Here is a 248,656-nt window from a genome sequence, read left to right on the forward strand (position 1 = left end):
GTCATAATATTGATTAAACCTTATCTCCAAATGATTGTTGTCTCTTAGGTTGAATATATCTTATAAACCTGCTTCTGATGTTGGAGATTGCCGGGAGTCCGACCTCAACACTATTGTACATTTTTAGTTTTTTCTTGATGTGCGAATGAATAATGCATAACAGCTACAATCGTAAAGTACAGTTTGAATATCTCTCGGATATCTTTTTAGCAATTAGATGTGACAGCTACTGCATTGTTAATGTGTTCTTACTGTATCCACTTGAGTGTGATCCTGAACCTGTAAAGGGAGATAAAATACATTAGTATTTTCAATTCATTCAAGGTCTGCCGGATCATTTAAACAAGAAATGTCTAGTCGTTGACATTGTTTCTGCTTGTATCATAATAACTGTTACGCAAGAACTATCTAATTGAAATCCCTTTACAGCAGGGATTAGTTTACTACCCAACATTTGGATACAAAGAGTTTTCTGTGAAATATTTCCTCATTCCCTAAACCGTCAACTCTGAAGTTAGTCAATGTACATGTCACATCTATCTACTCTCTGTCAACACTGGAGTGACTCAATGTACATGTCTCTATCTACTCACTGTCAACACTGTAGTAAGCCAATGTACATGTCACCTCTATCTATTCACTGTCAACACTGGAGTGAGTCAATGTACATGTCAGCTCTACCTACTCACTGTCAACACTGGAGTGGGTCAATGTATACATGTCACATCCATCTACTCACTGTCAACACTGGAGTGAGTCAATGTACATGTCACATCTATCTATTCACTGTCAACACTGGAGTGAGTCAATGTACATGTCACATCTATCTATTCACTGTCAACACCGGAGTGAGTCAATGTACATGTCACCTCTATCTATTCACTGTCAACACTGGAGTAAGTCAATGTACATGTCATCTCTACCTACTCACTGTCAACACTGGAGTGAGTCAATGTACATGTCACCTCTATCTACTCACTGTCAACACTGGAGTGACTCAATGTACATGTCACCTCTACCTACTCACTGTCAACACTGGAGTGAGTCAATGTACATGTCGCCTCTATCTACTCTCTGTCAAAACTAGAGTGAGTCAAGTTACATGTCACCTCTTCCTACTCACTGTCAACACTGGAGTGAGTTAATGTACATGTCACCTCTACCTACTCACTGTCAACACTGGAGTGAGTCAATGTACTTGTCACCTCTATCTACGCACTGTCAACACTTGAGTGAGTCAATGTACATGCCACCTCCATCTACTCACTGTCAAAAATGGAGTGAGTCAATGTACATGTTGCCTCTATCTACTCTCTGTCAAAACTGGAGTGAGTCAATGTACATGTCACATCTATCTACTGACTGTCAACACAGGAGTGAGTCAATGTACATGTCACCTCTATCTGCTCACTGTCAACACTGGAGTGAGTCAATGTGCATGTCACATCTATCTTATCACTGTCAACACCGGAGTGAGTCAATGTAAATGTCACCTCTATCTGCTCACTGTCAACACTGGAGTGAGTCAATGTACATGTCAACTCTATCTACTCACTGTCAAGACTGGAGTGAGTCAATGTACATGTCACATCTATCTTATCACTGTCAACACCGGAGTGAGTCAATGTACATGTCACCTCTACCTACTCACTGTCAACACTGGAGTGAGTCAATGTACATGTCGCCTCTATCTACTCTCTGTCAAAACTAGAGTGAGTCAAGTTACATGTCACCTCTTCCTACTCACTGTCAACACTGGAGTGAGTTAATGTACATGTCACCTCTACCTACTCACTGTCAACACTGGAGTGAGTCAATGTACTTGTCACCTCTATCTACGCACTGTCAACACTTGAGTGAGTCAATGTACATGCCACCTCCATCTACTCACTGTCAAAAATGGAGTGAGTCAATGTACATGTTGCCTCTATCTACTCTCTGTCAAAACTGGAGTGAGTCAATGTACATGTCACATCTATCTACTGACTGTCAACACTGGAGTGAGTCAATGTACATGTCACCTCTATCTGCTCACTGTCAACACTGGAGTGAGTCAATGTGCATGTCACATCTATCTTATCACTGTCAACACCGGAGTGAGTCAATGTAAATGTCACCTCTATCTGCTCACTGTCAACACTGGAGTGAGTCAATGTACATGTCAACTCTATCTACTCACTGTCAAGACTGGAGTGAGTCAATGTACATGTCACATCTATCTTATCACTGTCAACACCGGAGTGAGTCAATGTACATGTCACCTCTACCTACTCACTGTCAACACTGGAGTGAGTCAATGTACATGTCGCCTCTATCTACTCTCTGTCAAAACTAGAGTGAGTCAAGTTACATGTCACCTCTTCCTACTCACTGTCAACACTGGAGTGAGTTAATGTACATGTCACCTCTACCTACTCACTGTCAACACTGGAGTGAGTCAATGTACTTGTCACCTCTATCTACGCACTGTCAACACTTGAGTGAGTCAATGTACATGCCACCTCTATCTACTCACTGTCAAAAATGGAGTGAGTCAATGTACATGTTGCCTCTATCTACTCTCTGTCAAAACTGGAGTGAGTCAATGTACATGTCACATCTATCTACTGACTGTCAACACAGGAGTGAGTCAATGTACATGTCACCTCTATCTGCTCACTGTCAACACTGGAGTGAGTCAATGTACATGTCACATCTATCTTATCACTGTCAACACCGGAGTGAGTCAATGTACATGTCACCTCTATCTGCTCACTGTCAACACTGGAGTGAGTCAATGTACATGTCAACTCTATCTACTCACTGTCAAGACTGGAGTGAGTCAATGTACATGTCACATCTATCTTATCACTGTCAACACCGGAGTGAGTCAATGTACATGTCACCTCTGTCTGCTCACTGTCAACACTGGAGTGAGTCAATGTACATGTCACATCTATCTTATCACTGTCAACACTGGAGTGAGTCAATGTACATGTCACATCTATCTTATCACTGTCAACACCGGAGTGAGTCAATGTACATGTCACCTCTATCTGCTCACTGTCAACACTGGAGTGAGTCGATGTACATGTCACATCTATCTTATCACTGTCAACACCGGAGTGAGTCAATATACATGTCAACTCTATCTACTCACTGTCAAGACGGGAGTGAGTCAGTGTACATGTCACATCTATCTACTCACTGTCAACACCGGAGTGAGTCAATGTACATGTCACATCTATCTTATCACTGTCAACACTGGAGTGAGTCAATGCACATGTCACCTCTATCTGCTCAGTGTCACCACTGGAGTGAGTCAATGTACATGTCAACTCTATCTACTCACTGTCAAGACTGGAGTGAGTCAATGTACATGTCACCTCTATATACTCACTGTCAACACTGGAGTGATTCAATGTACATGTCACCCCTAGCTACTCACTGTCAACACTGGAGTGATTCTATGCACATTTTGCCCCTATCTGCTCACTGTCAACACTGGAGTGATTCTATGCACATTTCGCCCCTATCTACTCACTGTCAACACTGGAGTGAGTCAATGTAGATATCATCTCTATCTACTCACTATCTACTCACTGTAAACACTAGAGTCAGTCAATGTACATGTCACATCTATCTACTCACTGTCAACACCGGAGTGAGTCAGTGTACATGTCACATCTATCTACTCACTGTCAACACCGGAGTGAGTCAATGTACATGTCACATCTATCTTATCACTGTCAACACTGGAGTGAGTCAATGCACATGTCACCTCTATCTGCTCACTGTCACCACTGGAGTGAGTCAATGTACATGTCAACTCTATCTACTCACTGTCAAGACTGGAGTGAGTCAATGTACATGTCACCTTTATCTACTGACTGTCAACACTGGAGTGAGTCAATGTACATGTCACCCCTAGCTACTCACTGTCAACACTGGAGTGATTCTATGCACATTTTGCCCCTATCTGCTCACTGTCAACACTGGAGTGATTCTATGCGCATTTCGCCCCTATCTACTCACTGTCAACACTGGAGTGAGTCTATGTACATGTCACCTCTATCTGCTCACTATCAACACTGGAGTGAGTCAATGTACATATCATCTCTATCTACTCACTATCTACTCACTGTAAACACTAGAGTCAGTCTATGTACATGTCAAGTACATGTACACACTGTCAACATTGGAGTAAGTCAATGTACATATCAAGTCTATCTACTCACTGTCAACATAGGATTGAGTCTATGTACATATCAATAGTCTACTTACTGTCAACACTAGAGTGAATTCATGTACATGTCAAGTCTTTTTGCTCATTGTGAACACTGGAGTGAGTCATTGTACATGTCGCCTCTATCTACAACTGCTGAGGAATTCACCTTGACACAATAGATATTACCTTTCTCTATCCCGGTGGGTTGATATTTGAACTCCTCCTTTACGTACACCTCCTGGGATTTTAGGTGAGATGTTTCGTCCTTCTGTTGCAGATGTGAGCGAGATGTGCCCTCCTCATCCTTATGTTCAGGATCCGCCATCCCTCTAGGCCGTGTTTCTGTGAACAAATGATGACAAGAGAACACATATGATGAAGATGAGAGGTGTACACATGTCAGTGACAACACAATAAAAAAAAACAAGATATGGAGTCCCGCCAGGGACCCAGCCCACATTGGAATATTTGGAAACTAAGAAGCTAACAATACTGCCAGTTTGGTGTCAACTTAAACACAGTATTAACCTCCAACCTCGGCCTATAAAACTATAAACATATCAGTGTGCGTCACTGCTTATGTCATGCGGGTCATCCTGTCCCCAGACCAGAATATCTTGATATAAAGATAATGCGTTAAAAAGAAGTTATACAATACTCAATTATTGGGCTGGGGCCCAACACAACCCAATATACAAACAAATCACCCATAAATACCAAAACTTAAGACCTGCAACATATTAAAAATTAAAAACAACAACCAACACTTAGTTCCCTACCTCACACACCTACATACTCTTATCAAACCCCAAAACTAGAAAACATTAAACATACTCCACTCACTAACACATACATAAATGACAAACCCCCACCAGACACAAACACAACACTACACACAACATTCCTAAACCGTCTCGAGCTCGCCGACACAGAAAAATCAACAATGTCAACAAAATACGTACAACAAAACTGGCCACAACACACCCATATCTACACAATTGCTTTACAAATAAACAACAACATAACAGGGCTAGGCATCCAGGTAACTCAACCAGAACCAATCACCACAAACCACAGCTGAATTTCTAGCCATACAATGTGCCTATAATCAAATCAAACTATCTAAAAATAGAACAAAAATTAATCATTTCGGACTCATTAGGCTGGATAACACGAATTCAAAACACTTAAAATCTTGTCCAGACATTATTAGTAGCATCATAGATATAAATTCCAATCTTACATCAAACAACAAAACAATAACAATACTATAGGTACTTGGCCATACCGGCATACAGGGAAATGAACAAGCAGGCGTAGCAGCAACATTAGCAACCACACATACCTCACCCACAATTAACTTTAGTACCAGTAGAGCCTAGGATAAATCACTCAATAGAAAAAACATAAAAAGTCAAAATTTCCAAATTAATATTTAAAACTGTAAATCCACATGGATAAAGTCCCTCTTCAATAAACCAGTCGTAAAATGCAGCAGCTTTACAAAGTCTATACTTTCAGATAAAAAAATAAATAGAATACATAGCGGCCAATTCAACCAAAATGAAAAACTACATAATCAAAACAGACACCCACATCCAAACTGCACACATTGCTAAAAACCAGAAAACCTAAATCATATATTCAACCTCTGCCCCCACTACAAACAACAACTAATAGAACTATACAAATCCCCCCCCCCCCCCCCCCAAAAAAAAATAAATAAATAAAAAAATAACAACAACAACAACACACACACAATACATAAAACAACATCACATTACTATTACGACCATTCAATAACACAGCCATATACACACACTTCGCCAAATCTTTAAAAACAACAAACCTTCAAAACAGACTTTAGACCAGTCCCAACAAATTACCAGCTACAAGCACTAAAGCACTGTCGGAAATGCTAGACAACTGCTTTTTGCCTGTTAAAAAAAATACATATTTTCACAGACTGTTGTTATTAAAATATCGAGTAACTTCCGATCGCCCTACCTGTGGTTTGAAGTATTTCAGTCACAAGGAGTCCTATCGACAAGTTTACAGGAGACAAATTCGAACGAAAACAGAAAGTTCACATTTATTAAGTCAAAAGATGACAGTCTGAAACGGACTATAGAAATATGCGCACGTGACTCCGTGATAATAATGTAGCCTTCGTAAAACATCTAATCCACACACACAAATCATTTTGAGAAAATTCTAGATGTGCATCTTCTAAAATGACAAAATGAAGCTGCGTTTGTTTTGTCAACACAGCTCCCATGATGCATGTTACATTACACTTGCATAGCCATGGCCATGGTACACGATATGAAGTCTGTACTGGGAAATGTAGGCAAGTTCTTTACACTTTAGAGAGATACAAGGAAACTATTTACACTGGAGTAAGTCAATGTATATGGCACCTCTACCTAATCACTGTCAACACTGGAGTGCGTCAATGTACATGTCACATCTACTTACTCACTGTCAACACTGGAGTGAGTCTGTACACATGTCACCTCTATCTACTCACTGTCAACACTGGAGTGAGCCAACGTACATGTCACCTCTATCTACGCACTGTCAAAACTGGAGCAAGTTAATGTACATGTCACCTCTATCTACTCACTGTCAACACTGGAGTGAGTCAATGTACATATCACCTCTATCTACGCACTGTCAACACTGGAGTGAGTCTATCTATGTACATGTCACATCTATCTACTCACTGTCAAAATTGGTGCGAGTCAATGAGCATGTCACATCTATCTACTCACTGTCAACACTTGTGTAAGTCAATGTACATGTCACCTCTATCTTATCACTGTTAACACTGGAGTGAGTCAATGTACATGTCACATCTATCTACTCTCTGTAAACACTGGAGTGACTCAATGTACATGTCTCTATCTACTCACTGTTAACACTGTAGTAAGCCAATGTACATGTCACCTCTGTCTACTTACTGTCAACACTGGAGTGAGTCAATGTACATGTTGCCTCTATCTACTCACTGTCAAAACTGGAGTGAGTCAAGTTACATGTCACCTCTTCCTACTCACTGTCAACACTGGAGTGAGTTAATGTACATGTCACCTCTACCTACTCACTGTCAACACTGGAGTGAGTCAATGTACATGCCACCTCTATCTACTTACTGTCAACACTGGAGTGAGTCAATGTACATGTTGCCTCTATCTGCTCACTATCAACACTGGAGTGATTCTATGCACATTTTGCCCCTATCTGCTCACTGTCAACACTGGAGTGATTCTATGCACATTTTGCCCCTATCTGCTCACTGTCAAAACTGGAGTGATTCTATGCACATTTCGCCCCTATCTACTCACTGTCAACACTGGAGTGAGTCTATGTACATGTCACCTCTATCTGCTCACTATCAACACTGGAGTGAGTCAATGTACATATCATCTCTATCTACTCACTATCTACTCACTGTCAAGACTGGAGTGAGTCAATGTACATGTCACCTCTATCTACTCACTGTCAACACTGGAGTGAGTCAATGTACATGTCACCTCTATCTGCTCACTGTCAACACCGGAGTGAGTCAATATACATGTCAAATCTATCTACTCATTGTCAAGACGGGAGTGAGTCAGTACTCACTGTCAAGACGGGAGTGAGTCAGTGTACATGTCACATCTATCTACTCACTGTCAACACCGGAGTGAGTCAATGTACATGTCACATCTATCTTATCACTGTCAACACTGGAGTGAGTCAATGCACATGTCACCTCTATCTGCTCACTGTCACCACTGGAGTGAGTCAATGTACATGTCAACTCTATCTACTCACTGTCAAGACTGGAGTGATTCTATGCACATTTTGCCCCTATCTGCTCACTGTCAACACTGGAGTGATTCTATGCACATTTCGCCCCTATCTACTCACTGTCAACACTGGAGTGAGTCTATGTACATGTCACCTCTATCTGCTCACTATCAACACTGGAGTGAGTCAATGTACATATCATCTCTATCTACTCACTATCTACTCACTGTAAACACTAGAGTCAGTCAATGTACATGTCACATCTACCTACTCACTGTCAACACCAGAGTGAGTCAATGTACATGTCACCTCTGTATGCTCACTGTCAAAACCGGAGTGAGTCAATGTACGTGTCACCTCTATCTGCTCACTGTCAACACCAGAGTGAGTCAATATACATGTCACATCTATCTACTCACTGTCAACACTGGAGTGAGTCAATGTACATGTCACATCTATCTTATCACTGTCAACACTGGAGTGTGTCAATGCACATGTCACCTCTATCTGCTCACTGTCACCACTGGAGTGAGTCAATGTACATGTCAACTCTATCTACTCACTGTCAACACTGGAGTGAGTCAATGTACATGTCACCTTTATCTACTGACTGTCAACACTGGAGTGAGTCAATGTACATGTCACCCCTAGCTACTCACTGTCAACACTGGAGTGATTCTATGCACATTTTGCCCCTATCTGCTCACTGTCAACACTGGAGTGATTCTATGCGCATTTCGCCCCTATCTACTCACTGTCAACACTGGAGTGAGTCTATGTACATGTCACCTCTATCTGCTCACTATCAACACTGGAGTGAGTCAATGTACATATCATCTCTATCTACTCACTATCTACTCACTGTAAACACTAGAGTCAGTCTATGTACATGTCAAGTACATGTACACACTGTCAACATTGGAGTAAGTCAATGTACATATCAAGTCTATCTACTCACTGTCAACATAGGATTGAGTCTATGTACATATCAATAGTCTACTTACTGTCAACACTAGAGTGAATTCATGTACATGTCAAGTCTTTTTGCTCATTGTGAACACTGGAGTGAGTCATTGTACATGTCGCCTCTATCTACAACTGCTGAGGAATTCACCTTGACACAATAGATATTACCTTTCTCTATCCCGGTGGGTTGATATTTGAACTCCTCCTTTACGTACACCTCCTGGGATTTTAGGTGAGATGTTTCGTCCTTCTGTTGCAGATGTGAGCGAGATGTGCCCTCCTCATCCTTATGTTCAGGATCCGCCATCCCTCTAGGCCGTGTTTCTGTGAACAAATGATGACAAGAGAACACATATGATGAAGATGAGAGGTGTACACATGTCAGTGACAACACAATAAAAAAAAACAAGATATGGAGTCCCGCCAGGGACCCAGCCCACATTGGAATATTTGGAAACTAAGAAGCTAACAATACTGCCAGTTTGGTGTCAACTTAAACACAGTATTAACCTCCAACCTCGGCCTATAAAACTATAAACATATCAGTGTGCGTCACTGCTTATGTCATGCGGGTCATCCTGTCCCCAGACCAGAATATCTTGATATAAAGATAATGCGTTAAAAAGAAGTTATACAATACTCAATTATTGGGCTGGGGCCCAACACAACCCAATATACAAACAAATCACCCATAAATACCAAAACTTAAGACCTGCAACATATTAAAAATTAAAAACAACAACCAACACTTAGTTCCCTACCTCACACACCTACATACTCTTATCAAACCCCAAAACTAGAAAACATTAAACATACTCCACTCACTAACACATACATAAATGACAAACCCCCACCAGACACAAACACAACACTACACACAACATTCCTAAACCGTCTCGAGCTCGCCGACACAGAAAAATCAACAATGTCAACAAAATACGTACAACAAAACTGGCCACAACACACCCATATCTACACAATTGCTTTACAAATAAACAACAACATAACAGGGCTAGGCATCCAGGTAACTCAACCAGAACCAATCACCACAAACCACAGCTGAATTTCTAGCCATACAATGTGCCTATAATCAAATCAAACTATCTAAAAATAGAACAAAAATTAATCATTTCGGACTCATTAGGCTGGATAACACGAATTCAAAACACTTAAAATCTTGTCCAGACATTATTAGTAGCATCATAGATATAAATTCCAATCTTACATCAAACAACAAAACAATAACAATACTATAGGTACTTGGCCATACCGGCATACAGGGAAATGAACAAGCAGGCGTAGCAGCAACATTAGCAACCACACATACCTCACCCACAATTAACTTTAGTACCAGTAGAGCCTAGGATAAATCACTCAATAGAAAAAACATAAAAAGTCAAAATTTCCAAATTAATATTTAAAACTGTAAATCCACATGGATAAAGTCCCTCTTCAATAAACCAGTCGTAAAATGCAGCAGCTTTACAAAGTCTATACTTTCAGATAAAAAAATAAATAGAATACATAGCGGCCAATTCAACCAAAATGAAAAACTACATAATCAAAACAGACACCCACATCCAAACTGCACACATTGCTAAAAACCAGAAAACCTAAATCATATATTCAACCTCTGCCCCCACTACAAACAACAACTAATAGAACTATACAAATCCCCCCCCCCCCCCCCCCAAAAAAAAAATAAATAAATAAAAAAATAACAACAACAACAACACACACACAATACATAAAACAACATCACATTACTATTACGACCATTCAATAACACAGCCATATACACACACTTCGCCAAATCTTTAAAAACAACAAACCTTCAAAACAGACTTTAGACCAGTCCCAACAAATTACCAGCTACAAGCACTAAAGCACTGTCGGAAATGCTAGACAACTGCTTTTTGCCTGTTAAAAAAAATACATATTTTCACAGACTGTTGTTATTAAAATATCGAGTAACTTCCGATCGCCCTACCTGTGGTTTGAAGTATTTCAGTCACAAGGAGTCCTATCGACAAGTTTACAGGAGACAAATTCGAACGAAAACAGAAAGTTCACATTTATTAAGTCAAAAGATGACAGTCTGAAACGGACTATAGAAATATGCGCACGTGACTCCGTGATAATAATGTAGCCTTCGTAAAACATCTAATCCACACACACAAATCATTTTGAGAAAATTCTAGATGTGCATCTTCTAAAATGACAAAATGAAGCTGCGTTTGTTTTGTCAACACAGCTCCCATGATGCATGTTACATTACACTTGCATAGCCATGGCCATGGTACACGATATGAAGTCTGTACTGGGAAATGTAGGCAAGTTCTTTACACTTTAGAGAGATACAAGGAAACTATTTACACTGGAGTAAGTCAATGTATATGGCACCTCTACCTAATCACTGTCAACACTGGAGTGCGTCAATGTACATGTCACATCTACTTACTCACTGTCAACACTGGAGTGAGTCTGTACACATGTCACCTCTATCTACTCACTGTCAACACTGGAGTGAGCCAACGTACATGTCACCTCTATCTACGCACTGTCAAAACTGGAGCAAGTTAATGTACATGTCACCTCTATCTACTCACTGTCAACACTGGAGTGAGTCAATGTACATATCACCTCTATCTACGCACTGTCAACACTGGAGTGAGTCTATCTATGTACATGTCACATCTATCTACTCACTGTCAAAATTGGTGCGAGTCAATGAGCATGTCACATCTATCTACTCACTGTCAACACTTGTGTAAGTCAATGTACATGTCACCTCTATCTTATCACTGTTAACACTGGAGTGAGTCAATGTACATGTCACATCTATCTACTCTCTGTAAACACTGGAGTGACTCAATGTACATGTCTCTATCTACTCACTGTTAACACTGTAGTAAGCCAATGTACATGTCACCTCTGTCTACTTACTGTCAACACTGGAGTGAGTCAATGTACATGTTGCCTCTATCTACTCACTGTCAAAACTGGAGTGAGTCAAGTTACATGTCACCTCTTCCTACTCACTGTCAACACTGGAGTGAGTTAATGTACATGTCACCTCTACCTACTCACTGTCAACACTGGAGTGAGTCAATGTACATGCCACCTCTATCTACTTACTGTCAACACTGGAGTGAGTCAATGTACATGTTGCCTCTATCTGCTCACTATCAACACTGGAGTGATTCTATGCACATTTTGCCCCTATCTGCTCACTGTCAACACTGGAGTGATTCTATGCACATTTTGCCCCTATCTGCTCACTGTCAAAACTGGAGTGATTCTATGCACATTTCGCCCCTATCTACTCACTGTCAACACTGGAGTGAGTCTATGTACATGTCACCTCTATCTGCTCACTATCAACACTGGAGTGAGTCAATGTACATATCATCTCTATCTACTCACTATCTACTCACTGTCAAGACTGGAGTGAGTCAATGTACATGTCACCTCTATCTACTCACTGTCAACACTGGAGTGAGTCAATGTACATGCCACCTCTATCTACTTACTGTCAACACTGGAGTGAGTCAATGTACATGTTGCCTCTATCTGCTCACTATCAACACTGGAGTGATTCTATGCACATTTTGCCCCTATCTGCTCACTGTCAACACTGGAGTGATTCTATGCACATTTTGCCCCTATCTGCTCACTGTCAAAACTGGAGTGATTCTATGCACATTTCGCCCCTATCTACTCACTGTCAACACTGGAGTGAGTCTATGTACATGTCACCTCTATCTGCTCACTATCAACACTGGAGTGAGTCAATGTACATATCATCTCTATCTACTCACTATCTACTCACTGTCAAGACTGGAGTGAGTCAATGTACATGTCACCTCTATCTACTCACTGTCAACACTGGAGTGAGTCAATGTACATGTCACCTCTATCTGCTCACTGTCAACACCGGAGTGAGTCAATATACATGTCAACTCTATCTACTCACTGTCAAGACGGGAGTGAGTCAGTACTCACTGTCAAGACGGGAGTGAGTCAGTGTACATGTCACATCTATCTACTCACTGTCAACACCGGAGTGAGTCAATGTACATGTCACATCTATCTTATCACTGTCAACACTGGAGTGAGTCAATGCACATGTCACCTCTATCTGCTCACTGTCACCACTGGAGTGAGTCAATGTACATGTCAACTCTATCTACTCACTGTCAAGACTGGAGTGATTCTATGCACATTTTGCCCCTATCTGCTCACTGTCAACACTGGAGTGATTCTATGCACATTTCGCCCCTATCTACTCACTGTCAACACTGGAGTGAGTCTATGTACATGTCACCTCTATCTGCTCACTATCAACACTGGAGTGAGTCAATGTACATATCATCTCTATCTACTCACTATCTACTCACTGTAAACACTAGAGTCAGTCAATGTACATGTCACATCTACCTACTCACTGTCAACACCAGAGTGAGTCAATGTACATGTCACCTCTGTATGCTCACTGTCAAAACCGGAGTGAGTCAATGTACGTGTCACCTCTATCTGCTCACTGTCAACACCAGAGTGAGTCAATATACATGTCACATCTATCTACTCACTGTCAACACTGGAGTGAGTCAATGTACATGTCACATCTATCTTATCACTGTCAACACTGGAGTGTGTCAATGCACATGTCACCTCTATCTGCTCACTGTCACCACTGGAGTGAGTCAATGTACATGTCAACTCTATCTACTCACTGTCAACACTGGAGTGAGTCAATGTACATGTCACCTTTATCTACTGACTGTCAACACTGGAGTGAGTCAATGTACATGTCACCCCTAGCTACTCACTGTCAACACTGGAGTGATTCTATGCACATTTTGCCCCTATCTGCTCACTGTCAACACTGGAGTGATTCTATGCGCATTTCGCCCCTATCTACTCACTGTCAACACTGGAGTGAGTCTATGTACATGTCACCTCTATCTGCTCACTATCAACACTGGAGTGAGTCAATGTACATATCATCTCTATCTACTCACTATCTACTCACTGTAAACACTAGAGTCAGTCTATGTACATGTCAAGTACATGTACACACTGTCAACATTGGAGTAAGTCAATGTACATATCAAGTCTATCTACTCACTGTCAACATAGGATTGAGTCTATGTACATATCAATAGTCTACTTACTGTCAACACTAGAGTGAATTCATGTACATGTCAAGTCTTTTTGCTCATTGTGAACACTGGAGTGAGTCATTGTACATGTCGCCTCTATCTACAACTGCTGAGGAATTCACCTTGACACAATAGATATTACCTTTCTCTATCCCGGTGGGTTGATATTTGAACTCCTCCTTTACGTACACCTCCTGGGATTTTAGGTGAGATGTTTCGTCCTTCTGTTGCAGATGTGAGCGAGATGTGCCCTCCTCATCCTTATGTTCAGGATCCGCCATCCCTCTAGGCCGTGTTTCTGTGAACAAATGATGACAAGAGAACACATATGATGAAGATGAGAGGTGTACACATGTCAGTGACAACACAATAAAAAAAAACAAGATATGGAGTCCCGCCAGGGACCCAGCCCACATTGGAATATTTGGAAACTAAGAAGCTAACAATACTGCCAGTTTGGTGTCAACTTAAACACAGTATTAACCTCCAACCTCGGCCTATAAAACTATAAACATATCAGTGTGCGTCACTGCTTATGTCATGCGGGTCATCCTGTCCCCAGACCAGAATATCTTGATATAAAGATAATGCGTTAAAAAGAAGTTATACAATACTCAATTATTGGGCTGGGGCCCAACACAACCCAATATACAAACAAATCACCCATAAATACCAAAACTTAAGACCTGCAACATATTAAAAATTAAAAACAACAACCAACACTTAGTTCCCTACCTCACACACCTACATACTCTTATCAAACCCCAAAACTAGAAAACATTAAACATACTCCACTCACTAACACATACATAAATGACAAACCCCCACCAGACACAAACACAACACTACACACAACATTCCTAAACCGTCTCGAGCTCGCCGACACAGAAAAATCAACAATGTCAACAAAATACGTACAACAAAACTGGCCACAACACACCCATATCTACACAATTGCTTTACAAATAAACAACAACATAACAGGGCTAGGCATCCAGGTAACTCAACCAGAACCAATCACCACAAACCACAGCTGAATTTCTAGCCATACAATGTGCCTATAATCAAATCAAACTATCTAAAAATAGAACAAAAATTAATCATTTCGGACTCATTAGGCTGGATAACACGAATTCAAAACACTTAAAATCTTGTCCAGACATTATTAGTAGCATCATAGATATAAATTCCAATCTTACATCAAACAACAAAACAATAACAATACTATAGGTACTTGGCCATACCGGCATACAGGGAAATGAACAAGCAGGCGTAGCAGCAACATTAGCAACCACACATACCTCACCCACAATTAACTTTAGTACCAGTAGAGCCTAGGATAAATCACTCAATAGAAAAAACATAAAAAGTCAAAATTTCCAAATTAATATTTAAAACTGTAAATCCACATGGATAAAGTCCCTCTTCAATAAACCAGTCGTAAAATGCCGCAGCTTTACAAAGTCTATACTTTCAGATAAAAAAATAAATAGAATACATAGCGGCCAATTCAACCAAACTGAAAAACTACATAATCAAAACAGACACCCACATCCAAACTGCACACATTGCTAAAAACCAGAAAACCTAAATCATATATTCAACCTCTGCCCCCACTACAAACAACAACTAATAGAACTATACAAATCCCCCCCCCCCCCCAAAAAAAAAAATAAATAAATAAAAAAATAACAACAACAACAACACACACACAATACATAAAACAACATCACATTACTATTACGACCATTCAATAACACAGCCATATACACACACTTCGCCAAATCTTTAAAAACAACAAACCTTCAAAACAGACTTTAGACCAGTCCCAACAAATTACCAGCTACAAGCACTAAAGCACTGTCGGAAATGCTAGACAACTGCTTTTTGCCTGTTAAAAAAAATACATATTTTCACAGACTGTTGTTATTAAAATATCGAGTAACTTCCGATCGCCCTACCTGTGGTTTGAAGTATTTCAGTCACAAGGAGTCCTATCGACAAGTTTACAGGAGACAAATTCGAACGAAAACAGAAAGTTCACATTTATTAAGTCAAAAGATGACAGTCTGAAACGGACTATAGAAATATGCGCACGTGACTCCGTGATAATAATGTAGCCTTCGTAAAACATCTAATCCACACACACAAATCATTTTGAGAAAATTCTAGATGTGCATCTTCTAAAATGACAAAATGAAGCTGCGTTTGTTTTGTCAACACAGCTCCCATGATGCATGTTACATTACACTTGCATAGCCATGGCCATGGTACACGATATGGAGTCTGTACTGGGAAATGTAGGCAAGTTCTTTACACTTTAGAGAGATACAAGGAAACTATTTACACTGGAGTAAGTCAATGTATATGGCACCTCTACCTAATCACTGTCAACACTGGAGTGCGTCAATGTACATGTCACATCTACTTACTCACTGTCAACACTGGAGTGAGTCTGTACACATGTCACCTCTATCTACTCACTGTCAACACTGGAGTGAGCCAACGTACATGTCACCTCTATCTACGCACTGTCAAAACTGGAGCAAGTTAATGTACATGTCACCTCTATCTACTCACTGTCAACACTGGAGTGAGTCAATGTACATATCACCTCTATCTACGCACTGTCAACACTGGAGTGAGTCTATCTATGTACATGTCACATCTATCTACTCACTGTCAAAATTGGTGCGAGTCAATGAGCATGTCACATCTATCTACTCACTGTCAACACTTGTGTAAGTCAATGTACATGTCACCTCTATCTTATCACTGTTAACACTGGAGTGAGTCAATGTACATGTCACATCTATCTATTCACTGTCAACACTGGAGTGAGTCAGTGTACATGTCACCTCTGTCTACTTACTGTCAACACTGGAGTGAGTCAATGTACATGCCACCTCTATCTACTTACTGTCAACACTGGAGTGAGTCAATGTACATGTTGCCTCTATCTACTCACTGTCAAAACTGGAGTGAGTCAATGTACATGTCACCTCTATCTACTCACTGTCAACACTGGAGTGAGTCAATGTACATGTCGCCTCTATCTACTCTCTGTCAAAACTGGAGTGAGTCAAGTTACATGTCACCTCTACCTACTCACTGTCAACACTGGAGTGAGTTAATGTACATGTCACCTCTACCTACTCACTGTCAACACTGGAGTGAGTCAATGTACTTGTCACCTCTATCTACTCACTGTCAACACTTGAGTGAGTCAATGTACACGCCACCTGTATCTACTCACTGTCAACACTGGAGTGAGTCTATGTACATGTCACCTCTATCTGCTCACTATCAACACTGGAGTGAGTCAATGTACATATCATCTCTATCTACTCACTATCTACTCTCTGTAAACACTGGAGTGACTCAATGTACATGTCTCTATCTACTCACTGTTAACACTGTAGTAAGCCAATGTACATGTCACCTCTGTCTACTTACTGTCAACACTGGAGTGAGTCAATGTACATGTTGCCTCTATCTACTCACTGTCAAAACTGGAGTGAGTCAAGTTACATGTCACCTCTTCCTACTCACTGTCAACACTGGAGTGAGTTAATGTACATGTCACCTCTATCTGCTCACTATCAACACTGGAGTGAGTCAGTGTACATGTCACCTCTGTCTACTTACTGTCAACACTGGAGTGAGTCAATGTACATGCCACCTCTATCTACTTACTGTCAACACTGGAGTGAGTCAATGTACATGTTGCCTCTATCTACTCACTGTCAAAACTGGAGTGAGTCAATGTACATGTCACCTCTATCTACTCACTGTCAACACTGGAGTGAGTTAATGTACATGTCACATCTATCTATTCACTGTCAACACTGGAGTGAGTCAGTGTACATGTCACCTCTGTCTACTTACTGTCAACACTGGAGTGAGTCAATGTACATGCCACCTCTACCTACTCACTGTCAACACTGGAGTGAGTCAATGTACTTGTCACCTCTATCTACTCACTGTCAACACTTGAGTGAGTCAATGTACACGCCACCTGTATCTACTCACTGTCAACACTGGAGTGAGTCTATGTACATGTCACCTCTATCTGCTCACTATCAACACTGGAGTGAGTCAATGTACATATCATCTCTATCTACTCACTATCTACTCTCTGTAAACACTGGAGTGACTCAATGTACATGTCTCTATCTACTCACTGTTAACACTGTAGTAAGCCAATGTACATGTCACCTCTGTCTACTTACTGTCAACACTGGAGTGAGTCAATGTACATGTTGCCTCTATCTACTCACTGTCAAAACTGGAGTGAGTCAAGTTACATGTCACCTCTTCCTACTCACTGTCAACACTGGAGTGAGTTAATGTACATGTCACCTCTACCTACTCACTGTCAACACTGGAGTGAGTCAATGTACATGCCACCTCTATCTACTTACTGTCAACACTGGAGTGAGTCAATGTACATGTTGCCTCTATCTGCTCACTATCAACACTGGAGTGATTCTATGCACATTTTGCCCCTATCTGCTCACTGTCAACACTGGAGTGATTCTATGCACATTTTGCCCCTATCTGCTCACTGTCAAAACTGGAGTGATTCTATGCACATTTCGCCCCTATCTACTCACTGTCAACACTGGAGTGAGTCTATGTACATGTCACCTCTATCTGCTCACTATCAACACTGGAGTGAGTCAATGTACATATCATCTCTATCTACTCACTATCTACTCACTGTCAAGACTGGAGTGAGTCAATGTACATGTCACCTCTATCTACTCACTGTCAACACTGGAGTGAGTCAATGTACATGTCACCTCTATCTGCTCACTGTCAACACCGGAGTGAGTCAATATACATGTCAACTCTATCTACTCACTGTCAAGACGGGAGTGAGTCAGTACTCACTGTCAAGACGGGAGTGAGTCAGTGTACATGTCACATCTATCTACTCACTGTCAACACCGGAGTGAGTCAATGTACATGTCACATCTATCTTATCACTGTCAACACTGGAGTGAGTCAATGCACATGTCACCTCTATCTGCTCACTGTCACCACTGGAGTGAGTCAATGTACATGTCAACTCTATCTACTCACTGTCAACACTGGAGTGATTCTATGCACATTTCGCCCCTATCTACTCACTGTCAACACTGGAGTGAGTCTATGTACATGTCACCTCTATCTGCTCACTATCAACACTGGAGTGAGTCAATGTACATATCATCTCTATCTACTCACTATCTACTCACTGTAAACACTAGAGTCAGTCAATGTACATGTCACATCTACCTACTCACTGTCAACACCAGAGTGAGTCAATGTACATGTCACCTCTGTATGCTCACTGTCAAAACCGGAGTGAGTCAATGTACGTGTCACCTCTATCTGCTCACTGTCAACACCAGAGTGAGTCAATATACATGTCACATCTATCTACTCACTGTCAACACTGGAGTGAGTCTATGTACATGTCACCTCTATCTGCTCACTATCAACACTGGAGTGAGTCAATGTACATATCATCTCTATCTACTCACTATCTACTCACTGTAAACACTAGAGTCAGTCAATGTACATGTCACATCTACCTACTCACTGTCAACACTGGAGTGAGTCAATGTACATGTCACCTCTGTATGCTCACTGTCAAAACCGGAGTGAGTCAATGTACGTGTCACCTCTATCTGCTCACTGTCAACACCAGAGTGAGTCAATATACATGTCACATCTATCTACTCACTGTCAACACTGGAGTGAGTCAATGTACATGTCACATCTATCTTATCACTGTCAACACTGGAGTGTGTCAATGCACATGTCACCTCTATCTGCTCACTGTCACCACTGGAGTGAGTCAATGTACATGTCAACTCTATCTACTCACTGTCAACACTGGAGTGATTCTATGCACATTTCGCCCCTATCTACTCACTGTCAACACTGGAGTGAGTCTATGTACATGTCACCTCTATCTGCTCACTATCAACACTGGAGTGAGTCAATGTACATATCATCTCTATCTACTCACTATCTACTCACTGTAAACACTAGAGTCAGTCAATGTACATGTCACATCTACCTACTCACTGTCAACACCAGAGTGAGTCAATGTACATGTCACCTCTGTATGCTCACTGTCAAAACCGGAGTGAGTCAATGTACGTGTCACCTCTATCTGCTCACTGTCAACACCAGAGTGAGTCAATATACATGTCACATCTATCTACTCACTGTCAACACTGGAGTGAGTCAATGTACATGTCACATCTATCTTATCACTGTCAACACTGGAGTGTGTCAATGCACATGTCACCTCTATCTGCTCACTGTCACCACTGGAGTGAGTCAATGTACATGTCAACTCTATCTACTCACTGTCAAGACTGGAGTGAGTCAATGTACATGTCACCTTTATCTACTGACTGTCAACACTGGAGTGAGTCAATGTACATGTCACCCCTAGCTACTCACTGTCAACACTGGAGTGATTCTATGCACATTTTGCCCCTATCTGCTCACTGTCAACACTGGAGTGATTCTATGCGCATTTCGCCCCTATCTACTCACTGTCAACACTGGAGTGAGTCTATGTACATGTCACCTCTATCTGCTCACTATCAACACTGGAGTGAGTCAATGTACATATCATCTCTATCTACTCACTATCTACTCACTGTAAACACTAGAGTCAGTCTATGTACATGTCAAGTACATGTACACACTGTCAACATTGGAGTAAGTCAATGTACATATCAAGTCTATCTACTCACTGTCAACATAGGATTGAGTCTATGTACATATCAATAGTCTACTTACTGTCAACACTAGAGTGAATTCATGTACATGTCAAGTCTTTTTGCTCATTGTGAACACTGGAGTGAGTCATTGTACATGTCGCCTCTATCTACAACTGCTGAGGAATTCACCTTGACACAATAGATATTACCTTTCTCTATCCCGGTGGGTTGATATTTGAACTCCTCCTTTACGTACACCTCCTGGGATTTTAGGTGAGATGTTTCGTCCTTCTGTTGCAGATGTGAGCGAGATGTGCCCTCCTCATCCTTATGTTCAGGATCCGCCATCCCTCTAGGCCGTGTTTCTGTGAACAAATGATGACAAGAGAACACATATGATGAAGATGAGAGGTGTACACATGTCAGTGACAACACAATAAAAAAAAACAAGATATGGAGTCCCGCCAGGGACCCAGCCCACATTGGAATATTTGGAAACTAAGAAGCTAACAATACTGCCAGTTTGGTGTCAACTTAAACACAGTATTAACCTCCAACCTCGGCCTATAAAACTATAAACATATCAGTGTGCGTCACTGCTTATGTCATGCGGGTCATCCTGTCCCCAGACCAGAATATCTTGATATAAAGATAATGCGTTAAAAAGAAGTTATACAATACTCAATTATTGGGCTGGGGCCCAACACAACCCAATATACAAACAAATCACCCATAAATACCAAAACTTAAGACCTGCAACATATTAAAAATTAAAAACAACAACCAACACTTAGTTCCCTACCTCACACACCTACATACTCTTATCAAACCCCAAAACTAGAAAACATTAAACATACTCCACTCACTAACACATACATAAATGACAAACCCCCACCAGACACAAACACAACACTACACACAACATTCCTAAACCGTCTCGAGCTCGCCGACACAGAAAAATCAACAATGTCAACAAAATACGTACAACAAAACTGGCCACAACACACCCATATCTACACAATTGCTTTACAAATAAACAACAACATAACAGGGCTAGGCATCCAGGTAACTCAACCAGAACCAATCACCACAAACCACAGCTGAATTTCTAGCCATACAATGTGCCTATAATCAAATCAAACTATCTAAAAATAGAACAAAAATTAATCATTTCGGACTCATTAGGCTGGATAACACGAATTCAAAACACTTAAAATCTTGTCCAGACATTATTAGTAGCATCATAGATATAAATTCCAATCTTACATCAAACAACAAAACAATAACAATACTATAGGTACTTGGCCATACCGGCATACAGGGAAATGAACAAGCAGGCGTAGCAGCAACATTAGCAACCACACATACCTCACCCACAATTAACTTTAGTACCAGTAGAGCCTAGGATAAATCACTCAATAGAAAAAACATAAAAAGTCAAAATTTCCAAATTAATATTTAAAACTGTAAATCCACATGGATAAAGTCCCTCTTCAATAAACCAGTCGTAAAATGCCGCAGCTTTACAAAGTCTATACTTTCAGATAAAAAAATAAATAGAATACATAGCGGCCAATTCAACCAAACTGAAAAACTACATAATCAAAACAGACACCCACATCCAAACTGCACACATTGCTAAAAACCAGAAAACCTAAATCATATATTCAACCTCTGCCCCCACTACAAACAACAACTAATAGAACTATACAAATCCCCCCCCCCCCCAAAAAAAAAAATAAATAAATAAAAAAATAACAACAACAACAACACACACACAATACATAAAACAACATCACATTACTATTACGACCATTCAATAACACAGCCATATACACACACTTCGCCAAATCTTTAAAAACAACAAACCTTCAAAACAGACTTTAGACCAGTCCCAACAAATTACCAGCTACAAGCACTAAAGCACTGTCGGAAATGCTAGACAACTGCTTTTTGCCTGTTAAAAAAAATACATATTTTCACAGACTGTTGTTATTAAAATATCGAGTAACTTCCGATCGCCCTACCTGTGGTTTGAAGTATTTCAGTCACAAGGAGTCCTATCGACAAGTTTACAGGAGACAAATTCGAACGAAAACAGAAAGTTCACATTTATTAAGTCAAAAGATGACAGTCTGAAACGGACTATAGAAATATGCGCACGTGACTCCGTGATAATAATGTAGCCTTCGTAAAACATCTAATCCACACACACAAATCATTTTGAGAAAATTCTAGATGTGCATCTTCTAAAATGACAAAATGAAGCTGCGTTTGTTTTGTCAACACAGCTCCCATGATGCATGTTACATTACACTTGCATAGCCATGGCCATGGTACACGATATGGAGTCTGTACTGGGAAATGTAGGCAAGTTCTTTACACTTTAGAGAGATACAAGGAAACTATTTACACTGGAGTAAGTCAATGTATATGGCACCTCTACCTAATCACTGTCAACACTGGAGTGCGTCAATGTACATGTCACATCTACTTACTCACTGTCAACACTGGAGTGAGTCTGTACACATGTCACCTCTATCTACTCACTGTCAACACTGGAGTGAGCCAACGTACATGTCACCTCTATCTACGCACTGTCAAAACTGGAGCAAGTTAATGTACATGTCACCTCTATCTACTCACTGTCAACACTGGAGTGAGTCAATGTACATATCACCTCTATCTACGCACTGTCAACACTGGAGTGAGTCTATCTATGTACATGTCACATCTATCTACTCACTGTCAAAATTGGTGCGAGTCAATGAGCATGTCACATCTATCTACTCACTGTCAACACTTGTGTAAGTCAATGTACATGTCACCTCTATCTTATCACTGTTAACACTGGAGTGAGTCAATGTACATGTCACATCTATCTATTCACTGTCAACACTGGAGTGAGTCAGTGTACATGTCACCTCTGTCTACTTACTGTCAACACTGGAGTGAGTCAATGTACATGCCACCTCTATCTACTTACTGTCAACACTGGAGTGAGTCAATGTACATGTTGCCTCTATCTACTCACTGTCAAAACTGGAGTGAGTCAATGTACATGTCACCTCTATCTACTCACTGTCAACACTGGAGTGAGTCAATGTACATGTCGCCTCTATCTACTCTCTGTCAAAACTGGAGTGAGTCAAGTTACATGTCACCTCTACCTACTCACTGTCAACACTGGAGTGAGTTAATGTACATGTCACCTCTACCTACTCACTGTCAACACTGGAGTGAGTCAATGTACTTGTCACCTCTATCTACTCACTGTCAACACTTGAGTGAGTCAATGTACACGCCACCTGTATCTACTCACTGTCAACACTGGAGTGAGTCTATGTACATGTCACCTCTATCTGCTCACTATCAACACTGGAGTGAGTCAATGTACATATCATCTCTATCTACTCACTATCTACTCTCTGTAAACACTGGAGTGACTCAATGTACATGTCTCTATCTACTCACTGTTAACACTGTAGTAAGCCAATGTACATGTCACCTCTGTCTACTTACTGTCAACACTGGAGTGAGTCAATGTACATGTTGCCTCTATCTACTCACTGTCAAAACTGGAGTGAGTCAAGTTACATGTCACCTCTTCCTACTCACTGTCAACACTGGAGTGAGTTAATGTACATGTCACCTCTACCTACTCACTGTCAACACTGGAGTGAGTCAATGTACATGCCACCTCTATCTACTTACTGTCAACACTGGAGTGAGTCAATGTACATGTTGCCTCTATCTGCTCACTATCAACACTGGAGTGATTCTATGCACATTTTGCCCCTATCTGCTCACTGTCAACACTGGAGTGATTCTATGCACATTTTGCCCCTATCTGCTCACTGTCAAAACTGGAGTGATTCTATGCACATTTCGCCCCTATCTACTCACTGTCAACACTGGAGTGAGTCTATGTACATGTCACCTCTATCTGCTCACTATCAACACTGGAGTGAGTCAATGTACATATCATCTCTATCTACTCACTATCTACTCACTGTCAAGACTGGAGTGAGTCAATGTACATGTCACCTCTATCTACTCACTGTCAACACTGGAGTGAGTCAATGTACATGTCACCTCTATCTGCTCACTGTCAACACCGGAGTGAGTCAATATACATGTCAACTCTATCTACTCACTGTCAAGACGGGAGTGAGTCAGTACTCACTGTCAAGACGGGAGTGAGTCAGTGTACATGTCACATCTATCTACTCACTGTCAACACCGGAGTGAGTCAATGTACATGTCACATCTATCTTATCACTGTCAACACTGGAGTGAGTCAATGCACATGTCACCTCTATCTGCTCACTGTCACCACTGGAGTGAGTCAATGTACATGTCAACTCTATCTACTCACTGTCAACACTGGAGTGATTCTATGCACATTTCGCCCCTATCTACTCACTGTCAACACTGGAGTGAGTCTATGTACATGTCACCTCTATCTGCTCACTATCAACACTGGAGTGAGTCAATGTACATATCATCTCTATCTACTCACTATCTACTCACTGTAAACACTAGAGTCAGTCAATGTACATGTCACATCTACCTACTCACTGTCAACACCAGAGTGAGTCAATGTACATGTCACCTCTGTATGCTCACTGTCAAAACCGGAGTGAGTCAATGTACGTGTCACCTCTATCTGCTCACTGTCAACACCAGAGTGAGTCAATATACATGTCACATCTATCTACTCACTGTCAACACTGGAGTGAGTCTATGTACATGTCACCTCTATCTGCTCACTATCAACACTGGAGTGAGTCAATGTACATATCATCTCTATCTACTCACTATCTACTCACTGTAAACACTAGAGTCAGTCAATGTACATGTCACATCTACCTACTCACTGTCAACACTGGAGTGAGTCAATGTACATGTCACCTCTGTATGCTCACTGTCAAAACCGGAGTGAGTCAATGTACGTGTCACCTCTATCTGCTCACTGTCAACACCAGAGTGAGTCAATATACATGTCACATCTATCTACTCACTGTCAACACTGGAGTGAGTCAATGTACATGTCACATCTATCTTATCACTGTCAACACTGGAGTGTGTCAATGCACATGTCACCTCTATCTGCTCACTGTCACCACTGGAGTGAGTCAATGTACATGTCAACTCTATCTACTCACTGTCAACACTGGAGTGATTCTATGCACATTTCGCCCCTATCTACTCACTGTCAACACTGGAGTGAGTCTATGTACATGTCACCTCTATCTGCTCACTATCAACACTGGAGTGAGTCAATGTACATATCATCTCTATCTACTCACTATCTACTCACTGTAAACACTAGAGTCAGTCAATGTACATGTCACATCTACCTACTCACTGTCAACACCAGAGTGAGTCAATGTACATGTCACCTCTGTATGCTCACTGTCAAAACCGGAGTGAGTCAATGTACGTGTCACCTCTATCTGCTCACTGTCAACACCAGAGTGAGTCAATATACATGTCACATCTATCTACTCACTGTCAACACTGGAGTGAGTCAATGTACATGTCACATCTATCTTATCACTGTCAACACTGGAGTGTGTCAATGCACATGTCACCTCTATCTGCTCACTGTCACCACTGGAGTGAGTCAATGTACATGTCAACTCTATCTACTCACTGTCAAGACTGGAGTGAGTCAATGTACATGTCACCTTTATCTACTGACTGTCAACACTGGAGTGAGTCAATGTACATGTCACCCCTAGCTACTCACTGTCAACACTGGAGTGATTCTATGCACATTTTGCCCCTATCTGCTCACTGTCAACACTGGAGTGATTCTATGCGCATTTCGCCCCTATCTACTCACTGTCAACACTGGAGTGAGTCTATGTACATGTCACCTCTATCTGCTCACTATCAACACTGGAGTGAGTCAATGTACATATCATCTCTATCTACTCACTATCTACTCACTGTAAACACTAGAGTCAGTCTATGTACATGTCAAGTACATGTACACACTGTCAACATTGGAGTAAGTCAATGTACATATCAAGTCTATCTACTCACTGTCAACATAGGATTGAGTCTATGTACATATCAATAGTCTACTTACTGTCAACACTAGAGTGAATTCATGTACATGTCAAGTCTTTTTGCTCATTGTGAACACTGGAGTGAGTCATTGTACATGTCGCCTCTATCTACAACTGCTGAGGAATTCACCTTGACACAATAGATATTACCTTTCTCTATCCCGGTGGGTTGATATTTGAACTCCTCCTTTACGTACACCTCCTGGGATTTTAGGTGAGATGTTTCGTCCTTCTGTTGCAGATGTGAGCGAGATGTGCCCTCCTCATCCTTATGTTCAGGATCCGCCATCCCTCTAGGCCGTGTTTCTGTGAACAAATGATGACAAGAGAACACATATGATGAAGATGAGAGGTGTACACATGTCAGTGACAACACAATAAAAAAAAACAAGATATGGAGTCCCGCCAGGGACCCAGCCCACATTGGAATATTTGGAAACTAAGAAGCTAACAATACTGCCAGTTTGGTGTCAACTTAAACACAGTATTAACCTCCAACCTCGGCCTATAAAACTATAAACATATCAGTGTGCGTCACTGCTTATGTCATGCGGGTCATCCTGTCCCCAGACCAGAATATCTTGATATAAAGATAATGCGTTAAAAAGAAGTTATACAATACTCAATTATTGGGCTGGGGCCCAACACAACCCAATATACAAACAAATCACCCATAAATACCAAAACTTAAGACCTGCAACATATTAAAAATTAAAAACAACAACCAACACTTAGTTCCCTACCTCACACACCTACATACTCTTATCAAACCCCAAAACTAGAAAACATTAAACATACTCCACTCACTAACACATACATAAATGACAAACCCCCACCAGACACAAACACAACACTACACACAACATTCCTAAACCGTCTCGAGCTCGCCGACACAGAAAAATCAACAATGTCAACAAAATACGTACAACAAAACTGGCCACAACACACCCATATCTACACAATTGCTTTACAAATAAACAACAACATAACAGGGCTAGGCATCCAGGTAACTCAACCAGAACCAATCACCACAAACCACAGCTGAATTTCTAGCCATACAATGTGCCTATAATCAAATCAAACTATCTAAAAATAGAACAAAAATTAATCATTTCGGACTCATTAGGCTGGATAACACGAATTCAAAACACTTAAAATCTTGTCCAGACATTATTAGTAGCATCATAGATATAAATTCCAATCTTACATCAAACAACAAAACAATAACAATACTATAGGTACTTGGCCATACCGGCATACAGGGAAATGAACAAGCAGGCGTAGCAGCAACATTAGCAACCACACATACCTCACCCACAATTAACTTTAGTACCAGTAGAGCCTAGGATAAATCACTCAATAGAAAAAACATAAAAAGTCAAAATTTCCAAATTAATATTTAAAACTGTAAATCCACATGGATAAAGTCCCTCTTCAATAAACCAGTCGTAAAATGCCGCAGCTTTACAAAGTCTATACTTTCAGATAAAAAAATAAATAGAATACATAGCGGCCAATTCAACCAAAATGAAAAACTACATAATCAAAACAGACACCCACATCCAAACTGCACACATTGCTAAAAACCAGAAAACCTAAATCATATATTCAACCTCTGCCCCCACTACAAACAACAACTAATAGAACTATACAAATCCCCCCCCCCCCCCCCCCCCAAAAAAAATAAATAAATAAAAAAATAACAACAACAACAACACACACACAATACATAAAACAACATCACATTACTATTACGACCATTCAATAACACAGCCATATACACACACTTCGCCAAATCTTTAAAAACAACAAACCTTCAAAACAGACTTTAGACCAGTCCCAACAAATTACCAGCTACAAGCACTAAAGCACTGTCGGAAATGCTAGACAACTGCTTTTTGCCTGTTAAAAAAAATACATATTTTCACAGACTGTTGTTATTAAAATATCGAGTAACTTCCGATCGCCCTACCTGTGGTTTGAAGTATTTCAGTCACAAGGAGTCCTATCGACAAGTTTACAGGAGACAAATTCGAACGAAAACAGAAAGTTCACATTTATTAAGTCAAAAGATGACAGTCTGAAACGGACTATAGAAATATGCGCACGTGACTCCGTGATAATAATGTAGCCTTCGTAAAACATCTAATCCACACACACAAATCATTTTGAGAAAATTCTAGATGTGCATCTTCTAAAATGACAAAATGAAGCTGCGTTTGTTTTGTCAACACAGCTCCCATGATGCATGTTACATTACACTTGCATAGCCATGGCCATGGTACACGATATGGAGTCTGTACTGGGAAATGTAGGCAAGTTCTTTACACTTTAGAGAGATACAAGGAAACTATTTACACTGGAGTAAGTCAATGTATATGGCACCTCTACCTAATCACTGTCAACACTGGAGTGCGTCAATGTACATGTCACATCTACTTACTCACTGTCAACACTGGAGTGAGTCTGTACACATGTCACCTCTATCTACTCATTGTCAACACTGGAGTGAGCCAACGTACATGTCACCTCTATCTACGCACTGTCAAAACTGGAGCAAGTTAATGTACATGTCACCTCTATCTACTCACTGTCAACACTGGAGTGAGTCAATGTACATATCACCTCTATCTACGCACTGTCAACACTGGAGTGAGTCTATCTATGTACATGTCACATCTATCTACTCACTGTCAAAATTGGTGCGAGTCAATGAGCATGTCACATCTATCTACTCACTGTCAACACTTGTGTAAGTCAATGTACATGTCACCTCTATCTTATCACTGTTAACACTGGAGTGAGTCAATGTACATGTCACATCTATCTATTCACTGTCAACACTGGAGTGAGTCAGTGTACATGTCACCTCTGTCTACTTACTGTCAACACTGGAGTGAGTCAATGTACATGCCACCTCTATCTACTTACTGTCAACACTGGAGTGAGTCAATGTACATGTTGCCTCTATCTACTCACTGTCAAAACTGGAGTGAGTCAATGTACATGTCACCTCTATCTACTCACTGTCAACACTGGAGTGAGTCAATGTACATGTCGCCTCTATCTACTCTCTGTCAAAACTGGAGTGAGTCAAGTTACATGTCACCTCTACCTACTCACTGTCAACACTGGAGTGAGTCAATGTACTTGTCACCTCTATCTACTCACTGTCAACACTTGAGTGAGTCAATGTACACGCCACCTGTATCTACTCACTGTCAACACTGGAGTGAGTCAATGTACATGTTGCCCCTATCTACTCTCTGTCAAAACTGGAGTGAGTCAATGTACATGTCACATCTATCTACTGACTGTCAACACCGGAGTGAGTCAATGTACATGTCACATCTATCTTATCACTGTCAACACCGGAGTGAGTCAATGTACATGTCACCTCTGTCTGCTCACTGCCAACACTGGAGTGAGTCAAAGTACATGTCAACTCTATCTACTTACTTTTAACACTGGAGTGAGTTAATGTAAATGTCGCCTCTATCTACTCACTGCAAACACTGGAGTTAGTCAATGTACATGTCACATCTATCTACTTACTGTCAACAGTGGAGTGAGTCAGTGTACATGTCAACTCTATCTACTCACTGTCACCACTGGAGTTAGTCAATGTACATGTCACATCTATCTTATCACTGTCAACACCGGAGTGAGTCAATGTACATGTCACCTCTATCTGCTCACTGTCAACACTGGAGTGAGTCAATGTACATGTCAACTCTATCTACTCTCTGTCAAGACTGGAGTGAGTCAGTGTACATGTCACCTCTATCTACGCACTGTCAACACTGGAGTGAGTCAATGTACATGTCACATCTATCTTATCACTGTCAACACTGGAGTGAGTCAATGTACATGTCACATCTATCTTATCACTGTCAACACCGGAGTGAGTCAATGTACATGTCACATCTCTCTATTCACTGTCAACACTGGAGTGAGTCAATGTACATGTCACATCTATCTATTCACTGTCAACACTGGAGTGAGTCAATGTACATGTCACCTCTATCTATTCACTGTCAACACTGGAGTGAGTCAATGTACATGTCACCTCTACCTACTCACTGTCAACACTGGAGTGAGTCAATGTACATGCCACCTCTATCTACTTACTGTCAACACTGGAGTGAGTCAATGTACATGTTGCCTCTATCTACTCACTGTCAAAACTGGTGTGAGTCAATGTACATGTCACCTCTATCTGCTCACTTCCAAAACTGGAGTGAGTCAATGTACATGTCAACTCTTTCTACTCACTGTCAAGACTGGAGTGAGTCAATGTACATGTCACATCTATCTTATCACTGTCAATACCGGAGTGAGTCAATGTACATGTCACCTCTGTCTGCTCACTGCCAACACTGGAGTGAGTCAATGTACATGTCAACTCTATCTACTTACTTTTAACACTGGAGTGAGTTAATGTAAATGTCGCCTCTATCTACTCACTGTCAACACTGGAGTTAGTCAATGTACATGTCACCTCTGTCTGCTCACTCTCAACACTGGAGTGAGTCAATGTACATGTCACATCTATCTTATCACTGTCAACACTGGAGTGAGTCAATGCACATGTCACCTCTATCTGCTCACTGCCAAAACTGAAGTGAGTCAATGTACATGTCAACTCTATCTTATCACTGTCAATACCGGAGTGAGTCAATGTACATGTCACCTCTGTCTGCTCACTGTCAACACCCGAGTGAGTCAATGTACATGTCACATCTATCTATTCACTGTCAACACTAGAGTGAGTCAATGTACATGTCACATCTATCTATTCACTGTCAACACTGGAGTGAGTCAATGTACATGTCACCTCTATCTATTCACTGTTAACACTGGAGTGAGTCAATGTACATGTCACCTCTACCTACTCACTGTCAACACTGGAGTGAGTCAATGTACATGCCACCTCTATCTACTTACTGTCAACACTGGAGTGAGTCAATGTACATGTCACTTCTATCTACTCTCTGTCAAAACTGGAGTGAGTCAAGTTACATGTCACCTCTACCTACTCACTGTCAACACTGGAATGAGTTAATGTACATGTCACCTCTACCTACTCACTGTCAACACTGGAGTGATTCAATGTACTTGTCACCTCTATCTACTCACTGTCAACACTTGAGTGAGTCAATGTATATGCCACCTGTATCTACTTACTGTCAACACTGGAGTGAGTCAATGTACATGTTGCCCCTATCTACTCTCTGTCAAAACTGGAGTGAGTCAATGTACATGTCACATCTATCTACTGACTGTCAACACCGGAGTGAGTCAATGTACATGTCACATCTATCTTATCACTGTCAACACCGGAGTGAGTCAATGTACATGTCACCTCTATCTGCTCACTGCCAAAACTGGAGTGAGTCAATGTACATGTCAACTCTATCTACTCACTGTCAAGACTGGAGTGAGTCAATGTACATGTCACATCTATCTTATCACTGTCAATACCGGAGTGAGTCAATGTACATGTCACCTCTCTCTGCTCACTGCCAACACTGGAGTGAGTCAATGTACATGTCAACTCTATCTACTTACTTTTAACACTGGAGTGAGTTAATGTAAATGTCGCCTCTATCTACTCACTGCCAACACTGGAGTTAGTCAATGTACATGTCACCTCTATCGACTCACTGTCAACACTGGAGTTAGTCAATGTACATGTGACATCTATCTTATCACTGTCAACACCGGAGTGAGTCAATGTACATGTCACCTCTGTCTGCTCACTCTCAACACTGGAGTGAGTCAATGTACATGTCACATCTATCTATTCACTGTCAACACTGGAGTCAGTCAATGTACATGTCACCTCTATCTATTCACTGTCAACACTGGAGTGAGTCAATGTACATGTCACCTCTACCTACTCACTGTCAACACCGGAGTGAGTCAATCTACATGCCACCTCTATCTACTTACTGTCAACACTGGAGTGAGTCAATGTACATGTTACCTCTATATACTCACTGTCAAAACTGGAATGAGTCAATTTACATGTCACCTCTAACTACTCACTGTCAACACTGGAATGAGACATTGTACATGTCGCCTCTATATACTCTCTGTCAAAACTGGAGTGAGTCAAGTTACATGTCACCTCTACCTACTCACTGTCAACACTGGAGTGAGTTAATGTACATGTCACCTCTACCTACTCACTGTCAACACTGGAGTGAGTCAATGTACTTGTCACCTCTATCTACGCACTGTCAACACTTGAGTGAGTCAATGTACATGCCACCTGTATCTACGCACTGTCAACACTGGAGTGAGTCAATGTACATGTGGCACCTATCTACTCTCTGTCAAAACTGGAGTGAGTCAATGTACATGTCACATCTATCTACTGACTGTCAACACTGGAGTGAGTCAATGTACATGTCATCTCTATCTACTTACTTTTAACACTGGAGTGAGTTAATGTAAATGTCGCCTCTATCTACTCACTGCCAACACTGGAGTTAGTCAATGTACATGTCACATCTATCTACTCACTATCAACAGTGGAGTGAGTCAGTGTACATGTCAACTCTATCTACTCACTGTCACCACTGGAGTTAGTCAATGTACATGTCACATCTATCTTATCACTGTCAACACCGGAGTGAGTCAATGTACATGTCACCTCTGTCTGTTCACTGCCAACACTGGAGTGAGTCAATGTACATGTCAACTCTATCTACTTACTTTTATCACTGGAGTGAGTTAATGTAAATGTCGCCTCTATCTACTCACTGCCAACACTGGAGTTAGTCAATGTACATGTCACCTCTACCTACTCACTGTCAACACTGGAGTTAGTCAATGTACATGTCACATCTATCTTATCACTGTGAACACCGGAGTGAGTCAATGTACATGTCACCTCTGTCTGCTCACTGTCAACACTGGAGTGAGTCAATGTACATGTTGCCCCTATCTACTCTCTGTCAAAACTGGAGTGAGTCAATGTACATGTCACATCTATCTACTGACTGTCAACACCGGAGTGAGTCAATGTACATGTCACATCTATCTTATCACTGTCAACACCGGAGTGAGTCAATGTACATGTCACCTCTATCTGCTCACTGCCAAAACTGGAGTGAGTCAATGTACATGTCAACTCTATCTACTCACTGTCAAGACTGGAGTGAGTCAATGTACATGTCACATCTATCTTATCACTGTCAATACCGGAGTGAGTCAATGTACATGTCACCTCTCTCTGCTCACTGCCAACACTGGAGTGAGTCAATGTACATGTCAACTCTATCTACTTACTTTTAACACTGGAGTGAGTTAATGTAAATGTCGCCTCTATCTACTCACTGCCAACACTGGAGTTAGTCAATGTACATGTCACCTCTATCGACTCACTGTCAACACTGGAGTTAGTCAATGTACATGTGACATCTATCTTATCACTGTCAACACCGGAGTGAGTCAATGTACATGTCACCTCTGTCTGCTCACTCTCAACACTGGAGTGAGTCAATGTACATGTCACATCTATCTATTCACTGTCAACACTGGAGTCAGTCAATGTACATGTCACCTCTATCTATTCACTGTCAACACTGGAGTGAGTCAATGTACATGTCACCTCTACCTACTCACTGTCAACACCGGAGTGAGTCAATCTACATGCCACCTCTATCTACTTACTGTCAACACTGGAGTGAGTCAATGTACATGTTACCTCTATATACTCACTGTCAAAACTGGAATGAGTCAATTTACATGTCACCTCTAACTACTCACTGTCAACACTGGAATGAGACATTGTACATGTCGCCTCTATATACTCTCTGTCAAAACTGGAGTGAGTCAAGTTACATGTCACCTCTACCTACTCACTGTCAACACTGGAGTGAGTTAATGTACATGTCACCTCTACCTACTCACTGTCAACACTGGAGTGAGTCAATGTACTTGTCACCTCTATCTACGCACTGTCAACACTTGAGTGAGTCAATGTACATGCCACCTGTATCTACGCACTGTCAACACTGGAGTGAGTCAATGTACATGTGGCACCTATCTACTCTCTGTCAAAACTGGAGTGAGTCAATGTACATGTCACATCTATCTACTGACTGTCAACACTGGAGTGAGTCAATGTACATGTCATCTCTATCTACTTACTTTTAACACTGGAGTGAGTTAATGTAAATGTCGCCTCTATCTACTCACTGCCAACACTGGAGTTAGTCAATGTACATGTCACATCTATCTACTCACTATCAACAGTGGAGTGAGTCAGTGTACATGTCAACTCTATCTACTCACTGTCACCACTGGAGTTAGTCAATGTACATGTCACATCTATCTTATCACTGTCAACACCGGAGTGAGTCAATGTACATGTCACCTCTGTCTGTTCACTGCCAACACTGGAGTGAGTCAATGTACATGTCAACTCTATCTACTTACTTTTATCACTGGAGTGAGTTAATGTAAATGTCGCCTCTATCTACTCACTGCCAACACTGGAGTTAGTCAATGTACATGTCACCTCTACCTACTCACTGTCAACACTGGAGTTAGTCAATGTACATGTCACATCTATCTTATCACTGTGAACACCGGAGTGAGTCAATGTACATGTCACCTCTGTCTGCTCACTGTCAACACTGGAGTGAGTCAATGTACATGTCACATCTATCTTATCACTGTCAACACTGGAGTGAGTCAATGTACATGTCACATCTATCTTATCACTGTCAACACTGGAGTGAGTCAATGTACATGCCACCTCTTTCTGCTCACTGTCAACACTGGAGTGAGTCAATGTACATGTCACATCTATCTTATCACTGTCAACACCGGAGTGAGTCAATGTACATGTCACCTCTATCTGCTCACTGTCAACACTTGAGTGAGTCAATATACATGTCAACTCTATCTTATCACTGTCAAGACTGGAGTGAGTCAGTGTACATGTCACCTCTATCTACTCACTGTCAACACTGGAGTGAGACAATGTACATGTCACATCTATCTTATCACTGTCAACACTGGAGTGAGTCAATGTATATGTCACATCTATCTTATCACTGTCAACACTGGAGTGAGTCAATGTACATGTCACATCTATCTCTTCACTGTCAACACTGGAGTGAGTCAATGTACATGTCACATCTATCTATTCACTGTCAACACTGGAGTGAGTCAATGTACATGTCACCTCTATCTATTCACTTTCAACACTGGAGTGAGTCAATGTACATGCCACCTCTATCTACTCACTGTCAACACTGGAATGAGTTAATGTACATGTCACCTCTACCTACTCACTGTCAACACTGGAGTGATTCAATGTACTTGTCACCTCTATCTACTCACTGTCAACACTTGAGTGAGTCAATGTATATGCCACCTGTATCTACTTACTGTCAACACTGGAGTGAGTCAATGTACATGTTGCCCCTATCTACTCTCTGTCAAAACTGGAGTGAGTCAATGTACATGTCACATCTATCTACTGACTGTCAACACCGGAGTGAGTCAATGTACATGTCACATCTATCTTATCACTGTCAACACCGGAGTGAGTCAATGTACATGTCACCTCTATCTGCTCACTGCCAAAACTGGAGTGAGTCAATGTACATGTCAACTCTATCTACTCACTGTCAAGACTGGAGTGAGTCAATGTACATGTCACATCTATCTTATCACTGTCAATACCGGAGTGAGTCAATGTACATGTCACCTCTCTCTGCTCACTGCCAACACTGGAGTGAGTCAATGTACATGTCAACTCTATCTACTTACTTTTAACACTGGAGTGAGTTAATGTAAATGTCGCCTCTATCTACTCACTGCCAACACTGGAGTTAGTCAATGTACATGTCACCTCTATCGACTCACTGTCAACACTGGAGTTAGTCAATGTACATGTGACATCTATCTTATCACTGTCAACACCGGAGTGAGTCAATGTACATGTCACCTCTGTCTGCTCACTCTCAACACTGGAGTGAGTCAATGTACATGTCACATCTATCTATTCACTGTCAACACTGGAGTCAGTCAATGTACATGTCACCTCTATCTATTCACTGTCAACACTGGAGTGAGTCAATGTACATGTCACCTCTACCTACTCACTGTCAACACCGGAGTGAGTCAATCTACATGCCACCTCTATCTACTTACTGTCAACACTGGAGTGAGTCAATGTACATGTTACCTCTATATACTCACTGTCAAAACTGGAATGAGTCAATTTACATGTCACCTCTAACTACTCACTGTCAACACTGGAATGAGACATTGTACATGTCGCCTCTATATACTCTCTGTCAAAACTGGAGTGAGTCAAGTTACATGTCACCTCTACCTACTCACTGTCAACACTGGAGTGAGTTAATGTACATGTCACCTCTACCTACTCACTGTCAACACTGGAGTGAGTCAATGTACTTGTCACCTCTATCTACGCACTGTCAACACTTGAGTGAGTCAATGTACATGCCACCTGTATCTACGCACTGTCAACACTGGAGTGAGTCAATGTACATGTGGCACCTATCTACTCTCTGTCAAAACTGGAGTGAGTCAATGTACATGTCACATCTATCTACTGACTGTCAACACTGGAGTGAGTCAATGTACATGTCATCTCTATCTACTTACTTTTAACACTGGAGTGAGTTAATGTAAATGTCGCCTCTATCTACTCACTGCCAACACTGGAGTTAGTCAATGTACATGTCACATCTATCTACTCACTATCAACAGTGGAGTGAGTCAGTGTACATGTCAACTCTATCTACTCACTGTCACCACTGGAGTTAGTCAATGTACATGTCACATCTATCTTATCACTGTCAACACCGGAGTGAGTCAATGTACATGTCACCTCTGTCTGTTCACTGCCAACACTGGAGTGAGTCAATGTACATGTCAACTCTATCTACTTACTTTTATCACTGGAGTGAGTTAATGTAAATGTCGCCTCTATCTACTCACTGCCAACACTGGAGTTAGTCAATGTACATGTCACCTCTACCTACTCACTGTCAACACTGGAGTTAGTCAATGTACATGTCACATCTATCTTATCACTGTGAACACCGGAGTGAGTCAATGTACATGTCACCTCTGTCTGCTCACTGTCAACACTGGAGTGAGTCAATGTACATGTCACATCTATCTTATCACTGTCAACACTGGAGTGAGTCAATGTACATGTCACATCTATCTTATCACTGTCAACACTGGAGTGAGTCAATGTACATGCCACCTCTTTCTGCTCACTGTCAACACTGGAGTGAGTCAATGTACATGTCACATCTATCTTATCACTGTCAACACCGGAGTGAGTCAATGTACATGTCACCTCTATCTGCTCACTGTCAACACTTGAGTGAGTCAATATACATGTCAACTCTATCTTATCACTGTCAAGACTGGAGTGAGTCAGTGTACATGTCACCTCTATCTACTCACTGTCAACACTGGAGTGAGACAATGTACATGTCACATCTATCTTATCACTGTCAACACTGGAGTGAGTCAATGTATATGTCACATCTATCTTATCACTGTCAACACTGGAGTGAGTCAATGTACATGTCACATCTATCTCTTCACTGTCAACACTGGAGTGAGTCAATGTACATGTCACATCTATCTATTCACTGTCAACACTGGAGTGAGTCAATGTACATGTCACCTCTATCTAATCACTTTCAACACTGGAGTGAGTCAATGTACATGCCACCTCTATCTACTCACTGTCAACACTGGAGTAAGTCAATGTACATGTCGCCTCTATCTACTCTCTGTCAAAACTGGAGTGAGTCAAGTTACATGTCACCTCTACCTACTCACTGTCAACACTGGAGTGAGTTAATGTACATGTCACCTCTACCTACTCACTGTCAACACTGGAGTGATTCAATGTACATGTCACCTCTATCTACGCACTGTCAACACTTGAGTGAGTCAATGTACATGCCACCTGTATCTACTCACTGTCAACACTGGAGTGAGTCAATGTACATGTTGCCACTATCTACTCTCTGTCAAAACTGGTGTGAGTCAATGTACATATCACATCTATCTACTGACTGTCAACACCGGAGTGAGTCAATGTACATGTCACATCTATCTTATCACTGTCAACACCGGAGTGAGTCAATGTACATGTCACCTCTATCTGCTCACTGCCAAAACTGGAGTGAGTCAATGTACATGTCAACTCTATCTACTCACTGTCAATACTGGAGTGAGTCAATGTACATGTCACATCTATCTTATCACTGTCAATACCGTAGTGAGTCAATGTACATGTCACCTCTGTCTGCTCACTGCCAACAGTGGAGTGAGTCAATGTACATGTCAACTCTATCTACTTACTTTTATCACTGGAGTGAGTTAATGTAAATGTCGCCTCTATCTACTCACTGCCAACACTGGAGTGAGTCAATGTACATGTCACCTCTACCTACTCACTGTCAACACTGGAGTTAGTCAATGTACATGTCACATCTATCTTATCACTGTCAACACCGGAGTGAGTCAATGTACATGTCACCTCTGTCTGCTCACTCTCAACACTGGAGTGAGTCAATGTACATGTCACATCTATCTTATCACTGTCAACACTGGAGTGAGTCAATGCACATGTCACATCTATCTTATCACTGTCAACACTGGAGTGAGTCAATGTACATGTCACATCTATCTTATCACTGTCAACACTGGAGCGAGTCAATGTACATGTCACATCTATCTTATCACTGTCAACACCGGAATGAGTCAATGTACATGTCACATCTCTCTATTCACTGTCAACACTGGAGTGAGTCAATGTACATGTCACATCTATCTATTCACTGTCAACACTGGAGTGAGTCAATGTACATGTCACCTCTATCTACTCACTGTCAACACTGGAGTGAGTCAATGTACATGTCACCTCTACCTACTCACTGTCAACACTGGAGTGAGTCAATGTACATGCCACCTCTATCTACTTACTGTCAACACTGGAGTGAGTCAATGTACATGTTGCCTCTATCTACTCACTGTCAAAACTGGAGTGAGTCAATGTACATGTCACCTCTATCTACTCACTATCAACACTGGAGTGAGTCAATGTACATGTTGCCTCAATCCTCTCTCTGTCAAAACTGGAGTGAGTCAAGTTACATGTCACCTCTACCTACTCACTGTCAACACTGGAGTGAGTTAATGTACATGTCACCTCTACCTACTCACTGTCAACACTGGAGTGATTCAATGTACTTGTCACCTCTATCTACGCACTGTCAACACTTGAGTGAGTCAATGTACATGCCACCTGTATCTACTTACTGTCAACACTGGAGTGAGTCAATGTACATGTTGCCCCTATCTACTCTCTGTCAAAACTGGAGTCAGTCAATGTACATGTCACATCTATCTACTGACTGTCAACACCGGAGTGAGTCAATGTACATGTCACATCTATCTTATCACTGTCAATACCGGAGTGAGTCAATGTACATGTCACCTCTGTCTGCTCACTGCCAACACTGGAGAGAGTCAATGTACATGTCAACTCTATCTACTTACTTTTAACACTGGAGTGAGTTAATGTAAATGTCGCCTCTATCTACTCACTGCCAACACTGGAGTTAGTCAATGTACATGTCACCTCTATCTACTCACTGTCAACACTGGAGTTAGTCAATCTACATGTCACATCTATCTTATCACTGTCAACACCGGAGTGAGTCAATGTACATGTCACCTCTGTCTGCTTACTCTCAACACTGGAGTGAGTCAAATGTACATGTCACATCTATCTTATCACTGTCAACACTGGAGTGTTTCAATGCACATGTCACATCTATCTTATCACTGTCAATACTGGAGTGAGTCAATGTACATGTCACCTCTGTCGGCTCACTGTCAACACTGGAGTGAGTCAATGTACATGTCACATCTATCTTATCACTGTCAACACCGGAGTGAGTCAATGTACATGTCACATCTATCTATTCACTGTCAACACTGGAGTGAGTCAATGTACATGTCACATCTATCTATTCACTGTCAACACTGGAGTGAGTCAATGTACATGTCACCTCTATCTATTCACTGTCAACACTGGAGTGAGTCAATGTACATGTCACCTATACCTACTCACTGTCAACACTGGAGTGAGTCAATGTACATGCCACCTCTATCTACTTACTGTCAACACTGGAGTGAGTCAATGTACATGTTGCCTCTATCTACTCACTGTCAAAACTGGAGTGAGTCAATGTACATGTCACCTCTATCTACTCACTGTCAACACTGGAGTGAGACATTGTACATGTCGCCTCTATCTACTCTCTGTCAAAACTGGAGTGAGTCAAGTTACATGTCACCTCTACCTACTCACTGTCAACACTGGAGTGAGTTAATGTACATGTCACCTCTACCTACTCACTGTCAACACTGGAGTGAGTCAATGTACATGTCACATCTATCTACTGACTGTCAACACCGGAGTGAGTCAATGTACATGTCACATCTATCTTATCACTGTCAATACCGGAGTGAGTCAATGTACATGTCACCTCTGTCTGCTCACTGCCAACACTGGAGAGAGTCAATGTACATGTCACATCTATCTACTGACTGTCAACACCGGAGTGAGTCAATGTACATGTCACATCTATCTTATCACTGTCAACACCTGAGTGATTCAATGTACATGTCACCTCTATCTGCTCACTGTCAACACTGGAGTGAGTCAATGTACATGTCAACTCTATCTACTCACTGTCAAGACTGGAGTGAGTCAATGTACATGTCACATCTATCTTATCACTGTCAATACCGGAGTGAGTCAATGTACATGTCACCTCTGTCTGCTCACTGTCAACACTGGAGTGAGTCCATGTACATGTCACATCTATCTTATCACTGTCAACACTGGAGTTAGTCAATGTACATGTCACCTCTGTCTGCTCACTGTCAACACTGGAGTGAGTCAATGTACATGTCACATCTATCTTATCACTGTCAACACTGGAGTGAGTCAATGTACATGTCACATCTATCTACTCACTGTCAACACCGGAGTGATTCTATGCACATTTCGCCCCTATCTACTCACTGTCAACACTGGAGTGAGTCTATGTACATGTCACCTCTATCTGCTCACTATCAACACTGGAGTGAGTCAATGTACATATCATCTCTATCTACTCACTATATACTCACTGTAAACACTAGAGTCATTCTATGTACATGTCAAGTACATGTACACACTGTCAACACTGGAGTAAGTCAATGTACATATCAAGTATGTCTACTTACTGTCAACACTAGAGTGAATTCATGTACATGTCAAGTCTATTTGCTCATTGTGAACACTGGAGTGAGTCATTGTACATGTCGCCTCTATCTACAACTGCTGAGGAATTCACCTTGACACAATAGATATTACCTTTCTCTATCCCGGTGGGTTGATATTTGAACTCCTCCTTTACGTACACCTCCTGGGATTTTAGGTGAGATGTTTCGTCCTTCTGTTGCAGATGTGAGCGAGATGTGCCCTCCTCATCCTTATGTTCAGGATCCGCCATCCCTCTAGGCCGTGTTTCTGTGAACAAATGATGACAAGAGAACACATATGATGAAGATGAGAGATGTACACATGTCAGTGACAACACAATAAAAAAAAAACAAGATATGGAGTCCCGCCAGGGACCCAGCCCACATTGGAATATTTGGAAACTAAGAAGCTAACAATACTGCCAATTTGGTGTCAACTTAAACACAGTATTAACCTCCAACCTCGGCCTATAAAACTATAAACATATCAGTGTGCGTCACTGCTTATGTCATGCGGGTCATCCTGTCCCCAGACCAGAATATCTTGATATAAAGATAATGCGTTAAAAAGGAGTTATACAATACTCAATTATTGGGCTGGGGCCCAACACAACCCAATATACAAACAAATCACCCATAAATACCAAAACTTAAGACCTGCAACATATTAAAAATTAAAAACAACAACCAACACTTAGTTCCCTACCTCACACACCTACATACTCTTATCAAACCCCAAAACTAGAAAACATTAAACATACTCCACTCACTAACACATACATAAATGACAAACCCCCACCAGACACAAACACAACACTACACACAACATTCCTAAACCGTCTCGAGCTCGCCGACACAGAAAAATCAACAATGTCAACAAAATACGTACAACAAAACTGGCCACAACACACCCATATCTACACAATTGCTTTACAAATAAACAACAACATAACAGGGCTAGGCATCCAGGTAACTCAACCAGAACCAATCACCACAAACCACAGCTGAATTTCTAGCCATACAATGTGCCTATAATCAAATCAAACTATCTAAAAATAGAACAAAAATAATCATTTCGGACTCATTAGGCTGGATAACACGAATTCAAAACACTTAAAATCTTGTCCAGACATTATTAGTAACATCATAGATATAAATTCCAATCTTACATCAAACAACAAAACAATAACAATACTATAGGTACTTGGCCATACCGGCATACAGGGAAATGAACAAGCAGGCGTAGCAGCAACATTAGCAACCACACATACCTCACCCACAATTAACTTTAGTACCAGTAGAGCCTAGGATAAATCACTCAATAGAAAAAACATAAAAAGTCAAAATTTCCAAATTAATATTTAAAACTGTAAATCCACATGGATAAAGTCCCTCTTCAATAAACCAGTCGTAAAATGCCGCAGCTTTACAAAGTCTATACTTTCAGATAAAATAATAAACAGAATACATAGCGGCCTATTCAACCAAAATGAAAAACTACATAATCAAAACAGACACCCACATCCAAACTGCACACATTGCTATAAACCTGAAAAGCTAAATCATATATTCAACCTCTGCCCCCACTACAAACAACAACTAATAGAACTATATAAATCCCCCCCCCCCCCCAAAAAAAAATAAATAAATAAAAAAATAACAACAACAACAACACACACACAATACATAAAACAACATCACATTACTATTACGACCATTCAATAACACAGCCATATACACACACTTCGCCAAATCTTTAAAAACAACAAACCTTCAAAACAGACTTTAGACCAGTCCCAACAAATTACCAGCTACAAGCACTAAAGCACTGTCGGAAATGCTAGACAACTGCTTTTTGCCTGTTAAAAAAAATACATATTTTCACAGACTGTTGTTATTAAAATATCGAGTAACTTCCGATCGCCCTACCTGTGGTTTGAAGTATTTCAGTCACAAGGAGTCCTATCGACAAGTTTACAGGAGACAAATTCGAACGAAAACAGAAAGTTCACATTTATTAAGTCAAAAGATGACAGTCTGAAACGGACTATAGAAATATGCGCACGTGACTCCGTGATAATAATGTAGCCTTCGTAAAACATCTAATCCACACACACAAATCATTTTGAGAAAATTCTAGATGTGCATCTTCTAAAATGACAAAATGAAGCTGCGTTTGTTTTGTCAACACAGCTCCCATGATGCATGTTACATTACACTTGCATAGCCATGGCCATGGTACACGATATGGAGTCTGTACTGGGAAATGTAGGCAAGTTCTTTACACTTTAGAGAGATACAAGGAAACTATTTATTAATTTAGATAGGGTGAATTTCCGAACTGCCAAAGCTATGGGGTTTTCAATTCATACCAGCAAGTCTACGGTTTGATTATAGTCTGGTCATTCTTTAATTTAACCTCAAGAAAATTGCAACCGAATATTTTACGACTGTTTCCTTTTAATTGAATGTATTTGAGTTTGTATAAAAAAGTCTACCAAAATCAATCTTCGGGAAAATGGTTAATTCCCGCATCAAAAAAGATAAAAACCAATGAGGAGAATATGGCATCTACGGGCCGCCGTACATCAAGAAGAGCTCGCAAAGGGAGATAATTCGTAGTGATCCTGCTAGTGCCTTGGGAAAATATTCAGAAAAAAACACGATAACGGAGCCGTATTATTTCATGGTAAGTTGACAAATACACATTTATTTAAAAATGAAATTAATAATGATGAAAATAATAGCAGTTGGCTTCCAATAAACTTCTAACATGCCCATCAACCATAAATTGTGTAGCGTCGTCTGCTAGATCTACATAACTACGACTGCACCAGCAGGGGACATGTTTCTACAATTATTAGAAACAAAATTATTTGAAAAATTATATCGAAAAGTGGACCCTCCTCGATAAAATAAAAAAAATATATGGAAGCCCATGAGTGACATGATGTAAAATCATTTGCGTAATGCGTACGTAATTTGCAATTCATTCAATTCATTACGTTTTACAACCAATCTTGACAAGATTGATATCAGAAAAAGTTACCTATTTCTAAAACACTTGATATTGACATTTCTCGCCTTGAGTGCATTTGTTTTACTGTTTAAAGTCACAAAATTAACTCTTTTAACCGGCTGGTAACTTTTTTTTTGTCTGGGAAATTCGTGAAAACGGAACCAGGAAAATTCAGCGAATGCAGATGTAATTACTTGAAATATATAGGAATTTAAACAACTTTACTCTCTTTTGGCACGATGCTGTAAGACATTTTTCTTCTTTTAGAATTACGGCTACCATTCTGGAACGGCATGATCTCAGACAACAGCGCCAGTGGATTCTGTCACCGTTTCTTGACTTGAAACCAAATTTGTAGAAGGAGTAGACCAAATACTGTCCCCAAAGATTGTTTGGAATACAGCAAGACACTTGTGTGTTTATTCGCCGAAGACCTTTCATCCGACCAATCAGAGCGTCGCTTAACAGATCATGAAAGCGACCAATCAGAGCGTCGCTTACCAGATCATGAAAGTGACAGTCGGGACGTGTTTTCTAATCATGCAACCACGAAATATTCTTATCAGTTTTAATTTTTTTAATCGAGAATACGTCAAAATATGTTTCGAAGCGTAGTCGCCAGTTTGAAACTAGTGTCGTTAAGCTCGAGAAAGCTGCCTTCTGATTGGCTAATGTCGATTTCTTGTCAGTCATTTCATTGGTCGGTCAAAATTCGAGAAAGGTCGCTCTGATGTGACCCGTAATGGAATATCCTCAGATCTTTGTTTAGCGGTAGCGAGAACTAAGATCTGATTTTAATGAGATCGCTCTCGGTGGCATGGGTGGCCCAATCATCTAAGGCGCCATGATTCGCTGTGCAGAGTTGCGTCCCTTGGGCACCCCAGAAACCTATGATTGTGGGTTCGAATCCTGGTTCGCCCCTTTTATGTTTCTAGGTTTGTCAGCACCATACCCGTGCTCGTGGGTTTCACCGAATTGGTAAACGTCTAAGACCTGCATCACTTCGGGCCTTCCTTCACACTAAGCTGACGCATCGTGATATAACTTGAATAATGTCAAAAGCGGCGTCAAACTCAACTCACTCACTCAGGTGTCCCCCGCCTTGATATAACTGGAATATTGCTAAAAGCGGCGTAAAACCATACTCACTCACTCACTTGAGCGTTTGCCATATTGCTATGCTATGCAATAGTCTATGATTATCTTGTACTTATACTCAAATCGAATAGATGCGCTCACTAAAATAAATGGATCTATAGTCAGTTTAGCCTGTGTTCACTCAGCGTATCAGCGACAGTAATAGGTAACCGGCTGACATGAGTTTCGCCGGGGCCCCTTTCACCAGAATAGACTATGGTCGGCCAACTACCTATGCGTTACCAAGTTCCAGTTCTTTATGATATTAACAGATTTATTTCCATAAAGTGGAGGGGTTGGCAAACAAGCAAATTTTGCTTATCTGAATGCCTCTCCCAAACATGATACACATACAAATTACAATGTATTAAAGTGATATGAGAAATAGCATACATGATGTAATTGACATTAAAGATGATTATTGTTCTGTAAGTGTTTTATTACTGGATTATCTTTCGAAACTTCAGCTACGTTATATTATTTACATCTAGCACAACATCACAGTATCATATATACTTGCCGTAAAAGGCGACTCTGCTTGTCGTTAAAGGCGACTACTAACGGGATCGGGTGGTCAGACTCGTTGACTTGGTTGATGCATGTCATCGATCCCAACTGCGAGTCTCAATCAAAGGAACATTCTGCCACGACCCGTTTCTACGAACAAAATGGTATTACTTGTACGAAATTGTAAAACTTGTATTGAAGGACACTTGACTTATCAAAATCATCCCTTGTCTTTGGAATTATATAAACGTCAAAACTTGCGTCCAAATAACATAAAATAGCAAATATTTCAGTCGGAGGCTTGGAGGCATGCTCATTGTTACCTCAGACTGTCAATGGATACAATTACCCCAACCCACCCACAATTTCTTCCACAATTAGTACATTAAGTTCTTAAAATGATAATATATGAAGTGTGATTATTTTACATTTGAATATAATATGTATGACTTTATTCCAATATTTGAAAATCTATGGCAACATTTAACTTCGCGGCCACTCTTCATATATGTCCTCTATTTGACCTTGAACTATTATAATGAATTAAATTGTTCCCTGTGGTATTTTTTATAAAGTAAATAAAAGTTGTATACGCAGATTGTTCTTTAAGTTAGTTATATTAGAAAGAAAACTATAATAAATTTGAATCTTTTCCTTCCTACAAATATCCAAGAATACGAAATTACGAATTACATAGGCTTATATCTTGTGACCTTGAGAAAGGTCATTCCCATGAGTTGATTTTGGTAGACTTTTTTTTCCTGAAAGCTGACATGCTACCAAAGAACATAAAGTATGAATTAATTCTGTTGCAATTTTCTTGAGCTTGGCCATTTATTTCGACCAAAATGACCAGACTATAAGAAAACAAAACAGGTATAGGGGTGGTCTCAAAAACAAAACTGGGACGTAAAAGGATATTAGACAGATTTGATACAGGGTGGTTAGGCGTATAGTGTACAAGCCATATGAGCCTAAGGTAACCCTGACTTGTAGTAGAATTTTGGAGGTATTGAAGATACAATTAATGTTTCCCGGACTGCACTATTGCCCTCCAAGAGATGGGAGTTCGATACACTGCGTGTGGCGATGACAATTATCTCCCAACTATTCATAACTATCACAGTCAGGGCGTCCAGATACTTTACCTCGATGAATCATTCAAATAACTACATGTGGTTATAGGCAGATGGACAAAAAGCACCCATGGTACCATCAGGTAAAGGTAATCGTGTCATTGTTTCACATGCTGCAACCCATGATATGGGGCTTATTGATAGATGCGTGCCAGTTTTCGAGGCGAAAAAGAAAACTGTTGATTTTCATAAGGAAATTATAGGAGGTGATGTGTTCATAGACTTGTTGGAACTTCAGCTATTTTCATTTTAAACAACGTCAGTGTCATTGTCATAGATAACGCCAGGTAATATAACGTCCGGGAACCAGATACAGTCGCCCCAACCATGAATAGTCTGAAGGCGACCATACAGGAATGTATGACATTGTCGACTTCAGACTATATGAAACGAAAGTTCAACTCATGGAGAAAATTCGGCTGAATAAGAAACCAGTAAAGTACAAGACATATGTGCTGGCGGCACAACACGGTTACGTTGTCTTACGTACGCCAGTCAGACATTGTGAGCTCAACCCTGTTGTACCCATCTTGGCTGATTGTAACGGGTTCTAGGCAAGACATAACACAACATGAAAAAGTACAGATTCATAACGTCATCAGCGGAGATAACTAACTGCTACCTCAAGAAACCATCTATAGAACAACAAATACTTCTGGATTTCAAATCCGCAACCTTCCAACACTCACCCCGTTTCATAGCTTTTAACTTGTTCGTCATGTTTCCAAGCAAACATAATGCAGTACATATCCTATTGCTACCCCATCAACGCATGTCAATTAAGTACAATAACAGTAATATTTTGAAACCACACCCAACTCGATGACATTTGTACCTGGGAGAATGCATGGGACTGTGAGGTCATCATCTCGAGACAGGTGTGAGATAATTACCTCAGGTTATAGGCCATTTCATACATGCATGACAACACACGGATTTATCAGCATTTTAGCTGTAAAATTATATTTTAAGGGTAATCACAATGTCAGTGAGGACAGGCTAGATTAGGTCAATTCGCGTTATTTTAATATATGCTCTTTTTATAGTCCTACGACTCGTATTTATAAAATGAGAATATATCAAAATAACTATAAATTTACACTTTTCATGATTCAGATCGGGATCGAAATTTTAAGCGCTGACTGTCTACTGCGACGTCCGCACGCACAATACCTTCATATCAAGACTACTCTACACAAAGACTCCTTAATCCAGCCTCTTCCCCAAGTTCAAGGCCTCAGCCGCCAGCTCCCAGTCACCGACACCACGCTCCTCACCTCTCTGACCGACTGCGACATAGCCTACGACTGAGAGGTATAAAATCCCAAGAATCTCCCATATGGATCCTTAATACTAATTGTGATCATCACGTAATGAGACATTATTTCACAAGTGATGCACAGTTAGTTTCCATGCTTCAAAAGGCAAACACTAAGCAATTCACCTTGCCAAACTGAATATTACCTTTCTTTAGCCCGATGGGTTGATATTTGATCGTGCCCTTGATGTATGTTTGCTGGGGATGTGGGTGAAACGTTTTATCTTCTTCTGTCTCCTGTGGATGTGGGAGACAGGTGTCCTCAACTTCCTTCTTTGGGGATTGGGAGAGAAGAGAGCTATTGTCGCCCGTATCCTGGATATGGGGGTGAGATGTTTCGTCATCGTCCTTCTGGGGATGTGAGCGAGATGCACCCTCCTCATCCTTATGTTCAGGATCCACCATCCCTACACGCCGTGTTTCTGTGAACAAATGATGACAAGAGGAAACAGATCATGAAGATGAGAGCTGTACCAAATGTCGGTGACAACACAATCCATAAAAACGGATATGGAGCTCCACCAGGGTCCCAGGCCACATTGGAATATTTGGAAACGAAGAAGCTAACAAGACTGCCAATCAGGTTTCAACTTAAACACAGTATTAACCTCCAACCTCGGCCTATAAAACTATAAACATATCAGTGTGCATCACGGCTTATGTCATGCGGGTCATCCTATCCCCAGACCAGAATATCTTGATATAAAGATAATGCGTTAAACTGTTGGCAGTCTTGAAGTTATACGAGATGTTCGGAACAGATTATGTTGTATATGTTACTGAAACGTGGCTACAGGTTAGGAATCAAAACCTTTCCATTTCTTTCGTTAATTCGGTTCATTTATTCATTCATTTTATAGGTAATGTCATCATTCGATATCCATGATCCTCGAACGCATTTCACCTCCTCTCTGGTGAACGTCATCATCGTCTGTACACGTCATCATAATCTACAAACTCAACTATAAAATAAACCATAAACTCTCTCCTAGCCAGTACCGCCGCTACAACAGACGTTCGCAGGCACGCCCCCAGTCATCCCGGCCTTTTCTACATCAAGCCTATTTGTTTTCTGTATTTGTTTTGGTTCAACTTCTTCACCATAGGTAATTATGTCCTTCCTCCTCCTATGCACATCATGATGTTCTACCCCAAACAAGGTCCTCCTTCTCCATTATAACACCGTCCCAACCCATTATACCTCACAAAGAACAATCACCAACAAACACCCCAAACACACAATCTAAAACCAACAGAAATAATAAAAGATCATACATATCACCAACAGACCTACAACAAACCACACAACACATTTAAACCCACCTCACTACAGAATTATAAAGTCCTCCCCCTCAGAAAAAGAGAATCCAATGCCTCCACTGCCACTATTTTGATCGTAACTGTACAGCTTGCAAAAATTACCCACTGTGTCACAAATGTGGCCTTGAAAACCACCTCATCCAGGAATGCACGTCGGCCCACTTCTGTGTAAATTGCCGAATACCACACAGCTATCCACAACACCCGCCCCATTAAACAACAGCGCATCCTTTAAACTTAATAAACATATCAAACACTCAGACCTACCAAAACCATACATATCTCCTACTATTCTAACAATTCTATTCTATCTGACGAAGAATTTCAACCATTAAAAGACCAATCCTTAGAATCCAAAATCAGCTCCTTCCAACCCCTCCCCACAAAACCTCAAAGACAAAAACCCAAACCTAAACAACTACCCCCAACCTCCCAACCCACCACACACACACATACACAGTAACCACAGCAGACAAATAACCCCGCCCCCTACCAAAACAAATCCCCCCCTCACACACACACACACGAAAACACAGCCCCCCTCATCCCTAAACCAGCCCTCCTTCTAAACCAAAACACATGCCCCCAATCCCAATTTAAATCAGCCCTCAACATACCACTACCACCCAACCCACCAACATCACAACCCTCAGACCCAACAAGTTCGAAGGTTCATAGTGACACCTGGGGCAGTGACCCCCGCCCAATCAAAATACCCCTTAATGTACTAAACAACCCCCCTTTAGCAAAATAAATTCAAAGAAGCACACTGGAAGTTGTTTCTTTAACTCTGCTATCATCTGCACTACACAATTACAAAGTACCATCACAGACATTTTTAACCCTAACTTCACCAATACAACACATGGAATTGCTACTAAATGTATCCCTACATCTACAATTAACCATACACACCACCCAGTCCTTTGGTGGAGCAATGAAATAATATATCCTGGAAAACAAAAGAAAACAGGCTCTCAATCAATCAAAGAGAGAGCGTTCTATATTACTTTTTAACAGGAATAACACTAACAAAATTATATTCGCACCAAAGACATGTCACTGGCAAACTTTCAGTAATACCTAAAGAATGGCAATGAAAATACTAGAACACTTGGGAACAAATCTAAAGCCATAAAAGGTACCTTCTTCACTCCCCAAATTCCAAAACACCATATAAATAACTACCCCAAATACGCCAAAAGACCAGACAACACACACACACATTTCAATTAATAAAACAATAAATATACATGAATTACAGACAACACTTTAAAACAAAAACACAGCCTCAATCACAGGACTAGACAACATCAGCTGCATCATTCACGACAAAATCCCAATTAACATGCAAAAAAATATTATTACAACTTTTCACTAAATATGGATCAATGCACTATGACCACACAGTGGGAAAACACGCCAAGGTAGCACCAGTCCTGAAACCGGGGAAACCCCAAAATGAACCTGACTCCTACGGCCTCATCTCACTCACCTCCCACATTTGCTAAATTAGGTAAAAAATAATATACAGCAGACTCAAGTTCGAAATTTCCCCCCAAAATCCTTATTTAACCTGCACACAGCAGCTTCACACCCAATAAGGAAGCTTCAGACCATAGTTAACATTTAGAGCAAGCCTTTAACAGTATTCCAGTTATATACTGGCGTGTCAGCTTAATGTGGGAGGAAAGCCCGAAGTGGAGCAGGTCTCAGACGTTAACCACTTCGGATTTAGAACAAGATATCACAACAGCACATGCATAAAAACAACATACTTTGGCCATATTTATAGATGCCAGCAAGGCTTACGACATGGTTTTGAACAAAGGCAACATACAACAACTGGAAAATAGAGCCATTAATGGGCATATACTACATTTCATCCACTATTTTCTAGCGGACAGAGAAAAAAAGTTCAATCACATAAGACCCTATCTAACACCTACCCATTACAAAATGGCACCCTACAAGGTAGCGTGCTGTCGCCGACCCTTTTTAATTTCATGATTGATATTTTTCCAAATTTCGTCCAAAATGAAAACTTATCAACAGCAAAATTTGCAGTTGACATTTCTCTCTGGAACTCCACCACTTCATTAAACAAGCACAAACTAAAACCCAATCTGTATTAAATATCATCCAAAACTGGTCTATCAAATTGGGATTTCAAATCAATACCCCATAAAGATTGGCTTACTATTTTAACACGACAAATTCTACACCCAAACTAAACTTACATTACGAAGAAATCATTTTCCAAAAAGAATAAAATTACTAGGAGTTACATTTGGCCTACACCTAACATGGACACCCCTTATTCATAACCTCGTCAAGTCATTCCACTGGAGTGAGTCAATGTACATGTCGCCTCAATCTGCTCATTGTCAACGATGGAGTGAGTCTATGCACATATCACATCTATCTGCTGACTGACAACAACACTGGAGTGAATCAATGTCACCTTAATCTCTGATCAGAACATCTTGATATAAAGATGCTGCATTGCAGAAATCGTAGTCTTGAAGACACACGAGATGTTAGGAACAGATCATGTCATATATGTTACTGAACGTGGCTTCACGCAAGAATTCAAAACGACGAAGTTACTATTCCCGGATTTCAGATCCTCTTTAGAAAGGCAGGGGTGTCTTAAACACATCCATAAATTAGACATCCAGTTACGATCAGGTCAGACGTATATACCCGGCTGATGAAAGTGTTGCACATCAGGTATTAGTTGATTTCACAGTAGGGAGGCGAGTTGACCATAACATCCTGGCGACTTTGACTTAGACATGTGATGGATTAACTACAACTTGTCTATTTCCTGCTCAATGTTTCAAGAAGAGATTGATGTTATATTATCTGAGGGGCGGGCTTGCAATAATTTATCCAAGAACCACATGATCATCACTTCAAACTACCGTACGTTGATTGATTTGTAACATGTATGAATGACATGCGGGGCTCCAGGGTATTACGTCATTTTTAGACCACTGCCCGTAATTCCGAAAGAATGTCCTTAAAAGCCTAAGTATTCGTAAGCGAAACAATTCACAGGCAGATGAAAGAAACTTGGCCATAAATAGAATTGTATTTGATAAGTTCTGTTCGAGGTATAATGTAAATACTACTGTGGTAGATTTATCGAAATTTATCATAAATCTATGCGATTAGTTTTTACAACACAAAGTGGCTACAATTCGACCTTGTTGTCCACTTTTGAGAGAAATGAGAAATTTTTATCGCCAGCTTGAAATCCCTGGTAGAAAGCATAATATTTGTCACCGATTCTTCAAATTTCGAAATGGAACTCAAGGTCTTTTTTATCAATGGTAAGAGTTTCGTTCAAAAATCTGTTATGACAGGAGTTCCACAGGGTTCAGACTGAAGGCTTTCACTTAAGGATTGAGGATGTATTTGTTGACGCTCATGAGCTGATGAAGACAGTATCTCACAAGAGGAAATTCCATGGTGTGTGTTTCTGTGTGTTTCTGTGTGTGTTTCTGTGTCTGTGTGTCTGTGTCTGTGTGCGCGTGTGTGTGGATATGAGTGTGGGTGTGTGTCTGTGTGTGTGTGTGGATATGAGTGGGTGTGGCAGTGTGTGGCTGCTAGTACTGGTCCAGATTACTGCTGGCCTGACAGTGCTACCCCACTGATATACCATGTTACAGTTAAACATGATTAAACCTCAATTATCCGACTCCGAGCAAACCAGTTCTTGTTGTATCCCCTTAATGACTCGCGCCAGGACATGTGTACACGTCGCTTTGTATGCCGTGGTCGGGGATCAAACCATCCACCTTCCTCTCCACGGAAAGACGCTCTATTCACTACACCGCACCGTATCAGGAATAAACGATTTGTATTTAGCCCGCCCAAAACACACTAACGTGATAACCTTTATAATGTTCAAACATGACACAGCACATGCAACTATTCCCAAGCGGTTCTCTTCAATTCTTAACTTCCTAGGATCTCGAGACGTACTAATCTTAAACTTCCCCATCGTATGATATGTACTTCTATTTAGTGACACGTAAGCGGTGATGATTAGATATGATTTCATCACAGCATTTATTGTTCCCTACTTAAGGACAAGTAACTTACGGAACAAGGCGACTAATGGGATCGGGTGGTCAGGCTTCTTGACTTGGTTGATGCATGTATTCATGACGTGAAGAACGTGCTTTGTTCTTTCACAGGGTGGCTTTGTCGTTCACTTAATCATCTGTCTATGATCTGATTGTTTTTGAATGCAGTACCGCATAAAACAGCCCATCCATGACAAGATCACAGACTGTATATTATATATAGGAATTCAAAGATGATTTGTTCATATATGGTAATCTTACAAAGTGTCACACATCTTTATGAAACATAAGAATCCAGACTCAACAACAACATGGCAGTAGATAGAGTGACAAATATTCATATGTGCACACTTCCATGCTAAAACAATTAAACACGTGGCAACGGTATCACTTCGTTTACTTCACAGTAGATCATTTTAACGATGTGTGAGGTACAGAGGGTGTACAATTGCTTCACATTTGGTACGAATCAAGTAAAAAATGAACCAATACACGTATGTTCAATCTGTACCAACATTACCTGATGTATCTGCTGTTTGCTCCTCTGGCTGACACAGCTCTAGAAACTCAACCTTCATCCTGATGTCCTGTATTGATGGGTCCAGTTCCTGCAGGAAGTGGAGGATGACCTCCTTGACCTCCACGTGCCTTATAATCATATTTATAGCATCCTCCTTGGACTCATGTTCAAAACAAAACACCATACTTCCCCTCCGAACATGTACCAGTATGGCATAAAACATTCGCTTCAGTCGAGTCGCTAAACTTTCAAAGTCAATGAAGGGCCGTTGAGGAATATCATTTGTGGTTTTCCAGGTAGTTCTGCAGGCAGCTTTTCCAGAGGATTCACAGAGATAAAGCGTGATGTTACCTTAAACCGATATGAATGTTAATATTCGTGTTACCTTAATAAAAAAGAATAACCAATCACGTCAAACAAATTCAGTTGTCCATTTAAAAGCTACCTTCACGGTCGAACTGTAGCATAAATCTGCCCAGCATGTTACCCTTCCAATCAAATCCCTTGCATTCCTCAAAATATATCCCCTTTAGGATTGTAACAAGTGACACAGAGTAGAGGACATGCATTTCTACTCGCTGGCCGACTATGTATCCGATGCCAGATAAACTATAAAAGTCCATGATGTATTTACTGAGAAGGCAAAGAAGGTATTCAGACAAACCTATATTAACTTGCCCGGCTACAAGGGAATCTTCTGCCTTGCTGTTGTCAGTCATTCCAGTATACGTTACACTACCTAAGAAACAAAGAAAAAAAGATAAGACACTGTTTATAGACACTGTTTATAGATCGTTTTTGTATATATCCCAATAAGGCAGATGTCAATGTCAACTCATCTACCCGTTGTCAACCCTTGACTGAGTTAATGAATATCTGAGCTCTATCTACTCACAGTCAACACTGAAGTGAGTCAATGAACATGTCATCTCTATCTACTCACTATCATCACTGGAGTGAGTCAATGAACATGTCACCACACTCTACTCACTGTCAACACTTGTGTGAGTCAAAATAGATATCAGCTCTGTATGTCTACTCACTGTCAACACTGGAGTGAGTCAATGTACATGCCACCTCTCTCTACTCACTGTCAACACTGGAGTGAGTCAATCTACATACCACCTCTCTCTACTCACTGTCAACACTGGAGTGAGTCAATGTCCATGCCACCTCTATCTACTCACTGTCAACACTGGAGTGAGTCAATGTACATGTCACCTCTATCTACTCACTGTCAACACTGGAGTGAGTCAATGTACATGTCACCTCTATCTACTCACTGTCAACGCTTTAGTGTGTCAATGTACATGTCACCTCTATCTACTCACTGTCAACACTGGAGTGAGTCAATGTACATGTCACCTCTATCTACTCACTGTTAACACTGGAGTGAGTCAATGTACATGTCACCTCTATCTACTCACTGTTAACACTGGAGTGAGTCAATGTACATGTCACCTCTATCTACTCACTGTCAGCACTGGAGTGAGTCAATGTACATGTCACCTCTATCTACTCACTGTCAACACTGGAGTGAGTCAATGTACATGTCACCTCTATCTTCTCACTGTCAACACTGGAGTGAGTCAATGTACATGTCACCTCTGTCTACTCACTGTCAGCACTGGAGTGAGTCAATGTACATGTCACCTCTATCTACTCACTGTCAACACTGGAGTGAGTCAATGTACATGTCACCTCTATCTACTCACTGTTAACACCGGAGTGAGTCAATGTAAATGTCACCTCTATCTACTCACTGTCAACACTGGAGTGAGTCAATGTACATGTCACCTCTATCTTCTCACTGTCAACACTGGAGTGAGTCAATTTACATGTCACCTCTGTCTACTCACTGTTAACACTGGAGTGAGTCTATGTACATGGAAGACCGTTACATGTAAGTATCGGAATGTGACAGAGACGAGAAGTCATCGTCACCTTCCTTCTTCTGAGGATGTGAGTTAGAGACGTCCTCATCGACCTCATGTTTGTGTTTGCATGGTACGTCATGATCAGTCTTCCCTTTAGGCGGTGTTTCTGTGAACAAATGATGACAAGAGAAAATTTATCATGTCAGTGAAGATTAGATGCATTCACGTGCCAGTGACAACACAATCCAAAAAGATTTTAGGGGGTTACGACAAAAGACAGGTCATTAGGGAAGGGAGTTGACCTCAAACGGCAGGTAAAGTCAACATTCGTACATGTAGCAGCTTTGCTGCAGATTTTGATAACTTTAGGGCATCTTAGTCAAATTTAAAATTTGAAAAAGGAGAAATGGCGTAAAACAGACGATATAACCGGCAGGCGAGATCGCTCCTCAAAAGAAAACATGCACACAGTCTCCGGCAAACTACGAACGAACAAATAAACTCCAAAAGTGACGTAGACATTTAAATCCATTGACATACTTCAGGTTCAACAAAACATCACTGAGACCACAGGCCTTAAAGATCAGTTAGCTTTATGTCACCAAAGAAGAAGTGTCGACCATGCCCTTGAGAGAGAGAAGAGACAACGTCTTTGCAACCAGGAACGATGATCACAATGCTGTACTACTCCTAGCTGGACTGGGAATTATGTAGAAGGAAATGTTGAATGCCTAAATGGACAAATCAGACACTGTTTTGCACAGTTTGTATCAATTGTTTATTTTATATTTTAACGTAAGGATATATGGATGTATATTGCTTAAATAAACATGCTAGACAAGTAGGAAGTCTGGGGATTCCATGCATCGCCTGACATTGAAAATATGCACAATAAAATATGCACAATAAATTCTGTAAATTGACTTTGGGTTTGAGTAGAAACACACAAAATAGCTTTCTCTTGATGAAAAACTCCGTCAAAGTGTCACATTATTTAAAAATTATAAAATTTTGGCTTCGACTATTGATACAAGATAATAATTTGATTTTGAAAAAAAAATATAGTTTTCAATATAAAAGGGCAGAGAATGGCAACGCTTCTTGGTCACTCAAGGTTAAATCATTGCTGTTTTCTTACGGATTTGCAGAGGTATGGCTTCAACAGGGTGTTGGTAGATCTGACTTATTCTTACATCAGTTTAGGCAAAGGAGCGTAGACATTGAAAATCAAGTGTTGCACAATAATTGTGAATCTTGTTCTAAGCTTGAATTTTTCTCTGCAGTAAGGGATAAATTTTCATATAATAACTGGATTCGATTAATTGATGTAACATTATTTCGAATTAATATCTTGAATTTTCTCGGATCCAATCATCGTCTTATGGTTGAAACCGGCAGATATCATAATATACCAAGACATGAACGTTTCTGTCCCATCTGTGTTGCAAGTGCTATCGAAGATGAGTTCCACTTTTGTATGGTGTGTCCGTTCTATCTTGATCTGCGGTCTAATCTCATACCCAATTATTATCCCATGTTTCCAAGTCGTGAGAAAATGTTCTTATTATTCAGCTCGACTATTCAAAGTATTTGCAACAATTTAGCAAAATATGTATTTCTTGCTGGTCAGAAACGTAATTCCATTTTCAAGGGAATACCTGTGTCATATAATTAACTCCAATATTAACAGTTTGAATATTGCATTGTAAATCATATAATTCAGCGCTCTGTCATATTTGTATGCCATCATGCTCTGCACGTATATAATGGGCCGGTGGCCTCATTACCTGAATAAAAAAGCATCAAGCATCACTCGTGTGTGTCTTCTCCACAAGGAGAATCTGGAGGGTTCTAGTCGCCATGACTCACAGGGCACCAAAAGAAAACTTGCAGATTGAATTCTTTTTCTGTTCACCTCTATTTGCTCATCTACCTTGATAGATTTCAGCTTAGTTTCTGGTCATTTAGTTTCATCTCTTATTAAATAAGAGGGACCTGACCACCACAATGAACTAGCTACCAACTGTTGAACTGTTGCTCCTCGACTAATCAAGTCAGCAGGATTTGCTTCTGTAGGAGTATGTCTCCACTGTGAAGGACTTGTAACATCCGGGATTTCACCTACCCTCTTGGCCACGAAAGGTTTGACAATTATTATTTCTAATCCAGTTATTTCTAATCCAGTATAACACGTTCATGTTGTCTGACCAGAATATCATCTGTTTCAAGTCAACATCAAGTGCTTCCGTGACATAGTCGGTCTACACTGGCTATCTATTCCAGGATCCGACATAGTTGGTCTACACTGGCTATCTATTCCAGGATCCGACATAGTCGGTCTACACTGGCTATCTATTCCAGGTTCCGACATAGCTGCTCTACACTGGACAGCTATTCCAGTTTCCGACATAGTTGGTCTACACTGGCTATCTATTCCAGTATCCGACATGGTTGGTCTACATTGGCTATCTATTCCAGTATCCGTAGTTGGTCTACACTGGCTATCTATTCCAGTTTCCGACATACCTGCTCTACACTGGCTGTCTATTCCCATTTCCGACATAATTGGTCTACACTGGCTATCTATTCCAGTATCCATAGTTGGTTCAAGCTGTCTATCTAATGTTTAAATACCGTTTTGGATTTAAACACATTCCTTAGATCTGAACATGTCTTGTATGTGTTTACATTCTAAACACTATATTTTATAGTGTGAGTACACATATGTTAGTGTCTACTTGTACTAGTCCGGACTAATGCCAGTTTTATAGTGCTAGCCTACTGAGATACCATGCCGCATGAATGCCCTTGCATACTGACTCTGAGCAGACCATTTCTTCTTTTATCCCCTCAATGACGAGCGCTAGGCAGGGTAACAACAAGCACATGTGTCAACGTCTTTTGGTATGAGAGGGAACAAACCTTTGACATTCTTCCGGGCAGACGCTCTATCCACTACAACACGACGTATTAGGAATAAACACTTTGTATTTAGCTCTCCAAAGCTTGCAAAATGCAATGTGTATTCTAAATATAGGATATAAACAGTCCCAAAACACAATCGCGTGATAACCCTTTTTACATTTAAAAATGACACAGCACATGAAACCACAAAACATTAACCCCAAAGCAGTTCTCTTCAATTTTTAGTTTACTAGCATCTTGAGAAGCACCTTATTTTAAACTGCCCCAGGATAGTTACCATCTCAAGAGACACTCGCGTGATTACTTCGTGATATTTGCTCCAATTTAGTGAAACGTAAGCAGTGATTAATATCCTCACACATATAATGTTTCAAATTTAAGTGCATGTAACTTGCAGACAACTCGTTTCCTATAAGCGCTTGATACTGAATTGGGTTGAAATGAACCTGAATCAATACACAAGTTACATACACATACAGACCAGCGTTTGACGCCACGAAACAACATCCAACTATACAAGTTGAATATCAATAGTCTGTCCTTACACAGACATCAGTACAAATACAAACATGATACACTCTAAGTATACAAGTACAATACAATACCTTGGTCTTTCCTCGCTGCTGCTGCATCTACTTTCATTGATTCCGACTTCATTGTGATATCCTTGACACGTGCATCAAATTCATGGATAAACTTCAAAATGATTTCTTTAAGACTTGTATATCTACACAGCATATCATCGGCTATATCCTCTGTCTCATGTCCGAAGACAAACATCCACCGGTCGAACTGTATGCTGGTCAGGCGTCCATGAGTTGCAAACTGCTCCTTCAACGCAGATAACCGTTGTCGGAATTTGTGATGGTTGATATGGGGGGAGTATTTGTCGGGTATAAGTGTACAGATCCAGGATGTTTCATGACACCACGAGGAGGTGTCGTGGAAAGTAACCCTCAGCACACGTCCTCCGACTTGTGTCAAGAACAGCGTAACTGTGAAAACACATTAAGAAGGAAAAGTCAAGTAAACTTTCAGGATAAATTTTATATCTATTCATGGAAAACGATTTGTTTCATATAAAGTGGTGTAAATGTTATGTTTTTGAAAATAGCAACATAATATTTGATCATTTGTCTAATCAATGTTTTATCATAATTCATTGATAAAACCCACACCTGGTAAGAAGAAGAAGAGTGACAAGCTCTAACAAAGGGGTGGTGAAAAATACTCCTGTCATAGACAACATCTCATCCCCCCAGGATGTTGTGGCCCCTCAACTTCTTGCATACGGCTCTGCCATAACTGGTATCAACCTAATAATTGCCTAAGCTGTTAATGTTCCAGTTTAGTATCAATTCCTTTGATGCATCCACAGAATAGGGTTGTCTTGTTGACGTGACGTCACACGTGGACAACCGGTCCGTGGCAAGCCATGAGTGTTTCCTTGCTGTACATAACGTCTCCACAAAGACGATATCATGTTTCGAGTGTTTCCTTGCTGTACATAACGTCTCCACAAAGACGATATCATGTTTCGAGTGTTTCCTTGCTGTACATAACGTCTCCACAAAGACGATATCATGTTTCGAGTGTTTCCTTGCTGTACATAACGTCTCCACAAAGACGATATCATGTTTCGAGTGTTTCCTTGTTGTACATAACGTCTCCACAAAGACGATATCATGTTTCGAGTGTTTCCTTGCTGTACATAACGTCTCCACAAAGACGATATCATGTTTCGAGTGTTTCCTTGCTGTACATAACGTCTCCACAAAGACGATATCATGTTTCGAGTGTTTCCTTGTTGTACATAACGTCTCCACAAAGACGATATCATGTTTCGAGTGTTTCCTTGCTGTACATAACGTCTCCACAAAGACGATATCATGTTTCGAGTGTTTCCTTGTTGTACATAACGTCTCCACAAAGACGATATCATGTTTCGAGTGTTTCCTTGTTGTACATAACGTCTCCACAAAGACGATATCGTGTTTCGAGTGTTTCCTTGTTGTACATAACGTCTCCACAAAGACGATATCGTGTTTCGAGTGTTTCCTTGCTGTACATAACGTCTCCACAAAGACGATATCATGTTTCGAGTGTTTCCTTGCTGTACATAACGTCTCCACAAAGACGATATCATGTTTCGAGTGTTTCCTTGCTGTACATAACGTCTCCACAAAGACGATATCGTGTTTCGAGTGTTTCCTTGCTGTACATAACGTCTCCACAAAGACGATATCATGTTTCGAGTGTTTCCTTGCTGTACATAACGTCTCCACAAAGACGATATCATGTTTCGAGTGTTTCCTTGCTGTACATAACGTCTCCACAAAGTTGATCCGAAATCATGCTATACTATATCTATCTCAAACGGCGAATCAAATTGCTGCATACTTGCATCAGGCTGCTAGAGTACAAGTCTTGGGTCAGGTGATTAGAAATCGTCTACATGCAGCTCATCTCCATGCTCGACGGCTCGCCACTTAAGACGAGGACCTACCCCTCTGCTACCAAGCGTAGAACTGAGTGCCTCAGAACGTTACGAGTTTTGTAGGATTGGACCCAAAATTCGGCGATGGGGTCGCTATAGGATCCTAAAGAGCGCTAATTGAGCGCCAGTGGATCTCCACAGGTCGCCGAGATCGCTCTCGGATCGGAGTAGAGCGCATTAGATCGCAATGATAGAGAGCCACTGGATCGCATCCTGATTGCTGGAACTGATCGTGCAAGATAGCAACAATTTGGGTTTTTGGTTATGATCAAGGGTCTTCAAGTCGCTATCTCATCACATAGATTTCTATTGGATCGCAACATGAGCGCTATCTGATCGTAATCAGATCGTAAGTGCCCCAAGATAGCCGAAAAGTGAGGAAACGTATGGCGCCCCCTCAGAGCGTGTAGAGCGCAGAAGAGAGTCGCCTGGTGGAATGGGGGTATTACACATCGATATAGTGCTAACAGGCGTCAATGGTGTACACACCGTCGCAACATGGGTAATGATCGCTGGCCATGTGCCATGTTTTCCAATGAGTCACGATTGGCTTTGAACTTCCTTGAAGTGAACATCAAAGTGAACGTAAGTCAATGTTAACCTGCGACCTGGCATCATTACGACTGACCCAATCCCAATACATATTGTGCAAGGAATGGCCACCAAACAATACTATCGGGACAACATACTGACACCCTTTGTTGTCCCGGCCGCAAGGCATGTGAGTAAACGTTTTTTCTTTCAAAATTTTAAGTTATTTCCGAGTATCCCCTACTTTTTTAATGGGTTTTAGACCATCAGTCATGCATTTTGAATTATGGGGTATCAAATCATTTAGTCATATTTTATACATCATTGCCAATGAGGTTTTAATGAAACCTCTTCCGTAGATAAATGAGACTGAATATTCTCCTGCGTTGACGTTGTATATTATACTGAACACAGTGTTAGTAGACATCCTTCCATCAAGGACAGGCGTGGGGAACGTAAAAGGTGAAGTGAGAGTAGCTCACGTTTATTATCCGGGAAATTTGCTTCGAAGGTGCCATCTTCTACAACAAAAACAAAATGCACGTTATTCATTAAATAAACGCAACACAACCCTTTCAATATTCATAAGAAATCTCATCGACTATACGAGCCTGACTATTTCATGAGCATGCGTTTATGACTATCAAACAGTGATAATACAAGGTGTTCGCGAGAAGGTGACCGTATCCTGCTCCAACGGGGGCAGTCATCACAAACACATGCAAAGGGCAAGTGAACTGTTCACTTGAAGAAAAAACACGCAGTGCATCAGACATAACTTTTGTCACAGATGCGTCAAGTTTGGAAATGTCCTAACATATCTGCCATGAACGTTTTAAAAGCTTTATTGTTGCCTTGAATGTTGTAACCTTGATTAAACAACTTTAAGTGAAAGTCGTAGACGCTCTTTGACATCTTGGTAGAAAGAGTGTTCCAGTGTAGCTTAAAAGGCTTGAGCTGATGGAATGTTGCTCGGCATATGTGGAAATTGACTATTGGAAAGTTGAAATCATCCCTCTTATCAAACAATCTTTTTTGAGATGATAGTGAATAATCTTTTTATGAGTGTGCATGTTGGCTTAAGTAAGGCAAACAATTATGGTTGACAAGTAAGTATACTGGCTTCACCCTTTTGTTTGTACTACTGACCTGGCTGGTCAACATGTTAACAACCCTTCTGTGTACATAGCAGACTTCTCCACTCTCCTGTGTTAACATTGCCTCCTACCTGTACATATACTTGTCAACCATACTGTGTACATCACTTGCTTGATAACAGTGTTGTGATACAGAAGTTGTTCATCCATAAATATTTTCCTTACCTAGTACTCCAACTTCTAGATGCCTCTCAAAGAAATGTTGGCGTAAGATGAAAACAACAAGCAGTAACATGACGTCAACGTTTTGTATATTGTAACAATATTTATGACCAGATAAAATAAAAATCTAAAGCTGAAATGTCTGGGAATATCTGACCAGTAATACATTGTGCTAAAGCTAATTCGACCAATACATTTGTTAACAATATACAAACGGACAAATTAAAAAAAAACTGTTAACCTTCAGTCGTTGACGCCATAATCCCTGATTTGCCTGTTTTTTTCTGCTTTCCTGAAAAATATTAAACACGTGCTCATTCACGCAAACAAAACAGCATGTATGATTAAATGCAGTATGTTTACACAAGTAAGATAATTACATCCACACTATTTGTTTTTTCTTATTTGTTTAACGCTTCTCCCGAAATGTAAGGTGGATGACAAATTTACAATTTCTCCACAGTTAGTTATATTTCCTATTTACCGGGTGAGTGAGTTTCGCTTATATAAGTAATATACGGACTAGAAAGGCTGAAGTGACATAGATCTGAATTGCAAAGGTGAGTGTATATGTTTGGTACCTGACGAGCAAAAGGGATCCAGAAAAAACAGAACATATTCAAGAGTTTCATAAAATGATTTTAGTATTTATACTTCCCCGTGTTCAAGTCAGGTCATGCAAATGAATAGGGTACGAATAGCGTATAAAAACTCTTTAAATAAGAATCGCAAACGGATATTTTTGGCCATAAATGCAAAATTAGCGGATCAAGAGGGGCAAAAGGAAGAGGTTTCATGTGTTAAAGAGTCAATGAGAAATTTCCCGGAACAAAATGATCGCAACAAGGACATGCAAACCATCAGTCGGGAAACATGTACGATTCGGAAAAACGCTTCCAGTGCAGGGTCAGGGAGCTGCACGTACTGCGTGTCCAGCAGCACTATTGACAGTATTAAAGTGCAGGGCTTTTGATTGCATGGCATCTGCGTCAAACGAACAGTGACAGTCAATCGAACCGATCAGCTGGTTTTCAATGTAGCACCCGGCACCATCACAAGGCATTAGGATCGGTTTCAACAGCATTGGTCAACACATGATCGGCCAAGGTCGGGACGACCAAGAGTAACCAGCCCCGCCCATGATCGCTACATCCGACTGTGCCACCTACGCGAAAGGACGACCACAGCCACCCTTAACCGCATCCCAAATACCCGGACTGTGCAGAATTTCCGACCAGACCGTACGAAACTGTTTAAGAGCAGCAGGTTTACAGCAACACGTCCTGTTGGACGCGTCATATTGAGTCGACATCATTGTCAACAATGTCCACATTGGTGTTGTCAACACAGTGTCTGGCCTCAACTGCGATTGAAAGATGTGAGGTTCAGCAACGAATCAAGATTTCTCCTCCGTCGAGGAGATGGACGAGCACAGATCTACATACGTCAGGTAGAACGTTATGCTGGAAACTGTGTACGAGAAGTTGACAGGTTTGGTGGGGGTAGCGTTATGATATGGGCAGCTATCTCTTATCGTGGAAAAGACAGGTTTGATCCATTTCCACAACAATATTATGGCTCAACGATACAACAACGGAATTCTCCTGCCACACGCCCTCCCAACTGCAGCCAACTGCACCAGTGTATTCAAGCAGGTCAATGCTGGACCGCACACAGCCAGGAGCGCAAGAGCATGTCACTCTACAGCAACATACTACACTGTTACACTGCCAATGTATATAACCTACATACCTTACTCAGGGGAGGTAACTCAAGTCATTTTACAGCAACACACTACACTGTTACACTGTCACTGTATATAACCTACATACCTTACTCAGGGGAGGTAACTCATGTCACACTAGCAACACACTACACTGTTACACTGCCACTGTATATTACCTACATACCTTATGTAGGGGAGGTAACTCATGTCACACTAGCAACACACTACACTGCTACACTGTCACTGTATATTACCTACATACCTTATGTAGGGGAGGTAACTCATGTCACACTAGCAACACACTACACTGCTACACTGTCACTGTATATTACCTACATACCTTATGTAGGGGAGGTACCTCATGTCACTCTACAGCAGCACACTACACTGTTACGCTGCCACTGTACATAACCAACATACCTTACTCAGGGGAGGTAATTCATGTCACACTACAGCAACACACTACACTGTTACACTGTCACTGTATATAACCTACATACCTTACAAAGGGAGGTAACCTCCTGTCACTCTACAGCAACACACTACACTGTTACACTGCCACTGTATATAACCTACCTACCTTATATAGGGGAGGTAACTCGTGTCACTCTACAGCAACACACTACACTGATACACTGCCACTGTATATAACCTACATACCTTATATAGGGGAGGTAACTCATGCCACTCTACAGCAACACACTACACTGTTACACTGCCACTGTATACAACCAACATACCTTATATAGGGGAGGTAACTCATGTCACTCTACAGCAACACACCACGCTGTTACACTGCCAATGTATATAACCTATATACCTTACGAAGGGAGTAACCTCCTGTCACTCTACAGCAACACACCACGCTGTTACACTGCCACTGTATATGTCCTACATACCTTATATAGGGGAGGTAGCTCATGTCACTCTATAGCAACACACTACACGGTTACACTGCCACTGTATATAACCACTCCTTCTGGATGATAGCCAACCCCACGAGCACGTGCCCGACACAACGAAACAAGCTGAAAACATGAGAGACAAGCCAACTTCAACCCAAGACAATGTGTCTAGCCATCCTAAGAAACATCATTATTTAAGATCTGTGCAGTTTGGTAATCAGTGGAGACTATCTTTCACAGGTGTTGCTAAATACAAGAACAGGAGACTCGTGATGTCATATTTGAGAGCAGATGAATCATTTGACATAGTGAAAAATCCTACCGTCGACTACGCCAAGAACGGGGTGTGACCATTACAAATATAATTCTCCTATGACACTGGGAAGGCTCGAACCCAATCTATACCATCCGTATTGCAGTTCCTGTACAGTGTGCCAAGATAATATTGGATGACAACACATTCTGGCCCGAGAATGAGAACTGTAGAGAATGGGTTCCCCGTAACTCATGGTACTCTAATGATAAACAAGGCAAGAGTGAGTATTAACTGTGGTGCCTCATCCTGCAACTCTAGCCATCAACGTATGTACACTGGTGACCCTACTCAACCTAGCAACATGGAATATTCGTGGGATCAAACATGGAACGGCTGAGCTGTGCAATAAACTCGACATATGTGACGTCGTGCTTGTCACAGAGCACTGGCTAGACAGGGAAAACTTACAGTTTTTGGAAACATTCCACGACAACTTTAATGTATATTCGAAATCCAGCTGTGAGTCTAACCAGGATCAACGAGGTTCTTGAAGTGTAGCCATGTTTGTATGGAAAGGTGATTGGTGCAAAGTTACTCCTATTGACACCCACTACAGCCGCCATGTACTGTGCATTAAACTACACATTGGTACTAGCCATGTGTATGTACCTGGGACTAGACTGCCATCAACAAATGTCCTAGACAGTGTATACTGTGAAGAACTATACGATGTTATGGAACTCTATGATATTCTCTGTCAAGAATATCCATCCTATCTTCTGGGAGACTTTAATACTGATATCAGTCATGATATCAATATGAAACCCAGGGCTAGGTGCCTATTACGACTGCTTAGCGAACGTCACCTTTATTCGGTGGTTCCATTTGATGAATACAGGTGCACTTTCCATGGTAAATGTAACAAAGTAAAGACATTAATTGACTATTGATTCACTAAGCAGTGTTACTGGATATGCCATAGGCACTAGCATTCTGTATAACATCTCAGATCACCTACCAATACTTGTTTGTATTCTCCTTCCTGTAAATATTGGGAATTATCATGGAGAGAACCTAAACTTGACTAAGGCAAATGAAATTGACCTAATGCTATATCCATACGAAACGGAAAACTACTCCCGCGACACTCAAATTAACAACGCTCACTTTGAGAGCAATGCAGAATACATTGAATACTACTGTGACTTTATCACAGGATCTCTACATGCTTCTGCCGTCGGTAGTATTCCATCCACACGCTTTAGACCCTATCTCAAACCTTACTGGAAGAAAGATGGTCTTAATAATCTACATAAAGAAATGCGAAAGTATCGCCGACAATGGGTTACTAATGGTAAAGTTAGAGACAAAAACGATGCTGCCTATGCAAAATATAAAGAAAGTAAACGTCTCTTCCGTAAGAAACATCGCCATGCAAAACACCAGTTATCTAAAGATAAATTTAATGAAATATACGCGGCAGCAGAAGTAGATGTCAAAGAATTCTACAAAACGACAAAACGCTACAAACCCTATAAAGGTAATACTGTAAAGCTTGTCTATGGCACTCAAACTTGTTACGAGGGAAAGGATATTTGCAATCTGTTTGGACTGTATTTTCATACACTAGCTTCTCCTTGCCCTGATGTTAAATGTGACTATGCACATGCTCAGAATGTTAAAGAGCGAGTTGCTAATATTGAAACAATAGAGGATATAGATAACGACACCAGATCTCCTCTGCATTGTCTATTTACTAAAGATGAAATCCATTGTGCAGTAAAACGACTTAAAGTTCGAAAGTCGCCTGGTCCTGACGGTATTGTAAATGAGCATATAAAGAAGGCTGGTAGATCTCTGCTGTATCGTATTGCCTTACTATTCAATGCCATGATTAACTTTGAATACATTCCAAAATCATTTTCTATAGGTCAAATTCTTCCTATACACAAAGGCTATGGTAAACCAAAATATGACCCTGCCAATTATAGAGGAATAACAATGACGCCTGTATTAAGCAAACTCTTTGAAACACTTCTTCTCAACAGAATAGAGTCGTGGGTAGATAATAACATAGAATTTCCCCATCCTTTGCAATTTGGATTTAGACATCACTATGGTGCTGAAACGGCTGTACTTACGTTAACAGAAAATATTGCATATTACAATGAAAGGATGTCGCCTGTAAGCTGTGCATTTTTAGATAACGAAAAAGCATTTGATTGGGTATGGCTTGATGGATGATTTATTAAACTGCATGATATAGGAATAACGGGTAAACTATGGAGAATATTAAGGCTCTCCTACAGCTCTATGAAATCATTTGTATGTTTTGACGGATTTAAGTCGGATGCATTCCCCGTGAATCAAGGAGTAGGTCAAGGTAGGGTAATGTCCGCCTGGCTTTTCACGCTATTTATTAATAACCTTCTATATGAACTTGAAAACTCAGATTCTGGCTTAATTCTGCCATGGGGTAAATGCCCTGGGATCCTTCTTCCTGACGACACTACTTTATTGAGTATCTCAAATAAAGGCCTGCAAATTCTTCTTGATGTCATTCAAAACTATGCTCATATGTGGCAGCTAAAATATAATGTAAGCAAGAGTGCAGTTCTATACTTTGGATGCCCAAACAATAAGGTTCAAACCACTAATGTATCAATTGGCGATATGCATGTTCCACAAACGAAATCTATTAAATATGCAGATGTATATCTTAGTACAGATTAATCATCACTTGAACGTACAAAATCTGCATGTGAAAAGTTACGTGTACTCATCAACACTAACCATAATAATGGGCTGTTCTTTGGTGGTCTGAATCCTTTATCTGCAGCATGTATCTGGGAGAGGGTAATCTTATCATGTGCCCTCTATGGATGCAGCGTATGGGGTAAACTTCCTCTTAAAGAGTATGAAATGCTTGAAGTTGTACAACGTCAATTTTGTAAAAAAGTTCAGGGACTACACAGGCGCACTCCCAGTATTGTTATATTGGATGCTATCGGCATCATGCCACTACAGTATTACATAGATAAAAGAGCACTCTACTTCTTAGGAAAGCTATGCAATGCAAAGTATAACTGTGTTTTTAAAGTTATGTTTCTAGTTCGCCTGGGTCAATTTATGTGTATAGATAGTTTTACATGCAATGTATGGAGTAGGAAATCTCCGATATATAATATGCTACAACTTGTACAGAAGTATAACCTAAGTGATACACTTGTTAACTATGTCAATAATTGTCAATTTATTAAAAAGAAATGCTGGTCCAAGGCCGTGAATGATGCTATTAAATCTCATCGAGATGATTTATTTTATGTCCATCTTAATTCAAGACTCAATCTGTCAAGATATGTTAGAATAAGATCAAGTAATGAATACTATCTCTGGAAACTGGAGAAGTATGACCATTTAACTAATATTGCAAGGCTTGTATTCTATGGATCAGCTGAAATTGTCTCCAGAGAATGCTATTTTAAAACTGTTGCCAATGATATTGTAAAGCACGTGTTTATGTCCTGCACGATCAATATGAATGACCGAAATTTACTTTTTAACACCATATGTGATATCCTGGATGTAAACGTTTCTGTTAAGATTTGGGAGAAAGATGATGATGTTATTGTTGCGTTCTTACTTAGTGGATGTCCAATAGAATGTATTATGGAACTAGAAAGAGATGTGTGGGCAGAAGTAATAATTGATGTAAGCCGCTTTATAAGGAAATGTCAATACCTGCTAGAAAACTTGTATGTTTATGCACAAGTGTAAATATACCCCCAATTCATGTTAAACATGTAACATAATCATATCTGCATTTTGTAATCTTTATTCAATTGGAGGAAATAACGTAGGGGAGGTAACTCATGCCACTCTACAGCAACACACTAGACTGTAACTCTGACACTGTATGTAACCTACATACCTTACACAGGGGAGGTAACTCCTGTCACTCTACAGCAACACACTACACTGTTACACTGCCATTGTATATAGCCTTAATACCTTATGTAGGGGAGGTAACTCATGTCACTCTACAGCAACACACTACACTGTTACACTGCCACTGTATATAACCTAGATACCTTACGTAGGGGAGGTTACTCATGTCAGTCTATTGCAACACACTACAATGTTACACTGCCAATGTATATAACCTCCATACATTATGTATGGGAGGTAACTCATGTCAGTCTACAGCAACACGCTACACTGTTACACTGCCACTGTATATAACCTACATACCTTACGTAGGGGAGGTAACTCCTGTCACTCTACAGCAACACACTACACTGCTACACTGCCATGGTATATTACCTCCATACCTGATGTAGGGGAGATAATTCATGTCAGTCTACAGCAACAAACTACACTGTTACACTGCCATGGTATATTACCTCCATACCTTATGTAGGGGAGATAATTCATGTCAGTCTACAGCAACAAACTACACTGTTACACTGCCATGGTATATTACCTCCATACCTGATGTAGGGGAGATAACTCATGTCAGTCTACAGCAACACACCACACTGTTACACTGCCATGGTATATTACCTCCATACCTGATGTTGGGGAGATAACTCATGTCAGTCTCCAGCAACAAACTACACTGTTACACTGCCATGGTATATTACATCATACCTTATGTAGGGGAGATAACTCATGTCAGTCTACAGCAACAAACTGCACTGTTACACTGCCATGGTATATTACTTCATACCTTATGTAGGGGAGATAACTCATGTCAGTCTACAGCAACACACCACACTGTTACACTGCCATGGTATATTACCTCCATACCTGATGTAGGGGAGATAACTCATGTCAGTCTACAGCAACACACCACACTGTTACACTGCCATGGCATATAACCTCCATACCTTACTTAGGGGAGGTAACCTGATCAAAATGTACCAATATCCTTGTTGTGAACAAGTTGGAAATTACATCGACACGTCTCCAGGTAACTGTGTGAAGTGTCTGGTTGCAGACATTCAATTGCTTCAACTTTCAGTTCTGTTGATGAGTTACAAAGAAATGCTAGTTACAAAAGCTAGAAAAGGGTACACCATGCCTAATCTCAGCTTAGCTGACAAACCCGTCATATGATTTTGATATGTTGAACTAATGCTGTAGAGAACAGTATGACTGTAGAAGTTCAACCTTTTCTTCTATTAATAGTTATATATCATAACACAAATACGAGTCTTTCAACACAACAACAACAGAAAACCCATAAATTTCCACAAAGTGTACGTATAAAAATAACTTCTCGTCATCAATTATTCACAGTGATTTCCATTCATATACTGTTCTTCATTGTCTTGTCTTTCCCTCCAACTGAATTTTATTCAGAAATAATCACTGGCGTTGACGTGACAGACTAACAGTATTCATGTAAACACATATATAGTAATGGACAACAATAGACAGACGAAGAGACAATGACTTTGCCCTGGACATGCCACGTTTAGATGTGATTACCGACACGACACAGGCGATAATAGATTTATGAATGTCATAACAGGACTTGTGTCAGACAATGGCTCAAATGACTGTTGTTATGATTCTGATTGTCTTGATTTCCCTAACGATATGTAACTCAACATTGTAGAAAATTGAAGACGAGAGGTTATAATTCATAAACTGTATTTACCTTGTCACAACTGGGTGCTGTTAAGTCACTCTGTGAAACCTGACTGAAACAGGTGTTACAACTAATTATACGTTTTGCCTGTAATATGTAAATAGAGAATCTCACCCGAGTGTCTTTTGATATCAAATATATCAACACGAGGTGATAAAAGAGGAAAAATTCCGAGGCTTGCCGAGGATTTAGGCCACTTTTATCAACGAGTGTTGATGTATTTGCTATCAAAAGACACGAGGGTGAGATTTTATTTATCATTCAACATCATTCTTTCAACTTTTTCAATTTGTAGACAGTAATTAACAGTGTCTTCAGTGTAAAAAGTACTGCTAAGAGCTTCAGAAGCAGAGTCATTAGTGATGTCATTTGATTGTGACGTCATGGTAACCAGTGACGTCACAATAGTCTGCAAAGCATTGTGATGTAATTTCATTGCAGCGATATCTACGGTGTCTACATAGCTTTCGCTCGGTCAGATACCATAGAAAGTCCACTCGTTTCGTAAGAATGGTATCTAACGAGAATGAGTGTGGTATTTTATTTATTACCCACGTTAAATATATATTTAAGTGTAAATACATAACATCTTTCGTTTGTTGACAGACCAAACTGTAACCGGTTGCAAAATCTGGTTGCGTATGAATATTGATATATGCCCAAATATGGGCATTGTTGACATTTCTATGCATACGCATTAACAACATGCGCCTGCAGTTGTGTTTGCAAAGAAAACAGCACCAACGCTTAAGATCCTTTTCGAAGAAATTCTTCAACTTATGAGAATTCAAGCGCCATGTTGTTAGTACGAAGGACACCTATAAGAAAATTTGAAAAGTCACATAAGCACCGCGCTTTGAATATCGTAATTCAATAGCATTAAATAATTTTTCAGATCCAGGCATGTCATCAAAATGGATATCACACCGAATTTGTTTTTGGTTTGGGAAGCTAAGTAGACTTATAGCTCAATGGAAAGGATGTCGCTGAGGGTGTGGTATCCTGGGTGTAAAGGGTGTTACTGAGGGTGTGGTATCCTGGGTGTAAAAAAGGTCACTGTGGGTGTGGTCTCCTGGGTGTAAAGGATGTTGCTGTTGGTGTGGTATCCTGGGTGTAAAGGATGTCACTGTGGGTGTGGTATCCTGGGTCTAAAGGATGTCGCTGTGGGTGTGGATCCTGGGTGTAAAGGATGTTGCTGTGGGTGTGGTATCCTGGGTGTAAAGGGTGTCGCTGTGGGTGTGGTTTCCTGGGTGTAAAGGATGTCGCTGTGGGTGTGGTATCCTGGGTGTAAAGGATGTCACCGTTGGTGTGGTATCCTGAGTGTAAAGGATGTCGCAGTGGGTGTGGTATCCTGGATGTAAAGGATGTCGCTGTGGTCGTGGTATCCTGAGTGTAAAGGATGTCGCTGTGGCAGTGGTATCCTGGGTGTAAAGGATGTCGCTGTGGGTTTGGTATCCTGGGTGTAAAGGATGTCGCTGTGGTCGTGGTATCCTGAGTGTAAAGGATGTCGCTGTGGGTGTGGTATCCTTGGTGTAAAGGATGTCGCTGTGGGTGTGGTATCCTGGGTGTAAAGGATGTCACCGTTGGTGTGGTATCCTTGGTGTAAAGGATGTCGTCGTGGGTGTGGTATACTAGGTGTAAAGGATGTTTCTGTGGGTGTGGTATCCTGGGTGTAAAGGATGTCGCCGTGGGTGTGGTATCCTGGGTATACCATAGATGAACGTATGATTTGAATCTATCATCATACATGGTCCCACAAGGAATATCATCAGTGTATAATACACCCACAGTCTTTATTCTTATAGATTTCTAAGTTGTTGTGATGTGTGCAACCAAATGTTCAATTTATCACTGGATCATCGGTAATCGAGAAATACACGGACCCCTTGAAGTCTACGGAAAGATGCGAGTGTTGACGAATGTCTAGGAGCACACTGGGTACAATACACCTTTTATGTCACAGGTAACTCTGTCACTGTTATACTGCTACTGACGTCATTCACTTACACCTACCTCGGCCTTCTACAATGTACAGGACGCCCCTGAATACAGCCCCCACACAACAAGATCTTATTCGTCAATCTGAGTGTGACGGACGTTCGGGGATTCCCCTCGAAAATGAGGTCATCAGAGCGTCAGCTCAAACCGAAACTAGAACAAGTGATAGACTGGTTCCTCTCGACTGATAGTACCTCATGTGATTTGTTGTCAAACGGTCAAACACAGATGGAAGGTCCTATCAAACAGCATTCCATAATCTTACAAATTATTCTTGAAGTATGTAATTATCATGACAACACACACTAACTGACTCGCGCGAATCAGATTTCTCCTGCCAATCTTCTAGATCCAGTAGGGTCGCCCAAGCCGCCTCACACACACAGGTCCAGTACACACAGGCCGCCTCACACACACAGGTCCTGTGTACACAGGCCGCCTGACACACACACACAGGTCCTGTGTACAGAGGCCGCCTCAAACACACAGGTCCAGTACACACAGGCCGCCTCACACACACAGGTCCAGTGTACACAGGCCGCCTGACACACACACAGGTCCAGTGTACACAGACCGCCTGACACACATACAGGTCCAGTGTACACAGGCCGCCTCACACACAGGTCCAGTATACACAAGCCGACTCACACACACAGGTCCAGTATACACAGGCTGCCTCACACACACAGGTCCAGTGTACACAGGCCGCCTCACACACACAGGTCCAGTGTACACAGGCCGCCTCACACATACAAGTCCCCCACTCCACACTACACTGCTGAGGATTGAAATAAATGAGACCGGTGTGTATCTAGAGAGAGAGTGCCACAGAGAGCTGTTCCCCCACTCCACACTACACTGCTGAGGATTGAAAGAAGTGAGACCGGTGTGTATCTAGAGAGACAGTGGCACGGAGAGCTGGCCCCCCACTCAACACTACACTGCAGAGGATTGAAAGAAGTGAGACCGGTGTGTATCTAGAGAGACCGTGTCACGGAGAGCTGGTCCCCCACTCCACACTACACTGCAGAGGATTGAAAGAAGTGAGACCAGTGTGTATCTAGAGAGACCGTGTCATGGAGAGCTGGTCCCCGACTCCACACTACACCGGCTGTGACATACCAAAATACATTAAAAGATGGTACTGGTTGCTACCCTGGGGCCAAAACAAGGACTGGTCAGTCTACTGTGTCTAAGTAGGGTATTCGCGTTACACTGCAGCACGGTATCTCCATGTACCAGCACATACAATCAGAATTAGTCGGGACAAGTACAATCAGACATGCACGCACGCACTCACACTCACTCACACACACATTCACACACACACACACACACGCACGCACGCACGAGCGCACGCACGCACGCACGCACGCACAAAAACAACCAAAAAACACCAAAAAATACGTAGTTTTATAAGTACAACAATGTTCAACGCATCGTTTAAACCCAAATCACCACACCGCACTCCACCACTAACTTGATATAGTTGTATCTTATGTAAGGTAGCCGTCTCCCGCACAGTCGTCAACGCATGTGCAGCAGGTGTACAGATGTTGAATTTTCAACCAACTAGGATTACATACAATGGTTGATCGAATAAACTGGTAGCAGTCCAGATTCGCCACTACAAGCCATCAAACAACAGAAATCATAGCTATTTCATACCATCCGCTTGCTACGAACTCCTCAAGATCTTCCCATCAATGTGTACATAATCCAGGTTAGTCTGTGTTAGATGTTTTATACTGAAAGACGACTCAAATAGTTTCTTGCAATTGAAAGTACGTGGCTTCTGTATTAGATGCAGTCATAAAGGCGAATGTGTAATCACCACGGAAAGGAACGTAGTTATTAGACGAAAATACACTTACTTGTTAAGTTTCCCTTGCCATCATGACAGGATCAAAAGTCGAGTCACTGTAATCTGTCCAACCCTCCGACGTTCTGCGCAGTTCACTGTTGCAAGGCACACCTCGACCCTGCAGAAAACACTGACGTAAACATTAGGTAACCAAGCAATGTGAGCAGATCAAGTTCCCCCCTCCTATTCACAGGCAGTCGAGCAACTGGTCTAGTTATTGTAGCGGAACCATCTCGTGACTCTGATGTGTGCAATGCAAGCTGATGCATTGTGGACAGGTGCATTGTATATTTATTCGGCCTCATCATATATCTGGTGTGCCAGCACAATCTCCATGTCTCAGTTGTGCACCCCTATGGGATTTACTCCCAGTCAAGTTGTTTTGTTGTGATACAACTAAAATACTGTACTGAAATACTGCAATGTACTGAAACACTCACTCACTTACCAAGACCCTATTCACTCACTATCTCAAACTGTATTCACTCACTCACTCACCTGTCCGAACTCGCCAATCACCAAACTCACCCAAGCACTCACACACCTACAATCATGTATTCAGGTAATTTTTTAAAGATTGACTGTGCAAAAATCTTTCACATTTGTTTTGTGATTCATACTTCAATGAACCAAGCAAACACACACTCAATCCTAACAACTACATTCTACAACGAAGACACGTGTTATCTACAAGTGTTTAATCAAAAGCAATTATATTAATCAACGCAGAGAAAAACTATGAGATTGATAAACATTCCAGGTGGAGAGATATTTTCTGAGGCGTGACATGAATCAGGTGATTGTTTAATTTATGCACATAACTTGACACACCCACAAAGTCAGTAGCCAATCAGTGGAGTACTAGTAACATTAAACAAAGTTCATACGACCTGTCAATTAAGGCAGAAGCGAGAAGAACTGCAACAGTCAGACTGTAACGAACCTGAACAAATATGTCAGGGAGAAGGCGGCTGTTTCATTGGGAAATGAATACAATAACACGTGACCAGTTCAGAAAACAGGAATTACAGTGAACATAAGGGAAATTTGATTATATCAACTTGACTATTTGCACTACTCGTTTCCTCCCGGAGGAACGGGTGGCTGATTCGTCGTCTAAGGCGCAACAATTCGCAATATAGAGTAAGGTATCGTGGACACGCCTACAGAATCTACCATAGTGAGTTCGATCCCCGTTTCGCCAAGATTATGCTTGTGGGTTTGTTAGCACCATACCAGTGCTTGTGGATTTCACCAAACAGACATTCCTCTGCATTTCTTGTGAAAATAAAATGTGTCGAATGCCAAAAGAAGATTTACGTGTACGATTCCGACTATGTCAGGAGCATGTGCTTATGAATTATGCTGATGACACAATGTGTTTGCGAAAAGGCACACATATCCTGCCCCACCGGTAGCTCCCGTCACAATAACATGCGAACCAAACATTTTGTATTCAGTTAAAACTTTTCTAACTAATAATGCGTTATATACAATGTACAACTGTTTTAATGGTGGTTCATTTTTTCGTTGACATGAGTATACTGAATTTATGAAAAGAGGGTGAAGATGAAAATTTGAAGGTCAGTAAATACATCTGATAGAATGATATTTTGTGCCTTGAGACACGGAGATGAAGGTGCAGTATACACAAACATCCTAATACTGTTTCCATCTAAGAGTGAGTGAGTGAGTCCGGTTTAACGCCCCTTTTAACATATTCCAGTTATATCACGACGTGTGGGAGGAATTGCCGATTGATGCAGGTCTCAGACTACCACTTTGGTGAAACCAACGCGCACAGGTATGGTGCTGACAAACTTAAAAACAAAATCGGCGCCAATCGGGATTCTAACCCTCAATCATAGGTTCCTAGCATGCTCAAGGGCCGCTAATCTGCACAGCGCACCTTAGACCGACTGGGCCACCCGTGCCCCCGATGCAATAATGTGGCAAATGTGTCGATTATGTAAAGAAAGCGTAGATTATGTTAAGCGACAAACCCAGTCCATATTCACAGCGAAACTTTCTACGATTGGGACTACTTCTTTAGCAAGTCAATGCAGCAGTATGAAATAGGTGAGAGTATTTTGCCCCAATGGCAGTACTCATCCAAAACACATGCATAGGAAATTTAAGTGTTCCCCTGGTTGTTAAGGTAGGGTCAAAATAAGGAATTGCACCTGTCATCATTTTGGCCACTTATGGGTCAAATTTGGAACTGTTTACCATACAAAAGCATCACGAGTGTCTTTCCTTTCACATCAATCTGACACGCCACCGTGATGAAGCTGAAATACTGTTCAAGGTGGCGTTTCGACTTACTCACTCTATGTGTTCAAGCAAACCTTTTTCGTGTACGAAAACATTATGTTTACACTTGGTAGGTCGTTCGTCCAACGCCGCAAGCTTAATTCTGTCAAATCATTTGATTTTTCAACTTTGTACACCACTATCCCACATGGCAAACTTAAGGAAAACTTCATTCCTTCATCCATGTCATGTAATTGGCAAAACGTCGTGACCACAGATACAGTTTCGTATCTATATTCAGATGTTCAGAACAATTCATAAAAAATGAAAGCAAATTCCATCTGAAGTTTCCTGAGAAAACAATGTGCGAAATGCTGGACTTCCTCTTTGACTTCCAATGGTCAGCTTTCTCTTCATGTCCATCAATATTAAATCACTGTACATTTCACAGCTGTTCATTTGCAATCGGAATGTTGTTTGCCTATGTGAAAAACAGTGGTTAAGGTAAAAGGAAACCTTGCAGAGAAAAGGAGACCGATGGGATTACATAGTAAATCATGTATCGTTTAAATCGTCACACAAACGTAACCATGCATCGAATCAGCAAAATAAACTTACTGTTCTACATTTTGAGCTTAAAGGAAAATAATTTTTGGAAACAAATTGGGCTATTTGGACTCACAACTGAGAGGCAACGTCAAATTCCACAAGAAGCTGTTGATGCCGACAGATTGCTATGACCATGAGTATGTGTTATTAAAATGGTATATACATATGAAGCACTTTTTATTGGTTGCACTCACTGACTGTACAAGTGATTGTCACCAGCAAATAGTCTGGACACTTATATGTTAAATAAACCTATTTCTGGAACTGAAACTGAGAGAGCAGTGCTCCGGTTAAGGAATGATAAATTTACTGCAATATATGATATACCAGCAAAGGTATTAAAAACCTCCAGTTCCGTTGCTTTACTTTAAAGAATGATAAAATATTGCTTTGAAAACAGTACGACCCCAAGTCACATATGCAGGATGTTCGAAATCAATTAGAAAATAGGGGTTCGGGAATTCGGTGTATAAATACATCTTTTACAAAACAAAGCCAGGGCTGATTTAACTTGTTTGACTCACACAGGTGCTGTATCTCCCAATTTATCCCAGTCACTACAGAAATAAGAGCCAGAAACACCCCTTTGCCTTATCAAAGTATGGTAAGCCTGGGGTGATTTCACTTGTTTTACTCACACAGGTGCTGTATCTCCCCATTTATCCCAGTCAGTATAGAAAAAGAGCCAGAAACACCCCTTTGTCTTATCAAAGTATGGCAAGCGAGGGCTGATTTCACTTGTTTGACTCACACAGGTGCTGTATCTCCCCATTTATCCCAGTCACTACAGAAATAAGAGCCAGAAACACCCCTTTGCCTTATCAAAGTATGGCAAGCCTGGGGTGATTTCACTTGTTTGACTCACACAGGTGCTGTATCTCCCCATTTATCCCAGTCACTACAGAAATAAGAGCCAGAAACACCCCTTTGTCTTATCAAAGTATGGCAAGCGAGGGCTGATTTCACTTGTTTGACTCACACAGGTGCTGTATCTCCCCATTTATCCCAGTCACTACAGAAATAAGAGCCAGAAACACCCCTTTGTCTTATCAAAGTATGGCAAGCGAGGGCTGATTTCACTGGTTTGACTCACACAGGTGCTGTATCACCCCATTTATCCCAGTCACTATAGAAACAAGAGCCAGAAACACCCCTTTGCCTTATCAAAGTATGGCAAGTCTGGGGTGATTTCACTTGTTTTACTCACACAGTTGCTCTGTGTGGTAATACGTGTCCTTGTATTGAACGAATTGTTTCAAGGTGTATAACAACATACATGACATATGAAGTGTACAATGGCATGTCAGCTTGAGGATTATCTATCGTTTGAATTGTGTACTGATGCAAGACAGTGACACAAGGACTGTTTTATACCGGCTGTCCCTGATATACTGACACATGGACTGTGTTATACAGGTTGTCCCTGATACACTGACACTAGGACTGTGTTATACAGATGGTCCCTGATACACTGACACATGGACTGTGTTATACAGGTGGTCCCTGATACACTGACACTAGGACTGTGTTTTACAGGTGGTCCCTGATACACTGACACAAGGACTGTGTTATACAGGTGGTCCCTGATACACTGACACTAGGACTGTGTTATACAGGTGGTCCCTGATACACTGACACTAGGTCTGTGTTATACAGGTGGTCCCTGATACACTGACACTAGGACTCTGTTATACAGGTGGTCCCTGATACACTGACACTAGGACTCTGTTATACAGGTGGTCCCTGGTACACTGACACTAGGTCTGTGTTATACAGGTGGTCCCTGATACACTGACATTAGGACTGTGTTATACAGGTGGTCCCTGATACACTGACACTAGGACTGTGTTATACAGGTGGTCCCTGATACACTGACACTAGCACGGTGTCATACAGGTGGTCCCTGATACACTGACACTAGGACTGTGTTATACAGGTGGTCCCTGATACACTGACAGTAGGACTGTGTTATACAGGTTGTTCCTGATACACTGACAGTAGGACTGTGTTATACAGGTGGTCCCTGATTCATTGACACTAGGACTGTGTTACACAGGTGGTCCCTGACACACTGACACTAGGACGGTGATATACAGGTGGTCCCAGATAAACTGACACTAGGACTGTGTTATACAGGTGGTCCCTGATACACTGACACTAGGACTGTGTTATACAGGTGGTCCCTGGTACACTGACACTAGGTCTGTGTTATACAGGTGGTCCCTGATACACTGACAGTAGGACTATGTTATACAGGTTGTTCCTGATACACTGACATTAGGACTGTGTTATACAGGTGGTCCCTGATACACTGACACTAGGACTGTGTTATACAGGTGGTCCCTGATACACTGACACTAGCACGGTGTCATACAGGTGGTCCCTGATACACTGACACTAGGACTGTGTTATACAGGTGGTCCCTGATACACTGACAGTAGGACTGTGTTATACAGGTTGTTCCTGATACACTGACAGTAGGACTGTGTTATACAGGTGGTCCCTGATTCATTGACACTAGGACTGTGTTACACAGGTGGTCCCTGACACACTGACACTAGGACGGTGATATACAGGTGGTCCCAGATAAACTGACACTAGGACTGTGGTATACGGGTGGTCCCTGACACACTGACACTGACGTAGGATTTAAATCAACATATACGAGAAACTAATATTTTTGATATTATTAACCACCATACCTGTGCTCGTTGGTTTCGTCAAAGTGGTAAACGTCTGTGACCTGCATCACGTCGGTCTTTCCTTCCAAATTAAGGTGAGACGCCGTGATATAACTGGGCTACTGTTAAAAGTGGCGTTAAACCCAACTCACTCACTCACTGATATGTGTTTCCATATGTTGCAGGTGTAAAGTGTTTATGCCTATAAAAAGTTGAAAATAAATGTTGATGTGAAACGTTAACTTATTATTCGGAAGTTCTATACATTCTGAAGTTCTATCAATATATTTTTCTAGGAAACGGTTAAGGTATGGTTTTGTTACCGGTGTCCGTGTAGTTCCCACTGTATTAAAGTACTTACTGGTGTGGTATGGTTACCGGTGTCCGTGTAGTTGACACTGTGTTAAAGTACTTACTGGTGGGGTATGGTTACCGGTGCCCGTGTAGTTCCCACTGTGTTAAAGTACTTACTGGTGGGGTATGGTTACCGGTGTCCGTGTAGTTCCCACTGTATTAAAGTACTTACTGGTGGGGTATGGTTACCGGTGTTTGTGTAGTTCCCACTGTGTTAAAGTACTTACTGGTGGGGTATGGTTACCGGTGTCCGTGTAGTTCCCACTGTATTAAAGTACTTACTGGTGGGGTATGGTTACCGGTGCCTGTGTAGTTCCCACTGTATTAAAGTACTTACTGGTGGGGTATGGTTACCGGTGTCCGTGTAGTTCCCACTGTATTAAAGTACTTACTGGTGGGGTATGGTTACCGGTGTTCGTGTAGTTCCCACTGTGTTAAAGTACTTACTGGTGGGGTATGGTTACCGGTGTCCGTGTAGTTCCCACTGTATTAAAGTACTTACTGGTGGGGTATGGTTACCGGTGCCCGTGTAGTTCCCACTGTATTAAAGTACTTACTGGTGTGGTATGGTTACCGGTGTCCGTGTAGTTCCCACTGTATTAAAGTACTTACTGGTGTGGTATGGTTACCGGTGCCTGTGTAGTTCCATCTGTATTAAAGTACTTACTGGGGGGGTATGGTTACCGGTGTCTGTGTAGTTCCCACTGTGTTAAAGTACTTACTGGTGGGGTATGGTTACCGGTGTCCGTGTAGTTGACACTGTGTTAAAGTACTTACTGGTGGGGTTGTGTACACGGCATACAAAGACTGTAAATAATGGAGTTGAATGACCTTTGTACCAGAGAAGTTACCGTACTCCGACTGACACACAAGATTTGTTGATAGAATGCAACTTCGATTTATTGTTAAATATGTTCACAAAGAGGATATATTGTTGCAATAAAATTATCAGATAATTTGTCCTTGTTTGTTTGATTACCTGTACGGGGGCGGTGGAGTAGCCGCGTTGTGAAAGTGTTGACCCATCACAGCGAGGTTCGAATCCCTACATGGACACCATGTGTCCGTTGTGGTGTTGCTCAGGACACAATGTCCACTACACACCTTTTGTCTAGAGCACTGTCAGGACATAATGGCCACTACACACCTTTTGTCTAGAGCACTGTCAGGACACAATGTCCACTACACACCATTTGTCTAGAGCACTGTCAGGACACAATGTCCACTACACACCTTTTGTCTAGAGCACTGTCAGGACACAATGTCCACTACACACCTTTTGTCTAGAGCACTGTGACAGATTCGTGTAGTCCACCTTTGTTGGATAGTATTAGGCCCGACTCTGATTGGCTGCTCCATGGCGATGACCCGAGGTCATGTCGGCGAACTACTTTTATTCATTCATTGTAAAGAGAAATGTATTTCATGTTTATTGCATGCTGCTTTGCTTCTGAAGTGAATATACTATAAACGTAATCTACACAATATCACAAATAATCATTTATATAGATTCCAAATTCATCTTTATTGCTTACGGGCAGTGGGGTAGCCTAGTGGTTCAAGCGTTCGCTCGTCACACCGAAGGCCCGGGTTCTACTCCCCACATGGGTATGAATCGTGAAGCCCATTTCTGGTGTCCCGTGCCGTGATATTGCTGGGATATTGCTAAAAGCGGTGTTAAACCATACTCAATCATTTAATCTATTGCTTACCATTAATTCAATACACGGAACAGGTAGAACAAAAGCATCTGTCACCTGCATGAAACAACGCAATTGTCTGCAGAACCTGGCTACCACTGCTGTTGACATTCGTGTGAATTAATTCGTAACATGGTTGCAGATATACATACTACCCAGTCTATGGATACTGACAGGATGTGGTTATGTTCATAAAGGATGTGCAATGCCCAGATGTCCACATGTGCACTGGGACCGGTAGCTAAGTACAGACAGGATGTGCAATGCCCAGATGTCCACATGTGCACTGGGTCCGGTAGCTAGGTAAAGACAGGATGTGCAATGCCAGATGTCCACATGTGCACTTGGTGCGGTAGCTAGGTACAGACAGGATGTGCAATGCTAAGATGTCCACATGTGCAGTGAATCACGGTAGCTAGGTACAGACAAGATGTGCAATGCCCAGATGACCACATGTGCAGTGAGTCAGGTAGCTAGGTAGAGACAGGATGTGCAATGCCCAGATAACCACATGTGCAGTGAGTCCGGTAGCTAGGTACAGACAAGATGTGCAATGCCCAGATGTCCACATGTGCAGTGAGTCCGATAGCTGGGTACAGACAGGATGTGCAATGCCCAGATGTCCACATGTGCCGTGAAGGACGGTAGCTAGGTACAGACAGGATGTTCAATGCCCAGATATCCACATGTGCAGTGAGTCCGGTAGCTAGGTACAGACAGGATGTGCAAGGCCCAGATGACCACATGTGCAGTGAATCACGGTAGCTAGGTGCAGACAGGATGTGCAAGGCCCAGATGACCACATGTGCAGTGAGGGACGGTAGCTAGGTACAGACAGGATGTGCAAGGCCCAGATGACCACATGTGCAGTGAATCACGGTAGCTAGGTACAGACAGGATGTGCAATGCCCAGATGACCACATGTGCAGCGAGTCCGGTAGCTAGGTACAGACAGGATGTGCAATGCCTAGATGTCCACATGTGCAGCGAGTCTGGTAGCTAGGTACAGACAGAATGTGCAATGCCCAGATAACCACATGTGCAGTGAGTCCGGTAGCTAGGTACAGACAAGATGTGCAATGCCCAGATGACCACATGTGCAGTGAGTCCGGTAGCTAGGTAGAGACAGGATGTGCAATGCCCAGATAACCACATGTGCAGTGAGTCCGGTAGCTAGGTACAGACAAGATGTGCAATGCCCAGATGTCCACATGTGCAGTGAGTTCGATAGCTGGGTACAGACAGGATGTGCAATGCCCAGATGTCCACATGTGCCGTGAGGGACGGTAGCTAGGTACAGACAGGATGTTCAATGCCCAGATATCCACATGTGTAGTGAGTCCGGTAGCTAGGTACAGACAGGATGTGCAAGGCCCAGATGACCACATGTGCAGTGAATCACCGTAGCTAGGTACAGACAGGATGTGCAAGGCCCAGATGACAACATGTGCAGTGAATCACGGTAGCTAGGTACAGACAGGATGTGCAAGGCCCAGATGACGACATGTGCAGTGAGGGACGGTAGCTAGGTACAGACAGGATGTGCAATGCCTAGATGACCACATGTGCAGCGAGTCCGGTAGCTAGGTACAGACAGGATGTGCAATGCCTAGATGTCCACATGTGCACTGGGTCCGCCGGCTAGGTACAGACAGGATGTGCAATACCCAGATTACCACATGTGCAGCGAGTCTGGTAGCTAAGTACAGACAGGATGTGCAATGCCTAGGTGTCCACATGTGCAGCGAGTTAGGTAGGTAGATACAGACAAGATGTGCAATGCAAGATGACCACATATGCAGTGAATCACGGTAGCTAGGTGCAGACAGGATGTGCAATGCCTAGGTGTCCACATGTGCAGCGAGTCAGGTAGGTAGATACAGACAAGATGTGCAATGCAAGATGACCACATATGCAGTGAATCACGGTAGCTAGGTGCAGACAGGATGTGCAATGCCCAGATGTCCACATGTGCAGTGAATCACGGTAGCTAGGTACAGACAAGATGTGCAATGCCCAGATGACCACATGTGCAGTGAGTCCGGTATCTAGGTACAGACAGGATGTGCAATGCCTAGATGTCCACATGTGCAGTGAGGGACGGTAGCTAGATACAGACAAGATGTGCAATGCCCAGATGTCCACATGTCCAGTGAGGGTGTTTTGTCAACGTTCCGCATGCGTCGGTGGGAGGGTAATGATGTGGAGAGGACCCCTATACTGGTCATCGATGGCAATTTGACAGGTGTACGGTACCGTGACCAAGTTATCAGTCCTACCCATGGACGTCACATAACTTTTAAAGCTGGACAATGCCATTGTCCTACTGTCACGTCATGGGATTGTCATGACACCACAAACAGCACTAGCCGTTAAACTTGTGAAGATCAGTGGAAGAGGTGTCTCCCTCTGACCAAGGTCAACATGATCAACTGCTTGAAGTGATATTCCTTCATGTCTATTTCTGGAGTGATCAGCAGAAATGCCTTTCCGAAATACACGTCTAGAAATAATAGTTACTTGATAAAAGCGACCAATGCAAGTGGTTATTGGCAAGATAACGGGGAGTAAGTGTGTGTTTGAGGTGAATGTCGAGTCTGAATCAGGGATACGTTTGAACGAATCACAGGAACGCAGCTGGCTAGGTGTGAACGAATCACAGGAACGCAGCTGGCTAGGTGTGAACGAATCGCAGGAACGCAACTGGCTAGGTGTGAACGAATCGCAGGAACGCAACTGGCTAGGTGTGACCGAATCACAGGAACGCAGCTGGATAGGTGTGAACGAATCACAGGAACGCAGCTGGCTAGTTGTGAACGAATCGCAGGAACGCAGCTGGCTAGGTGTGAACGAATCGCAGGAACGCAGCTGGCTAGGTGTCAACGAATCGCAGGAACGCAGCTGGCTAGGTGTGAACGAATCGCAGGAACGCAACTGGCTAGGTGTGAACGAATCGCAGGAACGCAGCTGGCTAGGTGTGAACGAATCACAGGAACGCAGCTGGCTAGGTGTGAACGAATCACAGGAACACAGCTGGCTAGGTGTGGGTCGGACAGGCACAAGTGAAAAGATACAGATCTTCGCTATTGTTTAGATTACAAAATGTACACTACAATATGCGTGGCGCTGTCTTTGGATGTTTGTTTGTTTATTGGGAGCACTTGTTCTTGTAATGTGAACAGCGCACAATGATTGGTTAGCAATATCGTCCTCATAAAAACACTTTAGTTTAACGTTAAATAACGCTTACCAATCCCCCGACGACCAGCCATTCGCCCAGTTGTGCTTCCACGTCACCGTCGGGCACGCCTTATCTCTGGGTGAAATTTGGAATAACAGCGACAAATCCCTTTCCTTATCCACAAGAAATATCTGCCATAAGCAGAGCCGATTGTACGATTCCGACCATATCATGAGGAAGTGTTTATGAATAACTATCAAATAGAGATGATGCCAGGTGTTCGCGAAAAGGTGAGCGTATCCTGCCCAATCAGTGACACGCGTCACAAACACATACACAGGCAAGTCAAGTGTTCGCCTGAAGAAACATTGGAACGTATGATACAAGTCAAAATAGGGAATTGCATCGGCCATCATTTTTGGCACTGGTGTGTCAAATTTGGAACTCTCCTCCACATTTTTACCATAGCACTGTTTGAAAACTTCACTGAGACCTTGAATGTTGTAACCTTGATAAAACAACTTCTGACCAAGCGTTGCATGATCTTTGAAATCGTGGTAGAAAGAGCAAGTTTGATACAGGTGGCTAAATCAGGTGGTTACACAATGGAAAATCCCAATATACAATTTTATATATTTCATTCAACCAAAATTGACAATTGTGTATATTTTGTATACCCAAAGGATATCCAAGGTTTGTATATATGGATAGATTTTACCACTGCTTCATTCAGTTTCCTTCAGTTGGTTTGTTTGTTGTTGAACGGGGCACTCGGCAATATTTCAGCTACATGACGGCGGTCTGTAAATAATCGAGTCTGGACCAGACAATCCAGTGATTAATATCATGACCATCAATCCACGCAATTGGGATGTAACATGCAGCATCGTCGCCTTTTACGGCAAGCATGGATTGCTAAAGTCTTATTCTTCCCTTCGAGGATGTTTGAGTTGCTGTTGGCATCGACATTTACTACAAATAAATAAATTAAACGGGAAGCTTATAGAGGATTAAGATAAACACAACACAAACACAGCTTACTACACCCACGATTGTTTATATGCTACAGTAATAATACAGATCAAGACACATCTCATTCGTTTATAATTTTCTTCTTTTCTTTCTGCGCCGGTTCAAAACATTGTAGTAATGTGTCTTTATTACTTTTCACACAACAAGTTCAAATCATTTTAACATTTGACATAGAAATGAAACATATGAAAACACTAACGTTATGCTAAAAATAGCGAGATGAACGTTGCTGTGCCACCGACCGGTTTTCGCCATTCATGTTGGTTTTTTTCTGAAATATTCCGTGTACAAAGTTGACTTTAGAAACAACTTTTTCTGTAAAACATTTATAAAAGAGCGGAAAAAGTTCGAATCGATTTCTCTTAATTATAATGCCACGAAAGCGAATCAAAACGGTAAGATAAGACAATCGGATCCGTAACGGGTCAGTACTATTATACTATGTTTGTTTGTTTGTTGTTTAGCGCCGCACTCAGCAATAGGGCTGCAACGATACACCTAGGTCACGATACGATACGTATCTCGATACTTACATCACGATTCGATACGTATCTCGATACGCTACGATACACATAGTGACAAGAGAAGACAAGAGATAAATGAATTAAACTTAGTTTATTAAAATGAAAAATTGAATGAAAGTGAATGAATGTTCATGAGTCAGAAAATATATACTGTAATGAGTATTTTAACTTAATGAATCATCTGCCATTTCCATGTAATGGCTAGCAAACACAAAAGTAACAGTCCTACATATTTGTGAGTTGTGACTAGATAGTAGATTCTAGGAGTAAATACTAAATGTACCAGTGTCCAGTAACTTAAGATTTGCCATTTTCCTGTATAAAGGCAAAAAAAACAATTAAAAACAATTGTAGTAACAGCCATGTTATACACCATTTGAAAGGTCTAATCTTGGTGTTTATAAATATGAAAGTTATGTTTATAACATTATTTAAATAAAACATTGACAACTTAATTAAGTTCGTTGTAAATATACAAAATGTAGGCTAACACATTCATAACGTGGGGATTAAGGACCAAGGAAGCGAAAATTTGACGGTTTGGGGCAAAAATAAGATTTCAAAAGATCTAGATCTACTTATTTCATTTACGTAATTGGAAAATTATTTTAAAAAGAATTATGAATAGTATCACCCATTTCCAGATAACAGCGGCTGTACCCTAAGTAAAATGAAGAAATACCTCCGTTTTCGAAAGCTTCCACGTTCGTGGAAGACTGACATATGACACATCGCTAGAAAGCTTGTTGTTTCATCTACACGCTCGTAACATTGCCTGGAGTCTTTTCGTAGCTATAACATAAGGTTTTATTGGATAAAAAATGGTTCCTAATGACGCTTTCTTGCCGAAATCTGCTACAAGGTTCATGATTGGTCAAATTTGAGCACGTGACCTGAGGCAGGCAATCAAACTACAAATCCTCGTGTACGATGAATTTCAGATTTTTACGAAATATTTTGGTTAAATCGTGTTATTCTGAACGTTTTCAGCAGGAAATCGCGATCTATATTAAAAATATGGAGCTTCGTGGATGTATCATGCTAGGTTACAAGCTGTGACAAAGATTTTTCATGCATATATTTTGGCATTGAACATCGTGTCCGAGCCGAGAATTCGAGGCGCCGAAAGCCGAGATGTCATTTGACTAACATAACACGCGATCGCATGAAAAGATGGAAATAGTTTGACCACTTTAAGATATATTTTTGTTGATTTTATTTATCACTTTGTATAATATACTTAACGGTTTGCTTGAAATGTCTTTGTTTTGCTCTGTTACTTGTTCGATGTGCACCCGTTGTCGAAGCGTGCGTCCGAGAATTATATTTTCAATAACATTGCAGGAAATAGTGAATAACTTTTTAATCTATCGATAAAAAAATGATAAATTGAAATAGAATTCGTATTTCAGACATTGTGAGATGTGATAGATTTAATAAATGAATAGTATGACAGGTAGGTCCATAAAAATATATACTATTTTGACGTGACTAAGGCTTGGCCGGTTAACTGGCCTATGGCCGGTGCCTGAGGACTCGGTGCCTACGGTGTTGAAAGAGTTTAAACACATTTAAAACGTATCTGTGATCAAAGTTTATGTACAAAAACAAAGACGTACGTATATACGTCATTGAAAAAAACGTATCGTGAAAAATCGAGATACAGCACCTCACAAATCGCACACCGTATCGTATGGAGTGAATCGCGAGGCATCGGTGTCCCGGATATCATTTCAGCCCTACTCAGCAATATATTTTTTTTAGCTATATCTGTAAATAATCGAGTATGGACCAGACAATCCAGTGATTGACCTCATGAGCATCGATCCACGTAGTTAGGATACGATGATATGCATCCAGCAAGTCAGCGAGTCTGACCACCCAATAACCCCGCCAGTTCTCTTGCTGCTAATGTTTACGTGACAAGCCCCAGTGCTGTGAACACAATCCTCGCACAACGTTCACATGTGTTTACGAAAGCCTAATGATATGCCACTTTGGCAGAATATCTATATTTTAAATTCGAAATTTCTCCTTAAAATGAAATAACGAGCATAAAATCGAATTACCAGAAAAACATCGAAGCAAAGAGAAAATAATCGATGTAACGAGAAAAAAACTCGAATTTTCAGGCTCGCTGACTTGTTTGATGCAGTCACCGTACCCCAATTGCATCAATCGACGCTCATAATCACTGGATTGCCTGGATCAGACTGGTTTACGTACATACTTCATAAAGCTGGGATATTGATGAGTGCGGCGTTAAACAACAAACATGGATGGTGTGTTGCAACCACGCTACGGATTATCACGTGTCAACCTAGCTTATAACTGTAATAGTCCCGTGAAGATTCCGGGTTAGAATAGGTCTTCAGCAAACCATGCTTTACGTAAGAGGCGACTAACATGATCGGGTGGTCGGCTCGCTGACTTAGTTGATGCATGTCATCGTATCCCAATTGCGTGGATCGATGCTCATGATATCAATCACTGGAATGTCTGTCCCAGACTTGATTCTTTACGGATCGCCGTCATATAGCTGGAATATTGCTGAGTTCGACCTCAAACAACAAACGAACCACGGAGTGGGGCCGAGGATATAGGAACAGAGTTCTTTCGCCCGTCCGCCCAGAGAAATGAAACTGTTCACACTGATGTTGCAGGTCATGATCTCAAATGAGTACGAAAATTGGTGTATTTTATTGTTTTACAGACTTCCAGCCCGCGCGTTTCAACAGCGCATACTGCGTGCATACTGCGTTCATACTGCGTTCATACTGCGTGCATACGTCATGCACACTGCGTTCACACTGCGTGTATACTGCGTGAAATGAAGACACGATTTCTGAGAAACTACTGAAGTTACATAGATGAAAGTTTGCACGTCTATCTAAGAAATACTTCTGAAGACTGAGTTCGAAACTTGGTTCAACTGATTATTTTTCCCAGAGGAGGGGCCTTTTGTGCGTATCAATTTCACATTTAATCATTGTTTCTGATGACATAACGCGACCCTAGTACACTCTCTTCTTCAGTGAGTGAGTGAGTGATTATGGTTTAACGCCGCTGTTAGCAATATTCCAGCAATATCACGGCGGGGGACACCAGAAATGGGCTTCACACATTGTACCCATGTCAGGAATCGAAACCTGGTCATCGTAAGGAAATTTTGTAAGGAAATATTCTTAAAACACCCCAATAATCACTTTGCTCAAATACAACTTTAGAAAAGAGAGGCGGGCGGTGTCACGTGACTAATTCACAAGAAAATATAAATCAAACAACACGATGATGCACATTCAGTTCGCTTATCGTTTACTGTCTGTCATTTCTTCCCCAAAATACAATACTCAAACCTATTTGACCAATATTTCCAAAACTGCATAACAGCGTTAGGAATTGGCACTAGTCCGGTAGTCTTTACCAAACTGCCCAATAGTTATGGTATCGTTAGGACTAGAAGAAATTTGACAATTTTAAGGGTTTTGCTATATGCTATCATTGTAAGGACTAGTGGAGTAAAACTGTTAGTTTCTATTGCTGCATAACCCTGCAAACATCGCGAAATCCACAGTACATACAGTGTTAAGGATCTAGATCGAATTTGGGGAATGTTGTGTTTTGTCAGTTTGCAGACGACAAGTTAATATTAGCATTTCTTATTCATTTTGATGAATAAAAAAATGAGTTTGATGCCAGAGATACTAAATAATGTAATTTGTATAACTGAAACGGTGCGCGTTATCACGTGGCACGAGCTGTTAAGAGATGGCGATAGCTAGTAATCCACGTGAAAGTTTAATTTCCACTGTTTTGATTCCCCATCGTACCGTTACAACAGAAATCAAGTGAATCATATTCCTGTGATAGAAATAAGTGCATTTGTTAATAGTTTCACACAAAAAAATAACTCATTGGTACAGAAAAATTTGTACAAGGAATAATTCAGAAATAAATGTACCATGGAAATAATGGCGATGACTGATCGGTGAAGGCAGTCAGCGCTAGTTCATGTTATTTTATTTGGTTACACTGTGTGAAGAAATAAGAACGTTGTTACACTTTTGATACAATGTTACGATTTGGAAACTGCGACTGACGGCCAGGCACCATGAGGGATAAACATGTTCATGTCGTGTCATGATATAGACGGAAGTGTAAAATCGAGAGCGATTTCTTATGAATACGGAAAAGCTTTTGCCGCTTTTATTTTTTTTAAATTCAAACAGTAATAATTTGCACATTACAAGTAACACCATAGAAATAGGTATATATATCTGCCTTTGTTAAACTATATCTACCACAAAGTCCATGTGTTGTATGCATATGCCATGAAGCCTGCATTGTGCCGCCCTGTTTTGGCAGAGAAAACAGCCGGTCACTTTGGTGCACGACCTTTCCGCAATGCCGTGACGTCATGAACAGTGTGACGTCACTGTCATTGTACATTTGGCGCCACGTCAGCTGGGCGAACCTCGGCTCAGTCTGAGGGCACCGAGTGCAGCGAGATGTAAACAAACAGTTTGTTGACTCTTTCACGACTAATTATAAACTCCTCACATACAATTATCACAGACTAATTGTATTACAAGATGCAGTGTTCACATAATAATCACACATCATCAATATTTACACTCTGTTAACAATTTTCTTACCTGATCATGCGAAGTTCCAAACACAACAAATGACAAAATGTCTAAAAATATTTTCAACAAGTTTTATTTCTCCTCAAACACAAGAAACATTCTCACCAAATCCGGGAATATACAACACGATGACGTGCACGGCACACCACGTCAGTGTCTGTAACAACATGTCCCCCTCCACCGTCTACACAAACACGACACTGACGTCACTGAGCGCCGCGGGACACGAGCAGTTCCACCACTGGCTGACGTCCCCAGTCTCTCGCCATGTCGGCCGCTGTCTGCCCCAAGTTGTTCCTGGCGTCGATGTCCACCACGTGCAGAGACAGCACATACTTCACCGTCTCCACATCTCCTCCCCAACAGGCGAGGTGAAGGATGTTGTTACCGCCCTCGTCCACCAGTGACACATCAGCCCCTTCACTCACCAGGAGCTCCACCACGTCTCTGTGTCCCCACCGTGCTGCCGCCATCACCGGTGTCCTGCTACACACTCTACTGTTGACGTTGACTCCCGGTGTAGACAGGAGCCGCTTCACCTTCTCCAGGTCCCCGTCCTTGCTGGCGTAGTGGAGGTCGCGGTCTGCTTGTGATGGAGTCGCTGTAACACAAAGTAAACTCTGTACTCATCCAGACATCTTTGTCATATATCTACTGTGTTCACACCTGGAAGTGTTGATACGTGACAGGAACATCGATACATGATGAACCACTTCCTGTGTGGATGACAACAATATAACGATGAGGGGAGTGGTTTATGTATTGAACTTAGAATAATCTATCCGATGCCCCTAAAAATGTAAAAGTCCATGATGTATTTACTGAGAAGGCAAAGAAGGTGTTCAGACAAACCTGTATTAGCTTGCCCGACTACCCTTGAAACTATTGCCCTGCCGCCACTCATTCCTGTAACCGTTACACTACCTAAGAAACAAAGGAAAAAGATAAGACACTGTTTATAGATCATATTTGTATATATCCCAATAAGGCAGATGTCCACGTCAACTCATCTACCCGTTGCCAACCCTTGACTGAGTTAATGAATATCTTAGCTCTATCTAATCACTGTCAAAACTGAAGTGAGTCAATGTGCATGTCACCTCTATCAACTCACTGTCAACACTGGAGTGAGTCAATGTACATGTCAGATCTATCTACTCACTGTCAACACTGGAGTGAGTCAATGTACATGTCAGATCTATCTACTCACTGTCAACACTGGAGTGAGTCAATGTACATGTCACCTCTGTCTACTCACTGTCAACACTGGAGTGAGTCAATGTACATGTCACATCAATCTACTCACTGTCAACACTGGAGTTAGTCAATGTACATGTCACCTCTATCAACTCACTGTCAACACTGGAGTTAGTCAATGTACATGTCAAGTATATCTACTCACTGTCAACACTGGAGTGAGTCAATGTACATGTCACATCTATCTACTCACTGTCAACACTGGAGTGAGCCAATGTACATGTCACCTCTATCTACTCACTGTCAACACTAGAGTGAGCCAATGTACATGTCACCTCTATCTACTCACTGTCCACACTGGAGTGAGTCAATGTACATGTCACCTCTATCTACTCACTGTCAACACTAGAGTGAGCCAATGTACATGTCACCTCTATCTACTCACTGTCCACACTGGAGTGAGTCAATGTACATGTTACCTCTATCTACTCACTGTCAACACTGGAGTGAGTCAATGTACATGTCACCTCTATCTACTCACTGTCAACACTAGAGTTAGTCAATGTACATGTCACCTTTATCAACTCACTGTCAACACTGGAGTTAGTAAATGTACATGTCAAGTATATCTACTCACTGTCAACACTGGAGTGAGTCAATGTACATGTCAGACCTATCTACTCACTGTCATCACTGGAGTGAGTCAATGTACATGTCACCTCTATCTACTCACTGTCAACACTGGAGTGAGCCAATGTACATGTCACCTCTATCTACTCACTGTCAACACTAGAGTGAGCCAATGTACATGTCACCTCATTCTACACACTGTCAACACTGGAGCGAGTCTATGTACATGTCAAGTATATCTACTCACTGTCAACACCAGAGTTGCTAAATGTGCATGTCAAGTATATCTACTCACTGTCAACACTGGAGTGAGTCTATGTACATGTCAAGTATATCTAGTCACTGTCAACACTGGAATGAGTCTGTGTACATGTCAAGTATATCTAATCACTGTCCACACTGGAGTGAGTCAATGTACATGTCACCTCTATCTACTCACTGTCAACACTGGAGTGAGTGTATGTACATGTCACCTCTATCTATTCACTGTCAACACTGGAGTGAGTATATGTACATGTCACCTCTATCTACTCACTGTCAACACTGGAGTAAGCCTGTGTACATGTTGCCTCTTTCTACTCACTGTCAACACTGGAGTGAGTCAATGTACATGTCACCTCTATCTACTCACTGTCAACACTGGAGTGAGTCTGTGTACATGTCACCTCTATCTACTCACTGTCAACACTGGAGTGAGTCTACGTACATCTCAAGTCTATCTACTCACTGTCAACACTGGAGTGAGTCTAAGTACATGTCAAGTATATCTACTCACTGTCAACTCTGGAGTGAGTCTATTTAGATGCCTCTTTCTACTCACTGTCAACACAGGAGTGAGTCTATGTACATGTCGCCTCTATCTACTCACTGTTAACACTGGAATGAGTCAATGTAGATGCCTCTTTCAACTCACTGTCAACACTGGAGTGAGTCTATGTACATGTCAAGTTTATCTACTCACTGTCAACACTGGAGTTAGTCTATGTACATGTCACCTCTATCTACTCACTGTCAACACTAGAGTGAGTCTATGTACATGTCCAGTCTATCTACTCACTGTCAACACTGGAGTGAGTCTACGTACATTTCAAGTCTATCTACTCACTGTCAACACTGGAGTGAGACTATGTACATGTCAAGTCTATCTACTCACTGTCAACACTGGAGTGAGTCTATGTACATGTCAAGTCTATCTACCCACTGTCAACACTGGAATGAGTCTGTGTACATGTCACCTCTATCTACTCATTGTCAACACTGGAGTGAGTCTATGTAGATGTCACCTCTATCTACTCACTGTCAACACTGGAGTGAGTCTAAGTGCATGTCAAGTATATCTACTCACTGTCAACACTGGAGTGAGTCTATGTACACGTCAAGTATATCTAGTCACTGTCAACACTGAAGTGAGTCAATGTACATGTCACCTTCCCAAATTGTTTGGCAGTCAGCTTTTCCAGGGAATTCACAGTAATAAAGCGTGATGTTATCTTCAACAAAAAGAATAACCAATCATGTCAAACACATTCAGTTGTCCATTTAAAAGCTACCTTCACGGTCGAATTGTAGCATAAATCTGCCCAGCATGTTACCCCTTCCAATCAAATCCCTGGCATTCCTCAAGATATATCCCCTTTAGGATTGTAACAAGTGACACAGAGTAGAGGACATGCATTTCTACTCGCTGGTGGACTATGTATCCGATGCCCCTAAAAATGTAAAAGTCCATGATGTATTTACTGAGAAGGCAAAGAAGGTGTTCAGACAAACCTGTATTAGCTTGCTCGACTACCCTTGAATCTATTGCCCTGCCGCCACTCATTCCTGTAACCGTTACACTACCTAAGAAACAAAGGAAAAAGATAAGACACTGTTTATAGATCGTATTTGTATATATCCCAATAAGGCAGATGTCCATGTCAACTCATCTACCCGTTGCCAACCCTTGACTGAGTTAATGAATATCTTAGCTCTATCTAATCACTGTCAAAACTGAAGTGAGTCAATGTGCATGTCACCTCTATCAACTCACTGTCAACACTGGAGTGAGTCAATGTACATGTCACATCTATCTACTCACTGTCAACACTGGAGTGAGTCAATGTACATGTCACCTCTATCTACTCACTGTCAACACTGGAGTGAGTCAATGTACATGTCACCTCTATCTACTCACTGTCAACACTGGAGTTAGTCAATGTACATGTCACATCTATCAACTCACTGTCAACACTGGAGTTAGTCAATGTACATGTCAAGTATATCTACTCACTGTCAACACTGGAGTGAGTCAATGTACATGTCAGACCTATCTACTCACTGTCATCACTGGAGTGAGTCAATGTACATGTCACCTCTATCTACTCACTGTCAACACTGGAGTGAGCCAATGTACATGTCACCTCTATCTACTCACTGTCAACACTGGAGTGAGCCAATGTACATGTCACCTCTATCTACACACTGTCAACACTGGAGCGAGTCTATGTACATGTCAAGTATATCTACTCACTGTCAACACCAGAGTTGCTCAATGTGCATGTCAAGTATATCTACTCACTGTCAACACTGGAGTGAGTCTATGTACATGTCAAGTATATCTAGTCACTGTCAACACTGGAATGAGTCTGTGTACATGTCAAGTATATCTAATCACTGTCCACACTGGAGTGAGTCAATGTACAAGTCACCTCTATCTACTCACTGTCAACACTAGAGTGAGTCTATGTACATTTGACTTCTATCTACTCACTGTCAACACTGGAGTGAGTGTATGTACATGTCACCTCTATCTACTCACTGTCAACACTGGAGTGAGTATATGTACATGTCACCTCTATCTACTCACTGTCAACACTGGAGTAAGCCTGTGTACATGTTGCCTCTTTCTACTCACTGTCAACACTGGAGTGAGTCAATGTACCTGTCACCTCTATCTACTCACTGTCAACACTGGAGTGAGTCTGTGTACATGTCACCTCTATCTACTCACTGTCAACACTGGAGTGAGTCTACGTACATCTCAAGTCTATCTACTCACTGTCAACACTGGAGTGAGTCTAAGTGCATGTCAAGTATATCTACTCACTGTCAACTCTGGAGTGAGTCTATTTAGATGCCTCTTTCTACTCACTGTCAACACAGGAGTGAGTCTATGTACATGTCGCCTCTATCTACTCACTGTTAACACTGGAATGAGTCAATGTAGATGCCTCTTTCAACTCACTGTCAACACTGGAGTGAGTCTATGTACATGTCAAGTTTATCTACTCACTGTCAACACTGGAGTGAGTCTATGTACATGTCAAGTCTATCTACTCACTGTCAACACTGGAGTGAGTCTATGTACATGTCCAGTCTATCTACTCACTGTCAACACTGGAGTGAGTCTACGTACATTTCAAGTCTATCTACTCACTGTCAACACTGGAGTGAGACTATGTACATGTCAAGTCCATCTACTCACTGTCAACACTGGAGTGAGTCTATGTACATGTCGCCTCTATCTACACACTGTCAACTCTGGAGTGAGTCTATGTAGATGCCTCTATCTACTCACTGTCAACACTGGAGTGAGTCTATGTACATGTCAAGTCTATCTACCCACTGTCAACACTGGAATGAGTCTGTGTACATGTCACCTCTATCTACTCATTGTCAACACTGGAGTGAGTCTATGTATATGTCACCTCTATCTACTCACTGTCAACACTGGAGTGAGTCTAAGTGCATGTCAAGTATATCTACTCACTGTCAACACTGGAGTGAGTCTATGTACACGTCAAGTATATCTAGTCACTGTCAACACTGAAGTGAGTCAATGTACATGTCACCTTCCCAAATTGTTGGGCAGTCAGCTTTTCCAGGGAATTCACAGTAATAAAGCGTAATGTTATCTTCATCAAAAAGAATAACCAATCATGTGAAACACATTCAGTTGTCCATTTAAAAGCTACCTTCACGGTCGAATTGTAGCATAAATCTGCCCAGCATGTTACCCCTTCCAATCAAATCCCTGGCATTCCTCAAGATATATCCCCTTTAGGATTGTAACAAGTGACACAGAGTAGAGGACATGCATTTCTACTCGCTGGTGGACTATGTATCCGATGCCCCTAAAAATGTAAAAGTCCATGATGTATTTACTGAGAAGGCAAAGAAGGTGTTCAGACAAACCTGTATTAGCTTGCCCGACTACCCTTGAATCTATTGCCCTGCCGCCACTCATTCCTGTAACCGTTACACTACCTAAGAAACAAAGGAAAAAGATAAGACACTGTTTATAGATCGTATTTGTATATATCCCAATAAGGCAGATGTCCATGTCAACTCATCTACCCGTTGCCAACCCTTGACTGAGTTAATGAATATCTTAGCTCTATCTAATCACTGTCAACACTGAAGTGAGTCAATGTGCATGTCACCTCTATCAACTCACTGTCAACACTGGAGTGAGTCAATGTACATGTCACCTCTATCTACCCACTGTCAACACTGAAGTAAGTCAATGTGCATGTCACCTCTATCTACTCACTGTAAAAACTGGAGTGAGTCAATGTACATGTCACCTCTATGTACTCACTGTCAACACTAGAGTTAGTCAATATAGATATCCGCTCTATCTACTCACTGTCAACACTGGAGTTAGTCAATGTACATGTCACCTCTATCAACTCACTGTCAACACTAGAGTGAGTCAATATAGATATCGCCTCTATGTACTCACTGTCAACACTGGAGTTAGTCAATGTACATGTCACCTCTATCAACTCACTGTCAACACTGGAGTTAGTCAATGTATATGTCACCTCTATCAACTCACTGTCAACACTGAAGTGAGTCATTGTACCTGTCAACTCTATCTACTCACTGTCAACACTGGAGTTAGTCAATGTAAATGTCACCTCTATCAACTCACTGTCAACACTAGAGTGAGCCAATATAGATATCGCCTCTATGTACTCACTGTCCACACTGGAGTTAGTCAATGTACATGTCACCTCTATCTACTCACTGTCAACACTGGAGTTAGTCAATGTACATGTCACCTCTATCAACTCACTGTCAACACTGGAGTGAGTCAACATAGATACCAGCTCTATCTACTCACTGTCAACACTGGAGTGAGTCAATGTACATGTCACCTCTATCAACTCACTGTCAACACTGGAGTGAGTCAACATAGATACCAGCTCTATCTACTCACTGTCAACACTGGAGTGAATCAATGTACATGTCACCTTTATCTACTCACTGTCAACACTGGAGTGAGTCAATGTACATTTGACTTCTATCTACTCACTGTCAACACTGGAGCGAGTCTATGTACATGTCAAGTATATCTACTCACTGTCAACACTGGAGTGGCTCAATGTGCATGTCAACTCTATCTACTCACTGTCAACTCTGGAGTGAGTCAATGTACCTGTCACCTCTATCAACTCACTGTCAACACTGGAGTGAGTCAATATAGATACTAGCTCTATCTTCTCACTGTCAACACTGGAGCGAGTCTATGTACATGTCACCTCTATCTACTCACTGTCAACACTGGAGTGAGTCAATGTACATGTCACCTTTATCTACTCACTGTCAACACTGGAGTGAGTCAATGTACATTTGACTTCTATCTACTCACTGTCAACACTGGAGCGAGTCTATGTACATGTCAAGTATATCTACTCACTGTTAACACTGGAGTGGCTCAATGTGCATGTCAAGTATATCTACTCACTGTCAACACTGGAGTGAGTCTATGTACATGTCAAGTTTATCTACTCACTGTCAACACTGGAGTGAGTCTATGTACATGTCAAGTATATCTACTCACTGTCAACACTGGAGTGAGTCAATGTACATGTCATCTCTATCTGCTCACTGTCAACACTGGAGTGAGTCTATGTACATGTCAAGTATATCTACTCACTGTCACCTTTTCTACATCAAGCCTATTTGTTTTCTGTATTTGTTTTGGTTCAACTTCTTCACCATGGGTAATTATGTCCTTCCTCCTCCTATGCACATCATTATGTTATACCCCAAACAAGGTCCCCCTTCTACATTATTACACCGTCCCAACCCGTTATACCTCACAAAGCACAATCACCTACAAACACCCCAAACAAGGTCCTCCTTCTACATTATTACACCGTCCCAACCCGTTATACCTCACAAAGAACAATCAGCAACAAACACCCCAAACACCCAATCTAAAACCAACAGAAATAATAAAAGATCATACATATCACCCACAGACCTACAACAAACCACAAAACATTTAAACCCACCTCACTACCCACCAACATAACCTTCGGCGCTCTACCTTATAAAGTCCACCCCCTCAGAAAAAGACAATCAAATGGCTCCACTGACACTCTTTTTATCATAACTGTACAGCTTGCAAAAGTTACCCACTGTGTCCCAAATGTGGCTTTGAAAATCACCTCATCCAGGAATGCACATGGGCCCCCTTCTGTGTAAATTGCCGAAGGCCACACAGCTATCCACAACGCCTGCCCCATTCAACAACAGCACATCCTTTAAACTAAATAAACATATCAAACACTCATACCTAGCAAAACCATACGACAGAACTACATATCTCGTTCTATTCTAACAGTACTATTGTATCTGACGAAGAATTTAAACCATTATCAGACCAATCCTAAGAATCCAAATTCAGCTCCTTCCAAACCACTCTCCACAAAACCTCAAAGACAAAACCCAAACCTAAACAACTACCCCCAACCTCCCAACCCACCACACACACACACACACAGTAACCATAGCAGACATACAGCCCCTCCCCCTATCAAAACACACTCACACACCCACACCCACAAAAAAAACCAGCCCCCCCCTCATCCCTAAACCTGCCCTCCTTCTAAACCAAAACACATGCCCCAAAATCCGATTTACATCAGCTTGCCCCATACCACTACCACCCAAACCACTCCAAACTTCGGTAAAAAGCCAGCAAACAAATTTAAAAAAAGCACACTGGAAGTTGTTTATTTAACTCTGCTATCATTTGCACTACACAATTACAAAGTACCATCACAGACATTTTTAACCCTAACTCCACCAATACAACACATGAAATTGCTACTAAATGTATCCCTACTTCTACAATTAACCACACACACAACCCAGTCCTATGGTGCAGCAATGAAATAATATATTCTATTAATATTCTATTAATATATATTATTTTCGCACCAATGACATGTCACCGGCAAACTTTCAGTTATACCTTAAGAATAGCAACCAAAATACTAGAACACTTGGGAACAAATCTAAAGCCATAAAAGGTACCACCTACACCCCCCAAATTCCAAAACACCACATAAATAATTACCCCAAATACGTCAAAAGACCAGACCACACACACCATTCAATTAATAAAACAATAAATATACATGACTTACAGAGAGCACTTAAAAACAAAAACACAGCCTCAATCACAGGACTAGATAACATCAGCTGCATCATTCACAATAAAATCCCAATTAAAATGCAAAACAACATTATTACAACTTTTCACTAAATATGGATCACTGCACTATGCCCACACAGTGGGAAAACACTCCAAGGTAGTACCAGTCCTGAAACCGGGGAAACCCAAAATGAACCTGACTCCTACGGCCTCATCTCACTCACCTCCCACATTTGCTAAATTAGGTAAAGAATAATAAACCGCAGACTCAAGTTCGAAATTTCCCCCCAAAATCCTTATTTAACCTGCACACAGCAGCTTCACACCCAATAAGGAAGCTTCAGACCATAGTTAACATTTAGAGCAAGAGTGAGTGAGTTGGGTTTAACGCCGCCTTTACAGGATTCCAGTTATATACCGGCGTGTCAGCTTAATGTTGGAGGAAAGCCCGAAGTGGAGCAGGCCTCAGACGTTAACCACTTCGGATTTAGAACAAGACATCACAACAGCACATGCATAAAAACAACACACTTTGGCCATATTTATAGATGCCAGCAAGGCTTACACATGGTTTGGAACAAAGGCATCATACAACAACTGGAAAATAAAGCCATCAATGGGCGTATACCACATTTCATCTTTTCTAGCGGACAGAATGAAAACAGTTAAAAAACATAAGACCCTATAGCTATCTAACACCTACCCATTACAAAATGGCGCCCTGCAAGGTAGCATGCTGTCGCCGACCCTTTTTAATTTCATGATTGATATTTTTCCAAATTTCGTCCAAAATGAAAACTTATCAACAGCAAAATTTGCATTTAACATTTCCCTCTGACACTCCACCACTTCATTAAACAACCACAAACTAAAACCCAATCTGCATTAAATATCATCCAAAACTGGTCTGTCAAATGGGGATTTTAAATCAATACCCCATAAAGATTGGCTTACTATTTTATCACGACAAATTCTACACCCAAATTAAACTTACATAACGAAGAAATCATTTTCCAAAAAGGATCACATTACTAGGAGATACATTTGGCCTACGACTAACATGGAAAACCCCATATTCATAACCTGGTCAAGTCATTCCACTGGAGTGAGTCAATGTACATGTCGCCTCAATCTGCTCATTGTCAACGATGAAGTGAGTCAATGCACATATCACATCTATCTGCTGACTGACAACAACACTGGAGTGAATCAATGTCACCTTAACCTCTGACTAGAACATCTTGATATAAAGATGCTGCATTGCAGAAATCGCAGTTTTGAAGACACACGGGATGTTAGGAACAGATCATGATATATGTTACTGAACGTGGTTACAGGCAAGAATTCAAAACGGAGAAGTTACTATTCCCGGATTTCAGATTCTCTTTAGAAAGACAGGGGTGTCTTAAACACATCCATAAATTAGACATCCAGTTGCGATCTGGTCAGACGTATATGCCCGGCTGATAAAAGTGTTGCATATCGGGTATTAGTTGATTGCACAGTAGGGTTGGGAGTTGACCATAACATGCTGGCTACTTTAACTTAGACATGTGATGGATTATCTACAACTTGTCTATGGTCTTGCTCAATTTTCCAAGAAAAGATTGATGTTACATTATCTGAGGGACAGGTTTGCAATAAATTATCCAAGAACCACATTATCATCACTTCTAACTACCTTACGCTGACTGATTTGTAACATGTATGAATGAAATGAGGGCTCCGGGGTATTAGACCCTTTTAGACAGATAATGATGAAATAAACTTGGCCTTAAATAGACTTGTAATTGATAAGTTATTTTCTAGGTATAATGTTAATACTACTGTGGTAGATTTATCGAAATTTATCATAAATCTATGCGATTAGTTTATACAACACAAAGTGGCTACAATTCGACCTTGTTGTCTACTTTTGGTGAGAAAAGAGAAATTGTTATTGAAATCTTCTTAGAAAGAGAATGCTCAATTGCACCTAAAAACTGTAAATATGAAACAGATGAAGCGGTTCTCATTTATTGCAAGTTCCAGAGGGAAAATCTTTACAAAACAGACGATACAATAATTAGAGACTCGAGTTATACCAAGGAATGGTTAAAGACTACATTAAAACACGGACTGATAATTTCAATTTTCCACGGATATTTTCAAGGGCAAACTGGACGATGACAACAACGAAATAACTCATACTTTAGACGACTATTTCGTACAGCAATCTCGCGTGAGTAATCAACCTGACATTGCAACACGTTTAACAGAACATTTAGTGTCAAACTTTAGGTGGGCTGAAATCAGTGCAGTGTTCTGTTATATGAGTGAGACGTTCGGAAGTCTGGCACGACGACAATCTTATGGTATCCAAGGAAACTTGCTATAAAATGGTTCGGAAGTTATTCCGAAAAAACACTCAAGTTTGTTTTTTTTATGAATGGTAAGAGTTTCGTTCGAAGGTCTGTTATGACAGGAGTTCCACAGGGTTCAGACTGAGGGCTTACACTTGTGGATTGAAGACGTATTTGTTGACGCTCGTGTGCTGCTGAAGACAGTATCTCAAATGAGGAAATTCCATGGTTTGTGTGTCTGTGTCTGTGTGTGTGTATCTGTGTCTGTGCCTGTGTGTGTAGCTGTGCCTGTGTGTGTATCTGTGTCTGTGTCTGTGTGTGTGTATGTGTGTATGTGTCTGTGTCTGTGTGTTTGTGTCTATGTGTGTGTCTGTGTCTGTGCCTGTGTGTGTAGCTGTGCCTGTGTGTGTATCTGTGCCTGTGTGTGTAGCTGTGTCTGTGTTTGTATCTGTGTCTGTGTCTCTGTGTGTATCTGTGTCTGTGCCTGTGTGTGTGTGTGTCTGTGTCTGTGTGTGTGTGTCTGTGCCTGTGTATGTGTGCATCTATGTCTGTGTCTGTGTGTGTGTCTGTGTGTGTGTCTGTGTCTGTGTATATCATATAGGAATTCAAAGATGATTTGTTCATATATGGTAATCTTACAAAGTGTCACACATCTTTTTGAAACATAAGAATCCAGACTCAACACAACCATGGCAGTAGATAGAGTGACACATATACATATGTGCACACTTCCATGCTAAAACAATTAAACACGTGGCAACGGTATCACTTCGTTTACTTCACAGTAGATCATTTTAATGATGTGTGAGGTAAGGAGGGTATACAATTGGCTCACATTTGGTACGAATCAAGTTAATGTACCAATACATGTATGATCAATCTGTACCAACATTACCTGATGTATCTGCTGTTTGCTCCTCTGGCTGACACAGCTTTCGAAACTCTACCTTCATCCTGATGTCCTGTATTGATTGGTCCAGTTCCTGCAGGAAGTGAAGGATGACCTCCTTGACCTCCGCGTGCCTTATAATCATATTTATAGCATCTTCACTGGTCGAATGTGCGAAAGAAAATATCAGACTTCCCCGAGCCACCCTCGTTAGTGTAGCACGAAACAACCCTCTGATCCTTCTGCCAAAGCGGCGAAATGACTCCCTGGGGACTTGAGATATATGTTTGTTGGGCGCAGGATTGCAGTGCCAGCTTGTTTCATGTGTGCCACCTTCACAGTTAAAGTTGTAAACATCTCCAATATGTATGTTCCCAAAATCTATATTCATAGAAAGGGAAATAGCAAAATTCATGTCAACTCATTAAATACGCATTAGCTGCCAATATCTACTCAATAACATTTAAAATATTTGCAAAGATCTGCACCAATATTTATATTCCCTGAAATTTTAATTGATAGGAAGGAAAATCTATATGATACATTTTAATACACGAACTACACAGTACAAATGTGCAAATAACCACACGATGAGATGAAAATATCTATTAAGAATTAGGGAGCCGTCTTATTGTACCTTGATGCATTTCCTTGACGTTCTGTGTACCGGATACATTGGAACGTATTGCTGTGCTTTCTCCATCCATTCCAGTAATGCTTTGACCAGACTCTGGAAGAAGATGACGTTCATGAAGACACCCAAACCAAATTTCTAACGTATTTTTCATATATATTAAAAACATATGACATGACAGTACAGTCAAGTCTCGCTTTATCAGACACAAATGATGGGTACCGATTTAATCAGTGCTTTTTAATCTCGCACTCAGATTCTGACACAACTAATTTGAAACTAATTGTTATCTGTCAACTCTATCTACTCACTGTCAAAACTGGAGTGAGTCAATCTACATGTCATCTCTATCTACTCACTGTCAACACTGGAGTGAGTCAATGTACATCTCACATCTATCTACTCACTGTCAACACTCGAGTGAGTCAATGTATATGTCACCTATATATATCTCTTCACTGTCAACACTGGAGTGAGTCAATGTACATGTCATCTCTATCTACTCACTGTCAACACTGGAGTGAGTCCATGTTGATGTCAATATCTACTCACTGTCAACACTGGAGAGAGTCAGTGTAGATATCACCTCAATCAACCCACTGTCAACACTATAGTGACTAAATGTACATGTCACCTCTATCTACTCACTGTCAACACTGGAGTGAGTCAATATACATGTCACGTCTAAATATCTCTTCACTGTCAACACTGGAGTGAGTCAATGTACATGTCACCTCTATATATATCTTCACTGTCAACACTGGAGTGAGTCAATGTACATGTCACCTCTATCTACTCACTGTCAACACTGGAGTGAGTCAATGTAGATGTCAACTCCATCTACTCACTGTCAACACTGGAGTGAGTCAATGTACATGTCACCTCTATCTACTCACTGTCAACACTGGAGTGAGTCAATGTAGATATCACCTCTATCTACTCACAGTCAACACTGGAGTGAGTCAATGTACATGTCACCTCTTTCTACTCACTGTCAAAACTGGAGTGAGTCCATGTAGATGTCAACTCTATGTACTCACTGTCAAACCTGGCGTGAGTCAATGTACATGTCATCTCTATCTACTCACTGTCAACACTGGAGTGAGTCAATGCACATGTCAACTCTATCTACTCACTGTCAACACTGGAGTGAGTCAATGCACATGTCAACTCTATCTACTCACAGTCAACACTGAAGTGAGTCAATGTACATGTCACATCTATATATCTCATCACTGTCAACACTGGTGTGAGTCAATGTACATGGCGCCTCGATCTACTCACTGTCAACACTGGAGTGAGTCCATGTAAATGTCAATTCTATCTACTCACTGTCAACACTGAAGTGAGTCAATGTATATGTCACCTCTATATATCTCATCACTGTCAACACTGGAGTGAGTCAATGTACATGGCACCTCGATCTACTCACTGTCAACACTGGAGTGAGTCGATGTAAATGTCAACTCTATCTACTCACTGTCAACACTGGAGAGAGTCAATGTACATGTCACCTCTATCTACTCACTTTCAACACTGGAGTGATTCAATGTACATGTCACTCTATCTACTCACTGTCAACACTGGAGTGAGTCAATGTAGATGTCAACTCTATCTACTCACTGTCAACACTGGAGAGAGTAAGTGTAGATATCACCTCTGTCTACTCACTGTCGTCACTAGAGTGAGTCAATGTATGTGTCAACTCTATCTACTCACTGTCAACACTGGAGTGAGTGAATGTACATGTCACCTCTATCTACTCAATGTCAACACTGGAGTGAGTCAACGTAGATGTCAACTCCATCTACTCACTGTCAACATTTGAGTGAGTCAGTGTAGATATCACCTCTATCTACTCACTGTCAACACTGGAGTGAGTCAATGTACATGTCAACTCTATATACTCACTGCCAACACTGGACTGAGTCAATGTTCATGTCACCTCTATCTACTCACTGTCAACACTGGAGTGAGTCATTGTACATGTCAACTCTATCTACTCACTGTCAACACTGGATGGAGTCAATGTACATGTCACCTCTTTCTACTCACTGTCAAAACTGGAGTGAGTCCATGTAGATGTCAACTCTATCTACTCACTGTCAAAACTGGAGTGAGTCAATGTACATGTCACCTCTATCTACTCACTGTCAACACTGGAGTGAGTCAATGCACATGTCAAATCTATCTACTCACTGTCAACACTGGAGTGAGTCAATGGACATGTCAACTCTATCTACTCACTGTCAACAATGGAGTGAGTCAATGTACATGTCACCTTTATCTACTCACTGTCAACACTGGAGTGAGTCAATGTACATGTCACCTTTATCTACTCACTGTCAACACTGGAGTGAGTCCATGTAGATGTCAACTCCATCTACTCACTGTCAACACTGGAGTGAGTCAATGTAGATGTCAACTCTATCTACTCACTGTCAACACTGGAGTGAGTCAATGTAGATGTCAACTCTATCTACTCACTGGCAACACTGGAGAGAGTAAGTGTAGATATCACCTCTGTCTACTCACTGTCGTCACTAGAGTGAGTCAATGTATGTGTCAACTCTATCTACTCACTGTCAACACTGGAGTGAGTCAATGTGCATGTCACCTCTATCTACTCAATGTCAACACTGGAGTGAGTCAACGTAGATGTCAACTCCATCTACTCACTGTCAACACTGGAGTGAGTCAGTGTAGATATCACCTCTATCTACTCACTGTCAACACTGGAGTGAGTCAATGTACATGTCAACTCTATCTACTCACTGCCAACACTGGAGTGAGTCAATGTTCATGTCACCTCTATCTACTCACTGTCAACACTGGAGTGAGTCATTGTACATGTCAACTCTATCTACTCACTGTCAACACTGGATGGAGTCAATGTACATGTCACCTCTTTCTACTCACTGTCAAAACTGGAGTGAGTCCATGTATATGTCAACTCTATCTACTCACTGTCAAAACTGGAGTGAGTCAATGTACATGTCACCTCTATCTACTCACTGTCAACACTGGAGTGAGTCAATGCACATGTCAAATCTATCTACTCACTGTCAACACTGGAGTGAGTCAATGAACATGTCAACTCTATTTACTCACTGTCAACAATGGAGTGAGTCAATGTACATGTCACCTTTATCTACTCACTGTCAACACTGGAGTGAGTCAATGTACATGTCATCTCTATCTACTCACTGTCAACACTGGAGTGAGTCAATGTAGATGTCAACTCCATCTACTCACTGTCAACACTGGAGTGAGTCAATGTAGATGTCACCTCTATCTACTCACTGTCAACACTGGAGTGAGTCAATGTATATATCACCTCTATCTACTCACTGTCAACACTGGAGTGAGTCAATGTATATATCACCTCTTTCTACTCACTGTCAAGCCTGGAGTGAGTCAATGTACATGTCATCTCTATCTCCTCACTGTCAACACTGGAGTGAGTCAATGAACATGTCAACTCTATTTACTCACTGTCAACAATGGAGTGAGTCAATGTACATGCGCCTCGATCTACTCACTGTCAACACTGGAGTGAGTCCATGTTAATGTCAACTCTATCTACTCACTGTCAACACTGGAGAGAGTCAGTGTAGATATCACCTCTATCTCATCACTGTCAACACTAGAGTAAGTCAATGTACATGTCACCTCTATATATCTCATCACTGTCAACACTGGAGTGAGTCAATATACATGTCACCTCTATCTACTCACTGTCAACACTGGAGTGAGTCAATGTACAAGTCAACTCTATCTACTCACTGCCAAAACTGGAGTGAGTCAATGTAGATGTCACCTCTATCTACTCACTGTCAACACTGGAGTGAGTCAATGTATATATCACCTCTATCTACTCACTGTCAACACTGGAGTGAGTCAATGTACATGTTGCCTCTATCTATTCACTGTTAACACTGGAGTGAGTCAATGTACATGTCACCTCTATCTACTCACTGTCAACACTGAAGTGAGTCAATGTACATGCGCCTCGATCTACTCACTGTCAACACTGGAGTGAGTCCATGTTAATGTCAACTCTATCTACTCACTGTCAACACTGGAGAGAGTCAGTGTAGATATCACCTCTATCTCATCACTGTCAACACTAGAGTAAGTCAATGTACATGTCACCTCTATATATCTCATCACTGTCAAAACTGGAGTGAGTCAATATACATGTCACCTCTATCTACTCACTGTCAACACTGGAGTGAGTCAATGTACAAGTCAACTTTATCTACTCACTGCCAAAACTGGAGTGAGTCAATGTACCTGTCACCTCTATCTACTCACTGTCAACACTGGGATGAGTCAATGTACATGTCAACTCTATCTACTCACTGTCAACACTGGAGTGAGTCAATGTACATGTGACCTCTTTCTACTCACTTTCAAAACTGGAGTGAGTCCATGTAGATGTCAACTCTATCTACTCACTGTCAACACTGGATTGAGTCTATGTACATGTCACCTCTTTCTACTCACTGTCAAAACTGGAGTGAGTCCATGTAGATGTCAACTCTATCTACTCACTGTCAAGCCTGGAGTGAGTCAATGTACATGTCATCTCTATCTACTCACTGTCAACACTGGAGTGAGTCAATGAACATGTCAACTCTATTTACTCACTGTCAACAATGGAGTGAGTCAATGTACATGTCACCTCTATCTACTAACTGTCAACACTGGAGTGAGTCAATGTACATGTCACCTCTATCTACTCACTGTCAACACTGGAGTGAGTCAATGTACATGTCAACTCCATCTACTCACTGTCAACACTGGAGTGAGTCAATGTAGATGTCACCTCTATCTACTCACTGTCAACACTGGAGTGAGTCAATGTATTTATCACCTCTATCTACTCACTGTCAACACTGGAGTGAGTCAATGTACATGTCACCTCTATATATCTCATCACTGTCAAAACTGGAGTGAGTCAATGTACATGGCGCCTCGATCTACTCAATGTCAACACTGGAGTGAGTCCATGTAAATGTCAACTCTATCTACTCACTGTCAACACTGGAGAGAGTCAGTGTAGATATCACCTCTATCTCATCACTTTCAACACTAGAGTGAGTCAATGTACATGTCACCTCTATATATCTCATCACTGTCAACACTGGAGTGAGTCAATATACATGTCACCTGTATCTACTCACTGTCAACACTGGAGTGAGTCAATGTACAAGTCAACTCTATCTACTCACTGCCAAAACTGGAGTGAGTCAATGTACCTGTCACCTCTATCTACTCACTGTCAACACTGGGATGAGTCAATGTACATGTCAACTCTATCTACTCACTGTCAACACTGGATGGAGTCAATGTACATGTCACCTCTTTCTACTCACGGTCAAAACTGGAGTGAGTCCATGTAGATGTCAACTCTATCTACTCACTGTCAAAACTGGAGTGAGTCAATGTACATGTCACCTCTATCTACTGACTGTCAACACTGGAGTGAGTCAATGCACATGTCAAATCTATCTACTCACTGTCAACACTGGAGTGAGTCAATGGACATGTCAACTCTATCTACTCACTGTCAACAATGGAGTGAGTCAATGTACATGTCACCTTTATCTACTCACTGTCAACACTGGAGTGAGTCAATGTACATGTCACCTTTATCTACTCACTGTCAACACTGGAGTGAGTCCATGTAGATGTCAACTCCATCTACTCACTGTCAACACTGGAGTGAGTCAATGTAGATGTCACCACTATCTACTCACTGTCAACACTGGAGTGAGTCAATGTAGATGTCAACTCTATCTACTCACTGTCAACACTGGAGTGAGTCAATGCACATGTCAAATCTATCTACTCACTGTCAACACTGGATGGAGTCAATGTACATGTCACCTCTTTCTAGTCACTGTCAAAACTGGATGGAGTCAATGTACATGTCACCTCTTTCTACTCACTGTCAAAACTGGAGTGAGTCCATGTAGATGTCAACTCTATCTACTCACTGTCAAAACTGGAGTGAGTCAATGTACATGTCACCTCTATGTACTCACTGTCAACACTGGAGTGAGTCAATGCACATGTCAAATCTATCTACTCACTGTCAACACTGGAGTGAGTCAATGGACATGTCAACTCTATCTACTCACTGTCAACAATGGAGTGAGTCAATGTACATGTCACCTTTATCTACTCACTGTCAACACTGGAGTGAGTCAATGTACATGTCACCTTTATCTACTCACTGTCAACACTGGAGTGAGTCCATGTAGATGTCAACTCCATCTACTCACTGTCAACACTGGAGTGAGTCAATGTAGATGTCACCACTATCTACTCACTGTCAACACTGGAGTGAGTCAATGTAGATGTCAACTCCATCTACTCACTGTCAACACTGGAGTGAGTCAGTGTAGATATCACCTCTATCTACTCACTGTCAACACTGGAGTGAGTCAATGTACATGTCAACTATATCTACTCACTGCCAACACTGGAGTGAGTCAATGTTCATGTCACCTCTATCTACTCACTGTCAACACTGGAGTGAGTCATTGTACATGTCAACTCTATCTACTCACTGTCAACACTGGATGGAGTCAATGTACATGTCACCTCTTTCTACTCACTGTCAAAACTGGAGTGAGTCCATGTATATGTCAACTCTATCTACTCACTGTCAAAACTGGAGTGAGTCAATGTACATGTCACCTCTATCTACTCACTGTCAACACTGGAGTGAGTCAATGCACATGTGAAATCTATCTACTCACTGTCAACACTGGAGTGAGTCAATGAACATGTCAACTCTATTTACTCACTGTCAACAATGGAGTGAGTCAATGTACATGTCACCTTTATCTACTCACTGTCAACACTGGAGTGAGTCAATGTACATGTCATCTCTATCTACTCACTGTCAACACTGGAGTGAGTCAATGTAGATGTCAACTCCATCTACTCACTGTCAACACTGGAGTGAGTCAATGTAGATGTCACCTCTATCTACTCACTGTCAACACTGGAGTGAGTCAATGTATATATCACCTCTATCTACTCACTGTCAACACTGGAGTGAGTCAATGTACATGTTGCCTCTATCTATTCACTGTTAACACTGGAGTGAGTCAATGTACATGTCACCTCTATCTACTCACTGTCAACACTGAAGTGAGTCAATGTACATGCGCCTCGATCTACTCACTGTCAACACTGGAGTGAGTATATGTTAATGTCAACTCTATCTACTCACTTTCAACACTGGAGAGAGTCAGTGTAGATATCACCTCTATCTCATCACTGTCAACACTAGAGTAAGTCAATGTACATGTCACCTCTATATATCTCATCACTGTCAACACTGGAGTGAGTCAATATACATGTCACCTCTATCTACTCACTGTCAACACTGGAGTGAGTCAATGTACAAGTCAACTCTATCTACTCACTGCCAAAACTGGAGTGAGTCAATGTACCTGTCACCTCTATCTACTCACTGTCAACACTGGGATGAGTCAATGTACATGTCAACTCTATCTACTCACTGTCAACACTGGAGTGAGTCAATGTACATGTGACCTCTTTCTACTCACTTTCAAAACTGGAGTGAGTCCATGTAGATGTCAACTCTATCTACTCACTGTCAACACTGGATTGAGTCTATGTACATGTCACCTCTTTCTACTCACTGTCAAAACTGGAGTGAGTCCATGTAGATGTCAACTCTATCTACTCACTGTCAAGCCTGGAGTGAGTCAATGTACATGTCATCTCTATCTCCTCACTGTCAACACTGGAGTGAGTCAATGAACATGTCAACTCTATTTACTCACTGTCAACAATGGAGTGAGTCAATGTACATGCGCCTCGATCTACTCACTGTCAACACTGGAGTGAGTCCATGTTAATGTCAACTCTATCTACTCACTGTCAACACTGGAGAGAGTCAGTGTAGATATCACCTCTATCTCATCACTGTCAACACTAGAGTAAGTCAATGTACATGTCACCTCTATATATCTCATCACTGTCAACACTGGAGTGAGTCAATATACATGTCACCTCTATCTACTCACTGTCAACACTGGAGTGAGTCAATGTACAAGTCAACTCTATCTACTCACTGCCAAAACTGGAGTGAGTCAATGTAGATGTCACCTCTATCTACTCACTGTCAACACTGGAGTGAGTCAATGTATATATCACCTCTATCTACTCACTGTCAACACTGGAGTGAGTCAATGTACATGTTGCCTCTATCTATTCACTGTTAACACTGGAGTGAGTCAATGTACATGTCACCTCTATCTACTCACTGTCAACACTGAAGTGAGTCAATGTACATGCGCCTCGATCTACTCACTGTCAACACTGGAGTGAGTCCATGTTAATGTCAACTCTATCTACTCACTGTCAACACTGGAGAGAGTCAGTGTAGATATCACCTCTATCTCATCACTGTCAACACTAGAGTAAGTCAATGTACATGTCACCTCTATATATCTCATCACTGTCAACACTGGAGTGAGTCAATATACATGTCACCTCTATCTACTCACTGTCAACACTGGAGTGAGTCAATGTACAAGTCAACTCTATCTACTCACTGCCAAAACTGGAGTGAGTCAATGTACCTGTCACCTCTATCTACTCACTGTCAACACTGGGATGAGTCAATGTACATGTCAACTCTATCTACTCACTGTCAACACTGGAGTGAGTCAATGTACATGTGACCTCTTTCTACTCACTTTCAAAACTGGAGTGAGTCCATGTAGATGTCAACTCTATCTACTCACTGTCAACACTGGATTGAGTCTATGTACATGTCACCTCTTTCTACTCACTGTCAAAACTGGAGTGAGTCCATGTAGATGTCAACTCTATCTACTCACTGTCAAGCCTGGAGTGAGTCAATGTACATGTCATCTCTATCTACTCACTGTCAACACTGGAGTGAGTCAATGAACATGTCAACTCTATTTACTCACTGTCAACAATGGAGTGAGTCAATGTACATGTCACCTCTATCTACTAACTGTCAACACTGGAGTGAGTCAATGTACATGTCACCTCTATCTACTCACTGTCAACACTGGAGTGAGTCAATGTACATGTCAACTCCATCTACTCACTGTCAACACTGGAGTGAGTCAATGTAGATGTCACCTCTATCTACTCACTGTCAACACTGGAGTGAGTCAATGTATTTATCACCTCTATCTACTCACTGTCAACACTGGAGTGAGTCAATGTACATGTCACCTCTATATATCTCATCACTGTCAAAACTGGAGTGAGTCAATGTACATGGCGCCTCGATCTACTCACTGTCAACACTGGAGTGAGTCCATGTAAATGTCAACTCTATCTACTCACTGTCAACACTGGAGAGAGTCAGTGTAGATATCACCTCTATCTCATCACTTTCAACACTAGAGTGAGTCAATGTACATGTCACCTCTATATATCTCATCACTGTCAACACTGGAGTGAGTCAATATACATGTCACCTGTATCTACTCACTGTCAACACTGGAGTGAGTCAATGTACAAGTCAACTCTATCTACTCACTGCCAAAACTGGAGTGAGTCAATGTACCTGTCACCTCTATCTACTCACTGTCAACACTGGGATGAGTCAATGTACATGTCAACTCTATCTACTCACTGTCAACACTGGATGGAGTCAATGTACATGTCACCTCTTTCTACTCACGGTCAAAACTGGAGTGAGTCCATGTAGATGTCAACTCTATCTACTCACTGTCAAAACTGGAGTGAGTCAATGTACATGTCACCTCTATCTACTGACTGTCAACACTGGAGTGAGTCAATGTACATGTCACCTTTATCTACTCACTGTGAACACTGGAGTGAGTCCATGTAGATGTCAACTCCATCTACTCACTGTCAACACTGGAGTGAGTCAATGTAGATGTCACCACTATGTACTCACTGTCAACACTGGAGTGAGTCAATGTAGATGTCAACTCTATCTACTCACTGTCAACACTGGAGTGAGTCAATGCACATGTCAAATCTATCTACTCACTGTCAACACTGGATGGAGTCAATGTACATGTCACCTCTTTCTAGTCACTGTCAAAACTGGATGGAGTCAATGTACATGTCACCTCTTTCTACTCACTGTCAAAACTGGAGTGAGTCCATGTAGATGTCAACTCTATCTACTCACTGTCAAAACTGGAGTGAGTCAATGTACATGTCACCTCTATCTACTCACTGTCAACACTGGAGTGAGTCAATGCACATGTCAAATCTATCTACTCACTGTCAACACTGGAGTGAGTCAATGGACATGTCAACTCTATCTACTCACTGTCAACAATGGAGTGAGTCAATGTACATGTCACCTTTATCTACTCACTGTCAACACTGGAGTGAGTCAATGTACATGTCACCTTTATCTACTCACTGTCAACACTGGAGTGAGTCCATGTAGATGTCAACTCCATCTACTCACTGTCAACACTGGAGTGAGTCAATGTAGATGTCACCACTATCTACTCACTGTCAACACTGGAGTGAGTCAATGTAGATGTCAACTCTATCTACTCACTGTCAACACTGGAGAGAGTAAGTGTAGATATCACCTCTGTCTACTCACTGTCGTCACTAGAGTGAGTCAATGTATGTGTCAACTCTATCTACTCACTGTCAACACTGGAGTGAGTCAATGTACATGTCACCTCTATCTACTCACTGTCAACACTGAAGTGAGTCAATGTACATGCGCCTCGATCTACTCACTGTCAACACTGGAGTGAGTCCATGTTAATGTCAACTCTATCTACTCACTGTCAACACTGGAGAGAGTCAGTGTAGATATCACCTCTATCTCATCACTGTCAACACTAGAGTAAGTCAATGTACATGTCACCTCTATATATCTCATCACTGTCAACACTGGAGTGAGTCAATATACATGTCACCTCTATCTACTCACTGTCAACACTGGAGTGAGTCAATGTACAAGTCAACTCTATCTACTCACTGCCAAAACTGGAGTGAGTCAGTGTACCTGTCACCTCTATCTACTCACTGTCAACACTGGGATGAGTCAATGTACATGTCAACTCTATCTACTCACTGTCAACACTGGAGTGAGTCAATGTACATGTGACCTCTTTCTACTCACTTTCAAAACTGGAGTGAGTCCATGTAGATGTCAACTCTATCTACTCACTGTCAACACTGGATTAGGTCTATGTACATGTCACCTCTTTCTACTCACTGTCAAAACTGGAGTGAGTCCATGTAGATGTCAACTCTATCTACTCACTGTCAAGCCTGGAGTGAGTCAATGTACATGTCATCTCTATCTCCTCACTGTCAACACTGGAGTGAGTCAATGAACATGTCAACTCTATTTACTCACTGTCAACAATGGAGTGAGTCAATGTACATGCGCCTCGATCTACTCACTGTCAACACTGGAGTGAGTCCATGTTAATGTCAACTCTATCTACTCACTGTCAACACTGGAGAGAGTCAGTGTAGATATCACCTCTATCTCATCACTGTCAACACTAGAGTAAGTCAATGTACATGTCACCTCTATATATCTCATCACTGTCAACACTGGAGTGAGTCAATATACATGTCACCTCTATCTACTCACTGTCAACACTGGAGTGAGTCAATGTACAAGTCAACTCTATCTACTCACTGCCAAAACTGGAGTGAGTCAATGTAGATGTCACCTCTATCTACTCACTGTCAACACTGGAGTGAGTCAATGTATATATCACCTCTATCTACTCACTGTCAACACTGGAGTGAGTCAATGTACATGTTGCCTCTATCTATTCACTGTTAACACTGGAGTGAGTCAATGTACATGTCACCTCTATCTACTCACTGTCAACACTGAAGTGAGTCAATGTACATGCGCCTCGATCTACTCACTGTCAACACTGGAGTGAGTCCATGTTAATGTCAACTCTATCTACTCACTGTCAACACTGGAGAGAGTCAGTGTAGATATCACCTCTATCTCATCACTGTCAACACTAGAGTAAGTCAATGTACATGTCACCTCTATATATCTCATCACTGTCAACACTGGAGTGAGTCAATATAGATGTCACCTCTATCTACTCACTGTCAACACTGGAGTGAGTCAATGTACAAGTCAACTCTATCTACTCACTGCCAAAACTGGAGTGAGTCAATGTACCTGTCACCTCTATCTACTCACTGTCAACACTGGGATGAGTCAATGTACATGTCAACTCTATCTACTCACTGTCAACACTGGAGTGAGTCAATGTACATGTGTCCTCTTTCTACTCACTTTCAAAACTGGAGTGAGTCCATGTAGATGTCAACTCTATCTACTCACTGTCAACACTGGATTGAGTCTATGTACATGTCACCTCTTTCTACTCACTGTCAAAACTGGAGTGAGTCCATGTAGATGTCAACTCTATCTACTCACTGTCAAGCCTGGAGTGAGTCAATGTACATGTCATCTCTATCTACTCACTGTCAACACTGGAGTGAGTCAATGAACATGTCAACTCTATTTACTCACTGTCAACAATGGAGTGAGTCAATGTACATGTCACCTCTATCTACTAACTGTCAACACTGGAGTGAGTCAATGTACATGTCACCTCTATCTACTCACTGTCAACACTGGAGTGAGTCAATGTACATGTCAACTCCATCTACTCACTGTCAACACTGGAGTGAGTCAATGTAGATGTCACCTCTATCTACTCACTGTCAACACTGGAGTGAGTCAATGTATTTATCACCTCTATCTACTCACTGTCAACACTGGAGTGAGTCAATGTACATGTCACCTCTATATATCTCATCACTGTCAAAACTGGAGTGAGTCAATGTACATGGCGCCTCGATCTACTCACTGTCAACACTTGAGTGAGTCCATGTAAATGTCAACTCTATCTACTCACTGTCAACACTGGAGAGAGTCTGTGTAGATATCACCTCTATCTCATCACTTTCAACACTAGAGTGAGTCAATGTACATGTCACCTCTATATATCTCATCACTGTCAACACTGGAGTGAGTCAATATACATGTCACCTGTATCTACTCACTGTCAACACTGGAGTGAGTCAATGTACAAGTCAACTCTATCTACTCACTGCCAAAACTGGAGTGAGTCAATGTACCTGTCACCTCTATCTACTCACTGTCAACACTGGGATGAGTCAATGTACATGTCAACTCTATCTACTCACTGTCAACACTGGATGGAGTCAATGTACATGTCACCTCTTTCTACTCACGGTCAAAACTGGAGTGAGTCCATGTAGATGTCAACTCTATCTACTCACTGTCAAAACTGGAGTGAGTCAATGTACATGTCACCTCTATCTACTGACTGTCAACACTGGAGTGAGTCAATGCACATGTCAAATCTATCTACTCACTGTCAACACTGGAGTGAGTCAATGGACATGTCAACTCTATCTACTCACTGTCAACAATGGAGTGAGTCAATGTACATGTCACCTTTATCTACTCACTGTCAACACTGGAGTGAGTCAATGTACATGTCACCTTTATCTACTCACTGTCAACACTGGAGTGAGTTCATGTAGATGTCAACTCCATCTACTCACTGTCAACACTGGAGTGAGTCAATGTAGATGTCACCACTATCTACTCACTGTCAACACTGGAGTGAGTCAATGTAGATGTCAACTCTATCTACTCACTGTCAACACTGGAGTGAGTCAATGCACATGTCAAATCTATCTACTCACTGTCAACACTGGATGGAGTCAATGTACATGTCACCTCTTTCTAGTCACTGTCAAAACTGGATGGAGTCAATGTACATGTCACCTCTTTCTACTCACTGTCAAAACTGGAGTGAGTCCATGTAGATGTCAACTCTATCTACTCACTGTCAAAACTGGAGTGAGTCAATGTACATGTCACCTCTATCTACTCACTGTCAACACTGGAGTGAGTCAATGCACATGTCAAATCTATCTACTCACTGTCAACACTGGAGTGAGTCAATGCACATGTCAAATCTATCTACTCACTGTCAACAATGGAGTGAGTCAATGTACATGTCACCTTTATCTACTCACTGTCAACACTGGAGTGAGTCAATGTACATGTCACCTTTATCTACTCACTGTCAACACTGGAGTGAGTCCATGTAGATGTCAACTCCATCTACTCACTGTCAACACTGGAGTGAGTCAGTGTAGATATCACCTCTATCTACTCACTGTCAAAACTGGAGTGAGTCAATGTACATGTCACCTCTATCTACTCACTGTCAACACTGGAGTGAGTCAATGCACATGTCAAATCTATCTACTCACTGTCAACACTGGAGTGAGTCAATGGACATGTCAACTCTATCTACTCACTGTCAACAATGGAGTGAGTCAATGTACATGTCACCTTTATCTACTCACTGTCAACTCTGGAGTGAGTCAATGTACATGTCACCTTTATCTACTCACTGTCAACACTGGAGTGAGTCCATGTAGATGTCAACTCCATCTACTCACTGTCAACACTGGAGTTAGTCAATGTAGATGTCACCACTATCTACTCACTGTCAACACTGGAGTGAGTCAATGTAGATGTCAACTCTATCTACTCACTGTCAACACTGGAGAGAGTCAGTGTAGATATCACCTCTGTCTACTCACTGTCGTCACTAGAGTGAGTCAATGTATGTGTCAACTCTATCTACTCACTGTCAACACTGGAGTGAGTCAATGTACATGTCACCTCTATCTACTCAATGTCAACACTGGAGTGAGTCAACGTAGATGTCAACTCCATCTACTCACTGTCAACACTGGAGTGAGTCAGTGTAGATATCACCTCTATCTACTCACTGTCAACACTGGGGTGAGTGAATGTACATGTCAACTCTATCTACTCACTGCCAACACTGGAGTGAGTCAATGTTCATGTCACCTCTATCTACTCACTGTCAACACTGGAGTGAGTCAATGTACATGTCAACTCTATCTACTCACTGTCAACACTGGATGGAGTCAATGTACATGTCACCTCTTTCTAGTCACTGTCAAAACTGGATGGAGTCAATGTACATGTCACCTCTTTCTACTCACTGTCAAAACTGGAGTGAGTCCATGTAGATGTCAACTCTATCTACTCACTGTCAAAACTGGAGTGAGTCAATGTACATGTCACCTCTATCTACTCACTGTCAACACTGGAGTGAGTCAATGCACATGTCAAATCTATCTACTCACTGTCAACACTGGAGTGAGTCAATGCACATGTCAAATCTATCTACTCACTGTCAACAATGGAGTGAGTCAATGTACATGTCACCTTTATCTACTCACTGTCAACACTGGAGTGAGTCAATGTACATGTCACCTTTATCTACTCACTGTCAACACTGGAGTGAGTCCATGTAGATGTCAACTCCATCTACTCACTGTCAACACTGGAGTGAGTCAGTGTAGATATCACCTCTATCTACTCACTGTCAAAACTGGAGTGAATCAATGTACATGTCACCTCTATCTACTCACTGTCAACACTGGAGTGAGTCAATGCACATGTCAAATCTATCTACTCACTGTCAACACTGGAGTGAGTCAATGGACATGTCAACTCTATCTACTCACTGTCAACAATGGAGTGAGTCAATGTACATGTCACCTTTATCTACTCACTGTCAACTCTGGAGTGAGTCAATGTACATGTCACCTTTATCTACTCACTGTCAACACTGGAGTGAGTCCATGTAGATGTCAACTCTATCTACTCACTGTCAACACTGGAGTTAGTCAATGTAGATGTCACCACTATCTACTCACTGTCAACACTGGAGTGAGTCAATGTAGATGTCAACTCTATCTACTCACTGTCAACACTGGAGAGAGTCAGTGTAGATATCACCTCTGTCTACTCACTGTCGTCACTAGAGTGAGTCAATGTATGTGTCAACTCTATCTACTCACTGTCAACACTGGAGTGAGTCAATGTACATGTCACCTCTATCTACTCAATGTCAACACTGGAGTGAGTCAACGTAGATGTCAACTCCATCTACTCACTGTCAACACTGGAGTGAGTCAGTGTAGATATCACCTCTATCTACTCACTGTCAACACTGGGGTGAGTGAATGTACATGTCAACTCTATCTACTCACTGCCAACACTGGAGTGAGTCAATGTTCATGTCACCTCTATCTACTCACTGTCAACACTGGAGTGAGTCAATGTACATGTCAACTCTATCTACTCACTGTCAACACTGGATGGAGTCAATGTACATGTCACCTCTTTCTACTCACTGTCAAAACTGGAGTGAGTCCATGTATATGTCAACTCTATCTACTCACTGTCAAAACTGGAGTGAGTCAATGTACATGTCACCTCTATCTACTCACTGTCAACACTGGAGTGAGTCAATGCACATGTCAAATCTATCTACTCACTGTCAACACTGGAGTGAGTCAATGAACATGTCAACTCTATTTACTCACTGTCAACAATGGAGTGAGTCAATGTACATGTCACCTTTATCTACTCACTGTCAACACTGGAGTGAGTCAATGTACATGTCACCTCTATCTACTCACTGTCAACACTGGAGTGAGTCAATGTAGATGTCAACTCCATCTACTCACTGTCAACACTGGAGTGAGTCAATGTAGATGTCACCTCTATCTACTCACTGCCAAAACTGGAGTGACTCAATGTATATATCACCTCTATCTACTCACTGTCAACACTGGAGTGAGTCAATGCACATGTCAAATCTATCTACTCACTGTCAACACTGGATGGAGTCAATGTACATGTCACCTCTTTCTAGTCACTGTCAAAACTGGAGTGAGTCCATGTAGATGTCAACTCTATCTACTCACTGTCAAAACTGGAGTGAGTCAATGTACATGTCACCTCTATCTACTCACTGTCAACACTGGAGTGAGTCAATGCACATGTCAAATCTATCTACTCACTGTCAACACTGGAGTGAGTCAATGGACATGTCAACTCTATCTACTCACTGTCAACAATGGAGTGAGTCAATGTACATGTCACCTTTATCTACTCACTGTCAACACTGGAGTGAGTCAATGTACATGTCACCTTTATCTACTCACTGTCAACACTGGAGTGAGTCCATGTAGATGTCAACTCCATCTACTCACTGTCAACACTGGAGTGAGTCAATGTAGATGTCACCACTATCTACTCACTGTCAACACTGGAGTGAGTCAATGTAGATGTCAACTCTATCTACTCACTGTCAACACTGGAGAGAGTAAGTGTAGATATCACCTCTGTCTACTCACTGTCGTCACTAGAGTGAGTCAATGTATGTGTCAACTCTATCTACTCACTGTCAACACTGGAGTGAGTCAATGTACATGTCACCTCTATCTACTCAATGTCAACACTGGAGTGAGTCAACGTAGATGTCAACTCCATCTACTCACTGTCAACACTGGAGTGAGTCAGTGTAGATATCACCTCTATCTACTCACTGTCAACACTGGAGTGAGTCAATGTACATGTCAACTCTATCTACTCACTGCCAACACAGGAGTGAGTCAATGTTCATGTCACCTCTATCTACTCACTGTCAACACTGGAGTGAGTCAATGTACATGTCAACTCTATCTACTCACTGTCAACACTGGATGGAGTCAATGTACATGTCAGCTCTTTCTACTCACTGTCAAAACTGGAGTGAGTCCATGTTTATGTTAGCTCTATCTACTCACTGTCAAAACTGGAGTGAGTCAATGTAGATGTCACCTCTATCTACTCACTGTCAACACTGGGGTGAGTCAATGCACATGTCAAATCTATCTACTCACTGTCAACACTGGAGCGAGTCAATGAACATGTCAACTCTATTTACTCACTGTCAACAATGGAGTGAGTCAATGTACATGTCACCTTTATCTACTCACTGTCAACACTGGAGTGAGTCAATGTACATGTCACCTCTATCTACTCACTGTCAACACTGGAGTGAGTCAATGTAGATGTCAACTCCATCTACTCACTGTCAACACTGGAGTGAGTCAATGTAGATGTCACATCTATCTACTCACTGTCAACACTGGAGTGACTCAATGTATATATCACCTCTATCTACTCACTGTCAACACTGGAGTGAGTCAATGTACATGTCACCTCTATCTACTCACTGTCAACACTGAAGTGAGTCAATGTACATGTGCCTCGATCTACTCACTGTCAACACTGGAGTGAGTCCATGTTAATGTCAACTCTATCTACTCACTGTCAACACTGGAGAGAGTCAGTGTAGATATCACCTCTATCTCATCACTGTCAACACTAGAGTAAGTCAATGTACATGTCACCTCTATATATCTCATCACTGTCAACACTGGAGTGAGTCAATATACATGTCACCTCTATCTACTCACTGTCAACACTGTAGTGAGTCAATTTACAAATCAACTCTATCTACTCACTGCCAAAACTGGAGTGACTCAATGTTTCTGTCACCTCTATCTACTCACTGTCAACACTGGGATGAGTCAATGTACATGTCAACTCTATCTACTCACTGTCAACACTGGAGTGAGTCAATGTACATGTGACCTCTTTCTACTCACTTTCAAAACTGGAGTGAGTCCATGTAGATGTCAACTCTATCTACTCACTGTCAACACTGGATTGAGTCTATGTACATGTCACCTCTTTCTACTCACTCTCAAAACTGGAGTGAGTCCATGTAGATGTCAACTCTATCTACTCACTGTCAAGCCTGGAGTGAGTCAATGTACATGTCATCTCTATCTACTCACTGTCAACACTGGAGTGAGTCAATGAACATGTCACCTCCATCTACTAACTGTCAACACTCGATTGAGTCAATGTACATGTCACCTCTATATATCTCATCACTGTCAACACTGGAGTGAGTCAATTTACATAACAACTCTATCTACTCAATGTCAACACTGGAGTTAGTCAATGTACATGTCACCTCTATATATCTCATCACTGTCAACACTGGAGTGAGTCAATGTACATGTCACCTCTATATATCTCATCACTGTCAACACTGGAGTGAGTCAATGTACATGGCGCCTCGATCTACTCACTGTCATCACTGGAGTGAGTCAATGTACAAGTCAACTCTATCTACTCACTGCCAACACTGGAGTGAGTCAATGTACCTGTCACCTCTTACTACTCACTGTCAACACTGGAGTGAGTCCATGTAGATGTCAACTCTATCTACTCACTGTCAACACTGGAGTAAATCAATGTACATGTCACCTCTATCTACTCACTGTCAACACTGGAGTGAGTCAATGTAGATGTCACCTCTATCTACTCACTGTCAACACTGGAGTGAGTCCATGTAGATCTGAGCTCTATCTACTCACTGTCAACACTGGAGTGAGTCAATGTAGATGTCACCTCTATCTACTCACTGTCAACACTGGAGTGAGTCCATGTAGATGTCAACTCTATCTACTCACTGTCAACACTGGAGTGAGTCCATGTAGATCTGAGCTCTATCTACTCACTCTCCACACTGGAGAGTGTCAGTGTAGATATCACCTCTATCAACTCACTGTCAAAACTGGAGTGAGTCAATGTACATGTCACCTCTATCTACTCACTGTCAACACTGGAGTGAGTCAATGTATATGTCACCTCTATCTACGCACTGTCAACACTTGAGTGAGTCAATGTACATGTCACCTCTATCTACTCACTGTCAACACTGGAGTGAGTCAATGCACATATCAACTCTAACTACTCACTGTCAACACTGGAGTGAGTCAATATACTTGTCAGCTCTATCTACTCACTGTCAACACTGGAGTGAGTCAATGTACATGTCACCTCTATCTACTCACTGTCAACACTGGAATAAGTCACTGTACATGTCACCTCTATATATCTCATTACTGTCAAAAATGGAGTGAGTCAATGTATATGTCACCTCTATCTACTCACTGTCAACACTGGAGTGAGTCAATGTACATGTCACCTCTATCTACTCACTGTCAACACTCGAGTGAGTCAATGTACATGTCACCTCTATATATCTCATCACTGTCAACACTGGAGTGAGTCAATATACATAACAACTCTATCTACTAACTGTCAACACTGGAGTGAGTCAATGTACATGTCACCTCTATATGTCTATTCACTGTCAACACTGGAGTGAGTCAATGTACATGTCCCTTTTTTCTAGTCACTGTCAACACTGCAGTGAGTCAATGTACATGTCACTTTTTTCTACTCACTGTCAACACTGGAGTGAGTCCATGTAGATGTCTGCTCTATCTACTCACTCTCCACACTGGAGAGAGTCAGTGCAGATATCACCACTATCAACTCATTGTCAACACTGGAGTGAGTCAGTGTAGATATCACCTCTATCAACTCACTGTCAACACTGGAGTGAGTCAATGTACATGTCACCTCTATCTACTCACTGTCAACACTGGAGTGAGTCAGTGTAGATATCACCTCTATCTACTCACTGTCAACACTGGAGTGAGTCAATGTACATGTCAACTCTATCTACTCACTGCCAACACTGGAGTGAGTCAATGTTCATGTCACCTCTATCTACTCACTGTCAACACTGGAGTGAGTCAATGTACATGTCAACTCTATCTACTCACTGTCAACACTGGATGGAGTCAATGTACATGTCAGCTCTTTCTACTCACTGTCAAAACTGGAGTGAGTCCATGTTTATGTCAACTCTATCTACTCACTGTCAAAACTGGAGTGAGTCAATGTTGATGTCACCTCTATCTACTCACTGTCAACACTGGAGTGAGTCAATGCACATGTCAAATCTATCTACTCACTGTCAACACTGGAGTGAGTCAATGAACATGTGAACTCTATTTACTCACTGTCAACAATGGAGTGAGTCAATGTACATGTCACCTTTATCTACTCACTGTCAACACTGGAGTGAGTCAATGTACATGTCACCTCTATCTACTCACTGTCAACACTGGAGTGAGTCAATGTAGATGTCAACTCCATCTACTCACTGTCAACACTGGAGTGAGTCAATGTAGATGTCACATCTATCTACTCACTGTCAACACTGGAGTGACTCAATGTATATATCACCTCTATCTACTCACTGTCAACACTGGAGTGAGTCAATGTACATGTCACCTCTATCTACTCACTGTCAACACTGAAGTGAGTCAATGTACATGTGCCTCGATCTACTCACTGTCAACACTGGAGTGAGTCCATGTTAATGTCAACTCTATCTACTCACTGTCAACACTGGAGAGAGTCAGTGTAGATATCACCTCTATCTCATCACTGTCAACACTAGAGTAAGTCAATGTACATGTCACCTCTATATATCTCATCACTGTCAACACTGGAGTGAGTCAATATACATGTCACCTCTATCTACTCACTGTCAACACTGGAGTGAGTCAATTTACAAATCAACTCTATCTACTCACTGCCAAAACTGGAGTGAGTCAATGTTTCTGTCACCTCTATCTACTCACTGTCAACACTGGGATGAGTCAATGTACATGTCAACTCTATCTACTCACTGTCAACACTGGAGTGAGTCAATGTACATGTGACCTCTTTCTACTCACTTTCAAAACTGGAGTGAGTCCATGTAGATGTCAACTCTATCTACTCACTGTCAACACTGGATTGAGTCTATGTACATGTCACCTCTTTCTACTCACTGTCAAAACTGGAGTGAGTCCATGTAGATGTCAACTCTATCTACTCACTGTCAAGCCTGGAGTGAGTCAATGTACATGTCATCTCTATCTACTCACTGTCAACACTGGAGTGAGTCAATGAACATGTCACCTCCATCTACTAACTGTCAACACTCGATTGAGTCAATGTACATGTCACCTCTATATATCTCATCACTGTCAACACTGGAGTGAGTCAATTTACATAACAACTCTATCTACTCAATGTCAACACTGGAGTGAGTCAATGTACATGTCACCTCTATATATCTCATCACTGTCAACACTGGAGTGAGTCAATGTACATGTCACCTCTATATATCTCATCACTGTCAACACTGGAGTGAGTCAATGTACATGGCGCCTCGATCTACTCACTGTCATCACTGGAGTGAGTCAATGTACAAGTCAACTCTATCTACTCACTGCCAACACTGGAGTGAGTCAATGTACCTGTCACCTCTTACTACTCACTGTCAACACTGGAGTGAGTCCATGTAGATGTCAACTCTATCTACTCACTGTCAACACTGGAGTAAAACAATGTACATGTCACCTCTATCTATTGACTGTCAACACTGGAGTGAGTCAATGTAGATGTCACCTCTATCTACTCACTGTCAACACTGGAGTGAGTCCATGTAGATGTCAACTCTATCTACTCACTGTCAACACTGGAGTGAGTCCATGTAGATCTGAGCTCTATCTACTCACTGTCAACACTGGAGTGAGTCAATGTAGATGTCACCTCTATCTACTCACTGTCAACACTGGAGTGAGTCCATGTAGATGTCAACTCTATCTACTCACTGTCAACAATGGAGTGAGTCCATGTAGATCTGAGCTCTATCTACTCACTCTCCACACTGGAGAGTGTCAGTGTAGATATCACCTCTATCAACTCACTGTCAAAACTGGAGTGAGTCAATGTACATGTCACCTCTATCTACTCACTGTCAACACTGGAGTGAGTCAATGTATATGTCACCTCTATCTACGCACTGTCAACACTTGAGTGAGTCAATGTACATGTCACCTCTATCTACTCACTGTCAACACTGGAGTGAGTCAATGCACATATCAACTCTAACTACTCACTGTCAACACTGGAGTGAGTCAATATACTTGTCAGCTCTATCTACTGACTGTCAACACTGGAGTGAGTCAATGTACATGTCACCTCTATCTACTCACTGTCAACACTGGAATAAGTCACTGTACATGTCACCTCTATATATCTCATTACTGTCAAAAATGGAGTGAGTCAATGTATATGTCACCTCTATCTACTCACTGTCAACACTGGAGTGAGTCAATGTACATGTCACCTCTATCTACTCACTGTCAACACTCGAGTGAGTCAATGTACATGTCACCTCTATATATCTCATCACTGTCAACACTGGAGTGAGTCAATATACATAACAACTCTATCTACTCACTGTCAACACTGGAGTGAGTCAATGTACATGTCACCTCTATATGTCTATTCACTGTCAACACTGGAGTGAGTCAATGTACATGTCCCTTTTTTCTAGTCACTGTCAACACTGCAGTGAGTCAATGTACATGTCACTTTTTTCTACTCACTGTCAACACTGGAGTGAGTCCATGTAGATGTCTGCTCTATCTACTCACTCTCCACACTGGAGAGAGTCAGTGCAGATATCACCACTATCAACTCATTGTCAACACTGGAGTGAGTCAGTGTAGATATCACCTCTATCAACTCACTGTCAACACTGGAGTGAGTCAATGTACATGTCACCTCTATCTACTCACTGTCAACACTGGAGTGAGTCAATGTATATGTCACTTCTATCTACTGACTGTCAACACTGGAGTGAGTCATTGTACATGTCACCTCTATATATCTCTTCACTGTCAATACTGGAGTGAGTCAATGTATATGTCACCTCTATCTACTCACTGTCAACAATGGAGTGAGTCAATGTACATGTCACCTCTATATATCTCATCACTGTCAACACTGGAGTGAGTCAATGTACATGTCACCTCTGTCTACTCACTGTCAACACTGGAGTGTGTCCATGTAGATGTCAGCTCTTTCTACTCACTCTCCACACTGGAGAGAGTCAGTGTAGATATCAACTCTATCAACTCACTGTCATAACTTGAGTGAGTCAATGTACAAGTCACCTCTATCTACTCACTGTCAACACTGGAGTGAGTCAATGTATATATCACCTCTATCTACTCACTGACAACACTGGAGTGAGTCAATGTACATGTCACCTCTATCTACTCACTGTCAACACTGGAGTGAGTCAATGCACATATCAGCTCTATTTACTCCCTCTCCACACTGGAGAGAGTCAGACTAGATATCACCTCTATCAACTTACTGTCAACACTGGAGTGAGTCAATGTACATGTCATCTCTATCTTCTCACTGTCAACACTGGAGTGAGTCAATGTATATGTCACATCTATCTACTGACTGTCAACACTGGAGTGAGTCAATGTACATGTCACCTCTATATATCTCATCACTGTCAACACTGGAGTGAGTCAATGTATATGTCATCTCTATCTACTCACTGTCAACACTGGAGTGAGTCAATGTACATGTCATCTCTATATATCTCATCACTGTCAACACTGGAGTGAGTCAATGTACATGTCACCTCTATCTACTCACTGTCAACACTGGAGTGAGTCAATGTACATGTCACCTGTATATATCTCATCACTGTCAACACTGGAGTGAGTCAATGTACATGTCACCTCTATCAACTCACTGTCAACACTCCAGTGAGTCAATGTACATGTCACCTCTATATATCTCATCACTGTCAACACTGGAGTGAGTCAATATACATAACAACTCTATCTACTCACTGTCAACACTGGAGTGAGTCAATGTACATGTCACCTCTATATGTCTATTCACTGTCAACACTGGAGTGAGTCAATGTACATGTCACTTTTTTCTACTGACTGTCAACACTGGAGTGAGTCCATGTAGATATCAGCTCTATCTACTCACTCTCCACACTGGAGAGAGTCAGTGTAGATATCAACTCTATCAACTCACTGTCAAAACTTGAGTGAGTCAATGTACAAGTCACCTCTATCTACTCACTGTCAACACTGGAGTGAGTCAATGTATATATCACCTCTATCTACTCACTGTCAACACTGGAGTGAGGCAATGTACATGTCACCTCTATCTACTCACTGTCAACACTGGAGTGAGTCAATGCACATATCAACTCTATCTACTCACTGTCAACACTGGAGTGAGTAAATATACATGTCAGCTCTATCTACTCACTGTCAACACTGGAGTGAGTCAATGTACCTGTCACCTCTATGAACTCACTGTCAACACTGGAGTGAGTCAATGTACATGTCACCTCTATATATCTCATTACTGTCAAAAATGGAGTGAGTCAATGTATATGTCACCTCTATCTACTAACTGTCAACACTGGAGTGAGTCAATGTACATTTCACCTCTATTTATCTCTTCACTGTCAACACTGGAGTGAGTCAATGTGCATGTCACCTCTATATACTCACTGTCAACTCTGGAGTGAGTCCATGTAGTTTTCACCTCTATCTACTCACTGTCAACACTGGAGTGAGTCAATGTACATGTCACCTCTATTTATCTCATCACTGTCAACACTGGAGTGAGTCAATGTACATGTCACCCCTATCTACTGACTGTCAACACTGGAGTGAGTCAATGTACATGTCACCTCTATATATCTCATCACTGTCAACACTGGAGTGAGTCAATGTACATGTCACCTCTATCAACTCACTGTCAACACTCCAGTGAGTCAATGTACATGTCACCTCTATATATCTCATAACTGTCAACACTGGAGTGAGTCAATATACATAACAACTCTATCTACTCAATGTCAACACTGGAGTGAGTCAATGTACATGTCACCTCTATATGTCTATTCACTGTCAACACTGGAGTGAGTCAATGTACATGTCACTTTTTTCTACTGACTGTCAACACTGGAGTGAGTCCGAGTAGATGTCAGCTCTATCTACTCACTCTCCACACTGGAGAGAGTCAGTGTAGATATCACCTCTATCAACTCACTGTCAACACTGGAGTGAGTCAATGTAGATATCACCTCTATCTACTCACTGTCAACACTGGAGTGAGTCAATGTATATGTCACCTCTATCTACGCACTGTCAACACTGGAGTGAGTCAATGTATATGTCACCTCTATCTACTCACTGTCAACACTGGAGTGAGTCAATGCACATATCAACTCTAACTACTCACTGTCAACACTGGAGTGAGTCAATATACTTGTCAGCTCTGTCTACTCACTGTCAACACTGGAGTGAGTCAATGTATATGTCACCTCTATCTACTCACTGTCAACACTGGAATAAGTCACTGTACATGTCACCTCTATATATCTCATTACTGTCAAAAATGGAGTGAGTCAATGTATATGTCACCTCTATCTACTCACTGTCAACACTGGAGTGAGTCAATGTACATGTCACCTCTATCTACTCACTGTCAACACTCGAGTGAGTCAATGTACATGTCACCGCTATATATCTCATCACTGTCAACACTGGAGTGAGTCAATATACATAAAAACTCTATCTACTCACTGTCAACACTGGAGTGAGTCAATGTACATGTCACCTCTATATGTCTATTCACTGTCAACACTGGAGTGAGTCAATGTACATGTCCCTTTTTTCTAGTCACTGTCAACACTGGAGTGTGTCAATGTACATGTCACTTTTTTCTACTCACTGTCAACACTGGAGTGAGTCCATGTAGATGTCTGCTCTATCTACTCACTCTCCACACTGGAGAGAATCAGTGCAGATATCACCACTATCAACTCATTGTCAACACTGGAGTGAGTCAGTGTAGATATCACCTCTATCAACTCACTGTCAACACTGGAGTGAGTCAATGTACATGTCACCTCTATCTACTCACTGTCAACACTGGAGTGAGTCAATGTATATGTCACCTCTATCTACTGACTGTCAACACTGGAGTGAGTCATTGTACATGTCATTGTACATGTCACCTCTATATATCTCTTCACTGTCAATACTGGAGTGAGTCAATGTATATGTCACCTCTATCTACTAACTGTCAACACTGGAGTGAGTCAATGTACATTTCACCTCTATTTATCTCTTCACTGTCAACACTGGAGTGAGTCAATGTGCATGTCACCTCTATCTACTCACTGTCAACTCTGGAGTGAGTCCATGTAGTTTTCACCTCTATCTACTCACTGTCAACACTGGAGTGAGTCAATGTACATGTAACCTCTATTTATCTCATCACTGTCAACACTGGAGTGAGTCAATGTACATATCAGCTTTATTTACTCACTCTCCACACTGGAGAGAGTCAGTCTAGATATCACCTCTATCAACTCACTGTCAACACTGGAGTGAGTCAATGTATATGTCACCTCTATCTACTAACTGTCAACACTGGAGTGAGTCAATGTACATTTCACCTCTATTTATCTCTTCACTGTCAACACTGGAGTGAGTCAATGTGCATGTCACCTCTATATATCTCTTCACTGTCAATACTGGAGTGAGTCAATGTATATGTCACCTCTATCTACTAACTGTCAACACTGGAGTGAGTCAATGTACATTTCACCTCTATTTATCTCTTCACTGTCAACACTGGAGTGAGTCAATGTGCATGTCACCTCTATCTACTCACTGTCAACTCTGGAGTGAGTCCATGTAGTTTTCACCTCTATCTACTCACTGTCAACACTGGAGTGAGTCAATGTACATGTCACCTCTATATATCTCATCACTGTCAACACTGGAGTGAGTCAATGTACATGTCACCTCTATCAACTCACTGTCAACACTCCAGTGAGTCAATGTACATGTCACCTCTATATATCTCATCACTGTCAACACTGGAGTGAGTCAATATACATAACAACTCTATCTACTCACTCTCAACACTGGAGTGAGTCAATGTACATGTCACCTCTATATGTCTATTCACTGTCAACACTGGAGTGAGTCAATGTACATGTCACTTTTTTCTAGTCACTGTCAACACTGGAGTGAGTCCATGTAGATGTCAGCTCTATCTACTCACTCTCCACACTGGAGAGAGTCAGTGTAGATATCAACTCTATCAACTCACTGTCTACTCACTCTCCACACTGGAGAGAGTCAGTGTAGATATCACCTCTATCAACTCACTGGAATGAGTCAATGTACATGTCACCTCTATATATCTCTTCACTGTCAACACTGGAGTGAGTCAATGTACATGTCAGCTCTATGAACTCACTGTCAACACTGGAGTGAGTCAATGTACATGTCACCTCTATATATCTCATTACTGTCAAAAATGGAGTGAGTCAATGTATATGTCACCTCTTTCTACTCAATGTCAACACTGGAGTGAGCCAATGTATATGTCACCTCTATCTACTGACTGTCAACACTGGAGTGAGTCAATGTACATGTCACCTCTATCTACTCACTGTCAACACTGGAGTGTGTCCATGTAGATGTCAGCTCTTTCTACTCACTCTCCACACTGGAGAGAGTCAGTGTAGATATCAACTCTATCAACTCACTGTCAAAACTGGAGTGAGTCAATGTACAAGTCACCTCTATCTACTCACTGTCAATACTGGAGTGAGTCAATGTATATGTCACCTCTATCTACTCACTGTCAATACTGGAGTGAGTCAATGTACATGTCACCTCTATCTACTCACTGTCAACACTGGAGTGAGTCAATGCACATATCAGCTCTATTTACTCACTCTCCACACTGGAGAGAGTCAGTCTAGATATCACCTCTATCAACTCACTGTCAACACTGGAGTGAGTCAATGTACATGTCATCTCTATCTACTCACTGTCAACACTGGAGTCGGTCAATGTATATGTCACCTCTATCTACTGACTGTCAACACTGGAGTGAGTCAATGTACATGTCACCTCTATATATCTCATCACTGTCAACACTGCAGTGAGTCAATGTATATGACATCTCTATCTACTCACTGTCAACAATGGAGTGAGTCAATGTACATGTCACCTCTATATATCTCATCACTGTCAACACTGGAGTGAGTCAATGTACATGTCACCTCTATCTACTCACTGTCAACACTGGAGTGAGTCAATGTATATGTCACCTCTATCTACTGAATGACAACACTGGAGTGAGTCAATGTACATGTCACCTCTATATATCTCATCACTGTCAACACTGGAGTGAGTGAATGTATATGTCACCTCTATCTACTCACTGTCAACAATGGAGTGAGTCAATGTACATGTCACCTCTATATATCTCATCACTGTCAACACTGGAGTGAGTCAATGTACATGTCACCTCTATCTACTCACTGTTAACACTGGAGTGAGTCCATGTAGATCTCAGCTCTATCTACTCACTCTCCACACTGGAGAGTGTCAGTGTAGATATCACCTCTATCAACTCACTGTCAAAACTGGAGTGAGTCAATGTACATGTCACTTCCATCTACTCACTGTCAACACTGGAGTGAGTCAATGTATATGTCACCTCTATCTACGCACTGTCAACACTCGAGTGAGGCAATGTACATGTCACCTCTATCTACTCACTGTCAACACTGGAGTGAGTCAGTGCACATATCAACTCTATCTACTCACTGTCAACACTGGAGTGAGTCAATGTACATGTCACCTCTATCTACTCACTGTCAACACTGGAGTGAGTCAATGTACATGTCACCTCTATCTACTCACTTTCAACACTGGAGTGAGTCAATGTACATGTCAGCTCTATGAACTCACTGTCAACACTGGAGTGAGTCAATGTACATGTCACCTCTATATATCTCATTACTGTCAAAAATGGAGTGAGTCAATGTATATGTCACCTCTATCTACTCACTGTCAACACTGGAGTGAGTCAATGTACATGTGACCTCTATTTATCTCTTCACTGTCAACACTGGAGTGAGTCAATGTGCATGTCACCTCTATCTACTCACTGTCAACTCTGGAGTGAGTCCATGTAGTTTTTAGCTCTATCTACGCACTGTCAACACTGGAGTGAGGCAATGTACATCCAACCTCTATCTCATCACTGTCAACACTGGAGGGAGTCAATGTACATGTCACCTCTATCTACTCACTGTCAGCACTGGAGTGAGTCAATGTACATGTCACCTCTATATGTCTATTCACTGTCAACATTGGAGTTAGTCAATGTACATGTCACCTCTATCTACTCACTGTCAACACTGGAGTGAGTCAATGTATATGTCATCTCTATCTACGCACTGTCAACACTTGAGTGAGTCAATGTACATGTCACCTCTATCTACTCACTGTCAACACTGGAGTGAGTCAATGCACATATCAACTCTATCTACTCACTGTCAACACTGGAGTGAGTCAATATACTTGTCAGCTCTATCTACTCACTGTCAATACTGGAGTGAGTCAATGTATATGTCACCTCTATCTACTCACTGTCAACACTGGAATAAGTCACTGTACATGTCACCTCTATATATCTCATTACTGTCAAAAATGGAGTGAGTCAATGTATATGTCACCTTATCTACTCACTGTCAACACTGGAGTGAGTCAATGTACATGTCACCTCTATCTACTCACTGTCAACACTTGAGTGAGTCAATGTACATGTCACCTCTATATATCTCATCACTGTCAACACTGGAGTGAGTCAATATACATAACAGCTCTATCTACTCACTGTCAACACTGGAGTGAGTCAATGTACATGTCACCTCTATATGTCTAATCACTGTCAACACTGGAGTGACTCCATGCACATGTCACTTTTTTCTACTCACTGTCAACACTGGAGTGAGTCCATGTAGATGTCAGCTCTATCTACTCACTCTCCACACTGGAGAGAGTCAGTGTAGATATCACCTCTATCAACTCACTGTCAACACTGGAGTGAGTCAATGTACATGTCACCTCTATCTACTCACTGTCAACACTGGAGTGAGTGAATGTATATGTCACCTCTATCTACTGACTGTCAACACTGGAGTGAGTCATTGTACATGTCACCTCTATATATCTCTTCACTGTCAACACTCGAGTGAGTCAATGTACATGTCACCTCTATATATCTCATCACTGTCAACACTGGAGTGAGTCAATATACATAACAACTCTATCTACTCACTGTCAACACTGGAGTGAGTCAATGTACATGTCACCTCTATATGTCTATTCACTGTCAACACTGGAGTGAGTCAATGTACATGTCCCTTTTTTCTAGTCACTGTCAACACTGGAGTGAGTCCATGTACATGTCACTTTTTTCTACTCACTGTCAACACTGGAGTGAGTCCATGTAGATGTCAGCTCTATCTACTCACTCTCCACACTGGAGAGAGTCAGTGCAGATATAACCTCTATCAACTCATTGTCAACACTGAAGTGAGTCAGTGTAGATATCACCTCTATCAACTCACTGTCAACACAGGAGTGAGTCAATGTACATGTCACCTCTATCTACTCACTGTCAAAACTGGAGTGAGTCAATGTATATGTCACCTCTATCTACTGACTGTCAACACTGGAGTGAGTCAATATACATGTCAGCTCTATCTACTCACTGTCAACACTGGAGTGAGTCCATGTAGATCTCAGCTCTATCTACTCACTCTCCTAACTGGAGAGTGTCAGTGTAGATATCACCTCTATCAACTCACTGTCAAAACTGGAGTGAGTCAATGTACATGTCACCTCTATCTACTCACTGTCAACACTGGAGTGAGTCAATGTATATGTCACCTCTATCTACGCACTGTCAACACAGGAGTGAGGCAATGTACATGTCACCTCTATCTACTCACTGTCAACACTGGAGTGAGTCAGTGCACATATCAACTCTATCTACTCACTGTCAACACTGGAGTGAGTCAATGTACATGTCAGCTCTATCTACTCACTGTCAACACTGGAGTGAGTCAATGTACATGTCACCTCTATCTACTCACTTTCAACACTGGAGTGAGTCAATGTACATGTCAGCTCTAGGAACTCACTGTCAACACTGGAGTGAGTCAATGTACATGTCACCTCTATATATCTCATTACTGTCAAAAATGGAGTGAGTCAATGTATATGTCACCTCTATCTACTCACTGTCAACACTGGAGTGAGTCAATGTACATGTGACCTCTATTTATCTCTTCACTGTCAACACTGGAGTGAGTCAATGTGCATGTCACCTCTATCTACTCACTGTCAACTCTGGAGTGAGTCCATGTAGTTTTCAGCTCTATCTACGCACTGTCAACACTGGAGTGAGACAATGTACATCCCACCTCTATCTCATCACTGTCAACACTGGAGGGAGTCAATGTACATGTCACCTCTATCTACTCACTGTCAGCACTGGAGTGAGTCAATGTACATGTCACCTCTATATGTCTATTCACTGTCAACACTGGAGTGAGTCAATGTACATGTCACTTTTTTCTAGTCACTGTCAACACTGGAGTGAGTCAATGTACATGTCACTTTTTTCTACTCACTGTCAACACCTGAGTGAGTCCATGTAGATGTCAGCTCTATCTACTCACTCTCCACACTGGAGAGAGTCAGTGCAGATATCACCTCTATCAACTCATTGTCAACACTGGAGTGAGTCAGTGTAGATATCACCTCTATCAACTCACTGTCAACACTGGAGTGAGTCAATGTACATGTCACCTCTATCTACTCACTGTCAACACTGGAGTGCATCAATGTATATGTCACCTCTATCTACTGAATGTCAACACTGGAGTGAGTCAATGTACATGTCACCTCTATATATCTCATCACTGTCAACACTGGAGTGAGTCAATGTATATGTCACCTCTATCTACTCTCTGTCAACAATGGAGTGAGTCAATGTACATGTCACCTCTATATATATCATCACTGTCAACACTGGAGTGAGTCAATGTACATGTCACCTCTATCTACTCACTGTCAACACTGGAGTGAGTCCATGTAGATCTCAGCTCTATCTACTCACTCTCCACACTGGAGAGTGTCAGTGTAGACATCACCTCTATCAACTCACTGTCAAAACTGGAGTGAGTCAATGTACATGTCACCTCTATCTACTCACTGTCAACACTGGAGTGAGTCAATGTATATGTCACCTCTATCTACGCACTGTCAACACTGGAGTGAGGCAATGTATATGTCACCTCTATCTACTCACTGTCAACACTGGAGTGAGTCAATGCACATATCAACTCTTTCTACTCACTGTCAACACTGGAGTGAGTCAATGTACATGTCAGCTCTATCTACTCACTGTCAACACTGGAGTGAGTCAATGTACATGTCACCTCTATCTACTCACTGTCAACACTGGAGTGAGTCAATGTACATGTCAGCTCTATGAACTCACTGTCAACACTGGAGTGAGTCAATGTACATGTCACCTCTATATATCTCATTACTGTCAAAAATGGAGTGAGTCAATGTATATGTCACCTCTATCTACTCACTGTCAACACTGGAGTGAGTTAATGTACATGTCACCTCTATATATCTCATCACTGTCAACACTGGAGTGAGTCAATGTACATGTCACCTCTATCTACTCACTGTCAACACTGGAGTGAGTCAATGTACATGTCACCTCTATATGTCTATTGACTGTCAACACTGGAGTGAGTCAATGTACATGTCACCTCTATCTACTCACTGTCAACACTGGAGTGAGTCAATGCACATATCAGCTTTATTTACTCACTCTCCACACTGGAGAGAGTCAGTCTAGATATCACCTCTATCAACTCACTGTCAACACTGGAGTGAGTTAATGTACATGTCACCTCTATCTACTCACTGTCAACAATGGAGTGAGTCAATGTACATGTCACCTCTATATATCTCATCACTGTCAACACTGGAGTGAGTCAATGTACATGTCACCTCTATCTACTCACTGTCAACACTGGAGTGAGTACAAGTAGATGTCAGCTCTATCTACTCACTCTCCACAATGGTGAGTGTCAGTGTAGATATCACCTCTCTCAACTCACTGTCAAAACTGGAGTGAGTCAATGTACATGTCAGCTCTATCTACTCACTGTCAACACTGGAGTGAGTCAATGTACATGTCACCTCTATCTACTCACTGTCAACACTGGAGTGAGTCAATGTACATGTCAGCTCTATGAACTCACTGTCAACACTGGAGTGAGTCAATGTACATGTCACCTCTATATATCTCATTACTGTCAAAAATGGAGTGAGTCAATGTATATGTCACCTCTATCTACTCACTGTCAACACTGGAGTGAGTTAATGTACATGTCACCTCTATATATCTCATCACTGTCAACACTGGAGTGAGTCAATGTACATGTCACCTCTATATATCTCATTACTGTCAAAAATGGAGTGAGTCAATGTATATGTCACCTCTATCTACTCACTGTCAACACTGGAGTGAGTTAATGTACATGTCACCTCTATATATCTCATCACTGTCAACACTGGAGTGAGTCAATGTACATGTCACCTCTATATATCTCATTACTGTCAAAAATGGAGTGAGTCAATGTACATGTCACCTCTATCTACTCACTGTCAACACTGGAGTGAGTCAATGTATATGTCTTCTCTATCTACTGAATGTCAACACTGGAGTGAGTCAATGTACATGTCACCTCTATATATCTCATCACAGTCAACACCGGAGTGAGTCCATGTAGATGTCACCTCTATCTACTCACTGTCAACAATGGAGTGAGTCCATGTAGATCTCAGCTCTATCTACTCACTCTCCACACTGGAGAGTGTCAGTGTAGATATCACCTCTATCAACTCACTGTCAAAACTGGAGTGAGGCAATGTACATGTCACCTCTATCTACTCACTGTCAACACTGGAGTGAGTCAATGTATATGTCACCTCTATCTACTCACTGTCAACACTGGAGTGAGTCAATGTACATGTCACCTCTATCTACTCACTGTCAACACTGGAGTGAGTCAATGCACATATCAGCTTTATTTACTCACTCTCCACACTGGAGAGAGTCAGTCTAGATATCACCTCTATCAACTCACTGTCAACACTGGAGTGAGTTAATGTACATGTCACCTTTATCTACTCACTGTCAACAATGGAGTGAGTCAATGTACATGTCACCTCTATATATCTCATCACTGTCAACACTGGAGTGAGTCAATGTACATGTCACCTCTATCTACTCACTGTCAACACTGGAGTGAGTACAAGTAGATGTCAGCTCTATCTACTCACTCTCCACAATGGAGAGTGTCAGTGTAGATATCACCTCTATCAACTCACTGTCAAAACTGGAGTGTGTCCATGTAGATGTCAGCTCTTTCTACTCAGTCTCCACACAGGAGAGAGTCAGTGTAGATATCAACTCTATCAACTCACTGTCAAAACTGGAGTGAGTCAATGTACAAATCACCTCTATCTACTCACTGTCAACACTGGAGTGAGTCAATGTATATGTCACCTCTATCTACTCACTGTCAACACTGGAGTGAGTCAATGGACATGTCACCTCTATCTACTCACTGTCAACACTGGAGTGAGTCAATGTATATGTTACCTCTATCTACTGAATGTCAACACTGGAGTGAGTCAATGTACATGTCACCTCTATATATCTCATCACTGTCAACACTGCAGTGAGTCAATGTATATGTCACCTCTATCTACTCACTGTCAACAATGGAGTCAGTCAATGTACATGTCACCTCTATATATCTCATCACTGTCAACACTGGAGTGAGTCAATGTACATGTCACCTCTATCTACTCACTGTCAACACTGGAGTGAGTCCATGTAGATCTCAGCTCTATCTACTCACTCTCCACACTGGAGAGTGTCAGTGTAGACATCACCTCTATCAACTCACTGTCAACACTGGAGTGAGTCAATGCACATATCAACTCTATCTACTCACTGTCAACACTGGAGTCAGTCAATGTACATGTCAGCTCTATCTACTCACTGTCAACACTGGAGTGAGTCAATGTACATGTCACCTCTATCTACTCACTGTCAACACTGGAAAGAGTCAATGTACATGTCAGCTCTATGAACTCACTGTCAACACTGGAGTGAGTCAATGTACATGTCACCTCTATATATCTCATTACTGTCAAAAATGGAGTGAGTCAATGTATATGTCACCTCTATCTACTCACTGTCAACACTGGAGTGAGTTAATGTACATGTCACCTCTATATATCTCATCACTGTCAACACTGGAGTGAGTCAATGTACATGTCACCTCTATATATCTCATTACTGTCAAAAATGGAGTGAGTCAATGTACATGTCACCTCTATCTACTCACTGTCAACACTGGAGTGAGTCAATGTATATGTCTTCTCTATCTACTGAATGTCAACACTGGAGTGAGTCAATGTACATGTCACCTCTATATATCTCATCACAGTCAACACTGGAGTGAGTCAATGTATATGTCACCTCTATCTACTCACTGTCAACAATGGAGTGAGTCCATGTAGATCTCAGCTCTATCTACTCACTCTCCACACTGGAGAGTGTCAGTGTAGATATCACCTCTATCAACTCACTGTCAAAACTGGAGTGAGGCAATGTACATGTCACCTCTATCTACTCACTGTCAACACTGGAGTGAGTCAATGTATATGTCACCTCTATCTACTCACTGTAAACACTGGAGTGAGTCAATGTACATGTCAGCTTTATTTACTCACTCTCCACGCTGGAGAGAGTCAGTCTAGATATCACCTCTATCAACTCACTGTCAACACTGGAGTGAGTTAATGTACATGTCACCTCTATCTACTCACTGTCAACAATGGAGTGAGTCAATGTACATGTCACCTCTATATATCTCATCACTGTCAACACTGGAGTGAGTCAATGTACATGTCACCTCTATCTACTCACTGTCAACACTGGAGTGAGTACAAGTAGATGTCAGCTCTATCTACTCACTCTCCACAATGGAGAGTGTCAGTGTAGATATCACCTCTATCAACTCACTGTCAAAACTGGAGTGTGTCCATGTAGATGTCAGCTCTTTCTACTCAGTCTCCACACAGGAGAGAGTCAGTGTAGATATCAACTCTATCAACTCACTGTCAAAACTGGAGTGAGTCAATGTACAAATCACCTCTATCTACTCACTGTCAACACTGGAGTGAGTCAATGTATATGTCACCTCTATCTACTCACTGTCAACACTGGAGTGAGTCAATGGACATGTCACCTCTATCTACTCACTGTCAACAATGGAGTGAGTCAATGCACATATCAGCTCTATTTACTCACTCTCCACACTGGAGAGAGTCAGTCTAGATATCACCTCTATCAACTCACTGTCAACACTGGAGTGAGTCAATGTACATGTCATCTCTATCTACTCACTGTCAACACTGGAGTGAGTCAATGTATATGTCACCTCTATCTACTGACTGTCAACACTGGAGTGAGTCAATGTACATGTCACCTCTATATATCTCATCACTGTCAACACTGGAGTGAGTCAATGTATATGTCATCTCTATCTACTCACTGTCAACAATGGAGTGAGTCAATGTACATGTCACCTCTATATATCTCATCACTGTCAACACTGGAGTGAGTCAATGTACATGTCACCTCTATCTACTCACTGTTAACACTGGAGTGAGTCAATGTATATGTCACCTCTATCTACTCACTGTCAACACTGGAGTGAGTCAATGTACATGTCACCTCTATATATCTCATCACTGTCAACACTGGAGTGAGTCAATGTATATGTCACCTCTATCTACTCACTGTCAACAATGGAGTGAGTCAATGTACATGTCACCTCTATATATCTCATCACTGTCAACACTGGAGTGAGTCAATGTACATGTCACCTCTATCTACTCACTGTCAACACTGGAGTGAGTCCATGTAGATCTCAGCTCTATCTACTCACTCTCCACACTGGAGAGTGTCAGTGTAGATATCACCTCTATCGGCGAACGAAAACCGTTATATTTGCAATCAAATGGAATGACTCGTGTGGGCAAATAAATATGTTCGCAATCCACAAACAATCATTTTTTTAATGGCGAACATTTACCACCCCGCGGCAATCGTGTCAACACGGGGGTTCCCCTAGCAATAAACTCGCATCTAAATTCACTACTGTTCTACGGTCGGCTAGCCACAATGGCTAGACGGGACCCTAGTGGAATGGTTCATGCCATAAAAATCTAACAACCGAACACAAATTAAGACGGGCCGACCTTGTATTTACGGTCTGGTGAACACAGCTCAATGGCCGCTCATTAACTCAAATTTCACATCTCACTGTTTTGTTTTATCTCACTATTCATTTGATAATTTTGTCAACTTCAACTGGAACCCGGTCCCGAGTTACACGCATGGCACAGGTGTGTGCAACGGGTTGCACACGCGCTGCACACCCGTTACACCCGTGTCCAACGGGTGCTCACCCCGTGTGCAACCCGTTGAGCACCCGTGTCACATGCGTGTTACACGCGTTCTCAACGCGTGTTAGGGGAATGAACTTTTAGGCAGTAGTGTACATGTAAGTATTGGAATGTGACAGAGAAGAGAAGACATCGTCACCTTCCTTCTTCTGGGGATGTGAGTGGGAGACGTCCTCATCGACCTCAGGTTTGTCTTTGCATGGTACGTCATGATCAGTCGTCCCTCCAGGCGCTGTTTCTGCGAACACATGATGACAAGAGAAAATCTATCATGTCAGTTTAGATTAAATGCATTCGCATGCCAGTGACAGCACAATCCAAAAACCTTTTAGGGAGTTCCGACAAAAGACAGGTCAGTAGTGATTTACCTTGATCAGATAAGCGACCTATGCATTTCCATCAAAGTGGGGTAAGTCTTGCAACTGGATCACCAGGATGCCCAGTCACCTCTCTAAACGACTGGTGCAAATCCAAATGATCAACTCCGGTAGGCAATTCAACCCTGCAAGGCTTTGATACTTTTGGGAATGGTACACTTTACAAATGTGTCCATTTGTTTCTATGCTTTTGCCAGTCAATCACTTGCAACTTGCCAGTCACAGCATTAGTTGCCATTGCAGACATCTGAATACTAAGATCACCACTGATACTTTCAAGCTTAAATTCTACTGGTTTTGTCTCAAACGATTCTGTGTGACCATTTAAAACATTTACAAAGATCTTCTCTGGCTCACCCTGTAAACCCAACTCAGCTGCAATGTCGGCATTAATGTAAGACTTTGTGCTCGCATCATCCAACAAAGCGTTTACTGTAATGGTCCCATTTTTCAATACCACTGGACAGTGCGAAGAACTATCAAAGTGTTTGACGTCGGTGGCATTGTTGCATGAGATGTTTCAGTTTGATCACGTTTTTGAGATTTTGATTTTTCTGCATCGTGACCAAAATTTACCACTGACTTATCAACTTGTGGTTTAGCTATATCTCTGTTTTGGTAGGTACGCGACATCTTGTCAATGAACCCATTCTTTCCAGAGTTTTCATTATGCATAGTCTGTAATAGTCTCTGATGTTTGCGACTGCAACATCCAAAATGACAGCAGTTTTTTTCTAGATCCTGAACATGGCCTTCAGGAATTGGCTTGAAATTACTAATTTCCTCAATTTGGATTGCAATCTGCCGCCTCTTCCCACCAAACTTTCTTTCAAGACATTCTAGTGCAACATCATAAGCTACTGAGCTGTGGCCTAAAGACTGAATTGATTTCAACGCTTAGCCCGAGAGAAATTGGCATAATTGCAACAACTTGTACTCAAGTGTGGCTTGGTATTGATCAATGCAAATCATAAAAGCAGCCTTCTAACTTTGATATGTTTTTATATCAGCTGAGAATACAGGTATCGACACACGTTTCAACTGTTTCCACATGTCATTCCCTATGGCCTTATTATCTGACTTACCTGGGCATTTTGTTCTACCAACATGCAATGCTAGCTCATCCTTCTGACCATGATTGTGTCCTTCAAAGACCAAATGTTCATGGTCGGCTACTTCAGATAGCTGCTGAGATACAACACTTTGTTGTTTTATAATTTGAGATCTTCTTGGTATGCAATATAGCCTGCCTAACCTTCTACTGGACACAGAGCTATTTCCTGAACAGTTAGACCCTGATCTGCTTTGCAAATATCCCTTTACAGATTCAAGAGTTAATTTATTTTCCTCCTCAAAATTATCTATTTCTTGATCCAACTTTTTAACATTACCACATTCTTCCAGTTTAAAATATACCATAACATCCTTTGCTTTCACAAAATGAGCATTCATTTGGTCGACACCATTACTTCCCTCTTTCTGTGATGGTTGATCCTGACTTTCTATCAAAGTAGTAAGATTATTCCTAGCTTTTGCACAACCAGATTTGGCTGCTGCCTTTCGTTGTTTTAACACACGAATTCGTTCCGCTGTCTCCGAGACAGATCCAGTTTCCAACAAAGCTGTTCTATAGTGGCTATCTATTCCAGTATCCAACATAGTTGGTCTACACTGGCTATCTATTCCAGTATCCGACATAACTGCTCTACACTGGCTATCTATTCAAGTTTCCAACATAGTTGGTCTGCACTGGCTATCTATTCCAGTATCCGTAGTTGGTATACACTGGCTATCTATTCCAGTTTCCGACATAGTTGGTCTACACTGGCTATCTATTCCAGTTTCCAACATAGTTGGTCTGCACTGGCTATTTATTCCAGTATCCGAAAGTTGGTCTACACTGGCTATCTATTCCAGTTTCCAACATAGTTGGTCTACACTGGCTATCTATTCCAGTTTCTGACGTAGCTGCTCTACACTGGCTATCTATTCTCATTTACGACATAGTTGGTCTACACTGGCTATCTATTCCCATTTCCGACATAGTTGGTCTACACTGGCTATCTATTCCAGTTTCCGACATAGTTGGTCTGCACTGGCTATCTATTCCAGTTTCCGACATAGCTGCTCTACACTGGCTATCTATTCCAGTTTCCGACATAGCTGCTCTACACTGGCTATCTATTCCAGTATCCATAGATGGTCCAAGCTGTCTATCTAATATTTAAATACCGTTTTGCATTTAAATACATTCCTAAACATGTTTAGATCGGAACATGTCTTGTATGTGTTTATATTCTAAACACATATTTTATAGTGTAAGTACACATATTTGAGTGTCTGCTTGTACTAGTCCGGACTAATGCCAGTTTTATAGTGCTAGCCTACTGAGATACCATGCCACAGTTTAACATGAACGCCCTTGCATACTGACTCTGAGCAGACCAGTCCTTCTTTTATCCCCTTAATGACGAGCGCTAGGCAGGGTAACAACAAGCACATGTGTCAACGTCTTTTGGTATGAGAGGGATCAAACCATCGACATTCTTCCGGGCAGACGCTCTATCCACTACAACACGACGTATTAGGAATAAACACTTTGTATTTAGCTTTCCAAAGCTTGCAAAATACAATGTGCATTCTAAATTTAGGTCGCCGCGAATAGCTGCAAAATTGCTGATGCGGCGTTAAGCAATATTCATTCACTCACTCTAAATTTAGGATATAAACAATCCCAAAACACAATCGCGTGATAACCTTTTTTACAGTAAAAAATGACACATCACATGAAACTACGAAACATCAACCCCAAAGCGGTTCTCTTCAATTTTTAGCATCTCGAGAAGCACCAATTTTTAAACTGCCCAAGGATAGTAACCATCTCAAAAGACACTCGCGTGATTACTTCCGGATATTTGCTCCAATTTAGTGAAACGTCAGCAGTGATTAATATCCTCACACATATAATGTTTCAAATTTAAGTGCAAGTAACTTGCAGACAACTCGTTTCCTATAAGCGCTTGATACTGAATTGGATTGATATGAACCTGAATCAATACACAAGTTACATACACATACAGACCAGCCTTTGGCGCCATGAAACAACATCCAACTATACAAGTTGAATATCAATAGTCTGTCCTTACACAGACATCAGTACAAATACAAACATGATACACTCTAAGTATACAAGTACAATACAATACCTTGGTCTTTCCTCGCTGCTGCTGCATCTACTTTCATTGATTCCGACTTCATTGTGATATCCGTGACACGTGCATCAAATTCTTGGATAAACTTCAAAATGATTTCTTTAAGACTTGTATATCTACACAGCATATCATCGGCTAAATCCTCTGTCTCATGTCCGAAGACAAACATCCACCGGTCGAACTGTATGCTGGTCAGGCGTCCATGAGTTGCAAACTGCTCCTTCAACGCAGATAACCGTTGTCGGAATTTGTGATGGTTGATATCGGGGCAGTATTTGTCGGGTATAAGTGTACAGATCCAGGATGTTTTATGACACCACGAGGAGGTGTCGTGGAAAGTAACCCTCAGCACACGTCCTCCGCCTTGTGTCAAGAACAGCGTAACTGTGAAAACACATTAAGAAGGAAAAGTCAAGTAAACTTTCAGGATAAATTTTATATCTACTCATGGAAAACGATTTGCTTCATATAAAGTGGTGTAAATGTTATGCTTTTGAAAATAGCAACATAATATTTGATCATTTGTCTAATCAATGTTTTATCATAATTCATTGATAAAACCCACACCTGGTAAGAAGAAGAAGAGTGACAAGCTCTAACAAAGGGGTGGTGAAAAATACTCCTGTCATAGACAACATCTCATCCCCCCAGGATGTTGTGGCCCCTCAACTTCTTGCATACGGCTCTGCCATAACTGGTATGAACCTAATAATTGTCCAAGCTGTTAATGTTCCAGTTTAGTATCAATTCCTTTGATGCATCCACAGAATAGGGTTGTCTTGTTGACGTGACGTCACACGTGGACAACCAGTCCGTGGCAAGCCATGAGTGTTTCCTTGCTGTTCATAACGTCTCCACAAAGATGATATCGTGTTTTGATGAACATTGAAATGTTTGGCATCTTCGTTTTGCGTAATTCCTGTTTGCAGCCAGCCCATGGTGCGTAGACATTTATTTCCAGTAAGCTGTGGCATTGTATAAGCCGTGAAACAAAAGTATTTTTATGAGCATCGAATAGTTACACAATCATTGTGTGCTGTTAACTTTCAACCTTGTGTGTAAGTGTCATGCTCACTTACTCACTCAAGCAGACTATGGAACAGTAACCAACATCCGGGCATCCAAGGTCAACGACAAGAGTATAGGGTCAGTTGATCCGAAATCATTCTATACTATATCTATCTAAAACGGCGAATCAAATTGCTGCAAACTTGCATCAGGCTGCTAGAATACAAGTCTTGGGTCAGGTGATTAGAAATCGTCTACATGCAGCTCATCTCCATGCTCGACAGCTCGCCACTTAAGACGAGGACCTGCCCCTCTGCAACCAAGCGTAGAACTGAGTGCCTCAGAACGTTACGAGTTTTTGTAGGATTGGACCCAAAATTCGGCGATGGGGTCGCTATAGGATCCTAAAGAGCGCTAATTGAGCGCCAGTGGATCTCCACAGGTCGCCGAGATCGCTCTCGGATCGGAGTAGAGCGCATTAGATCGCAATGATAGAGAGCCACTGGATCGCATCCTGATTGCTGGAACTGATCGTGCAAGATAGCAACAATTTGGGTTTTTGGTTATGATCAAGGGTCTTCAAGTCGCTATCTCATCACATAGATTTCTATTGGATCGCAACATGAGCGCTATCTGATCGTAATCAGATCGTAAGTGCCCCAAGATAGCCGAAAAGTGAGGAAACGTATGGCGCCCCCTCAGAGCGTGTAGAGCGCAGAAGAGAATCGCCTGGTGGAATGGGGGTATTACACATCGATATAGTGCTAACAGGCGTCAATGGTGTACACACCGTCGCAACATGGGTAATGATCGCTGGCCATGTGCCATGTTTTCCAATGAGTCATGATTGGCTTTGAACTTTGAAGTGAACATCAAAGTGAATGTAAGTCAATGTTAACCTGCGACCTGGCATCATTACGACTGACCCAATCCCAATACATATTGTGCAAGGAATGGCCACCAAACAATACTATCGGGACAACATACTGACACCCTTTGTTGTCCCGGCCGCAAGGCATGTGAGTAAACGTTTTTTCTTTCAAAATTTTAAGTTATTTCCGAGTATCCCCTACTTTTTAATGGGTTTTAGACCATCAGTCACGCATTTTGAATTATGGGGTATCAAATCATTTAGTCATATTTTATACATCATTGCCAATGAGGTTTTAATGAAACCTCTTCCGTAGATAAATGAGACTGAATATTCTCCTGCGTTGACGTTGTATATTATACTGAACACAGTGTTAGTAGACATCCTTCCATCAAGGACAGGCGTGGGGAACGTAAAAGGTGAAGTGAGAGTAGCTCACGTTTATTATCCGGGAAATTTGCTTCGAAGGTGCCATCTTCTACAACAAAAACAAAATGCACGTTATTCATTAAATAAACGCAACACAACCCTTTCAATATTCATAAGAAATCTCATCGACTATACGAGCCTGACTATTTCATGAGCATGCGTTTATGACTATCAAACAGTGATAATACAAGGTGTTCGCGAGAAGGTGACCGTATCCTGCTCCAACGGGGGCAGTCATCACAAACACATGCAAAGGGCAAGTGAACTGTTCACTTGAAGAAAAAACACGCAGTGCATCAGACATAACTTTTGTCACAGATGCGTCAAGTTTGGAAATGTCCTAACATATCTGCCATGAACGTTTTAAAAGCTTTATTGTTGCCTTGACTGTTGTAACCTTGATTAAACAACTTTAAGTGAAAGTCGTAGACGCTCTTTGACATCTTGGTAGAAAGAGTGTTCCAGTGTAGCTTAAAAGGCTTGAGCTGATGGAATGTTGCTCGGCATATGTGGAAATTGACTATTGGAAAGTTGAAATCATCCCTCTTATCAAACAATCTTTTTTGAGATGATAGTGAATAATCTTTTTATGAGTGTGCATGTTGGCTTAAGTAAGGCAAACAATTATGGTTGACAAGTAAGTATACTGGCTTCACCCTTTTGTTTGTACTACTGACCTGGCTGGTCAACATGTTAACAACCCTTCTGTGTACATAGCAGACTTCTCCACTCTCCTGTGTTAACATTGCCTCCTACCTGTACATATACTTGTCAACCATACTGTGTACATCACTTGCTTGATAACAGTGTTGTGATACAGAAGTTGTTCATCCATAAATATTTTCCTTACCTAGTACTCCAACTTCTAGATGCCTCTCAAGGAAATGTTGGCGTAAGATGAAAACAACAAGCAGTAACATGACGTCAACGTTTTGTATATTGTAACAATATTTATGACCAGATAAAATAAAAATCTAAAACTGAAATGTCTGGGAATATCTGACCAGTAATACATTGTGCTAAAGCTAATTCGACCAATACATTTGTTAACACTATACAAACGGACAAATTAAAAAAAAACTGTTAACCTTCAGTCGTTGACGCCATAATCCCTGATTTGCCTGTTTTTTTCTGCTTTCCTGAAAAATATTAAACACGTGCTCATTCACGCAAACAAAACAGCATGTATGATTAAATGCAGTATGTTTACACAAGTAAGATAATTACATCCACACTATTTGTTTTTTCTTATTTGTTTAACGCTTCTCCCGAAATGTAAGGTGGATGACAAATTTACAATTTCTCCACAGTTAGTTATATTTCCTATTTACCGGGTGAGTGAGTTTCGCTTATATAAGTAATATACGGACTAGAAAGGCTGAAGTGACATAGATCTGAATTGCAAAGGTGAGTGTATATGTTTGGTACCTGACGAGCAAAAGGGATCCAGAAAAAACAGAACATATTCAAGAGTTTCATAAAATGATTTTAGTATTTATACTTCCCCGTGTTCAAGTCAGGTCATGCAAATGAATAGGGTACGAATAGCGTATAAAAACTCTTTAAATAAGAATCGCAAACGGATATTTTTGGCCATAAATGCAAAATTAGCGGATCAAGAGGGGCAAAAGGAAGAGGTTTCATGTGTTAAAGAGTCAATGAGAAATTTCCCGGAACAAAATGATCGCAACAAGGACATGCAAACCATCAGTCGGGAAACATGTACGATTCGGAAAAACGCTTCAAGTGCAGGGTCAGGGAGCTGCACGTACTGCATGTCCAGCAGCACTATTGACAGTATTAAAGTGCAGGGCTTTTGATTGCATGGCATCTGCGTCAAACGAACAGTGACAGTCAATCGAACCGATCAGCTGGTTTTCAATGTAGCACCCGGCACCATCACAAGGCATTAGGATCGGTTTCAACAGCATTGGTCAACACATGATCGGCCAAGGTCGGGACGACCAAGAGTAACCAGCCCCGCCCATGATCGCTACATCCGACTGTGCCACCTACGCGAAAGGACGACCACAGCCACCCTTAACCGCATCCCAAATACCCGGACTGTGCAGAATTTCCGACCAGACCGTACGAAACTGTTTAAGAGCAGCAGGTTTACAGCAACACGTCCTGTTGGACGCGTCATATTGAGTCGACATCATTGTCAACAATGTCCACATTGGTGTTGTCAACACAGTGTCTGGCCTCAACTGCGATTGAAAGATGTCTGGTTCAGCAACGAATCAAGATTTCTCCTCCGTCGAGGGGATGGACGAGCACAGATCTACATACGTCAGGTAGAACGTTATGCTGGAAACTGTGTACGAGAAGTTGACAGGTTTGGTGGGGGTAGCGTTATGATATGGGCAGCTATCTCTTATCGTGGAAAAGACAGGTTTGATCCATTTCCACGACAATATTATGGCTCAACGATACAACAACGGAATTCTCCTGCCACACGCCCTCCCAACTGCAGCCAACTGCACCAGTGTATTCAAGCAGGTCAATGCTGGACCGCACACAGCCAGGAGCGCAAGAGCATGTCACTCTACAGCAACACACTACACTGTTACACTGCCAATGTATATAACCTACATACCTTACTCAGGGGAGGTAACTCAAGTCATTTTACAGCAACACACTACACTGTTACACTGTCACTGTATATAACCTACATACCTAACTCAGGGGAGGTAACTCATGTCACACTAGCAACACACTACACTGTTACACTGTCACTGTATATTACCTACACTACTGCCTAAAAGTTCATTCCCCTAACACGCGTTGAGAACGCGTGTAACACGCATGTGACACGGGTGCTCAACGGGTTGCACACGGGGTGAGCACCCGTTGGACACGGGTGTGCAACGGGTGTGCGTCGCGTGTGCAACCCGTTGCACACGCGTGTGCCACGCGTGTAACACGGGACCGGGTTCCAGTTGAAGTCGACAAATTTATCAAATGAATAGTGAGATAAAACAAAACAGTGAGATGTGAAATTTGAGTTAATGAGTGGCCATTGAGCTGTGCTCACCAGACCGTAAATACAAGATCGGCCCATCTTAATTAGTGTTCGGTTGCTAGACTTTTATGGCATGAACCGTTCCACTAGGGTCCAGTCTAGCCATTGTGGCTAGCCGACAGTAGAACAGTAGTGAATTTAGATGCGAGTTTATTGCTAGGGGAACCCCCGTGTTGACACGATTGTCGCGGGTTGGTAAATGTTCGCCATTAATAAAATGATTGTTTGTGGATTGCGAACATATTCATTTGCCCACACGAGTCATTCCATTTGAATGCAAATATAACGTTTTTCGTTCGCCAAATTTATGCTTTAGACAGTACAATTATGATATAGCCGTCACCACTACTAATGTCTCATTATTTCACGTAGGAATATGTCCCATTTCACCACACCCCACTTTCTGTGTTGTATTTTGAAAGAATAAATAAAAGAAGGTTTTGTGTGGGACACTTTTATACTAATTATAAGAGGATGTTGTAAATGAATATGAACAGCCATGCTGTCTGACAGTTGATAGAATTTGAGATCTTCACAATCACCGGGTGTGACCATGTTGACAGAATCTCGTTAGGGTTTGTGATTTTTACATTTGCCCAATGACCATGGTGAGTATTGCTGGGGATACCAAACGTAACAGTTTATTATTAGAGGTTGTGAGTACCTATACCACGTAGATAGGATATCTTTAGGATTTTAATCCTTCTTTGAGAGGCATTTAGAAGTTGGAGTACTACGTTAGGAGAAGATTTATGGGTGACTTTAATCCTTTCTTTCTCTGTGGGTAATCCTTTCATGTTGATTGGAGGAAGTCACTCAACCAGGTCATGACAGGTCGTGAGTTTACTCACGAACTACTGTGAGCGTTTTTGGCATGACATCTTTTCTTGTATAAACATAGAAACGATGCTCACTCACTCACTGTTAATCTTCTGCAGTTTGCTGGCAAAGTGGGGATAAACCTCAGTGTCAAAGACGATCAAATTTAGTTCGAATCCTTGTTTATATGTGACATCTCCCAAATGGGGACATTTTCATAAACTTGGCAAGTGATGATGAATTTAAATATTAATATTATTATAGTTTATGAAATTGTTAATAAAACTTTAATAAAATTGTGCTTCACTCTCACGAAAAATATATTGTCTGTGAGTAAATTTATATGTCACGTTACATCGGCATTTTTCAGTGATATTGGGACTACATGAAACATGGCTGGTTTTACATTTCTGATACAGGTGCTTGACTGACTGAGTAGTTCATGATCAATAAGATATGTTTAAATCAGTCAAGTTTGCAACAATAGATGAATAAGTTGATACATTTGGCCCGCAGTTACCGATTACCAACTTAAGACATAGAGACAGGGAGGAGATATATAACCAAACCTATGATCCTGTTGAGACAGTTGACAGTTAGAACGTTGGATTAAATGCGATAACTAATTTGAACATTCCCCAGTTATATCATAAAATACATCATAACTCATAACAGTCCGAGAGACAGTTTCCAGACTTAAACTAGTATTGAAGGGACAATAGCTTTTGACAGTTTAAAAGTAAACTCACCTTAAGGTGCTTGGCAAGTCAAAACTTACCTCCCTGTATATGTTTTTTAGGTTTGACAGCAACTATGCTTGTAGATTTCATAGATAGACATGATTGGTTAGCTAGATGTTATTACAATAAGCGAAAATGTCTTAAAAGTCCACAGTTTGATTAAAAGTACAAAAAGTGTGTTATAGATCTATCAACGTTTTCTTTTATTGAACATAATATTTGCACTATTTTGCTGTAAGCTGTAAATAATCTAGCCTCCCCATGTACGTAACTTACATATATTTATGTATGACCAGAACAGCAAATAAAGTTCTGGTAGATAGGTACCTCGGAGATTTAACGTGCGCTTTCAGACTTTAGCCTATCTCGCACACGGGGAAGCACTTATACTATTAGGGTAAAAAAGCGTAATGATTAAATAAAGAAGTGCAAACAACCCCCCCCCCAAAAAAAAAAAAAAAAAAAAAAAAATTAAGTTTAGTCCTTGTAGTAGTCTCTTGGTCAGCTTCTCATCCTGGGGGTCGGGGTTCTGGTAGAGACTTGGCAAGGAGGGCGGCGGTATTGGCGACGAAGTGGTTTGAGGTCGGTACGCCACTACTCTGGAAGAAGTGTTACAAGTCTGTGTAGTTTGTGATGTCTTACTCGATGTCCTGTCCCCCCTTCTTGTGCACCATGACGAAAGGGACTCCTTGTTTGGCGTAGAGATATTCCTTTGGGGTGTTGATCTGGTCAACCTTGAGATCCTGCCGGGGCTTGTAGTGGTTGATCGGAATGTCTGATTTTTCCACTAGTAAATAAAGTTCTTTGGTATGACCTCTTTTATCCCTGCTGACGTTATCCTAATGTTCCATTTCAGTCTGCCTCACCAAGCGTAAGAAAGCATTGTACATGATAAACCACACTGATGCAATTTTCTATATATATATTTGTAGATATGAAGCATTCTAGTTAATTGTGGATACACTGGGCAGACAGAATTGTGTTTATTTCCAGGCCATCCTGATCGTCGTTTACTACTATAAGGTGTATGGTTGGAGGCAAGATCAAAGGCGCCGCACAGCATTTATTAGATAACAGAGGGGGTCGTCCGTTTCGCTTTGAACAACCACCCCACCTGTCTGTAGGAGTTATATAATCAGTGCGCAAATAACTGTGTCAAATCCACTGCCGGGCTGATGCGGTGTCAGTGTCAGCGATGAACATGAATGCCCAAATCATAGACCTGTAGCACTCACAAGTTGCTTAGCCAAAATATTTGAAAAGTGTATATTCAATTCTCTGATAACAGCAAATATAACCTTAGAAAAAGATTCAACATACAAACAATCAAATGTAGAACACAGACCTATGCTTATTATCATTTCTTCTGGATATGATCAACCTGCGGAACCCTCTATCCGATGAAGTAACTAATGCTCGCTCATTAAAAGAAATCAAATCCTTAATTAATCGTTCTGATGCAATTATTAATAATTTTGACTTCAAATATTTTCATAGATCATGCCAAATTGTCCACTGTCGCCTTAGGCTCGGCTGCAGTGACTTAAACGCTGATAAGTTTAGACGACATGTATCAGACATACCAGACTGCACTTGTGGATATCACCTTGAAGATGCAATTCACTTTTTCTATAACTGTTAAAAAATACGATAATATCAGAAACACTGTGTATTTCTACACACATGGGTATGGTCTAAACATGATATTACATGGCAGTAGTTAAGCAGTTCTACAAACATGACTCTTCTTAAATCAGTTCATGACATCATTGTCAAAAGCAAAAGGTTTGAGTAGCTTAATTTTATGCATGTAGTAAAGGAAAACTGCATTACCTTATTTCACAGACACCACTTGCTTCAGTGTACTGGCTTCGTGTATTTCATTTGTGCATTTTGTATGTTTATGTTCATCACTCTCTTATATATATATATCCAGCTGTTGTTAAGTTGTTACCTGGAGAGGTATTACATAAGCAAGTTTTGGTTGTTTACCGATCCAGATTTCTTTTGAAATAAAAATACGTTTAAGCCAACGCAGCTAACCCTAAAACACATGATTGTAAACTATTCAAAAAGGAGCACTAATCTCTGGCTTCTTCTCGGGTGTCGAACTCAAACTCAAACTCATTTATTCTTAGAATAACATGACATACAATTATCTACAATTTTTATTATGTACAATTTAACAAAAATGATAAAAATAGGATACGTGGATACTAATACAATTTACCAATTGTATTGTACACATTGTTAAGGAATTTAGATAGGCCTTTTAGATTTCTTACACTGTTAGTGGTCATAATTTCTTAAATGTTTGGAAACTTAAGATATTGCTTATTTAAGAGTTCATATCGCCGTTGGTGTAAAGCTTCACATCGGAATGAATAATGCAATTCATCTCCCACAGCGATAGAATCACAGAGTGGACACTGGCTGTCTTCCCTGGGAATGTTCAGCCATCGACCAGTTTCAACTGGTAATCCTTGGTTAGAAAGTTCTGAATTTTAGTATTAGGAGAAATATTGATTTTAAGAGCAGTAGATATTACGCAAATGAAGGTTGATTCTTCAGGTAATACGACCTTTGGATTTCCGCTTGGGCTTACTAGCTGCCGTGAGTCAATTTGCTCGTTAACGCAACCGAGAGACTGGGCTACCAGTCTGCAAGGACAGCTAAATAAACTTACGCATTTTTGAAAACTGATTGGTTACCCGTGATCTATGAAGATTTCAACAAAGGGCGCATGGTAATTAATTTCTTCAGCCTAAACAAACAGACAAATAACGGCGAAAGCTCATCGGATGTCGTTATTTGGAAATACCCCTGATTGTTACAGTTTGATAATAAAAAAAGTATCCCTGAGTGAAAGCATTTGCGGATTTCGGATTGCGTGGATGATACAATTACTACTCCCTTGTTGTCATCCACATTTTCTGGTATAACCCTACACTTCTGTATTTGTCGTAATTCACATGCTGCTCAGTTAATGAATTTATATTATGTATACTCAGTTGTAGCACCACTCAGATTACCGGATAAAGGGTCAAATTTGGTCTTTCTTGTACCTGGGGTAATCATTTAATCTAAATCCAGGTTTGAAGTGAGGTGGAATGTGAATTATGCACGTGGCAGCCCAGCAAGAGATGTATGATCAGTTGATTTACTTTTTGTGTAAATCAACTGATCATTCTGTCAACGTGCATGTGTTGACGGGAAATTAGCTCTTGGGGGAATAAAGGACAAAATCGACATCACTGTCCCGGAACGCTTTATGCACAACATGTAAACAATAAACAACAATTGCACAATGAGCGGAATACCTGCTCTGACAACACAAACACAGCAATTAGCAGACTTTCCAGCTCAGGCGTACAAGAGGTGAACGGAGCTCCAGCTCACCTCAGGGCGTTTCTTACGAGCAGCATATCCTGCTCGAGGTCGTCCCTATGCCAGCACTCGGAATACCAAGCCTGACTAACACCCTAGTAACTGTGTAATGGTAGCACATATATAGTAATGAACAACAATGGACAGACAAAGAGACAACGACGTTGCTTTGGACATATGGGCGTGATTAACAAACACAGTTCATGGGATGATCAATTAGGGCAATAAATGCCATACTATAAAAGCAGTAGTTAAAGGGAAGTGATATGGTAGTCCAGGCTGACTGACAGTCAAAATACAATGAAATGTTGGTGAGGATTAACAACGGGGATTAGCGCCTAAAACGTAATGGCAATTAAGTTAAGGAGACATGGCTACAGGGTAAATTGCCCTTGAAGTCAAATGTACTGCAGACAATGGTAGTCATAAATCAGTCGCTATGACAACTTCCCTCCGTTCCGTGAAGCTTGGACCCCAAGCTTTGACAAGTCCAAATTGATATGTATGAACTTTTTCACCAACGGAAACAATAGTGCAAAATGTGAACAAAATCAGTTAGATGAATTCATGATATCGTTGAAATTCTTGTGCAACAATATACCTATGCAATGACGGTATGAAAGTGGTCATCTAGCCAATTTGATTAAGTGCCAGTTTGAAAGTGATCTTTGTAATGTGCAAATTCACTACGAGTTAATTACCGCTTTGGACAGATTCAATAAATATATTATTGAGGTTCTTTGAATTCAGGAGTCTGGTTTGGCGGTGCGACTCAGTACTGAATAATGATAATGAGTAATGTCATAAAAAGTACAAATTAAACATCTCAGCAAATATTTCACATAAAGAAATTTGAAACCAGGAGTCTAGCTTTACCGCGTGACTCAAACGTTACTTGTGGGTACGTTTGCCCTTTTAAGTACAATGGGTGCTCTTCCCGTGTCTTTAACGGAGCTTGCCCATATGTTATGGGTGCTATGCCCAAGGAAAATAATAATCCTTAATTCCGACATCAAAATTCTGAAATGCTGAATACCGCTGTGCTGTTAATTACTTAATACTGACATACAATATACATGTGTGTGGGTGGATAACCCAAGAAAATCCCTAATCTGAATTCAAAGTCCAAGACAATACTTTCAATTTTGTACCAAACTGTGCACATTAAAAACTTGTAACGAATGACAAATTTGGTCGTTTAGATTTTTGAAATTACGAGTCTAACTTTCAGGTGTGACTCGATAACCCTACAGCTTAGGTTTGTCAGGGCTTAGCTGTATCTATGTCTGGCGTGGCCTAGAGACATTTCCAAGATTCCCTACACAATAACTTCAAAGATCTAGCGTGACTTAACATGGAATTGGAGTATATTGCACATATAAAAATTAATTTTGGAAATACATTTTGGCATTAATATACTGGCTTTGATTAAACATACCTGGTTGCACTTATCAACAGTCACACATAATATATCCTGGATTGAGTCCATGTAAGTAAACACAAATTAGTAAGTCCCAATGAGATATCTTGTACACAGTGTCCATCTTGTAGGTGCCCGTGAGGCGGTTTCTGTATGATCTGCATCATGATGGCTGTGGTCAGGATCACTGCGGGATAGGCGTTTATACTTCCTTGGTCCTGTGTATGAACGAAATCTTGAGAGATTCGGAGAGATTCCTGTTGTTTTCTTCAATCTTGTTTCTTCATGGCTCGAGTTGATGATTGTTCTTCAGGGTGGTAGGCATACAGAGAGGTTACGGGATCGGGAGTAAGCTCAAAAGTTACTCCAGCCGGATTCTAACACCAGTTGTCAACGTGCATGTGTTGACGGGAAATTAGCTCTTGGGGGAATAAAGGACAAAATCGACATCACTGTCCCGGAACGCTTTATGCACAACATGTAAACAATAAACAACAATTGCACAATGAGCGGAATACCTGCTCTGACAACACAAACACAGCAATTAGCAGACTTTCCAGCTCAGGCGTACAAGAGGTGAACGGAGCTCCAGCTCACCTCAGGGCGTTTCTTACGAGCAGCATATCCTGCTCGAGGTCGTCCCTATGCCAGCACTCGGAATACCAAGCCTGACTAACACCCTAGTAACTTACTTACTTACTTACTTTGGAGATTTAACGTGCGCTTTCCGACTGATGCGTATTTCGCACACGGGCCCGGCCAGGCCATTTAATGTGTTTCCGAAAGGGGCGAGGGTGGTCTGTGCAACCCAAGAGGGGGCTTTAGGGGTTGCTTATATAGAATTTGGGAATTTTGAGATTTGGAATAGATGCTGATGGGGTTGGGGAGGAGAACTAAGGGAGCTGGGTATGGTGGATGATTGTTTGTTTATGTGATTTTGATTTGGTAGGTTATTATGGTTTTAGATGCGTTTTATTAGTTCCGTTTTTATTAAGAATACGCCTAAGGCCTTGAAGTTTTCTAGTTTATTTTGTGGGTTTAGTATTGCTTCTAGAGTGAGAGCCTTGTTTAGATTGAGGGTGGTTTGTAATGCGGTTCGATGTGTTAGGTAGTGTGTGCAGTGGATGAGTGCGTGTTCTGGGGTTTCTGGTTGTTTGCAGTGTGGGCAGTTACCTGAAGTGTGTTTTTTAAAATTTTTTAGGTGGTTATTTAGGTTGGTGTGTCCTGTTTGGAGTTTAGTGATTACTCTGTCGATTTTTTTTGATGGATGGAGAATTTTTGGTTTGGTTAGTGGTTTGCTGAGCACTCTTTTGATTTTGCTATTTGAGTTTAGATATAGGTTATGCCATTTTTTTGTGATTTTTTGTTTGTTTACACTTTTAATTTCTGTTTTTGAGATGGGTAAGTTTAAGCTTATTTCTGGGATTTTAAGGGATAGTTTAGCTGCTTTATCGGCGTTTTCATTACCGTATATTCCTACGTGGGCGGGTATCCACAAGAAGGTTATTTGTTTGCCTGCTTTTGTTAGGTCGTTGGAGCTTTTAAGTATTTGATTTATTAATTTAGGTCGGTTTTTGGTATTTTTGTTTTGGAGGGCTTGTAGTCCACTTAGGGAGTCAGTAAGTATTAGGATTTTTTGGTTGTTTTTGGATTCTTGATTGTGGAGGGCTGAGGCCATGCCCATTAGTTCGGCCGTGAATATAACTGTGTAATGGTAGCACATATATAGTAATGAACAACAATGGACAGACAAAGAGACAACGACGTTGCTTTGGACATATGGGCGTGATTAACAAACACAGTTCATGGGATGATCAATTAGGGCAATAAATGCCATACTATAAAAGCAGTAGTTAAAGGGAAGTGATATGGTAGTCCAGGCTGACTGACAGTCAAAATACAATGAAATGTTGGTGAGGATTAACAACGGGGATTAGCGCCTAAAACGTAATGGCAATTAAGTTAAGGAGACATGGCTACAGGGTAAATTGCCCTTGAAGTCAAATGTACTGCAGACAATGGTAGTCATAAATCAGTCGCTATGACAACTCCCAGACATCAAAGGATCAACAGGAAATACGTTGATTGATTAATTACTGTTATCTTGCACAGTGGATATGTCAAAAGTAAGTGTTTACATGTGAAGGTAGGGTTACTAAACCTAGGGAATACACTCATATCATGGCGTGAAGTACAGATGTAAAAACAACATACTTTGTTCAAAGGGTAACCGATAATACACTGACTGGTTGTTCATTGTTATCTAACTCAATGTATGTTTTTAAGAACCGTGGACATTATAAAAGTAGTTGTCACGTGGGCTTTCTCAGCTAACGTGGCACCTATGTGAAACAATTGAAACAAACTAAGTGATCAGTTAAGAAACAGACACGGGTTATAATATTCGATACATTTAAATAACGTTTAAAAACGATATATTTAAATATTTTAATATATTTCATATATATTCCAAATATTGTTTCCAAATAATTATTATTAAAGTATTTGATTCTCACATAGACATTTGACATCGAATAAGTATTTTTGTACAGCTGCAGACGCAATGGATATTGTTCCTTTATGTTGATATTCCCGGATACATTATAACTTTGGTAGGTTGTAATAATGATATTTGCATTTTGTTTTCATTCATTCGCTGCAGCTTTGAACAGAATCATTCTTGTTCCTTTCCGTTTGGTTGGGAAGTTTTTCGATGCGCGATAGACGTTGTTTTCACAAGTATTTTCTTTTGTAAGCGTGTATATGTTACAGTCAATGTGTAAAATATGATTCACTCAGGCAATTTATTAAATATCTAAATATTTCAGTCATTTTACAAATTGACTGAATAATCCATTCATTTATTTAACCGACTGACTAAAAATGATAAAGACGACCAAAAGAGCTTAAACACATCACAATATATTAATTATGCTAAGAAAAGAAGCCAAACAATACAGAACTGTACTTGGTGATGATATTAAACATAAACAAATATTTGGAATTCGTTATCATATTAATAAAGATGGACATATTTTTCAGTTAATTTGTAAAATAAACTGAATATTTTGGCGTTTAATACATTTCCTTAGTGAAATCTGTTTACATTTTGAATGTAAACATATACACACGGTAAAATAAGCAATGTGCAGATGAAATATTTACTTTGTGTTGCAAGTCAAAATAGTGTACACGAAGATCGCACAATTACCAAGCAAGTGACTTATCAAAACTGCATCACCATTACCGATGCTCCCCACAAATATACCTACATTTCAAAAACTGTATTTCATTTTTGTTGATCAGTGTGACCATATGTCCTTCTACTTTCAATAAAAATGCGCTTACGAATGGCGAGCACAGGTCGCGAACAAGTCTAGATTTCTGCTATATCATCCGGGTACTCACTGAGAAAATACAGTAATGCACAGGTAACAACTACTCCCGCGGAATTGCTTTAGATCAGTGCTCTTTTGTACGTTGAAATACTATATATTGTGCATGCCAAAATGATGTATCAAGGATCAAGTAGAAGATATATTGACCGTTGCACTGGGAGTTTATTCAACAGACCGTGAAAATAACACTGCTGTATCTTATTATTTATTTTAGATGACGCAGTCAAAGCTCACTTCTCCTGGCGGCCATAATCGAACGGCCAGCTAAAACACAACCCCGCGCTTACGTCTACAGGTCTCTTCCTGTAGTACGGTAATTAGTATTCTCTCCCTCAAGTGTATCCTCAATGATATAACCCACCCTCATTAATTACATGCTGCTCTTTTCCAGCCTCACGGCTATGGAGCTGTGATAAAGAGTCCAAGTCATCATAAAGTAATCAGGGTCCATTAAAAACAATGCGCCGCCAAACCTCATACATATTATCACTGAAAGTCGTACTACAGACGGTTAATGTCAAATCACAATAAAAGCATTTCAATTGCAATAACATGTTCCAGGACCATGTATTCTCTTAACACCATCGGATTTAGAAGCAATGGTCGTATAAAACAAAACACATCTATTTGATCACAACAGTATTCATGTTATTCCCACAAAATCACATAAAGAAAGGAGACATTAGGAAATACATGTGCATTATCATTTTTCGTCAGGATAACAAAATTTTCTCTCCTTGTTACCACCTCCAGGTTCAGCTTAAGACGGGTCCTCCTTTGGTCAAAAGTTTGTTCCCCCTCTAATGAGTGTGTCACGCGTTGCACACGAGTGGCGGACGGGGTGCACACCCGTGTGCAACGCGTTGCACACGGGTATCACACGCGTGACCAACCCGATGCACACTGGTTGCGTAACGCGTTGCCCATGCGTGTAAGGGGAATGAACTTCTAGGCAGTAGTGTACATACCTTATGTAGGGGAGGTAACTCATGTCACACTAGCAACACACTACACTGCTACACTGTCACTGTATATTACCTACATACCTTATGTAGGGGAGGTAACTCATGTCACACTAGCAACACACTACATGGTTACACTGTCACTGTATATTACCTACATACCTTATGTAGGGGAGGTACCTCATGTCACTCTACAGCAGCACACTACAATGTTACGCTGCCACTGTACATAACCAACATACCTTACTCAGGGGAGGTAATTCATGTCACACTACAGCAACACACTACACTGTTACACTGTCACTGTATATAACCTACATACCTTACGAAGGGAGGTAACCTCCTGTCACTCTACAGCAACACACTACACTGTTACACTGCCACTGTATATAACCTACCTACCTTATATAGGGGAGGTAACTCGTGTCACTCTACAGCAACACACTACACTGATACACTGCCACTGTATATAACCTACATACCTTATATAGGGGAGGTAACTCATGCTACTCTACAGCAACACACTACACTGTTACACTGCCACTGTATACAACCAACATACCTTATATAGGGGAGGTAACTCATGTCACTCTACAGCAACACACCACGCTGTTACACTGACACTGTATATAACCTACATACCTTACACAGGGGAGGTAACTGATGTCACTCTATAGCAACACACTACACTGTTACACTGCCACTGTATATAACCACTCCTTCTGGATGATAGCCAACCCCACGAGCACGTGCCCGACATAACGAAACAAGCTGAAAACATGAGAGACAAGCCAACTTCAACCCAAGACAATGTATCTAGCCATCCTAAGAAACATCATTATTTAAGATCTGTGCAGTTTGGTAATCAGTGGAGACTATCTTTCACAGGTGTTGCTAAATACAAGAACAGGAGACTCGTGATGTCATATTTGAGAGCAGATGAATCATTTGACATAGTGAAAAATCCTACCGTCGACTACGCCAAGAACGGGGTGTGACCATTACAAATATAATTCTCCTATGACACTGGGAAGGCTCGAACCCAACCTATACCATCTGTATTGCAGTTCCTGTACAGTGTGCCAAGATAATATTGGATGACAACACATTCTGGCCCGAGAATGAGAACTGTAGAGAATGGGTTCCCCGTAACTCATGGTACTCTAATGATAAACAAGGCAAGAGTGAGTATTAACTGTGGTGCCTCATCCTGCAACTCTAGCCATCAACGTATGTACACTGGTGACCCTACTCAACCTAGCAACATGGAATATTCGTGGGATCAAACATGGAACGTCTGAGCTGTGCAATAAACTCGACATATGTGACGTCGTGCTTGTCACAGAGCACTGGCTAGACAGGGAAAACTTACAGTTTTTGGAAACATTCCACGACAACTTTAATGTGTATTCGAAATCCAGCTGTGAGTCTAACCAGGATCAACGAGGTTCTTGAAGTGTAGCCATGTTTGTACGGAAAGGTGATTGGTGCAAAGTTACTCCTATTGACACCCACTACAGCCGCCATGTACTGTGCATTAAACTACACATTGGTACTAGCCATGTGTATGTACCTGGGACTAGACTGCCATCAACAAATGTCCTAGACAGTGTATACTGTGAAGAACTATACTATGTTATGGAACTCTATGATATTCTCTCTCAAGAATATCCATCCTATCTTCTGGGAGACTTTAATACTGATATCAGTCATGATATCAATATGAAACCCAGGGCTAGGTGCCTATTACGACTGCTTAGCGAACGTCACCTTTATTCGGTGGTTCCATTTGATGAATACAGGTGCACTTTCCATGGTAAATGTAACAAAGTAAAGACATTAATTGACTAGGTCTTTATAGATATTGATTCTCTAAGCAGTGTTACTGGATATGCCATAGACACTAGCATTCTGTATAACATCTCAGATCACCTACCAATACTTGTTTGTATTCTCCTTCCTGTAAATATTGGGAATTATCATGGAGAGAACCTAAACTTGACTAAGGCAAATGAAATTGACCTAATGCTATATCCATACGAAACGGAAAACTACTTCCGCGACACTCAAATTAACAACGCTCACTTTGAGAGCAATGCAGAATACATTGAATACTACTGTGACTTTATCACAGGTTCTCTACATGCTTCTGCCGTCGGTAGTATTCCATCCACACGCTTTAGACCCTATCTCAAACCTTACTGGAAGAAAGATGGTCTTAATAATCTACATAAAGAAATGCGAAAGTATCGCCGACAATGGGTTACTAATGGTAAAGTTAGAGACAAAAACGATGCTGCCTATGCAAAATATAAAGAAAGTAAACGTCTCTTCCGTAAGAAACATCGCCATGCATAACACCAGTTATCTAAAGATAAATTTAATGAAATATACGCGGCAGCAGAAGTAGATGTCAAAGAATTCTACAAAACGACAAAACGCTACAAACCCTATAAAGGTAATACTGTAAAGCTTGTCTATGGCACTCAAACTTGTTACGAGGGAAAGGATATTTGCAATCTGTTTGGACTGTATTTTCATACACTAGCTTCTCCTTGCCCTGATGTTAAATGTGACTATGCACATGCTCAGAATGTTAAAGAGCGAGTTGCTAATATTGAAACAATAGAGGATATAGATAACGACACCAGATCTCCTCTGCATTGTCTATTTACTAAAGATGAAATCCATTGTGCAGTAAAACGACTTAAAGTTCGAAAGTCGCCAGGTCCTGACGGTATTGTAAATGAGCATATAAAGAAGGCTGGTAGATCTCTGCTGTATCGTATTGCCTTACTATTCAATGCCATGATTAACTTTGAATACATTCCAAAATCATTTTCTATAGGTCAAATTCTTCCTATACACAAAGGCTATGGTAAACCAAAATATGACCCTGCCAATTATAGAGGAATAACAATGACGCCTGTATTAAGCAAACTCTTTGAAACACTTCTTCTCAACAGAATACAGTCGTGGGTAGATAATAACATAGAATTTCCCCATCCTTTGCAATTTGGATTTAGACATCACTATGGTGCTGAAACGGCTGTACTTACGTTAACAGAAAATATTGCATATTACAATGAAAGGATGTCGCCTGTAAGCTGTGCATTTTTAGATAACGAAAAAGCATTTGATTGGGTATGGCTTGATGGATGATTTATTAAACTGCATGATATAGGAATAACGGGTAAACTATGGAGAATATTAAGGCTCTCCTACAGCTCTATGAAATCATTTGTATGATTTGACGGATTTAAGTCGGATGCCTTCCCAGTGAATCAAGGAGTAGGTCAAGGTAGGGTAATGTCCGCCTGGCTTTTCACGCTATTTATTAATAACCTTCTATATGAACTTGAAAACTCAGATTCTGGCTTAATTCTGCCATGGGGTAAATGCCCTGGGATCCTTCTTCCTAACGACACTACTTTATTGAGTATCTCAAATAAAGGCCTGCAAATTCTTCTTGATGTCATTCAAAACTACGCTCATATGTGGCAGCTAAAATATAATGTAAGCAAGAGTGCAGTTCTATACTTTGGATGCCCAAACAATAAGGTTCAAACCACTAATGTATCAATTGGCGATATGCATGTTCCACAAACGAAATCTATTAAATATGCAGATGTATATCTTAGTACAGATAAATCATCACTTGAACGTACAAAATCTGCATGTGAAAAGTTACGTGTACTCATCAACACTAACCATAATAATGGGCTGTTCTTTGGTGGTCTGAATCCTTTATCTGCAGCATGTATCTGGGAGAGGGTAATCTTATCATGTGCCCTCTATGGATGCAGCGTATGGGGTAAACTTCCTCTTAAAGAGTATGAAATGCTTGAAGTTGTACAACGTCAATTTTGTAAAAAAGTTCAGGGACTACACAGGCGCACTCCAAGTATTGTTGTATTGGATGCTATCGGCATCATGCCACTACAGTATTACATAGATAAAAGAGCACTCTACTTCTTAGGAAAGCTATGCAATGCAAAGTATAACTGTGTTTTTAAAGTTATGTTTCTAGTTCGCCTGGGTCAATGTATGTGTACAGATAGTTTTACATGCAATGTATGGAGTAGAAAATCTCCGATATATAATATGCTACAACTTGTACAGAAGTATAACCTAAGTGATACACTTGTTAACTATGTCAATAATTGTCAATTTATTAAAAAGAAATGCTGGTCCAAGGCCGTGAATGATGCTATTAAATCTCATCGAGATGATTTATTTTATGTCTATCTTAATTCAAGACTCAATCTGTCAAGATATGTTAGAATAAGATCAAGTAATGAATACTATCTCTGGAAACTGGAGAAGTATGACCATTTAACTAATATTGCAAGGCTTGTATTCTATGGATCAGCTGAAATTGTCTCCAGAGAATGCTATTGTAAAACTATTGCCAATGATATTGTAAAGCACGTGTTTATGTCCTGCACGATCAATATGAATGACCGAAAATTACTTTTTAACACCATATGTGATATCCTGGATGTAAACGTTTCTGTTAAGATTTGGGAGAAAGATGATGATGTTATTGTTGCGTTCTTACTTGGTGGATGTCCAATAGAATGTATTATGGAACTAGAAAGAGATGTGTGGACAGAAGTAATAATTGATGTAAGCCGCTTTATAAGGAAATGTCAATACCTGCTAGAAAACTTGTATGTTTATGCACAAGTGTAAATATACCCCCAATTCATGTTAAACATGTAACATAATCATATCTGCATTTTGTAATCTTTATTCAATTGGAGGAAATAACGTAGGGGAGGTAACTCATGCCACTCTACAGCAACACACTAGACTGTAACTCTGACACTGTATGTAACCTACATACCTTACACAGGGGAGGTAACTCATGTCACTCTACAGCAACACACTACACTGTTACACTGCCACTGTTTATAACCTAGATACCTTACGTAGGGGAGGTTACTCATGTCAGTCTATTGCAACACACTACAATGTTACACTGCCAATGTATATAACCTCCATACATTATGTATGGGAGGTAACTCATGTCAGTCTACAGCAACACACTACACTGTTACACTGCCACTGTATATAACCTACATACCTTACGTAGGGGAGGTAACTCCTGTCACTCTACAGCAACACACTACACTGCTACACTGCCATGGTATATTACCTCCATACCTTATGTAGGGGAGATAATTCATGTCAGTCTACAGCAACAAACTACACTGTTACACTGCCATGGTATATTACTTCATACCTTATGTAGGGGAGATAATTCATGTCAGTCTACAGCAACAAACTACACTGTTACACTGCCATGGTATATTACCTCCATACCTGATGTAGGGGAGATAACTCATGTCAGTCTACAGCAACACACCACACTGTTACACTGCCATGGTATATTACCTCCATACCTGATGTAGGGGAGATAACTCATGTCAGTCTCCAGCAACAAACTACACTGTTACACTGCCATGGTATATTACCTCCATACCTGATGTAGGGGAGATAACTCATGTCAGTCTCCAGCAACAAACTACACTGTTACACTGCCATGGTATATTACATCATACCTTATGTAGGGGAGATAACTCATGTCAGTCTACAGCAACAAACTACACTGTTACACTACCATGGTATATTACTTCATACCTTATGTAGGGGAGATAACTCATGTCAGTCTACAGCAACACACCACAGTGTTACACTGCCATGGTATATAACTTCCATACCTGATGTAGGGGAGATAACTCATGTCAGTCTACAGCAACACACCACACTGTTACACTGCCATGGTATATTACCTCCATACCTGATGTAGGGGAGATAACTCATGTCAGTCTACAGCAACACACCACACTGTTACACTGCCATGGTATATTACCTCCATACCTGATGTAGGGGAGATAACTCATGTCAGTCTCCAGCAACAAACTACACTGTTACACTGCCATGGTATATTACCTCCATACCTGATGTAGGGGAGATAACTCATGTCAGTCTCCAGCAACAAACTACACTGTTACACTGCCATGGTATATTACATCATACCTTATGTAGGGGAGATGACTCATGTCAGTCTACAGCAACAAACTACACTGTTACACTGCCATGGTATATTACTTCATACCTTATGTAGGGGAGATAACTCATGTCAGTCTACAGCAACACACCACACTGTTACACTGCCATGGTATATAACTTCCATACCTGATGTAGGGGAGATAACTCATGTCAGTCTACAGCAACACACCACACTGTTACACTGCCATGGTATATTACCTCCATACCTGATGTAGGGGAGATAACTCATGTCAGTCTACAGCAACACACCACACTGTTACACTGCCATGGTATATTACCTCCATACCTGATGTAGGGGAGATAACTCATGTCAGTCTCCAGCAACAAACTACACTGTTACACTGCCATGGTATATTACCTCCTACCTGATGTAGGGGAGATAACTCATGTCAGTCTCCAGCAACAAACTACACTGTTACACTGCCATGGTATATAACCTCCATACCTGATGTAGGGGAGATAACTCATGTCAGTCTACAGCAACACACCACACTGTTACACTGCCACGGTATATAACCTCCATACCTGATGTAGGGGAGATAACTCATGTCAGTCTACAGCAACACACCACACTGTTACACTGCCATGGTATATAACCTCCATACCTGATGTAGGGGAGATAACTCATGTCAGTCTCCAGCAACAAACTACACTGTTACACTGCCATGGTATATAACCTCCATACCTGATGTAGGGGAGATAACTCATGTCAGTCTCCAGGAACAAACTACACTGTTACACTGCCATGGTATATAACCTCCATGCCTGATGTAGGGGAGATAACTCATGTCAGTCTACAGCAACACACCACACTGTTACACTATCATGGTATATAACCTCCATGCCTGATGTAGGGGAGATAACTCATGTCAGTCTACAGCAACACACCACACTGTTACACTGCCATGGTATATTACCTCCATACCTGATGTAGGGGAGATAACTCATGTCAGTCTACAGCAACACACCACACTGTTACACTGCCATGGTATATAACTTCCATACCTGATGTAGGGGAGATAACTCATGCCAGTCTACAGCAACACACCACACTGTTACACTGCCATGGTATATTACCTCCATACCTGATGTAGGGGAGATAACTCATGTCAGTCTACAGCAACACACCACACTGTTACACTGCCATGGTATATAACCTCCATGCCTGATGTAGGGGAGATAACTCATGTCAGTCTCCAGCAACACACCACACTGTTACACTGCCATGGTATATAACCTCCATACCTGATGTAGGGGAGATAACTCATGTCAGTCTCCAGCAACACACCACACTGTTACACTGCCATGGTATATAACCTCCATACCTGATGTAGGGGAGATAAATCATGTCAGTCTACAGCAACACACCACACTGTTACACTGCCATGGTATATAACCTCCATACCTGATGTAGGGGAGATAACTCATGTCAGTCTACAGCAACACACCACACTGTTACACTGCCATGGTATATAACCTCCATACCTGATGTAGGGGAGATAACTCATGTCAGTCTACAGCAACACACCACACTGTTACACTGCCATGGTATATAACCTCCATGCCTGATGTAGGGGAGATAACTCATGTCAGTCTACAGCAACACACCACACTGTTACACTGCCATGGTATATAACCTCCATACCTGATGTAGGGGAGATAACTCATGTCAGTCTACAGCAACACACCACACTGTTACACTGCCATGGTATATAACCTCCATACCTGATGTAGGGGAGATAACTCATGTCAGTCTACAGCAACACACCACACTGTTACACTGCCATGGTATATAACCTCCATACCTGATGTAGGGGAGATAACTCATGTCAGTCTACAGCAACACACCACACTGTTACACTGCCATGGTATATAACCTCCATGCCTGATGTAGGGGAGATAACTCATGTCAGTCTACAGCAACACACCACACTGTTACACTGCCATGGTATATTACCTCCATACCTGATGTAGGGGAGATAACTCATGTCAGTCTACAGCAACAAACTACACTGTTACACTGCCATGGTATATAACCTCCATACCTGATGTAGGGGAGATAACTCCTGTCAGTCTCCAGGAACAAACTACACTGTTACACTGCCATGGTATATTACCTCCATACCTGATGTAGGGGAGATAACTCATGTCAGTCTACAGCAACAAACTACACTGTTACACTGCCATGGTATATAACCTCCATACCTGATGTAGGGGAGATAAATCATGTCAGTCTACAGCAACAAACTACACTGTTACACTGCCATGGTATATAACCTCCATACCTGATGTAGGGGAGATAAATCATGTCAGTCTACAACAACAAACTACACTGTTACACTGCCATGGTATATAACCTCCATACCTGATGTAGGGGAGATAAATCATGTCAGTCTACAGCAACAAACTACACTGTTACACTGCCATGGTATATAACCTCCATACCTGATGTAGGGGAGATAAATCATGTCAGTCTCCAGCAACACACCACACTGTTACACTGCCATGGTATATAACCTCCATACCTTACTTAGGGGAGGTAGCCTGATCAAAATGTACCAATATCCTGGTTGTGAACAAGTTGGAAATTACATCGACACGTCTCCAGGTAACTGTGTGAAGTGTCTGGTTGCAGAACTTTCAGTTCTGTTGATGAGTTACAAAGAAATGCTAGTTACAAAAGCTAGAAAAGGGTACACCATGCCTAATCTCAGCTTAGCTGACAAACCCGTCATATGATTTTGGTATGTTCAACTAATGCTGTAGAGAACAGTATGACTGTAGAAGTTCAACCTTTTCTTCTATTAATAGTTATATATCATAACACAAATACGAGTCTTTCAACACAACAACAACAAAAAAAACATAAATTTCCACAAAGTGTAAGTATAAAAATAACTTCTCGTCATCAATTATTCACAGTGATTTCCATTCATATACTGTTCTTCATTGTCTTGTCTTTCCCTCCAACTGAATTTTATTCAGAAATAATCACTGGCGTTGACGTGACAGACTAACAGTATTCATGTAAACACATATATAGTAATGGACAACAATAGACAGACGAAGAGACAATGACTTTGCCCTGGACATGCCACGTTTAGATGTGATTACCGACACGACACAGGCGATAATAGATTTATGAATGTCATAACAGGACTTGTGTCAGACAATGGCTCAATTGACTGTTGTTATGATTCTGATTGTCTTGATTTCCCTAACGATATGTAACTCAACATTGTAGAAAAGTGAAGACGAGAGGTTATAATTCATAAACTGTATTTACCTTGTCACAACTGGGTGCTGTTAAGTCACTCTGTGAAACCTGACTGAAACAGGTGTTACAACTAATTATACGTTTTGCCTGTAATATGTAAATAGAGAATCTCACCCGAGTGTCTTTTGATATCAAATATATCAACACGAGGTGATAAAAGAGGAAAAATTCCGAGGCTTGCCGAGGATTTAGGCCACTTTTATCAACGAGTGTTGATGTATTTGCTATCAAAAGACACGAGGGTGAGATTTTATTTATCATTCAACATCATTCTTTCAACTTTTTCAATTTGTAGACAGTACTTAACAGTGTCTTCAGTGTAAAAAGTACTGCTAAGAGCTTCAGAAGCAGAGTCATTAGTGATGTCATTTGATTGTGACGTCATGGTAACCAGTGACGTCACAATAGTCATTGTGATGTAATTTCATTTCAGCGATATCTACGGTGTCTACATAGCTTTCGCTCGGTCAGATACCATAGAAAGTCCACTCGTTTCGTAAGAATGGTATCTAACGAGAATGAGTGTGGTATTTTATTTATTACCCACGTTAAATATATATTTAAGTGTAAATACATAACATCTTTCGTTTGTTGACAGACCAAACTGTAACCGGTTGCAAAATCTGGTTGCGTATGAATATTGATATATGCCCAAATATGGGCATTGTTGACATTTCTATGCATACGCATTAACAACATGCGCCTGCAGTTGTGTTTGCAAAGAAAACAGCACCAACGCTTAAGATCCTTTTGGAAGAAATTCTTCAACTTATGAGAATTCAAGCGCCATGTTGTTAGTACGAAGGACACCTATAAGAAAATTTGAAAAGTCACATAAGCGCCGCGCTTTGAATATCGTAATTCAATAGCATTAAATAATTTTTCAGATCCAGGCATGTCATCAAAATGGATATCACACCGAATTTGTTTTTAGTTTGGGAAGCTAAGTAGACTTATAGCTCAATGGAAAGGATGTCGCTGAGGGTGTGGTATCCTGGGTGTAAAGGGTGTTACTGAGGGTGTGGTATCCTGGGTGTAAAAAAGGTCACTGTGGGTGTGGTCTCCTGGGTGTAAAGGATGTTGCTGTTGGTGTGGTATTCTGGGTGTAAAGGATGTCACTGTGGGTGTGGTGTCCTGGGTCTAAAGGATGTTGCTGTGGGTGTGGATCCTGAGTGTAAAGGATGTTGCTGTGAGTGTGGTATCCTGGGTGTAAAGGGTGTCGCTGTGGGTGTGGTTTCCTGGGTTTAAAGGATGTCACTGTGGGTGTGGTATCCTGGGTCCAAAGAGTGTCCCTGTGGGTGTGGTATCCTGGGTGTAAAGGATGTCGCTGTGGGTGTGGTATCCTGGGTGTAAAGGATGTCACCGTTGGTGTGGTATCCTGAGTGTAAAGGATGTCGCAGTGGGTGTGGTATCCTGGATGTAAAGGATGTCGCTGTGGTCGTGGTATCCTGAGTGTAAAGGATGTCGCTGTGGGTGTGGTATCCTGGGTGTAAAGGATATCGCTGTGGGTGTGGTATCCTGGGTGTAAAGGATGTCACCGTTGGTGTGGTCGTGGTATCCTGAGTGTAAAGGATGTCGCTGTGGGTGTGGTATCCTGGGTGTAAAGGATGTCGCTGTGGGTGTGGTATCCTGGGTGTAAAGGATGTCACCGTTGGTGTGGTATCCTTGGTGTAAAGGATGTCGTCGTGGGTGTGGTATCCTAGGTGTAAAGGATGTTGCTGTGGGTGTGGTATCCTTGGTGTAAAGGATGTCGCCGTGGATGTGGTATCCTGGGTATACCATAGATGAACGTATGATTTGAATCTATCATCATACATGGTCCCACAAGGAATATCATCAGTGTATAATACACCCACAGTCTTTATTCTTATAGATTTCTAAGTTGTTGTGATGTGTGCAACCAAATGTTCAATTTATCACTGGATCATCGGTAATCGAGAAATACACGGACCCCTTGAAGTCTACGGAAAGATGCGAGTGTTGACGAATGTCTAGGAGGATACTGGGTACAATACACCTTTTATGTCACAGGTAACTCTGTCACTGTTATACTGCTACTGACTTCATTCACTTACACCTACCTCGGCCTTCTACAATGTACAGGAACGCCCCTGAATACAGCCCCCACACAACAAGATCTTATTCGTCAATCTGAGTGTGACGGACGTTCGGGGATTCCCCTCGAAAATGAGGTCATCATAGCGTCAGCTCAAACCGAAACTAGAACAAGTGATAGACTGGTTCCTCTCGACTGAAAGTACCTCATGTGATTTGTTGTCAAACGGTCAAACACAGATGGAAGGTCCTATCAAACAGCATTCCATAATCTTACAAATTATTCTTGAAGTATGTAATTATCATGACAACACACACTAACTGACTCGCGCGAATCAGATTTCTCCTGCCAATCTTCTAGATCCAGTAGGGTCGCCCAAGCCGCCTCACACACACAGGTCCAGTACACACAGGCCGCCTCACACACACAGGTCCTGTGTACAGAGGCCGCCTCACACACACAGGTCCAGTGTACACAGGCCGCCTCACACACACAGGTCCAGTGTACACAGGCCGCCTCACACACAGGTCCAGTGTACACAGGCCGTCTCACACACACACACACGTCCAGTGTACACAGACCGCCTCACACACACAGGTCCTGTGTACAGAGGCCGCCTGACACACACAGGTCCAGTGTACACAGGCCGCCTGACACACACACAGGTCCAGTGTACACAGACCGCCTGACACACAGGTCCAGTATACACAAGCCGACTCACACACACAGGTCCAGTATACACAGGCCGCCTCACACACACAGGTCCAGTGTACACAGGCCGCCTCACACACACAGGTCCAGTGTACACAGGCCGCCTCACACATACAGGTCCAGTGTACACAGGCCGCCTCACACACACAGGTCCAGTGTACACAGGCCGCCTCACACATACAGGTCCCCCACTCCACACTACACTGCTGAGGATTGAAATAAATGAGACCGGTGTGTATCTAGAGAGAGAGTGCCACAGAGAGCTGTTCCCCCACTCCACACTACACTGCTGAGGATTGAAAGAAGTGATACCGGTGTGTATCTAGAGAGACAGTGCCACAGAGAGCTGGTCCCCCACTCCACACTACACTGCAGAGGATTGAAAGAAGTGAGACCGGTGTGTATCTAGAGAGACAGTGGCACGGAGAGCTGGCCCCCCACTCAACACTACACTGCAGAGGATTGAAAGAAGTGAGACCGGTGTGTATCTAGAGAGACCGTGTCACGGAGAGCTGGTCCCCCACTCCACACTACACTGCAGAGGATTGAAAGAAGTGAGACCAGTGTGTATCTAGAGAGACCGTGTCATGGAGAGCTGGTCCCCGACTCCACACTACACCGGCTGTGACATACCAAAATACATTAAAAGATGGTACTGGTTGCTACCCTGGGGCCAAAACAAGGACTGGTCAGTCTACTGTGTCTAAGTAGGGTATTCGCGTTACACTGCAGCACGGTATCTCCATGTACCAGCACATACAATCAGAATTAGTCGGGACAAGTACAATCAGACATGCACGCACGCACTCACACTCACTCACACACACATTCACACACACACACACACACACGCACGCACGCACGAGCGCACGCACGAGCGCACGCACGCACGCACGCACGCACAAAAACAACCAAAAAACACAAAAAAATACGTAGTTTTATAAGTACAACAATGTTCAACGCATCGTTTAAACCCAAATCACCACACCGCACTCCACCACTAACTTGATATAGTTGTATCTTATGTAAGGTAGCCGTCTCCCGCACAATCGTCAACGCATGTGCAGCAGGTGTACAGATGTTGAATTTTCAACCAACTAGGATTACATACAATGGTTGATCGAATAAACTGGTAGCAGTCCAGATTCGCCACTACAAGCCATCAAACAACAGAAATCATAGCTATTTCATACCATCCGCTTGCTACGAACTCGTCAACGAAAGACGACTCAAATAGTTTCTTGCAATTGAAAGTACGTGGCTTCTGTATTAGATGCAGTCATAAAGGCGAATGTGTAATCACCACGGAAAGGGACGTAGATATTAGCCGAAAATACACTTACTTGTTAAGTTTCCCTTGCCATCATGACAGGATCAAAAGTCCAGTCAGTGTAATCTGTCCGACCCTCCGACGTTCTGCGCAGTACACTGTTGCAAGGCACACCTCGACCCTGCAGAAAACACTGACGTTAACATCAGGTAACAAAGCAATGTGAGCAGATCAAGTTCCCCCCTCCTATTCACAGGCAGTCGAGCAACTGGTCTAGTTATTGTAGCGGAACCATCTCGTGACTCTGATCTGTGTAATGCAAGCTAATGCATTATGGACAGGTGCATTGTATATTTATTCGGCCTCATCATATATCTGGTGTGCCAGCACAATCTCCATGTCTCAGTTGTGCACCCCTATGGGATTTACTCCCAGTCAAGTTGTTTTGTTGTGATACAACTAAAATACTGTACTGAAATACTGCAATGTACTGAAACACTCACTCACTTACCAAGACCCTATTCACTCACTATCTCAAACTGTAGTCACTCACTCACTCACCTGTCCGAACTCGCCAATCACCAAACTCACCCAAGCACTCACACACCTACAATCATGTATTCAGGTATTTTTTTAAAGATTGACTGTGCAAAAATCTTTCACATTTGTTTTGTGATTCATACTTCAATGAACCAAGCAAACACACACTCAATCCTAACAACTACATTCTACAACGAAGACACGTGTTATCTACAAGTGTTTAATCAAAAGCAATTATATTAATCAACGCAGAGAAAAACTATGAGATTGATAAACATTCCAGGTGGAGAGATATTTTCTGAGGCGTGACATGAATCAGGTGATTGTTTAATTTATGCACATAACTTGACACACCCACAAAGTCAGTAGCCAATCAGTGGAGTACTAGTAACATTAAACAAAGTTCATACGACCTGTCAATTAAGGCAGAAGCGAGAAGAACTGCAACAGTCAGACTGTAACGAACCTGAACAAATATGTCAGGGAGAAGGCGGCTGTTTCATTGGGAAATGAATACAATAACACGTGACCAGTTCAGAAAACAGGAATTACAGTGAACATAAGGGAAATTTGATTATATCAACTTGACCATTTGCACTACTCGTTTCCTCCCGGAGGAACGGGTGGCTGATTCGTCGTCTAAGGCGCAACAATTCGCAGTACAGAGTAAGGTACCGTGGACACGCCTACAGAATCTACCCTAGTGAGTTCGATCCCCGTTTCGCCAAGATTATGCTTGTGGGTTTGTTAGCACCATACCAGTGCTTGTGGATTTCACCAAACAGACATTCCTCTGCATTTCTTGTGAAAATAAAATGTGTCGAATGCCAAAAGAAGATTTACGTGTACGATTCCGACTATGTCAGGAGCACATGCTTATGAATTACGCTGATGATACAATGTGTTTGCGAAAAGGCACACATATCCTGCCCCACCGGTGGCTCCCGTCACAATAACATGCGCCATACATTTTGTATTCAGTTAATACTTTTCTAACTAATAATGCGTTACATACAATGTACAACTGTTTTAATGGTGGTTCATATTTTCGTTGACATGAGTATACTGAATTTATGAAAAGAGGGTGAAGATGAAAATTTGAAGGTTAGTAAATACATCTGATAGAATGATATTTTGTGCCTTGAGACACGGAGATGAAGGTGCAGTATACACAAACATCCTAATACTGTTTCAATCTAAGAGTGAGTGAGTGAGTTCGGTTTAACGCCCCTTTTAACATATTCCAGTTATATCACGACGTGTGGGAGGAATTGCCGATTGATGCAGGTCTCAGACTACCACTTTGGTGAAACCAACGCGCACAGGTATGGTGCTGACAAACTTAGAAACAAAATCGGCGCCAATCGGGATTCTAACCCTCAATCATAGGTTCCTAGCATGCTCAAGGGCCGCTAATCTGCACAGCGCACCTTAGACCGACTGGGCCACCCGTGCCCCCGATGCAATAATGTGGCAAATGTGTCGATTATGTAAAGAAAGCGTAGATTATGTTAAGCGACAAACCCAGTCCATATTCACAGCGAAACTTTGTACGATTGGGACTACTTCTTTAGCAAGTCAATGCAGCACTATGAAATAGGTGAGAGTATTTTGCCCCAATGGCAGTACTCATCCAAAACACATGCATAGGAAATTTAAGTGTTCCCCTGGTTGTTAAGGTAGGGTCAAAATAAGGAATTGCACCTGTCATCATTTTGGCCACTTATGGGTCAAATTTGGAACTGTTTACCATACAAAAGCATCACGAGTGTCTTTCCTTTCACATCAATCTGACACGCCACCGTGATGAAGCTGAAATACTGTTCAAGGTGGCGTTTCGACATACTCACTCTATGTGTTCAAGCAAACCTTTTTCGTGTACGAAAACATTCTGTTTACACTTGGTAGGTCGTTCGTCCGACGCCGCAAGCTTAATTCTGTCAAATCATTTGATTTTTCAACTTTGTACACCACTATCCCACATGGCAAACTTACGGAAAACTTCATTCCTTCATCCATGTCGTGTAAGTGGCAAAACGTGGTGACCACAGTTACAGTTTCGTATCTATATTCAGATGTTCAGAACAATTCATAAAAAATGAAAGCAAATTCCATCTGAAGTTTCCTGAGAAAACAATGTGCGAAATGCTGGACTTCCTCGTTGATAACATCTACGCGAAATTTGGAGGAGAGACATTTAGTTAAGAAGTAGGCATCCCAATTGACACCAGTTGTGCTTCCTTTCTAGCGGATCTGTTTCTTTATGCATATGAATCAGAATTTCTTCTCGTTTTGTCAAAGTCAAAACAAATTAATTTACCCAGGAAGTGTAGCTTAAGCATCTGGTATATCGATGTTCTGATATCATTCAATAACCATCAAATAGCCAATTCCCTTCCACTGATTTACCCAGCTGAACCAGAAATAAAGGAGACCAGTACGATCGTCTCATCTGTTTCATATTTAGATCTGTTCATAAAGATTTAGAGTGACAAAACACTCCACACAAGACTGTATGACAAGAGGGATGACTTCTACTTTGACTTTCAATGGTCAGTTTTCTCTTCATGTCCATCAATATTAAAGCACTGTACATTTCACAGCTGTTCATATGCAATCGCGAATGTTGTTTGCCTATGTGAAAAACAGTGGTTAAGGTAAAAGGAAACCTTGCAGAGAAAAGGAGACCGATGGGATCACATAGTAAATCATGGATCGTATAAATCGTCACACAAACGTAACCATGCACCGAATCAGCAAAATAAACTTACTGTTCTACACTACTGCCTAAAAGTTCATTCCCCTAACACGCGTTGAGAACGCGTGTAACACGCATGTGACACGGGTGCTCAACGGGTTGCACACGGGGTGAGCACCCGTTGCACACGGGTGTGCAACGGGTGTGCATCGCGTGTGCAACCCGTTGCACACGCGTGTGCCACGCGTGTAACACGGGACCGGGTTCCAGTTGAAGTTGACAAAATTATCAAATGAATAGTGAGATAAAACAAAACAGTGAGATGTGAAATTTGAGTTAATGAGCGGCCATTGAGCTGTGTTCACCAGACCGTAAATACAAGGTCGGCCCGTCTTAATTAGTGTTCGGTTGTTAGACTTTTATGGCATGAACCATTCCACTAGGGTCCCGTCATTGTGGCTAGCCGACAGTAGAACAGTAGTGAATTTAGATGCAAGTTTATTGCTAGGGGAACCACCGTGTTGACACGATTGTCGCGGGTTGGTAAATGTTCGCCATTACTAAAATGATTGTTTGTGGATTACGAACATATTCATTTGCCCACACGAGTCATTCCATTTGATTGCAAATATAACGTTTTTCGTTCGCCAAATTTATGCTTTAGACAGTACAATTATGATATAGCCGTCACCACTACTAATGTCTCATTATTTCACGTAGGAATATGTCCCATTTCCCCACACCCCACTTTCTGTTTTGTATTTTGAAAGAATAAATAAAAGAAGGTTTTGTGTGGGACACTTTTATACTAATTATAAGAGGATGTTGTAAATGAATATGAACAGCCATGCTGTCTGACTGTTGATAGAATTTGAGATCTTCACAATCACCGGGTGTGACCATGTAGACAGAATCTCGTTAGGGTTTGTGATTTTTACATTTGCCCAATGTCAAAACTGACCTCCCTGAATATGTTTTTTAGGTTTGACAGCAACTATGCTTGTGGATTTCAGAGATAGACATGATTTGTTAGCTAGATGTTATTACAATAAGCGAAAATGTCTTAAAAGTCCACAGTTTGCTTAATAGTACAAAAAGTGTGTTATAGATCTATCAACGTTTTCTTTTATTGAACATAATATTTGCACTATATTGCTGTTAGCTGTAAATAATCTAGCCTCCCCATGTACGTAACTTACATATGTTTATGTATGACCAGAACAACAAATAAAGTTCTGGTAGATAAGTACCTCGGAGATTTAACGTGCGCTTTCCGACAGTTTGGGCTGGGGGGGGGGGGGGGGGGGGCAAGCGTGGGAAGGCACGGCGTCGGCTGGCGAGCATGTGTGGCTAGAAGTCTAACGGCGGTATCTTTCTAGTAGTCTTAGTAGTCTCTTGGTCAGCTTCTCATCCTGGGGGTTGGGATTCTGGTAGAGACTCTTGGCAAGGAGGGCGGCGGTATTGGCGACGAAGTGGTTTGAGGTCGGTACGCCACTATTCTGGAAGAAGTGGTTCAAGTCTGTGTAGTTTGTGATGTCGTACTCGATGTCCTGTCCCCCCTTCTTGTGCACCATGACGAGAGGGACTCCTTGTTTGACGTAGAGATGTTCCTTTGGGGTGTTGATCTGGTCAACCTTGAGATCCGGCCGGGCCTTGTAGTGGTTGATCGGAATGTCTGACTTTTCCACTAGTAATTAAAGTTCTTTGGTATGACCTCTTTTATCCCTGCTGACGTTATCCTAATGTTCAATTTCAGTCTGCCTCACCAAGCGTAAGCATTGTACATGTTCTGATAAACCACACTGATGCAATTAAGCAAATGAATATTTGCTGTGGGCAAATATCTATTTTCTATATATATATTTGTGGATATTCTAGTTAATTGTGGATACACTGGGCAGACAGAATTGTGTTTATTTCCACTCCATCCTGATCGTCGTTTACTACTATAAGGTGTATGTTTTGAGGCAAGATCAAAGGCGCCGCACAGCATTTGTTAGATAACAGACGGGGTCGTCCGTTTCGCTTTAAACAACCACCCCACCCTGTCTGTAGGAGTTATATAATCGGTGCGCAAATAACTGTGTCAAGTCCACTGCCGGGCTGATGCGGTGTCAGTGTCAGCGATGAACATGAATGCTCAAATTATAGACCTGTAGCACTCACAAGTTGCTCAGCCAAAATATTTGAAAAGTGTTTATTCAATTCTCTGATAACAGTAAATATAACCTTAGAAATAGATTCAACATACCAACAATCAAATGTAGAACACAGACCTATGCTTAATAATAATTTCTTCTGGATATGATCAACCTGCGGAACCCTCTATCCGATGAAGTAACTAATGCTCGCTCATTAATAGAAATCAAATCATTAATTGATCGTTCTGATGCAATTACTAATAAAAATTTTGACTTCAAATATTTTCATAGATCATGCCAAATTGTCCACTGTCGCCTTAGGCTCGGATGCAGTGACTTAAACGCTGATAAGTTTAGACGACATGTATCAGACATACCAGACTGCACTCGTGGATATCACCTTGAAGATGCAATTCACTTTGTCTATAACTGTCAAAAAATACGATAATATCAGAAACACTGTGTATTTCTATACACATGGGTATGGTCTAAAAATGATATTACGTGGCAGTAGTTAATCAGTTCTACAAACATGACTCTTCTTAAATCAGTTCACGACATCATTGTCAAAAGCAAAAGGTTTGAGTAGCTTAATTTTATGCATATAGTAAAGGAAAACTGCATTACCTTATTTCACAGACACCACTTGCTTCAGTGTATTTCATTTGTGCATTTTGTATGTTTATGTTCATCACTCTCTTATATATATCCAGCTGTTGTTAAGTTGTTACCTGGAGAGGTATTACATAAGCAAGGTTTGCTTGTTTACCGATCCAGATTTCTTTTGAAATAAAAATACGTTTAAGGCAACACGGCTAACCCTAAAACACATGATTGTAAACTATTCAAAAAGGGGCACTAATCTCTGGCTTCTTCTCGGGTGTCGGACTCAAACTCAAACTCATTTATTCTTAGAATAACATGACATACAATTATCTACAATTTTTATTATGTACAATTTAACAAAAATAATAAAAATAGGATACGTGGATACTAATACAATTTGCCAATTGTATTGTACCCATTGTTAAGGAATTTAGATAGGCCTTTTAGATTTCTTACACTGTTAGTGGTCATAATTTTCTTAAATGTTTGGAAACTTAAGATATTGCTTATTTAAGATGTTCATATCGCCATTGGTGAAAAGCTTCACATTGACATAAATAATGCAATTCATCTCCCACAGCGATAGATTCACAGAGTGGACACTGGCTGTCTTCCCTGGGAATGTTCAGGCACCGGCCTGTTTCAACTGGTAATCCTTGGTTAGAAAGTTCTGACTTTAATTTTGAGAGCAGTAGATATTTCGCAAATGAAGGTTGATTCTTCAGGTAATACGACCTTTGGATTTCCGCTTGGGCTTTCTAGCTGCCGTGAGTCAAGTTGCTCGTTAACGCAACCGAGCGTGAGAAGAGACTGGGCTACCGGTCTGCAAGGACAGCTAAATAAGCTTAAGCATTTTTGAAAACTGATTGGTTACCCATGATCTATGAAGATTTCAACAAAGGGCGCATGGTAATTAATTTCTTCAGCCTAAACAAACAGACAAATAACGGCGAAAGCTCATCGGGTGTCGTTATTTTGAAATATCCCTGATGGTTACAGTTTAATAATAAAAAAGTATCCATGAGTGAAAGCATTTGCGGATTTCGGATTGCGTGGATGATACAATTACTACTCCCTTGTTGTCATCCACATTTTCTGGTATAACCCTACACTTGTGTATTTGTCGTAATGAATTTATAACATGTATACTTAGTTGTAGCACCACTCAGATTATAAAGGTACAAATTTGGTCTTTCTTGTACCTGGGGTAATTATTCAATCTAAATCAAGGTTTGAAGTGAGGTGGAATGTGAGTTATGTGATATGCACGCGGCAGCCCAGCAAGAGATGTATGGTCAGTTGCTTTACTTTTTTTTGTAAATCAACTGATCATTCCCAGACATCAAAGGATCAACAGGAAATACGTTGATTGATTAATTACTGTTATCTTGCAGAGTGGATATGTCAAAAGTAAGTGTTTACATGTGAAGGTAGGTTTACTAAACCTAGGCAATACACTCATATCATGGCGTGAAGTACAGATGTAAAAACAACATACTTTGTTCAAAGGGTAACCGATAATACACTGACTGGTTGTTCATTGTTATCTAACTCAATGTATGTTTTAAAGAACCGTGGACATTACAAAAATAGTTGTCACGTGGGCTTTCTCAGCTAACTTGGCACCTATGTGAAACAATTGAAACAAACTAGGTGATCAGTTAAGAAACAAACACGGGTTATAATATTCGATACATTTAAATAACGTTTAAAAACGATATATTTAAATATTTTAATATATTTCATATATATTCCAAATATTGTTTCCAAATAATTATTATTAAAGTATTTGATTCTCACATAGACATTTGACATCGAATAAGTATTTTTGTACAGCTGCAGACGCAATGGATATTGTTCCTTTATGTTGATATTCCCGGATACATTATAACTTTGTTAGGTTGTAATAATGATATTTGCATTTTGTTTTCATTCATTCGCTGCAGCTTTGAACAGAATCATTCTTGTTCCTTTCCGTTTGGTTGGGAAGTTTTTCGATGCGCGATAGACGTTGTTTTCGCAAGTGTTTTCTTTTGTAAGCGTGTATATGTTACAGTCAATGTGTAAAATATGATTCACTCAGTCAATTTATTAAATATCTAAATATTTCAGTCATTTTACAAATTGACTGAATAGTCCATTCATTTATTTAACCGACTGACTAAAAATGATAAAGACGAGCAAAAAGAGCTTATACATATCACAATATATTAATTATGCTAAGAAAAGAAGCCAAACAATACAGAACTGTACTTGGTGATGATATTAAACATAAACAAATATTTGGAATTCGTTATCATATTAATAAAGATGGACATATTTTTCAGTTAATTTGTAAAATGAACTGAATATTTAGGCGTTTAATAAATTTCCTTAGTGAAATCTGTTTACATTTTGAATGTAAACATATACACACGGTAAAATAAGCAATGTTCAGATGAAATATTTACTTTGTGTTGCAAGTCAAAATAGTGTACACAAAGATCGCACAATTACCTAGCAAGTGACTTACCAAAACTGCATCACCATTACCGTTGCTCCCCACAAATATACCTACATTTCCAAAACTGTATTTCATTTTTGTTGATCAATGTGACCATACGTCCTTCTACTGTCAATAAAAATGCGCTTACGAATGGCGAGCACAGGTCGCGAACAAGTCTAGATTTCTGCTCTATCATCCGGGTGCTCACTGGGAAAATACAGTAATGCACAGGTAACAACTACTCCCGCGGAATTGCTTTAGAACAGTGCTCTTTTGTATGTTGAAATACTATATATTGTGAATGCCAAAATGATGTATCAAGGATCAAGTAGAAGATACATTGACCGCAGCGCTGGGAGTTTATTCAACAGACCCGTGAAAATAACACTGCTGTATCTTATTATTTATTTTAGATGACGCAGTCAAAGCTCACTTCTCCTGGCGGCCATTATCGAACGGCCAGCTAAAACACAACCCTGCGCTTACGTCTACAGGTCTCTTCCTGTAGTACGGTAATTAGTATTCTCTCCCTCAAGTGTATCCTCAATTATATAACCCACCCTCATTAATTACCTGCTTCTCTTTTCCAGCCTCACGGCTATGGAGCTGAGATAAAGAGTCCAAGTTATCATAAAGTAATTAGGGTCCAATAAAAACAATGCGCCGCCAAACCTCATACATATTATCACTGAAAGTCGTACTACAGACGGTTAATGTCAAATCACAATAAAATCATTTCAATTGCAATAACATGTTCCAGGACCATGTATTCTCTTAACACAATCGGATTTAGAAGCAATGGTCGTATAAAACAAGACAGATCTATTTAAACACAACAGTATTCATGTTATTCCCACAAAATCACATAAAGAAAGGAGACATTAGCAAACACATGTGTATTATCATTTTTCGTCAGGAGAACAAATTTTTCTCTCCTTGTTACCACCTCCAGGTTCAGCTTAAGACGGGTCCTCCTTTGGTCAAAAGTTTGTTCCCCCTCTAATGAGTGTGTCACGCGTTGCACACGAGTGGCGGACGGGGTGCACACCCGTGTGCAACGCGTTGCACACGGGTATCACACGCGTGACCAACCCGATGCACACTGGTTGCGTAACGCGTTGCCCATGCGTGTAAGGGGAATGAACTTCTAGGCAGTAGTGTACATTTTGAGCTTAAAGGAAAATAATTTTTGGAAACAAATTGGGCTATTTGGACTCGCAACTGAGAGGCAACGTCAAATTCCACAAGAAGCTGTTGATGCCGACAGATTGCTATGACCATGAGTATGTGTTATTAAAATGGTATATACATATGAAGCACTTTTTATTGGTTGCACTCACTGACTGTACAAGTGATTGTCACCAGCAAATAGTCTGGACACTTATATGTTAAATAAACCTATTTCTGGAACTGAAACTGAGAGAGCAGTGCTCCGGTTAAGGAATGATAAATTTACTGCAATAGATGATATACCAGCAAAGGTATTAAAAACCTCCAGTTCCGTTGCTTTACTTTAAAGAATGATAAAATATTGCTTTGAAAACAGTACGACCCCAAGTCACATATGCAGGATGTTCGAAATCAATTAGAAAATAGGGGTTCGGGAATTCGGTGTATAAATACATCTTTTACAAAACAAAGCCAGGGCTGATTTAACTTGTTTGACTCACACAGTTGCTGTATCTCCCCATTTATCCCAGTCACTACAGAAATAAGAGCCAGAAACTCCCCTTTGCCTTATGAAAGTATGGCAAGCGAGGGCAGATTTCACTTGTTTGACTCACACAGGTGCTGTATCTCCCCATTTATCCCAGTCACTACAGAAATAAGAGCCAGAAACACCCCTTTGCCTTATCAAAGTATGGCAAGCCTGGGGTGATTTCACTTGTTTGACTCACACAGGTGCTGTATCACCCCATTTATCCCAGTCACTATAGAAACAAGAGCCAGAAACACCCCTTTGCCTTATCAAAGTATGGCAAGCCTGGGGTGATTTCACTTGTTTGACTCACACAGTTGCTGTGTGTGGTAATACGTGTCCTTGTATTGAACGAATTGTTTCAAGGTGTATAACAACATACTTGCCATATGAAGTGTACAATGGCATGTCAGCTTGAGGATTATCTATCGTTTGAATTGTGTACTGATGCAAGACAGTGACACAAGGACTGTTTTATACCGGCTGTCCCTGATACACTGACACATGGACTGTGTTATACACGTGGTCCCTGATACACTGACACTAGGATTGTGTTATACAGGTGGTCCCTGATACACTGACACATGGACTGTGTTATACAGGTGGTCCCTGATACACTGACACTAGGACTGTGTTAAACAGGTGATCCCTGATACACTGACACTAGGACTGTGTTATACAGGTGGTCCCTGATACACTGACACAAGGACTGTGTTATACAGGTGGTCCCTGATACACTGACACTAGGTCTGTGTTATACAGGTGGTCCCTGATACACTGACACATGGACTGTGTTATACAGGTGGTCCCTGATACACTGACACTATGTCTGTGTTATACAGGTGGTCCCTGATACACTGACACTAGGACTGTGTTATACAGGTGGTCTCTGATACACTGACACAAGGACTGTGTTATACAGGTGGTCCCTGATACACTGACACTAGGACTGTGTTATACAGGTTGTCCCTGATACACTGACACTAGGTCTGTGTTATACAGGTGGTCCCTGATACACTGACACATGGACTGTGTTATACAGGTGGTCCCTGATACACTGACACTAGGACTGTGTTATACAGGTGGTCCCTGATACACTGACACTAGGACTGTGTTATACAGGTGGTCTCTGATACACTGACACAAGGACTGTGTTATACAGGTGGTCCCTGATACACTGACACTCGGACTGTGTTATACAGGTGGTCCCTGATACACTGACACTAGGACTGTGTTAAACAGGTGGCCCTGGTACACTGACACTAGGACTGTGTTAAACAGGTTGTCCCTGATACACTGACACTGACGTAGGATTTAATTCAATATATACCACAAACTAATATTTTTGGTATTATTAACCACCATCCCCGTGCTCGTTGGTTTTGTCAAAGTGGTAAACGTCTGTGACCTGCATCACGTCGGTCTTTCCTTCCAAATTAAGGTGAGACGCCGTGATATGACCGGAATACTGTTAAAAGTGGCGTTTAACCCAACTCACTCACTCACACACTCACTGATATGTGTTTCCATGTGTTGCAGGTGTAAAGTGTTTATGCCTATAAAAAGTTGAAAATAGATGTTGATGTGAAACGTTAACTTATTTTTCGGAAGTTCTATACATTCTGAAGTGCTATCAATATATTTTTCTAGGAATCGGTTAAGGTATGGTATGGTTACCGGTGTCCGTGTAGTTCCCACTGTATTAAAGTACTTACTGGTGGGGTATGGTTACCGGTGCCCGTGTAGTTCCCACTGTATTAAAGTACTTACTGGTGTGGTATGGTTACCGGTGTCCGTGTAGTTCCCACTGTATTAAAGTACTTACTGGTGTGGTATGGTTACCGGTGCCTGTGTAGTTCCATCTGTATTAAAGTACTTACTGGGGGGGTATGGTTACCGGTGTCTGTGTAGTTCCCACTGTGTTAAAGTACTTACTGGTGGGGTATGGTTACCGGTGTCCGTGTAGTTGACACTGTGTTAAAGTACTTACTGGTGGGGTTGTGTACACGGCATACAAAGACTGTAAATAATGGAGTTGAATGACCTTTGTACCAGAGAAGTTACCGTACTCCGACTGACACACAAGATTTGTTGATAGAATGCAACTTCGATTTATTGTTAAATATGTTCACAAAGAGGATATATTGTTGCAATAAAATTATCAGATAATTTGTCCTTGTTTGTTTGATTACCTGTACGGGGGCGGTGGAGTAGCCGCGTTGTGAAAGTGTTGACCCATCACAGCGAGGTTCGAATCCCTACATGGACACCATGTGTCCGTTGTGGTGTTGCTCAGGACACAATGTCCACTACACACCTTTTGTCTAGAGCACTGTCAGGACATAATGGCCACTACACACCTTTTGTCTAGAGCACTGTCAGGACACAATGTCCACTACACACCATTTGTCTAGAGCACTGTCAGGACACAATGTCCACTACACACCTTTTGTCTAGAGCACTGTCAGGACACAATGTCCACTACACACCTTTTGTCTAGAGCACTGTGACAGATTCGTGTAGTCCACCTTTGTTGGATAGTATTAGGCCCGACTCTGATTGGCTGCTCCATGGCGATGACCCGAGGTCATGTCGGCGAACTACTTTTATTCATTCATTGTAAAGAGAAATGTATTTCATGTTTATTGCATGCTGCTTTGCTTCTGAAGTGAATATACTATAAACGTAATCTACACAATATCACAAATAATCATTTATATAGATTCCAAATTCATCTTTATTGCTTACGGGCAGTGGGGTAGCCTAGTGGTTCAAGCGTTCGCTCGTCACACCGAAGGCCCGGGTTCTACTCCCCACATGGGTATGAATCGTGAAGCCCATTTCTGGTGTCCCCCGCCGTGATATTGCTGGGATATTGCTAAAAGCGGTGTTAAACCATACTCAATCATTTAATCTATTGCTTACCATTAATTCAATACACGGAACAGGTAGAACAAAAGCATCTGTCACCTGCATGAAACAACGCAATTGTCTGCAGAACCTGGCTACCACTGCTGTTGACATTCGTGTGAATTAATTCGTAACATGGTTGCAGATATACATACTACCCAGTCTATGGATACTGACAGGATGTGGTTATGTTCATAAAGGATGTGCAATGCCCAGATGTCCACATGTGCACTGGGACCGGTAGCTAAGTACAGACAGGATGTGCAATGCCCAGATGTCCACATGTGCACTGGGTCCGGTAGCTAGGTAAAGACAGGATGTGCAATGCCAGATGTCCACATGTGCACTTGGTGCGGTAGCTAGGTACAGACAGGATGTGCAATGCTAAGATGTCCACATGTGCAGTGAATCACGGTAGCTAGGTACAGACAAGATGTGCAATGCCCAGATGACCACATGTGCAGTGAGTCAGGTAGCTAGGTAGAGACAGGATGTGCAATGCCCAGATAACCACATGTGCAGTGAGTCCGGTAGCTAGGTACAGACAAGATGTGCAAGGCCCAGATGTCCACATGTGCAGTGAGTCCGATAGCTGGGTACAGACAGGATGTGCAATGCCCAGATGTCCACATGTGCCGTGAAGGACGGTAGCTAGGTACAGACAGGATGTTCAATGCCCAGATATCCACATGTGCAGTGAGTCCGGTAGCTAGGTACAGACAGGATGTGCAAGGCCCAGATGACCACATGTGCAGTGAATCACGGTAGCTAGGTGCAGACAGGATGTGCAAGGCCCAGATGACCACATGTGCAGTGAGGGACGGTAGCTAGGTACAGACAGGATGTGCAAGGCCCAGATGACCACATGTGCAGTGAATCACGGTAGCTAGGTACAGACAGGATGTGCAATGCCCAGATGACCACATGTGCAGCGAGTCCGGTAGCTAGGTACAGACAGGATGTGCAATGCCTAGATATCCACATGTGCAGCGAGTCTGGTAGCTAGGTACAGACAGAATGTGCAATGCCCAGATAACCACATGTGCAGTGAGTCCGGTAGCTAGGTACAGACAAGATGTGCAATGCCCAGATGACCACATGTGCAGTGAGTCCGGTAGCTAGGTAGAGACAGGATGTGCAATGCCCAGATAACCACATGTGCAGTGAGTCCGGTAGCTAGGTACAGACAAGATGTGCAATGCCCAGATGTCCACATGTGCAGTGAGTTCGATAGCTGGGTACAGACAGGATGTGCAATGCCCAGATGTCCACATGTGCCGTGAGGGACGGTAGCTAGGTACAGACAGGATGTTCAATGCCCAGATATCCACATGTGTAGTGAGTCCGGTAGCTAGGTACAGACAGGATGTGCAAGGCCCAGATGACCACATGTGCAGTGAATCACCGTAGCTAGGTACAGACAGGATGTGCAAGGCCCAGATGACAACATGTGCAGTGAATCACGGTAGCTAGGTACAGACAGGATGTGCAAGGCCCAGATGACGACATGTGCAGTGAGGGACGGTAGCTAGGTACAGACAGGATGTGCAATGCCTAGATGACCACATGTGCAGCGAGTCCGGTAGCTAGGTACAGACAGGATGTGCAATGCCTAGATGTCCACATGTGCACTGGGTCCGCCGGCTAGGTACAGACAGGATGTGCAATACCCAGATTACCACATGTGCAGCGAGTCTGGTAGCTAAGTACAGACAGGATGTGCAATGCCTAGGTGTCCACATGTGCAGCGAGTTAGGTAGGTAGATACAGACAAGATGTGCAATGCAAGATGACCACATATGCAGTGAATCACGGTAGCTAGGTGCAGACAGGATGTGCAATGCCTAGGTGTCCACATGTGCAGCGAGTCAGGTAGGTAGATACAGACAAGATGTGCAATGCAAGATGACCACATATGCAGTGAATCACGGTAGCTAGGTGCAGACAGGATGTGCAATGCCCAGATGTCCACATGTGCAGTGAATCACGGTAGCTAGGTACAGACAAGATGTGCAATGCCCAGATGACCACATGTGCAGTGAGTCCGATAGCTAGGTACAGACAGGATGTGCAATGCCCAGATGTCCACATGTGCAGTGAGTGAGTCCGGTAGCTAGGTACAGACAGGATGTGCAATGCCCAGATGTCCACATGTGCAGTGAGGGACGGCAGCTAGGTACAGACAAGATGTGCAATGCCCAGATGACCACATGTCCAGTGAGGGTGTTTTGTCAACGTTCTGCATGCGTCGGTGGGAGGGTAATGATGTGGAGAGAACCCCTCTACTGGTCATCGATGGCAATTTGACAGGTGTACGGTACCGTGACCAAGTTATCAGTCCTACCCATGGACGTCACATAACTTTTAAAGCTGGACAATGCCATTGTCCTACTGTCACGTCATGGGATTGTCATGACACCACAAACAGCCGTTAAACTTGTGAAGATCAGTGGAAGAGGTGTCTCCCTCTGACCAAGGTCAACATGATCAACTGCTTGAAGTGATATTCCTTCATGTCTATTTCTGGAGTGATCAGCAGAAATGCCTTTCCGAAATACACGTCTAGAAATAATAGTTACTTGATAAAAGCGACCAATGCAAGTGGTTATTGGCAAGATAACGGGGAGTAAGTGTGTGTTTGAGGTGAATGTCGAGTCTGAATCAGGGATACGTTTGAACGAATCACAGGAACGCAGCTGGCTAGGTGTGAACGAATCACAGGAACGCAGCTGGCTAGGTGTGAACGAATCGCAGGAACGCAACTGGCTAGGTGTGAACGAATCGCAGGAACGCAACTGGCTAGGTGTGACCGAATCACAGGAACGCAGCTGGATAGGTGTGAACGAATCACAGGAACGCAGCTGGCTAGTTGTGAACGAATCGCAGGAACGCAGCTGGCTAGGTGTGAACGAATCGCAGGAACGCAGCTGGCTAGGTGTCAACGAATCGCAGGAACGCAGCTGGCTAGGTGTGAACGAATCGCAGGAACGCAACTGGCTAGGTGTGAACGAATCGCAGGAACGCAGCTGGCTAGGTGTGAACGAATCACAGGAACGCAGCTGGCTAGGTGTGAACGAATCACAGGAACACAGCTGGCTAGGTGTGGGTCGGACAGGCACAAGTGAAAAGATACAGATCTTCGCTATTGTTTAGATTACAAAATGTACACTACAATATGCGTGGCGCTGTCTTTGGATGTTTGTTTGTTTATTGGGAGCACTTGTTCTTGTAATGTGAACAGCGCACAATGATTGGTTAGCAATATCGTCCTCATAAAAACACTTTAGTTTAACGTTAAATAACGCTTACCAATCCCCCGACGACCAGCCATTCGCCCAGTTGTGCTTCCACGTCACCGTCGGGCACGCCTTATCTCTGGGTGAAATTTGGAATAACAGCGACAAATCCCTTTCCTTATCCACAAGAAATATCTGCCATAAGCAGAGCCGATTGTACGATTCCGACCATATCATGAGGAAGTGTTTATGAATAACTATCAAATAGAGATGATGCCAGGTGTTCGCGAAAAGGTGAGCGTATCCTGCCCAATCAGTGACACGCGTCACAAACACATACACAGGCAAGTCAAGTGTTCGCCTGAAGAAACATTGGAACGTATGATACAAGTCAAAATAGGGAATTGCATCGGCCATCATTTTTGGCACTGGTGTGTCAAATTTGGAACTCTCCTCCACATTTTTACCATAGCACTGTTTGAAAACTTCACTGAGACCTTGAATGTTGTAACCTTGATAAAACAACTTCTGACCAAGCGTTGCATGATCTTTGAAATCGTGGTAGAAAGAGCAAGTTTGATACAGGTGGCTAAATCAGGTGGTTACACAATGGAAAATCCCAATATACAATTTTATATATTTCATTCAACCAAAATTGACAATTGTGTATATTTTGTATACCCAAAGGATATCCAAGGTTTGTATATATGGATAGATTTTACCACTGCTTCATTCAGTTTCCTTCAGTTGGTTTGTTTGTTGTTGAACGGGGCACTCGGCAATATTTCAGCTACATGACGGCGGTCTGTAAATAATCGAGTCTGGACCAGACAATCCAGTGATTAATATCATGACCATCAATCCACGCAATTGGGATGTAACATGCAGCATCGTCGCCTTTTACGGCAAGCATGGATTGCTAAAGTCTTATTCTTCCCTTCGAGGATGTTTGAGTTGCTGTTGGCATCGACATTTACTACAAATAAATAAATTAAACGGGAAGCTTATAGAGGATTAAGATAAACACAACACAAACACAGCTTACTACACACACGATTGTTTATATGCTACAGTAATAATACAGATCAAGACACATCTCATTCGTTTATAATTTTCTTCTTTTCTTTCTGCGCCGGTTCGAAACATTGTAGTAATGTGTCTTTATTACTTTTCACACAACAAGTTCAAATCATTTTAACATTTGACATAGAAATGAAACATATGAAAACACTAACGTTATGCTAAAAATAGCGAGATGAACGTTGCTGTGCCACCGACCGGTTTTCGCCATTCATGTTGGTTTTTTTCTGAAATATTCCGTGTACAAAGTTGACTTTAGAAACAACTTTTTCTGTAAAACATTTATAAAAGAGCGGAAAAAGTTCGAATCGATTTCTCTTAATTATAATGCCACGAAAGCGAATCAAAACGGTAAGATAAGACAATCGGATCCGTAACGGGTCAGTACTATTATACTATGTTTGTTTGTTTGTTGTTTAGCGCCGCACTCAGCAATAGGGCTGCAACGATACACCTAGGTCACGATACGATACGTATCTCGATACTTACATCACGATTCGATACGTATCTCGATACGCTACGATACACATAGTGACAAGAGAAGAAAAGAGATAAATGAATTAAACTTAGTTTATTAAAATGAAAAATTGAATGAAAGTGAATGAATGTTCATGAGTCAGAAAATATATACTGTAATGAGTATTTTAACTTAATGAATCATCTGCCATTTCCATGTAAATGGCTAGCAAACACAACGTAACAGTTCTACATATTTGTGAGTTGTGACTAGATGGTAGATTCTAGGAGTAAATACTAAATGTACCAGTGTCCAGTAACTAATGATTTGCCATTTTCCTGTTTAAAGGCAAAAAAAACAATTAAAAACAATTGTAGTAACAGCCATGTTATACACCATTTGAAAGGTCTAATCTTGGTGTTTATAAATATGAAAGTTATGTTTATAACATTATTTAAATAAAACATTGACAACTTAATTAAGTTCGCTGTAAATATACAAAATGTAGGCTAACACATTCATAACGTGGGGATTAAGGACCAAGGAAGCGAAAATTTGACGGTTTGGGGCAAAAATAAGATTTCAAAAGATCTAGATCTACTTATTTCATTTACGTAATAGGAAAATTATTTTAAAAAGAATTATGAATAGTATCACCCATTTCCAGATAACAGCGGCTGTACCCTAAGTAACATGAAGAAATACCTCCGTTTTCGAAAGCTTCCACGTTCGTGGTAGACTGACATATGACACATCGCTAGAAAGCTTGTTGTTTCATCTACACGCTCGTTACATTGCCTGGAGTCTTTTCGTAGCTATAACATAAGGTTTTATTGGATAGAAAATGGTTCCTAATGACGCTTTCTTGCCGAAATCTGCTACAAGGTTCATGATTGGTCAAATTTGAGCACGTGACCTGAGGCAGGCAATCAAACTACAAATCCTCGTGTACGATGAATTTCAGATTTTTACGAAATATTTTGGTTAAATCGTGTTATTCTGAACGTTTTCAGCAGGAAATCGCGATCTATATTAAAAATATGGAGCTTCGTGGATGTATCATACTAGGTTACAAGCTGTGACAAAGATTTTTCATGCATATATTTTGGCATTGAACATCGTGTCCGAGCCGAGAATTCGAGGCGCCGAAAGCCGAGATGTCATTTGACTAACATAACACGCGATCGCATTAAAAGATGGAAATAGTTTGACCACTTTTAGATATATTTTTGTTGATTTTATTTATCACTTTGTATAATATACTTAACGGTTTGTTTGAAATGTCTTTGTTTTGCTCTGTTACTTGTTCGATGTGCACCCGTTGTCGAAGTGTGCGTCCGAGAATTATATTTTCAATAACATTGCGGGGAAATAGTGAATAACATTTTAATCTATCGATAAAAAAATGATAAATTGAAATAGAATTCGTATTTCAGACATTGTGAGATGTGATAGATTTAATAAATGAATAGTATGACAGGTAGGTCCATAAAAATATATACTATTTTGACGTGACTAAGGCTTGGCCGGTTAACTGGCCTATGGCCGGTGCCTGAGGACTCGGTGCCTACGGTGTTGAAAGAGTTTAAACACATTTAAAACGTATCTGTGATCAAAGTTTATGTACAAAAACAAAGACGTACGTATATACGTCATTGAAAAAAACGTATCGTGAAAAATCGAGATACAGCACCCCACAAATCGCACACCGTATCGTATGGAGTGAATCGCGAGGCATCGGTGTCCCGGATATCATTTCAGCCCTACTCAGCAATATATTTTTTTTAGCTATATGACGGTGGTCTGTAAATAATCGAGTATGGACCAGACAATCCAGTGATTGACATCATGAGCATCGATCCACGCAGTTAGGATACGATGATATGCATCCAGCAAGTCAGCGAGTCTGACTACACAATAACCCCGCCAGTGCTCTTGCTGCCAATGTTTACGTGACAAGCCCCAGTGCTGCGAACACAATCCTCGCACAGCGTTCACATGTGTTTACGAAAGCCTAATGATATGCCACTTTGGCAGAATATCTTTATCATAAATTCGAAATTTCTCCTTAAAAATGAAATAACGAGTATAAAATCGAATTACCAGAAAAACATCGAAGCAAAGAGAAAATAATCGATGCAACGAGAAAAAACTCGAATTTTCAGGCTTGCTGACTTGTTTGATGTAGTCATCGTACCCCATTTGCATAAATCGATTCTCATAATCACTGGATTGTCTGGTACAGACTGCCTTCCTACCGGTGTAATTTTGCTGAGTGCGGCGTTAAACAACAAACAAACATGGATTGTGTGTTGCAACCACGCTACGGATTATCACGTGTCAACCTAGCTTATAACTGTAATAGTCCCGAGAAGATTCTGGGTTAGAATAGGTCTTCAGCAAACCATGCTTTACGTAAGAGGCGACTAACATGATCGGGTGGTCGGCTCGCTGACTTGGTTGATGCATGTCATCGTATCCCAATTGCGTGGATCGATGCTCATGATATCAATCACTGGATTGTCTGTCCCAGACTTGATTCTTTACGGATCGCCGTCATAAAGCTGGAATATTGCTGAGTTCGACCTCAAACAACAAACGAACCACGGAGTGGGGCCGAGGATATAGGAACAGAGTTCTTTTGCCCGTCCGCCCAGAGAAATGAAACTGTTCACACTGATGTTGCAGGTCATGATCTCAAATGAGTACGAAAATTGGTGTATTTTATTGTTTTACAGACTTCCAGCCCGTGCGTTTCAACAGTGCATACTGCGCGCATACTGCGTTCATACTGCGTGCATACGTCGTGCACACTGCGTTCACACTGCGTGTATACTGCGTGAAATGAGGACACTTTTTCTGAGAAACTGCTGAAGTTACATAGATGGAAGTTTGCACGTCTATCTAAGAGATACTTGTGAAGAGTTCGAAAATTGGTTCAGCTGATAATTTTTCCCAGAGGAGGGACCTTTTGTGGGTATCAATTTCACATTTAATCATTGTTTCTGATGACATAAAGCGACCCTAGTACCCTCTCTTCTTCAGTGAGTGAGTGAGTGATTATGGTTTAACGCCGCTGTTAGCAATATTCCAGCAATATCACGGCGGGGGACACCAGAAATGGGCTTCACACATTGTACCCATGTCAGGAATCGAAACCTGGTCTTCGTAAGGAAATTTTGTAAGGAAATATTCTTAAAACACCCCAATAATCACCTTGCTCAAATACAACTTTAGAAAAGAGAGGCGGGCGGTGTCACGTGACTAATTCACAAGAAAATATAAATCAAACAACACGATGATGCACATTCAGTTCGCTTATCGTTTACTGTCTGTCATTTCCTCCCCCAAATACAATACTCAAACCTATTTGACCAATATTTCCAAAACTGCATAACAGCGTTAGGAATTGGCACTAGTCCGGTAGTCTTTACCAAATTGCCCAACAGTTATGGTATCGTTAGGACTAGTAGAAATTTGACAATTTTAAGGGTTTTGCTATGTGCTATCATTGTAAGGACTAGTGGAGTAAAACTGTTAGTTTCTATTGCTGTATAACCCTGTAGACATCGCGAAATCCACAGTACATACAGTGTTAAGGATCTAGATCGAATTTGGGGAATGTTGTGTTTTGTCAGTTTGCAGACGACAAGTTAATATTAGCATTTCTTATTCATTTTGATGAATAAAAAAATGAGTTTGATGCCAGAGATACTAAATAATATAATTTGTATAACTGAAACGGTGCGCGTTATCACGTGGCACGAGCTGTTAAGAGATGGCGATAACTAGTAATCCACGTGAAAGTTTAATTTCCACTGTTTTGATTCCCCATCGTACCGTTACAACAGAAATCAAGTGAATCATATTCCTGTGATAGCAATAAGTGCATTTGTTAATAGTTTCACACAAAAAAATAACTCATTGGTACAGAAAAATTTGTACAAGGAATAATTCAGAAATAAATGTACCATGGAAATAATGGCGATGACTGATCGGTGAAGGCAGTTAGCGCTAGTTCATGTTTTTTTATTTTGGTTACACTGTGTGAAGAAATAAGAACGTTGTTACACTTTTGATACAATGTTACGATTTGGAAACTGCGACTGACGGCCAGGCACCATGAGGGATAAACATGTTCATGTCGTGTCATGATATAGACGGAAGTGTAAAATCGAGAGCGATTTCTTATGAATACGGAAAAGCTTTTGCCGCTTTTATTTTTTTTAAATTCAAACAGCAATAATTTGCACATTAAAAGTAACACCATAGAAATAAGTATATATATCTGCCTTTGTTAAACTTTATCTACCACAAAGTCCATGTGTTGTATGCATATGCCATGAAGCCTGCATTGTGCCGCCCCGTTTTGGCAGAGAAAACAGCCGGTCACTTTGGTGCACGACCTTGGCCACAATGCCGTGACATCATGGACAGTGTGACGTCACTGTCATTGTACATTTGGCGCCACGTCAGCTGGGCGAACCTCGGCTCAGTCTGAGGTCACAGAGTGCCGCGAGATGTAAACAAAGTTTGTCGTGTGTTCCATTTTTAATTATAAACTTGTGACACACAATTTACACAGACTAATTGTATCACGAGATGCAGTGTTCACATAATAATCACACATCATCAATATTTACACTCTGTTAACAATTTTCTTATCTTATCGTGCGAAGTTCCAAACACAACAAATGATAAAATGTCTAAAAATATTTTCAACAAGTTTTATTTCTCCTCAAACACAAGAAACATTCTCACCAAATCCGGGAATATAGAACACGACGACGTGCACGGCACACCACGTCACTGTCTGTAACAACATGTCCCCCTCCACCGTCTACACAAACACGAAACTGACGTCACTGAGCGCCGCGGGACACCAGCAGATCCACCACTGGCTGATGTCCCCAGAGTCTCGCCATGATGGCCGCTGTCAGCCCCGACTTGTTCCTGGCGTCGATGTCCACCACGTGCAGAGACAGCACATACTTCACCATCTCCACATCTCCTCCCATACAGGCGTGGTGAAGGGTGTTGTCACCGTACTTGTCCACCAGTGACACATCGGCCCCTTCACTCACCAGGAGCTTCACCACGTCTCTGTGTCCCATGTATGCTGCCTTCATCACCGGTGTCATGCTCCCCACTCTACAGTTGATGTCTACGTTGACTTCCGGTGTAGACAGGAGCCGCTTCACCTCCTCCAGGTTCCCGGCCCCGCTGGCGTAGTGGAGGTCGCGGTCTGCTGGTGATGGAGTCGCTGTAACACAAAGTAAACTCTGTACTCATCCAGACATCTTTGTCATACATCTACTGTGTTCACACCTCGAAGTGTTGATACGTGACAGGAACATCGATACATGATGAACCACTTCCTGTGTGGATGACAACAATATAACGATGAGGGGAGGGGTTTATGTATTGAACTAAGAATAATCTATTCACGTGACATTTGTTCAAGTGCTTTCTTCTACATCCAGTAGTTGTAACATTATTCTGTTTAGGGCTGGGGAATGTTAACGTGTGTTTGCTTTATAAGATATTAGTCAGACACTGTCAGTACAATTGCTGTCTCAAATTATTAAGATAATATGATATTTATTTTTACATTGCTTTACATAAGCTTGTTCATTGAATACTCTGTATGCATGAAGGGTTAGGAGTGAGCTTTCTGCCTGCTGGGTTCTCCCACCTACCGCGTAAAGCAGTGGAGAGCCGTGGATCCTTCTTGCTCCGTCTTGGATTCCAACCCAGGTCAATCGAAGCTGAAACACAGAATATGTTGTTTAGAAAACTATAAATAGCACATAAGCATTATAAATATTGGCCACAGACCAGTTTTTGCCTTTCCACAAATTTGAAGCCTTTTGAAACGTTTACTACAGAACTAGATTTGAAATACGTTTGTTATAGCAAAAGTGTAAATAATACTAAATATATAGTTTTGTGATTGTCAAATAGATTAAAGACTCTCATAAAAATACAACACAAGTATAGATTGTTGTTCATCTCTCCGGCGTGTCAATACACCTGCTTGTTGAATTGACCTTTATGAAAAAAATGATGATACTATTAGTGCAATTGTTGATTTGTTGATAAATTGATAGGATAAAACATGTATCAAATTGCAGAGACTGTTTATAGGACATTTTCGGAGTAGAATCCCCCTAGCCTTGGCTGACATGATGATCGTACCAAATATCATACAAAGTTGGACAATGACACGATCTACCACATGCTGGGTTCCCCCACCTACCGTGTTGATCAGAATCTTGTCCCTTCACAAGTGGCTTCGAACTCGGATCACTCGAGACTGAAACAGAATATGGTGGTCAGAAAACTGTATACATATAGCATAGGAAAACCATAATCAATACTGGCCTCAGATAACCAATTGCCATTCGACAAATATTGTTTACTCAGCAATATTTCAGGTATGCGACAGCGGTCAGTAAATAAATGAGCCTGGGCTAGACCATCGAGCGACTGATATCATGAGCATCGTTCCACGCAATCGGGATATGTTGACATGCATCAACCAAGTCAGCGAGTCTGACCACCCGGTCCGGTTAGTCGCCTCTCACAAGCATAGTCGCCTTTTACGGCAAGCATGGGTTGCCGAAGACCTATTTTACACCGAGGCTATAAATGACATAATATAAATGACATGATAAAAAGTAACATAGACATTAATAAATATGGACCTGCTAAGAAGCCGATATTCGGCAGCAAATGTCAGTAAAGATTCCCAAATCAGAATAAAGACAGTCCAAATCCATGTTAATATATCTATCACTAATTCGTCTAACCGTATGGCTTTGTAGGGGTAAGCTGTATTCCACTGATACCAGGACAACAAACAGGGAGAGCTTTAATGCTTTGTTTTATATTATTACACTGATCTTACAATTGTTAAATACAACGTTTAAAAAACACTGAATTTAAAGAAACTAAGAACTTAATAATCCAAATTTTGAACAAAATAACGCTTTGCTCCAAATTTGTTTCAGTTTAGAATCCTTGATAAATCCCTCGTACAACACACACCGAGATTTTTGGCCATCTACCCCGTGTGTCTTTATACATCATGACATGAAACACGTCATGAATCTAATTTCTTATGTTTGAATATACACTGCCTTTGTTCTTCTTATAGATCTTTTGCTTCTCTGTGTTAAAATGTTGGAGTAACTGAAAATATTGTTATTTTCTTTCAGAACATAAACATACAAGAGAAACAAACTGAAAGTCAAAATATACGGAGTTTGTATTATGAAGTCTGATTGAAAATTAAAAGAAGTGATTCTTGATAGATTTCTACAAGAAACTTGATAATGTCTTTATAGCAATCACAGTTTCCTGCAACAGTTTGTCGAACTTAATCTGTGGTTGGGTTATTTTGTGTAAAAGTGAATTGGTTCAATGAAAACAGGGTAAGGAATGAATTTGGAACGACATGGTAGACTCCTACCATGTTTGAAGATAAGATGTCTAAGTTACACATCAGCAGTTTGGGGCAGTCTGATTTGGAATGTTTTAAAAAAAATATAGATCCATATATGTAGAAGTATTCTTAAATTGCTGACTACTAAAGCGTTAGTACAATATCTCTACCTTGAGATAATTTCAAATGGAAATCAAGCATATGATAAAATCATTAATCAGATGTATAGTTGCCAGGTGTTTGTTTTCTGTGAGAATCAGTGCACACCGTTATAGATTTTGACCAGAACGGACTGTCGCCCACCAGTGTAGTAATAAATTTGTCGTGCATTTCAACGTCTGTCTTAATAAAAGATAATGTTCATTCAGAGACTTAATAATGCATTATTTATACTGAAATTGTTGCAATTAGATCTATTCTCATCTTAAGGCGATAAGGGGCGGTCGGGTAGCCTAGTGGTTTAAGCGTCCGCTCGTCACGCCGAAGACCCGGGTTCGATTCCCGACATGGGTACAATGTGTGAAGCCCATTTCTGGTGTCCCCCGCCGTGATATTGCTGGAATATTGCTAAAAGCGGCGTAAAACCATATACACTCACTCACTCTTAAGGCGATAGCTCTGACATGTCGATGAAAACACTGCAATAATTTCAATTTCTATTTTCTCCATCGACACAAATAATCGTACTGTTGAAAAGGGAGCATTATGTTATAAAAATAATATTTTACGTTTGATGCGGCGTTTACTCAGGGCATAATTATACATCGTTTGGTGTGTCGGGTTGCAGTGTTTATGGTGTTTTTGGTAATTCCTTATATTCAAATATAGACATAGATCTACGTCAGGAAACAGATTAATATTTCAGTTATGACAATGTAATGATAAAGCAATGTGAAGAGCAACAGGTCTACTTGACTCGGAGCTTGTGCAACACAGTTGTAATTCTATGTCGGGCAAGCTTTCCTATGTAGCACTGTCATAATTTAAATATACCGAGCGATGGCGATAGTACAATCATCTCAGATCAGCTTACTATCTGAGGCTGAAACTGCAGCCGACACAACAGTACTTCATGTGTTAGACGGTGTTTGGTTTGATAAAGAACAAAGGTACAAATATGTGACAAAATAAGGTGACAAAGATTGATAAAACAGAACTGATGAAATAGAACCAGCCTATCGGTTGAAACGCTGTTTAGAAATGTTTACATGCAGACGTTTGTTTCTCCCCGGTGACAGGCTAAACAACTGTCTGGGTGTAAACACTGTGTGAAGCAAGCACCTGATTCCTACAACATTCATTCTGCTGTACATCAATCTTACTATATGTACAATTTATGTTTCATATAATTTCCTAAAAGTAGAAACTGATGACTTACCCACCGATTACGTCCTAACACGAGTGACACATCTCACTGCCGGTCATGAAATGCCTTGACCGGCGACACTACGGCCGCCAAGGTACGACCTATGACGTCACTGTGACGTGTCTGGCTAGGAGCATGGCATAGTTTGGCGCTCTACTGTTTGTTCAGATCAAGCCAGCCGCCACTCTATGATAGATTTAACAATGACGAGATGGAATCCTTAAACTTACATATCACAGGGAATGAAAATTAAGTGTACATGAATAATAATCTTAATTGTATTGTGTAAACATCACAGGAGCGTCGATCATTAGCTGACAGTTAAATAATATGTAAACTGGCCTCATTTTGATTCAAATTGCAGGCTAAGGTCTAAATTAAGACTACTGCATTGGTAAACGAAATTTACCTTATCACCCTGCGTCTTTATTTTGGAAAAAATAAATATTTTGATTAAAAGACGCCTTTCGTAAAAAGAATACCTTCGCTTAAATTATATTCACAAGGGTTATTTGTTATTAATAATAGCAATTGCCATACTTTATAGGAACATTTGTCTGAAAAATATTGAATTCATTTTGTCTAAAGAAATAATAACGTGGACATTAATTGAGGAAGATGAAGTAAATCATGGTCTGACTTTATAGTGAGTGAGGGAGGGAGAGAGTGAGTGAGTGAGAGAGTGAGTGAGTGAGAGAAGGAGAGAGTGAGGGAGAGAGTGAGTGAGAGAAGGAGAGAGTGAGAGAGTGAGTGAGGGAGAGAGTGAGTGAGTGAGTGAGAGAGTGATGGGGAATGAGTGAGTGAGAGAGTTCAATCAATTAATCGGTAATATATAAGCCACATAACGGCGAGGACTAATTATACAATGACGTTATAATTGTGAGTGAGTGAGTGAGTGAGTGAGTGAGAGAATTCAATCTGAAGCTGTATCGGTAATATGCAAGCTACATAACGGCGAGGACTAATTATACCTTGACGTTATGGTGAGTGAGTCAGTGAGTGAGTGAGTGAGTGAGTGAGATAATTCAATCTGAGGCCGTTTCGGAAATATATAAGCCACATAACGGCGAGGGAGAATGCTGTTTGGTATGGAGGTATTTGTTATAGACGCGAACTGTTACATCAACGTTGTACTTCATTGTGGTGGTTATGTTTTGATATAGTCTGATATGTTGACCTGAAACAATGTTATTTTAGTGTTACATTGTTTTTGGTGTACATGGCGGGAGAGGCGTGGTCAGTTCTGGTCAATGACAAAATCACCTTCCAGGGGACGAGGCGGAGTTTCACAAATGTGCTGCTATACAGATATATCTGCACACTTTTTGAATGAAAAATCGCCAAGGTGTGGTACAAGAGACTGCATGGTAGTACAGTTGTCAGTTGACACCGTGTGTGTAGTTTATCAACATACATGGCTTCATTCATAGTAAGTGTTAATTAAGTGTTACAAAAATAAGTGTTGATTAAGTAACCCGTCAAGATCCGGGTTAGAATTGTCTTCACGAACCAATGCGTGCCGTAACTGGGATACGATGACATGCATCAACCAGGTCGGCGAGTCTGACCAACCAATCCCATAAGTCGCCTCGTACGTATACGCATGGGTTGCTGGAGACCTATACTAACCCGGATCTTCATGGGTATGTATGTAATAAACCCAATAATCCTGGGCTGTAAACTATGTTAACGTTTCATATAATTCTATTGATATTTTTTAGAATTTATACGACTGCTCAAATTGGATTTGTATCTGCACTCGGCCGCTGACAATTAAGTGGATGGGGTGTATTCTGGTCTCTGCTCGCACCACCTTTTGTCCCTTCTATCTACTCACTGTCAACACTGGAATGAGTCTATGTACATGTCACCTCTATCTACCCACTGTCAACACTGGAGTGAGTCAATGTACATGTCACCTCTATCTGCTTACTGTCAACACTGGAGTGAGTCAATGTACATGTCACATCTATCTACTCACTGTCAACACTGGAGTGAGTCAATGTACATGTCACCTCTATCTGCTTACTGTCAACACTGGAGCGAGTCAATGTACATGTCCCTTCTATCTACTTACTGTCAACACTGGAGTGAGTCAATGTACATGTCACCTCTATCTACTCACTGTCAACACTGGAGTGAGTCAATGTACATGTCACCTCTATCTACTCAATGTCAACACTGGAGTGAGTCAATGTACATGTCACCTCTATCTACTGACTGTCGACACTGGAGGGAGTCAATGTACATGTCACCTCTATCTACTCACTGTCAACACTGGAGGGAGTCAGTGTACATGTCCCTTCTATCTACTTACTGTCAACACTGGAATGAATCAATGTACATGTCACCTCTATCTACTCACTGTCAACACTGGAGTGAGTCAATGTACATGTCACCTCTATCTACTCACTGTCAACACTGGAGGGAGTCAATGTACATGTCACCTCTATCTACTCACTGTCAACACTGGAATGAATCAATGTACCTGTCACCTCTATCTACTCACTGTCAACACTGGAATGAATCAAGGTACATGTCACCTCTATCTACTCACTGTTAACACTGGAGTGAGTCAATGTACATGTCCCTTCTATCTACTTACTGTCAACACTGGAATGAATCAATGTACATGTCACCTCTATCTACTCACTGTCAACACTGGAGTGAGTCAATGTACATGTCACTTCTATCTACTCAATGTCAACACTGGAATTAATCAATGTACATGTCAAATCTATCTACTTACTATCAACACTGGAGTGAGTCAATGTACATGTCACCTCTATCTACTCACTGTCAACACTGGAGTGAGTCAATGTACATGTCACCTCTATCTACTCACTGTCAACACTGGAATGAATCAAGGTACATGTCACCTCTATCTACTCAATGTCAACACTGGAGTGAGTCAATGTACATGTCACCTCTATGTACTCACTGTCAACACTGGAGGGAGTCAATGTACATGTCACCTCTATCTACTCACTGTCAACACTGGAGTGCGTCTATGTACATGTCACATCTATCTACTCACTGTCAACACTGGAGTGATTCAATGTACATGTCACCTCTATCTACTCACTGTCAACACTGGAGTGAGTCTATGTACATGTCACATCTATTTATTCACTGTCAACACTGGAGTGCGTCTATGTACATGTCACCTGTATCTACTCACTATCAACACTGGAGTGAATCAATGTACATGTCACCTCTATCTAATCACTGTCAAAACTGGAGGGAGTCTATGTACATGTCACATCTATTTACTCACTGTCAACACTGGAGTGCGTCTATGTACATGTCACCTCTATCTAATCACTGTCAACACTGGAGTGAATCAATGTAAATGTCACCTCTATCTAATCACTGTCAAAACTGGAGGGAGTCAATGTACATGTCACCTCTATCTACTCACTGTCAACACTGGAGGGAGTCAGTGTACATGTCATCTCTATATCTTCACTGTCAACACTGGAGTGCGTCTATGTACATGTCACCTCTATCTAATCACTGTCAACACTGGAGTGATTCAATGTACATGTCACCTCTATCTACTCACTGTCAACACTGGAGTGAGTCTATGTACATGTCACATCTATTTATTCACTGTCAACACTGGAGTGCGTCTATGTACATGTCACCTGTATCTACTCACTATCAACACTGGAGTGAATCAATGTACATGTCACCTCTATCTAATCACTGTCAAAACTGGAGGGAGTCTATGTACATGTCACATCTATTTACTCACTGTCAACACTGGAGTGCGTCTATGTACATGTCACCTCTATCTAATCACTGTCAACACTGGAGTGAATCAATGTACATGTCACCTCTATCTAATCACTGTCAAAACTGGAGGGAGTCAATGTACATGTCACCTCTATCTACTCACTGTCAACACTGGAGGGAGTCAGTGTACATGTCATCTCTATATCTTCACTGTCAACACTGGAGTGAGTCAATGTACATGTCACCTCTATCTAATCACTGTCAACACTGGAATGAGTCAATGTACATGTCACCTCTATCTACTCACTGTCAACACTGGAGGGAGTCAGTGTACATGTCATCTCTATATCTTCACTGTCAACACTGGAGTGCGTCTATGTACATGTCACCTCTATCTAATCACTGTCAACACTGGAATGAGTCAATGTACATGTCACCTCTATCTACTCACTGTCAACACTGGAGTGAGTCAATGTACATGTCACCTCTATCTACTCACTGTCAACACTGGAGGGAGTCAATGTACATGTCAAGTCTATCTACTCACTGTCAACACTGGAGTGAGTCAATGTACATGTCCCTTCTATCTACTTACTGTCAACACTGGAATGAATCAATGTACATGTCACCTCTATCTACTCACTGTCAACACTGGAGTGAGTCAATGTACATGTCACCTATATCTACTCACTGTCAACACTGGAATGAATCAATGTACATGTCACCTCTATCTACTTACTATCAACACTGGAGTGAGTCAATGTACATGTCACCTCTATCTACTCACTGTCAACACTGGAGTGAGTCAATGTACATGTCACCTCTATCTACTCACTGTCAACACTGGAATGAATCAATGTACATGTCACCTCTATCTACTCACTGTCAACACTGGAGTGAGTCAATGTACAAGTCACCTCTATGTACTCACTGTCAACACTGGAGTGAGTCAATGTACATGTCACCTCTATGTACTCACTGTCAACACTGGAGTGAATCAATGTACATGTCACCTCTATCTACTCACTGTCAACACTGGAGGGAGTCAATGTACATGTCACCTCTATCTACTCACTGTCAACACTGGAATGAATCAATGTACATGTCACCTCTATCTACTCACTGTTATCACTGGAGTGCGTCTATGTACATGTCACATCTATCTACTCACTGTCAACACTGGAGTGATTCAATGTACATGTCACCTCTATCTACTCACTGTCAACACTGGAGTGAGTCTATGTACATGTAACATCTATTTATTCACTGTCAACACTGGAGTGCGTCTATGTACATGTCACCTGTATCTACTCACTATCAACACTGGAGTGAATCAATGTACATGTCACCTCTATCTAATCACTGTCAAAACTGGAGGGAGTCTATGTACATGTCACATCTATTTACTCACTGTCAACACTGGAGTGCGTCTATGTAGATGTCACCTCTATCTAATAACTGTCAACACTGGAGTGAATCAATGTACATGTCACCTCTATCTAATCACTGTCAACACTGGAGGGAGTCAATGTACATGTCACCTCTATCTACTTACTGTCAACACTGGAGGGAGTCAGTGTACATGTCATCTCTATATCTTCACTGTCAACACTGGAGTGAGTCAATGTACATGTCACCTCTATCTAATCACTGTCAACACTGGAATGAGTCAATGTACATGTCACCTCTATCTACTCACTGTCAACACTGGAGGGAGTCAGTGTACATGTCATCTCTATATCTTCACTGTCAACACTGGAGTGCGTCTATGTACATGTCACCTCTATCTAATCACTGTCAACACTGGAATGAGTCAATGTACATGTCACCTCTATCTACTCACTGTCAACAATGGAGGGAGTCAGTGTACATGTCATCTCTATATCTTCACTGTCAACACTGGAGTGAGTCAATGTACATGTCACCTCTATCTACTCACTGTCAACACTGGAGTGAGTCAATGTACATGTCACCTCTATCTACTCACTGTCAACACTGGAGGGAGTCAATGTACATGTCACCTCTATCTACTCACTGTCAACACTGGAATGAATCAAGGTACATGTCACCTCTATCTACTCACTGTCAACACTGGAGTGAGTCAATGTACATGTCACCTATATCTACTCACTGTCAACACTGGAGTGAGTCAATGTACATGTCCCTTCTAACTACTCACTGTCAACACTGGAGTGAGTCAATGTACATGTCACCTCTATCTGCTCACTGTCAACACTGGAATGAATCAATGTACATGTCACCTCTATCTACTCACTGTCAACACTGGAATGAATCAATGTACATGTCACCTCTATCTACTCACTGTCAACACTGGAGTGAGTCAATGTACATGTCCCTTCTATCTACTTACTGTCAACACTGGAATGAATCAATGTACATGTCACCTCTATCTACTCACTGTCAAAACTGGAGTGAGTCAATGTACATGTCACTTCTATCTACTCAATGTCAACACTGGAATTAATCAATGTACATGTCAACTCTATCTACTTACTATCAACACTGGAGTGAGTCAATGTACATGTCACCTCTATCTACTCACTGTCAACACTGGAATGAATCAATGTACATGTCACCTCTATCTACTCACTGTTAACACTGGAGTGAGTCAATGTACATGTCACCTCTATCTACTCACTGTCCACACTGGAATGAATCAATGTACATGTCACCTCTATCTACTTACTGTCAACACTGAAATGAATGAATGTACATGTCACCTCTATCTACTCACTGTCAACACTGGAATGAATCAATGCACATGTCACCTCTATCTACTCACAGTCAACACTGGAGGGAGTCAATGCACATGTCGCCTCTATCTACTTACTGTCAACACTGGAATGAGTCAATGTACATGTCACCTCTATCTACTCACTGTCAACACTGGGGTGAGTCAATGTACATGTCACCTCTATCTACTAACTGTCAACACTGGAGTGAGTCAATGTACATGTCACCTCTATGTACTCACTGTCGACACTGGAGTGAGTCAATGTACATGTCACCTCTATCTACTCACTGTCAACACTGGAATGAATCAATGTACATGTCACCTCTATGTACTCACTGTCAACACTGGAGTGAGTCAATGTACATGTCACCTCTATCTACTCACTGTCAACACTGGAATGAATCAATGTACATGTCAACTCTATCTACTCACTGTCAACACTGGAATGAATCAATGTACATGTCAACTCTATCTACTCACTGTCAACACTGGAGTGAGTCAATGTACATGTCACCTCTATGTACTCACTGTCAACACTGAAATGAATCAATGTACATGTCAACTCTATCTACTCACTGTCAACACTGGAGTGAGTCAATGTACATGTCACCTCTATCTACTCACTGTAAACACTGGAGTGAGTCAATGTACATGTCACCTCTATCTACTCACTGTCAACACTGGAATGAATCAAGGTACATGTCACCTCTATCTACTCACTGTTAACACTGGAGTGGGTCAATGTACATGTCCCTTCTATCTACTTACTGTCAACACTGGAATGGATCAATGTACATGTCACCTCTATCTACTCACTGTCAACACTGGAATGAATCAATGTACATGTCACCTCTATCTACTCACTGTCAACACTGGAGTGAGTCAATGTACATGTCCCTTCTATCTACTTACTGTCAACACTGGAATGAATCAATGTACATGTCACCTCTATCTACTCACTGTCAAAACTGGAGTGAGTCAATGTATATGTCACTTCTATCTACTCAATGTCAACACTGGAATTAATCAATGTACATGTCAACTCTATCTACTTACTATCAACACTGGAGTGAGTCAATGTACATGTCACCTCTATCTACTCACTGTCAACACTGGAATGAATCAATGTACATGTCACCTCTATCTACTCACTGTCAACACTGGAGTGAGTCAATGTACATGTCACCTCTATCTACTCACTGTCCACACTGGAATGAATCAATGTACATGTCACCTCTATCTACTTACTGTCAACACTGAAATGAATGAATGTACATGTCACCTCTATCTACTCACTGTCAACACTGGAATGAATCAATGCACATGTCACCTCTATCTACTCACAGTCAACACTGGAGGGAGTCAATGCACATGTCGCCTCTATCTACTTACTGTCAACACTGGAATGAGTCAATGTACATGTCACCTCTATCTACTCACTGTCAACACTGGGGTGAGTCAATGTACATGTCACCTCTATCTACTAACTGTCAACACTGGAGTGAGTCAATGTACATGTCACCTCTATGTACTCACTGTCGACACTGGAGTGAGTCAATGTACATGTCACCTCTATCTACTCACTGTCAACACTGGAATGAATCAATGTACATGTCACCTCTATGTACTCACTGTCAACACTGGAGTGAGTCAATGTACATGTCACCTCTATCTACTCACTGTCAACACTGGAATGAATCAATGTACATGTCAACTCTATCTACTCACTGTCAACACTGGAATGAATCAATGTACATGTCAACTCTATCTACTCACTGTCAACACTGGAGTGAGTCAATGTACATGTCACCTCTATATACTCACTGTCAACACTGAAATGAATCAATGTACATGTCAACTCTATCTACTCACTGTCAACACTGGAGTGAGTCAATGTACATGTCACCTCTATCTACTCACTGTAAACACTGGAGTGAGTCAATGTACATGTCACCTCTATCTACTCACTGTCAACACTGGAATGAATCAAGGTACATGTCACCTCTATCTACTCACTGTTAACACTGGAGTGGGTCAATGTACATGTCCCTTCTATCTACTTACTGTCAACACTGGAATGGATCAATGTACATGTCACCTCTATCTACTCACTGTCAACACTGGAATGAATCAATGTACATGTCACCTCTATCTACTCACTGTCAACACTGGAGTGAGTTAATGTACAAGTCACCTCTATGTACTCACTGTCAACACTGGAGTGAGTCAATGTACATGTCACCTCTATCTACTCACTGTCAACACTGGAGTGAGTCAATGTACATGTCACCTCTATCTACTCACTGTCAACACTGGAGGGAGTCAATGTACATGTCACCTCTATCTACTCACTGTCAACACTGGAATGAATCAATGTACATGTCAACTCTATCTACTCACTGTCAACACTGGAATGAATCAATGTACATGTCAACTCTATCTACTCACTGTCAACACTGGAGTGAGTCAATGTAGATGTCACCTCTATCTACTCACTGTCAACACTGAAATGAATCAATGTACATGTCAACTCTATCTACTCACTGTCAACACTGGAATGAGTCAATGTACATGTCACATCTATCTACTCACTGTCAACACTGGAGTGAGTCAATGTACATGTCACCTCTATCTACTCACTGTCAACACTGGAATGAATCAAGGTACATGTCACCTCTATCTACTCACTGTTAACACTGGAGTGAGTCAATGTACATGTCACCTCTATCTACTTACTGTCAACACTGGAATGAATCAATGTACATGTCACCTCTATCTACTCACTGTCAACACTGGAGTGAGTCAATGTACATGTCACCTCTATCTACTCACTGTCAACACTGGAATGAATCAATGTACATGTCACCTCTATCTACTCACTGTCAACACTGGAGTTAGTCAATGTACAAGTCACCTCTATGTACTCACTGTCAACACTGGAGTGAGTCAATGTACATGTCACCTCTATCTACTCACTGTCAACACTGGAGTGAGTCAATGTACATGTCACCTCTATCTACTCAGTGTCAACACTGGAGTGAGTCAATGTACATGTCACCTCTATCTACTCACTGTCAACACTGGAATGAATCAATGTACATGTCAACTCTATCTACTCACTGTCAACACTGGAATGAATCAATGTACATGTCAACTCTATCTACTCACTGTCAACACTGGAGTGAGTCAATGTAGATGTCACCTCTATCTACTCACTGTCAACACTGAAATGAATCAATGTACATGTGAACTCTATCTACTCACTGTCAACACTGGAATGAGTGAATGTACATGTCACATCTATCTACTCACTGTCAACACTGGAGTGAGTCAATGTACATGTCACCTCTATCTACTCACTGTCAACACTGGAATGAATCAAGGTACATGTCACCTCTATCTACTCACTGTTAACACTGGAGTGAGTCAATGTACATGTCCCTTCTATCTACTTACTGTCAACACTGGAATGAATCAATGTACATGTCACCTCTATCTACTCACTGTCAACACTGGAGTGAGTCAATGTACATGTCACCTATATCTTCTCACTGTCAACACTGGAATGAATCAATGTACATGTCACCTCTATCTACTTACTATCAACACTGGAGTGAGTCAATGTACATGTCACTTCTATCTACTCACTGTCAACACTGGAGTGAGTCAATGTACATGTCACCTCTATCTACTCACTGTCAACACTGGAATGAATCAATGTACATGTCACCTCTATCTACTCACTGTCAACACTGGAGTGAGTCAATGTACAAGTCACCTCTATGTACTCACTGTCAACACTGGAGTGAGTCAATGTACATGTCACCTCTATGTACTCACTGTCAACACTGGAGTGAATCAATGTACATGTCACCTCTATCTACTCACTGTCAACACTGGAGTGAATCAATCTACATGTCACCTCTATCTACTCACTGTCAACACTGGAATGAATCAAGGTACATGTCACATCTATCTACTCACTGTCAACACTGGAGTGAGTCAATGTACATGTCACCTCTAACTACTCACTGTCAACACTGGAGTACGTCTATGTACATGTCACCTGTATCTACTCACTATCAAAACTGGAGTGAGTCAATGTACATGTCACCTCTATTTACTCACTGTCAACACTGGAGTACGTGTATGTACATGTCACCTGTATCTACTCACTGTCAACACTGGAGTGAGTCTATGTACATGTCACCTGTATCTACTCACTGTCAACACTGGAGTGAGTCAATGTACATGTCACCTCTATTTACTCACTGTCAACGCTGGAGGGAGTCAGTGTACATGTCATCTCTATATCTTCACTGTCAACACTGGAGTGAGTCAATGTACATGCCACCTCTATCTACTCACTGTCAACACTGGAGTGAGTCAATGTACATGTCACCTCTAACTACTCACTGTCAACACTGGAGTGAGTCAATGTACATGTCACCTCTATCTGCTCACTGTCAACACTGGAATGAATCAATGTACATGTCACCTCTATCTACTCACTGTCAGCACTGGAATGAATCAATGTACATGTCACCTCTATCTACACACTGTCAACACTGGAGGGAGTCAAAGTACATGTCACCTCTATCTACACACTGTCAACACTGGAGGGAGTCAATGTACATGTCACCTCTATCTACTCACTGTAAACACTGGAGTGAGTCAATGTACATGTCACCTCTATCTACTCACTGTCAACACTGGAGTGAATCAATGTACATGTCACCTCTATCTACTCACTGTCAACACTGGAGGGAGTCAATGTACATGGCACCTCTATCTACTTACTATCAACACTGGAGTGAGTCAATGTACATGTCACCTCTATCTACTCACTGTCAACGCTGGAGGGAGTCAAAGTACATGTCACCTCTATCTACTCACTGTCAACACTGGAGTGAGTCAATGTGCATGTCACCTCTATCTACTCACTGTCAACACTGGAGTGAATCAATGTACATGTCACCTCTATCTACTCACTGTCAACACTGGAGGGAGTCAATGTACATGGCACCTCTATCTACTTACTATGAACACTGGAGTGAGTCAATGTACATGTCGCCTCTATCTACTCACTGTCAACACTGGAGTGAGTCAATGTACATGTCACCTCTATCTACTCACTGTCAACACTGGAGTGAGTCAATGTACATGTCACCTCTATCTAATCACTGTCAACACTGGAATGAATCAATGTACATGTCACCTCTATCTACTCACTGTCAACACTGGAATGAATTAATGTACATGTCACCTCTATCTACTCACTGTCAACACTGGAATGAATCAATGTACATGTCACCTCTATCTACTCACTGTCGACACTGGAGTGAGTCAATGTACATGTCACCTCTATCTACTCACTGTCAACACTGGAGTGAGTCAATGTACATGTCACCTCTATCTACTCACTGTCGACACTGGAATGAATCAATGTACATGTCACCTCTATCTACTTACTGTCAACACTGAAATGAATGAATGTACATGTCACCTCTATCTACTCACTGTCAACACTGGAATGAATCAATGTACATGTCAACTCTATCTACACACTGTCAACACTGGAGTTAGTCAATGTACATGTCACCTCTATCTACTCACTGTCAACACTGAAATGAATCAATGTACATGTCAACTCTATCTACTCACTGTCAACACTGGAATGAGTCAATGTACATGTCACCTCTATCTACTCACTGTCAACACTGGAGTGAGTCAATGTACATGTCACCTCTATCTACTCACTGTTAACACTGGAATGAATCAAGGTACATGTCACCTCTATCTACTCACTGTTAACACTGGAGTGAGTCAATGTACATGTCCCTTCTATCTACTTACTGTCAACACTGGAATGAATCAATGTACATGTCACCTCTATCTACTCACTGTCAACACTGGAGTGAGTCAATGTACATGTCACCTATATCTACTCACTGTCAACACTGGAATGAATCAATGTACATGTCACCTATATCTACTTACTATCAACACTGGAGTGAGTCAATGTACATGTCACCTCTATCTACTCACTGTCAACACTGGAGTGAGTCAATGTACATGTCACCTCTATCTACTCACTGTCAACACTGGAGGGAATCAATGTACATGTCACCTGTATCTACTCACTGTCGACACTGGAGTGAGTCAATGTACAAGTCACCTCTATGTACTCACTGTCAACACTGGAGTGAGTCAATGTACATGTCACCTCTATCTACTCACTGTCAACACTGGAGTGAGTCAAAGTACATGTCACCTCTATCTGCTCACTGTCAACACTGGAGTGAATCAATGTACATGTCACCTCTATCTACTCACTGTCATCACTGGAGTGCGTCTATGTACATGTCACATCTATCTACTCACTGTCAACACTGGAGTGATTCAATGTACATGTCACCTCTATCTACTCACTGTCAACACTGGAGTGAGTCAATGAACATGTCACCTCTATCTACTCACTGTCAACACTGGAGTGAGTCTATGTACATGTCACCTCTATCTACTCACTGTCAACACTGGAGTGAGTCAATGTACATGTCCCTTCTATCTACTCACTGTCAACACTGGAGTGAGTCAATGTACCTGTCACCTCTATCTACTTACTGTCAACACTGGAGTGAGTCAGTGTACATGTCACCTCTATCTACTCACTGTCAACACTTTAGTGAGTCAATGTACATGTCACCTCTATCTACTCACTGTCAACACTGGAGTGAGTCAATGTACATGTCACCTCTATCTACTCACTGTCAACACTGGAGTGAGTCAATGTACATGTCACCTCTATCTACTTACTGTCAACACTGGAGTGAGTCAGTGTACATGTCACCTCTATCTACTCACTGTCAACACTTTAGTGAGTCAATGTACATGTCACCTCTGTCTACTTACTGTCAACACTGGAGGGAGTCAATGTACATGTCACCTCTATCTACTTACTGTCAACACTGGAGAGAGTCAATGTACATGTCGCCTCTATCTATTCACTGTCAACACTGGAGTGAGTCAATGTACATGTCACCTATATCTACTCACTGTCAACACTGGAGTGAGTCAATGTACATGTCCCTTCTATCTACTCACTGTCAACACTGGAGGGAGTCAATGTCCATGTCACCTCTATCTACTCACTGTCAACACTGGAGTGAGTCAAATTACATGTCACCTTTATCTACTCACTGTCAACACTGGAGTGAGTCAATGTACATGAAACCTCTATCTACTCACTGTCAACACTGGAGTGAGTCAATGTACATGTCGCCTCTATCTACTCACTGTCGACACTGGAGTGAGTCAATGTACATGTCACCTCTATCTACTCACTGTCAACACTGGAGTGAGTCAATGTACATGTCACCTCTATCTACTCACTGTCGACACTGGAATGAATCAATGTACATGTCACCTCTATCTACTTACTGTCAACACTGAAATGAATGAATGTACATGTCACCTCTATCTACTCACTGTCAACACTGGAATGAATCAATGTACATGTCAACTCTATCTACACACTGTCAACACTGGAGTTAGTCAATGTACATGTCACCTCTATCTACTCACTGTCAACACTGGAGTGAATCAATGTACATGTCACCTCTATCTACTCACTGTCAACACTGGAGTGAGTCAATGTACATGTCACCTCTATCTACTCACTGTCAACACTGGAGGGAGCCAATGTACATGTCACCTCTATCTACTCACTGTCAACACTGGAGTGAGTCAGTGTACATGTCCCTTCTATCTACTTACTGTCAACACTGGAATGAATCAATGTACATGTCACCTCTATCTACTCACTGTCAACACTGGAGTGAGTCAATGTACATGTCACCTCTATCTACTCACTGTCAACACTGGAGTGAGTCAATGTACATGTCACCTCTATCTACTCACTGTCAACACTGGAGTGAGTCAATGTACATGTCACCTCTATCTACTCACTGTCAACACTGGAATGAATCAAGGTACATGTCACCTCTATCTACTCACTGTCAACACTGCAGTGAGTCAATGTACATGTCACCTCTATCTACTCACTGTCAACACTGGAGTGAGTCAATGTACATGTCACCTCTATCTACTCACTGTCAACACTGCAGTGAGTCAATGTACATGTCACCTCTATCTACTCACTGTCAACACTGGAGGGAGTCAATGTACATGTCACCTCTATCTACTCACTGTCAACACTGGAGGGAGTCAATGTACATGTCCCTTCTATCTACTCACTGTCAACACTGGAGTGAGTCAATGTACATGTCACCTCTATCTACTCACTGTCAACACTGGAGTGAGTCAATGTACATGTCACCTCTATCTACTCACTGTCAACACTGGAGGGAGTCAATGTACATGTCACCTCTATCTACTCACTGTCAACACTGCAGGGAGTCAATGTACATGTCACCTCTATCTACTTACTGTCAACACTGGAGGGAGTCAATGTACATGTCCCTTCTATCTACTCACTGTCAACACCGGAGTGAGTCAATGTACATGTCACCTCTATCTACTCACTGTCAACACTGGAGTGAGTCAATGTACATGTCACCTCTATCTACTCACTGTCTACACTGGAGGGAGTCAATGTACAGGTCATATCTATATCTTCACTGTCAACACTGGAGTGAGTCAATGTACATGTCACCTCTATCTACTCACTGTCAACACTGGAGTGAGTCAATGTACATGTCACCTCTATCTACTCACTGTCAACACTGGAGGGAGTCAATGTACATGTCACCTCTATCTACTCAATGTCAACAATGGAGGGAGTCAATGTACATGTCACCTCTATCTACTCACTGTCAACACTGGAGTGAGTCAATGTACCTGTCACCTCTATCTACTTACTGTCAACACTGGAGTGAGTCAATGTACATGTCACCTCTATCTACTCACTGTCAACACTGGAGTGAGTCAATGTACATGTCACCTCTATCTACTCACTGTCAACACTGGAATGAATCAAGGTACATGTCACCTCTATCTACTCACTGTCAACACTGGAGTGAGTCAATGTACATGTCACCTCTATCTACTCACTGTCAACACTGGAGTGAGTCAATGTACATGTCACCTCTATCTACTCACTGTCAACACTGGAGTGAATCAATGTACATGTCACCTCTATCTACTCACTGTCAACACTGGAGTGAGTCAATGTACATGTCACCTATATCTACTCACTGTCAACACTGAAGGGAGTCAATGTACATGTCACCTCTATCTACTCACTGTCAACACTGGAGTGAGTCAGTGTACATGTCCCTTCTATCTACTTACTGTCAACACTGGAATGAATCAATGTACATGTCACCTCTATCTACTCACTGTCAACACTGGAGTGAGTCAATGTACATGTCACCTCTATCTACTCACTGTCAACACTGGAGTGAGTCAATGTACATGTCACCTCTATCTACTCACTGTCAACACTGGAGTGAGTCAATGTACATGTCACCTCTATCTACTCACTGTCAACACTGGAATGAATCAAGGTACATGTCACCTTTATCTACTCACTGTCAACACTGCAGTGAGTCAATGTACATGTCACCTCTATCTACTCACTGTCAACACTGGAGTGAGTCAATGTACATGTCACCTCTATCTACTCACTGTCAACACTGGAGTGAGTCAATGTACATGTCACCTCTATCTACTCACTGTCAACACTTGAATGAATCAAGGTACATGTCACCTCTATCTACTCACTGTCAACACTGCAGTGAGTCAATGTACATGTCACCTCTATCTACTCACTGTCAACACTGGAGGGAGTCAATGTACATGTCCCTTCTATCTACTCACTGTCAACACTGGAGTGAGTCAATGTACATGTCACCTCTATCTACTCACTGTCAACACTGGAGTGAGTCAATGTGCATGTCACCTCTATCTACTCACTGTCAACACTGGAGGGAGTCAATGTACATGTCACCTCTATCTACTCACTGTCAACACTGGAGGGAGTCAATGTACATGTCACCTCTATCTACTTACTGGCAACACTGGAGGGAGTCAATGTACATGTCCCTTCTATCTACTCACTGTCAACACCGGAGTGAGTCAATGTACATGTCACCTCTATCTACTCACTGTCAACACTGGAGTGAGTCAATGTACATGTCACCTCTATCTACTCACTGTCTACACTGGAGGGAATCAATGTACAGGTCATATCTATATCTTCACTGTCAACACTGGAGTGAGTCAATGTACATGTCACCTCTATCTACTCACTGTCAACACTGGAGTGAGTCAATGTACATGTCACCTCTATCTACTCACTGTCAACACTGGAGGGAGTCAATGTACATGTCACCTCTATCTACTCACTGTCAACAATGGAGTGAGTCAATGTACATGTCACCTCTATCTACTCACTGTCAACACTGGAGTGAGTCAATGTACCTGTCACCTCTATCTACTTACTGTCAACACTGGAGTGAGTCAATGTACATGTTACCTCTATCTACTCACTGTCAACACTGGAGTGAGTCAGTGTACATGTCACCTCTATCTACTCACTGTCAACACTTTACTGAATCAATGTACATGTCACCTCTATCTACTTACTGTCAACACTGGAGGGAGTCAATGTACATGTCACCTCTATCTACTTACTGTCAACACTGGAGAGAGTCAATGTACATGTCGCCTCTATCTATTCACTGTCAACACTGGAGTGAGTCAATGTACATGTCACCTCTATCTACTCACTGTCAACACTGGAGTGAGTCAATGTACATGTCCCTTCTATCTACTCACTGTCAACACTGGAGGGAGTCAATGTCCATGTCACCTCTATCTACTCACTGTCAACACTGGAGTGAGTCAAATTACAAGTCACCTTTATCTACTCACTGTCAACACTGGAGTGAGTCAATGTACATGTCACCTCTATCTACTCATTGTCAACACTGGAGGGAGTCAATGTACATGTCACCTCTATCTACTCACTGTCAACACTGGAGTGAGTCAGTGTACATGTCCCTTCTATCTACTTACTGTCAACACTGGAATGAATCAAAGTACATGTCACCTCAATCTACTCACTGTCAACACTGGAGTGAGTCAATGTACATGTCACCTCTATCTACTCACTGTCAACACTGGAGTGAGTCAATGTACATGTCACCTCTATCTACTCACTGTCAACACTGGAGTGAGTCAATGTACATGTCACCTCTATCTACTCACTGTCAACACTGGAATGAATCAAGGTACATGTCACCTCTATCTGCTCACTTTCAACACTGGAGTGAGTCAATGTACATGTCACCTCTATCTACTCACTGTCAACACTGGAGTGAGTCAATGTACATGTCACCTCTATCTACTCACTGTCAACACTGCAGTGAGTCAATGTACATGTCACCTCTATCTACTCACTGTCAACACTGGAGTGAGTCAATGTACATGTCACCTCTATCTACTCACTGTCAACACTGGAGGGAGTCAATGTACATGTCACCTCTATCTACTCACTGTCAACACTGGAGGGAGTCAATGTACATGTCCCTTCTATCTACTCACTGTCAACACTGGAGTGAGTCAATGTACATGTCACCTCTATCTACTCACTGTCAACACTGGAGTGAGTCAATGTACATGTCACCTCTATCTACTCACTGTCAACACTGGAGGGAGTCAATGTACATGTCCCTTCTATCTACTCACTGTCAACACTGGAGGGAGTCAATGTACATGTCCCTTCTATCTACTCACTGTCAACACAGGAGTGAGTCAATGTACATATCACCTCTATCTACTCACTGTCAACACTGGAGTGAGTCAATGTACATGTCACCTCTATCTACTCACTGTCAACACCGGAGTGAGTCAATGTACATGTAACCTCTATCTACTCACTGTCAACACTGGAGTGAGTCAATGTACATGTCACCTCTATCTACTCACTGTCAACACTGGAGGGAGTCAATGTACATGTCCCTTCTATCTACTCACTGTCAACACCGGAGTGAGTCAATGTACATATCACCTCTATCTACTCACTGTCAACACTGGAGTGAGTCAATGTACATGTCACCTCTATCTACTCACTGTCAACACTGGAATGAATCAAGGTACATGTCACCTCTATCTACTCACTGTCAACACTGGAATGAATCAAGGTACATGTCACCTCTATCTACTCACTGTCAACACTGGAGTGAGTCAGTGTACATGTCACCTCTATCTACTCACTGTCAACACTGGATTGAGTCAATGTACATGTCACCTCTATCTACTCACTGTCAACACTGGAGTGAGTCAATGTACAGGTTATATCTATATCTTCACTGTCAACACTGGAGTGAGTCAATGAACACGTCACCTCTATCTACTCACTGTCAACACTGGAGTGAGTCAATGTACATGTCACCTCTATCTACTCACTGTCAACACTGGAGGGAGTCAATGTACATGTCACCTCTATCTACTCACTGTCAACACTGGAGTGAGTCAATGTACATGTCACCTCTATCTACTCACTGTCAACACTGGAGTGAGTCAATGTACATGTCACCTCTATCTACTCAATGTCAACACTGGAGTGAGTCAATGTACATGTCACCTCTATCTCCTCACTGTCGACACTGGAGTGAGTCAATGTACATGTCACCTCTATCTACTCACTGTCAACACTGGAGTGAGTCAGTGTACATGTCCCTTCTATCTACTTACTGTCAACACTGGAATGAATCAATGTACATGTCACCTCTATCTACTCACTGTCAACACTGGAGGGAGTCAATGTACATGTCACCTCTATCTACTCACTGTCAACACTGGAGTGAGTCAGTGTACATGTCCCTTCTATCTACTCACTGTCAACACTGGAGTGAGTCAATGTACATGTCACCTCTATCTACTCACTGTCAACACTGGAGGGAGTCAATGTACATGTCACCTCTATCTACTCACTGTCAACACTGGAGTGAGTCAATGTACATGTCACCTCTGTCTACTCACTGTCAACACTAGAGTGAGTCAATATACATGTCACCTCTATCTACTCAATGTCAACACTGGAGTGAGTCAATGTACATGTCACCTCTATCTACTCACTGTCAGCACTGGAGTGAGTCAATTTGCATGTCACCTCTATCTACTTACTGTCAACACTGGAGTGAGTCAATGTACATGTCTACTCTGTCTACTCACTGTCATCACTTTAGTGAGTCAATGTACATGTCGCCTCTATCTACTCACTGTCAACACTGAAGTGAGTCAATGTACATGTCACCTCTATCTATTCAATGTCAACACTAGAGTGAGTCAATGTACATGTCACCTCTATCTACTCAATGTCAACACTGGAGTGAGTCAATGTACATGTCACCTCTATCTACTCACTGTCAACACTGGAGTGAGTCAATGTACATGTCACCTCTATCTACTCACTGTCAACACTGGAGTGAGTCAATGTACATGTCACCTCTATCTACTCACTGTCAACACTGGAGGGAGTCAATGTACATGTCACCTCTATCTACTCACTGTCAGCACTGGAGTGAGTCAATTTGCATGTCACCTCTATCTACTCAATGTCAACACTGGAGTGAGTCAATGTACATGTCTACTCTGTCTACTCACTGTCATCACTTTAGTGAGTCAATGTACATGTCGCCTCTATCTACTCACTGTGAACACTGAAGTGAGTCAATGTACATGTCACCTCTATCTACTCAATGTCAACACTAGAGTGAGTCAATGTACATGTCACCTCTATCTACTCAATGTCAACACTGGAGTGAGTCAATGTACATGTCACCCCTATCTACTCACTGTCAACACTGGAGTGAGTCAATGTACATGTCACCTCTATCTACTCACTGTCAACACTGGAGTGAGTAAATGTACATGTCACCTCTATCTACTCACTGTCAACACTGGAGTGCGTCTATGTACATGTCACCTCTATCTACTCACTGTCAACACTGGAGTGAGTCAATGTACATGTCACCTCTATCTACTCACTGTCAACACTGGAGTGAGTCAATGTACATGTCACCTCTATCTACTCACTGTCAACACTGGAGTGAGTCAATGTAAATGTCACCTCTATCTACTCACTGTCAACACTGGAGTGAGTCAATGTACATGTCACCTCTATCTACTCACTGTCAACACTGGAATGAGTCAATTTACATGTCACCTCTATCTACTCACTGTCAACACTGGAGGGAGTCAATGTAAATGTCACCTCTATCTACTCACTGTCAACACTGGAGTGAGTCAATGTACATGTCACCTCTATCTACTCACTGTCAACACTGGAGTGAGTCAATGTACATGTCACCTCTATCTCCTCACTGTCGACACTGGAGTGAGTCAATGTACATGTCACCTCTATCTACTCACTGTCAGCACTGGAGTGAGTCAATTTGCATGTCACCTCTATCTACTCACTGTCAACACTGGAGTGAGTCAATGTACATGTCTACTCTGTCTACTCACTGTCATCACTTTAGTGAGTCAATGTACATGTCGCCTCTATCTACTCACTGTCAACACTGAAGTGAGATAATGTACATGTCACCTCTATCTACTCAATGTCAACACTAGAGTGAGTCAATGTACATGTCACCTCTATCTACTCGATGTCAACACTGGAGTGAGTCAATGTACATGTCACCCCTATCTACTCACTGTCAACACTGGAGTGAGTCAATGTACATGTCACCTCTATCTACTCACTGTCAACACTGGAGTGAGTCAATGTACATGTCACCTCTATCTACTCACTGTCAACACTGGAGGGAGTCAATGTACATGTCACCTCTATCTACTCACTGTCAACACTGGAGTGAGTCAATTTGCATGTCACCTCTATCTACTCACTGTCAACACTGGAGTGAGTCAATGTACATGTCTACTCTGTCTACTCACTGTCATCACTTTAGTGAGTCAATGTACATGTCGCCTCTATCTACTCACTGTGAACACTGAAGTGAGTCAATGTACATGTCACCTCTATCTACTCAATGTCAACACTAGAGTGAGTCAGTGTACATGTCACCTCTATCTACTCAATGTCAGCACTGGAGTGAGTCAATGTACATGTCACCCCTATCTACTCACTGTCAACACTGGAGTGAGTCAATGTACATGTCACATCTATCTACTCACTGTCAACACTGGAGTGAGTCAATGTACATGTCACCTCTATCTACTCACTGTCAACACTGGAGTGAGTCAATGTAAATGTCACCTCAATCCACTCACTGTCAACACTGGAGTGAGTCAATGTACATGTCACCTCTATCTACTCACTGTCAACACTGGAGGGAGTCAATGTACATGTCACCTCTATCTACTCACTGTCAACACTGGAGTGAGTCAATGTAAATGTCACCTCTATCTACTCACTGTCAACACTGGAGTGAGTCAATGTACATGTCACCTCTATCTACTCACTGTCAACACTGGAGTGAGTCAATGTACATGTCACCTCTATCTACTCACTGTCAACACTGGAGGGAGTCAATGTACATGTCCCTTCTATCTACTCACTGTCAACACTGGAGTGAGTCAATGTACATGTCACCTCTAACTACTCACTGTCAACACTGGAGGGAGTCAATGTACATGTCACCTCTATCTACTCACTGTCAACACTGGAGTGAGTCAATGTACATGTCACCTCTGTCTACTCACTGTCAACACTAGAGTGAGTCAATGTACATGTCACCTCTATCTACTTACTGTCAACAGTGGAGTGAGTCAATGTACATGTCACATCAATCGACTCACTGTCAACACTGGAGTGAGTCTATGTACATGGAAGACCGTTACATGTAAGTATCGGAATGTGACAGAGAAGAGAAGTCATCGTCACCTTCCTTCTTCTGGGGATGTGATTGGGAGACGTCCTCATCGACCTCATGTTTGTCTTTGCATGGTACGTCATGATCAGTCTTCCCTCTAGGCGGTGTTTCTGTGAACAAATGATGACAAGAGAAAATTTATCAAGTTAGTGTAGATTAGATGCATTCACGTGCCAGTGACAACACAATCCAAAAACGTTTTAGGGAGTTACGACAAAAGACAGGTCAGTAGGGAAGGGAGTTGACCTCAAACGGCAGGTAAAGTCAACATTCGTACATGTAGCAGCTTTGCTGCAGATTTTAATACTTTAGGGCATTTTAGTCAAATTCAAAACTTGAAAAAGGAGAAATGGCTTAAAACAGACGATATAACCGGCAGGCGAGATCGCTCCACAAAAGAAAACATGCACACAGTCTCCGGCAAACTACGAACAAACAAATAATCTCCAAAAGTGACGTAGACATTTAAATCCATTGATATACTGCATGTTCAGCAAACCAATACTGAGACCACAGGCCTCAAAGATCAGTTAGTTTTATGTCACCAAAGAAGAAGTGTCGACCATGCCCTTAAGAGTGAGAAGAGACAGCGTCTTTGCAACCAGGAACGATGATCACAATGCTGTACTACTCCTAGCTGGACTTGGAATTATGTAGAAGGAAATGTTGAATGCCTAAATGGACAAATCAGACACAATTTTGCACAGTTTTTATCAATTGTTTATTTTATATTGATGTATATTGCTTAAACAAACATGCTAGACAAGTAGGAAGTTACCGTTTTAGGAAAACACTCAGCAATGTCTGCAATTTTATTGGGGGAGGGGGGAGATTAAGGGAAAGCGCAGAAGCCGCAAAACGGCTAAGAATCACAAGACAGATAAACGCAGGGCACCAAAAGAAAACTTGCAGATTGAATTCTTTTTCTATTCATTTGCTCATCTACCTTGATAGATTTCAGCTTAGTTTATGGCCATTCAGTTTCATCTCTTATTAAATAAGAGGGACCTGACCACCACAATGAACTAGCTACCAACTGTTGAACTGTTGCTCCTCGACTAATCAAGTCAGCAGGATTTGCTTCTGTAGGAGTATGTCTCCACTGTGAAGGACTTGTAACATCCGGGATTTCACCTACCCTCTTGGCCACGAAAGGTTTGACAAGCCTGCTGTTATTTCTAATACAGTAAAACACGTTCATGTTGTCTGACCAGAATATCATCTGTTTCAAGTCAACATCTACACTGGATATCTATTCCAGTTTCTGACATAGCTGCTCTACACTGGATATCTAGATCTATTCCAGTTTCCGACATAGTTGGTCTACACTGGATATCTATTCCAGTTTCCGACATACCTGTTCTACACTGGCTATCTATTCCAGTTTCCGACATAGCTGTTCTATAGTGGCTAGCTATTCCAGTTTCCGATATAGCTGCTCCACACTGGCTAACTATTCCAGTTTCCGACATAGTTGGTCTACACTGGCTATCTATTCCAGTTTCCGACATAACTGTTCTATAGTGGCTATCTATTCCAGTTTCCGACATAGTTGGTCTACACTGGCTATCTATTCCAGTTTCCGACATAGCTGCTCTACACTGGATATCTATTCCAGTTTCCGACATAGCTGTTCTATAGTGGCTATCTATTCCAGTTTCCGACATAGTTGGTCTGCACTGGCTATCTATTCCAGTTTCCGACATAGCTGCTCTACACTGGATATCTATTCCAGTATCCGACATAGTTGGTCTACACTGGCTATCTATTCCAGTTTCCGACATAGCTGCTCTACACTGGATATCTATTCCAGTTTCCGACATAGTTGGTCTACACTGGATATCTATTCCAGTATCCGACATAGTTGGTTTACACTGACTATCTATTCCAGTTTCCGATATAGCTGGTCTACACTGGATATCTATTCCAGTTTTCGACATAGTTGGTCAACACTGGATATCTATTCCAGTATCCGACATAGCTGCTCCACACTGGCTAACTATTCCAGTTTCCGACATAGCTGCTCTATAGTGGCTATCTATTCCAGTTTCCGACATAGCTGCTCTACACTGGCTATCTAATATCTAAGTACAATTCTAATAAGGCTTTTAGTTCAAATGGAAATGTAACAGAAAACCACGCTCTGCTACCGTTGTTGTGCAGTTGAATATTAACTATGAATAAAAATGCGAATTCCCTCACTGTTGCGGGGAACTTAACGTGACTATTTTGATATGATGAAATAATTCAGATAATAAATTCGGGGAACTAAACGTGAATCTCTTCTTAAAAAGGATGAAGAAACGTGCTTGGACAGCATGTGCCATGACATACTTTTCCCTTTTCTCCGCGAAGCAAGATGCGTTTCAGCTATCTGCTCAAGCTTAACATGTCTTCAAACCAACCTGTGCTACAGAGACTGTTGTCGTCACTGTGTTGCTTGTCACCATTAATCGGGCTTGGTTTACTTATACATTTTTATTTTGACATTGTACCACGTTCGGTGTAAGTCCTGGTGGTATATGTGTATGCAAGTGTCTGTGAATCTGATTTCCACATCTAATTTCATTTTTTGCCTAATGATATGCACTTTTTTAAAACATGTTTGAACGTGTTTACATTCTAAACATGTGTTTACGTGGTGGCCAGACTGTAAGGCCAAATGTACATTCCGTTTTGGATTTAAACGCATTCCTAAACATGTTTAGATCTGAACATGTCTTGTATGTGTTTACATTCTAAACACATATTTTATAGTGTGAGTACACATATGTGAGTGGCTGCTTGTACTAGTCCGGACTCATGCCAGTTTTATAGTGCTAGCCTACTGAGATACCATGCCGCAGTTTAACATGAATGCCCTTGCATACTGACTCTGAGCAGACCAGTCCTTCTTGTATCCCCTTAATAACGAGAGCTAGGCAGGGTAACAACAAGTACATGTGTCAATGTCTTTTGGTATGAGAGGGACCAAACCATCGACATTCTTCCGGGCAGACGCTCTTTCCACTACAACACGACGTACTAGGAATAAACACTTTGTATTTAGCTCTCCAAAGCTCGCGAAATACAATGTATATGTATAAATATAGGATAAGTATAGGATATAAACAATTCCAAAACACAATCGTGTGATACCCTTTTTACATTAAAAAATGACACAGCACGTGAAACTACGAAACATTAACCCCAAAGCGGTTTTATTCAATTTTTAGTTCTCTAGCATCTCGAGAAGCACCAATTTGTAAACTGCCCCAGGATAGTTACCATCTCAAAAAACACTTGCATGATTACTTCGTGATATTTGCTCCAATTTAGTGAAACGTAAGCAGTGATTAATATCCTGACACATATAATGTTTCAAAGTGCAAGCAACTTGCAGACTATTCGTTTCCTATAAGCCCTTGATGCTGAATTGGGTTGAAATGAACCTGAATCGATGCACGAGTAACATACACATACTTACCAGCGTTTGGCGACATAAAATAGCATCCAACTATACAAGTTGAATACAATAGTCTATCATTACACAGACATCAGTACAAAGACAAACATGATATACTCTAAGTATACAAGTTCAACACAATACCTTGGTCTTGGTCTCTCCTTACTGCTGCTGCATCTACTGTCTTTACTTGTGACTTCATCGTGATATCTGTCACATGTGCATCAATGTCATGGAGAAACTTCAAAATTATTTTTTTAAGACTTGTATATCCACGCAGCATATCACTGGCTGTATCCCCTGTGTCATATCCGAAGACAAACATCCACTGGTCGATCTGTATGCTGGTCAGGCGTCCATGAGTTGCAAACTGCTCCTTCAACGCAGATAACTGTTTCGGCAATTCTGAGTTGAAATAGGTGGAGTAGTTGTCGGGTATAAGTGTACAGATCCAGGTTATTTCATGACACCATGAGGAGGTGTCATGGAAAGTAACCCTCAGCACACGTCCTCCCTTTTTTGTCAAGTACAGCGTAACTGTGAAAACACATTAAGAAGGAAAAGTCAATTTAACTCTCAGGATGAAGTTTATATCTACTCATGGAAAACAATGTGCTTCATATAAAGTTGTGTAAACGTTATGTTTTTGAAAATAGCAACATAATATTTGATCATTTGTCTGATCAATGTTTTATCATAATTCATTGATAAAACCCACACCTGGTAAGAAGAAGAAGAGTGACAATCTCTAACAAAGGGGTGGTGAAAAAACTCCTGTCATAGCCAACATCTCATCCCCCCAGGATGTTGTGGCCCCTCAACTTCTTGCATACGGCTCTGCCATAATTGGTCCCAACCTAGGAATTGTCCAAGCTGTTAATGTTCCAGTTTAGTATAAATTCTTTTGATGCATCCACCGTAAATGGTTGTCTTGTTGACGTGACGTCACACGTGGACAACCGGTCCGTAGCAAGCCATGAGTGTTTCCTTGCTGTACATAACGTCTCCACAAAGACGATATCATGTTTCGAGTGTTTCCTTGCTGTACATAACGTCTCCACAAAGACGATATCATGTTTCGAGTGTTTCCTTGCTGTACATAACGTCTCCACAAAGACGATATCATGTTTCGAGTGTTTCCTTGCTGTACATAACGTCTCCACAAAGACGATATCGTGTTTCGAGTGTTTCCTTGCTGTACATAACGTCTCCACAAAGACGATATCATGTTTCGAGTGTTTCCTTGCTGTACATAACGTCTCCACAAAGACGATATCATGTTTCGAGTGTTTCCTTGCTGTACATAACGTCTCCACAAAGACGATATCGTGTTTCGAGTGTTTCCTTGCTGTACATAACGTCTCCACAAAGACGATATCATGTTTCGAGTGTTTCCTTGCTGTACATAACGTCTCCACAAAGACGATATCGTGTTTCGAGTGTTTCCTTGCTGTACATAACGTCTCCACAAAGACGATATCATGTTTCGAGTGTTTCCTTGCTGTACATAACGTCTCCACAAAGACGATATCATGTTTCGAGTGTTTCCTTGCTGTACATAACGTCTCCACAAAGACGATATCGTGTTTCGAGTGTTTCCTTGCTGTACATAACGTCTCCACAAAGACGATATCATGTTTCGAGTGTTTCCTTGCTGTACATAACGTCTCCACAAAGATGATCCGAAATCATGCTATACTATATCTATCTCAAACGGCGAATCAAATTGCTGCATACTTGCATCAGGCTGTTAGAGTACAAGTCTTGGGTCAGGTGATTAGAAATCGTCTACATGCAGCTTATCTCCATGCTCGACGGCTCGCCACTTAAGACGGGGACCTACCTCTCTGCTACCAAGCGTAGAACTGAGTGCCTCAGAACGTTACGAGTTTTGTAGGATTGGACCCAAAATTCGGCGATGGGGTCGCTATAGGATCCTAAAGAGCGCTAATTGAGCGCCAGTGGATCTCCACAGGTCGCCGAGATCGCTCTCGGATCGGAGTAGAGCGCATTAGATCGCAATGATAGAGAGCCACTGGATCGCATCCTGATTGCCTTGGATCGCAAAAGGACTTGGAACTGATCGTGCAAGATCGCCACATTTTGGGTTGTTTATGTCAAGGGTCTTCAAGTCGCTATCTGATCGTAATCAGATCGTAACCCCAAGATAGCCGAAAAGTTTGGAAACCTATGGCGCTCCCTCAGAGCGCGAAGAGCACAGAAGAGCGTCGCCCAGCAGATTGGGGGTATTACACATCGTTATAGTGCTGACAGACGTCAATGGTGTACACACCGTCACATCATGGGTAATGATCGCTGGTCATGTGCCATGTTTTTCAGTGAGTCATGATTGGCTTTGAACTTCCTTGATAGGAAGTGAACATCAAAGTGAACGTAAGTCAATGTGAACCTGCGACCTGGCATCACTACGACTGACCCCATCCCAATACATATTGTGCAAGGAATGGCCACCAAACAATACTATCGGGACAACATACTGACACCCTTTGTTGTCAACGTTTTTTCTTTCAAAATTTTAAGTTGTTTCCGAGTATCCCCTACTTTTTTAAAGGGTCTTAGACCATCAGTCACGCATTTTGAATTATCGGGTATCAATTTCTTTTATTTATATATTATACATCATTGCCAATGAGGTTTTAATGAAACATCTTCCGTAGATAAATGAGACTGAATATTCTCCTGCGTCGACGGTGTATATTATACTGAACACAGTGTTAGTAAACATCCTTCCATCAAGGACAGGCCTGGGAAACGTAAAAGGTGAAGTGAAAGTAGCTCACGTTTATTATCCGGGAAATATGCTTCGAAGGCACCATCTTCTACAACAAAAACAAAATGCACGTTATTCATTACATAAATGCGACACAACCCTTTCAATATTCATAAGAAATCTCGTCGACTATACGAGCCTGACTATTTCATGAGCATGCGTTTATGACTATCAAACAGTGACAATACCAGGTGTTCGCGAGAAGGTGACCGTATCCTGCTCCACCGGTGGCAGTCATCACAAACACATGCAAAGGCAAGTGAACTGTTCCCTTGAAAAAAAAACACGCATTGCATCAGACATAACTTTTGTCACAAATGCGTCAAGTTTGGAAATGTCCTAACATGTCTGCCATGAACGTTTTAACAGCTTTATTGTTGCCTTGAATGTTGTAAGCTTGATTAAACAACTTTAAGTGAAAGTCGTAGACGCTCTTTGAAATCTTGGTAGAAAGAGTGTTCCAGTGTACCTTAAAATGCTGGAGCTGGTATCTACTCTACTGTTTTAACATTGCCTCCTACCTGTACATATACTTGTCAACCATACTGTGTACACCACTTGCTTGATAACAGTGTTCGAACCTACACTCAAACGTCGCTCCTAATTGTGATACAGAAGTTGTTTATCAATAAATATTTTCTTACTTAGTATCACAACTTCTAGATGCCTCTCAAAGAAATGTTGGCGTAAGATGAAAACAACAAGCAGTAACATGACGTCAACGTTTTGTATATTGTAACAATATTTATGACCAGATAAAATGTAATTTAAAACTGAAATGTCTGGGAATATCTGACCAGTAATACACTGTGCTAAAACTAATGTAGTTCGACCAATACATTTGTCAACACTATACAAACGGACAAATTAAAAAAAAACTTTTAACCTTCTGTCGTTGACGCCATAATCCCTGATTTGCCTGTTTTTTTTCTGCTTTCCTGAAAAAATATAAAACAAACAAAACAGCATGTATGATTAAATGCAGTATGTTTACACAAGTAATATAATTACATCCACACTTTTTGTTATTTGTTATTTGTTTAACGCTTCTCCGAAATGTAAGGTGGCTGACAAATTTACAATTTCTCCACAGTTATATTTCCTATTTACCGGGTGAGTGAGTTTGGCTAATAAAAGTAATATACGGACTAGAAAGGCTGAAGTGACATAGATCTGAATTGCAAAAGCGAGTGTAGATGTTTGGTATCTGACGAGCGAAAGGGAACCAGAAAAAAACCCAGAACATATTCAAGAGTTTCATAAAATGATTGTAGTATTTATACTTCCCCGTGTTTAAGTCAGGTCATGCAAATGAATAGGGTACGAATAGCGTACGAAAACTCTTTAAATAAGAATCGCAAACGAATATTTTTGGCCATAAATGCAAAATTAGCGGATCAAGAGGGGCACAAGGAAGAGGTTTCATGTGTTATAGAGTCAATGACAAATTTCCCGGAACCAAATGATCGCAACAAGGACATGCAAACCATCAGTCGGGAAAGATGTACGATTCGGAAAAACGCTTCCAGTGCAGGGTCAGGGAGCTGCACGTACTGCATGTCCAGCAGCACTATTGACAGTATTAAAGTGCAGGGCTTTTGATTGCATGGCATCTGCATCAAACGACCAGTGACAGTCAATCGAACCGATCAGCTGGTTTTCAATGTAGCACCCGGCACCATCACAAGGCATTAGGATCGGTTTCAACAGCATTGGTCAACACATGATCGGCCAAGGTCGGGACGACCAAGAGTAACCAGCCCCGCCCATGATCGCTACATCCGACTGTGCCACCTACGCGAAAGAAGAGCGGCAGGTTTACAGCAACACGTCCTGTTGGACGCGTCATGTTAAGTCGACATCATCGTCAACAATATCCGCACTGGTGTCGTCAACACAGGGTCTGGCCTCAACTGCGATTGAAAGATGTCTGGTTCAGCACGAATCAAGATTTCTCCTCCGTCGAGGGGATGGACGAGCACAGATCTACAAACGTCAGGTAGAACGTTATGCTGGAAACTGTGTATATGAAGTTGACAGGTTTGGTGGGGGTAGCGTTATGATATGGGCGGATATCTCTTATCATGGAAAAGACAGGTTTGATCCATATCCATGACAATATTATGGCTCAAAGATACATCAACGGAATTCTCCTGCCACACATCCTCCCAACTGCAGCCAACTGCAACAGTGTATTCTAGCATGTCACTCTACAGCAACACATTACACGGTTACACTGCCAATGTATATAACCTACATACCTTACGTAGGGGAGGTAACTCATGTCACAATAGCAACACACTACATGATTATACTGCCACTGTATATAACCTACATACCTTATGTAGGGGAGGTAACTCATGTCACACTAGCAACACACTACACGGTTACACTGCCACTGTATATATCCAATATACCTTACGTAGGGGAGGTACCACCTGTCTCTCTACAGCAACACACTACAGGGTTACACTGCCACTGTATATAACCTACATACCTTACGAAGGGGAGGTAGCTCATGTCACACTAGCAACACACTACACGGTTACACTGCCACTGTATATAACCAATATACCTTACGTAGGAGAGGTACCACATGTCACTCTACAGCAACACACTACACGGTTACACTGCCACTGTATATAACCTACATACCTTACGAAGGGAGGAACCTCCTGTCTCTCTACAGCAACACACTACACGGTTACACTGCCACTGTATATACCCTACATACCTTACGAAGGGAGGAACCTCCTGTCACTCTACAGCAACACACTACACTGTTACACTGCCACTGTATATACCCTACATACCTTACAAAGGGAGGAACCTCCTGTCACTCTACAGCAACACACTACATGGTTTCACTGCCACTGTATATAACCACTCGTTCTGGATGATAGCCAACCCCACGAGCACATGCCCGACACAACGAAACAAGCTGAAAACAAGAGAGACAAGCCAACTTCAACCCAAGACAATGTATCTAGCCATCCTAAGGAACATCATTATTTAAGATCTGTGCGGTTTGGTAATCAGTGGAGACTATCTTTCACAGGTGTTGCGGCACTCGTGAAGAGCAACCTCCTCGTGGTGAGTGCTGGATAACGCTAATAGCTCTTCCCCCGTGTGGACTCGGGGTAGAATTTGTCCACAGCACCCCATTGCTGGTCGTAAAAGGCGACCGAATTGGGCAACCCGTTTGCCGTGGGTTGCGCCCCTGTGTCGGCGGAGGACGGGATTCTGGTGGTTGAGGGCACTGGAGCCAGGAACCGGTGTTCCTTTTGCCCAACACACCACTTCGACCCTTACTTCGCCTAGACGGGTGGTAGAATTGGCCCGATTCTATCAATCGGCTGGTCACGCCATGCCCTGCGCATGGAATACATTCATGTTGAAATAGTTCAGCTTTTTTTGATTGCTGTCCTTGAATGTTGTTAACCAAAATGTTATGATATAAATTTTTGCCTAGAGTCCTATGCCAGAAGGCGGTGGCTCATGGGCCAATCTGGTGTTGTTGACCTCCAAATTCAATATGCATCCATTTTCTTGTCATGGGCAGAACCAGCCTGGCATTTATTTTGGTATACAAATATTGCTATTTGTGTCATATTCACTGGCGTATAACAACCCTGTATCCCTGGTGTTTGCATCCTGGAGATCCGATGCAATTTAACACTGTCCTTGTTGACACTCCATGGTGGGTGGGGAGCAGGGTTGCTGAAAACTTTCCTTTCAATATGGCTCTCAATCATCCTGGTTCTAAACGGAGACATTTAGATACAAGTACATCTGATGAAACTGATACACATGTTGATTCCTGGGCTCGATTCCTTGTGGTCGAAGCTGCAGATCATGAACCAATTAAATTAAACCCCTTTGCTATATCTAAAGCTGTTCATGGCTATTGTGGGGAGGTGAAAAATGTGACGCGTTTGCGTAGTGGATCTCTTTTGGTGGAATGTATGCGAAAGCAGCAATCAATCAATTTGATGTCAATATCTCAGTTTGCTAATGTGAAGGTTACTGTTTCTCCTCACCGGACTCTGAACTCTTGCCGTGGCATTGTCCGTGACCGGACCCGTTCCTTATCGGAAATGTCAGAGGAGGAAATTGTGGCTGAACTAAAAAGTCAAGGAGTTCAGGGGGTCAAACGCTTTACCAGAAAGGATGATAAATCCAATATTGTTCCTACGAACACGTATTTATTCACGTTTGCCCTTTCGTCTATTCCCAATTCAATTAAAGCTGGTTATGTCAACATCGGAGTGGAGGTGTATGTCCCCAATCCACTCCGATGTTATAAATGTCAAAAATTTGGACATGGTTCCAAAACTTGCACGCGCCCCATGGTCTGTCATCGTTGTAGTGACAACCATGACAGTACAGATTGTAACCACGATCTGAAATGTGCAAACTGTGCTGGCCAACACATGGCCTCTTCTAAATTCTGCCCTGTTTATCAAACAGAAATGAAAATTCTAAAATTAAAGTGCGAAAGAAATATCAGTTTTGCAGACGCAAGAAAGCTTGTTACCAATCAGTCAACACCCACTTCCACTTTAAATTTTTCTGCTGCTGTAGCTAAATCTGTTACAACCTCTTCCTCTGTTCTGTGTCAGACTGAGTTGACATGGGTCAAGTCTGATCGACCTGTCCAAACTTCGTCTGTCACTCAGCCAGTCGTATCTGACCATCACCCAGCTTCATCATCCTCTACCTCTCCAGCTGAGACTCAGACAATTTCTGTGGAACCAGCAATGACGCAACAAAAGTTATCGAAAAAAGAAAGAAAAAGGTTAGACAGAAATCAAAAGTCAAACAAAAAACAAACGCTTGATACCCCCTCTTCTGAGGAGGTATCTCTCCACAATCCCTTTGGTGCTCTTGACATGGATGTGACGCCATCGTCAAACAGTAGCCGTAGGAGCTCTTGTTCCTCACGTTCGCGTGAGAGATCACCCATTGAGCCACCATGAATAAGTCATCAAATATATTACAATGGAACTGTAGAGGACTTAGGAATAACTATAATGACTTACAACTCTTGATTCAAGATTTCAAACCATCTGCGATTTGTTTACAAGAAACATACTACAAAGATACTGATCAATTTGATATACGAGGTTATACCTCCTATAATGTCTTTTCACCTCCTGGTGCTAAAGCCACTGGGGGTTCCTCAATTCTAATGAAACACGGCGTTATCCATAGCCCGGTTCAACTTACTACTCCCCTTCAGGCTGTTGCAATCCGTGTAACTTTGCACATTGTTTTTACATTGTGCTCCCTATATATTCCACCATCTTCTTCTCTTCGACAGTCTGAACTTCAAGCTCTCTATGATCAACTCCCCAAACCCTGTATTATTATGGGCGATCTGAATGGGCACAATCCACTTTGGGGTAGTGTTCAGACAAATAATAAGGGGAAACTTTTGGAAGATTTCATTTCCAACAATGACTTATGTATCTATAACGATGGTTCAAACACATATCTACATCCCGGTACGGGTACCTACTCTGCTCTGGATTTATCACTCACTCACTCTGATTTATTATACGAATTTGAATGGTCCGTCCACGAAGACCTCTGTGGCAGTGATCATTTCCCAACTATTTTAAAATCTGTCTTACCCTCAGATGTTCCTCCTTCAACAAGATGGAACTTCACTAAGGCCAACTGGACTTTATTTGAAATGCTTGCATCCAATAAATTAAAACCTGCTCTATTTATTGATGCGACTGATCCTGTACAATTATTTTCAGATGAATTAAACAAAATTGCAGATGAATGTATTCCTAAGTCCTCTACTAATCCACACATCCGTAAACCATGGTTCAATAATGACTGCAAACAAGCTAGGAAGGCACGGAAAAAGGCTGAACACTATTTCCGTCGCCATCCCATGGTTCATAATTTGAATAAATATAAAATCTTCAATGCTAAAGCCAGGCGTACGTTTAAACAAAATAAACGGCAATCTTGGCAACATTATGTTTCCAAGATAAACTCGCGAACGCCCATGTCCAAGGTATGGAACATGATACAAAAAATTAAAGGTAAGGGTTCTAAATGTAGCGTCCACCATCTTAAGAATGGGGATGAACTACTAACTAATAAATCGGATATTGCAAATAAACTAGGTGAAACGTTAGCTAAACATTCTTCTTCCTCAAATTATGTCCCTCAATTCCAAAAATTTAAAAAACAGCAGGAACAGAAAACTATACATTTTAAATCGGATAATGGGGAAGATTATAATGAAATATTTTCGATCCATGAACTTCATACCGCTCTTGGACAAGCTCATGATACTGCTACAGGAGCTGATAATGTACACTATCAACTCCTAAAGCACTTACCAGAACCGTGTTTAGAAACCCTTTTGTTGATTTTTGATGATATATGGACATCAGGTAAGTTTCCTTCTTCCTGGCGTGATGCCATAGTTATACCCATACCGAAACCTGGACGGGATCACAGTGATCCCTCAAATTATAGACCAATTTCATTGACCAGTTGCGTTTGCAAAACCATGGAACGCATGGTCAACAATAGATTAACATGGTACTTGGAATCAAATAATTTAATTACAAATATTCAGTGTGGCTTTCGAAAGAATCGCAGTACCGTTGACCATTTAGTACGGTTAGAATCATTTGTTAAAAATGCAATAATAAATAAACAACATGCAGTGTCTATCTTTTTCGACTTAGAAAAAGCATATGACACTGCATGGAAACATGGTATTTTAAAAGATTTACACGATTTTGGATTACGTGGCCGTTTGCCGCAATTCATATCTGAGTTTTTAACCGACAGGCATTTTCAAGTCCGCGTGGGTTCTACCCTGTCTGATCATTATCATCAGGATCAGGGTGTCCCACAAGGCAGTATTTTGTCTGTCACTTTATTTAGTATTAAAATTAATAGCCTTTCAAAAGTTTTAAGCAATTCAATTGATGGATCACTGTTTGTTGATGATTTTAATATTTCATGCTGTGGTAAAAATATGAATACTGTCGAAAGGCAACTGCAATTATGTCTAAATAAAATTCATAAATGGGCATTAGAAAATGGTTTTAAATTTTCAAAATCTAAAACAAACTGCATCCACTTTTGCAGAAAATACAAACCTCATAAAGACCCAGAACTAGTTTTAGCTGGCAATCCTATTAAAGTTGTAAAGGAGGCCAAGTTTTTGGGCATCATTTTCGATCACCATTTGACCTTCTTACCGCATATAAAGTATTTGAAAAATAAATGTCTGAAAGCACTTGACTTGCTGAAAGTTGTTTCAAATTCCAAGTGGGGAGGGGATCAGAAAACCCTCCTCCAACTTTACAGAGCACTTATCCGATCTAAACTGGATTATGGCTCCATCATTTATGGTGGAGCCTGTAAAAGTAATTTAAAATTATTGGATACAATTCATCATCAAGGTCTGAGGCTTTGCCTTGGTGCCTTCAGGACTTCACCCATTAATAGTCTGTATGTGGAGGCTGATGAGCCATCCCTAAAACACCGTCGCATAAAATTGTCTTTACAATATGTCTCTAAATTATATTCTAATCACTCGAATCCAGCATATGACTGTGTTTTTAATCCCCTTTACGAAAATCTCTATAAAAAAAAATCATCTCTTATTCCACCACTTGGAATAAGAATACAATACCATATTTCTGCTGCTAAAATAAATCTTGACACTATAGCCCCTACTCAGCTTTTGTCTTCTCCGCCATGGCAGTTAGTGAAACCAGTGGTGGACCTAACCTTAACTAAACAAAAGAAATCTGAAACAAACCTGCTGGTTTATCAACAACAATATAATGAATTAAGAAATTCATATGATACTTACAAATCAATCTTTACAGATGGATCCAAGGATGGTGACACCGTTGCCAGTGCCACTGTCATTGGATCCAAGACTATCTCATCCAGATTACCTGATAACTGTTCTATTTTCACAGCTGAAGCCAATGCCATTCTAGTAGCTCTCAAATATATTAGTACACAGTCAAAATATCAGAGGTTTATTATATTTTCTGATTCTCTTTCGTGCCTGCAGGCTATTCATAATATGTCACATCAACATCCACTTTTACTCGAAATTATTGAATTGTATAATTCTCTAGCTACTGGCCAATACGACATCGTTTTTTGTTGGTTACCCAGCCATGTCGGAATTGTTGGTAACACCATGGCCGATAATGCTGCAAAAGCAGCACTCAACAAATCTGTGACACCACTTCTGATCCCGTACACTGATTTCAAACCCATGATTAGATCTTACATCCGAGATTTAATGCAGCAGAAGTGGGACGCCCAAGTAGGTATCAATAAATTACATGAAATTAAACCTAATATTGGTTACACCTACTTGGGCTGTAAGTCCAGATTTGAAGAGGTCATTTTAAGACGATGTCGTATTGGTCACTCACGTTACACTCAGGAGTATATTTTAAAAGGTGAAGATCCTCCATTCTGCATCCCTTGTGATGAAAGAATCACAGTCAAGCATGTCCTGCTTGACTGTGTTGATTTTTCCATCACAAGGGATAACTATTTCAAAGTTTCATCACTCAAGGATCTTTTTAACCTAAGCTCTCATTTAATTCTTGGATTTTTAAAGGAAATTGAATTGATTAATAAATTTTGATGTCTACAGTTATATATTTTATAAATTGGTAGTATATAGTTCTTAACTGAGATTGTTAGTGGTTGTACCCTTGATGGGGGTTGACGTAGCGTAAAATTATTGTCCCCCTGAGAGGGTGCGTAAACCCTCTTCATTCAAAGTAATTTATATATACCAGGTTTTTAATCGTAGAATATTTGTTAGTTTTAAGTTTGGCTCAACTTGTCCATAATCACCAGTAACTGAAGGGATGGTGTAAATCCTGCCGGGGTCCTTGCAGGTAGCAAAGGTACTGTAAGTCCCCATGGTCCCCGGTATGGTGACCTACCTTTTGGTTGCTGGTGATCCATAGACCACTTTTACGTTGTATTGTAATGTATTGTATTATATGAATTGTGAAGTTTTATGATCATTTACTAGTTTTAAATCTACATCTGTGATAATCTAGTACTTTTACTGTCCTTTGTCGACAGGTTTATATTCTAAATTGATGTATTGTCTAATTTGTTATAGTCACTATATGGCTGAAATATTGCCGATGTGACTTTAAATATTAACTCACTCACTCACTCCTCCTTCAACAAGATGGAACTTCACTAAGGCCAACTGGACTTTATTTGAAATGCTTGCATCCAATAAATTAAAACCTGCTCTATTTATTGATGCGACTGATCCTGTACAATTATTTTCAGATGAATTAAACAAAATTGCAGATGAATGTATTCCTAAGTCCTCTACTAATCCACACATCCGTAAACCATGGTTCAATAATGACTGCAAACAAGCTAGGAAGGCACGGAAAAAGGCTGAACACTATTTCCGTCGCCATCCCATGGTTCATAATTTGAATAAATATAAAATCTTCAATGCTAAAGCCAGGCGTACGTTTAAACAAAATAAACGGCAATCTTGGCAACATTATGTTTCCAAGATAAACTCGCGAACGCCCATGTCCAAGGTATGGAACATGATACAAAAAATTAAAGGTAAGGGTTCTAAATGTAGCGTCCACCATCTTAAGAATGGGGATGAACTACTAACTAATAAATCGGATATTGCAAATAAACTAGGTGAAACGTTAGCTAAACATTCTTCTTCCTCAAATTATGTCCCTCAATTCCAAAAATTTAAAAAACAGCAGGAACAGAAAACTATACATTTTAAATCGGATAATGGGGAAGATTATAATGAAATATTTTCGATCCATGAACTTCATACCGCTCTTGGACAAGCTCATGATACTGCTACAGGAGCTGATAATGTACACTATCAACTCCTAAAGCACTTACCAGAACCGTGTTTAGAAACCCTTTTGTTGATTTTTGATGATATATGGACAACAGGTAAGTTTCCTTCTTCCTGGCGTGATGCCATAGTAATACCCATACCGAAACCTGGACGGGATCACAGTGATCCCTCAAATTATAGACCCATTTCATTGACCAGTTGCGTTTGCAAAACCATGGAACGCATGGTCAACAATAGATTAACATGGTACTTGGAATCAAATAATTTACTTACAAATATCCAGTGTGGCTTTCGAAAGAATCGCAGTACCGTTGACCATTTAGTACGGTTAGAATCATTTGTGAAAAATGCAATCATTAATAACCAGCATGCGGTGTCTATCTTTTCGATTTAGAGAAAGCGTATGACACAACGTGGAAACACGGGATTTTAAAGGATTTACATGATTTTGGATTGAGAGGCCGTTTGCCTGAATTTATATCCAAGTTTTTAACTGGCAGACAATTTCAGATCCGCGTGGGTTCTACCCTGTCTGATCATTATCATCAGGATCAGGGTGTCCCACAAGGCAGTATTTTGTCTGTCACTTTATTTAGTATAAAAATAAATAGTCTTTCAAAGGTTTTAAGTGATTCAGTAGATGGATCACTTTTCGTGGATGATTTTAATGTTTCTTGTCGAGGTAAAAATATGCATACAATAGAGAGGCAGTTACAAATCTGTCTCAATAAAATTCATAAATGGTCACTCGAAAACGGGTTTAAATTTTCGAAATCAAAAACTAATTGTATACATTTCTGCAGAAAATATAAGCCGCATAAGGACCCTGACCTACATTTAGATGGCACCCCTATCAAAATTGTTAAAGAGGCCAAGTTCTTGGGCCTTATTTTTGATAGTCATTTAACTTTCCTTCCGCATATTAATTACCTTAAAGCTAAATGCCTGAAGGCACTCGATTTGTTGAAAGTAGTTTCTCATTCTAAGTGGGGAGGGGATCAAACAACTCTCTTACACTTGTACAGGTCATTGATCCGTTCCAAACTCGATTATGGCTCCATCGTCTACGGTGGAGCCTGCAAAAGTAACTTAAAAAAACTGGATACTGTCCATCATCAGGGCCTAAGGCTTTGCCTTGGAGCCTTTCGGACGTCTCCCATTCACAGTCTGTATGTAGAAGCAGATGAACCTTCTCTTAAACATCGCCGTCTGAAATTATCGTTACAATATGTTACTAAATTATATTCAAATCAGTCAAATCCAGCTTTTAATTGCGTCTTTAATCCTCTTTTCCAAGATATTTATAATAAAAAATCGTCTGTTGTTCCACCACTTGGAATCAGAATCCAGTCTGACATGTCTGCCGCAAATATTAAACTGCAAGATATAGCTCCTTTTCAACTGTTTACATCACCTCCTTGGCAAATGGTAAGGCCAGAGGTAGACCTGTCCTTAACAAAATTAAAGAAATCCGATACTAACCAATTAATTTATCAACAAGAATACAATCAATTAAGAACCACTTACGACACTTATAAATCTATATTTACAGATGGATCCAAGGATGGTGGCACAGTTGCTAGTGCCACCGTCATTGGATCCAGAACATTATCTTCACGATTACCTGATTGCAGTTCCATATTCACAGCAGAGGCAAACGCCATTTTTACAGCACTAAAATATATCAGTCATCAATCTAAACATACACAATTCATTATTTTCTCTGATTCACTTTCATGCCTTCAGGCAATTAAAAATATGTCATCTAAACATCCACTTTTAATCCAAATTCTCGAATTATTTAATGATCTTGCTACTGGCCAATATGACATCGTCTTTTGTTGGTTACCAAGCCATGTTGGCATCACTGGTAACACAATGGCCGATGCTGCTGCTAAAGCAGCACTCACCAAATCTGTGACACCACTTCTCATACCCTACACTGATTATAAACCTGCAATTAGATCTTACATTCGTGATCTGATGCAAAAGAAGTGGGACACCCAAGTAGGTATCAATAAATTACATGAAATTAAACCAACTATCGGTTACACCTACTTGGGCTGTCAGTCCAGATTTGAGGAGGTCATAATGCGACGATGTCGTATTGGCCACAGTAGATATACAAATGAGTATATATTAAAAGGTGAGGATCCTCCGTTTTGTGTCCCTTGTGATGAGAGAATCACGGTCAAGCATGTACTGCTTGACTGTATTGATTTTTCCATCACAAGGGATAAATATTTCCAGGTCAAAACGTCCCCCTTAGAGGGTATGTAAGACCACGTCTTTCAAGGTATATTTATTTCTTCCACGCTTTTAATAGTAGTATATGTGTTATTTTACTGTTATTTATCACTCGTCGTCAACAACTGAAGGGATGATGTAAATCCGACTGGGGTCCATGCAGGTAGCAAAAGTACTGTAAGTCCCCATGGTCCCCAGCGCGGTGATCAACCTTCAGTTGGTGGCGATCTATAGCCTGTTTTTATAATGTGTTGTTAAATGATTAGTTAGTTCTCTAGTTTTACTTGTTCTCAAACTAGTTTTACGAAATTCTGTGATGTTCTAGTTATTGTACTGCTCTTTGTCAGCAGAATTTTATATAGTTTAACATATATTGTTCATATGAAATTTTGTTTCGTCACGATATGGCTGAAATACTGCCGATGTGACGTTAAACTTTAACTCACTCACTCACTCACTCCAGGTCAAAACTATAAAGGATCTTTTTAATACTATAAGTCCTCATTTAGTTCTTGGTTTTTTAAAAGAAATTGAACTGTATCATAAATTCTGTTAATCTGTTTTGTGTATAATAACTTTTTAAAACTTAGTAGAATGAATTTATATCTGAGCTTGTTAGTGGCAGTATCCTTGAAGGGGGTTAAAGAACTGTAAAATTATTGTCCCCCTGAGAGGGTATCGTAAGTTCCTGTCATTCACAGAATATTTCCATTTACTACGCTTTTAAACGTAGAATTTCTGTCATTTTAATTGTGGCTAAAATTATGTACAATCACCAACGACTGAAGGGATGATGTAAATCCTGCTAGGGTCCATGCAGGTAGCAAAGGTACTGTAAGTCCCCATGGTCCCTAGTATGGTGATCTACCTTCAGTTGATGGAGATCTATAGCCTGTTTTTAAAATGTAATGTATATGTATAGTGCTACTGATTTTATTATTACATACTAGTTTTAAATTTAATTGCTGTGATACGTCTAGTTGTTTTACTGTCCCTCGTTGGCAGGTTTTTACATACGTTTCATTATATGTATTATATTTAACTTTTGATAGTCACGATATGGCTGAAATATTGCCAATGTGACTTAAAATCTTAACTCACTCACTCACTCACAGGTGTTGCTAAATACAAGAACAGGAGACTCGTGATGTCATATGTGAGAGCAGATGAACCACTTGACATAGTGAAAGATCCTATCGTCGACTACGTCAAGAACGGGGTGTGACCATTACAAATATAATTCTCCTATGACACTGGGAAGGCTCGAACCCAACCTGTACCATCCGTATTGCAGTTCCTGTACAGTGTGCCAAGATAATATTGGACGACAACACATTCTGGCCCGAGAATGAGAACTGTAGAGAAAGGGTTCCCCGTAACTCATGGTACTCTAATGATAAACAAGGTGAAAGTGAGTATTAACTGTGATGCCTCATCCTGCAACTATAGCCATCAACGTATGTACACTGATGACCCTACTCAACCTAGCAACATGGAACATTCGTGGGATCAAACATGGAACGGCTGAGCTGTGCAATAAACTCGACATATGTGACGTCGTGCTTGTTACAGAGCACTGGCTAGACAGGGAAAACTTACAGTTACTGGAAACATTCCACCACAACTTTAATGTGTATGCGAAATCCATCTGTGATTCTAACCAGCATCAGCGAGGTTCTGGAGGTGTAGCCATGTTTGTTCGGAAAGGTGACTGGTGCAAAGTTACTCCTATTGACACCCACTACAGCCGCCACGTATTGTGCATTAAACTACACATCGGCACTAGCCATGTGTATGTACTTGGGACTAGATTGCCATCAACAAATGTCCTAAACAGTGTGTACTATGAAGAACTGTACTATGTTATGGAACTCTATGATATTCTCTCTCAAGAATATCCAACCTATCTTCTAGGAGACTTTAATACTGATATCAGTCATGATATCAATATGAAACCCAGGGCTAGGTGCCTATTACGACTGCTTAGCGAACGTCACCTTTATTCGGTGGTTTCACTTGATGAATACAGGTACACTTTCCATAGTAAATGTAACAAAGTAAAAACAGTAATTGACTACGTCTTTATAGATATTGATTCACTAAGCAGTGTTACTGGATATGCCATAGACACTAGCATTCCATATAACATCTCAGATCACCTACCAATACTGTTTGTATTCTTCTTCCTGTAAATATTGGGAATTATCATGGAGAGAACCTAAACTGGACTAAGGCCAGTGAAATTGACCTAATGCTATATCGATACGAAACGGAAAACTACTTCCACGGCACTCAAATTAACAACGCTCACTTTGATAGCAATAATGCAGAATACATTGAATACTACTGTGACTTTATCACAGGTTCTCTACATGCTTCTGCCGCCGGTAGTATTCCACCCACACGCTTTAGAACCTATTTCAAACCTTACTGGAAGAAAGATGGTCTTAATAATCTACAGAAAGAAATGCGAAAGTATCGCCGACAATGGGTTACTAATGGTAAAGTTAGAGACAAAAACGATGCTGCCTATGCAAAATATTAAGAAAGTAAACGTCTCTTCCGTAAGAAACATCGCCATGCAAAACACCAGTTATCTAAAGATAAATTTATTTAATGAAATATACGCGGCAGCAGAAGTAGATGTCAAAGACTTCTGCAAAACGACAAAACGCTACAAACGCTATAAAGGTAATACTGAAATGCTTGTCTAAGGCACTTGTTACAAGGGAAAGGATATTTGCAATCTGTTTGGACTGTATTTTCATACACTAGCTACTCCTTGCCCTGATGTTAAATGTGACTATGCACATGCTCAGAATGTTAAAGAGCGAGTTGCTAATATTGAAACAATAGAGGATATAGATAACGACACCAGATCTCCTCTGCATTGTCCATTCACTAAAGATGAAATCCATTGTGCAGTAAAACGACTTAAAGTTCGAAAGTCGCCTGGTCCTGACGGTATTGTAAATGAG

The 248,656-nt window shown here is 41.2% G+C and overlaps 4 protein-coding genes and 1 long non-coding RNA gene across 6 annotated transcripts; 1 reads left to right on the forward strand and 4 right to left on the reverse strand.

The window, feature by feature from the left end:
* Positions 1–57,240: 57,240 nt before the first annotated feature.
* Positions 57,241–64,782, reverse strand: LOC139477871 (uncharacterized). Its single transcript, XM_071260305.1, has 4 exons — positions 64,734–64,782; positions 63,656–63,694; positions 60,751–61,140; positions 57,241–57,386 (listed from the first exon to the last, which is right to left on the reverse strand). Exons 1-4 carry the CDS (start codon positions 64,750–64,752, stop codon positions 57,241–57,243), a joined length of 594 nt encoding a protein of 197 aa, XP_071116406.1. The 5' UTR covers positions 64,753–64,782.
* A 22,248-nt stretch (positions 64,783–87,030) lies between these two features.
* On the forward strand, positions 87,031–87,588 carry LOC139477891 (enamelin-like). The gene has a single exon (XM_071260323.1). The coding sequence runs from the start codon at positions 87,031–87,033 to the stop codon at positions 87,586–87,588; it is 558 nt and encodes a 185-aa protein (XP_071116424.1).
* Positions 87,589–93,993: 6,405 nt separating this feature from the next.
* LOC139477925 (E3 ubiquitin-protein ligase mib1-like) lies at positions 93,994–148,962 on the reverse strand. 2 transcript variants are annotated; one of them, XM_071260375.1, is made up of 8 exons: positions 148,826–148,962; positions 145,382–145,480; positions 107,008–107,100; positions 106,377–106,751; positions 99,881–99,952; positions 97,475–97,546; positions 94,730–94,801; positions 93,994–94,478 (listed from the first exon to the last, which is right to left on the reverse strand). In XM_071260375.1, the coding sequence occupies exons 1-8, from the start codon at positions 148,956–148,958 to the stop codon at positions 94,084–94,086; spliced, it is 1,311 nt and encodes a 436-aa protein (XP_071116476.1). In that variant the 5' UTR covers positions 148,959–148,962; the 3' UTR covers positions 93,994–94,083. The 2 variants fall into 2 exon arrangements, with proteins under 2 accessions (XP_071116476.1, XP_071116477.1); XM_071260376.1 differs by lacking the exons at positions 94,730–94,801; positions 97,475–97,546.
* A 2,153-nt stretch (positions 148,963–151,115) lies between these two features.
* Positions 151,116–236,334, reverse strand: LOC139477928 (uncharacterized). Its single transcript, XR_011654163.1, has 3 exons — positions 236,198–236,334; positions 152,228–152,278; positions 151,116–151,188 (listed from the first exon to the last, which is right to left on the reverse strand). It is a non-coding gene; the product is annotated as an uncharacterized lncRNA (long non-coding RNA).
* On the reverse strand, positions 200,873–201,349 carry LOC139477926 (fibronectin type 3 and ankyrin repeat domains 1 protein-like). Its single transcript, XM_071260377.1, has one exon. The coding sequence runs from the start codon at positions 201,273–201,275 to the stop codon at positions 200,997–200,999; it is 279 nt and encodes a 92-aa protein (XP_071116478.1). The 5' UTR covers positions 201,276–201,349; the 3' UTR covers positions 200,873–200,996.
* Positions 236,335–248,656: the final 12,322 nt, after the last annotated feature.

This window comes from Haliotis cracherodii, unplaced genomic scaffold, assembly GCF_022045235.1.
Source record: "Haliotis cracherodii isolate W230 unplaced genomic scaffold, xgHalCrac1.p SCAF_37, whole genome shotgun sequence".
Lineage (NCBI taxonomy): Eukaryota > Metazoa > Mollusca > Gastropoda > Lepetellida > Haliotidae > Haliotis > Haliotis cracherodii.

Bases quoted from the DNA above. Each gene is read 5' to 3' on its own strand.
- LOC139477871 (XM_071260305.1), bottom strand. The intron at 61,141-63,655 runs GTGAGCTACTCT...GTGTTTTCACAG, and splicing joins AAATTTCCCGGATAATAAAC to TTACGCTGTTCTTGACACAA. The intron at 57,387-60,750 runs GTATTGTATTGT...ATTTGTTCACAG, and splicing joins AGCAGCGAGGAAAGACCAAG to AAACACCGCCTAAAGGGAAG.
- LOC139477891 (XM_071260323.1), top strand. From the start codon at position 87,031: ATGCAAGTGGTTATTGGCAAGATAACGGGGAGTAAGTGTGTGTTTGAG.
- LOC139477925 (XM_071260375.1), bottom strand. From the start codon at position 148,958: ATGCTGTGTAGATATACAAGTCTTAAAGAAATCATTTTGAAGTTTATC. The intron at 107,101-145,381 runs GTGACGATGTCT...ATCTTCTTCCAG, and splicing joins ACATCCCCAGAAGAAGGAAG to AGTCTGGTCAAAGCATTACT. The intron at 94,479-94,729 runs GTTTGTCTGAAC...TTTGTGTTACAG, and splicing joins AGTCGGGCAAGCTAATACAG to CGACTCCATCACAAGCAGAC.
- LOC139477926 (XM_071260377.1), bottom strand. From the start codon at position 201,275: ATGACACCGGTGATGAAGGCAGCATACATGGGACACAGAGACGTGGTG.